This window comes from Peromyscus maniculatus, chromosome 11 (genome assembly GCF_049852395.1).
Source record: "Peromyscus maniculatus bairdii isolate BWxNUB_F1_BW_parent chromosome 11, HU_Pman_BW_mat_3.1, whole genome shotgun sequence".
Lineage (NCBI taxonomy): Eukaryota > Metazoa > Chordata > Mammalia > Rodentia > Cricetidae > Peromyscus > Peromyscus maniculatus.
The window spans coordinates 93,894,619-94,120,852 of record NC_134862.1 but is presented as its reverse complement, the minus strand read 5'-3'; the positions used below and the strand labels follow the sequence as shown (position 1 = coordinate 94,120,852).

Here is a 226,234-nt window from a genome sequence, read left to right as displayed (position 1 = left end):
AATACCTACAAAAAGACACTTGAAATAACCTGATGTTAAGTTGTTATGCCCAGATTCTGACCCCAAAGAGACCACCAAAGACCTTGGATGTCCAGAATGCAACAGCAAGGTTTATCCTGTAGATACAAGTCTAGACAGGGAACTCATCCCTACACCCAATACAGTGAGGCAGGGAGGAGCTGCTCTTTCTTTGTGAGGCTAGCTTTTTAAAGGCAAAACCCACAAGCCCTTCAGGGAGGTTGGGGGGGGGGGCGTTGGGGGTTTTGCACTGGTGCAACTCAGATTGGTTTATTTTTATCTCTGTTCTCTTTTAATTGGGTGAGGGTATGTAACCTTTGATTTTACTGGTTGGGGGTTACAATTATCATTTAGGGGGCTGTCCGGGACAAGTCCCAGGCTTTGTCCTTGAGCTGCCATGGGGGCTGGCTGGCCTAACACGTACTCACTGTGGGGGCTGGCTCAGTGGTCTAGGCTATGTCCTTGACTCATGCACATAACTCTAAGTTGGTGAGGGGTCCCAGACAGTAAACATCTGGCTGAACTTTGAACAGTCAGAGTACGTGCAGAAAGGGAGCTACTGCAAGGACTATGTCTTTTGTTCACAGCCCTCCCAGAGACTGCTCAGTCTCAGGAACCTGAAATTGAGGCCTGATCTCCGAGAGAAGACTGAGCAGCCTGTTATGGCATCTGCCTGGTCCTTTCAAAGTCACCACTTACTTTTCTACTATTCATGTTCTCACAGTCCAAAGTGCTGAGATCACAGGCGTGTGTAACATACACAGCTCTCATTTGGAGGCTTTCTTCATGTGGTCCAGACTCACCTGGAACCTGTGATGCTGCTGACTCAGCCTCTGAGTGCTGTGACTACAGATCACGCTCAGTATCATTTTATCATTTTTTAGAACCACAAAGAAGTACTTGGCTCACCCCAACCATATGTTATAATATTTTCTCGTCTTCATTTTACTATAGCCATAGTGGCTTGCTTTCTGTTTTCTTCCTCTTAGAGAAGGGCCTGCTATTCCCACATGAAACCTTAGCTTGAAGCATGGCTGAATTCCATCTTGCTCTTAACCGAGGAAGATATACTTCCTCCATCTAGATTCTAGATTCTAAAGGAAACTCCCTTCTAGCCTTCCCACCTCACTTGCTTTCTAGCACCTTCCAAATCAATTTCCACAGAACTTAACATAATATGAAGTAACTTACAACGAAGCAGACTCCTGGTCAGTTCCATGCCCACTGGTGAACGGACAGGATCTGCATGAAGTGATTAACCTACAGTGAATGCTGCACTAATATTTGTTTGAGTACACATAGTCTTCTGGGGCAGCATCCAGTGGTTGAGCATGGATGTGGTATGTAGTCAGAGTTGATGCTGGACAAGGAAGATGCTTCCCGTACCATCATACGGAACCTCAAGTTTATCCCGAAGGCAAGAGTAATGCCAAGCAGACTTTGCATATGGGAGGCTTGGTTTTTTAAAATTTATGTGTATGAGTGTGTGCACCAGTCTGTGCACCACATATGTGCCCGGTGCATGCAGAGGCCAGAAAAGGGTCCTGGGGTTAGACAGTTGTGAACTGCCATGCTGAACTGGGAAGCAAACCTTGGTCCTCCGGAAGAGAAGCCAGTGCTCTTCACCAGTGAGCCATCACTCCAGCCCCTAGATTTGATTTTTAAAAAGCGTCTGGAGGTGATATGATAGGTGGGTTATAGGAAGCAATCAGCCGCCACAGGCTCGCGGAGACTCGCGCTTGAGGCCACAGCACTGAGTGCATTGAGCTGCGGGTTCAGCTGAGCTCCCAAGGGATCCCGCCCGAGTCCAAGAGGCTCTGCCGGGCCCCGGCCCCAGTCACTACCACTGCCATTTTGTGCACAGCCAGCCCTGCTTGTGCCAACACTTCCCCAGTGGTCAAGCGCAATTCCACTCTGCTCCAAGCGTCCAGCCCCTTGCGTGCCTGTGCTCCGCAGCCAGCCCACGCATTCCTGCGGGGCGCTTCTAGCGGGAGTTTTCTACTAGTGTGCCCGAAACCCAGGGTTTTAAAAGCCATGTCTGGCCGCCTGCTGAGCAGTTCACTCCCCGACAACTGTTTTGGTGTATTTCCCGATGCCTGCAACCTCTTCCAGAAATGTGCTCAGTCGGCGCTTCGAGCACTGAGTTCTGAGAAAGACAGCTCCGAGCCTCCAGCCTCGGATCCGCCTGGCTGGAGCCCCCAGCTCCTGCGTGTGGCAACGCTCTTCCCGGCGACCTGCCCGTCCAGCTTTTAGCTCTCTCTCCCCTCTCAGTTTCTCTCTCTCCCTAACCAACTCTGTTCGGTATATCATTTAAGTTTTGCTCAGAACTCATAGGTCAGCCAACCTCACCAAGTTAGAGCCGTGTTCCAGGACCTGTTTTGGTGCTACACTGCGACACCTGCTGGCCAAACATCGTCAATACCTCCTAAAATCACCAGGCACACCAGCCAGCCAGCCATACCTGCCTGGTTAATTAAGAGCCTAGGACAACTAGGGCACCTCCTGAGGATTTTATCTGAGGTAAATTACTTGATAACTTCATACTTTAAACTGAATGATTACAATTTTTTAAAATTTGTAAACTTCTTCCACGCCAATGGCGGATAATATCACCATTCAGGAATTTAGAAACCTTTTTGTTTCTGCTATGGATGGAATCTTAGGGAAGATAGACGACCTAGCTGGGACATATACATTCTTAGCTATTGGCCTGGCAATTCATATCATATCCTTAAACAAAAAATGGAGCCGGGCGGTGGTGGCGCACGCCTTTAATCCCAGCACTCGGGAGGCAGAGAGGCAGGTGGATCTCTGTGAGTTCGAGGCCAGCCTGGTCTACAGAGCGAGATCCAGGAAAGGCACAAAGCTACACAGAGAAACCCTGTCTCGGGAAAAAAAAAATGGTTTGATAACAGTGCCAAGAATAAGAAACTTATTGAAATTATACAGACTTTGCAAAGTGGTAATGAGAAACTGGCTGGAAAAATCCATTCCTTGGAATGTGATAATGATAAGTTGTCAGGAAAACTTCATTCCATGGAAAATGGTTATGAAAAATTGGCAGATAGAACATTACTTTTGGAAGGCAATCTGCATGCCATACAGATAATCTCCAAGGATGAAAAGATACCACTAATGGATAAAATGAAATCCTTAGAATCATAAGTGAATGAGGGAAACAAGAAATGGATTGATCTAATGAAGTCACTGGATATCATTCACTGTTCAAGAGGTTCAGACCCTTCAAAAGGCGGTGTCAAATCGATTTCAGGCCTTAGAAGAAGTTGTTAAAACTGATTTAAAAAAAAAAAGAGCCTTAAGGTACAGACAAAAGAGGTTAGAGGGGAATTAGCCTCTCCAGTACCTCACAGAGTGAGAGATGACTTGCCTAAGGTTGTGGACTTCACCTGCTCTGATTTATCCTGTTACTACTGTTGTGTCCAAAGTCCAGATCCCCCCGGGGTGGGGGAAGTCACCAAGAGACTGAATCTGATGAAAAATAATGAGACTTTAATACAAATTAACTCTGGCCTCTCCGTCCAACTGACTCAGCAACAGAGCAGGAGAGACACGGGGTGAGGGTTTTTATAGTGGCTGGACAAGGCGGGGGTTAGGGGATTGAAAAACTGCCTAGTTATGGACCTGGGATTGGCTCAAGGCCTTGTTAGGAGTACCTGGACTGAGCTGATTGGCTCTCTTCGGTCTAGGGAATTGCAACTTTTAGAGGGACACCTGGAATTGTTTGTCCAGTTCTGATTGGTTCATCCCTGTGGGGTGAGGCATTCATGGATCTCTCTGTAGCTAGGCAAAAGGTCAGGGGCAGTCTAGAGTGTGGGCTTGTGGGCATCTTGTTCAGGCCTTTTTACGGTGGCTGCAATTCTGCTGAGGCTTGGATCTCTCATTAGTGTTTGTAAAAAGCCAGCAAATGTTAATTATCCCAAAAGATAAGCCAATTGTAAATGGGAGCCTATACATATGAGAGATTTAAAAGACATTAAGGAAGTAATAGCTACCTGTGGTATGCATTCACCATATGTAAGACAGATGTTAAATACGTGTTCCTCAAGGAATAGAATAATTCCAAATGACTGGAATCAATTAATATCAGCAGTATTAGAATACAGTCATCAGTTACAATGGAAAAACTGGTGGAGAGAAGAAGCTGAGGCCCTTGAACAGCAAGGTAAGACTAGAGGTTTTGAGATTTCAAAAGATCAGATTCTTAGTGAGGGCTATTTTGCTGATGTAAACAAACAAGCTACCTTTGATGAGCACACCTTGTCCATATGGCATATGGCAGCCCTAAATGTTTGGAATAAGATTCTAGAACCAGGAAAAACAACTTAGCCATATACCAAGGTCATACAAGGCTTTAAAGAAATCTTTACTGACTTTTTGCAAAGACTGAATAGAGCTTTAAACAGAGTGATAACAGATCAAGAAGTTAGATGAGTTCTAATTCAATCTTTGGCTTTTGAATATACTAATTTAGAATGCAAAAAGATAATTGCACCTTTAAAGGTTAGAACACCACCCATGCAAGAATTGACCCAACACACAATCAATATTGAGTCTCTTAACTATAGTGATGAGGCTTGGATAAGAGAGGCAATTTCTAAAGGCATAAAGAGACATCCAAGTGTCAAATGTTTTAATTGTGGTAAACCAGGCCATATAAGATGAAATTGTACACAGGGCACTCCTAGAAACAATGTTTCTTCTAGGAATGACCCGAACAGAAGGCCCCAACCTTCTGGATTATTCAGAAGATGCAGCAAAGGCTGACATTAGACCAATGAATGCAGATCAGTAAGAGACAAACAAGACGATCCTTTACCACTGGAAAATGCATTGGGGGGCCTCTCGCAGGACCCCAAATCCAACATGGTGCAGTCATTCCCAGTCATTGTGGAGGAAACTCCTCCCCAGAACAATTAGAAGATTCAGTGCCCAATGTAAAAAAAAAAAAATACTGCTCTGGTTCATGGAACAGCTTTGAAAGATGAATAAAAAAATTCCAGGGGAAACTGTAAAACAAATATTTTGGCAGACTTCCATAAATGAACAAAGACCAAAGCTAAGGGTATGAATAAATAACATTATAATTGAAGGCTTGCTGGACAAAGGAGTAGATGTAACTATAATTACACGAGAAACATGGTGTCCAAATTGGCCTCTTCAAGAGGTTGATGTTCAGTTCTTAGGGATTGGAACTCTATCTCAGGTAAAACAAGGCACAAGATGGGTTGAATGCATAGGGCCAAAAGGACAAGAGGAAAATTGAGGCCATATGTGGATAATGTAGCAGTGACTCTATGGGATCATGTTCTGTACAGCAATGGAATACCCAGATTAACATTCCTCCAATCTCAGAAATGAACCATAAACCAACTCATGTTTTGGGAAGAATATTGTAAGACACTATAAAAAAGAGTTAGTGACCATTCAGGCTGTACAAAACAGAGCACAGCTGCTGTTGAACTCTCAGAGGTACCAACGCCCTACCCTTAAAATGGTTAACTGACAAACCTGTCTGGGTTGGGCAGTGGCCTATGATATCAGAGGAACTACAGGCCTTAGAACAGCTGGTTCAGGAGCAGCTATATGCTCAACATATTGAAGAATCAACCAGCCCTTGGAATTTTCCTCTATTTGTTATTTAAAAAAAATCTGGAAAATGGAGAATGCTGACAGATCTGAGAGGCATAAATGAAGTCATTCAGCTGATGGGCTCTTTACAGCCTGGAATGCCTTTGCCTTCTCTGTTACCTAAAGAATGGCCTATTGTAGTTATTGACTTAAAAGACTGTTTCTTCACTATACCTCTACAAGAAAAGGATAGGGAAAAATTTGTCTTCGCAGTATTTAGTTATAATAATTCTCAGCCAGTTAGGAGATTTCAATGGAAGGTTCTCCCACAGGGAATGTTAAATAGCTCCACTCTGTGCCAATACTTTGTGCAAAACCCCCTGGAAATAATTCATGTACAGTTTCCACAATTTATAATTTAACATTATATGGATGATAACTTATTAGCTGATTCAAATGGATACTTTGGAAAAAAATGTTTGAAGAAGAAAGTTTTGCCTCACTGGGGATTACAAATTGCTCCAGAAAAAATACAAAGAGGAGATCCTATTAATTATTTAGGATATAAAATAGATCTACAAAAAATTAGACCCCAAAAGGTACAAATCAGGAGAGATTGGTTGCAGACTCTTAATGACTTTGAAAAATTGCTAGGAGACATTTCCAATTTACAGCCCACTACTGGGATAAAAAATCATGAACTGAGTAATTTTTTCAAAACCTTGGATTGTGACAAGGACTTAATAGTCCAAAAGAATTATCAGCTGAAGCTGAGAGAGAATTGGCTTTGGTGGAAAAGAAATTACAAGAGGTACATGTGGATAGTGTGGATCCAGAGCTTAACTGGTCATATTATCCTCTACACATTCCCCTACAAGGGATTTTAATGCAGAGGGAAGATATTATATTAGAATGGATATTTCTACCACATAAACAGAGTAAGAAATTAAAAACATATGTAGAAAAGATTTCTGATTTGATTTTCAAAGGAAAATTAAGACTTTGTCAATTGACAGGAAAGGACCCAGCAGAAATTGTAGTACCTTTAATTAAAGAGGAAATTTCCTCTTTTTGGGCAGAAAATGAATATTGGGAAAGAGCTTGAAGTAATTTCTTGGGAGAGATTAACAACAGTTATCCCCAAAGCGAGAGCATCAAATTCATAAAAAAAAAAAAAAATCTAGTTGGGTCCTTCCTCACATTGTACAGAGAATATCAATCTCTGGAGTCCCTATATTTTATACTGATGCAAATAAATTAGGAAAGGCAGGATATAAATCAGAAACTTAAGTAAAGTAGTTCAAAGCCCTTACGATTTTGTATAAAAGTCAGAATTGTATGCCATTCTTATGGTACTAATGGACTTTACAGAATCTCTCATTATAGTTACTGACTCAATATACAGAAAGATTTGTTTTACATACTGAAACTGCTGAATTTATTCCTGAAACAAAATTAACTTTGGTATTTATATAATTATAGGAAATAATCAGAAATAGGGATCATCCTCTCTCTCTCTCTCTCTCTCTCTCTCTCTCTCTCTCTCTCTCTCTCTCTCTGTGTGTGTGTGTGTGTGTGTGTATCACACATCAGATCTCATATGGGCCTTCCATGTCCTCTAGCATGAGGTAATGATGAAATTGATCGATTATTAATATGAAATGTGTTGGAGGCCTCAGAATTTCATTAAAAACACCATGTCAATAGCAAAGGTTTAAAAAAGGATTTCTCCATTACTTGGCAACAAGCCAAGGAAATTGTTAAAAAAAAAATGTCCTACTTGTTCCTTCTATAACCAAACTCCATTACTGGCAGGAAGTAATCCTAAAGGTATACATAGAAATGAAATTTGGCAAATGAATGTGTTTTATTTTTTCAGAATCTGGAATATTAAAATATGTACACTATACAATAGATACGTTTTCAGGATTTTTTTTTTCAAGACAGGATTTCCCTTTGTAGTTTTGGTGCCTGTCCTAGATCTCACTCTGTAAACCAGGCTGGCCTCGAACTCACAGAGATCTGCCTGGCTCTGCCTCCCAAGTGCTGGGATTAAAGGCGTGGGCCATCACTGCTCAGCCATATTTTTAGGATTTCAATGAGTAACTGCTTTGAGTTCTGAAAAGGCTGATTCTGTAATTACACACCTATCAGAAGTCATGGCCATAATGGGTATACCTGTACAAATTAAGACTGACAATGCTCCAGCATATGTCTGCAGTAAAATGAAACAGTTTTTTTTTTGCATATTATGATATAAAGCATATTACAAGTATACCATACAATCCCACAGAGCAAGCGGTTGTAGAAAGTTCCAATCACACTTTAAGGAAATGCTTAATAAACAGGAAGGGGGAATGAAACCCCCAAAGAGAGACTGCATAATGCCTTATTAACCTTGAATTTTCTTAATGCTGATGAGAAAGGAACAACAGCTGTGGAGAGACATTGAATAATAGAAAACACTGAGTTAAACCAGCTTGTATACTTTAAAGATGTGTTGCCAGGCGGTGGTGGCGCATGCCTTTAATCCCAGCACTCAGGAGGCAGAGCCAGGTACCAATATTGGTACCAATATTCTCTGCAGGGTAAAACCTTGCTACCTACATCTATATCTCTTTACTTCTCAGAAAAGTTGTAGTCAATTACAAATCAAAGCTGGCTTTGGAGTTGGAGTGTGGTTCTCTCCTTCTCTGAATCCAAGCATGTTGTTAAAAGAAAATATTAAAGAGTTTCTGTCTCATATCAGAAGAGCCACCTGGTGTGAAACAGAAGAAAACCAAAAACCTAAGGACTATTGTTGTCCAAATTCTATTTCTTCCCATTCTTATTCTTGACTCTTTAGAACCTTTCTTTAGATATAGTGCTACCCTAAAATTTAAACTTTCTGTTTTGATATTAATAATGTTTACGTTTTCCACAGTGAACAATAAATTTTCCTAACAGTGATTATGGTATTTTATTTGTACTGAAATGTGATTTTCATTGTATGTTAATAAATAAAGTTGCCCGGGGGTCAGAGCTATTAGAGCCATAGCAAGAGCGCCTTTAATCCCGGCACTTGGTAGAAGAGCTAGGTAGATTTCTGTGTGTTCAGGGATATAGCCAGCATTGGAGACATATGCCTTTAAGACCTGGAGGGCGGTACTTACAGGCAATGACGAGGCAGTCATGTGTTTGGGTTTACAACCAATGAGAAGGCAGAACAGGAAGACTATTTAAAGACAGACACACAGGAAGTAGCTCTCTTTCGGGGAAGCTAGGAGCACTGCAGGAGGTAAGATTTTAGCTCTGAGCTCTGACCTCTCGGCTTTCTCTTTTACATTGGTTCTGTGTTTCTTATTTTAATAGGACGGTTGGTTACATCTACAAGTGATCTCTGAAGTGTCCAGAAGTAAGATGGGTCCCCACAACAACAATTCTACCTGGTTCATAATGATGCCATTGAACCTATAAACATCACTCAAAGATCAGCTCTGACTACAAACTGTTCAGGACAGTTCCAAGGTGGCTAACTAAGATAATCCATCAGCTTACATCTCTAGCCAGAACTTCAGATAAGCTTTACCTATTACTCTGATACTGGCTACAAACATTACAGCTAGTCCGTATGAGACTTAACCATTGTTTTAGTTTTCTTAGAGAGAAACTGTCACCCCCTAGACAGCAGGAATCACTTTTAAGAAAATGCTGTCCCCACCCAAAAAAGGTTTTGTTTTCTCAGGGTTATGGATAATTGTCATCTGTTAAGTGTTGGTTGTAAGTTGTAATAGGGTTAGGGGTGGAACAGTAACATTTAGATTCAGGATTCTCTTTTGGAAAAGAAAAAAAGGGAATAGATAGGACAGGATAATAAGGTAGATTACTGTATCTACTTATAAACTTAATCAGTAACTATCAGCTTAAGATAATTTGCATTGATATGGATTCTTGTATATTGATACAAATGTAAAATTATTTTTCTATTTCTGTTTAAGATAATTTGTATATTGATACAAATATAAAACTATATTTGTCATATGGTACATGTGTCCCTACTCCAGTCTGAGATATTCTGTATGATACAAATGTAAAATTATATTTGTCACCGGGCGGTGGTGGAGCACGCCTTTAATCCCAGCACTCGGGAGGCAGAGCCAGGCGGATCTCTGTGAATTCGAGGCCAGCCTGGTCTACCAAGTGAGTTCCAGGAAAGGTGCAAAGCTACACAGAGAAACCCTGTCTCGAAAAACCAAATATATATATATTTGTCATACTGTATAAGTATTCTACCTCTGTTTAGGATATTTTGTATATTGATACATATTAAGGATATTGTTGTCATATTGCACTATACATTTCTACCTCTGTATAAAATATACAAAGATATATTTGTATATTGTCACAACTTCAAGGTCATTGTCCCTATACTATACACGTTTGCAGATGGTTTATTTTTATAATGTGAAGACTTAGTCTTTAAGTTATTTAGGTTGATAAGAATTACAGGTTAATAGTCACTCATGCTTGTCATATTTATAGTCATGTTAGTTAGATTTTCTAGATATACAGAAATACATGTCGGTGTTTGGGTGGGAGCTCCACCTCAACCCCTGGTACCCTGGTATCCCTATACCCAAAGAGTCTGGAATGTTCTGGTGGAAGATCCACCTCAACTCCCTTCCCCCATCTCTTTCCCCAAACCCGCTCCTTCAAAGCCCGCCAAACACAGCTCCTCCCCCAGAGAGGCTCAAGACCACTCCCACAGGGTATATAAGCTGCATCCCAGAAAACAGACACGTGGTTCTTCCTGTCTCTCATCCCGGTCTCCTCTGTGAGGGGCTGGGGAATCACCAGGGAACGCTTTACCCATTAAACCTGGGCTTTTCCTGATTCGGTCTGATTTGGATTGCTGTTTGGGAGGAGAGGCCTATCAGGGTGCAAAAAAACTTATCAGTCGGATGGATAGGTAATCTTCAAACACTTCACAGACCTAGAGAATATGGCATTTAAATGAATAACTTAGAATTCTGTTGACATGAGACGTGATTGCTCCTGGCAGCACCGATCTACTCCTGAGAGGATGTTGGGCATTGAAGACACTCCATATGGAGTTTGTCTTCTTTTTGGCAAAAAAAAAAAAAAAAAAAAAAAAAAAAAAAAAAAAAATGGCCTGTTGGGCAAAGAACTGCCCTTGCCTCAGCTGCTGATAGTAAGCATGCTGTCCATTCTGGATGAGCAGGACACAAGGAAAAGCGACTCCTGAACCTTGTTAAGACAGGGTAAGACAGTCTTTCAAAATATCCTGCTTCTGAAAATGGTCTGCCTACATATTCTAAGCCTATAGCCAAAAGTGGATATCCCAGCGTTGAAGAGAAATATTGAGTGACTGTCCAGGCAGCCAGCTGTCTCTGTCTTTTCTTACATTTTTTTTCAGAAGTTGCTGGCTTGCAATTCCTGTTTACTCAAGTAATATTTTTCTTCTCAGGTCTTTGATGGGGTTGAAGACTAGATGGTTTGTGGGAGTCCACAGAGGTTTCCTAGTGAGATCTGAGCTTGTTTTACCCAGCAGGACTGCGTAAGAGGATGACTGGACCACAGGCCTGGGTACCAGGTGTTTGGAAGGGTCTACACTTGGCTGTATCTAGCAGGGGGAGGTCTTTTGCCTTGCCCCTTGGCATCATTATAAAAAGCCCTTCTGAATAAAGTTCTGTGCCGTTGGGTATTGACCCAGGTCCTCCTGAAGCTATCCTGTGTTTCTTTCTTCTTCCTCTTGGCTAGGCCTATCATTCTATCTGTAAGTTCCTTATTCTTCTCTTCTCCTCATAGGAATCCTGGAAAAGGTGGGGGCTGGTCTCCCACAATAGAATCCTCTCACATCTTAGCTAAGATCATATCAGGTACTAGATTTAGAATCTTCAGGATGGGACATTTACTGGAGTAATCTCTGTAATTTGCCATTTACCTATAGTCTGTACATTTATTATGTGTTTCTTGCTTGATGTTCTTGTTGGTTGTAGTTCCATTTTTGTTTATGTTATTACTCTTTCTTTCTCCTGGACAATACTTGATAATCGTTCTTATTGTACATAGTTTTGTATTAGGTTGAGAACCTTCTTTAGACAAAAGGGGGAAGTGTAGTGGGAACTTGATCCGCCCATGACCTTGGGCTATCTGGCCTGATAGAGGCAGTGCTTCTTATCTGCCTCGTGACCTCTTTTAAGACCTCCCTTTTAAGGGAGGAGAAAGGGTAACCTGCTCTTGGGTGGAGAAGACAGGATCAGCATGAAGCAGCGTGTGATGGGTCCCCAGCTTTCCAAGGACTCTGCAACTGGATTTACTTTATCCTGTATCAGTGAGTCTGTTTTCCCCATAGAACCCCTTAATAAACTGACCATAATAAATAAATATATAGACCACTGAGTTTCTCAATACAGAAGCCCCTGCAGTGACGGAAAGAAACAATAACAGAGTAAAAGTCTCTATGGAATGGAGAGGCAGGAAAAATGGACACCCGTAAGTATCACTTTTGGATGAATCTGGTTTTCATATCAGAGCCTGCACAAAACAGGTTGTGTCACAGCAGCGAGGTGCCCCCTTTCCCCGGATCCCAGGCCCTGACATACTAGGGAAACTACCATTGAGCTACAGCCCCAGACCTTTCAAGTTTTACTTAGCGGGTGGGGCTGGAGAAATGGTTCAGCAGTTAAAAACAGTGGCTGCTCTCACAGAGGATTCCAGTTTGACTCCCAGAAACTGCATGGTGACTCACAACCAGCTGGAACTCCAGTTCCACGGTATATTAGTGAGCGGTTTTATCACTGTGATAAAACACCATGACCAAAAGCAACGTGGGTGGTGGTCACGGGGAGGTTTATTGTATATTACACTTCCGCAGAAACACAGGCAGGGGCCATGGAGGGATGCTGCTTACTGGCTTACTGTCGGGGCTTGCTCAGCCTGCTTCCTTATAGCACCCAGGACCACAGCTCAGGGGTGGCACCACCCACAGTGAGCTGTGCCCTCCCACATCAATCAAGAAAATGCATCACGTGCTTGCACACAGTGCCACCTGGTGGGGGCATTTTCTCAATTGAGGGTCCCTCTCCCAAAATGATTTTAGCTTCTGTAAAGTTGACATAAAACTAGCCAGCATATGGGGGATCCCACTCCCTCTTCTGGTCTCCACAGGCACTAGGTGCATATGCCCTACCATGCACAGTTGGGAATCACATCCTGGTCCTTTGGAAGAGCAGCCAGAGCTCCTCACCAGGTGCACGGACATACATGCAGGCAAAACACCAACACACACACAAATATTTAAAAAAAAAAAAAGAAAAAGAAAAAGAAAAAAGAGAACTTGCTCTTAGAGGTTACTTCAGGAAGCTCACAACTGCCTGAAGCTCCAGGACCAGGGGTTCCAACACACTCTTCAGGTCTCCAAGGGCATTGTACATGCAAACACACAATTTAAAAAAAAAGTTCTAAATTTATTTTTATTTCTGTGCCTGTGTATGCACACACATCACATACAGATAATGGTGGATGGCATAAGAGGGCGTCTGATCTCCTGGAGCTGGAGTTGTAGGTGGCTGAGAATCAATCACTTGATGCATGCAGGAAACTAAACTCCAGTTGTCTGCAAGAGCAGTGAGCGCCCTTCATCACTGAGCTATCTCTGCAGCCCCCAGATTTTTAGAAGTTAAGTTTATTCCACTGTTCAGAGAATTCCAGTCCAGCAAGGAAGAAGATGAATTAAAGCAAGAAAGTGCAACAGTGATTTCCAAACGAGTGTGCGCTCTACTTGCTTCATTCAAACCCAGAAATTTAATCGAAGGGCTGGGCAGAGACCCAAACAGTAAAAAGCCAGGAGTGGGCAAACAGCTTAGTTTGTAGAGCATTGGCCTGTGAGGTCCAAGGCCCTGGGTTCAATCTCCAGACCTGGGGAAAAAAGTGAAAACCTATGTATAACGTCAGAGCAGGACGGTGTGCTCAGACTTTCCTGTTCAAGACTAAGAGCCAGAGGTCAAGGAGAATCAGGACCAGACAGGACCGGCTTACCTACTCTTGAACTCACAGCAGCTGTGGTTGCCTCGCTGAGACCTGCACAAGATCAGGCCAGGTATCATTCCAGCCTGGCGGGGGAGGGGCTCAAGAGCACCCATCACTATCTGAGGAGCTGCTGCCGCTGGCGGCTTCTGAGGGAGTAAGAGTTAGTTTTCTTTACGGGTGGCAGGCTGACCACGCTCCGGTGGATGGCCGCAGACCAGAGACTACAGGGGCTGCAAAGCTGGACTTGGTAGATTAAAAGTGGTAAGAGGTGGGGGCGGGTCTGGGAGGAGTTACGGAAAGAATGTTTGTGGGAGGGAGCGGTAGGCGGCCAGGACCAGGACCGGACAGACAGAGCAGCTCAACTCAGGGTGGCCAGGCGGCGGAAACAGAACCTGTGCGATTGGCTTTATCCTTCCCCTCACATCCCATCCAGGCCCCGCCCACACTTACAGCTGCTCTTCCAGCTTAGTTCACACTTTCTGGAAACTCTATTTCGCGATCTAGGTAGGGCTTCTCAGTCCAGTTAAGGTGACAATCAAGCTAACGCACGTTACACTCTCAGTGGCAGGAACGCTATTACCCAACTTTGCAATTATGCTTTTTAATGATAACAAGAGAATAAATTAATCCCCATAGTGTAGAGACCCACAGAGGTTTCTTAGTGAGAATTTACTCAGGGTCTGAGACTCTGAGCTTGCTTTCCCCAGCAGGGCTGCATAAGATGACTTGACCACGGCCGTGGTTACCAGGTGTTTGGAAGGGTCTGCATTTGGCTGTGCAGAGGGGGAGGTCTTTTGCCCTTGGCATTGTTATAAAAAGCCCTTTAGAAGAGGCAGAAGGGGCCAGTGGGTTTTGATCCAGGTCCTCCTGAAGCCATCCTGTGTTTCTGTCTTTCTCTTCACTATCTTTCTATCTAAGTTTCTTATCCCTCTCTTCTTCTCATAGGAACCATTTTAAAAGGTGGGAGCTGGCCTCCCACACCATAGTATTTATAAGTTTCAAATACTTTTGAAAAGAAAAATGATACATAATATAAAGATCTAGAAGTAAATAATTTATTTTAAAGAAACTTTCCCCATATCAACATAAATAATATCATTATATGCATTCTCAGGTAGAGTCAGAAATTTAAAAAAATTTGAAAAACAAAACTGAAATTCTGGCACAATTTAAGATTCTGGACCCTGGGTGGAAAGTGGTAGCGCACACCCTTAATCCCAGCACTCGGGAGGCAGAGGCAGAGAATCTCTGAGTTTGAGGCAAGCCTGGTCTACAGAGGGAGTTCCAGGACAGCCAAGGCTACACAGAAAAACCCTGCCTCAAGAACCAGACAAAAGAAAAAAAAAGGGTTCTATGCCCTGAAGAAATCCAGTTTATAAGCAGGAATGCTGATTGTACAAATGACCTGGACAGTCATTTGGAACTAGGTCTTTTTCATTTCTCCACTTAAAAACAGTAACACTTGAGCCAGGAGTGGTGGGCACATGCCTTTAATCCCAGCACTCGGGAAGCAGAGGTGGAGTGATCTCTGATTTCAAGGCCAGCTTAGTCTACAGAACACGTTCCAGGACAGCAAGGACTACATAGAGAAACCCTGTCTCAAAAACAAAAACAAGCAAACAATAACTAAAAAACAAACAACAGAAACAAAATAAGCAAACAATAACAAAAACAAACAAAAAACTAAGACCACTTAAGACACCGAAACTAAAAGTTATTCAGACTTCAAAACAAGTGGTTGGTCTGGTTAGCTAATTAATAAAACTAAATTCCTTTTTTGTTTTTCTTCTCTGTTTTTAGGTAGTGTCTTGCTATGTAATGGAGGTTGGTCTTGAGGCCATGGGCTCTAGCAATCTTCCTAGCTCAAACCACTGGAATAGCTATGACTACCACATGTGCCACCACACCTGGGGACCTGGCCAACTATTTTTTAGGGAGGAGAAATGAAAATTAAAATGTATTATATGCCTAAGTTATGAGAGAATTAGACTACTGAAAGTGAAATTCTTCAGTCCCATGTTCCAGCCCTAACTACTGATCTAAATCACCAACCAACGATGAATGCAGCTGAGCTCTAATGTTCATCAGCTCTAAGGTGTGTTGCTCTGAGAACCAAGTCCTCGGGGTAAGAGAGTGAAGCACCCCTTCAGGGAGTGAGTGCGCTTTTGACAGACTCTGGAACTCGGCTTGCGTAGTACTCATAATTCCTCAGTGCGGCCAGGACTCCTGCCGAGTTCATGTGCTTCACCTCCTTGTTGTACTGGAGGGCGTTCCCGTGGATGTCCGTCAACTTCCCTGCAGGAGAGCGGCACACAGTTACCGGTTAGCTGGGTCAGGATGCTCCAAGGGTTCTCTGGAGGACAGGATGGGGGGCAGTACTGAACCCCAGGGCTCACACTAAGCACACGGTTTACCACTGAGCTGTATCCTAACCCACTCTAGTTATTCTTTAATGACTTTGTAGAATGTTTGTCCTGGGGATTGAACCTATGGTTTCATGCACACTAGACAAGCACTGTACCACAGAGCTACACCCCCAGCCCTTCTTGTTTTTATTTTTGAGAACAAGTCTGAGATGTCCAGGCTTGACTGTTTTTTTTTTTTAATTTATTCTTCTTTCATATATTACATCCAGATCAGTTTCCTCTCCCTTCTCCCCACCTGGTCCCCCCTCCCTTTTTTAAACAAGATCTCACCATAAAGCCCTGGCTGGCTGGGAACTTAGTAGGTAGTCCAGGCTAGCCCTGAACTTACAGTGATCTTGGCTGTACCTCAGGAGTTCTAGGATTACAGGTCTGTTGCATCCCGATATCCTCCTGACTCCCTCAGAACTAGAGATTGGACCAAGTGCCTCCTGTATGCCAAATGTGAGCTTTACCACTGAACTGCAGCCACATGCTCGTAGGTTGTATTTCTTTCTCCTTCTTTATTTATTTTTAAATATTTATTTATTAGAGTTAGGGTTAGGAAAAATAATAAATATTTTATATGCATAGTGTTTTGCCTGCATGTGTGTATTGTACCCTGTAGCGTGAATCCTAATTGGTCTTAATAATAAAAACCCGGAGTCAGATACTGGGGTGAAAGCTGAAAGATCAGAGAAGCAGAGCAGCCAGCCACTAGAGAGACTTCTTACCTCTGCTGAGTCCTCAGACTGAAAGGGCCCAGCTCCTGTTTCCACCCTGCCTTATCACTTCCTCTCTGTGCTCAGTCATATCACTTCCTGTTTCCTCCTCCCAAGTGCTGGGATTAAATGTGAGTGCTATCACTGCCTGGCTCCTAGTGGCTAGCTCTGCACTCTGATGTCCAGGCAAGCTTTATTTGTTAGAGCACAAACAAAATATCACCACAGTACACCATACGAGCCTAGTGCCCTTGAAGGTCAGATGAGGGCACCATATCCACTGGAATCGGAATTACAGATAGTTGTGAGCCGTTGTGTGGACGCTGGGATCTGAACCTGAGTCCTCTGCAAGAACAACCAGTGCTCTTGACCACTGAACCATCTCTTTAGCCAGGCAACTGAATTTCTTGGGATCAATCTCTTTTACTATACAGTGTACTTCCCAAAATGTTTTCTGTTTGTCCGTCTGTCTGTCTTAGTCAGGGTTACTTCTGCTATGATGAAACACCATGACCAAAAGCAACATGGGGAGGAAAAGGTTTATTTGGCTTACTTACCTGAATCACAGTTCACTGAGGGAAGTTGAGGTAGGAACTCAAACCAGGTAAGAACCTCTGGAGGCAGGAATTGATGCAGAGGCCATGGAAGGGTATTGCTTACTGGTTTTCTTCCCATGGTTTGCTCAGCCTGTTTTCTTACAGCACCCAGAACCACCAGCTCTAGGATGACACCATCCACCATGGGCCCTCCCCATTAATCACCAATTAAGAAGATGCCTTACAGGCTTGCCTATAGCCTGATCTTATGGAGACATTTTCTCAATCAAGGCTTCCTCCTTCAGATGACTTTAGCTTGTATCTAGATGACATAAAACTAGGGCCTCATACATATCAGCCTGGTGCTCTACCATGGGGGGGCCTCATACATGCCAGCCTGGTGCTCTACCATGGGGGGGCCTCATACATGCCAGCCTGGTGCTCTACCATGGGGGGCCTCATACATGCCAGCCTGGTGCTCTACCATGGAGTTATAATCGACCTCCATCATCTATTTTCTAATTTTTTTTTTTTATTATTATTATTATTTTACAACACCATTCAGTTCAACATAATAGCCACAGAATCCCCTGTTCTCCCCCTCTCGCCCACCCCTCCCCCCAGCCCACCCCCCATTCCCACCTCCTCCAGATCAAGGTCTCCCCCGAGGACCGGGGTTGAATATTTTCTAATTTTTAAAGATAGGGTCTTGTATTAAAAAAAAAAATTCATTCTGTGTGTGTGTGTGTGTGTGTGTGTGTGTGTGTGTGTGTGTGTGTGCGCGCAAAAGTCAGAGGGGGCGTTACAGGTGGTTGTGAACCACCAGATGTGGGTGCTGGGAACTGAATTCATGTCCTCTGGCCAAGCAAGAAGTGCTGAGTTTCTAAGCCAGGGTGACATAATGAGTCCCAGGCCAGCAAGGGACACAGTGAGATCTTCTCTTAATGAAACCAACAAATAGCAACAACAACAAAATAAGAGTTTGATTAACTCTATGAAGATGAAATTCCATTCTTACTAAAGACTATAAACTAAAGAAAATTAAGTTTGTTGAAATATCCTTGCTGACACAAAGATGATGGGTTTGGGCGGATCATCTCTAGGCTTCCGTCCAGCATCTACATCCTAGGAATCTCGGTGAAGAATGTTAGCTGAGGGCTGGAGAGATGGCTCAGCAGCTAAAAGGGTTCATGGCTGCTCTGCCAGAGGATGTGGGTTGATTCCCAGCATCCACAAGGAAAGCTTATGGCCATCTGTAACTCTAGTTCTAGGTGACCCAACACTCTCTTCTAGCCTCCAAGGGTACCAGGCATGCATGTGGTACATAGACATATTTCTAAAAAAGTGGCCATTGCTATATAACAGACATATATGCAGAACAAAAGACCCATACACATAAAGTTACAAAAAATTACTGAAATATAATATCTGAGTACAATATAAAAACCAGAATTCTCCAAGATAGCTGGACTCACCTCCCACAGCATGTAAGATAACTTCTGGGGCACAGGTATCCCACTTCTTACAGCCAGGACTTGCAAATACATAAGCAGAGGCTTTGCCTTCAATCAGCTGGATGATCTGTGAGGTGGAAAGTAATAATTACCTCCAAGCTGCCAATAGGAAAAACCGAGGATGCCCATTGAAGACATCTCATCAATTCCTGTCAGACTTAGATTAAAGCCCTAAGCGGATTAAAAGATACCAGCATTATAAAAAATTAAACAGGTGAATAATAATACATGGTAATCTAAAGAAAAAAATATGGAAAAAATATGGCCAAATAAGCCACAATCTATAGTCCAAGTTAGATTAAGTTTTCTTATTTCCATGGTTTTTCTTTTTTACTCTAATGGAAATACATATTCACTATTGGACAAGTAATGTTTTTAAATTTCTAAAACACTGTCCATTGCTAAGTAACAGAGAACTATTCCCAAGCCCACAGCGGACAAGCCCAGCAGGTGCACTGCTCTGGCTAGCTTAACTAGTACTTTCAGAGACTGCAGAACCCTCACCCCTGGCTTCTCCCACGACTCCATTAGGAACCATCATTATTGACTGTATTACTTGGTTTCTCTGAGACAGAGGCTCCTGCAGCCCAGGCTGGCCTCAAACTTGATTTATAGCCACAGATAACCTAGAACTTCTGTTCCTCCTGCTCCATCTCCCCAGTGCCGGGACTGCAGGTCCGCAGCGCCACACCTGGCTGTGGTTTGCATTTAACGGCCTCAATCTGTGAGTACTAGACTGAGTAGAGAGCGCATTCTGCAGGAGGCACTTCGTTCAGTGACAGAAGACGGCAGGGCCAACAGGACATGTCCTTGGTACCTTGTTTCCTGCTCCCCCCACGCGTAGCACATTGTCAGGATTCATGGCCGCAACGCAGTCTGTGACCAGCTTGTTGCTGTGGGACCTGGTGGTCGTGATGATGTGCTTCCCAGCGGGCACTTCTTTCAGCTGAAACCCAAAAGCACCCAAACCCAGAACTCCCCAGATGGTCCTGCCCAGCACAGCATCCGGGCCTGCCTGTGGGAATGACAACAAAGCTCACCGTCACCAGACAAAGATGTCACCCACAAAGGAAACAGTCAGCCTCACTTGGCTGAAGTTACCAAGTCTGTAATATATGTTTTTGAATTACAAAAGTAAAAACACACAATGTTTAATTTAAAATATAAGGGCAGTGAATAGACAAAAGAATTTATCCTGATGATAATTTGATTATGGTCATGGCTGCTTTGGTCAACCGTTTCAAAGAAAGGGGACACTTTTGTCCTCAGGAGAGTGACCTTCCTACTCTAATTGCTGTTTCTTTTGGAATCATCCACTGATCTGCCTGTTAAACCGAAAATAGCAATTTTCAAACATATTGAAGTTCCAGGAAGTGCAACTGTGTACTGATCAATATCAGAGTACTAATGTAACGATCATATATACTTTCATTATTCAAGGAACAATAGGAACTGCGTTTCCTAAGTGAGGATGCATTATGCTGCCACAGACACAGCAACCAGGTTGATGCTAAGAAAGCTGTGGCCAGTGGAGACGGGACTAAGATTTTAATGATAAATGCCCCAATAGAACTAAATGACAGCACAATCTTAGAATCTGTGTTTTCCTTTGTGGAGCCCAGAAACTTTTCCAACCATGCTGCTAAATACTCATATTTCAGAAAAAGTGAAATTGATGCTAACACACAAAGTCCAAACTCAACACAGTTTCCTATCAGTCTGGGAGGTGTACCGTGAGAAAAGGCATATGATTCACCCAACAAGGATGGGTCAGCATCACACGAAGTTCCTTATGCATGCATTAGCCCATCCGATACTCAAAGCAACCCCAGAAAGTAGATGTTGTTATCCTTAACAATGAGATTTAGAATCAGTTAATAAACTGACCCAGGAGCTTAGGAAGTTCCTCTCAAAGTCCAGCTCATCTAGGTTCAGAGCTCTTTTTGTTTCATTTTATTTTTGGAGACATGGTCTCGATATGCAGCCATGGCTAACAGGAACTGTAATAGGCCAGGCTCACCTCGAAAAGACTTTTTTTTTTTTTTTCGAGATAGGGTTTCTCTGTGTAGCTTTGCGCCTTTCCTGGAAAGACTTACTTATTTTTATTTTTATTTTTTATTTTTTATTTTTTGAGATAGTGTTTCTCTGTAGAGCCTTGGCTGTCCTGGAACTCACTCTATAAATCAAGCTGGCCTGGAACTCATGGAATCCACCAGCCTCTGCCTCCTGAGTGCTGGGATTAAAGGCGAATGCCATCACTGCCTGGCAAAAAGACTTGTTTTCAATTTATGTGTTTGAGTGTTTGCCGACATGTATGTATGTGCACTATGTGTGCCTCAAACTAGAGTTCCAGATGACCATGAGCAGCCACGTGGGTGCTGCTGATAACCCAACCTGGGTCCTCTGCAAGAGCAGTAAGTGCTCCCAAATGCCAAGTCTGAGAAGCTTCTGATTTTGCTTTGCATTGTTGTTTTTGAGATGGGGTCTCACTGCATTGCCCTAGATGGCCTTGAAACGATGTTGCTGCCCCAGCCTTCCAAGTAGGTGGAACTACAGGTCACTGCCACTGTGTCCATCAAAGCAGGCACTGGGCAACCTGAGCTGACGTGTTCAGATGTTTTCAACGTCATCACTTCTTTGTCCTAGAGAAGTACACTGGGCTTTTGGGGTGAAACAGGCTTATGCTGCAGGCTGTGTGCCCTGGGAAGAGTCAAGGGCAGGGGGTGGGTATCAAGGAGTGTGTGTGGGATCAGCAGCTGTAGGAAACACTGTGGACAGAGGGGAAATGGGCTGCAATGTGGCCAGGTGGCAGCTCTGCCTGGGACTATGGGGGAACACTAGAGCTCAGGCAGTTCTTCAGAGCGGCCCCAAATCCACACCTGCACTTTCTGGTCATGAGAAACAGACTGCTTTGGGAAGGGTTGTGACCTGGGGTGGGGTGGGAAGGCTCTTCATAGGGGAAGCATTCCCTGAGGAAGCTGACTGTTGGCTGTGTCTCCTGCCATGGAGTACCAGAGGAACCCAAACTAAGAACCAGCTGCTTGGAATGTCAGTGTGTATCCTCTCTTTCCTCCTGACTATACCGATAACTCTCGATGGCAGCTCCAGGCGCTTTTGCCCGTAATTCAACACTTAGAAAGTAGAAGCAAAAAAAAAAAAAAAAAAAAAAAAAAAAGAAAGTAGAAGCAGAAAAATTGTTTGTTCAAGACAAACCTGGGCTACATAGTGAGTTCCACACCAGCATGGGAAACACAACGAGAGTCTATTTCAAAGAGAAAGAGTCAGCTGGGTGGTGCACGCCTTTAGTCCCAGCACTTGAAGCAGGCAGATCTCTGTGAATTCGAGGTCAGCCTGGTCTACAGAGTGAGTTCCAGGACAGCCAGAGCTCTACACAGAGAAACCCTGTCTCGAAAAACAAACACACAAAATGCAAGGAGTTCATACTGCCTTTGTGAATCAAGAAGACAGGAGGGCCGCCCTGAGGCCCTGCTGTCCTGCTCTCCCCTGGGCTCCTGATCTGAGGTGTCCTATTCTTTCCTGCAAAGGATCCACGGGGAGGCCAGCACTTCTCCTTCAGATGAGGGGTTACTGTTAACTCTGGGTAAGAAGCTAGCTCCAACATAAAGACAGATGGAGTTTCATGGTGTTTCCACATGTCAGTATTTACTAGAATCAAAAATAAACTTTTAGTTGTTCAGTTTTTTACCTTGCTCAAGAGAGCAATAGAGAATAAAAACAGGGCTTTGAATCCCAGCTCTGCTGCTTACGCAATGGGTGACAGTGGCAAGTTCAAGGCTTCAGTTTCCGTGTCTGTGTGTGTGTGTGTGTGTGTGTGTGTGTGTGTGTGTGTGTGTGTTTTCCTAGGGACTGAACCCAGGGCCTTGCTCTTGCCAGGCGGGAGCTCTACCACTGACCCACACTCCCAGCCCCCCTTTACTTTGTATTTTGTGACAGTCTCACTTTGTTGCTGGCGGGTCTTCCGTTCACTCTGTAGCCTGGGCCTCTCCAGAACTTGCAACACTCTGGCCCCAGCTTCTTGAGTATCTGGGATTAGAGGCCTGCACCACCAGGCCAGCTAGCATCCTTTTCTTTAATATGGACCTAAGCATTTCCTTAAGCTGTATGGTGAGTGTTACTAGAGACAATGCATGTGAACCCCTGGAGCATGGCGGCACAGTGAGTGCCTGATGAACCTCAGCTTTGATGGTGACCATGCATCTTCAGCCCTGAACACCAGCAGCAGCCAACCTTCCGGCTTCTACCTGTTGCAACACATTTCAAGGCATGCTCAGAGGGCAAGGAGGGCGAAGAGGACACAGCACAGGGAGACGAAGGAGAGGCGCAGAACAGGAGGAAAGGAACCGGTTCACGGGAGGGACCGGGTGCCACATCCTGCCTCTTTCCTCTCTAGCAGGGAACCGGAACCCTAGCTGTTTCTCACCTTCGCTTTAATCCTCTGTTCCCTCAACTTCTCCTTTTCATTGCTCTGTGGAAGACGAATACAAGTTTTCTAGTCTCAGAAATAAGGGATGAAATCATTAACAATTCCTAAGTACTTACATCTCTATTTTTGATAAAAGGGGCCATGCATACCTTTTTTCTATGAATTAAATACCCTTCTTTTAAGGAATAGGGCTAAACTCACAAACCTGTGCCCAGTATACTCCGGTACAGACAGCAAAGCCACACTGTCAGGATCAACACCCGGGCGCTTCATTCTGACTCAGCTAACAATGTGGAGCCACTCCGGGAAACCCCAAGAAATAATCAAATTTCGAATCCCATATGCAGTAGGAATAAACAAACTTACACTACACCTAAATATGAAGTCTGTTCTCACTTCAGACATGCAGAAGAGATAGCCCCACTCTTGTTAGTCTGCTTTCCAAAGTTCATCAAGTTCACATTAATGTGAAACTTTAAATATTGTACTTCAATAAAATTTAATGATAGATCCTTGCCCTGGAATTACACTGGTCTCGCATTTCTAAAGGAGACAGTTTCTCTGAAGTGCAGCAGGAAGTCAAAGCAGGTTGGAAGAAACCAAGTCAGAGGAAGGGGCTACAAGCATCACTGCTGGCGACCTGGACTGACAGTGATTCAGGTACTGCGCAGCATTACCTGGGAAGCAACATGGCTAGCACCTGTTCTTTGTTGACAAGGTTCATTTCTTCAGTGTGCTTCAAGAACTACCTGTAAACCAGGTGTCTTGATGACCACGCTAATCAAGAACCAAACGGATAATTTCCAAACTATTGCAACTGAATCACAAATATGTAAAAAGCATAATGCACACAGTCTATTTGCCCACATCCACATTCCTGGCCCCAATAGCCCCCCCCCACCCCGAAAGTTCTAGTTCACTAGGTAAACAGCAGCCTGGGAAGCTGTACCTTGAGAAGCCCCACCCCCAAGTGGTTGCTGTGCAAATGAGTGAATGAGTGAGATAACAAGTGGACTGGATGACGTCTGGACTCATTAGACGACACTGTAATTATGTACCTAATATTTGTGACATTGGTAGCAGTACCTGGTAGTTGTAATATGGCTGGTTGATGATGCCTGCGATGGCCTTTCCTTCATAAGCAATCCCAATAAGAACCGTTACATTGTCAAGAAGACCTATGAAGGAAGGAATTAAGCACGTCACTCTCTCACGTTATGGTTACCACCAGTACATCCAACAAACAGCTGATAGTCTCATTATTATTATTATTTTATTTTTTGTGTTTTCCAGACAGGGTTTCTCTGTGTAGCCCTGGCTATCCTGGAACTCATTCTCTAGACCAGGCTGGCCTCGAACTCCTGCCTCTTAAGTGTTAGGATCAAAGGTATACGCCACTACCCCTGACTGCTAGTTATTTTTGCAGTAAAGGTAGGGGATCTGCAATGATTCTCCCACGGACAACCCTACTTGGAGCAAATGCAAAGCTCTAAGAGCTGGACAGAGACAGAAATGGGAATTACAGCTGCTAAACTGAATGGACAGCCATGACCACACTCTCCTTAGTACAGTCTGTAAACCTGTTAATGCCACAGTGGCAAAGCCATTTACTTTTATGCCTTTGGTTTTAATTCAATGCTTTCTGTTTTTTCTCACTTCTGGTAACCTCAGATGAGGGAGAGGGAGGGGGATGCTGTGGGACTGAGATGGGGGAGAGGGAGGAGGATGCTGTGGGACTGAGATGGGGAGAGGGAGGGGGATGCTGTGGGACTGAGATGGGGGAGAGGAAGGGGGATGCTGCGGGACTGAGATGGGGAGAGGGAGGGGGGTGCTGTGGGACTGAGATGGGGAGAGGGAGGGGGATGCTGTGGGACTGAGATGGGGAGAGGGAGGGGGATGCTGTGGGACTGAGATGGGGAGAGGGAGGGGGATGCTGTGGGACTGAGTGAGGGAGAGGGAGGGGGATGCTGTGGGACTGAGATGGGGAGAGGGAGGGGGATGCTGTGGGACTGAGATGGGGAGAGGGAGGGGGATGCTGTGGGACTGAGATGGGGAGAGGGAGGGGGATGCTGTGGGACTGAGATGGGGAGAGGGAGGGGGGTGCTGTGGGACTGAGTGAGGGAGAGGGAGGGGGATGCTGTGGGACTGAGATGGGGAGAGGGAGGGGGATGCTGTGGGACTGAGATGGGGGAGGGGGAAGGGGATGCTGTGGGACTGAGTGAGGGAGAGGGAGGGGGAGGGGGATGCTGTGGGACTGAGATGGGGGAGGGGGAAGGGGATGCTGTGGGACTGAGTGAGGGAGAGGGAGGGGGAGGGGGATGCTGTGGGACTGAGTGAGGGAGGGGGAGGGGGATGCTGTGGACCAGGTGTGGTGGAGCCGGGGCAGCACAGCTCCCCTCAGCCCAAGAAAACATGGTTTCAGCACAGTCCCTGGGGTAAGAAGGTTTACAAAGATGGAGTCTCCCACGTGGGGACCCCAGAACTGGAACTGGAGGAGTAAGTAGGGTGGTATCTGAAGATGAACTCTTCCGGTTGGCACTCAGGTATGACAGCAGACAGAACACAGCAGCTCTTCATCTGACACATTCATGTGTCACTGCCTGGCCTCAGCGATGTACAGTGGCGGAGAGATACTGACCTTCAGTATATTCCTTGGTGCCATCTAAGGGGTCAACCCACACCACAAGCTGCCAAATAAAAACGGAAAAGAGAGGATATATCCATATCAAGTGTGTACAATTCAGAGAATGAATAGGTTAAAAACACCCCCTTTTAATATGTTTGAACACATTATTATGGATGATTTAAGTCAACATCCTCAGCTTTGTGATCATAAAAAAAAACCAAACAAACCCCAAAGCTGCATAATCATGGAGTAAGCACATTTAAAGTAAACAAAAGGCTGTTTTCACATGTTTTACAGCACAGTTGATAAATGCTGGCTGTCACTTGAACACTCAGCACAATGTCATGGACTCACACAGCTCTAGATGGTGCTACAGGGAAAAAAACTGCCACAAAGCCCTGAGAATATTTTGTGCAGTCTAAATTTGTTACTCATTTTATGTGTATGTGCAGACTTTTTTTTTTTTTTTTTTTTTTTTAGTGTTTTGAGACAGGGTCTCTCCACGTAGCCCTAGCTATCCTGGACTTCATTATGTAGACCAGGATGGCCTCAAACTCACAAATCCACCTGCCTTTGCCTCTCAAATGCTGGGATTCAAGGCATGTGTCACTATGCCAGGCCTGTACATGCTCATTTAAAACATAATAACCCGGGGCTGGAGAGATGGCTCAGAGGTGAAGAGCACTGGCTCTTCTTCCAGAGGTCCTGAGTTCAATTCCCAGCACCCACATGGTGGCTCACAACCATCTATAATGAGATCTGATGCCTTCTTCTGGCCTGCAGACATACATGCAGGCAGATCACTGTATACATAATGAATAAATAAATATTTAAAAAAAAAAAACAAAAAAACAAAAAACCAAAAAAAAAACATAATAACCCTGTCTCAAAAAACCAAAAAAAAAAAAAAAAAAAAAAAGAGAGAGAGAGAGAAAGGTTTGGTTATCTTAAGGACATGTCATAACAACCTAAGATAATGGAATGGCTCATATAATGGGCACTAGACAAAAAAGAAATCTCTCTTGCTTAGGACTTTCAACACGATTGAGAATATCCTCCCATACCCAGTAAAGGGGGTATGAATTTCTGAGAACTCCTGATATCATGTCTCATTATTTTTTTTTATCCTTTTTCTCACAGAATAGAATTTCTTCCTCATAGTAATTATTCCGTAACTGCAATGTTAAATAATTCAAAACTAGGATTCCCCTGGAGCTGGAGTTACAATGTGGTTGCTGGGAACTGAACTTGGATCCTCACCAAGAGCAGCCAGGGCTCTTAACTGCCAACTCATCTCTCCAGGCCAAGTGAGAAGACTTTTATGGTTTTCTAGAATGACCAGCCCCACTGCCCACACAATGCTTTGTTACCAAATCCACTGACCAGCAAAGGAGACTTTCTTACTAAAAATGCTTTTACTAACGGTTTCAGAGAGCAGAGGAGACCCACAGGAGAGGATGGGGAGCTGGGTCCTCCACGTGTCTATTGGCCCTGCTCTTTCTGCTGGCTCTGAAGGACTCCGTGCCCGACTGCCACCTTCGAAACCACACATTTTCCCTCTTACAAACAAACTGCACTTCCTTCACAAGGGCCGCAGACCCAGACTAACAGGGAGTACAAGCCATAAAGATGGGCCTTACGGGGGGCTGGAGAGATGGCTCAGAGGTTAAGAGCATGTACTGCTCTTCCTGGGGCTCTGAGTTCGATTCCCAGCACCCACATCAGGTGGCTCACAGCTGCCTGTAACCCTGGCTCCAGGGTATCTGACACCTCAGACATCTGTGAGTATTTGCACACTTGTGTCATGTGCATATACCCCCCAACACATACACATAATTAAAATAATAAAAATAAAAATAAAAAAAAACCCAAAAGATGGGCCTCACGTCTTCCTCCTTAATAGCGCTGTACTGTGACGGGCACGGCTGCTTCAGGATTTCCTCCCACTGCCCGTCTTCAATCAGCTCCTGATCCACTTCCCCGGGAGGCAGGTCCTGCAGCAGACGGGATGACACTGCTGAAGCCGTTTGTTCCCACAATGCATCGCGTCCCCGACACAAATGCAGCAGCTGGGTCCTAGCCAGTGCTGTTCCCCTTGTTTACAGCAAGCAAGCCCAGATGTTGACAGCAAGCCCAGATGTTGACGGCAAGCCCAGATGTTGACGGCAAACCTAATGTGACACTAGCAGGAGCTGGAGACAGCGAGGAACTGGGATTTCCCCGGAAGCTTCTACCCTGAGCTTGAAATGTGGGTACCAGGAAGAGGCCTCCCCCACAGACAGTCTCACAGTTCTGATGACTTAACCTCACAGCGGCCTCCTAGCCTCATTTAAACCATGATTCAGGAGCATCTAGAAGGAACCCAAAACCCTTTTCTCTCATAAATAAATCCATTTTCCTTTACACATGTGTTTCCCGATTTCTTTGGGAACGATGGGATACTAAGGTAGTGGGTTATGAACCTGGGTGTCTAGTCACACTAGGACGTGGGACACAGCTCAGTGGTTCAGCAGTTGCCCAGCATGCACGAGGCTGGGTATAAACCTGAGCACCCCAAAATGGGCAATGTGAGTGAGGACGAAAAAGAACAACAAAATCTCCTTATGGAGCCTGGTACACCTGTAACCCCAGCACTTGATTGGCCAAAGCAGGAAGAACTCAAGGCCAGCCTGGGCTCCATAACGAGACCCTGTCCAACAAACGCCAACACTAAAATTAGAAACAAGGCAGGGTCATCAATATGGCATTTGAGTCTCAGAGCAACAGGACAAGAAATAAGAGAGGAACAACCAGGGAGTGAGAAGTTGGCACTTCTTGTTTGCAGAGAATATGATGCTTTACACAGCAGACCCTAACGACCAGAAAACTAGAATCGACCAATGCTTTCTGCAACTGGCAGGATACAAACAACATGCTTTTTTTTTTTTTTTTTTTTTTTTATACCAACAGCAAATAAACAAAGGTAGAAATCAGGGAAACAATCCCAGTCACAGGAGTCTTGATAAATAAGCAAAATACCCCAGAGGAAACCTGAGGAAGGAGGTAAAGGAACTCTACAACGAAAACTTTAAAACCAAAGAAAATCCCAGGCCTGGTTGGAATGAGACTTTAACTCTAGCACCCGGGAGACAGAAGTAGGTGGACCTCTATGAGTTCAAGGTCAGGCTGGTCTACATATTGAGTTCCTGGCCAACCAAGGATATATAGTGAGATTCTGTCTCAAAAGACTAAATCTCTGTAGAAAGAAATCAAGGAAGGCAGAGATTAGCAGATGAAAGGCCTCACATGCTCATGGATTGGTAGAATTAATGACATAAAAATGATCATCCTAGCAAAACCAATATACAGATTCAATGCAATCGTAATCAAAATCACCATGGTTTTCTTCACAGAAATAGAAAAACAAAATCTTAATATCAGGGACTATGGGGGTCCAGCCCCTCGATAGTCCCCTCCCAGGGTTCGGGAAGAATCTACAACCAGCTGATAATTAATCTTTGATGAAAAGAAATGAATCTATGTACACAAGACTCCTTAGTTTATACACTTTATTATTCTGTGATAGTTCTCTCTCTACACAGCTTCTATTCTGCTCTCATGTTTAGCTCCTTTCTTGCCTGATTTCTCTATATTTATCTACTGTCCCCTCTAGGTTCTATCTTAATTCCTTCATCTAGTTCTATCCCTTCTAGGTTCTCATCTATCTAGTTCTTTCCCCTATCAGTTCCTCTCCCATCTCCTTCTTCCTCATCTTGTTCTTCCCCATCTGGCTCTTCCTCATCTTCCATCTCGTTCCTCTAGTCCTCTCTTCTAGTCCTTCAATCTAGTTCTTTGCCATCTCAGTTTGTTCTCATGTTCTTACCCATCTAGTTCTTCCATTCTCTTTTCTCCTTCCTGTGCCCTGGAAGTCCTGGTATATAAAGGGAGGGTCCGAGCTAAATTGTGTAAAGCTATTACTTAACGTCTACCTCTCCTAGGTGGAGTCTCCTTGTGGAATTTACCTTAAATCAGGAGACTTGCTTGTGGGCTGCTATCATTGTTAGTCCTCGGAAGTTGGGCACCCACCTGGGTGGTGTTTCCTGTAGTCCTTGAAAGTGGCTAAGGGAGATAATCTGATTCCAGAGAAAGCCTTTCCTGAGGCTGTTCTCCAAATACCTGGAATGTGTATGTCCAGAGAGTGCTCAGTCTACACTGTTAGTCCTTCTTAGGGGAAAGTCAATTGGGAAAACTATGAAGGCACACATGATTTTCATAACAGAATACAGCTGATATATAACAAGCCAAGTAACACCAAAAACTCCTTGGGATTTGGCTTCCTCTGGAGGAATTCCCTGATCCCTCCAGGTAGTGACTTTGCCATAACCAGCTGAGTTCTTATGATATATTCCTGTGGCCTGCAGCATCTTAAAACTCAAATGGAAACACATAGGAACCCAGAGGGCCAAAGCAATCTAGAACAAAAGTAACAATGTCAGAGGCATCACCATACCTGATCTCAAATGACACCACAGAACCACGGTTACAAAAAGGGCATGGTACTGGCACAGAAAGAGACGTGTAGATCAGGGGAATGCAACAGAAACCCCAGAATAACCCGATACAATCACAGCCACCTAATTTTTGACAAAAACACTAAAAACACACACCGGAAGAAAGTGCATTTTTGAAAAATTGTGTTGAGCAAACTGGATGTCTACATGTAGAAGAATGAAACTCGACCCTTCCCTCCTGCCTTGAACAAAAATCAACTCCAGGGGCTGGAGAGCTGGCTATCTTCTCTTCCAGAGGAGCCAGGCTTCATCTCCAGCACCCACATGGCAGCTCACAGATCTATAATTCCAGTTCCAGGGGATCTGATGCCTTCTTCTAGCCTCCACAGGTAAAAGGCTCACATGTGGAGCAGCAACATCCAGGCAAACAAGACACACTCCCCAAACAAACAAAAACACTTAAAAAAATTCTGCATGCCAGCTGGGCAATGGTGGTACATGCCTTTAATTCCAGCACTCAGAAGCAAAGACAGGCAGATCTCTGAATTCGAGGCCAGCCTTGTTTGTACAGAGCGAGTTCTAGGACAGCCAGGGCTACACAGAGAAATCCTATGTCAACAAACAAACAAACAACAACAAAAATGGGCTGTAGAACTGAACAGAGAATTCTCAAAAGTATTACAAATGAATAATAAACATTTTTAAAAGTGTTCAAACCACAGCATAAAAAGAACTACAAATTAGAGCTACTTTGAGATTCCATCTCGTCCCAGGCAGAAGGGCTATCATCAAGAAATTAAAAGACGGTGAGCTGGAGAGATGGCTCAGAGGTTAAGAGCACTGGCTGCTCTTCCAAAGGTCCTGAGTTCAATTCCCAGCAACCACATGGTGGCTCACAACCACCTGTAATGAGATCTGGCGCCCTCTTCTGGCCTGCATGCACACATGCAGGGAGAACACTGTATACATAAATAAATAAATCTTTAAAAAAAAAAAGAAATTAAAAGAATAGATGCTGGTGAGGATGTGGAAAAAGAGGCACTTGTTCACTACTGGTGGGTGTGTAAACTAGTGCAGGAAAGAGAGACACTTCTTCACTGTTGGTGGGTGTGTAAACTAGTGCAGGAGAAAGAGGCAATTATTCACTGTTGGTGGGTGTGTAAACTAGTGCAGGAAAGAGAGACACTTCTTCACTGTTGGTGGGTATGTAAACTAGTGCAGGAAAGAGAGGCACTTCTTCACTGTTGGTGGGTGTGTAAACTAGTGCAGGAGAAAGAGATACTTCTTCACTGTTGGTGGGTGTATAAACTAGTGCAGGAGAAAGAGACACTTCTTCACTGTTGGTGGGTGTGTAAACTAGTGTAGGAGAAAGAGGCACTTCTTCACTGTTGGTGGGTGTGTAAACTAGTGCAGCCAGTAAGGAAATCAGTGTGGAGACTCCTCAAAAAACTAGGACTAGACCTACCATACGACCCAGCTATTCCATCTAGGACGTGCCCAAAGGCTGGACACCCCACTACTGAGAACTGACTCGTCTGTTTACTGATGCTCTATTCACAACAGCTAGGATGCATTTTTTAAAGTTGGAAGGGAAGTGAACGACCTGGCTAGGAACTGCTGCCCTGTGAACCTATAGTTTATTAAAAACTCCAGTGCTATGTGTGGGGTAACTCCTTGTAAGTTGGTCAGGGAGGTCCTGGTGGCCCCTAAAACAATACAGGCACTTGTCATTTGTCTTGGCTGTTCACTAGAGTCAGATGACAAGACATTCCTGCTGAGGACACCACACACTTTGGTTGCATGGTACAGAGAAATCAAGCTAGACATGATCTGGAACCGTTTTCCCTGCGGACCAGCTTTCATGGTGCTAGAAGGTGCTATGAGCTGGTGGAGAAGAAAAGACTCCCCAGCTGTGAACTACAAACGACAGTGCTAACCTGTCGGGCAAGCTGTGCCTACGTGTCCAACAGTGGCATGACTGTTCCGGGAGGTAACTCCTGCTCTTGACTGAATCTGAGGTCTGCTCCACTCAGGGGAGTCCATGCTTAGTTCTCTAAACCTGCTCAGTGTTGGGAAACCCACTCAAGGTATAAAGAGGGAGGTCCTAAGCCCTATTGGGGAATTAAACTCTATGGCTTTACTAAATTCACAGTGTCAAACCACCTTATAAACATGCATGTTTATTCCCATAGCTAATTCCCATTCTTAGCCTTAATCAGAGTCTCCTCTTTCTAGTGAACTCTGATGAAGGGCGAGATATATGGCTACATAATAAGACTGAGTGACAGCTGACTGCTCAGCTCTAAGAAAGACATTCCCACCATCCCCCCTGAAGTTCACAAGCTTCGCAGAAGACGGGGCAGAAAGACCGTGAGGGCCGGAAATATGGAAAAGGGCTGCAGAACACCATCACTGGGGAAATACACAGCCAGCGCAACCACGAAACTCTGAACAACTACAGATGACGGCACTGGCCGTGAAAACGGATGGGCCCATCATCAGCTGAGCAGATGGAAGAGGGATGCAGGCCGCTCCTTCACAGCTAAACTACGTCCTACAGACAGATTCAGGGGCAGGGGAAGCCACTGCCTTCCGTGATAGACCACTGGTGACCAGGTTCCGATGGACGGTCCCAATTAAACAGTCACACGGTGCTGGTTAAACTAAATGGGAGACCGAACCAAACCAACGTCATGAATGGGAAAGGGACAAGTCGGGAGTGAGGGGGTTGGAAGGGGTGGGGGTGGGGTAACCAAAACGTATTATATACATGTACTAACTTGTCAAAGAACTTAATTAAAAAACAAAACCAAAACATATTCTGTTCTCTCAGTTCTTTTTTTTTTTTTTTTTTTTTTTTTTTTTGGTTTTTCGAGACAGGGTTTCTCTGTGTAGCTTTGCGCCTTTCCTGGGACTCACTTGGTAGCCCAGGCTGGCCTCGAACTCACAGAGATCCACCTGGCTCTGCCTCCCGAGTGCTGGGATTAAAGGCGTGCGCCACCACCGCCCGGCTTTGTTCTCTCAGTTCTAAGTATGCAAGTCTGATTTCTGAAGTGAAAGACCAGAAAACCAACAAAAACAAAGCCCATTCTATCTCAAAGTTTCAGAACTTTGCCAACTTTTAAAATTCAACTTTTCATGCTGGGCCTCAAACCCAGGGCCTCACACATGTGAGCCACACGGTCTCATTCCTGGGATGTCCACTCACCTCCAGCAGGGAGTGGTCTACCTGAGCCTAACTTACGGTTTTAAGGCTGCACAGTCACTACAATGGCAACCGTGTCCCCCATCACTAAGCACAGAGACTTAGCCTAGAAGTGGACCGAAATATAAAGTCAGACTACGTCCTCTAAGGAAAATGATCACTTCTGTGTTCAGACACTAACTCAGATACCAAGACCGTAACCGTGACATGTGATCCAGCAGCACGCCAGTTACGGATCGACGTGCTATGGCGACTCTTACCTCCTCCCCTATAATTGTCAGCCTAGGGAACTTCCGTGCCAGGGAAGAGCATATGCTCATCTGTACCAAGCGGTCTGCTTTGGTCTGCAGGTCTGTGGCTGAGGTCTGTAACGAAGAATGCAAATCTCAATAGAAATACCAAATGGGATAAATGGTCTCCCCACTCGCAAGTGCACAGTACCCATATAATTGACACTACATTTTCAGATTTCAGATTCATGGCTCTTAGCCCCAATGAATCAACTGGTCGTACGCCCTGCTACTTCTCAGAGAATTAACAGCAATTAAGAATGGGAAGTGAAGCTAGGTGGTATTGCATGACTGTAACCTCAGCACTTGGAAAGCTGAGGCAGGAGGATTGCCATAAATCTGAGATCAACTTGTGCTACAAGTATACCGCTAAATAAAGGTAATTTAGAAATACAGGGTGTTCGTTCATGTGTTGATGGAGATCAAACCCATACCTTGTGCATGCTTAGCAAGCACTCTACCACTGAGCTATATTACCAGCTCCAGAATGCTTCAAGTTTGCAAAGGTGCTATTAAATTATTTGGAATGTTTTCTTCTCTACTGATAAATTCTTTTATAAGATTCTAGTTACTAACCTTCTTCATAGGCTAAGAGGCAGGAAACTACCATGTGGTGCTACATACTTTTTAGAATCTCATACTTGAAAAGCAGAAGCAGCAGGTTCACCAGAGGTCCTAGTCTAGCCTGGTCTACACAGTGAGTTCCAAGCCAATCCTCATAAGACCTATGTAAGCCTGGTCTATACAGGGAGTTCCAGGCCAGTCAGGACAGCACAACAAGACCTTATTATCTCAAAACCAAAACAAACAAACAAAAGAAATAAATTTACACTGTTCCAAAGTGAAGCTATCATCAGTGTATGAAGAGTGTCCTCTATAACTTTCCCCACTTATTCTTGTAATCCAAGAGTTCCTGAAGATGATTCATTAATGCATCAGAAAGAATTTCTAGGTTTTTTTTGGGGGGTGGTGGTGGTGAAGACGGAGATGGGGTTGAGGCAGGGTCTCATATAGCTCAGGTTGGCCTTGAACTCACTATTATAGCCGAGGCTGGCCTTGAACTTCTGAACCTCTTGCCTTCATCTCCCAAGTGCTAGGACAATGGCTGTCTGGCACCACATGTGGCTTTTATAGCTTTGAATAAGAAATACTTATTTAAACATCAGATTTTCTCAAACACATTGTATGTTCTAAGGTTGCATGGTTTTGTAGGGAATAGATTAGGATCTCTTCTGGAGGTGGACTTTATCATATATACAAAGACCTTGAATGAAGTACAGAGTTACTTCCTTTTTTCTTTCTTTCTTTCTTTTTTCTTTTTTTTTTTTTTTTTTTGGTTTTTCGAGACAGGGTTTCTCTGTGTAACAGCCCTGGCTGTCCTGGAACTCGCTTTGTAGACCAGGCTGGCCTCGAACTCACAGAGATCCTTTGTCTCCCAAGTGCTGGGATTAAAGGTGTGTGCCACCATGCCCAGTTTGGAGTTCTTTTCAAAGCAGATGTTGAAAGGAAGGCTCTGGTGAAGTCCATCATTTTACCGTTCCTTGGTCTAGACTAGGACATTCTTTACTACTGTGAAGAGCAGACACTGAGCGCAGACACAGACAAGCTGGCGTACCTTCTGCACGATGCCCAGGTCTCCTTCAGCAATGACACATCTGACTATGGTTCCCGCCTTCTGAGCGATAGAGTATGCTGAGGCCACTAGTCGCATCAACACGGTGTGGCTGGAAGCCATGATGAGCCTTGAGGGAAAGAGAAAGATATTTTGTTACTCGAGACCAGCTACGAGTTTCAGTTAATTGAATTCAGGACAACACATACTTACTAAATCCTGGGGCTGCCTCACTTAACTACATAGGGTTTTTTTTTTTTTAAACAGGGTTTCTCTGTGTAGCCCTGGCTGTCCTGGAGCTCACTCTGTAGACCAGGCTGGCCTCGAACTCAGAGATTCGCCTGCCTCTGCCTCCCAGGTACTGGGATTAAAGGCGTGCGCCACCACTGCCCTGCTACTACATAGGTTCTTTAATAAATACACACTAAGAGACTTGGAAGAGACACAGTTTTGGTATTAACTCTTTCAATACACCCTGTAACACTCTCTCTCAGCAAACAAAACATTTCAAAGTCTGGAGAAATGAACTCAGCAGGTGAAAACTTTTGAGTGTGAGGTGTGTAACATGCAAAGTAGAAGTCTTAGGAGCTAAAACTATATTATGTAACATCTGCCCTTAATCAGCTGATATTTTGAACACTAGAGCTGATAAGTGCAAGAGAGGGGTGAGCAGCGTAAGGGACTTGGGTGTCTACATAGGGTAAACTGCAAAAAAGAGGAACTGGGCTGTAGTTCAGTGGTAGAACACCTGCTTTGTAGTTCAGTTCAGCCTATCGGGCCCTGCATACAAACTCTAGCGCTGTTTAAAAACAAACAAACAGCCGGGCGTGGTGGCGCACGCCTTTAATCCCAGCACTCGGGAGGCAGAGGCAGGTGGATCTTTGTGAGTTCGAGGCCAGCCTGGGCTACCAAGTGAGCTCCAGGAAAGGCGCAAAGCTACACAGAGAAACCCTGTCTCGAAAAAACAAAAAAAACAAAAACAAAAAAAAAAAACAAAAAAAAACAAAAACTGCATGCAATTGCAACTAGGTAGCCCTGACAGGTCTAGAACTCCCTGTGGAGAGCAGGTGGCTTTAAACTCACAAGAGAGCCACCTGCCTCTGTCTCCTGAGTGCTGGGCCTCCCTACTCATTCTGTTTATATAACAGTCTCACTCTGTGGCCCAGGCTGGCTGCAAAGTACTAATCCTCCTCCCTCAGCCTTCTGAGCACTGGGATGACAAGTATATGCCATCATGCCTCGCTTCAACAGAAAGATGTAAAAAGGACACTCTGAAGGGCCATCCTTGTGGGGCCAACTGAGGTGTTAGCTATACTATATTCTAGTCTGGTATCTTCCCTCCCATTTCCTTCCCTTTCCTTCTACAAGTGATTTCAACAACACTCCCGAGAAAGCCTGCTGTACTATATTTCTGTCTCCAAGGGCTTGAGGCAAAAACCTCTCAGGCTACCCAGTGTTCGAACATATACAAAATGCAAAGCCTTGGGTTCAATTCTCACTACAACAAAACACAAAAACAAGGCAGAGTTGGTGGCCTGAACCAGAATGAAATCCTAGCACTCAGAAAGCTGAGGCAGGAGGATCCTCAGGTGCAGACCAGCGTAGGCTATATAGTAAGTTCTAGGTCAACCTGGCTAAATAAAGATACATTATTTCCAACAACAACAAATACAACAACAGCAAAAACCTTTAAAACTTAAAACAAACAAAAGCTTTTCCAACTCCAAATCAAATCAGGTTGACATGCCTTTAGTTAGGTCAAGCAGTGCGTGATTATTCCTTATCCACAGGGACAAACCCATTTCCATTGCCAATTTCTGATGGAATAGCTGACTCCACATACCTTTATATCCACCTGCATCCTTTTCTGTTGCCTCTGATCTAATCACAAGAGTTAAGAACATAAATGGGCAATAAACTAATATGGGAAAGCTCTTAAAAGATGCAGTTGAGGGGCTGGAGAGATGGCTAAGTGAATAAGAGCACTGGCTGGTCTAGCAGAGGACCCGAGTTCAGCTCCCAGCTCCAAGAGACTTGGAAGAGACACAGTTTTGGTATTAACTCTTTCAATACACCCTGTAACACTCTCTCTTAGCAAACAAAACATTTCAAAGCCTGGAGAAATGAACTCAGCAGGTGAAAACTTTTGAGTGTGAGGTGTGTAACATGCAAAGTAACAAGGCAGTTCACAAGTATCTGTAACTCCAATTCCTCTTTTGTCACCAGGCATGCATGTGATTCACAGGCTTACATGCAGGGAAAACACTCATACACATGAGATAATAAAATAAATCTTAAAAAGAAAAGAGGGAGACGCCAGATGGTTGTAGTGCACGCTTTTAAGCCCAGCACTCGGGAGGCAGAGGCAGGTGGATCTCTAAAAGTTTGAGGCCAACCTGGTCTACAGAGTGAGTTCCAGAGCAGCCAAGGTTACACACAGAAACCCTGTCTTGAAAAAAGTGGGGTGGGAGTGGGGAGAGAAAAGATGTAATTGAAACTGATGTGCAGCACTGAAAACCATTTTTGTGGCCAACAGCTATTTGGAGTTAAAATGAAAATAAAATGGCAAAAAAAAAAAAAAAAAGGCTATCCGTGTGGCGTACCTTCTACTGTAATCAAGCTATGTTGGATTCTTGACATACTAGGTTTGCGGGTGGAATAAAGTAAATTACGATCATTACCAATTCAGGAACACCACAAATAAAACCCAGAAGCAATAGTCTAGGGAAACATTTCACTGAACAGCCATCTATCTAATGTACTTTGAACTGGAAGGGCAGATCCAGGTTACTAACCTTCCCCAGCACCTTTTCTGGGGAAGGGGGTGATGGGAAATCACATCTGGGGCCTCACCAGGCAAGTTCTTTCTCACCGAGCTCCCCTCGACTCGCCACATGCCTAAATACTGATGAGAGTTTAACTTGTGGGAGTGGCGACAGAAGTTCTTTTCGCTCACTGGAACTTTTCCTAGATATCATTTACCCTTAATCCAGTTCAGTAATCATTTGAGCCTTGTTAGGCTGCGGGCACAACTAATCCACGTCCTCTCAAGCTCGACACATACACGCAGACTTTTCTTTTTCCAGCGGAAAATTTCCGGGCTGTCTGCTCGCTACCTTACCCAATAAATGCACCCTATGTTTATGAACCACAATTTGAAGAGAGCATCAGTTTGTAAGACATAAGAATAGCAATACGACTACCCCTCTAGGCCCTAATATTTTTCTTACCATAGTTTTTAAAGAAATATATAGTTTTGATTCTTGGTATAAAGAAAAAGAAAAAAATTATCAAAACACACCATGTGTAAAGGAGATCTTCACTAGCCTTCTTGCGTCTCCCCCAGCAACCCAGTGGGAAGTACCTTTGGAAGTGACAGGCGACTGAAGAACAAGGCTAAGGCTAACCATAAGTTAACGTCCTTGGAGCAGCTCAGAAAACTCGTCCACCTTTCTCCGAGTCTTCCCTGAGCACTTCTGGGAACATGACCTTTCAAAAGCTTAGCTAAAAAAACAGGGCGATGGCTAACGACAGACTTTGGAGTCAACTGCCTGTGTCCACATCCTGGGTATATTAGCTTCCGGAAAGCCACCGACTCTCCATCCTGGAACTTCTAAATGGGAAAACAGCACCGATTGGTAGAGGGTTGCTGTGATTACTAAATAAGTACGACATGGAAGGCACTGAGCATACAGACAAGCACCAAACAACACTGGCTAGAGACGTTTACGTCATTTCCTTTGTTCTGGCTACAACAGGGATACAGGGAGTGCTAAAGACAAAAGGCGAGGGGCTGGAGAGATGGCTAACGGTCAAGGGCACACAGAGGTCAGACCCCAGAACCCAGGTGGAGCAGCTTACAGACACTTGTAACTCCTCTGCTGGCCTCCATGGGCCCCTGCACTCATTAGTACATACCCACATTAGGACACACAGGCACAAACGTATAACCTAAAGTAAAATGGAAACATCTCCATGGGCTCACACCTCGGAATGGATACTTGCTCACCAAGTGCCGGTGCTGTTTTCAGACACTGTAGGAGAACTTTGAGGAGGCCGGGCCTAGTGAGAGGAAGTGGCCCCCTGCACGGTGGGCCGGCACTGACACCTGCTCCACTTGTCTGCTCTCTGTTCCGGCTCTCTGCTCCCAGATCCCCCAACATGTGAGAAGCCACATGCAAACTTCCACCGCCGAGAATGGGGGCCAGGCACACGTCTTTCCCACGGTGATGAACTGTGTGCCCCTGAAACCATCAGGCAGAATAAGCGGCTTCTCCCTTAGCTGCTTCGGACTCAGTGGTGAGGAAAACAACTGTGACAAGCGACATTCTGGCCTAGGGAGCAGCGTGGTACCTGATGGGACAGAGATTCTCCTGCACCACGCTTTAGGCTTGGGCCGTAGAGTAAATACGAAAAGCAGTGAGCCAAGAGGCAAGCAATCAACGCCTGCCAGCTACTCCAGAAGGATGGAACACACAAGCCAGGCACGGTGGTGCTTTCATCTCACCACTCAGAAGCCTGGGGTGCCTGTCACTAAGAGAACTGCTCCAAGTTCACAACAGCCTGGACCAGAGACCAAGAGCCAGACCAGCCAGTTCTACACAGTAAGACCATCTCAAAAACAGGACAAACGAAAACGAGAAACAGCAACAGAAAGAAAAACAGCAAGGCTCAAGTGACCAGTTCCTTCTCATAGCCTAAGGTTTAAGGGCAAAACAACAACAAACACTGTATCCTTTTTGTCCTTTACCTTTATTCTTACAAGGATGGTGAACATGCAGATTAGGATTTTAAAATGTCTGATATGTTCCCAGTAAAAGCACTAAAATCATTTATCTTTGGGACCTGGTTAAACAGTGCTGAAGTTCAAGGTATCTAGAAAGATAAAAATGAGCATGATGGAGCAAATTCTGAACAATTAATAGAGATCCCCTTGTTACCAGTTATCAAACTATGGTAATCAGCTGGGTGTGCTGAGCCTGCTCCTAGTCTTTGCACTTAGGAAGCTGAGTCAGGACTGGGAACACCACCACCATTAGTTACATAGTAGGTTCCAGGCCAGCACTGGCTACCTAGTGGAGTACTTTCTCCAAACATCCATGCATGCACATACAAACCTAAACAAAACAAAATGAATGTTTGGAGAAAGGATATGTGTGTGCGCATGCATATATATATATGCACACACACATATAAGTGCATATATTACACACACACACACACACACACACACACACACACTGCATTTTTTTAAAGGTTCCAAGAAACATACTCCTATAATCCCAAAACTCAGGAGGCTGAGGTAAGAGAACCTTGGGTTTGAAAACAGCGGAAGTTCAGTCTTTCTCAGTCTGTTTCTCTAATAGGTTTTAATTAAAAGAGTGAAACCATAAAAAGTCTAGGAATGGTTTTATAACTTGTAAAGGCAGAGTATTAACAAAGTTACACAGAAATTAAAACTTCTACATGGCCAAAATGCCATAAGCAAAGCAAAGTCATAACTGATAAAAGGAGAGGTTAAGTCCTGTACCATACAGTAATAACTGAAGTTTTATTTGGGGCTCTTATGCCTCAGTATGTAAAAGGCAATAATACTCCAGTGAAAAACGAGGCAAGAATAGTTGGCAAGAAGTTCCCAGAAAAAGAAAAGCGCTGGTCACCAAATGCACGAATGTAATACTACCGAATATAAAAGAAATGCAGAGTTAGAGAATGAGAAGTGATTAAGATTCACACATGCAAGCGTTTGCCCAGTCTTCAAGGACTGAGAGAACATGTTCCTACTGGAGCCCTTAAAAAAAAAAACAACAAAATGTATACATTGTTCCACGCAGCTATTAGATTCCTGGGCAAACAAATCACAACGGCCTACCAGCGTGCATAAACGACAACCGACAACGGAAAGAATGTTGGCTATTATGAAGTTTGCAAATTTGGATGCAATAAGAAGCGAAAGTCAAGTTTAACCTTGCTGTTTCCTCATTATTAACCAGTGTCCTCCAGAAAGCCAGGCCCAGATAAACAACCCCATGTAACCACTGGAGCTTCTAGATGCGGCTGAACTACAGGCAGTGTACCCCCAGGGCGCTGGGCATCACAACCCCTGGCTCTCCTCTACTCGGTGCTAGGGGTGGGTAGTTACCGGACCAAGAAACTAGGGCCTCCCGGAGGCCCTGCCCCACCGCGGGAGACACTTACACTCAGCCGCCCCGCGTCCCCAAACTGCTGTCCTGCCGGGTCGCTCTCCGCCCGGGTCCCCACTTCCTCTAAGTCCACGGGTCCAACGTGCAGAGAGGCGGCTTCCGCAGCTGCGGAACTCGGCGCAGGCGCACAACAGCCTCCCGTGGGCTCCGGGCGGTTGGGGAAAAGCCTGTTCTGCGCGTTTGGCGCAGGTTCACGCCACCTGTTGTCAAAGTCCGAGTCCCCGGGACGTTCCCGAGTGCTGGTTCCTGGCGTCTTGGCCTCACCTCAACAACAGTTTTGACTGGTTTTGTTTCTTGACGCAGGGTTTAGGTAGCCCAGGCTAGCCTAGAGCCACACATCTTCCTAACTTAGCTACGACTGCACAGGTGCCACTATGCCCGGCTTGGCTTTATTTTTTGATGAGTTGCCTTTATGGGATTGTTTTCATAAGAGCAGCACTTTTTTTCCCCTTAAACATCTCATGCCGTTATTTTGTGAGGATATAACGAACACATTTTGTTTCTATGTGTTTTCCGCAACTCTCAAACTTCACTTGTAAGAAGCAAACCATAACGTGTGTGTGTGTGTGTGTGTGTGTGTGTGTGTGTGTGTGTGTGTAATCAAGGTCTCACTTAGGCTGGCCTCCAACTTATGGCAATCCTCCTACCTTAAATACCTCAAGTTTTCATATATTTAGCAGTTAAGAGCACTTGTTCTCCCCGAGGACCCAGGTTTGGTTCCTAGCACCCACAGAGGCTCCCAACCATTTAAACTCTAGTTCCAGGGTACCCAGGGTACCCCACTGTGAGCACCAGGCACACACGGTGCACATAAATACATGCAAAGAGTCATACACATAAAATAAGTAAATCTAAAAAAAAAAATTACAAACTCACGTATTGGCTTTTGTAAATACATTGTAATTGTATAACAACTGCCATAAATAAGCACAAATAAAACCTATCTCATGCATATAGTGGAATGCAGAGTCCACAGGCGCTCTGCCTTGTATCTTCCCATAGGGTTTCCCAGGAAACAGCCGAGTTGAATGAATGCGGCAAGTTGTTCTGTAGAGGGGTGTGTGTGTGTGTGTGTGTGTGTGTGTGTGTGTGTGTGTGTATCAGGGTGGGGGCTGAGCGTATGAATCTTCGCGCTGCTGTCAGGCTCCCAGATGGGAAAATGCACTTCAGAGATGACGTGTATTCATTTGATGATGGTGCAAACACGAGGACTCACGAAACACTTAAATGCTGGTGTAATTTCAGCTGGAGAAGCCTGGCATCCCTAGAGCCGGCTGGTGAGTGAGACTCACCACATGGGTGAGTGAGCTCTGGGTTTGATGGAAAGACCCCGACTCCATGAATAAGGTGCAAGAACTATGGAAGATGAGTCCCAACATCAGTCTAGGACCTCCACATGCACACACGCATACATACGTGCATACCACACATACACATGGAAATAGAAGAAAAGGCATTACACACCGGAACAGCACATCCAGCAGTCTACTTTCAAATTCTCCCAATACTTGTTACCAGACTTCTTCATGTTTGTACTTGGAGATGACTCTGTCCTCCTGGCTCCCAACTTGAGCATCTTTTTATAGTCATTGGCTGCTTGTTTGTTTACCTTTTTTCTACTTTATCTTGATTTGCAGCAACTTTTTATACATTTTTTTTAAAGTGTAGAACAGGAATGGCAAAATAACAGCTGTGAACGTGTGTAGCCCTGGCTGTCCTGGAACTCATGCTATAGATCGCGCTGTCCTGGAACTCGTAGATCTGCCGACCTCTGCTTCCCAAATGCTGGGATTAAATGCCTGCGCCACCACCGCACGGCTTTAGTCCCGCTGCTTCGTACGTTTACGACCCTGCACAAGTTGCTGAACTAAAGTGTCTGACGAGGGAGAACCGAACAACCTCGGTCCCCTGTCTCTCTACCCTTGCGCGACCTCGGGGAAGACCCGCTGTGGCACATACCTCCAACCCGGAAGGCCCGCCCTATCCCCGCCCCCTCTGGCCGTGCCCCGCCCCTTCCGCCCCCGAGCGCGTGCGCACTTCCACGCAACTGAGTTCTTGGAGGGTCCCTGTATTTAGATCCCGGGCCGCTGCCGCGGGTTGCGTGCGGAGGCGGCCGCTTGTGGCGCCCACCATGCGTTGGGGGCTGCGCCCTCACGGGCCTGGGGCGGCGGCGCTGGCCGCTGCCGGGAGCTTATGGAGGCCAGCCCGCTTTCCCGGCCGCCTCGGGTGCCCGGGAATGCCGAGGAGGCTGGTGGTGCGGTCAGTGGCGGGGGCCGATAGCCCCCAGAGCAGCCCGAACAGCGGCAGATACCGGGACACGGTGCTGCTGCCGCAGACCAGCTTCCCGATGAAGCTGCTGGGCCGCCAGCAGCCCGACATGGAGCTGGAGATCCAGCAGGTACCGGGCGCGGCCACCCGGGCAGGGCGGGGTGGGCCAGCTCTGCGGAACGCTCCGGGCCGCTGGGGTTCCCAGACGGGCCCCTAGTGGGGGCGGATTCCAAAGCGAAGCCCAGTGCCAAGCAGTGCACCTTCCGATTTTAGCACCAAGCGAGTCGGCTTTGCACACTCTTCCTGTCTTAGTTGTCAGAAAGTAACCAGCATGTAAATAAAAGTTCAAGTGTGGGCTGGAGAGATGGCGGCGCTTGCTGCTCTTGTTGAGGCTCTGAGTTCGTTTCCAAGCACACTAGTCTGGCAGTTTCACAGCCACTTGTAACTCCAGCAGCTCCAGGAGAGCCAATGCCTCTGACCTCCACCTGCACTCAGATGCACCGCGCACAAATAAGTAAAAATAAAAACTAAGCTTTAAAAAAATAATTCAAGTGTTCGCAAAGAAGGGACGTTGAAGCCCACCTTAGTTACATGTCTAGGCCTTTGGCTGGAATTATGACTCCTTTGTAGGACGAAGTAGCAGTCCTTCTTGAGTTCCCCCTGTAGACTGTGTATCTGTCTTCTGTAGCATACTCAGTTTGGCCGACACTCACGTGTTAGTGCCTATAACATCAGAGTCTTTAAAATATTCCTGAACACTAGGAATACTGCTTAAGTGAATAAAGTTAGCCTGAATAGTCTTTGGATTTAGGGAAGTATTGAGGCCAAAGAATAGCAAGAATAAGTTACCAGTGTGTTTTGGGTGGTAGAGAGGGCTGGGGGATGGACAGGTCTTTCAGCAGGGCAGGATTGAGGCAGTGGATATTGATAGACTTGCCAAGAATTTAGAGCCCCCTGCCACGTAAAAGTTTAGACTTTAATCTGAAGTATTGTTGGGGGCAGGGAAGACCGCTGACTGTTTAATACTGGTTCCTTTCAGGAATGTTTCCAGTTATATTTCTGAGTTGAAAGAGTTGGAATGGGATAAGTAATAACTGAGGATTGATAAGATTCCGCAGCATGTATTTATGTGATATGTAAACATTGGCTTTTTTTTTTTTAACAGAAATGTGGGTTTTCAGAGCTTTATTCCTGGCAAAGAGAAAGAAAAGTAAAGACAGAATTTTGTCTTCATGATGGACCTCCTTATGCAAATGGTGACCCTCATGTTGGGCATGCCTTAAACAAGGTAATTATAGTTTAGGTTATAAAACTTGGAAGTAAATACTCTGCAAAAGACCATATTCTACGCTGTGATAATTATGTAAAGTTACATTGGCATATGCAAATCAATGAATTGTTAATGAGTTTATTTATTTATTGTGGTGCTGGACATGAAACTCAGGGCCTTGTTCATGCTAGGTAAGTAGTCTACCAGGGAGCTGCATCCCAGTGTATTTTGTGTATGTTGTGGGGTCTGTGGATGGAACCGAGGATGTAACACATGGGAGACATGCTCCTGTTACTGCCTCTCATCTCTAGTCTGCAGCCCACACTGGATACATTAGTAGCAATACACAGTTTTAAAACAGCTTGAACATTAACACTGCAGGTGTTTCCTTTCAACTTTTTGTTACTTTACACTTAAATTCCACCTCATTCATTACTTCTTGTTTATGTGTAGGGCATTATTCTGTACTCCAGATAGTGAAAAAAATAAAGTCATATCCATTCCTTATACCCTATTTGGGAAGATAAATTATTAAGATCTGTAACATGCTGGACTGTGATTATTATAGCTGTGGAGGAAGCAAAAGTGGAAAGGAGAGATATGGGGAGAGTCATTGCTGAGACTAATTTTTTTAAAATTCTACTTTATTTTATGTGTATGGGTGCTTTGCCCGTGTGTGTGTGTCTGTGCACCGCTTGCACGCCTAATGCCTGCAGAGGATGGAAGAAAGCTCGCAGATGCCCTGGACTGGAGTTAAAGATGGTTGTGAGCTACCATGTGGGTGCCTGGCTTCTCTGGAAGAGCAGCCAGTGCTCGTAACTGCTGAGCCACCTCTCCAGCCCTGGAGCTGTAACTTTAATAAACGGATCTGGACTGGCTCTTCACCGGGAAAGGTGACATTATGGGAATACTTAGGAGAGCACGTGGGAGCCCAGTGTGCTGGTGTCCTCCTGCGTTCCCACATTTGGTAGCTGAGGTGGGAGGGCGTTGAGTGTTTGAGGCCCGACTAGGTCCCCTGGTGGGTGTGAACAGTATGGACTAGAGTTAAAACCTCTCTCAAAAACAAACGAAACAAAACAAAAACCCCCAAACAGGTAAGACTAGCCAGTGCAAGGCTTGAGGTGGGTGTTTTGGCTCCGCTGAGGAATAGTAAGGAAGGCAGCATGAGCAGTACATGAGGGGAGAGTGTGAGGTATGGCTGCAGATGCAGCAGGGTCCACATTGAACAGTCCATTTACAGGACTTTGGGCTTCCTTCTGGGAACACTAGCGAGCCTTTGGCCTTCAGGGTCAGGTGGTCGAGTGTGGGAGCCCGTTCTGGGGTTCCTCGTGGCTTTACCCAGCAGGTCCAAATAGAGGATGATCAGGACCACGGGCCTGAGTGCAGGTGTCTGAGATGGTCTGCACTTGGCTGTGCTGGGGGAGGAGGTCTTTTGCTCCACCCCTTGGCGTCTCTATAAAAACCCTGGACCAGAGACAGTCCGGGCCCGTTGGAATAGGTTCCAGGCCCTCTCGAGGCTATCCTTTATTTTCTATCTGTTTATCTCCGCAAGATTCTCCGCTATAAATACTTCTATCTAATATTTCCTGCTGCTCGCACTCAAGAAAACTCTGGGAAGCTGTGGGGGTGGTGGGTAAACGCCCCACAGAATGGCGCCCGAACAGGGACTAAAGAAAAAAAGGGGCTAAAGAAAAAAAGGGACTAAAGAAAAAGGGAAAAAAGGGACTAAAGAAAAAAGGGACAAAAAAAAAAGGGGGGACTAAAGACAAATGAACAGGGACTTAAGACAAAGTAATAGGGACTAAAGATAAAGGAAAATAATAGTTTTATTACAGAGTTTTTGGTGAAAGTGCTGAGTTAGCCCTGCCAGTGGAAAGGCATGCCGGTGTTATGGAATATATATATTTTTATATATATATATTTTTGGTGAGGCGGGGGTTTTATCCTCGAGAGAAAAGGAAAGCGGACTGGAAGGATGTCCGATGCTGCAGCGAAATTCTCTTCTGTCAAAATTTTCTATCTTCTATCCCTTTCTCAATTTCTATCTGTGATAAGTATAAGATATAGGGTAGTAATATAGTTTAGGAAAAACTTAGAAGTATAAGATTATGTAGGAAAAAATAAGTAAGGCAACTAGACAGAAAAACTCAATTTTCTAACTTTGGGGGCTTTGAAAGCAAACTGGGAAAAAAATCTTTCTTTGGGCTTTTCGGGTAGTAAAAAAGCTCTTCTTGGAGCTTATGGGGAAGGAAAAGTTTCCTATGGAAGCTTTTGACCTGGGGACAGCTGAAAAGCCAAATCCAAGCAGCAGGAGAAAGTAATTTCTCCCTGAAGCAAAAATGGGGGTGTAAGAAGTCAAAGTTTAAAGTTGGGAAGTTTTGGGAAAAGTTGGTCTTTCTCCTGGGGGAAAAATCTTTCTCTTAAACTCTAAAGCTTTTCTTGAAAAATTTGGGGGAAAAAACTCTCTTAAAAAGCCTTAATCTATCTCTCTTAAGAAACTTAGAAACTAAAGCCTTTCAAAACTCGCTCTCTCAGAAGGACAAAAATTAGAATCACCTGAAGATATTAGTATGGGGACCACCTGTGATTAGCTCTAAGGGAAAACAACAAACTTAAGACAGCAAAACCTAAGTTCTCTTTCAAGCTTTAACAATCCTCCCTGCAATGCAGGAGGCAGGGACAAGTTTCTAAAAACCTCTTCTAAGCTCTGTCTCTTCAAGCTAGTAAAAGACAGTGGGTCAGAGTACCCTAAGGGAAACGCTTGGGGAGAGTGTGGGTGAAGAGCTACAGAGAGCCCAAAAGGGCTGGAAACTTTACCAGAGAAAAGCAAAAAAGCCAAGCTTTTCAGTTACAGCCGAGCTGAGGCAGCAAAGGTTCTGAGTGAGCGTTTCAGAATGAAAAGGTGCTCCTCATCGTCTTATGCAAAGATTCCCTGAAACTGTTAGCATTGTATCCTCGCTTCTGAGCAAAAACCCAGAGGCGACTGGCCAGCGTCTCTGAGTTGGAGTGCATTTCGGGGATACTAGGGTTCCTGCAGTTGTAAACTTCCTGGAGCACAGAGCTGAGGCAGGAAGGTGCAGGACCCAGGGGAAGATTGCTAATGAACAAACAAAGCTAAAGCCGGTGTAACGGCACAGTTGTCCACTTTCCTACAAGTCCCGGTTGATAGGTCCACAGCTGCAAAAAGAAATCTGAGAAAAAGCTTTCCTATCAGAGTAAGGACCTTTCTGGGAAAACAGTAAAGCTGAACTATCTGAAGCAGTTGTGCTGCTGAGTCAGAACGCTGTCTGGGGAAAGAGCCCAGCCAGGGCAGAACAGAATTATCCAGGGGTAAAGCTTTCTTTTCTGTCAGAGAAAGCATCTCTTTGAGAAAAGCTTTGTTTCAACTGACTCCCGATGAAATGAGGGAGTGTAGCCCTGAGGGGTGATTGCCTCTGGCATAAGCTCTGTCCTTGAGCACCCAGACAAGCAAACACAACCCACTGGGGGACTGGGCCAGGTGAAGGCCTGATGAGGCAAAGCACCTGTTCTAATGGGAGTTTAGAAACGGCAAAAACCTCCCTTGTTAGATTTTCAGTCTGTACGCAAACCACACAGACCCTGAAAACAAACGGACAAAAAGCCCCTACCTTCAGTAGCAGGGAAAGCCGCCGCTCTAGTGTCGGAAACTGTTTCTGGGGTAGAGGGGATAAACTGAGACCAAACTGGGAACTGTCTGGGAGAAAGACTCTGAAGAAACAGAGAAGGGACATAATCCTCCCCAGAAAATATGACCTGACAAAGCTGCTAGAATTTGAGGCAGATTCGGGGGGAGAAAAAAAAGCCCCTACCTCCAAAGGCAGCTAGCAGAAGTACAGAGCTGCAGATACCTGAAGCTCTGCATCTGGGGAAGGAAGGAACAAGCAAAATGAGATAAATCAGTGGGAGAAAATCTCTGAAGGAGCTATGGAAAAGCTGTTACAAATGATCTTGTTTTTCACTGACTGGCTAAAACAAACACAAGCCCCGAGGAAAGTTGCTATCAGAAATGCCAGCCTCAATGCCGGCTAACGAGGCAGGTGCGGTTCTGATCCAGGGCCAGTGTCAAGTGAAGTTGAGACACCTGTTAAAGCCAGCTGAGGAGACACCAGAAACATCCCAATGTCCCATAGCTGAAAATGTAAAATGCTTGTTCAAATCTCCCATTGCAAAAGCAAAAAACTTTGTTCAAACCTCCCGGGCAAGAATTTGTAAGCAAGTCTAGTAAAAGAGAACCAGTTGACTCTCAGACCCGAAAAGAAATATGGGAAATGATATAAGGGACTGATATTATTATGGACTGATATAAGGGAAATGCATTCTGGGAAAGGTAGTTTTTCTGCTAAAGATGGCAACATTGCCCTGAAACACGTTTGTCAGCTCGAAAATACATTCATTGTAAAATTAGAATACAGCTTTTAAAAGAAAAAGTGGAAAAGTCGTCTAAGGGTTTAAGTGTCAGTTCCAATGAAAAATTGAAAGGATATGGAACTAGGTGCTTCGTGGTTTGGGGCACCGTTGGTAAAATGCCTTATTTACCCTAATAGCTGTGCAAAGTTTTTACGGCAATTGGATGACAAAAAAGCTACCTATAAGAGCAAACGAGTCACTTTAAAATCCTTAAAATACCACCTAATAGCTGTGCAGTTTTTGGTGAAGAGCTTTACCAGCAGCTAAATATGGTAATTTCACCCTCAGTGTGAAGTAAAGTTTTTCAGTAGAGCAAACCAAAAGTACTGCTGTAATAGAAACATTTGTTTGAATTGAAGTTCTTAGGGGAGCCATTATGAATTTGGGTGAAGGGACAGCCTCTAGTTAAAAACTATCTACCGCTGACAGTGCATCTCTGCCGGTCTGGAATGGCTGCAAGAACTGGCAACTTTAGAGTGTGGTTTCGTCCGGAGAATGTTACAATCCCCTAGCAACAAGTATCACAACTCTATAATGACAACACTCACTAAATCCCAGTGCTTTATAACAAAGCTAACTATAAACTGTAAACTTTAGAAATGATGTACGTACTTCCTGTCTAGTTAAGAGAATCTTTCTAATAGAGATGGTGATAATAATTAAGAGTAAGAAATAGAAAAATGAAAATAAGATACGTGAGTTTATAGAAATTATTCTGTCTTGTTAGATCTGTGTTAAGAAATCTTTAGGTGTTTGCTAAGTTAGATATATGCTAATGGTAGCCTATATAAGTGTGTAAAATAGATCAATAGAGTTCCTTTAAGAATATAAGCTTGTAAGAAGTATCTAAGGTAGTCTTAAGACATGTAGTAATAAGCTTGTAAGATGCTAGTTGTAAATGTAAGTTTAAATAAGAAATAAGATAAGTAAGAAGTATCTAAGGTAGTCTTAAGACATGTAGTAATAAGCTTGTAAGATGCTAGTTGTAAATGTAAGTTTAAATAAGAAATAAGATAAGTATATAAGAATTAATAGGAAATATATTTGCTAAAGTAGTTCTATAAAGTATAAATAAGTAGATGTTAATATGTTGTATGTGAGTTTGTAAAAACGTGTAAATGTTGAATATGAGTCTAAATGCTTTGCAAGGCAAAAAAATGTTATATGTGAGTTTGTGAAAAAGTGTAAATGTTAAGTGTGAGTCTATTAATGTATATGGTGAAAACACCTGAGACACAGGAGATAGTGTCCCAGTAGACTGCAAAGTAGGCAGTCTAAATGATTTCAAAAGCTCCAGAAGCCGCTAAGAAGCTAAGAATGGCGGATGCCAGAACCAGCACAAGGCATCCGCGGCTGAGATCCATGGAATATCAACGCAGCACAGAAAAACCTGAGCTAACAGCAAAAACGGTGCGGTTTAAAATATTACTATACTAAAAAGGTCTGTCTGTGAGAACAAAAGTTGCAGAGACGCTTGTTTGAATAAAAATTAACTGCAAAAAGTTTTGGTTGAAAAACGTCTCTTCATATTTGGAAGTGAAAGCCTGATACCAGAATTTATTTCTTGTTTGAACTTTTTGAACTTAAAATGAGATAAAATTACAAAAACATTTGGGTTATGGATTTCTTCAAATTTGGAAGGCTAGTACCAATATTTATCATTTGAATTTTGGTACTTAAATGAAATGAACAATAGAGATTTCATTGCAATGGGACAATTTTGAGCTTACTTATAGTAATGACCTAGGAACAGTTTTCTGGAACTGTTTAAATGAAGAAATGTATTTCTACTTAGAATCAAGATGCAATTTTGTATATGCGTATATGCTTTATTAACTGGTAGTTCATGAATTGTTTTGTGGAACTGTTTATGTAAAAATGGAATTACTTATGGAACTGGTTTTGTGTTACAAATGGAACTGGTTAAACAGAAAAGTTTGGGTTTTCTAACTAGGCTTGAGATTTTGCTTAAAAATTATAAAGAAAAGGAGGAGCTATGAGATTGAATTATGTTCGCAGAAACCTATTGATGTTAATGCACCCTGGCTTTGTGGAATTGAGGAAATGTTTAAGTTTGTGTATACATCGAAGTTTTTCCTATGTTCTGTTAACAAGAAAATTCAAATGAGTGAGTTAAAGTTGTAAGACGGAGAAAATTGTTAACTATATATAGCACCATATATGCTAATTCTAATGGTTCTGTTAAGAGTTTGCTTTGAGTTGTAAGATTGAGAGAATTGTGACTATGTATAGCAATATTTATGTTAACCTGTTAATGGTAATGATGAAGCTAAGGGATTCTTTAAGTTTGTAGTCGCCTTAAGAGTTTTGGTTTAGAAAGGGCTTGAGGCAGCTAAGACTGCTGTGGTCACCTTGGACCTAATTCAAAAGAGAAATGCCATCTATATCATCCTCTACTCCCATACTGGGAGGTGTAACAGCTATGGAGATTGCTGTAAGCCATTAATAGTTATTTTTTTATATATTAAGAAGGGGGGACCTGTGGGAGCCCGTTCTGGGGTTCCTCGTGGCTTTACCCAGCAGGTCCAAATAGAGGATGATCAGGACCACGGGCCTGAGTGCAGGTGTCTGAGATGGTCTGCACTTGGCTGTGCTGGGGGAGGAGGTCTTTTGCTCCACCCCTTGGCGTCTCTATAAAAACCCTGGACCAGAGACAGTCCGGGCCCGTTGGAATAGGTTCCAGGCCCTCTCGAGGCTATCCTTTATTTTCTATCTGTTTATCTCCGCAAGATTCTCCGCTATAAATACTTCTATCTAATATTTCCTGCTGCTCGCACTCAAGAAAACTCTGGGAAGCTGTGGGGGTGGTGGGTAAACGCCCCACAGTCGAGTAGATGCATTCAAGATCTGATTTATTAGATAATTTACTATGATTTCAAACATTTATTTGGTCTGACTAATAGGATCATTTTAGGCTGTTTTCGTTGGTGATAGAGTGTTGAGGTTAAGGCATCTGCAAGCAGAGAGACCAGTCAGGAGTCAGAGGACAGCGACAGTGTCCTTGACAGTTGAAGCCACAAAAGCCAAAAGAGACCAGCTTTGGAGTGCAGTCTGATGTGGAGCTGATGAACAGAACATCCTGTGTTAAGACTCAAGGCCGCTTCAGAGAGCTTTGATGTGGAGCATGTAGGCCAGTGTTTCTCTGACTTGATGGGCAAAGTGGTAGCGGGGGGAGTGTTTGGAGGGGAGGAGTTCAGACTTGGGCAGGGGAGGAAGATGCTGGTTAATCAGAGCAAAGCCACCAGCACGGGGTCTGGAGCTGGTGTCTGGTCTGTTTCTGAGGCAGGTGGATGGCTGTTGAGAGGCTCTGAGAGATCTCATCTGGCCACCTCTGCTTCCCCCTGTGAGGGAGAAACTGCAGCTGTCACCGTGAGTACATGATGTGACTGCTTCCCAGGGAAACTGTCTTCCTACAGCCTGATAATCAATTCACCTTCCTTTAGTTTTTAAAAAATTACATTTATTTGTATGTGTGTGTCTTAATTTCTAACGTACGATTAAAAACGAAAGAGACTTCCATATTGCTTTATTTTATGTTTGTTATTGGTACTGGAGGTCAGGCCGGGTGCTGCTTCTATGAATCATTAGACCTCTAAGCTACACTCCAAAGATTTTCTATTATTGATCAGATTCTCCTTTCTGACAGATGTACTATATTAATGCTGTATTTTTTCCACATGACACTGTTTTAACTATGTTCCACCTTTTTGTTTTGAGACAGACTCTCTTGAGTAGCTTGAGCTGCCTCAGACTCATGATCCTTCTCCCCCTCAGAATACTGTCATTGCACACATGCACCACCATGCCCAGTATGTCCACGGATTTCATAAGCTCATTGTATTTAAAATTGTACCTACTTGCATTTTAAAAGACACTGACTTATTTGCATGTGGGAGGGCACATGTACCACAGTGTGTACATGGAAGTCAGAGAACAAACAGCTTGAGGGGTTAGTTCTTCCCTTCCACCGTGGAGCTAGAAAGACAGGAGTCAGTGCCATGTGGATCAAGAGTACAGGACTGATTCTAAAAATGGAAAACTAACCCCTCCATGCCTGCCTGGAACCCTGTCAAAGGCCTGGGAGTCAGTGGGGATTTGGTCTTGTTCCTCCTCAGCCAGTGTGGTCTCGCCTCCTTTCTCCTGCCTGGTGAGCATTTCCCAGGTGACAGAAATGACTCACGTTGTCCATTGTGAAATCTCAACCAGGTTTCCTGACTTCGCTCTCAAGTAATACCACCCCAGCCCCCAAAATTATGTTCTAGCCCTTTAACATGATTTTTGCTTCCTAGAGAATGTACATAATGTTATAATTTAGTTTCCACTGGAAAAGGAGGCTTGTTTCCCGTTTACTGCTGTCTCCTCGGGACCTGGAACACTTTTTGGCTCAGAGTAAGAATACTGAAATAGGAAAATGAAAGGCGCCGTCTCAGTTACTTTTCTGTTGCTGTGACACAACACCATGACCAAAGCAATTATAAAAGAAAGTTCATTTGAGGCTTACAGTTTCAGAGAGTGAGTCCATGACCATGAGTGTAGTCATGGGGAGTGTAGGTAACACACACACACACACACACACACACACACACACACACACACACACACACACACACACACACAGAGAATATATCTATATTCTCACTCATACTGGGATTAAACCCTGGGGCTGTGTGCATGCTGGAAAAGTACTCTACTGCTGAGCTACATGCCGAGTCCTCTTTATTTTTCGGTTTTGAAACAAGGTCTCACAAGTTGTGTGGGCTGGCCTTGCTGTCACTGTAGCTCAGGCCTTGAACTTGGGATCCTCCTACCTTAGCCAGTGGCCTCCATAGAAGCTGTGATTACAGACCTGTGCCCCTGGCCTGATCTGGGAAGGGTAACTTAGCTGCCGGTGCGCCTGCTGATGAGGCCTGCTGTTGAGGGAGGGCCCTGTTAGTACCAAACATTTGAGCAGCGAGACATTCTATCTACTGGGTGCAGTTCCAGTTCTGCAGGGGCCTGTGCTTCTCGGCAAGTGTGAGCGACATGTGCTGCATTGTCTGTGTTAATGTTTCCATAAGTATAATCAAAGTTTCCAACTGACTTATTTACATTCTGGGGTTTAGAAGGTCAAAAGAATTTCTTTAAAAGGTACAATGGGCTGACAGTCTTCCCCCAACTTGACAAATAGTGAAATTTGGGCATAATGGTTTTCATGTTTCTTGTTTGATTTTTTTTTCCCCCTCGATAACATTTATATTGTGAAATTCAAATATTGGTTATTTCTGTGTAAATATAGCACATTAATTAGTAGAGTTAATTGGTTATTTTCTAGAAATACTATAAAATTGGACTTGATGCTTTAAAAAGAGTCAGATTATGAGCCGTGTGTTTTCTGGATGGTGATTGTGCTTTCATCCCTGCAGATTTTGAAAGACATTGCCAATCGATACCATATGATGAGAGGCTCCAAAGTGCATTTCGTGCCTGGCTGGGATTGTCATGGGTTGCCCATCGAGACAAAAGTGTTATCAGAGCTTGGTGTAAATGCTCAGACTCTTTCAGCCATGGAGATCAGAGAGAAAGGTGAGCTCCATTTTCATTTAAGTGAATCTGTGACTGCTCGACCTCCTTCTAAAACCAGGGCTCTGCCTGTAGGAGGTCTATGTTGTCGGACTTTCTCTGGACTGTCAGTCCCCATATAATGACACAGACTTCTTATTAATTATGAAAGCTTTAGCTTAGGCTTGTTCCCAACTAGCTCTTACAACTTAAATTAACCTGTTTCTATTAATCTACGTTCTTCCGCATGGTCTTTACCTCTCCTCCATTCTGTATGTCCAACTTCCTCTGTGTCTCGCTGGCATCTCCTGTGCACCTAGATTCTAACCCCGAGTACCTCTCTTTCCCCGGAAATCCCACCTATTCTCTTCCTGCCTAGCTATTGGCCATTCAGCTCTTTATTAACCAATCAGAAGGCTCCTTGGCAAAGACACATCTTCACAGTGTACAAAAAGATTATCCCACAGCATCTGCCAAAGGGACTTTGCTTTGTTTTGGTTACAGTGAGACCTGTTGGATATTTACTACTTTACATCAGAGACAATTCCTTTTTTTTTGTTTTTTTGAGACAAGGACCTCTATGTTTACCTCAGGTTGACCCCACATTCTTAATTGCATCCTCCTGCCTTGGCTTTCTGAATTCCAACATCATTGGCATGAGCCTCCATGGATACCCAGATTTTCTTTTTTAAATTGACTTTTGTAAGAACCCAACCAGAAAGTTGTTCTTTGACCTATTAGTGTGTGTGCACACATGCAGACACACACACACACATACACACACACACACACACACATTCACACACACACACACACACACACACACACACACACACACGCAGACACACACACACACAGTACAATAATACTACTATTAATATTATAAGGAGTAATGTGGAATATTTTCCAGTTTTATTTATTTATTTTTTGAGATAGAGTTTCTCTGTGTGGCAGCCCTGGCTGTCCTGGATCTCACTCTGTAGACCTGGCTGGCCTCGAACTCACAGAGATCCACCTGCCTCTGCCTCCAGAGTGCTGGGATTAAAGGTGTGTGCCACCACCACTTGGCAAAATTCCAGTTAGTTAAAAAAAAATTGTTCTGTATTTTGGGTACTTTCAAATAGTCTGTCTGCCAAGAACTTTTCATACGACTGGGCATATAGCTCAGTAGGAAGAGGGCTTACCTGGCATGGTGAGGCCCTGTGTTCAGTGCCCAGCACTGCAGGTCCTGGGAGTGACAATACATTCCTGGGCTCTTGGCTTTAGGGGGTCAGAAACAGCTACAGAGTGAGTCAGAGGCCAGCCGGGGTAAACAGGAGTTCTTCCGTCTAACTGTGCATAGCACCTTCACTTAGAGAAGCATGTAACAAGTCATGTTTGAGAATATAAAGTCAGGGTTGGGGATTTAGCTCAGTGGTAGAGCGCTTGCCTAGCAATCGCAAGGCCCTGGGTTCGGTCCTCAGCTCTTGAAAAAAAAGAAAAAAGGGAAAAAGAAAAAGAATATAAAGTCAGCCCAGTGGCTTAGAATCCTGTCACTTGGTAACCAGCAGCAGGAGGACTGCTGTGAGTTTGAGGTCACTCTTGGCCATATAGTGAGTTTAGGCCAGGCTGGGTTTTTCAAAGGCTTTTTCTTTTTCCTCCCTTGTCTTTTCTAGCTAGATCATTTGCTAAAGCAGCCATTGAAAAGCAGAAATCGGCATTTGCTCGCTGGGGAGTGATGGCGGATTGGAATAACTGCTACTATACGTTCGATGGGAAGTACGAAGCCAGGCAGCTGAGAGTGTTTTACCAGATGTATGAGAAGGTAATGAAGTGGTTTTTTCCTTCCCGGTGTAGTAAAGCAGGTGTCACAGAAGTTCGCCTTGAGGTTGTCGTGGTTAGTTCTACTGCTGTGATGAAACACCCGGACCAGAGGCAGCTGGGGAGGAAAGGGTCCAGCGAGGGAAGCCAAGGCAGGGATTCAAGCAAGGCGGCAGCCTGGTGGCAGGAACTGAAGCGAAGGCCTTGAGGGTGCTGCTTACCGCTGGATCAGGGCTTGCTCAGCCTTTTTCTTACACACCCAGGACTACCTGGCCTTGAGTGGTGCCACCCACAGTGGACTGGGCCCTTCTACATCAACCATTAATCAAGAAAATGCTTTATAGACTTGCCTACAGGCCAATCTGGACGAGGCATTTTCTCAGTCAATATTCCCTCTTTGCAGATTTATGTCAAGTTGACAAAGTATAACCAGCACAGGTATCCTATCTTTGTCTTTTCTAGGGCTTGGTTTATCGATCTTACAAACCGGTATATTGGTCTCCCTCATCAAGGTATGTATTCTTTGGTAATTAAAAGGTGGGGAACATTTGTGAAGCTTCCGCATGTTATGTATTGATACTTTAAATCTCAGGACCGCGCTGGCCGAAGCAGAACTTGAGTATGATCCTGAGCATGTTAGCCGGTCGGTCTATGTGAAATTCCCTCTCTTGAAACCTCCTCCCAAGTTGGCATCTCTTACAGGTGGGTTTAGCCAGAGCTTGAGTTTGTTAATGGTCTGGAATTGTTCTGGTTGCTAACATATTTACAACTTTCCTCCCTCAGATGGCTCATCCCCTGTTAGCTTTTTAATCTGGACCACCCAGCCTTGGACAATTCCTGCCAATCAGGCTGTGTGCTATATGCCAGAAGCAAAGTACGTGGTTGGTTATATCTCTTTATTTTACCCACAAATAAGACTTGGGTTAAATTTATTTGACTCTCATGACCCTTTTAACATCTAGTGAATTATCCCTTAGTTAAGTTTATGTGGCTGTTCCTGCACTCTAGAATAGATGATGATCTATTTGAAGACCTTTCAGCTGTGTTGGGAAAGTGAAACAGATGTGAAGTCTGGAGTGCTTCGTAAACTACTCTCTGACCTGGAAGTTGATTTTTCCAAAGTGATGTCATTTAACTGTGGATGTCCTTCTGCGTGGTGGGTGGTGCTTGACTCTGAATTTCATCTTCAGGTATGCTGTTGTGAAATGTTCCTCTTCTGGGGATGTCTACATACTGGCTGAAGATAAAGTATCACCTGTTGCTTCTACCTTGGAAACAACATTTGAAGTTATTTCAACATTTTCAGGTGAGGATTTATAGACATTGTCCAACTATCAGTCATTAAAATATTGGGTTGATTGGCATTTAGTAGTTTCTTGGATATTCCCCATTGTAAATTATAGCACATATGACATCTGTGTTTCTAGAGGAAAAAAATAAAGAAATATATGTAGTTTTCTTGTTTATTTCAGACTCTTGCTATGTAGACCAGGTTGACCTCAAACTAGCTCACAGAGATCTGCCCGCCTCTGCCTCTCAAGTGCTGGGATTAAAGGCATGTGCCACCGCCACCTGGCCTCTTAATGGTTTTCTCAACCTCCAGGTGTGGATCTGGAAGGTGGTACTTGCAGTCATCCTTTAATTCCCGATAGAGGGTCTCCTCTTTTACCTGCCACTCACGTGACTCTGGCCAAAGGAACAGGATTGGTTCACACAGCCCCAGCTCACGGTATGGAAGATTACAGCGTAGCATCTCAGCACGAGCTCCCTATGGTACTGTTCCTCTTTTTTCCTTTAATTAGTCACCTTGCAGATTGAAAATGATTACTCCTAACTAACATCTTTGTTTCTTGGTAATAACAATTTTTGTCATCATAGTTAAATTGTGAAATGATTACATTTATACAACATCCTAAAACACTATTAATCCATACTAATTAAGAAAGTTCCTAGAATTAGCACAAAATCAGAACAGAATTAGACCTGAAGAATACACATTATTACGTGAGGGCACTTTTAAAATATCCACAGGCCATGTTTAATTGTGTGCCACTTGACTGCGCTTGGAGATGTGCAGTTTTTACTCATTGAAAGTTTGGGGCAACCCTGTGTTGACCAAGTCCAGCACAAATTTTTAATTATTCTTATTTATTTCACATGTGTGGATTTTTTTTGCCTGCATGTATGTCTGTGTGCCATGTGTGTACCTAGTACCGTTGGATGCCAGAAGAGGGCATCGGATTCCCTGGAACTGGAGTTATAGATGGTTGTGAGCCACCAGATGGGCCAGCACCATTTTTCCAACAGCTCAGATCATCCTTAATAGTTTTTAGCAAAAAAGTATCTTGTAATTGAGGTAGGTACATTTTTTTCAAAACACACTGCTTGTGCACACTTAGTAGCCGATAGTGTAGCATAGGCCTGTTTCTTATTTCCACTAGGAAGCTGAGTAGTTGGTGCAGTTGGCTCTGCTTGCTGTTGCTTTCCTGCCGTTCACATTTTTTTCCACAGTGGTCTCAGCAAACCAGGATACCCGTGCTGAGTGTTGAGTCACATAGACACAGTGCTCTCACTCCCCGAACAGTGGCAGGTAGATGGCAGTCAGCAGTTGGAGGCAGTGGTTAAGCTTTGCCTTTCTAAATTCCTAAGCTTGTTTTACACACTTTACTTAGCAACTTTTACCATTTGGTTAAGAAGGGCGCAGGTGAAGAATGGTATACTTGGCCAGTGACCTGAGAGAGACCAGTTTAAAATGTTTTAGAATACTTGTGCTTTTCACTATTAAACTTTAGGAATGTACTTTAGTGACACATTTTGTCTTTGGTAGTTTAAATATATAAAATTCCGGAATCGCTATTGACTGAGGAAGAGATACCTAGATTTTTAAAGTTGAGATAAGGCAGACTTTGTAATGAGATGCTTTAAATACGTTGTTTTATCATAGATGCCATAAGGTAAAGTGTCTCAATGCTTGAACTGTTCAAAATGGTCCATTGTAGGACTGTTTAGTGAATGAAGATGGAGTGTTCACTGATGCTGCAGGCCCTGAGCTTGAGAACAAGGCTGTACTTGAAGAGGGAACAGATGTGGGTAGGTATCATCTGTTGATAGCCCACTATGTTTCTGGAAGGACCAATAGCAGCACCCCTCACCTCTTCAATCAGACCCCACACTTCCAGTCACAGTGAACCTCATTTGGTTAGCCATATGGTTCCAAATGAAGCTTAGGACCTAGTGTCTTTTGTTTCAGATCTGATCCAGTTGTTTATGCAAATATAGACAGTCAGCGGAAGTGATGGTCGTTTGATGGGGAGGTGCTCCAGAGATCGTCAGCATGCTGCCTTTGTGAAGGGATAGAAATCAAGCTTGGGGTAGATGGTGCCTGGGAATCAGACAGACCCCGCTCTTTCAGCAAGCTTTGCAGAGAGCTGATGGGGGTGGGGGTGGGGAATTCAGTCTTGAATTGTCCTTCTGTCTTCATGGCTTTAGGAGTGGAGCAGTTTGGAATCTGATTCAGGTTTAAGGTGCTGGTGTCTGTCCCTTCCACACCTGGGACAGGCCACTTTCATTGGCACCTCTGCCCAGGTCCAGTCCCTCCTCAGGCTGTTAACTTTTTCAGAGTGCTTTTAAGTTACGTCTAATGGGAAGTTGTTTTAAGTTATAAAGATGCTTCAGACGGCAAAGAATTTGGTGAAAGAAGAGGAAGTGGTCCACAGCTATCCCTGTGACTGGAGAACGAAGAAACCTGTGGTGATTCGGGCCAGCAAGCAGTGGTTTGTAAACATCACGGATATCAAGGCTACGGCTAAGGTAGGAAAGGTCATTCCCACAGTAGTAAAAAGGGCTGTGTGTGTGTGTGTGTGTGTAGAGGGGTTGGGATGGGGGTTTCACAAGAGAAGATTTATGATATTTTTTATGATTTATGGTTTATTTTCCTAAAATTGCATACTTTTAGGCAGGAAAAGATCCCATACTTGATTCTGTCATTATACATGTGTAAAAATAAGGTTTAAAGGGGTTGAGTGACTGATTCATCTGGTCACTTTTGTGTCCTGTGTCTTAAAAGCGGCATAGGCTGAGGACAGAACTCAGCAGCTGTGTGACCTCCTGGCACCCGAGTTCTTTAACTCTTCATCCAGTTTAAGGCGCCCTGTCTGCCACACTCCCACCAATATATATTTAGTGAAGTGTTTGTGCCCTCTATTGCCTTGAAATTAAGCCTGCCAAAAAGAAGGAAGCAAAACAAAAATTTGGTCCATTTAAAAATTTGTCGTGGGTCCAGAGAGATGGCCCAGCGATTAGAGCACTTGGTGTTCTTACAGAGCACCTGAGTGGGGTTCCCACCCCCACTTCAGGCTTCTCACAACTGCCTGTAACCCTAGCTCCAGGGCTTCTGATGCCCTCTTCTGGCCTCTGCAGGCAGTGTATGCACATGCACAAATGCACACACACTTACAATTGTTTTAAAATGTTGTTATAAATTAACTAATTTTATAATTAGTGTTGCAAATATTTAGCAGATTTTCAAGCTCTTCCATTTAATACACTTGGCTGTGTATATGCTTTTATGTGCACTGATGCATATTCCAAAAACAGCTTGATTCTACTGAATGACAGGCTCAAATGTATATATATTAACCAGGCTGAATACACAGATGTTCTTTTTGGCAGCTTGCAGCCAGTTTGTGTATTGGCTTGATAATTAGGGTCTTTGTTAGAGCTGTGTGCAGAAGTTTGTATTTTTTACACTTGTGTAAAGTGGGCAAGTGACATGTAGTACTTTTTGTTTTATTTTTCATTTCTATAAAGGGTAAGTCTATTTTGTTGTTGTTTGCTTATCTATATGATTTTTTTGAGACTTCATTATGTACCTCTTGCTGTCAGAAACTCACTATGTAGCCAGGCTAGCCTCAAAATTGTGGCAGGCCTCCTGTCTTAGCTTCCTGCGTGCTGGGACTGTAGCCACATATTAGTCCACATGTCCATGTGTCTGCTCTTGACCGTGGTGAACTTGTTTCTGTTGCCTCACTTTGAAGTCTGCTGTTCTGTTATTTGCCCGTGGTGGGAGTGGAGGGATCTGAATGGCTACACACACTCAGAGGGAAGAGCAGTTCTAATAGTCAGGGCAGTTTTTAAAATTGGTTCTGTTTCTCCCACTTAACCGGATGATGAATGAATTTCAGGAGTTGTTAAAAAAAGTGAAGTTTATTCCCGGAGCAGCGCTGAATAGCATGGTTGACATGCTGGACAGGCGGCCGTACTGGTGTATATCACGGCAGAGAGCATGGGGTGTTCCAATCCCTGTCTTTCATCACAAGACAAAAGACGAATATTTGATCAACAGGTAATTCTTTTCTGTTGTTGATTATTTAAAGCGAGTTACGTTTTCTTAGACAAATAGTATGTACCATTAAGAACTGCTTGTTACTGAATCATTTAATCACTGGTTCTGAGATGGCCTTTGACTAGGAAGTCCAGGCTGCTCTCAGATGCCCAGGACTGAGTAATTGTGCTTGCTCAGCCTTCTGAGCAGCTGGGGTGACAGGTGTGTGCCACCATCCTCTCTCCCTCCTCTGTCTCACCATGGAGCTCTGGTCAGTCTGGTGTGCTTGTCCTGCCTCACCCTCCCCAGAGCTGGGTTGTAGGCATGTTCCAGCTCTCCGGGAAGGTCATATGGTCGCTGGGCTGAGTGATCCAGTAGTCAGGAAGACTGGGGACTGGGACAGGATTATAAATTAAAGCCAAGAGTAGAAAGTCTAGAGAGTGAGAAGAGCGAGAACGAGGCGGTCGGCAGGTGCTGTGCTCCCTGTTTAATGACCTGATGATGCACTTGCTGTGCTGTTCCAGCTCTCAGCAGTTGTAGATGGTTGCTGTTTCGTGGTTGTTCTCTCCCACCCCCGGTGTGTGTGTGCGCGTGCGCGCGCGCCTGCCTTCACACCCATCTGCTTATTGCTGTTTTAACAGAGGTAGAAAGGGAAATGCTGATCATTTCTATTAGGAATTTATTCTAGGTTTTCATTTTCTTAGAATGCTTTGACTTAATTTTAGTTTCGTTAGTGAGATTTTACTAAATTATGCTATAGCATCAGTGACATTGGCTAAGTGTTTGTTAGTTGAGGACCTACTGAGGAGTTTGAGGGACAGAAGCAACACGTGATGGGGTGTTTGGGAGACTGTAGGCACACGCTGGGCAGCCCTTCTTGGGATTCCTTGGTGGTGGTGTAGATGGTCTGCTTTTCATGGTTACTATGATTGTATATTCTTAATAGTACCTTACTGAAAGCACGTATTTGTTGTGGAATATTTAAGTAGGCAAAGATGTGTTACATTTGTTTATGCTGCAGAATATTACTTTAACTGTAAAGGTGTGTTACTTTTGTTTATGCTGCATTTGTTTTAATGATGTAAGGACTCATGTTTAATGATGTAAGGATGTGTTGCATCTGTTTCACCTTGCCTGCCTAAGGCACCTGATTGGTCTAATAAAGAGCTAAACATCCAATAGCTAGGCAGGAAAAGGATAGGCGGGGCTGGCAGGAAGAGAGGAGAAATCTAGGCTCCAGGGGAAGGAGGAACAAGAGGAGGAGGAGGGGGAGGAGGGGGAATAGGAGCAGGGAATGGGGGGGGCCAGGCAGACGTCAGCCAGCAGACATGAGAAGCAGTGAAAGTAAGATATACAGAAAGAACGTAAAAAGCCCTGATAAAAAAAGATAAAGAGAAACAGGTTAATTTAAAAGAGCTAGCCAGAAAAGAGCTAAGCTAAGGCCGAGCATTCAAAACTAATAATGTCTCCATGATTTGGGAGCTGGTTGGTGGCCCAAAAGAAAAAAAGCCTGGTACACATATTTTAGGAGTTTTAAAAAATGTTGATTTAAGTTGCTTTTTAAAAAGTCACCTATGATCATATAAGGCATAGGCTTGTTGCTGTTTTTAATAATTTTGTGCTGGGAAATGTGTCAAGGCCCTGCATGTGCCCCACAGCTAGCTGCACTCTACGCCCTAACAGTTTGCTTTTCACTTTTTATGATAGTGTAGCCTTTGATATCGTTTGTGTGCGTGTTCTTGTTTGTTTTGCTCTCATGCCCTGTGGAACTTGTTGGAAGAGAACAAGAGCGTCTGCCTTGGACAGATGGAGGACTGTTTGCTCACGCGCTTCATTCACAGAGGCCGTAGCATTTCAGCTGAGCACGGGGAAGAGTGCTCTGCAGGAGTCGGGGTGAGCAGTGCAAGGACGCGCACAGGAGCCACACTGGCTCCAGGGGCTGTGAGAGGGACAGACAGACAGGCAGCCGCTCACTAGGACTGCCTGGGACAGGCCATAAGGAATCTCGAATAACAGATGAGGGGTTTTAAACTCCTGAGTGGGCAGGAGAAGTATTTTGTCCGACTGTTTGATTCTTGTTTAGGTTAGCGTTAACTTGACTTTGCTCGCGTATTGTTGCTGCGTGGTTCTGACAGAGTTGGTCAATTACGTTTCACTGCTATCTTAATACTTCTGTGGAGAATGAAAGTGATTGTAGTTGAGATAAATTCGCACAAGGAACTTCAAAGTCACTGTTGTTTCTCGATCCTGTTATTAGAATGCAAGACTTTTAAGGCATTAACTTAAGGTGATTGAGGTGGGATGAATATATATTATTAAAAGTAAAAAGCAGAACAGATTTGTTTTTTTGTTTTGAGTGAAGGAGACTGATTGAATCAAGGCTCTCTCAGATGTTAAACATACGCTCTACCACTGAGCTGTACCCCAGATTCAACAGCATACACTCTACCAGTGAGCTGTACCCCAGACTTCAACAGCATACACTCCACCACTGAGCTGCACCCCCAGACTTCAACAGCATACACTCTACCACTGAGCTGCACCCCTAGACTCCAACAACATACACTCTACCACTGATTTGTACCCCAGACTTCAGCAGCATACACTCCACCACTGAGCTGCACCCTAGACTTCAACAGCATACACTCTACCACTGAGCTGTACCCCAGATTCAACAGCATACACTCTACCACTGAGCTGTACCCCTAGACTTCAACAGCATACACTCTACCACTGAGCTGCACCCCCAGACTTCAACAGCATACACTCTACCACTGAGCTGCACCCCAGACTTCAGCAAACTGGTGGAACTGACTGTTCAGTTTAGCTACATTTTTACTTTTAAAATAATAGATCAGTTAAAAGAAATAGATAGGAGCTTTTTCAGACATATGGAGACGGTCCACACTGGCATCGTCTCCAGTTTATTTCGTGAGCAGTGTTTTCCTACTGTGTACAGACTCTCCCGTGATCTGCCGCAGAACTGCTTGAAGGTGTCAGTCGATTGCTGGTTTTTAAGTAGCAGAGACATACAGAATATTGGCCTACAGAATGACAGACATGCTCAGCCATACTGTCTGTCAATTCATAGGTCATTTTCCTGTACACCAGTTCACGATGAGAACTTGCATTGTCTTCCGTGCTTGGGTCCTTCTGGTGGTGACACAGCACTTGAATTTTTTTTCATTTTTCTTTATTAAGAAATTTTCTACTCACTCCACATACTATCCATAGATCCCCCCTCCCCCCTCCTCCCACCCTCCAGCCCTCTTTCCCAAGCCACCTCGCATCCCCACATCCCCCAAATCGAGGTCTCCAATGGGGAGTCAGCAAAGCCCAGCACACTGAGCCTAGGCAGGTCCAAGCCCCTTCTCACTGCACCAAGGCTGACAGCACTTGAATTTTAAAACGTTTATATTCTTAATTATTTTTAGTTAGAAAATAGAGTGAAGGTTATCATTTTTTCTTTTTTAATCAAATGAGATCAAGTACCCAGAAATTTCTGTTCTTCCTTTCCCACGTTTGTAGCCAGTTGGTGGCCATCAAAAGTAACAGCATCTCCACTGGAAGTCAGTCCACAGTCCACATGGAGTTGCTGTTACATGTGATGACTCCATTCCGTTTGTCGGAGGACTCCTTTTGTTTTAAAACCGTAGTTAGTGTGTATGATTCTGAGGACTGAACCCGGAGTTTGGTGCATGCTGGGCAAGCACTCTACAGGAGACTATGGAGCTATGCCAGCCCTCTGCCTCCTCCTGACGTGTGTGTAGGTGGTGGGAGTGGTGGCAGTTTGGGGACAAAGGTCTAGCCTGTACCTTGCTGTCCTGCCTCAGCTTCCTGAGAGCTGGGACCCAGGGCGAGCTGCAGCACCATGCCTTCCTCTCCTGCTTCTTTGACGAAAGTCTTCACATTACTTCTAAACATACTTGTTTTGCAAAAGAAAACCTTGGTTTATTCATGTTCTAAGGAAGTTTAAAGATTGGCAGACTTCAAACTCTGGACTTGAACTCTGACGTGTTAATTTCATTTATAGTTTCGGCTTGCTTCTTTTTCTCAAGAATAGTTCTACTTTTGATGTTAATAACATTGGTCATTTTCTGAATCTGTAATTCCTGTATAATTTAGGTGGAAATCTATTCTTTGGTTAGTAAAAACAAATATTTTTTAACCTAGAATGGATAAAATTTAGAAACATTGGCCCCCTAGAGAAGACAGGAACTGTTGATAGAGTTTCTTTCCTTATGTCAGGTGTGTGTTGTTGCCAACACTGTTGACTTAGGCAGCGTGGAGCCGACTTTAGAGACCTGCAGACTTTATGTTCATTAAGTAAAGAAAGCATCCGAAATAATTTCCTGCTGCCTTTTCAGCCGAGTGCAGGACCGAGTGGAGAACAGGCTCTTCTTTCTGACGCTCCACCGTGTTCTTAGTCACATGCAGTACACAGATAGGAACTCTTAACCTCTTACCTCACTCTTCCGGTAGCTTCCAGTGCAGCTCTTGTCCCGTTCCTTCTGCTTACAGAGAAAACAGAAAAGAGTGAGATGCCAGCGGGCTCCTCTTACCTGGGAGCCCTCGGTGCGGCCGCTCCAGCTAAATATGCCCTGTGCTGTGGAGAGCAGAGCTCAGTGATTGGCTGCTGTCTGTCGGGACTGCTCTCACTGCCTGAATTTTCCCTGATGGAAACCAAAGCACGGACACGTAATGTGTCAGATAAGGCCTTTGAGTCAAGTACAAAGTTTTATTACGGTCTGACTATTGCTCTGTGAAATACAGCATTAAAATGGAAACAGATTATAGAGTGATAAGTGGTTTCACCCACTTTTATCAACGGCAATTTATACTGATCTTTAGGTCATAAGTCAACTGTGTGTTCAAGTATAGGATGCTGTTAATAAAATAACGAGAATGCTTGAATTTGCAAGGACAAATTTAGATCCCACCCCAAAGAACATAATAATATCACAGGGGAATTCTTAAGAAATTCTTTTAGGGGCTGGAGAGATGGCTCAGAGGTTAAGAGCACTGACTGTTCTTCCAGAGGTCCTGAGTTCAATTCCCAGCACCCACATGGTGGCTCACAACCGTCTGTAATGAGATCTGGTGCCCTCTTCTGTGTACATAATAAATAAATAAATATTTTAAAAAAATTCTTTTAAAATATTTGAAAGCATGAGCTCATTATAAATCATCTTGGTCTCATGTTCTTATTATTCATTATAAAAAATTCTACTTCTAAGTATTTGTTGTAAAGAAATAAGACTAATGAATTCTGTACAAAGGTACCCATGTAAGATGTCCAGCTTAGTTGTTTGTCAAGGAGTGTAATGATTTAGAAAAAAGATAGGGCTGGGGGATAGCTCAGTGCTAAAGCCTTTGCCAAGCCCTCAAATCCCAGCATCACACACATGCACACAGATGAAGTTCAATCACCCCGTGGAGGGGTGATCACGAAGACGTTTGAGGTGGTAGCTTTGCCTAAGTCCCACTTAATGAAAACCCAGGGACCAGATCTGTCCAGTATGTGGCTGTTTCTGGGTGGGTTTTGTTTGTTTGTTTGTTTGTTTGGTAGGAAGTAAATCCCCCACTACTGAGCCACATTCCCACCCAGGTTTTCCTGAGACATGGACTGTGTAGCTCAGCTGTGCACATGTGTGGGGACCTCCGTGCAAGGTGTGGACAGCAAGAGGAACTTCTCCTGGGATAGCAGTGCTGTGCACTTGAACTCCTGTGTGCTTGGACGGAAGGCTTCTGTTAGTGTACTTTTAAAAATTACATCTCAGTTAAAAGTTCAATTAATTAACTTTTTTTAACTGACAAAATTGTATACATTTGGTATATACAACATGGCCTCTCAAAAATCATAGGTATGTTATATTAATATGTACTTGTTTGGTTTCCTTTATTCTCTGATTCTAGAGTTGATTGTGTTTTGTTTTAAAAATATAAGTCATTTGTTCGTCCAGAATCTCAGAACAGACCTGAATACGAGCAGGAGGCTTAGCGAGGCGCTCTCGGTGAGTGCTCCTCAGCACGGGAGTGAGGTGGGAGGCACACCAGCTGGGGTCGGGGGCAGGGGGGCACTGGAAACAGTTTTCTTTGCTTTCAGGTTCCTAAGAACCTGGGATAAAGAGCAAACCTAGGCTGTTTTCTTGGTATTATAGAGTTTAACTTGGCAATTTTTGGGGAAAGAAGTGTCTGTGTGTATGTATGTATATATGTATATATGTATATATGTATGTACTGTGTATGTGTGTATTTGTGGTCCTAGGCCATGCTCATGCTAGGCCAGTGCTCTCCCACTGATCTACACACCTACCTTGACTGTAATTTGTTTGCCTGCTGCCTGGCCTTGGAGCTCATGCTGACCTTGAACTCAGTCCCCCTGCCACATCCTGAGGCACTGAGGTGACAGACGCACACACCATGTCCTGCTTGAAGCAGGGTTTTTTAAATTATTGCACATTGTTTTTCACTGATGGAGATTACATTTGTAGTTGTGCCGTTTGTAAAACTATGACTGCAGTAAAAGGAAAATGAAATCAAGCAGGCGTGGGACCCCAGACCTTGGAAATCTAAAATAAGGCTTCCATGACCTTCAGATGAACCGTGTAAAATGCAAGAGCACTTAGCGTTTGGGTGACTGAGGCAGGAGGATTGAGACCAGCCTGATCTGTATGGTGACACCTCAAAAAAGAAAGGAGATGGCAGCGCACTGGAGAGAATTAAATAAGGCAGTTGTATTTCTTTGTCTGTTAAAACACGGGTGCTGTCTTATTATTATTATTAATGTAATAATTAATTACATTAATAATAAATAATTAATGAATTATTAATATTTTATAAGAGAATGTTGCAGTTAAAGGGAACTTTATTCAGGTGTCTAAGGTATTTAAACTTAGGGTTTTATAGTTGACTTAATAAGATACAGATAGCAAATTTGACATCTTCCTTTGATTTATAGACTCAGCAAAGTACTTTAATGTAGTTAAATAAACACTTAAACTATAATTTTAAAGTATTATTGAGTTATCTGATATTTAAAGATAAGAAAACCAGTTCATTTAAGTTGAATTTGTTGTTATGAAATAGGTGTGAAATACATCATGTAAGGCTACTCATTTTTCTTCAGTAAGAGATTTTTTTAAAAGTAAAAAAGTTCAATATCTTTTTACAGCTTTTCATAGAAACTGAAGCTCAGAAAAACACCATATTTTACTCTTGGTGTTCGCCAACAAGCCAGATGGAGCATGGGCTTTGGACTCTGCTTGCTCTGTCGACACATTAATCTCCTGAGACGCCCTCCTTCCCTGCCTTCAGCCTCGGTTCCCGGCCCCTCTGCCTGGGCAGCCAGAGCCCTTTGCCATTGCTTAGCAGCTCCAGAGGACAGGGTGTGAGTTCAACCAGGAGCTTGTGTGACAGAGGTGGGACAAAGGAGTGGTGACAGCCCTGAGCGGCCTAGTTCCAACTGTGTCACTTATTAGGCTCAAGGTTTATGAACTGTCAAGACAGGGCAGTCGGCTACCAAGAGTCCTTATTTACAGAACTTGTTGCATGTGCTCTGGAAAACAAAATACATGGTGTTCATTTGATGAGATTAGTCTTGCCTGATTTGTTAAGTTAGTATGAAATGTGAACAGTTCACTTTCACTTTTATATTACTTTTTATCTGTTTACTCCAAACATTTAAAAATTTTCATTGCTTGCCTAAACTTGGCAATCTAATGGTAACATAAAAAGGCAGATGACACTCATCTCTTGACTCTTTTTTTTTTTTTTGGTTTGTCAAGACAGGGTTTCTCTGTGTAGGTTTTGGTGCCTGTCCTGGATCGCCCTCTGTGGACCAGGCTGCCCTTGAACTCACAGAGATCTGCCTGGCTCTGCCTCCGGAGTGCTGAGATTAAAGGCCTGTGCCACCGCTGTCCAGAGTCTTGACTCTTTTAAGGGAAAAATATATAATTGGTATGAACAGCTTGCCCACTATAATTATGTGTATATTTGAATATACTTTGCTTGTGTCTCTGTTTTGTTCTTTGGGACATTGGGTTTATTCAGATTTTTCTATTACCACGTGTTCATATTTTCTTAACTGATAAAGTGTTCTGTGCAAACTATATAAAAGACTAATATGTAACTAAGTATTACTGTCTTCTAACTAGTTATTTATTGCATAAAGTTTTATGGTGTCATCCAGAAAGCTTATCTTCACTGTTAAAGTCCATCTAAAGTGAACGACCTGGCAATCCGGATCTGTGCCAATTTTAAGTTTTTATATTCATGTTGTATGGCAATTCTTAGACTTTGGCAGCATTATACTTTCAGTCTTTCACAAAATATCACCTTAGTTATCTTTTGTTTTTTGAGATAGTCTCACTCTGTAGACCAGGCTGGCCTTGAACTCACAGAGGTCTGCCTCTCTTGGCCTCCTCAGTGTTGGAATTATAGCTGTGTGCCACATGCCTGGCTTCTCTTTGCCTTTTTAATATTTATTTTGTTTCATGTGTCTGGGTGTTTTGCCTGCATGTGTATATGTGTACCTAGTGCCCACAGAGGCTAGAGGAGGGCGTTGAATCCCCTTAAAATGAAGTACAGTTGGTTCTGAAGTGCCTTGTGGTTGGGACCTGACCCTGGGCCCTCGGCAAGAGCAGTAAGTGCTCTTAACCACTGACTCACCTCTTCAGTCCTGCCTTAATCTTTTGTGAGGTATCTCAAATTTCAGGTTAAAGAGCATGTTAACTTATATTACCTCCTTGGTTTTGCTTCCTGAACATTTTGACAAGCAGCTTCATGAATCTGTAACTTGGTAGAGATGGAGACTCTGGGCATTTTGCTCTGCACAGTTAATAATATGCCGGTGTAGATTCGGAACTCAGTGATTTTTGCTGTTTGCTATTCTGTCCATTCCCGGTAACCGTGGCGGACCTGCAGTCAGTTAACTAATGGAGTGCGGTAGAGAGGGCTGTTCCAAGGGCAGGGCTGACTCTGTGTATTTTAACCTCTAATGGTAGGGAAGCTGGAGAGCCAGCTCGGTGGCTAAGAGCCCTTGCTGCTCTTCCAGTACCTGCTGGCATCCAAGAGCATCTACGTAAGTGTAGTAGACGAACATACACAAACATACGAATACATAAATAAAAATAAATCTTAGATCCTAAAATAGGTATGTGATTTGATAATTAACGTAACATTAACTATTCGAACTTACCTCAAAGAGTCAATCTGAACTCTTTTTTTTTTTTTTAATTTTTATAGTTTTTGTTTTTGTTTATGTTTTTGTGTTTTCCAGACAGGGTTTCTCTGTGTAGCCCTGGCTGTCCTGGATCTCACTCTATAGACTAGGCTGGCCTCAAACTCACAGAGATCCTCCTGCCTCTGCCTCTCAAGTGCTGGGATTAAAGGTGTGTGCCACCACTGGTCTAAATTCTTACAGATACACTAAATATATGTTAAAATGAAAAGTGTTGCTGTAGGCATTTCATTTATTGGGTCACTGTTAAGTCTCTTAGTGATGTACTGTTATTTGTGTTTTACAAATGAGAACCCTGAAGTCAGTGTCTTCCCAGTGTCACTTGGTGAGGTAGTGATGAAGCCCCCACTCAGTGCACCCAGAGCTGTGGGGCCCATGCTGCTGCCCGTTGTGTGTCTAAACAGCCTCTTCAAGGGGCCCTGGTGTCCACAGGAGGGGAGGATTACAGTGAAGGACGGCACTGGAGGCCAGGCCAGGAGGCCTGTGAGCTCCAGGCTTGCCTCAGCTCCGGAGCTGGACAGTCTCGAATGAGGCCCTGATAGCACTGCAGAATAATGAAATATCTCGTCCCACTGGGGAGAGGCCTGTCTGGCTTCTCCCCCGCTGCAGTGTCTCTCGTGCCTGGGATGTTACGGCACTGGAGCTGCTCCGTTGTGGCAGAGCAAACGGATTGGCGTGTCTCTCAAGCCTTGGCCACCTGAGCGAGGGAGTCGGACTGTGCGCCTCCCTGTGTGCTGTTGGTGTCCGAGTGGAGTATGGGCTTCCTCCTGTGCCTGGGGGATGGACCAAGTCATGGCAAAGCGGCCCTTGGAAGTTCCTGAGCAGGGATTTGTGTGAGAGCAGTTAGAGACATGCTTCTCTCTGAGCCTGGGCGGTCTGGCATCGCATAACCAGTGCTGAGGCGGAAAGGCGACCCTAAGAACCACGTGCAAACCGACCTGACGTGCCAGCTCGACTTGGCGGAGATGAGGACAGTAGTTCCTGGGTGGGAAGTAGATGGACTGAAATAGGGAGGTGAGGAGACGTTTGTCTTCCTGTTTAGGGGTGATTTCATTTGTACTGAGCATCGGTTTAAGATTCTACTGAAAGAAGGGCTGTAAGTGACAAACGTCTGTCACTCACGTGATAACGCATTGCTGATCCCGCCTCCCTCCTCCACAGCCAAACCATCAAGCACATTACTAAGCTAGTAGAGGAGCATGGCAGCGACGTCTGGTGGACCCTCCCCCCTGCGCAGCTTCTTCCGGAGGACGTCGTAGCTCAGGTAAATGGCCCTTGGTGAAAATGTGAGCGACTCTTGGAGGTAAAGGGAATTTTAAAGGCTTGTATTGGAAAACTTAGGAGTTTGCTTTCCAGAGTTAGAGGCAGAGGCAGCAGATGCAGTTTAGAAGTAAACGGTTCTGCTTGTAGTCGAAGCAGAGCTTGTAGCAATAGCAGTGGAAGATGTGGGGTATTTGACCTCACGGCCCCGGTTGTCTGGGCTGGGTGACCAAGCAGATGGTACCACGAGAGACGCCTCTCCTGTTGGTGCAGCAGGGCTGTGTGAGCTCTGACATAGTGCCCCTGAAGGTGTCCCCCGTCAGAGAGCATCCTGGGAGTTAAGTGGAGCTGAAGCCAAAGTGATTGGCGCTGCACTGCAGCTGTGTCCTCGTGTGGCCAGCCGCTCACTTCCCATGCTGCAGCGGGGCGTTGTATTCAACTGCGAAGTCATTGTAATGTTTAGTTTTAAAACGTGGATGCGATGGTTGTATTTCACTTTCTTAAAACTTCCGGAGCATTTCCTGTCCTGATGTGGCCTGTGTAGGTCAAGTCTCTTCTGCTGTCTCCGTAGGCGGGTGGTCCCGATGCTCTGGAGTACGTGCCAGGGCAGGATATTTTGGACATCTGGTTTGACAGTGGAACTTCGTGGGCTTGTGTTCTTCCAGGTAATTTCTTTTTTTATTAGGTTTCTTTATGTGTGTTTGTGTGTGACTCTATGTTGTTAGGGATGTGAGTGCAAGTGCCCATGGGGGTGAAAGGGCCCCCAATCCCCTGGAGCTGGAGTTACAGGCAGTTCTTAGCCACCCAATGTGGGTGCTGGGAACCAAATTCTGATCCTCTGGAATAGCGCGAGAGCTCTACCCACTGAGTCGTCCAGCTAGCTCCTCTCAGGTAATTTCTAAAGTTGGAGTAAAAGCCAATTGAGGTTTTTCTTTTTCTTTTCCTTTTCTTGTTTTTTGGTTTCGAGAAGAGGGTGCCAAATCTCATTACAGATGGTTGTGAGCCACCATGTGGGTGCTGGGAATTGAACTCAGGACTTCTGGAAGAGCAGTTGGTGCTTTTAACCTCTGAGCCATCTCTCCAGCCCTGACAGGGTTTCTCTGTGTAGTTTTGGTGCCTGTCCTGGATCTCGCTCTGTAGACCACACTGGCCTTGAACTCACAGAGATCCAACTGCCTCTGCCTCCTGAGTGCTGGGATTAAAAGCGTGCGCCACCACCGTCCAGCTGCCAGTTAAGATTTGAAGGCTGGCCAGATGGCTCATCAGGTAGAGGTACCTGCCACACAAGCCCGGTTACCCTAACGTGACTCCTGGAGCACATGCGAAGGTAGAAGGATCTGAGAGAGCGCTGTCTCTGTAGAGCTGTCCTCTGAGGTCACACGACACTGAGCATGCACCGTGAGACACCTGCACCACTGCAGTAATAAAGTTTTGAAAACACAGAAATATTACCCAGATCTCCGACCACAAGTGTTGTATGGATTACTATTTGTTTTGTCTTTCTTTAGGAGAGTCTGGGTCTTAATCACTGTTCTGTTGCTGTGAAGAAACATTATGACCGAGGCAACTCTTAGGAAAGAAAACATTTAATTAGGGCTGCCTTACAGTTTCGGGGTTAGTCTGTTATCATGACAGGAAGTGTGGTGGCATGCAGGCAGATGCTAGAGCAGCAGCTGAGAGCTACATCCTGATCTGTAGGCTGTGAGAGAACCTGAGCCGGGCAAACCCACCCCCAGTGACACTCCCTCCAACAAGGCCACACTGCCTAATCCTTCCAGTCCTTTCAAAGAGTTCCACTCCCTGGTGACTAAGCTTTCAAATAGATGGGCCTCTGGGGGCTGTTCTCATCCAAACACCACAGTCTGCCACAGTTCAGCTTTGGACTAAAGTAACATCTTTAGTCCAATGATTTCCCAACATGCTCTTCTTTTTTTTCAAGGTGAAATTTTGTTTAGAACTATACTACTTAAGATTAGAATGGGAACTTTTAGACAGCTTAGTGGTCAGTGCCTATAATCCCAGCACTTGGGAGGCTGAGTCAGGGGGATCATGAATTTGAGGACAGCCTGAGCTACCTAGGATACCCTATCTCTAAAAATCCACACAAAAAAGATGTTTTTTTTTTTTGTTTTTTTTTTTTTTTTTTTGTTGTTGTTGTTGTTGTTGTTGTTGTTGGCTTTTGTTTTTTTTTTAGCCTCTTCTCCAGCAGTTCTTTCTCTGGCCTACTTGGCAACCTCAAGGCACCCAGTTTGGAAACCACTGACATAACATGACTCCATTATTTCTCACAAAGGGATCAAATTAGAGCCAGGACACAGAGGTCACATAGCCAATAGTGTCAGAGTGCACATGTGGCCCTCTGCAGTTCTGTTCTTCTGCCCTGTGTGTCCCTTCCTAACTATCCCAGCTCTGCAGACATTTCATACTTCCGGTTAGGTAAGTTTTTGACTCACTGGCTGAAGAGAAAGGGGAGAGCATGGTCAAGAATCGGAAGCGAGCAAAAGAAGGCCGCTGTGTGCAGATGTGTTAGAAGAAAAGTCCTGGAGGATCCCAAGGAGTTAGACATAGAATGATACAGAAAAATTATCAGCATAGGGAGCCTAGAGTCAGGGAGGACTCAGTCCTTCCCACCCCACCAAGTGCCAGCTGTGACCACAGGGGCTTTCTGTTTTCTAGTGCAAGGGACAGGGGCAGTCAGTAGCTCCTCCATGCAGCTGGCCATTAATGAACTGGAAAGAGTCAGGTTTCACGTGGACTAAGTGTGTGGTCCAAAGCCTCACTGTGGGGAGCGTGGTGTAGGGTCCTGGCAGATAAATGTGAATTTTTCATTTGGACCTTTCAGCTTATGTAGTTTGATTGTCAAATGTCTATGAAGTCATGCTTACCCACTAAGATGTATGCTGGCTAACTAGATGTTAATTTAAATACATTTTTGTACGTTAATTTTTGGTAATTTCCCTAATTGTGTTTCCCTGGACATACTCAAGGCAGGATTGCAGGGTTCCGTGTTCTCGTACGTTTGTAGACCTTGTAGACAAGCAGCACTATGTGTGGTAGTCAGAGCAGGAAAGGCTGCTGGCATGTCTGGGTCGGCCTCCTCGTCCTCAGGACCGAGGTGCCGTGCCGAGAGAGGTGCCTGGGGTGCAGGGCGGCACTCGTTCACTGCTGACCCTGGCAGCGGAGCTGCTGACTCACGTCGTTGCTCTTAACGCTGGATGTGCTCTGGGTGACCAGGCACAGTGAAGGCGAGAGTCATCTGGGCCTTGGCTGGATTAAACTGCACGAACTGTTGTTCACACCTGCCCGTTCCGTGACTTCCATGCCTGCTAGGCAAGCTCTCTACCACAGCTACCACAGCCTCCACTGTGCGGATGTCTGTGATCACGTGGGCTTGACTTCGGCAGAGCATGGTTGCAGTAGATCGTGGTCGCTGTGCTTCCCTTAACCCTCTCACACACGCTTGCTTTTATTTCTTGTTCTAATTGTAACTTCATTTTGCTGTGTTAATTCATTGCAGGCACCGAGCAGAGGGCAGACTTGTACCTGGAGGGGAAGGACCAACTCGGGGGCTGGTTCCAGTCCTCCTTACTGACAAGCGTGGCCACAAGGACAAAAGCACCTTTCAAGTAAGTCTCCCCTCTCTGCAAAGGGAGCCTGCTTTGACGATCCTCCGAGTGCCTGCCTGCTGTGCCACACAGGCTGGAGCCACGGATGCACAGGCCAGCCACTGGCTAGCTGGAGCGCTGCTCTTCCTGGCTCTGGGGTAGGGTGGTCACTGAGTCAGCGTTGTCCAGAAGAGATGCAGTAAGGCTGAACGATGCTGGGTTCCTCTGCTGTGTTAGGTGCAGTTTGTAAGAAAGTTCCACAGGTTCCTCTTGTGTAGTCACAGTGGCACATGCTGTAATCCAAGCACCCTGGAGGCAGAGATGGGAGGATCTCAAGGGTAGCCTGGGCTATGTGCAGACCCTGTCCCAAAAAGAACAACAAAAAGCAAACAGAGTCAACACAAGAAGAAAAGAAAAAGGGAGAGATGCCGCAGTGTGAGGCGTCTGTCCCTGTGGAGCGGGTTGCACCTCCTGGAAGTTAAGATGGCGTGGGGTGGAGTAGCTGGGTAAACTGTAGAGCAGCGTCTTCAGTGATGCGGAGATCATCCAGAGTGCAGAGAAGGACAGGTAAACTGTAGAGCAGCGTCTTCAGTGATGTGGAGATCATCCAGAGTGCAGAGGAGGACAGGTAAACTGTAGAGCAGCGTCTTCAGTGATGTGGAGATCATCCAGAGTGCAGAGGAGGACAGGTAAACTGTGGAGCAGCGTCTTCAGTGATGTGGAGATCATCCAGAGTGCAGAGAAGGACAGGTAAACTGTGGAGCAGCGTCTTCAGTGATGCGGAGATCATCCAGAGTGCAGAGAAGGACAGGTAAACTGTAGAGCAGCGTCTTCAGTGATGTGGAGATCATCCAGAGTGCAGAGGAGGACAGGTAAACTGTAGAGCAGCGTCTTCAGTGATGTGGAGATCATCCAGAGTGCAGAGAAGGACAGGTAAGCTGTAGAGCAGCGTCTTCAGTGATGTGGAGATCATCCAGAGTGCAGAGAAGGACAGGTAAGCTGTAGAGCAGCGTCTTCAGTGATGTGGAGATCATCCAGAGTGCAGAGAAGGACAGGTAAGCTGTAGAGCAGCGTCTTCAGTGATGTGGAGATCATCCAGAGTGCAGAGAAGGACAGGTAAACTGTGGAGCAGCGTCTTCAGTGATGTGGAGATCATCCAGAGTGCAGAGAAGGACAGGTAAACTGTAGAGCAGCGTCTTCAGTGATGTGGAGATCATCCAGAGTGCAGAGAAGGACAGGTAAACTGTAGAGCAGCGTCTTCAGTGATGTGGAGATCATCCAGAGTGCAGAGAAGGACAGTGTGGCCTGGGGAGGATAGCCTGAGCTCGGCTCCTGCTGTGGGACCCACAGTGACTAGGGACCGAAGCCCCGCTGGGGTGGAGTGCAGACACTTGCTCATCCCTGCCCCACCCGGAGCAGAGTGCACTTGGAAAGACGGTTAGACAGTAGCCTGCACTCCTAACCCACCCCGACAGTTGGCTCACCCGTCATTTCCGTCACTCTTACAAACCAGACTGCAAGCACTGTTTCCCTTCCTTCCTTCCTTCCTCCCTCCCTCCCTCCCTCCCTCCCTCCCTCCCTCCCTCCCTCCCTCCCTCCCTTCCTCCCTTCCTTTCTTTCCTTCTTTCTTTCTTTCTTTTTCTTTTTCTTTTTTTTTTTTTTGAGACAGTTTCTTTGTATAGTTTTGGTGCCTGTCCTGGGTCTTGCTCTGTAGACCAGGCTGGCCTCGAACTCACAGAGATCCGCCTGGCTCTGCCTCCCGAGTGCTGGGAGTAAAGGCGTGTGCCCAGCAGAACTGGTTTTCTAAAGTTGTCTTTTTAAAGTCAGTTTTAAGGAGGTGGTCTGCCCTGCTTTTTGTACATTAGAGGCCTGGAAATGCTCTGATGTACAGAAAATAGAACACCTATTTTGCTGTGTTTAAGTAGAAGATTCCTTGCTTAACAGCTTGATACATGAATGCTGAGAAATGGCCTTCACCCACAGTCTGTCAAGACATATCTAATGATTAAAATGATCCTTCATGCTGAAGTCACTTATCTTTCTTAGGACAGTGATGGTTCATGGATTTACACTCGGAGAAAAAGGAGAAAAGATGTCCAAGTCCCTCGGGAATGTCATTAATCCTGACATTTTCATCAATGGAGGAGAAGTAGGTGTCCAACTGAAACTCATTTTGTTGGGTGGCCAGGCTCTTACATTAGCAATCCAAGACCAGAACTGTCTCTGACAGGCCCAGGATATGCCAGGGCAGGTGGCCTAGCTACTCAGGAGGCAGAGACAGGAGGGTTCGTTCCTTGAGTTCAGGAATTCAGGGCAAATCTGGGCCAAGAACAGCACATGGTGTTGTGCATGTTTAGAGGCCTCAAAGTGTCGGGCTTTATTACGTGAAACTACAGTTTTATAATTAAATGGAAGTTTGGGAAAAAATGAGATTGCAAATTCTGAGTGTACATTATTATATTACTTTAAAGATGTATACACTTTAAAGTAAGAATGGCCGTCAGATCTGGGGTGGCCGATAATTTAGGGGGCAGGTTAGAGTTGCTGTCAGGAGAGAAAGCCATGGTGTGTTGCCCCTTTCACATCTTGTAGTCACTGGGTTGCTGGAAGGTAAGGAAAGGGAAACCAGCGCTGCACTCGCCACCTCCGGGCCATCCTGAAGCCGCTGTGTGTCTAATCCAGATGTCCTGGGCACTGGGACAAACCTGGGCCTCCTGTCTGTCTTGGACCGGACTGTCTCACTCGCCTTTTCAGATACGGCCTGCTTTGTGGTGGCTTTGCTTGCATTGGAGGGGAACTTTAGCTAAAGCCTTTGTTTTTCTAATTAAATATTTATGTTAATTCACAAACTCCTCTTGAAGATCAAAATTACAAAGGGAAAATCTCACAAGTGCTCATCAGATAGCCTAGTCACTGTACACCATGGAAAGGCAGAGTATTCAGTTTGCTGCCCGCACTGAAAGCAGGTCTTATTTACAGTATCTTAACCCTCTGCTAATGGAGGAAGCGTGATGGAGGAGGAAGCTCTTACATGTTGTTTTTCAATGAAAAGGATCAGAGCAAAGAGCCTCCCTTTGGAGCTGATGCCCTGCGCTGGTGGATAGCTGAATCCAACGTCTTCACTGAAGTAACCATTGGCCCCTCCGCACTCAGGGCTGCTAGAGATGACATCAGCAAGGTCAGACCTTCTCCTTGAAAGTTTATGAGACGTGTGTGAAAACAAACTACGCGTGACCACTTTTAAATACTCTGTGTTAATTTGTTTAAAATAGTAATACTAAGAAATGTCCGTGTCTTTAAGTCTGATTAATGTATAGACTATATCATAAGCTGATGTAAAGTTATACTTTATATACTTACCATGTACTTTGCAAGTTAAATCCACTTACCTTTCTTTTTACTTGTGAATCATGTGAAATAACATAACCATCTGTGAATAAACACATGAGCAAAACAGACTAGGGAAGAGTGGTTTATCCTGAAGGTTAATGAAAAACTCATCCAGTGGTTGTTTCTCTATCAAGTTGGGTGTTCGCATGAGAGGTCATTTGTGCCTCTGCAGTCTTGTTTAGGAATAACAGGGTTTAAAAATCTCACTAAGAAAATAATAGAACTTGAGCCAGGCGGTGGTGACACACGCCTTTAATCTCAGCACTTAGGAGGTAGAGGCAGGGGATCTCTGTGAGTTCGAGGTCAGCCTGGACTACAGAATGAGTTCCAGGACAGCCAGTGTCTTGGAACACAGAGAAACATGGTCTTAAAAGAAGGGGGGAAAAAAATAAAATAACAGAACTTGGGGGGAAATGAACAGTTGTAAAGTAACTTTGGTGACTTGGAAGTCTCATGACTTGGCTTTAACTGTGTACTTTCTTTTATTGTGAATAGCTTAGAAACACACTCCGCTTTCTCTTGGGAAATGTGGCTGGTTTTAACCCGGAGACCGATTCTGTTCCTGCCAAAAACATGTATGTCATAGACCAGTATATGCTGCACTTAATTCAGGATTTTTCGACAAAGGTCAGTATACAGCAGCCGGCTTTGGCAAACAGCAACATCAGCACCTTTTCCGTAACTTTTAGTGGACGGACCTTGTAAACCTAGTGCACCCTAGAAAGCACACTGAAAACTAGGCTCCACACAGTTCAGAGTGACTGGGATGAAGCGTTTTCACATCTTTGCTGAATTATCACATTTTTACATTTAATTAGTGTGTGTGTGTGTGTGTGTGTGCGCGCGCGCGCGCGCGCGCGCGCGCGTGCGTGTGCGCACACCAGAATACCTGTGTGGAGGTCAGAGGACGGCTTATGGGAGTTGGGTCTCTCCTTCCACCCTGTGAGTCCCAGGGATCCAGCTTCGGCTGTCAGCCGTGAGAGCGGTGAGAGCAGCCAGCTTTCTGCTATCACATTACCTGCTATCTGCTCAGCTCACCTGCTGAGCTCTCATCGTCCCTTCCCTGGCCTCCTAAGACGGCAGGAGTCCCTGGTGAAGACCACAGGCCCAGGCTCCCTCCCGGTCACAGCAGACTCTCCAATAAGGAGCAGAACCGCACTGTTTGGGCAGGTGTGTCCCTCAGGGCAGAGTGACTCTCCTCTGTCTCCAGAGTCCTCGCTCCTCTGTACTGTGTGTGTGTGTGTGTGTGTGTGTGTGTGTGTGTGTGTGTGTGTGTGTGTGTGTGTGTGTGTGTTGGCGAGGCCTCAAACCCTCGTGCCTCTCAGTGCTTCCTTGCGGGGACTCTGCCCCTGTCATGCATCTCCTGGCTTCAGTGGCTGTCTGGAGCCTTAGCGCAAGCCTCCATTTCCCTGAAAAGCCAGCACCATGAACAAGAGCCACACTGTCAAGTTCTGCTGTCAACTCGAGATGTCTCCCACCACAGCTGTAGCTGCCTGTGTGTGTTCTGTTGGTAGAGCTCAGGAAAACACTTCCCTGCATGGTTGATTTGTGCAGGGAACCCTTTTGGTGGAATTCTCAGTTCAGGCTCTCTCAAATGAAATTGTGCATCTATAAATTGGAGCTTTCAGCGGCTGGGGTTGTGGTCTCAGGGCACCTTTCTTACTGTCCCAGTGAAGAACAGGAGTGTTCCCTTTAATGGTGCTAATCTTTAACAGTTACAGCTGCTGCTTTCTCTGCATGGAATCTCGCTCAGGTGCCTTTCCTCACCAACTGCACATCTCTCATAGCTTTGTGCTGTCTGTCGTAGAGGTGACTAACAGCAGCAGACTGAAGCACACAGCGTGGACGCTATGCTGTCTTGATGTTTCCGCTCCCAGACAACTTATTTCTTCTCAGTTTAGCCTCACCTGAGTTACCAGGACGGGGGCTGGAGAGATGGCTCCGCAGTTAAGAGCGCTGGCTGCTTTTTCAGAAAACCTGGATTTGATTCCCAGGATCCATGCGGTAGCTCACAACCATTTGAAACTCCAGGTCAGGGGACCCCACTGCCTCTTCTGGGTCTGCAGGCACCAGGCACACAGGGCATACACACATATGCAGGCACAACACCAGAATATACAATAAAACAAATTCTAGGAACTCACCACGGGCAGAGTACGGCAGATTCTTCGCCCGAATGTCACACGAATGACCTCTAGGCAGTTTCCAGCAGAGTCCTCTCTGAAGCCTCATGAGTTGGGTCTCCGTTGTCCTCTCTTTTCTTGCCATTCTGCCTTCCAGAGTCCCACCACAGTGACCCATTAAACGTTCCAGCTTCCCAAGCTCACAACTCTTCCACATCTCTCTACAAACCCTTCCAAAAGCTTCTGAACCGGAACAGATTTATCACAACTGCCCCCCGCCCCCATTTTCTATATTAGTTACTTTTCTGACATCTACCAGACAAAAGCACCTTAAGGAGAGTTTATTGTGTATTTGTTTATTTGGCATGGTGGCGTGTGTGTATGTGTGCACCCGTGCATGTGTGTCCTTCATAGTGCACACATGGCTGTCCAGGAATGGTTGTGGGTCCGTGTTAATAAATAAAGTTGCCTGGGGGTCAGAGCTAATAGCAGGCCATAGCAGAAACTGGGTAGTGGTGGTGCATGCCTTTAATCCCAGCACTTGGGAGGCAGAGCTAGGCGGATCTCTGTGTGTTCAAGGATACAGCCAGCATGGAGACACACGCTGTTAATTTCAGTACCAACCATAGAAGACCTGGAGGTCTGTACAGACAGGCAGTGACGAGGAGGTCATGTGGTTGGGCTTACAACCAATGAGAAGGCAGAACAGAAAGTCTATAGAAAGACAAACAGACAGGAAGTAGGTCTCTTGCTGAGGAAGATAGCAGCGGCAGTGAAGGGTAAGGTTTTTAGCTCTTAGCTATCTCTTTGACCTCTTGGGCTTTCATCTTTGCATTGGCTCTGTGTTTCTTCTTTAAGAAGACGGTTACATCTACAGGTCCGTTCTCTGTCCATCATGTGAGCTTCAGGGACCAGATTCAGGTTCTCCAGCCTGGTGGCCGGTGCCTTCGCCTGTCGAGCCACCTCACCAGTGGGGAGGGAAGAGAGAGTCTGTCACGGCTGGGAAGACACGGTGACATTGTGTCTGCAGTCAGGAAGAAGAGATTATGCTGGCACTCCACTTCTTCTTTTCTCCTTTTTATTCAGCCCGGGGCCCCTGCCTGAGATCTTGCCACTCATGTTCAGGGCGGGTTAAATGTCTCTGGAAACACTATCATGGACACGTTCAGACATTTATCTGCTTGGTGGCTCTAAATCCTGCCCAGTTGACAGTCACATGAACCATCACACGTATGAAACAGTTTTCGTTCCCAGAATCGGACATGTCTTGCTTCTGTGTATCCTATGGCAGAAGCATACATGCAGATTTTCACTAAAAAATGGATGAGAGCATAAGTACTTAAGAAGTCCCTGGCTGGCACCTTCTGTTCTTTGCTGTTTTAAAAATGATTTGATTTGAGCCAGTGAGATGACTTGTCTGATAAAGGCATTTACCCCAGAGCCTGATGGCTTAAATTTGATCCTCAGAACTCATGGTGGAGAGAACCAACTCCCAAAAGTTGCCCTCTGATCTCCATAGTCATGTGTGCGCGCGCGTGCACGCACGCGCACACACACACACACACACACACACACACACCATACACACAAATACAGTCATGCTGTATAGCCCTGGCTGTCCAGTAACTTGCTATGTAGACAAGACTGGCTTTGAACTCAGATCCACCTGCCTCTGCCTCCCTGAGTGCTTTAAAGCGTGGACCACCACATCTGACCTAAAAAAAATAAAAACCTTAAAAGTGGTGTGATCCCATTCCTTCAAACTCACAGGCGGAGGAGTAGCTTGGTGGTGGAGAGCTTTCCCAGCATGCACAAAGGACCCTGCGACCCCTCGTCAGCCTGGTAGATTTAAACACCAAACTGGGCTGGGACGACAGTCTGGTTGGTAAAGAGGTTGCTGTACAGGCCCGAGGGCCTGAGTTTGATTTCTGGAGCCCAGATGACTTTTAAAAAGTCAGGCGTGGCACGAGCTTGTATTTCAAGTGTTGGGACCTTGAAGACAGGTGGATCTTGTGGCTTACCAGCCAGCCAGAGGAGCATGTTGAGGTCCAGACCAGGGAAGAGACCTGTTTAAAAAGCAAGGTGCATGGCTCCTGGCTCGAGCTTGACCATCCACACACACATGCACCTACACATACATGAACATGCATGCTTACACAAAACAGGCATTTAAACATAAACTCTCCTTTCCTTGGTATATATTCTGCTGCCATTTCCAGAGTAGAGCAGTGATTATTTTGAGTGGTTGTGTCTCTAGAATGACATTCTCTGGTATTCTTGTATTCTTGCTTCTGTTTTGGAAACATTTTTTTTTCTTTTTTCATGTGTATGTATGCGTGGTATGCATGCATGTGTATATGCTTGTGCAAGTGTGTATGTGCACACACTAGCGTGTGTGTGTGTGTGTGTGTGTGTGTGTGTGTGTGTGTGAGAGAGAGAGAGAGAGAGAGAGTGTGTGTGTGTGTGTGTGTGTGTGTGTGTGTGTGTGTGAGAGAGAGAGAGAGAGAGAGAGAGAAAGCAAGCACAAGGCAATACTGGTCTTGTGCCTCATTCTTTGAGGCAGGTTCTTACAGTTAAACCAAATCAAGTCAAATGGGCAGGTAAGATGGCTCAGCAGGAAAGGGTGCTCGCTGCCAACCAGGTGACCCGAGCTTAATCCCTGGGACTCACACAGTGGGAGAGAACCAACTGCAGATTGTCCTCTGACCTCCACATGTGATCTGTGGTTCATACACAAATAAATGTAATAGCAAATGTGTGAAAATAACAAGAAAAGTGAACCAATAAACAGTTTATTTAAAATTCCAAGGGCAAGTTTTATAAAAGGGAAAGAAAGCCCAGAGCTCACCCCGTGCTGGTTTTGCAGCCAGTGTGCTTCAGGGATCCTGGCTCCACGTTGAGGCTGGAATCACAGGCATTGCCGGAGGGAGGCCATGGCCACCAGCACTTACAGAGTTCTGGGCATCCATACTGTACTTGCCTGTGCAGCAAGCGCGGTGGCCGAGCCGTCCATCTCCTGAGATGCTCCTGCAGGGAGCTTGCTTCCCCATGACGATGCCTGTTTTCATTACTCATCCCAGACCCTACATTTCTCCTGCCTTTGTTCTCTAGGTTACTGATTCCTACAAACAGTACGATTTTGGGAAAGTTATCAGGCTGTTAAAAGCATTCTACACCAGAGAACTGTCCAGCTTCTACTTCAGCATAGTCAAGGACAGGTGAGTGTGACTAAGCACGCAGTCCTCAGCAGCGTCAAGGATGCAGTGGCTACATCCGGGATCTGGGTCAAGTCTCACATGTGCCCTGCCACTTACCAGCTTCGTGTTTGGGGCGACTTAGAGTGCGATCTCAGTGTGTCTGAAAAATGAGGAGGGTAATACCCATCCTTCTAGTCCCAGTACTCGGAGGCAGAGGCAGGAGGCTCTCTGAGTTCAAGACCAGCCTAGTCTACAAAGAGAGTTCCACGCCAGACCGAGTGGACTTGGTGACTAGTCTGGCATGAGCTGTCAGCCCCAGCCTGTCACACACCTCAGTGGCTTTAGCATAGGCTTTATAACTCATGCTCTTTTCCTGAAAACCCTATGGCATCATTGGAGATGGGAGTCATTTAAATGTTGTCAGTTACTCTATTGGCTGTATACAAAGACAGTGATCTAGACTGTCGTCTGCCTTAAAGTCAGAGGAAACGGGTACATCTTGAGAGTAGAATGGGATAGGAGAGAAGTTGTCCAGAACCGATGTGAAGTAGATGCGGTGCTAGCGGTGGGTGTGCCCAGGCTGGGGCAGTGTGCCAGCTGCTTGAGCAAGCTGTTCTTCCAGGCTCTACTGTGAAAGCGAGAACGACCCCAAACGGCGCTCCTGTCAGACCGCATTGGCAGAGATTCTGGATGTGTTGGTCCGTTCTTTTGCCCCCATTCTTCCTCACTTGGCAGAAGAGGTGTTCCAGCACATCCCCTATGTCAAAGGTAAGGACAGCGTGTTCTGCACAAGAGGGGCCGTGGCCAGGGTTGGCCTGGGCTTTAAAAGGTGTCACACAGTGCACTTAGAGTGTCACTGGGACAGATGCCTTTTGGTCATTCAGTCTGCTCTGTACCTTCTCACAGGAGTCAGGGCTGTGCCTTCCGAGATAGATTAAGTACTTGACAATATTGAGAAAAAACTTGTGCTTAAATGTGTTTATAATGTTCCAAAATGTATTTAAAGCTGTTTTGTTTTTTGTTTGTTTTTCAAGATAGGGTTTCTCTGTGTAGCTCTGGTTGTCCTGGAACTCACTTTGTAGACCAGGCTGGCCTTGAACTCAGAGATCCACCTGCCTCTTACTCCCAGGTGCAGGGATTAAAGATGTGAGCAACCCCTGCTGGGCTGTATTTTAAGCTGTATTCAAGCAAAATACAATGCTTTTTAGTGAATATTTTCATGTTATTTTTTTTCCTCTCCTGATTTTATTTCCATAGAAAACTAGAACTTATGGGGGTATTGGGTGGGTCACTCCTAACCTCATAGCAGGAGGAACAACTGTTCATACTTCTTCGTTTTTGAGACTTTTATGTTGATGGTTTATAATGTGATCCACCTTTCACTCGTGGACCCTGTGAACAGCACACTTGTTCACTGAACTTCACGTCCTATGTAACAACCCTTGTCTCTAGTGAATGGAGTCTCCATTGGTTAAAGCTTATATGCTGTCTAGACCATGTATAACTTGGTTCACTTTCTTTTTTTAAAGAACCCAAGAGTGTTTTTCGAACTGGGTGGATTGATACGAGCTCTATCTGGAAGAAACCAGGACTGGAGGAGGCAGTGGAGAGTGCGTGTGCCATGCGAGATTCCTTTCTTGGCAGCATCCCTGGCAAAAATGCTGCCGAGTACGAGGTTACCATTGTGATTGAGCCGGGACTCCTCTTCGAGATCATGGAGGTATGCGTAATGGTGGGAGCGTTGAATCTGGAATCGCTTTCTGTTCTCAAATGTTTAAGACCTTCTATCAGTGTAGAAACTAGGATTTTAGTCTTGCAACACTGAACCCGTCACTGTCCCCTGCTCTGAACTCATGACACATGCAGGGGGCTGTTTAGGTCAGTGCCAGATGTCCTCGGCAGTAAAAACCAGGAGTTTTACACTGAAGGCCTGGGTTTTGAAAAATTTTGTCCATCTGAATCATATCCCAAAAGTGAGTTCTCAATGGGCAGAGGTGGTGCTCGCCTTTAATCCCAGCACTCGGGAGGCAGAGGTAGGTAGATCTCTGTAAGTTTGAGGCCAGCCTGGGCTACAGAGCTAGTTCCAGGACAGCCAGGGCTACACAGAGAAATCCTGTCTCAAAAAACAAACAAACAAAAAAACAAAAAAACAACCAAAAATAAGTTCTCTTTAATTTCATAAGAACCACAGACAGCAAATCAACATATTTCTCCAAACTTTCCTCATGTTTTAAATTCCACAAGTCCCATCAGAGTTTTCTTCGTGGGCCTCTTAGGGACTGATTGGCCAAGTAGCAGGATGTTAAGTGTTGAGCCTTGTGTTAGTTTAAATGCTTTTTTAAGAAGTTCTATTACTGTCAGTTTGGGGCTGAAAAGGTGGCTCAGCAGTTAAGAGCACTTGCTAATTCCGTGGGGGACCTGGGTTCAGTTCCCAGCACCCATCTAGTGGCCCACAACTACCTGTCACTACAGTTTCAGGGGATCCAACCCCCTCTTCTGCATGTAGTCCACATCCATTCCCACAGCAGACACTCCTGCACATAACTGCCTTACGTCTTTGCCATCTTACTTTGCCATCTTACTTTGGTTGGTAAACTCAGTGTGAACACTGAAGATTGGAGACGGAGTCACTAGAGTATTGACATTGCTGGCAACGGTGAGAATAGCCGCTGGCCGCTGTACGCTGCACAGCCTCGGTCTGGCTGGCCGTCAGCCTGACAGCCCCTCCACCTCCCCACCCCTGCACGCATGTATGCTCATGGACAGCACGTTAATCCGAGTCTCATGGTCTTTCATTTTTTAAAGGAATGTTTATATTAATTCACAAACTCCTCTTGAAGATCAAAATTACAAAGGAAAAATCTCAAAAGTGCTTATCAGATAGCCTAGTCACTACACCATGGAAAGGCAGAGTATCAGGTTGCTGCTAGTGCTCTGTATGAAAGCAGGTCTTATTCACAGTATCCTAACCCTCTGCTAATAGAGGGAGGCTCTTAAAAAGTTGGCAGAGTTTTGGCTTGACAGATAAGGGTAACTTAACCTCTTACTCATTGCAAAATAAGTGTAATAAATACCATATAGGTCGGGGTTTGAGGGGAACCATAGTTTTCAAAGTAAAAAATGAAAATTGATGGTCCAATTTTAATTGAAGAGTAACTTTCCCATGCCTTCCAGATGCTCCAGGCTGAGGAGACCTCTAGCACGTCTCAGCTGAATGAGCTAATGATGGCCTCCCGGACAACACTGCTGTCTCAGGAGCCACGGGAGAGGACTGCAGAGAGCATTGAGCTCACGGGGACGTTCCTCATCAATCTAGAGGGTGAGTAGTGAGTGTGGACTGAAGGGCTGAGGGCAACCCCAGCTTGCCATGGGACTGGGTTACTGTAAGGACAGCCTGTGACCTGTACACAGCCAGCTGTCAGGGCTCTAGGAACTGAAGCTGAGGCAGGGAGAGCTCCTTCTCACCCACTGAGTAACTGTCACCGTGAGTCTTTTTCCTTCCTGTCTTCTGTCCTCATATGTAGTGCCTAATACTACCCAGACCCACCCACCTTTCCTAGGCAGATTCTAAAATTTCCTTTGATGATTATCGAAAATTAAAGTACTATCTAGCCATTCTTACAGGGGTTCGGTAAGATTTCCTGGGGTTTCTATCCCAGGACTTTGTGCACTGTCTGCAGAGCTTTGCCGCCTTGGTTCATCCTCATTAGCTGCAGAGGTGGAGAGTGTGGCTCCCTTTGTGTCACTCAAGTTGTTAGTGGCATTGCTGCTGTCTCTTTAACTTGGCATTTTAAAATCCCGGGTTAAGAGCTGGGTGTGGTAGCACACACCTTTAGTCTCAGCACTGAGGAGGCCTCACTCTGTGAGGGCAAGGCTACACAGAGACTGTCCTAATAGAAAAAGAAGAAATTCCAAGTCAGCTGTGTGCCTGGATAGGAATGGCAGGGCCAGCTCTACCTGAGCATTGCAGAGCTCCGACCTGCATGAGAAGCAGCTGGTCTGAGTCATCTGCTCTTCAGTCATCGAGCGGTTTGATCCGTTTCACTGACAGTTTGTTACGGGCAAACCTGGGCCATGTTGGAAAGGGCGGGGGGAAGCCTGGGGAAGGCGTGCCCGCTGGGCCGAGGGCCGGCAGTGCAAGCTTAGTGACTGGAGGTGCTCGGTGTGTTCTTTTCAAGGTGGCGACATCCATGAGGAGTCTTCCTATAAAGTCATTGTCGTACCAACTGCCAAAGAAAAGTGCCCTCGATGTTGGAAGCACACTACCGAGACTGCCGACACTCTCTGTCCTCGGTGTGCAGAGGTTGTTGGTGCAAAATAGCATTCTGATGTAAACAGCTCTCTGAGCAAGAAACCCTCATCGATGCTGTCTGGGGGTGAATTATTAGAACCCTAGAAAGAAGTCCAAGATTTAGGTAAGGGTGGAAGAGTAATGGTAAAAGAGAAAGATAGGAGTAAAAATCAGAATTTTAAAAGTATTTCCTGTAACTACAGAAAGATTTATATATATATACATACATATACACATGTATATGTATATATCACACACACACACACACACACACACACACACACACACAGAAATACATATATGCAGACATACGTATGTCTGCACATACACTCATGATGGACTTCTTCAGAGTCAGGCACTGAATATGGTTACTTTCAATGTGGCCAAACAGAATGTTTCATATTTTATTGAAACTTTTTGACTCAGTATTTAAGTTCTGTGATGTCTGAAAATAAAGGCATTCTGGGAAACTTCCAACTGATGATGGTGTATAAGCTGTGGATAATGAAGAACATGTAACTTTGCAGGGGAGTGGTGGTAGAGTCGTGTGCCCACACGAGGTGAAGGGAGCCAGTGCATTCTGCCCACTAGCAAACATCAAGTTTCTAAGGCAGCAGGATTTTGGAAAGTACTGCAAAGAACATCACCAAACTATTATTCAAGAGGAAGAAATCTCTTTGTCTTACATGTATGAATGTCAAGGAAATAACATGAAAGCTGAAAATTTATTTCACTAATATACATAAGTTCACAATAATGAACAGACACGGAAAATAACGGTATATACAGAATTCACTACTTACAATACATTGACAGTAGATAAATAATAGAGCATCTTGTAAGGAATCCAAAACTGGATTGATCTTCCAAGGATGGCTAATCTACTAAGCAGAATCTAGCTGCCTAGCAAACCCATCCCTGCGAGGTGAGAGAGCCTTCACTGTTGCTATAGTGTACTGTAAGAATACTTGTTTCTTCAGGAAATGGACCACAGCAACTTCTAAATGAATGCTGTAATCGATGTAAGCTTATTGTTACTAAGTTTTAGTTTTCCATGATTTTAAATCACAAGTAATCATATTTTAAAAAGCTATGTAAATGCAGCAGGCTTCACACTGACCTTAGATGGACTTTTCTAACAAGGTACAGCTCTTTTCTGTCTCTCTGCCAAAGTGGGAAGCATGGGAAGCCTGGTGCTGTGTACTGCTGTGTCTACGTTTATCCCGGCCTCCTCTTCTACATCTACCACAACCTGGATAGAGAAGTTAGGGTTATCTGACACTTTCATTAACAAGATAAAAACATGGAATTGTAAGAAGAGATGGGGGCGTCTAGGGAAACACTACTGGCTAAGGGCATGTGTCATGCCCTTGGTGCAGGGACACCAGCCCCATAGTAGAACCGAATTCCTTTATTTGTGGCACTTTGTTGTTAGAGAATGGATACATAAATGTTAAATTTTTCTTTATCAGATTTATTTTAAAAGCCCTTAGTAAAGTTGTAGAACATTTTACTGCTTTTGTTAAACAAACTCAGGATTTCGTTTTTAAATTCTCTATATATTACTATTTGGATGACAAATCTAACTTAGAGCCTTAACAATTTGCGTTCTGGTTCTCTTAAGTGACTTATGAGAGTAAATTTAGCCAGTTTTATTCTCAAAAATACAAGCCACCCCCCTCCCAAAACAAGTAATGGAATTAGAGTAAAAAGGCCGTCATGATTAGTGGTGCCCGCTCCTCTTCCAGAGCACTGCAGGGCACGGGAGAACGGACCTCCTAGGACCTCGTAAAGGGTGGGGTTTCTGTCACTCAAGCTGTGCTTAAAGAGACTGCAGCCCGTGGCCAGCTGCTCCTCAGCCACCCGAGTGACACCTGAAGCATTTCTCTTTGAAGGTGTGAAATCTGACAGTTAACAGCATTAGTTTTAGCCAGGCACAATCTTACTTAGATCTAACTTTTTAAGGGAAAAGAATTCACATTTGTGTGTGCTCAGGTTCAGACTTCTACTGGGTGTCCCTGAAGAACGTTCTCAACCTTCACAATGGTGGAGTTGGCTTCTTCCCACTATTAGAATGATCACTGTGAACCGTGGTCATGGCAGACACCAATAATTGCACTGTATGGCTACATTCCAGAGATAGTTAAACCGCAGTTAGTACTCGCCCATTTGCAGAGCCAAAGCGCTGTTGCCAGGTGGGGTGGGTGGGTTTGCCTCCCACTTTGGTTAGCACTTGGTCTGCTCTAGGCACTACAGGCTACAGAACTGGTCGCAGTTTATCCTCTCCACCCAGCTGTGAGGTAGGTTTGCTAAGGCTGTCACAGCACAAAGTGTGTTCTCTGTCCTGCTCCTAGGACAGGCAACATGACCAAGTCCCAGAAACAGACATTTTGGAACACTTGGAAGAAAAATAAAGTTGGACTTTAAATATTTTAGAATTTTTGCTTTGTTCTTTTTTTACATAAGTCTTACAAGATAAATACATTTTTTACAATTACCTGATGTGGACACAATTTTGGAACTTGACAAAATAAAGAATAAATCTTAGTTTACATTATCATTGATTCTGCTGCATTGTTCACATCTCTGATTCCCAATTCTGGCAAGTAGAGCAGGCTCGGGGTCCTTCTCCAGGTCCCTTCTGGTGATCTCAAAGCCATGTCTCCTCTGATGGCAGCAGCAGCAGCAGCAGCACCCAGAGCTCCCTGCCAGGTGGCATCCTGGTGCAGGGCCAAGCTAAGGACATCTCTGCATGGTCTAAAGGGATGTGGGCTGTATCTCTAGCGTGCTGATGGAAGCTATATGAACACACTTAATCCCCACTGGAGACATTTGGATAGGAACTAGAATACTACAGTAAGAATGAAATCTGCAAATTATAACCAGTTACAATACCAAAGTTTAACAATAAAGCTGCTTATTTGAATGAAAAAATAACAGTAAAGCATCTGTATTAATTATAGCACAGTTAATGTATTTTATCTTCAGTCTCAACTGAAGAAGTGGAATTTAGCCAGGATTGCACTTTTTAAAAGTAATATATTTATTTATTATACAAAAAAAAAAAAAAAACCTCCCCAAAGTTCCAGGTCTTGCTGTGTAGAATGCCATGCAGTGATTCGTGTGGTCACAGGGTCTTAGACACTGTCATAGCGTGGCCATGGCTTCCACAGCTTCGATGAGGTGCAGAGCCAGGCTGTACTGGCCGTGCTTCTCTGGCAGGAGCTCTATCACTTTATGCACCAGCTTAGCTGTTGTTGCAATTGGCACATCAGTGTTTTGAAGATCCTGGGGGTTCTGCGAATGGGACACAAAAGCCCTTTAGTTTCACGCACTCAAACAGTGGTTGTTCCTGCCTTCAGCGTTATTATGGAAGTTCTCCCAATCAAAACATTTCTTTGGAATGAAACAAATTTCTTGCTGTGAACTCACGAGGAAAGGTCACCCATGGACCTGCTCATGCCGCCCTGCACTCACCATCGCCTTCAGCCAGGTGCAGAGTGTGGGTGGGAGGCTGGCCAGCAGCTCCATGCCTTCTTTTGTCTGGGTGTGGAAAAGGGCATGAGCCAGCCTTTGCCCTGTCAACACGAGCAGCTGAGATGCCAGCACTTCTTTGTCATGAACTTGCAGAATGGCCTGAGGATGAACATGGAGAAACAACACAGCCAGAGTTACTCAAACTGTTCCCTGAAGGCTGCCAGTGAGGAGAGTCTACTTCTGCTCTCTACATGACCACAGTGTGCACAAAGGAAGAGTGAAATCCAACTTAGAATTTAAGCCCAAATCTTTGCTCATCAGCTAGTTTGGTTACCTAAGTACTATAGTAACCTCAGGCTTGGAGAGCAGCCAACTTCCTCTCAATCACTCCCTGCTGGTGAGTGGATGCCTACCCACCCCTTACTCATGGCTGGCGAGCCTTGCACCTTGCCAAGCTGGTCCCATCTAAGGACTTCTGTACTCTTGGTTCTTCCTTCTGAGGTACTTACTGTTCCCTCTCCCTCAGAGGTCAGTTCAGCTATCACTTTCTTCCACCCACTGAGGCTCCCATTTATCCTGTGGCTCTACTCACTTTCGTCTCTTGGTACAGAACTATCCATGTTTTCCTGCTCCTCCAGTTCCACAAGGAGCCCTCTTATGTTCTACATCTGTATGAACCTGGCACCAGGCACAACTCTGGCTCCGGCTTTCTACTCTTTTCTTGTTTTTTTTCTGAGACTGGGTCTTATGCAGCCCAAGGTGGCCTATGTAGATGAGGATGACCTTAAAATTCTTATCCTCCTGCATCCACATCCCAAATGTATGCACCACTATAACCGACCGTTTACTGCTTCCTCCAGCTGTCTGTTTTATAGCGAGAGCCCCAAGAATGACATCACCGGTCATTCTTACCTCCTCTCCTAAGAGGTCAGCTCCATAGTTGTACAGCTCTCCTACATAATGCCTTCGAATGACATCTTCGCTCACTTGAAGGTGTTGAGCTAAATCCACAGCCAGAACTGGCCAGTTGTCTTTCCAATGAGTGGTCACTGCCTCTTCGGCGGGATCTTTGTCCTTGGTGACAGAATGCTGAGCCTGGACAGCTGCACTGACAACTTTCAGTAAGAACTTGAAGACAGGAAGGCACAGCACTGCCTTGTCAGTACTTTTCATTGAAGAGTAACCCAGTGCTTGCTGTAGAAGCTGGTAGCCCGAGTTCAGTCCCAAGAGTTCATGGGAAAGTGGAAGAACGGACTACACAAAGGTGTTCTCCCCATAGTGCTATGGAATACACAAGGCCACCCCCATACACACAATAACATTAAAGTGCCTCAAGTCAACTTTGTATCAACCAGAGAGACACCATTACAATTATTGTTAATTTTTATTTATTTATTTGGTTTTTTGAGACTGGGTTTGTCTGTCTTGGAACTCACTCTGTAGACCAGATTGACCTTGAATTCAGCCTGCCTCCCTCCCAAGTGCTGGGATTAAAGGCATGTGCTGCCACCGCTGCCACCACCACCACCTGGCCTTTTAATTTTTAAAGTTAAATCAATGTGGAGGAGTCAGTTCTCTCTGCCATGAGGGTCCTGGAGGTCCAGCTAAGGTCACTAAGGGCTTTTACCTGCTGGACCATCCCGCTGCTTTAAAGTTGTTTTGATACCAATAAAGGAATATATACTTGAATAACTTGAAGTAGTCAGCTTTTAAAAAGACAGCTATATTTCTACTTTGTTATTTCCTCCTAAGAAACAAGAACAAAATCCAGTTGCTAGCTTACCTGTTGTCTTATAGAAATAAAATTTGGATCCATTTCCCCACTCGGTAATAATTGAATTGAAGTTAAGTCTTTGAAAAATGCATTCTTTCCCTAAAGAGAAAGATTGAAAAACGAGAACAAAAACCCCTGATGAGTATGGATTATTAAGGGAGCATAAGGAAAGATTTTTAAAACCAATCACTTTACTATGAGTAATTCATGGTTGGTTTTTATTTTCCCCTTAAACAGAAAGATCTTAGCATTCTGTTCATTATCTAACTTGGTAACCATTGCTAGTATCAAGCCCAAGCAATTCCTCCTCCCCGGAATGTGGGCTGCTGACAGGCAGAAAATATGATGCATCAGACAGGTGACAGCAAGTCATGCTCCAGACTGGGCTCCAAAGAACTGTGGCTTCTGCCTTGGGTGCTCTTGTTCACTCCCCCTGAGAGGGCCCAGTGGCCAAGTGAGCCACCCTCTAGACACAGCTCCATGGAGTAGATCATACTCCCCAGTGTAGCTGAGGCCTCCATGAAGCAACCCCACCACAGTCCCACAAGACCCGCTATGCCAAAGGCAGCTAGGTAAGGAAGTCAGATTCCTGGCCCATAAGGTCTGAGGAAATAAACCAGGTGTGGTGACCCATGCCTGTAATCCCCGGGGAGCTAGGGGGTTGAGTTCAAGGGTACGTAACTGACACTACGAACTACCAAGGCCCGTGGTTCTAGTTCAGTGACAGAGCAACTGCTAGCATGTGCCAGGCTAAGCTCTAGAGTGTCAAGTGGTGGCTGCTGGCAACCACCCAGTCTCTGGGGTAACTTTGGTTAAGCAGCCACAGGTAACTGAACAATCAGCATGTATCTGACTCATCACGTGTTTAAGACCAGACGTGGTTAAGGAGTCACACAGGGCGGGCGGGGTAGATGGCTCAGTGGATAAGAACACTCACTGACCAAGCATGAATACTTGAATTTAAGCCCTCAGCACTTACATGAAAAGCCGGAATGGCTGAGTGTGCCGCAACCCCACACTGGAGAGTGGAGGTGGTGTACACTGATCAGTGAGCTTACTGGCCAGCCAGCCCTAGAGTAAACATGGAGCTTTTGGCCGTGAGACTCCTTGTCTCAGTCAGTAAGGTGAAAAGCTGCACATCCTCCTCTGGCCTCCAAACCCCAACACAAAAACCAATCAGACAATAGGGTCAGATTTCCCTCCGCAGGGAATGGAGTGCAGAGCTGAGAGCCCCAGGTCAGCCACTCAACAACCTCTCGTGAACAAGCCATCCCAGAAAGTCTCTAAGAAGTGTCTGCATAGTGAATGTCTATGAGTCTAAGTTACACAGAGGGCCAAGAGTTAAAACTATTTACCCACTCGCTTCAGACATAAGTCAGTTTTTGCCCAGGATGCAGGTAGTCCTGGCTAGCAAAGATCCTCAGGCAGTGTCTGCCTTCAGAGTGCTGGGAGTAAAGGCATGCACCACCATGCCAAACCTAGTATTTCTTAAGTATCTTTTACAATTTCAAGTAAAAGATACACTAATTCAAAACCAATATTTATTACATATAATGTTGTTTCATTGAGAAAAATTTGCCGTCAGACTCCCCCTAACATTTTTTTTTTCTGTCAGAAGTTAACTGCTGGGGTAGCAGCAGTCTTTATTTTTCCTTTGTGTCCTCTGCAGGCTAGATCCAGTCTCTAGCACTGTGCTGGACCCTGCCCTAAACAACTGTAATCTAAATATTCAATGTTGTTGATTAAAATTTTCTCTCTTTCACTCTGCTTAGGTGGGATAGAACCCAGGGCACCAGGCATACCAGGCAAGTGCTCTACCACCAAGCTGAAGCCCAGCCCCAAATCTCTCTTAAAATATGTACTACTCCTGCTTACACAGAGTGTCAAACTTCACATGGCTAAGACATTCCGAACAGCTTTCCGTGAGAGCCCCAAGCTTGAGAACAGATTTGCTGTCAGTCCTATGGGGGGAATCTTGTGAGCCCTCAGAACTGACTACCTCCTAGTTCACACCCGCCCCGGTCCCTGACCGGACCCTTCTCACACAATGGATCTTCTGCACACTGTGGACATGCGCCTTTCCTTGAACATCTTGACTACAAATGCATCCAGCTAAGCTCTTGCTTTGTGCTAGGCAAGGTACACAGACATGGGAACAGCAAAGAGATGTGACAAGTTAGGGGACACAGACAAGCACTCTGAAGAGGGTGCTTAAGTGGTTATCTTAAAACCTAAAAAAATAACTAGACACCGGCCACACAAACTAGTTGCCTGTGAAGAGAGTGATGGACATGTGACCGAGGGATGGCTGACACAGGAATGGCTGTGGGAAGTCCCTCCTGGCTCCAGAGTTCTATGTGGCACAACTTCCCTAGAATAATAAGAACCAGCCAGGCGGTGGTGGCACACGCCTTTAGTCCCAGCACTCGGGAGGCAGAGGCAGGCGGATCTCTGTGAGTTCGAGGCCAGCCTGGTCTCCAAAGCGAGTTCCAGGAACGGCGCAAAACTGCACAGAGAAACCCTGTCTCAAAAAACCAAAAAAAAGAACCAATCATGACCCTGAGGGCTGGGAGTGTAAGCGAAGGCTGAATCCTCCATCAATCCTCCATGCCCTGTATGTCCTCTTGAGAGAGGTGGTGTTTCTCCAGGGAGATACCTCTTCGGCTCCTACAGGGACAGGTACCTGAGGGGAAGCCTGTCTTGAGAAAAAGCTGATGTTATACTTTAGCCAAAAGGCTGAGAAGTGACTCTCTGTACTTTCCTCATGCACTGAAGCCACATTCTCCAATGCAGTCAAATCTGAGCGGTAAAGCTGAAGTTTTTATTTCCTGTTGGAATCTTCTATCTCGGGACTTACTAATCAGCCTGATGATGCAGTCTTTCCGGAAGACCACCACGTTGGTTTTGTGAGGAGCTACAAAATGTGAGGCAGGAACCAATCTGCTCAGGAAGCCAGCTCTCCCAGTGTTGGGCCTCGAGAGCGACGGAGGCAGGACAGTTAGGAAGGGGTCTGCTTACTAGTCAGGAGGGTGGGGACGAGGCACAAGCTAGGAAAGCAGCACGGGACAGCAGTGTCCAGTAGGTTGTCTTGGTTCTTGAGATGGTCTCATTTAGCTCAGGATGGCCTAGAATCGACCATGTCGCCCATGCTGGTCATGAACACACAAACTTCCAACTTCCGCTTCCTGAGTGCTGGATTACAGGCACAGGCCACCATGCCTAACTTCAGCTTTCAGTAAGAACAAGTAAGTAGACTGGGCTGAGGCAGGGGGTTTCTAGTGTGTGCTGGTACACAAAGGTTTCACTTCCAGGTTCTAGTGTGTGCTGGCACACAAAGGGTAGCATTACTGTTAATAACTCAAGCCAGGGAACTCAAGGGAAAGCAAACTGAAGTCAGGGCAGGATGGGGTGAGGGTCTCCAGATTCAAAGGATCTCAAACTCCTTAGGACATTCAACTGAAGCACACTCATCAGACTGTATGAGTAGGTCTGGATGTATCTAGAGAGAATATGCAGGATGAGAAGGACCAAGAGCAGAGGGCAAAACCCCATTGGACATCAAAGGACATCGTGAATAAACTAGAAGAATGGAGCTAGGTAGGATCGTCCCCCGTAAACCACTGAAGAACCTGCACACACACCATTCAGGAAGAACCTCACGTACCCTCGGGGACTCACCTTGCTATCAAAGAGGGCGAGTGGCTTCACACTCTTCAGAGAGAAGCGCATGGCCGCATACAGGATGGAGCACAGGATGGAGTGATGCTCCACCAGCGGGTAGTGGATAGGCTTCTGCTCGAGCGCCAGTTCCACTATAGATATGGGTCCTTCCACGGACAGCCAGGCATCCTCCGTGTCCAGGACCGGCACCTGCATTTCATCCCTGCTGATGTCAGCCTGTGCAAGTTGAGAATGGAAGGAAGGCTGTGTCAAGAGCTGGAGAATAAAGACTGAAAACTTCAACATCCCAAACTGCAAACCGAGAAATCACAAAAATATAAGGGGGGAGGGGGGGAGATGATATATCACTTTTTAGGCTAAAGCCAAAACCTACAAATGAATATGTTAGCTAAGCCCATCATAATAATGTCGTTTCTTAAGCTCAATGATTTTCAGAATATTTACTATCCACAGAGACACTCAAATGAGGGTGTGGGGGGAGAAGGTGCTATGTGTGTGTATGTAGTCTCACTTCATGGCCCTGGCTGGCCTTCAGTCTCAGTCCTTCTATCCCAGCCTCCCAAGAGGGGATTCCAGGCATGCCCCACTGCGCCCGGATAGCATACGCCTTTTACCTCCAGTGAAGTCTGAAGAAGCTCCAGGCAGGACCCCAGGAAGGATGTCATTGCTGTGTCACTCATCCCCACGTCCTGTTCTCAAAAAGGAACATGATGAGGTTGCATCAACACTTCTGTACTACCAGAGAAACACGAGACCTCAGCATGTCCACTTGCCTGACTTTCTACACTGACTACAATCTGATTATTGTATACATAGTTAAGTTTCTGCCAGTGGGTTTGGTAGCATCCATCAATTTGATATTGGCCGTTAGTGTGTGAGCCTAGTGATCAATCTGAATGTTCTGGGGTGAGGATCCAGAGAGACTCTGGATTCTATCTCCAGCACCAAAGGGCAGAGGAGAGACATAAAATGTAGTATTCTCTGTGCACAGTGAAGGCAGATCCTTCAACTTGCTAAGGCATTTGCTAGCCAACTAACCATGGAATATGGTAAGAACACACATGAGGTTCAACGAGGAAAGTTCTAATGAAACAACATGGGTGCTGGTTCATGGCATCTTGAAGGCACTGAACTGAATTATCTGAACAAAACTAGAATTCCCCATTTGATGACCAAATACCAGATTCATACTTTTGGCAATAAATAGTTCCCAATGACCCCTTCTACAGGCCTGTACAAGGAGCTACTGCATTTCTGTATAATCTTTTTAAAGCCAACAATCAATTCTTCACACCTTCAAAGTACAAAATTCAGAGTGTGTGCGTGTATACTTGCACACATACGTACTTAACTATAGGCACACAATCACTCTGTAGAACACAACAGAAATCTTCAGTTATGGTGATTTGGGGGGAAAAGGCCTAAAAGATTTATGTGTCTCAACACTTCTTGGGATATTTAAGAACATGTCAAAGTCTGGAGGGAAATCGATCAGCAGCCTCGGTGTCGGTGGATCAGAATGTCAACTGAGGTCAGCGGTTACTCAGTCAGGGTAGTCTGCCTGTAGGTGAGGTCAGCTATCTCTACTGTGAGAGACCAGTGCAGAGCAGACCCAGGCAGAGACAGCAATCCTACTCCAGTCCAGAGTCCAAAGCCCAACGACCTTAAGACTTACACACGCTAACTGCCATCTAGACGGGGAAACCGAGTGACCACAGATCACAACCATTTCCTTAATGCAGTACTCTCTGTTTTTACTGTCATCTCAACAGTGAAAATCAAAGTTCACTCATACAGAAAGATATTATGTAGAGTGTAGGTTTAACAATGAGACTCACTCACCCTTCGGCATAACCTATCCTTTGGAGCTTTTCCAACCTGAAACAGGCAGAAAATGTTAAAATTTACACTAGAAGGCATTCGAATGGCACAGAAAATAAAAGCAACCAGAATTACAGCTATAAATCCATGCCCGTCATTAACTACTGGCAGGCTACCAACAATAAGAGCAACTTTTTTGTGGTAGAACTAAAAAAAATATATCACAAAAATATCACACAGAGCTCATGAATAATTCTTTTCAAAAACATATTCTTGGGCAGGAGAGATGGCTCAGCAGTTAAGAGCACTAGTTGCTCTTACAGAGCACCTGGGTTCAATTCCCTGCACAAACAGACATCTAAGGTGGAAGAGGGAAAGGCCAGGAGGCCTCAACCACAGACGAAGAAGAACTACAGGCAACTAAGGAATGCTGAGCGTGGGAGAAATAGCTTCCCCAGGAAAGAGCAGGCAGACAGACAGACAGACAGACACAGACACACACACACACACACACACACACACACACACACACACACACACACACACACACAAAAAAAAAAAAAAGCTAGACCTGGGAAGTACATTTAAGCCAGAAGGAATAAACGACACTATCAATACCACACACCCCAGTGTAAACAATCTTTCTAATATCAAGAAACTAAGGGAATGGCTGGGTGGTGACGCAGGCCTTTAATCTCAGCACTCGGGAGGCAGAGGCAGGAGGATCTCTGTGAGTTCGAGACCAGCCTGGTCTACAGAGGGAGATCCAGGACAGGCACCAAAACTATACACAGAGAAACCCTGTAGATGTAACCAACCGTCTTATTAAATAAGAAACACAGAACCAATGTAAAAGAGAAAGCAGAGAGGTCAGAGCTCAGAGCTAAAATCTCATCCTTCCTCCTGCGGTGGTCTTAGCTTCCCGAAAGAGAGCTATTTCCCTGTGTGTAAGTCGTTTCATAGTCATTCTGCCTTCTCATTGGTTATAAACCCAAACACGTGACTGCCTCGTCACTGTCTGCATGTACAGCCCCCCAGGTCTTAAAGGCATATGTCTCCAATGCTGGCTGTATCCCTGAATACACAGAGATCTATGGGATTAAAGGCGTGCGCCACCACTGCCACACTCTGTCTATGGCTCTAATAGCTCTGACCCCCAAGCAACTTTATTTATTAACATACAATCAAAATCACATTTCAATACAATTAGAATACCACCACAAAACCCTGTCTCAAAAAAAAAAAAAAAAAAAGAGAAAGGAAGGAAGGAAGGAAGGAAGGAAGGAAGGAAGGAAGGAAGGAAGGAAGGAAGGAAGGAAGGAAGGAAGGAAGAAGTTAATTACGGGAACTAAATAAAGTCAGTATGTGACCATTTAAATCACCTCACCTTATCCATCAAGTAGGTAGCAGCAGAAAACCTTTTAACCAAGAACGTATTCCACATCATCAACGCAATACCTACACAGCAAATGAAAGATGAACAGAGGGTTACAGATGCAACTTCAGCAGACTTGTAACTCTCTTCCCCAAGCTTGTGGACTCTCTATTTACATATTGTTTCTTGCATCTTACACAGAATTTTCATTTTTAATGAAAGAATAAGTGAACAGAAGAGTACAGCCATAAACAGTAATTATAAAATTCCTATCACATGCAGCAAGAAAAATATCATCACCACCATCATCATAACATCACAGAGACTCCAGAAAGGCTTAGAATGTTTGTTTGCTTGCTTGGCTGTGCTGGGGCTGTGCTGGGGGTGGGACACAGGGCCCTGCACATGCTCAGCAAGGCTCTTTTACTGATTAGCAGTCCTGGCTCTCAAGCTTTGGTGAAAGTATGAAACAGGCTGAGACAGTGATTTGGGAAAACCTCTTGGGAAATGTCTGTTAACATGGTACCTACTGGTCTCCCAGCACATCTCTGAAATTCATCATAAAAGACATGCACAAATTGTTGAGAACAACTTAATTCTTATGTAAAAGTATTAAAATATTAAAAGTATGTCAAGGTAGCCAGATGTGGTGGCTCGTGCCTGTAATGCCAACCTTTGGGAGGAAAAGGCAAGAAGATCAGGAGTTCAAGGGTGGCCTGGGCAACACGAGACCTTACTGCAAGAGGAAACAAACAAGCACCCACCCCCAAAGAGAAAAAGCACTTTAAAACATTAAAAATACTTAAAGAAGAAACTCAGCTAAGCAAACAAGAACAAAACCTGTGCTTTTATTTACATAGCAAAGCAGCTGGCAACCCATAGTAGTCCCCAGGAGGAAGCAGTTACAAGGGGAACTTTGCAAAGAGTAAGATGTTGTTGGAGGATGTAAGCTTAACAATTCATGTCCTGTTACGGCAGGGGCTCCCATGAGTCCACGAGGCCTTAACATCTGCTACTCACCGTTTTGAACATGTGCATTAAGAATGCGCTTCAAGTGTTCTATGGACCTAACCAAAAAGCGTGCTTCCTTAGACAGGAGAGAGAGAGAAGATAAAGGTTACTTCACATCAATGAAAACCTTTTCTTCCCCCCCCCCCCCTTTTATTTTATTTTACAATACTATTCAGTTCTACATATCAGCCACGGGTTCCCCTGTTCTCCCCCTTCCCACCCCTTACCCTTACCCCCAGCTCATCTCCCATTCCCACCTCCTCCAGGGTAAAGCCTCCCCCGAGGACTGAGATCAACCTGGTAGACTCGGTCCAGGAGGGTCCAGTCCCTTCCTCCCAGACTGAGCCAAGCGTCTCTGCATAAGTCCCAGGTTTCAAACAGCTAACTCATGCAATGAGCACAGGACTTGGTCCCACTGCCTAGTTGCCTCCCAAGCAGATCAAGCCAATCAACTGTCTCACCTATTCAGAGGGCCTGATCCAGCTGGGAGCCCCTCAGCCTTTGGTTCATAGTTCATGTGGAAAACCTTTTCTTTAAGATTTACTTTTATTTCTGTGTATGTGTCTGTGGTGAGTGAACACTGTGTGTGAGAGGATGCCTCCGGAGGCTAGGGGAGGGCATCAGAGACCCTGAAGCCAGAGTTACAGGCACGTGTGAACATCCAGACTAGGGTGCTGAGAACTGAACTCAGGTCCTCTAATGAAGCAACCTTAACCACAGAGCCCCATCTCTAGCTCCCACTGGAGACTTCTTACTAAATTCCAGCATAAATCTATTTAAGAATTTGGCAAAGGGGCTGGAAAGATGGTTCAGTGGTAAAGAGCACTTGTTGCTCTTGCAGAGGACCCATATGATGGCTTACAATTATCCACAACCCAAGTCACAGGGGATCCAGCACCTTCTTCTAATGTCCAAGGGCACTGGGCATACAGGTAGTGCACATACATACACGCAAGCGAAACAGTCACATACACATGGAGGAGGAGGAGGAGGAGGAGGAGGAGGAGGAGGAAGCATCAGCACTACCACCACTGAAGCAGCAGCCCCTGGGGATGGCAGCACACACCTTTAAACCTAGCACTCTGGAGGCAGAGACAGGTGGATCTCTGTGAGTTTGACGCCAGCCTGGTCTACATAGTGAGTTCCAGGACAGCCAGGGCTACACAGTAAGATCCTGTCTCAAAAACAAACAAGCAAGCAAACAAGAAGAAATTGATAGAAGCAGATGGACCATGAATTCCTGACCACGTGGACTACAAAGGGAATTCCAGGCTAAGCGATAGCTAAACCCTGACTCAAACAAACAAACAAGAAGGAGGGGGAGGGGGGGAGAAGAAAAGTAAAACCAAAGAAACTCTGAGAATTAGGTAAATAACTTTTGATAAGATAACTTCAATCATCCCATTATCTAATTAATGATTAAGTCTAGACACACCCCAGATCATGCTGACAGGGAGGTTCAAACTCTGCAGTCTATATACCACACAATTGTTCTCTACAGGCAATACTTGAATTTCACAGGCATGAAAACTTAGTTTCCTTCTGCAAACAATCATTATACAACGAATTTGGAACAGCTACTATGCACAAAACCTATTTAGCCCCCAGGAACACTACACTGAAGAAAATGGACCCAGATCTTCGTCTTCACTGAGGGAAAAGTCTAGTGAAGGAGCTAGACAATAAATATGAAAGCGGGCATATCAGTCTGTCAGAAGTAAATGGAAAGGAGAAAAGAATGAGAGTAAGGGAACAGGAAACACCAGAGGGAAGGCTTAAAAGCTATCTGTGTGATCACAAAGGTCGATATACTCAAATTTATATAATAGCATGTAACATAAAATCATCCAGACGTTTGCTAAAACGTTTTAAAGCCCCCTATCACTACTGTCCCACACATGTTGATACAGGAAATTCTCCAAAGAGAATTCAATTTAAAATTAAAGGTAGATGTGTGTATAGTGGTGAAGTTAGGGTGGGGTTAATGTGTTAAGTGGATGAATAGTTAGCAAGAAAACCACATAAACAAGCCAGCCAGCCATTCTTCAAATCATCCTAAAGGAGGCCAACGATGGCACTAACAGGAAACACTAGGTACCATGCATGCCATCTTCTCTACGCTTCAAGATGACTACAACTGTAGAATATTCTCGTTTAGGAAGAAATGAAGACAGTGGACTCAGCAGTGATTCCAAAGGTCAGGCCATTGTGTGCTACAACCAGGATTAGCTGGAAGGAATGGCCACCGGGCACGAAGACAGGCTCTTCTGTGAGCCAGAACCAAAAGCTGTGCTGCTCATTCCTCCTTCCTTTAACACAGGACTGTACTGGTACAGCCCAGTCTGGAACACAGTTCTCTCCTTACTTGAAGATGTGTGCTTTGCCCTGTCCTCAGTGAACTGGAACAAGGATAGTTTTTATTTCCTCCTGCATTTCTGCATGAAATGGCACCAACCTAACAGTATGTGTAAATCTTGGTAAAGTCAAAGTAAGGTCCTAATGGCAGCCTAGTGTCTCATGGCTAGAATGTGTCTATGTTTACCACTTTTCTTATATTTGGACAAGAACAATAACCCAGAAACAGCCCTACTGTATACATGGCCAACTCTTGTCCAAGGTTAGCCTTTGCTTGTTTAACTCTCTGATAAAGGCCATACTTTCAGGGTTACAAATTTTCTGTGGGCACTTTGGTCTGGAAGTACCCTAGAGAGTGGCCCCAAGTTTGGCTTTGGATCCCAATTAAATGGCTGACCCTCAACGGGTCACCAATCTATTACCCCACCACTCCACCCATTTAAGGAAGGCATCAATTCTTCAGGCTTGACATCAAGATGAAGCACCATCTCCTTCACTCAAGCCTCCCTCATAAGTACTCTTGTAAATGATTCCTCTTGTATCCAAACTCTTTCTCTGGGGTCTTTATCTCGGGCTGCATTCTTGTATAAAAACCTCAAAGGTGAATTAACTCACACTGATACAATAAGACATCCTTTCTCCCCCCGATAGTCTTTTTAACATGCAATGGTGTTACATATTAAAAGACTACACTAACAGAGTGGTTTAAACAATACACTGTCTTTGCCAAACCTTAACCAAACCCTGGTGCCAGGATGGGGATCCTGTTTATGTTCCTCCATCCCATCTCGCTGAGTCCCCACAGCGGAATATGAACTATAGTCAGTCTTGACTTAACCCCATGCTTCTATTCAATGGAAAAAGGAATGCTAGAACTAGAAAGAGGCTATAACTCCTAAAATCTTAAAGAATTACTGATTGAGGTCTAAAAAAGAGACACTTAAGAACACAGTTGACCACTTCAGTACACACTGCTTACTACCCAGGATAGCCACAAGTTCAAGGCCAGTAAGGGCAACTTAACAAGACCCTGTCTCCAGGAAATAAGTTTAAAAGGGCTAGGATATAGTTTAGTGTTGGAGTGCTTCCCTGGCAGATATGAGGCTATAGGTTCAATACTCAGTATTGCCACACAGGCATACAAGGCAATGTAGGAAAAGCACCTAGCACAGTTACTAGTACAGCACTAGGTCAAAGCAAATGTTTCAAGAGCTCCAGGACAAGCCTGGCCTGGGTACATGTGTGCAGACACAATCATCAGATGGAGACAGACGTACCTCTGGGTCTTTATTCCACTGAACAACATACTCCCAGCAGCAGTGTGCATGCAGCACGTCCAGCTCAAGGCTACAAGGGAACTGTTCATAGGCTAAACACAGCAAGTCTGAAAGACACGAGAGGGTAACAGCACCCTTTCAGTACAAGAACGCAGCTACCTCACTCCGCCTCAGATCACGCAACGCTCATTATTCGGGTGTCACCTGGTATGGCTCCTAGGTCTATCTGCACCTCTGGCATCTCAAGGAAACTTCGGGCAATACCTTCTTTGGGTTCATCTGGGTTTTCTGCATCTCTTTCTTGGTTGGCACATTTCAACAATTCAGGGCTGAGGTCTTGTTTAAATATCCACTTGGCTACACTGTCTGCAACACCACCTACAGGGTTGAGACAAGAAAGAAAATAAAATCTGGTAAAATTTGAGTAGCAATGTACTAACCAAATACAGGATATGCTGGATATTCCCTCAGGATGTTCCCTCAGGATGTTCCCTCAGGAACAGATATGCACACCACATTCACTTCTGAATCTGAATGGAAGGTGATGCCAAAAAGTCATGAGATTTACAGCAGTGTTAACACCTGCCATTCACCTTGAGAGGGCAAGCAAGACAGCTGCTATGTGGGGGCACACTTCTACATTGAGAAAAATCTCAAATAAATGTAAATGGACATGTGTCAATACGGTATGCCATATACTTGCCATAAATTCAAAATATACTACACAGATACAGATGGAGATAAATTACTTTTTTAAAGGATTTTTTTTTTCTTTTTGGTTTGAGAGGCTGGCTTCAAACCAATTACATAGCTGAGGATGGATGACCTTGACCTTCTGATGCTACTCCCTCCACCTCTAAAGTGATGGAACAAGTATGTGCCACCACCCCTAGTTTATGATGTGCTGGGGATTAAGCCCAGGACTATGCATGCCAGACAATCACTCTATCAATGAAGCTAATGCCTACTCCTCACGTTACTTTTTTAAATTTAAAATAAATGCGTATGTGTTTGTATAGGTGTGTACACACACAAACGTACATGTGACATCAGAAGGGGAGGGCGGCGTCCTGCTCTGTTACTCTGCCTTGTTCACTTGAGACAGAGTCTCTCACTGAACCTGGATCCAGGCTGGCAGCAAACTCCAGTTTGTCTCCCTCTCCCACAGCACTGTGGTTAGAGTGTACACAGCCACACCTGGCTTTTACAAGAGCTCTGGAGACTTGAACTCAGACTCATGGTTGGCAGAGACACTCTTCCGCATGGAGTCACTGCCCCAGGGACACGACCCCCCACCCCATATTACATCTAATCTACAACTCACTTGGCTATGTGAAATATCTATGGGCAAAATTCAGTCATAATTTACATGTTTTACTCATCAAGGGGGTACTGCAGGAGAATATTATTTTAAGGTTTGTTACTTTTGTTTATGTTGCATTTGTTTAACTCTGTGAAGCTGTGTTACTGTGCCTGTCTAAAACAACTGATGGCAAGGCAGAAAAGAGAGAGAGGTGGGGCTGCAGGAGAGAAGATACAGAGGGAGAAATCTGGAAAGGGAGATGGAGAAGAAGCCAGAGAAGGGGAAAATATCAGGGGCCAGCCATCCAGTTACACAGCAAGCCACGGAATAAGAGTAAGACTTATGGAAATAAGAGAACAGGAAAAGCCCAGAGGCAAAAGGTAGACGGGATAATTTAAGATAAAGAAAGCTGGCTAGAAACTAAGCCAAGCTAAGGCCGGGCATTCATAAGTAATAATAAGCCTCCGTGTGTGATTTATTTGGGAGCTGGTGGCAGGCCCTCCAAAAAGAGCAAGAAACAAACAACAAATTGGCGTACCAACTTGGGGCTGATATATCCTCTAGAGCCTGAGAAAGTTGAATAACAAAAAAAAAAGGGATATGGCTCCTTTAAGAGTTTGGGCCGGACCGTTTCTACCGGTCAGTGAGCCATTGAGCAGCTAGTATGTTAAGTAGGAACAAAAAACTAAGTAAAAACACCTGCCTCAGTGCAAGCATCAGCATTCTAGAGCTGTAGGAAGGGTGAATGCATTTCATGGTCAGACAAACCTCCAAACAGGCCAAGGGTTTCATGCTTAGATTTCCCGGACCGAGAGCTGCTCATGCGGAGAATACAGGTGTACCTTATGAGCTTGAAAGTTTGCTCATACAGTCAAAAAAGGCTAAAAGATACACAGTAAAAGAGATCTAGACAGAAAAACGTCTAAACAGGTTCCAGTGTGTTTTACAATGTACGTAGGCTTAAGAAAGAAAGAAAAAGCTGGGCGGTGGTGGCACACGCCTTTAATCCCAGCACTCTGGAGGCAGAGCCAGGTGGTTTGAGGCCAGCCTGGGCTACAGAGTGAGCTCCAGGACAGGCACCAAAACTACACAGAAACTGTCTCGAAAAACCAACCAACCAAACAAACAAACAAACAAAGAAAAAAGAAAAAAAAAAGAAAGGAAAAGGGTACGGACAGTAAAAGAAACAGTTTAAAAATAATAAAGTCTTTGAAGAGAGAAGTACAATAATAAAAAGTAAGCCATGTAGAAATGGGAAATACACAGAGAGTTTGGATCCTGTATGCTGTGTTGATTTTGAATTTTTTAAATGGTCATAAGCAAACAAGAGCCGCTAAGAGACATAGGATTGAAAGAAGGACTGTTGAAATAAATCAGCCTTTATACCTTAGGAATGCCTTAACTTTTGAAAACTCAAAAAATGTACTTATCAAATAGAAATCAGAAATGCTTTGGAGTTCCCACAGGAGATGAGAGGCTGTGGATTCCTTCAGGGTTAATATGGATCAGGTTTGATCAGGTGAGACCTCCTGAAACTTGACAGGTGATATCTATCAGCAAAGGTCACTGCTGGTCTTCCCAGGACTTGGCCATTATCTCAAAATTTTCTCTCTAGGACCCTAAAGATACTTCATCCACAAACAGCAGGAAGAAGTATGGAGAAAACTATACCCATATTCCCAAGAATTGGGAGCTGGGGATGGTTTCTGGTTAATTGGTGGGTTATAAATGTTTGTTATCATTTATGGGAATATAGTATATTGATACAAATTTAAAATTATTTTTGTTACACTGTATATAAGTTTCTACTCTTGTTTAAAGGAGTTTGTTATCATTTAGGGGCATATAGAATATTAACACAAATTTAAAGTTATTTGTGTTATACTGTATACATGTTTCTACTCTTGCTTAAAGGATTTTTGTATATTGATAAAAATTTAAGGTTATTTTGTTATAACATATTGTATATATGTTCCTATTCTTGTTAAAGGCATTGTACTTATGCAGTTTATTTAAAAATATAAGGTAAAATTATAGTTTTTGAAAGATGTTATTATAAACTATATAGGATAATCAGGAACATAGGTTAGTGGTTAGTCATTTATAACAATCAAAATTATAGAGAGGTATGGTTTCTAGGTTAAATAGATATATTTTAGATAGATGGTCTTCAAATACTTCAAAGACCTATAGCATATGGCATTTAAAATGTTTTGTTAATTTAAAGTTTTTCATGACAATGAGACACATCTGCTCCTGGTAGCACCAATTTATTTCAGAGAGATGATGGGCACTGAAGAAACTCCTTATGGAGTTTGCTTTCATTGTGGCAAGGTTAGCCACTGGGCAAAGGAACTATTCTTGCCTTTGACTGCTGACAATGTGCTGAGCAGACTGGACATGCAGGACACACAGGAAAAAGACTGTTGAATTTTGCCGAAACAAGGCAGGACAGTCCTTCAAAATTTCTGCCAGACATTCTGCAGGACACAGAGGAAAATGACTGATGAACTTTGCCAAAACAAGGCAGGACAGTTCAAAATTTCCGCTTCATAGAAAAGTCTGCCAGATACTCGAGGCATGTAGGCTGAAGATGGATGCATCGCAGAGGAACTTTGGGTGACTGTCCAGGCAGCCAAATGTCTTTATTGTTAGATAATATTATATCCTTCTGGGTCTTCGATGGAGTTGAAGACTAAATAGTGTTAGTTACAGTTTCCTTAGTTATGATAGAAAGTTAGGTGTAAAACTTTGGATTCACTAAGACAGGATAGATAATGCATTATTTTCTCTGAATATACTAACTACAAACAGACAGAATATTGTAAATGTAATTCCTACTTGATAATTGTTTTTGTTGTATGTAGTTATACTATGTTAAAGTTAAAACCTTTATTTTTATTTAGACAAAAGGGAGAAATGTAGAATATTTTAAGGTGTGTTACTTTTGTTTATGTTGCATTTGTTTAACTCTGTGAGTCTGTGTTACTGTCCCTGTCTAAAACAACTGATGGTCTAATAAAGAGCTGAATGGCCAATAGTGAGGCAGGAGAAAGGATAAGAGGGGCTTAGCAGGCAGAGAGACTAAACAGAGGGAGAAATCTGGAGAGGGATTGGAGAAGGAGCCAGAGAAGGGGAGGACATCAGGGGCCAGCCACCCAGCTACACAGCAAGCCACGGAGTAAGAGTAAGACTTAGGGAAGCAAGGGAACAGGAAAAGGTCCCCCCACACACACCAAAAGAGTAAGAAACAACAACAGGACACAAAAAGTTGTAAGTGCGAGCTGGAAATGTTCAAAGCATCTCAAAAATTCTGTTTGTTACCTAAAATAAATCACACATTTAAAAATGGTACACACTAACTTTAACCCTGACCTTCCCGTCTTTTGGAGTGGGGGCGGGGTGAGGAATGAAGTGTCACTATGCTGCCCACTATGGCTGGTTTGAAATTTATTAGCTCAGATGTTCATTCCCCCATCTGTTTCCAGAATAGGTGGGACTAACACAGATGCCACCATGCCTGGATTACCTCTTATTTTGATTCAAATAAAGAGTTACTTATAGCCGGGCGGTGGTGGCGCACGCCTTTAATCCCAGCACTCGGGAGGCAGAGCCAGGTGGATCTCTGTGAGTTCGAGGCCAGCTTGGGCTACAGAGTGAGTCCCAGGCAAGGCACAAAGCTACACAGAGAAACCCTGTCTCCAAAAACCAAAAAAAAAAAAAAAAAAAAGAGTTACTTATAAAAAAAAAGCTTCATAGTAAACCCACCCTCAGCTGTAAAAACACTATGAACAGGGTGCTAGGAGACTGAATTTATTACATCTGGCTTCTAGACTACCTCACAGATGTTATGCCCCTGACTATATTTATTGGGTTAATATTAAAATGATGTACCTCAATCTTCTTTAGGTGACAACATGGTATACAGGAAATTTACAATTAAAAAATCATCACAAATCTTATAAAGAGTGAGAAAACAAGTTAATTAAATAAAAATCTATAAACACGGGGCTGGGAAGATGGCTTAGGGTTTGAGTAAGTACTACCCAATCATGAGGAACAGAATACAGAGCTCACTGCCCATGTAAACAAGCTAGGCAGATGGCACACCCACGTAAGGCCATCTCTGAGGTTGGCAGAGAATGAAGGATCCCTGGTTCTTCCTGGCTTCCAACCTAGCCTAGAAAATTTGAACCCTAGGCTTGGAAAGAGACCCTGCCTCAAAAGAATAGAAGGACACTGACAGAGGACACTTGACACCCTCTTCTGGCCTCCGTGCATGCACACATAGTCCAAGTACACGCACACACATACATGCATAAATAAATGAATCTTGAAGACCTAAAAGCACTTGAAATAACAGCCCCTGAACTGTAGGCCAGTGGAAAGTCATGCACCAGAAGAGGACACTGCTGAAGGCTCTCACTTACATGTGGAAACTCCACAGTTGCTCTCACAGGAGTAAGGGTGGAAGAGCAATGAGCAGAGGCTGGGGAGTGCAGGGCAGTGAGGAGGAGGAAGAGAGGGCAGTAGGAGGTACTAGGGTGCATCTGCTGGGGGAGGGGAAGTACACTGCTGGTCTACAGCATAGCAGAGACTCTAAAGTTGACAACTAATTCAATATTCAAAACAGACATCAGAGAGGACTTGGAGTGCTCTGACACAAAACAATGACAGCCACATAAAGGATCTGAGCTAATGACGCATAAATGTATTAAAATGCCACACTATGTCTCATAAATACATATGACTACTGTGCGGCAATGAAACATAAAACATATACTTATGGAAAATGGAGAAACACAAAAAGGGGACGAAAGAGAGGAAGGGATGAAGTTATTAGTTCTAAGGGGATCAGGAGGAGAGAAAGTCGGCTGGGAATGGCCTCTTGGATGGATACGTGGATGGACTTTTGAACATGAGCGAGACTTGAGTGTCCGTGAGTGGGTGAGGTGGGACCAGGGAGAAGGATGAACTCAGACCCAGGAAGGGAGTCTCGTAAACATCTCATTCAATGAAAACTAGTCTAAAATTAATTTGAAAACACTCACACCTATATTCATGGCACTTGGCTAGGGAAGGAGGACTGTGAGTTCAAAGCAAGCCCTGGCTGCATTGTCATAGCCTGTCTGAAGAAAACAGAACAAGTAAATACATACTCAAAATGACGCGTGTGCGTCAGCTCACCTTTTCCTCCTTCTAACAGCTTTTTAACAGAAAGTCTTGGAAGTGGCTCTGTCTGTGGAGACGACACTTTGGCAGGTGGAGGGCTGGCCTTGCTGTGAAGCAGAGTCTGGAGTATGAGGCAGTCCTCCAGCTGCTTGAGCAGGAGCTTCCAGTACTCGGTGTCAAGAGAAAGGGCTTCCCAGGAGTCTGTGAGGGCTTCTGCATCAGCACCCAAAACCGTCTGGGAAAACTAAGAGAAAATATCTTGTTCATACTCTGGGCAATATGTTTGTTTTTGATGTGCTGAGGATTGACTCCACGGCCTTACACACTCTGGGCAACTGCTCTCACACTGAGCCACACCCCAGTTGTCTGGCAAAGACTCTGAATAACATTAACTTACATGAAAGCAACAGAGACGTCATTTTACAGATTTACTACTTGACTGGATGAGACTGGAGACTCGGGACATTTAGAAGAGGTCCTGTGGTAATAAGTCGGGCTCAGCCAGTGTGCATCTTAAAGAGTCTTCTGGCCTTGGGCAAGGGCTGCTCTGCTCAGGACACTGACAGAATGTACCAGCCAACTCTATCACTGTAAACACCTCAATCTGGTAATGTCACCGTTAGCCCTTAACTTCCAGGGCTGACAACATTTGGAGTAAACCGCTATAGACCCACTCAAGTTTTAATCTAACATCCCACTAGGAAAAACCACTTGACCTGCCATGAAATGTAAGAGAAGCAAATCTTCTCTTCCTAATGTAAACGAACCCTCAGAAGAGGGGAAACCCTCACAGCAAATGTTTGGTAAAGTGCTGGCCCGTCTGACTCAGTGCCGGGTGTGTAAGAGGAGGAGGATGGAGACAATCGTGGGCCTGCAGAACCCTAATAAACCCAAGAAGTGGTCCAGTGTGGCCCTGACCCTTAGTGAGGAAAGCATCACCATCCACTACCAGCTACTTAAGTTCTTCACACATCCCACAGTCCAGACGCTCCAGAGCACTGCAAGCTATCTACCCAAGAATGGAAATCAGCCACCAGCCAACTAGCTCGGCACAGAGGGCAGCCGCACAGCTGCCCACTCACTTTCTTATCTGTAGCACTGCTGGACATCTGTGCAGCCACAGAATGCCCAACATGTGCAGACAGCAGGGCAGCGCCATTGTTCTCCGACTGAATACAGGCCATACGCATCTGCTGCCACCAAGGGGACACAGACTGAGAATCCCACGTCTCGTCAATGGCCACTGCAGAGACAAGAAGAAAAGCAAAAGGTAAAATCTTACCCTGTCAATTTGGGTGTGTTGTATATGGGTCTCACTCTTTATGTTTAAACTAAACCCCTCAAAGATGTACCCGCATATTTCTAAATGTACTAGAAAATTAATATTGTGTGCCAGCTAGGTTTGTATCAACTTGACACAAACTAGAGTCAACTGAGAAAAAGGAACCTCAAATAAGAAAATGCCTCCATAAGCTCAGCCTGCAGGCAAGTCTGTGTAGCATTTTCTTGATTGGTGGCTGATGTGGGAGGGCCCAGCCCACTGTGGGTGGTGCCACCCCTAGGTAGGCGGTCCTGGGTGTGTAAGAAAGCAGGCTGAGCACAGAGAGCAAGCCGGTAAGCTCCACTCCTCCAGGAACTGAGATTCACTGACCTCCTCAGTGACAGACCGTTACCTGGAAGTAGAAGAAGAAATAAACCCTTTCCTCCTCAGTTGCTTTTGGTCATGGTCTTTATCACAGCAATAAAAACCCTAAGCCATTGCAATTGATTTCTTTCACATTTATCTTCCATTTCTTTATATTGTTAGTCAAGCTGTTTCTTGAATCAATACCAAACTCTTCATTTTTTTCCCCTTGCGGGGGAGGAGGTTGCTGTTGCTGTTGTTTTGAGATGGGGTTTCTTTATGTAACAGCTTTGGCTGTCCTGGAACTCACTATAGACCAGGCTGGCCAGATCCGCCTGCCTCTGCCTCCTGGGTGCTGGGATTAAAGGCGTGCGCCACCGCTGCCAGGCCCCAAACTCTTATCTGAAATATTTTCATCATTACTAGAAAGGAATAACGGGGAGATATATACTTTTAGAAAATTTTTATTATTTACTTTATATGTATGGGTTTTTTCATCTGCATATATATCTATGTATCACATGTATGTCTGGTACCCACCGAGGCCACAAGAAGGTAATGTATCCCCTAGAACTGGAGTTATAGACAGTTGTGAGTCACTGTGTGGGTGCTGGGACTGGAACCTAGCTCCTCTAGAAGAGCAACAAGTGCTCTTAAACACTGAGACACTTCTACCAAAAAAGGCAAAGTAGTATTTCTGCCAAAGACCATTCTCCAATAACGTTACATTTCTGACAGCAGAATTTCACGGTCCTATATTAAAGTGTATCACTAATGCACAGGAAGCTTTCGGCCAGCGCATGAAGACTTCTCTAGCAACAGGGTCACAGAGCCAAGGATGCAAACCAGGGCCTGGTGTGCACAAAGGTTCCTTCTGGCTTCATGCCCCACTGAAACGTTTTCTACATTGCGGTCTCCTTTTGCTGGAAGAAACTCCCCCTGCCTTTGTGTGGTGTTTCAAACACTACATTCTGTTTCCGAGCATCGAAGTGGAAACCCTGGGCACTGGCCCACATCTCCTACCTTTCATCTTGCTCAACAGGGACAGCATGGTATGAAGACAGCAGACAGACTGTGGTTTGTCCAAAATATCTTTTTCCTTCGAAAGCCAAACACTTAGGAGCAGAGACTAAAATAAAATTAAAATATTTTTCAGCCTAAATAATATTTAACAAAGAGATTTATAGTTTCCTACAGTGTGCATGTGTACACAATGATGCAGCTGTCTAGCTGCATGCTTGCTCTATCATGTAATGTGGGGATCACTGTCTCCCTAAGAGATTCTCAACACCTGCTGGGTACCTAACCCCCACCTCTCTACCCCCTCTTAGGTCACACGCACTGTCTTCCAATCTAAGCCACAGGTAAGGAAACCCTGCCAGGAAGGACACCCCTCTGACCTTCGCCTGCGGAGTCAAGTGCCCGCTGCTGTGCTGAAAGGAGACAGGGAGGGGGGGCTGTGCGGCTCTGGCTTTGGCCAAAGGTACAGGGACATGGTGGGGAAGTACCAACACCACGTTCCCATTCTAGAATCCCTAACAGGTTAGGAAACACACGCTGTAAACAAAACAATTTTGGCAAACATGAATGAAAGTCTTTTAAGAGTTAAGTCTACAACAGCTTTCAGATTTGTGAAGCTTGTTAAAAGACGATTCCGAGGCGATGAGATTTGAAGAGCACAGTGTCACATCTGTAAGTGCTGGTTTCTGTGCAGCACCTCGGCTGCTTACAGAACTGCAGTAGCGTTATGTGGGAAGAGCTCTAAAAGCTGGTGGTTGAAATGTGTTAGTTCACATTACTTTCCAACAGTGAGGGGAAGGAGCGGAAGGTGGTGTACGAGGGGAGGAGTTTACACAGGTGACTGAGGACTAGGAACCACATAAAGTGGCTGGCGTTATATTTCCTCATTGATTTTAACAGTAACCCCCGTGGCAGGGACAGCCACGCACCTTTCAGAAACAGTGAAGAGTCCCTAACTTCCAGCACCATGCACATAAGGAGTTCCCATTCTAGTTTAGCCTATACAAGAACTTAAAAAAATAAACAACTCTGCCCTTAATTTCCTCATGTTCATAAAATAGTGAAAATACTAATAGTTACATAAACCATATGTTCTTCTGACACTTGCTTATATGATGGGAGGACAGACAGCCACTGACTGACAGAAGTAAGATCATATTCTAGCATGTAATTTCTAATAATGGTGACCCAGCACGCTGCTGAGTCCAGAAAACTGTCTTACCCTGATCATCAAGGGTCTCCCCTCTGCTTTAGACGACCCCCAGCTTCACACAACCTGTTGTTCATAACCAACAGTTGGTTCTCAGTGGTAACAAAACACCCACCCACCTTCAGCAGAAACAACTGTCTCCTTGCCTCTGCCTGTGTGCACGTGCTGTGACGCACTGAAGGGAGTACGTTCTACCTTTTGGCTCGTGCTCCGCTGCTATAGACTCACCGACTCGTTACGTTATAAGGTGTGTGAGCGGTTTACTAGAAGTACATCCTGTCTACAACTGAACAGCGGTGCCTGGCTGTCACCTGCACTTGTGAGGCAGAAGCAGGCAGTCCTGAGTTCCAGACCTGTCTATACTACACTGCAAGACTCTCTCACTCCATCCTGCCCCCACAAAGAAATAAATAAACTGCCACCAGGTTTTTTAAATGTATTTAAGAGGCTTAAAGTCTCTCAAATCTTGGTTTATGCCTCCATTAACAAAAAAGTTCCAAACGCCAATCAAAGTGGCATCCCACGGTTACGTTAGAGGGAGACAGCTCGACTAAACACACTAATAACTTGTCTTCAGACTGACCTGGACTGTCCTCGCCCACTGGCCCCACGTATGCCTGCAGCCAATTCTGACCAACGCAAACCTGCTGCCTAACTGTCTCCTTCCCAACTCTCCCTGTGTCAGCCCCTCCATCTCCTGCCCTAAGCTGGCCTCTGTTCACACTGTAAAATGGCTTTTTCTTTTTAAAAATAACTTAAAATTTCCTAACAGCTAAGCTTTTGTTCAAAAGTAGATCAGTACAAAATGCAGATGAGTTCCCCTCCAAACACAACAACGCATTTTAGAAACACTTAGCAGAGAAAGGTACTTTGCAGGTCAGGGACAATGAAGGTAAACACAGAGACAAATGATCAGCACATGCAGAACAGCAGCTTCCAAGTGACTACAAGGAGGACAGTGTTCCAAGCCAGCACAGCAAAGGAAGGCGCCATGCATGATGGGAACATGATAGCATGGATCCATACATGTGAATTATCCTATTCCACATATCACTATGCCACACTTAGACAGACAGTCATGAAATAATGCTGGGGTAACTGATTAGGAACAGTGCAGACAAAAAAAAAAAAAAGGCCTGGAGAAATGGCTCAGAGGTTAAGAGCACTGACTGCACTGACTGCTCTTCCAGAGGTCCTGAGTTCAATTCCCAGCAACCACATGGTGGCTCACAGCTATCTGTAATGAGATATGGTGCCCTCTTCTGGCCTGCAGTCATACATGCTGTATACATAATAAATAAATAAATCTTTAAAAAAAAAAAAAAAGGAACAGCACAGACTATAAAATTTAGTGAACTCTACAGTTCTATTAGTTAATATCTAAGACTTGCAGAGCATCTCCTTCTATATGCTTCCTTAATGCTTTACTCCTGCACTCAAAGGATGCAGATAAGCTGCCAGGACACCACCTGCTGGCCTTGTCTTTCTACACACAAGGCACTACCAGTCAATCTTTCACCTGCGCTGCATTTTCTAGTCTTTCCTGAATACAACCAGAACTTGATAAAGCCAGAACTGTTCTGAAAACATGCATATGCTAACACAGCAATACAGGAACTAAATTGAATGTAAATGCCTAGAAACTTAAATACATCTAGAATGCCTCTCCTCTCCTCCCTTCTTCCCTCCATAGTACTAGGGATGACTGAACCCAGGGCCTTTGCACATGCCAGGCATTCACTCTACTGTTGAGAGGCATTCACTTTACTGTTGAGAGGCATTCCCTTTACTGTTGAGCTATATCCCTAGTCTTCCTTTTGCTTTTTAAATTTTGGGACAGGGCTTTACTGGGTTAAGCAGGCTGGCCTGAATATCCACAGCCCAGGCAGGCCTTAAATTTGTGGTCCTGTCTCCTCTGCCCGAGAAGATGGTATTATAGACATAGTTATGCTTTCATACCTGGCTGGAAGCCTTTCTAAATTAACTACTTTCTTTCCCTCCTCCATCCCCCTGCCCTGACTCCTTTCTCCACCTTAAATTCCTCTTTTTATGTTCTGTCATGAGACACATTGTCTCATTGTATAATTCGGGCTGGTCTCAAACTCATGGCCCTCTTGCCTCAGCTTCCTGAGTTGCTAAGATTAAAAGCATGCACTTTCATGAATATAATTCTAATAAGGGTGTTCCTTATTTTTAAATGGAGATGCAGACAATTTTGATGCAACTGAATTCACAATGTAAACTAAGAAGCCTTCATTCCAACAGCTCCATCTGAACCTCCTTCACAGATTTTTATTTGGAAAGCACTGCAGATTTGATGGTGATAATAAATAAAGTGGAGCGCTATTAAGGAAGACTTCTGACATCACTTTTGGTGCTCCATAGAACCCATGTGTGTGCATGTACACACACACACACACACACACACACACGAACAGGAACAGACATGCATACATGTAAAACAGGGAAGGAAAGCAGACAGGAAGGCACAGTGAAGTCTCAGGAACCCTTTCCACCATGTCCCTTAATATTACTATCTTACCCAAGATCAAAACCAAGAAACTAACATTGGTAAAATCTGTCATATTTCATGAGCTACAATGTACTTATTTGTATATATGTATGTGTATATGCAATTTTGTTCTGTTTTGTTTTGCTTTTTTAAATAGACAGTGTAGCCTTGGCTGTCCTTGAACTCAGAAATTCACCTGCCAATGCCTCCCAAATGCTGGGATTAAAGGCATGCACCGCTACTTCCTGGCTGCATATGCAATTTTTTTTTTTTTTTTTTTTTTTTGGTTTTCCGAGACAGGGTTTCTCTGTGTAGCTTTGCACCTTTCCTGGAACTCGCTTTGGAGACCAGGCTGGCCTCAAACTCACAGAGATCCGCCTGCCTTTGCCTCCCGAGTGCTGGGATTAAAGGCGTGCGCCACCACCGCCCGGCTTGCATATGCAATTTTTAAAATTAATTTTGAGACAAGGCTGGCCTGGAACTCACTATGCAGACCAAGCTGGCCTTGAACTCAGAGATCTGCCTGTTTCTGCCTTGATGGTGGGGAGACAAAGCCTTATGCAGTTTTAGAGCATGAATAGTTCTGATCAGTCATCACTACAGTAAGAGAACAAATTTTCAAAACAAGAACATTGTGCTTTTTCACAAAGGTTACACAGATACCCCAATTTGGATCTTTTTAAAATTGGCTTTTTCCCACTTTGTATATTTTCCTTAAGGGAAAGTTACAATGTGTTTCTCAATGGTTCCTCGGTCTATTTTATTTTATTTTTTTGGTTGCAAATATACAATAAAAACATGTGAAGTTTGCTTAATACTTCACTAACTAAAACCCATCTGCTTACTGATATTCATGCATAATTTTAACCGTCTTACCTCCTGAGGTACACACTTTCACAGACTAGTAGAAAGAACCCATCTTTAAAGGACTTCTGAATGTTCAATGGAAGCACACACGAACATAGTCAGTAAGCTGACGGGGGAGGCTGTCCAAATGCTGGCCAAAACCTGAGATGTGTGCTGTGTGCACCTGTGCATGAGCAGGAGGCAGTAAGGAGGAGCTGAGGGGGATGGGTAACTTCCTTGCTCTTTGTATTTCAGTTTTCTCATTGGATGATTCTTCTGTTTCACAGGTGTGTAAAGACTGCACCCTCGAATATTTGAAACTTGAAAATATTGACATCAACTTTATTCACATTTTAGAGAAGTTTGTTTTTAGGAATTCTTTCTTTCTAAGGTAACAACTGATGATCAAAATCTACTGTAAAAGCATTTACCTGTTAGAGTCTATATTTATTTGAGGCCAAAAATTTATAAGATAAAATAACACAATCTTAATATGGTAATTACAATTTTCTTTGATCATTTCAGGTTTTTTTTTTTTTTTTTTTTTTTTTTTTTTTGGTTTTTCGAGACAGGGTTTCTCTGTGTAGCTTTGCGCCTTTCCTGGAGCTCACTTGGTAGCCCAGGCTGGCCTCGAACTCACAGAGATCCGCCTGGCTCTGCCTCCCGAGTGCTGGGATTAAAGGCGTGCGCCACCACCGCCCGGCCCATTTCAGGTTTTTTATGTGTGTTCTTGATATGTTAAGGAGAATGATTTGAAAGTTAACACTTCTATGTAACTTTTGCAAAGGATTCAGTAAAAACCTTACCAGTAACTGCTGAGGGCTAAATCCCGCAGACTCCAGAGTATGACACATATCTTCAGTGGAGCTTTCTCCATGCAAACACTTCCAAAAAAAGAAACTGCCTAGCAAAACAAACAAACAAACATGTTACTGAGGAGGAATGCTCAGATTAACAATCTTGCTTAACTGCAAACTGGAATCCCAGAGGAGCAGGGCAGCATGAAAGAAAATAATTTGTTGTTGTTGCTGATTTGTTTGTGAGGGTTTCTCTATGTAGCTCTAGCTGTCCTGGAACTCACTATGTAGACCAGGCCAGCCTCAAACTCACAGAGACCCATCTGCCTCTGCCTTTCGAGGGCTGGGATTAAAGGTCTCCACACCCGAAAGAAAAGAACTTAATGTCTGAATTTGATTTAGGAGAACAGAAGGGAAATCATCATGTCTTAAAACTGATCCTTGTGTGTGTATTGTATGTGTATGTGCATGGGTGAAGGCTAGAGGTCAGTGTAGGAGTTCTTCCCCAAATGCTCCCCACTTTATGTTTTGAAATAGATCACTCACTGAACCTGGAGTTCATCAGTTAGGCAAGACTAGGTGACCAGAGAGCCCTGGGGATCCTCTTATCTCTGTCTCCTCAGAGCTGGATTACGGGCAGATGCACCATGCCTGGCTTTTGCACAGGTGCTGTGACTTCAAACCATGGTCCCTATGTCTGCGTGGCAATCACTTCACTGAATGAGCCATCTCTTCAGCCCCAACCCTTCCACAGGAGGCTTATTAAACGTGTGTGACATGGTGTGGACACCCAGAATACATCACTGACCAAAAAACATGTACACTGAATTTGTTGGTTGTTGAACTTCAAACAAAAGCAGATACTGAGCTGCTGTATACTTGTACCAGGACTTCTGTAGAAGAGGGAGGGCATATGGAGCAGATTCCAGGATGTTACCTACCGAGAGCCACATACTCCTCTTCACTTATCTTCTTTATGCTGAGCGCATCCTTCTCATACTCTAGATATTCAAGGAAGATCTTGACAGGCAGCACTCCATCTGTATCCTCAGAAAACCGGACAGTGATCTTGGTGTTTTCTTGCTTGTACTTCTCTAACAAGGCCCGGAGCTTCACGAGTTCCTTATCGTCCAGCCTTAGCAACACAGCCAAGTCCTTCAAGAGTAAGAGTAGGCCTTGTCTCTATGAATTGCCATAAACTCTAGCCCCTTATTGGAGCTGAGATTCAAGGCTGTTGAGCAATGGTAGCTTTAAAAATTAGTATGAAATATAACAGAGTTATTGTACTGTTTAAAATATTAGTTTTAAATGATATTTCATGAATATGTTATATAAGTAAACTAACCTTGAAAAACTATTTACTACTAACAGTGCCATTTTAGGAAGTTTCTTTAGAGTACTATATACTCTTCTAAAAGTTAGGACCCTAATAAACATGTGTTACATAATAGAAAGTAATCATACAGTATGTAAGTGTAACTTTGCTTTCCAAGAAAAGTAAACGACATGTGGCTGCATGCCTCTGTGCGACATGAACAGTACACCATAACCACAACCCTCACTGCATCTGCTCATAGGGCCTCTGTGCAACCAGGGATACAAAGATGTCAAGCCTCAGCTAAACCTGCCAGCCTTTCAAGCCATTTCACATAGAACATATGAAGACACACTGCCTGAATTACCATTTTTTTTTTTTTTGAAAACCCTGTAAATCTGTCATAGCAAGGAAAACCTTTTGCTCAGTGCTACACAATTAAAACCACAATCATACACATTCAATTTTGTTTTGTTTTTGTCTTTTTGAGGTGGTATATAATTATGCTGCCTTTATTTCTGGATTTGCAATCCTCTCTCAGCCTTCCAAGTAGCTGAGGCTCCAGGAGAGTAACACATGCCGGCTATTCGTTTTCACCAAACACATGCTCTTGACGAGAAGAACCTAAAACTACACAGGCAGCCCTTCCTGTAAACCTCCATCAACTTGCATGTTCCTGATGTTTACAATTACTGAAGTAGATAGCCTGATCCTAAAGAACTCATTTCATAATGCTTATTAGTAATGAGAAAATACCACCATGAATGTACTACTCAAATGTTAAAGTCTAAAATCCCAAAGACCAGAAGATATGAGAATGTATTCTTTCATTTTTCAGTTTAAAATTATTTATATGGTTGTATATGTAACCTTAACTTTGAATAAGACAGGCTAATTTTTAAACAAGTATTACTGGTAACTTGACAAATCACTAAAATCACTTTAATAAACCTGCCTTGGATAAGCAGAAGACATGGGGCTTCCGGGCTGGGCAACCCACTCTAGGGAGCAGTTATCTGAACGGAAGGAAGACATTCTACCTCTAGTTTCCACTCCAGGAAACTCTGAATGCATTTCTTGGAGCAGCTACTGCACTACACTACAGACTGGAAGGGACTGTTGTAACTACTTGATATTTTACACAAGTGAGACAACATTTAGTACAGTTGTCTGTAACACTTGGGTCTGAGAGAGATGATTTTAGAATTGCATTTCAGTGTATAATTCACAAAGGAGCAAGCAGCATTAATTTACTAACAATGCAGAAAAACCGACCTCTTGCTTGGTAGAATCTTTCTATTTTTTTTTGGTTTTGAGACAGGGTTTCTCTGTGTAGCCTTGGTTGTCCTGGAACTCAAAGATCTACCTATCTCTGCCTCCCAAGTGCTGGGATTAAAGGTGTGCACCGTCCAGCTTGGCAGATCCTTTTTATAGTTTCTTTAGAACTGGGCCAGTGAGACAGCCCAGCAAGTGAAAGTGCTTGCTATGTAAGTCTGATGGTCTGCGCTCAGTCTCTGGAACGTGGTGGATGGAGAAACTACTCCAGACGGCTGTCCTCTGACCACCGCATACTCACAGACATACAAACAGTAATAATAACATGAAAGGTAAAGAAGAGAAATGACAGTTTTGTCACATCAGAAAACAAAGTATTTTTATTGTAAAGTTTTTCAAAATATATTTTAAAAAGTCACCTGTGGTGATTTGAATGAGAATGGCCAACATAGGCTCATATATTTGAATTCTTAGTTTTCAATTGGTGGACTGTTGGGGAGGATTAGGAGGTGTAGCCTTGTTGAAGTAGGTGTGTCACTGGAGGTGGGCTCTGAGGTTCCCAAAGCTCAGCCTGGCCTAGTCTCCCTCTCTGTCTGTGGATCAGGATGTAAGCTCTCAGCCCCACGCCTGCCTGCCTGTATGCTGTCCGTCATGATAAAGATGGACTAACCCTCTGAAACCGTAAACAAGCCCCTAATTAAATACTTGGTTTTGTAAGAGCTGTTTTGGTCATGGTGTCTCTTCACAGCAATAGGACAGTGACGAAGAAAATTTTAGTGACCTTAAAAAATGTGTCAAGAAAAATCTAAGGAGTCTAGAACAGTAAAGATGAATTAACAATGAGAATTAATATCTTTGTATTTTTACAAAATATAGGCTTAGTAATATAAAGCAACAAGGGATAGAAAGGAGGCCTGACAGAGAAAATATACTGTTAAGTTCTTAAAAACAATAAAAAAAAAAACCCACCCCAAACCTTTACTTTTCTACTGTTTACTCAAAAACTTTAAGAACTAAAAACACTCAAAGAGATTATTGTGCATAATACTAATATTTGTGGTTACTCACATTATCAGAGAACGGTGTATCTGAGTGAAAATCAAGAGAATTTAATTGGCTGACAGATTCATAAAGCTGTAGTAACTTCAATTTACTGGCACAAAACTGTAGCAGTCCTTCATCAACAGACTCAAGCTCTAAAAGGCGGAGGGAAAACATTAGACATATTTAGCAGACTCATAAAAAGATGTTCATAATCTCTTAAATATGTAATTCCTTAATGGGGTAAATACTGACATGCTTAACCCGGTATAGATTTGGAAAGCAAAAATATTTTTCCCATTATAGTAAAATGTCTTTTAAGTGAAATAACATTTCCTAATAAGAGGTATAGAGTAAGAGTTTTTTGAGTGGTACTTTGTGTGTGTGTGTGTGTGTGTGTGTGTGTGTGTGTGTATGTGTGTGTGTGTGTGGTTTTTTGAGACAGGGTTTCTCTGTGCAGTCCTGGCTGTCCTATAACTCCCTGTAGACCAGACTGGCCTCAAACTCAGAGATTCGCCTGCCTCTGCTTCCCAAGTGCTGGGATTAAAGTGCACCACTGCCGCCATCACCCAGCCTGTGGCACTTCTATTTAAAGAAGTCTCTGGAAATACTTGGCTTCATCCCAGTGTGATGCACTTGCTGTGCTTACCCGAAGATGTACGGATGTAAGGCTGCCTGGCTCTGCTTATTATCAAGAGGGTCAAAGACAATGACAACATCTTCAACAGAGCCTGGCAAAAAGACCTAAAGTAGAATTCTACTAATATCCTCCAATAATTAGGTTTATTTTGTTCAAGATTAATGCTGAGGCACACATCTGCATAATAATTTAAATATTCTTCGCTAATGTAAAACAAATACACAGTCTCTAAAAATGCACAAGTGGAAAACTTGAAAAACTCTTATTTAAGACAGAGTAAAAAGAAACACTATTATATTCTCACAGATATAATAAAAAAGCATACAAAACTCTTAAGAATATTTAGGATTCCCACTTATCAATACAACTTGAAACTGATTTGATTTTTAGTTTTGGTTTTGTTATCTGGCTGATTCTCTATATAATGTCAAATCTTTTATTAACACTTTCAAGGGATGTGGGATTTTATGAGCATGGTATACCTTTAAATGAGCTGTTTCCCCTAAGGTGTGAGTTCTAAGAAGGCTACTGTTTACCAAGAGCCGGCTGGCTCTCTGTATCTACTGAAAATGTCAAGAATGAAAGCAAACTCAAATTCAGATGCTTTATGTCCTAAAGGAACTTAATATGAAGTTGTTTTTTTTTAAAGCCATTGTAGCATAAATGTAATTAAATATAAATCTAAGTTTATACATTACTGTTAGGAAAAAGTCACAAGTAGATGGGTTCCATCTACTGCACACCGTAACTTAACTGAAACTGGGAGTTTGAAGCCATTTGTTTTGCAAGCTCAGGTGAGTAGAATATGGAGTTACAAAACCAGTTTCCAATATGATTCTTTTCAGACAAGTTTAAACAAACAAAAGTCAGCCCCAAAGTTCAGTCTCACTAATCCAGTCACAGGCTCTGAATTCGGGAACTCCCTCCTCTGTCCATAAGAGAAAAGGGTGAGCCTGTGCAGATGCTCACTAACAAAACACCACTTCAAAGGATAAATTGATCACTACCCCAATCAGAAATTATTGCTTCAGTAGAAATCTCTTTTTTCCTAGAAGGCAAAGCAAAAGCCAAAGACAGCAAGAGAACCTGTTTGGGCTTTGTTGTTGTTTGTTTATAAGACTGGGTCTCCTATGTAACCAGGCTGGCCTTTGAACTCAGAGACCCATCTACCTGTGCTTCCCAAGAGCTGAGATTACAGACATGCACCATGATCCCCAGCTCTACTTAGGTTTTGCAGATCATCAGCTCATCACCCTCATCCCAATGGCTTTCATAATGTTCTGCAACTCTGTCAAAATAATAACTTCTCATCATTCTTTAAAAATTTTTATATTGTTAATTAATTTCTTAGTTCACAGTTTTATTTTTTAATATTTAAAACAATACTTTTGTTAATTATTTAAGAATTTGATATATCATAGAATACATTTTAAGCATATTTACCTCCATCCCTTCCCAACTTTATGTCCACTTTTTTAATTTTAGAAATTTTATTATCAAAAGATTTGCAAATAAATAAAAGTATCACACATCAAAATTAATAGACACAAAGTCTACAGGAGGCACCTGGAATGGAAGCTGTGGCGCTTCACATTAACTTTGATATTTTATGAACACTTTTGAGGGATGGGAGCTTTATAAGTATGGTATGCCTTTTTCCCCCCTAAATAACTCATTGAGTCCAATTTCTGCTTCCCATATACTCAAGGATGCGCACACTGGACATCCTTTGACCTAAAAGGAGCCCCAACCCCTAATGACAATTGACTCCCACCTCCAGAAGCCATCCACCGTCAATAGCTCTCAGGTAGGGGTGCGGGTTTGTGATCCCCACTGCCCTCAATGCAGGGGTGTGTACTGGCTGGATGCTGACAGGCTGTGTGCAGGCAACAGCTGCTGTGACTTCAGGAGTGCAGTGGTTCTGTCATGTCCATGACTTTCCTCCAGTCCCCCTTTCACTCCCCCACCAATCTTTGGTTCTTACGATCTTTTTGTCCCTTTTCCAAAATGTTCCCTAAGCCTTGGAGGGAGGGGATACAACATAGGCATCCTCTTTGTGGCTGTTTCTCATCATTCTCCACTGACATATTTCCTCACAATAGTGAAATGTGGACAAAAAAACTTCCTAATAACAGTTAATATATTGAACAGTTCAGATGACAATTAAATGTGAATGTTAGATATGAAATCTGTTAAAGCTCCCAAGTAGTAAGTGTATGGAGTAAGTACCCTATTTTATGTCTACCAGCCCATCCCCCACCTGTCTATCATCTACCAGTCATCTCTACATTAACATGTGGTGGCATCATAGGTCCCACGAAGAAATACATAATCTGAAGTGAAACCATAACAGTATCTATTACCTTGATTTTTTAAAGTGTCCATTAAAGTCTGAGTAACATTTCTAAGGCAGGAGAATGATAAACGTTCACTGGCCAAAATGCTTTCCAGAGCCTAGAAGAAATAGAGTAATTCTAGTGATTATATGGCAACAAATTTGCTTTTATTTTATACATATACCTATATCTTTGCAATCCACAATTTCAATACACACACCTGAGAATTCAAGTTATATCAAAAGCAGTATGTAACCAATCCTATGTCCAGACAGAGAATGAAACAATTAGAGGGCAAGTGCTGGGTCACAGAAAGCCACGCAGCATGGAGAGCACAGCTGTTCTCCAACACAAAGTCTGAATTGGCCTCTACCAGGAGTGAATGAGAAGCAGAGGTTACTGGCATGCCAGTTATAACTTCTTTCCCACTTGCTGCATATGCACATGCTGCCATTTCCGCATGGCTAGCTAGACACAGTATCCACTCTACCCTCCCCACTCTCACTCCATCCAGATGTTTAAACATCTTCAATTTACAGGTTTTAAAATACCTCATCATACCTGAGGTAGCGGCCAGGGGAGACATCAATGAGTCAGGACAGTTAAAGTTCATGTTTACCTTTGTGTACTAGCATATTAAATTGGACTTTAGCTGCTGAGACACATAGTTTAAAACCCCTAACCCTATGCTGGCTGTGGTGGGGCACAGGACTCCCAGCATCGGGAAGGCAGAGACAGGCTGGTCTCTGTCAGTTCTATGTAAGCCAGAGCTGCAAAGTGAGACTGGTCCAAAAATAAATATGAGTCTCATAACACAATGATTTCTATGTTTGGGGGTGAAACGGGCACAGAAGGTGACTCCCAAAACTACCAGTCCTATTGTGAGGCGACTATCCACAGTATAGAAAGAAAGTGACCAAGGAGACCAGAACCCAGGATAAATGTAATCCTCTTCCGGCCCGCCAACAGGGTGGGCTGGTGGGCGAACACACTTTCTTCCCATCACTGGACTCAGTCTCCTACAGTCTTTACTGAACTCTGCCTTTCCTCTAGTGTTGAAAGACAACAGACATGCTGACTTTTCTAGCATTTTAAATAAAATCCATGCTTTTGTGTATGATTTGGTGAGAGAGAAAGAGAATCCTTCGTAAGACAACTTGTGCCCAGCCATCCCAGCTCTGCTGCTCTGATGGGATACAGCACCTCTAATTTCTAACAATAATCTCCTGAGTGACAGGTGTTAGGAGAATCTGTTCTAATGACTGGTCTTGGCCTCCACTCCTAGAACAGGTGTGCTAAAACCCTGCAGAGAGAGAAGCTGGGAGAATGTTCTGCTGGAACATTTAGTGTTTGCCCCCAGATTCCTGACACAGAACCCCTTAGACCTGTGTAGCTCCATGGGAGAGAACACAAACACCTTCTGTTCAGTGAGGTAGTCTCCAGCAGAGTCTCAAGATGGGGCTAGTTGCCATGGCAACCATCCAGGCGATTAGAGAATTATAATTTTTAGACCACTCCTAACCTCTGGGGAGGAGAAGCACTTAAGGAGAAGTTGACCAATAATAGTCAATGATGCAATCAATCATCCCTAAGTAATGAAACCTCCATAAACTCTTGCAAGGATAGAGGTTTTGGAACTTCAAATCGTGCTAAGGCTTTATAACATGCAGAGGCTCCTGCAGGGGGCCGGGAGGCCACACCCCCTTCTCCACAAGCACTGCCCTGTACACCTAGCCAGTTGTCAGTATTCTTTATAATATCTGCTTCAACATACAAACACAAGAATTTCCCTGAGTTCTGGGAGCCACCGTAGCAAACAAGAGCAAAGGACAGGTCATAGAGAATTCGTAGCTGGGCGGAAGCACAACCACCTGCTAGTTGTTACTGGCATTAAAAGTGGGGAAAGTTTTATGGGCCTGAGCCCTCCAGGTCGGTAAAGTTAAAACTGATCTTCAACAATGAGCTGGAAGACGTGACATGCTGAGACTGTAGTGCACAGGACTTAGCAGTAAAGTGCAGTTAGGAGAAGCAATCTGCCGTCTGCTGACAGAGCTGAGGAAACAGCCTAGTAGTTCCACTCTGTGTAAGTTCAGGACAAACCTGCAGCATGTGTACAGGAAACACACAGTCATGGTTTCACTGAGAAACCAGAAGCAGCCTGAACGGTTCAACGGCAGGAGAGTGAACGTGACCTGCAGCATGCACGTTAGCAGGTTGCAACTGCAGTGCCACTAAGCATGCGTCACCCACAGCAACACACTATAAACAAGTCACAGAACACAACAGACAACGTGTCTCCAACAATAAAAGGCTGAAAACACATCAAGACCTGTCAGAGGAGCCGCACAGAAATGAGGCATCAGTAAGAAAAATACAAAGCTCCTCAGGGATGGAGATGGGTTGGGACTGAGGAGGGACAGCTGGGCTGTCAGAGACTATTTCCTCAGGTGATAGTCACACACCTGTATTTATGCTATTATGTTTCCATTATTCCAGATTTATGTATGGATGTGCATGTATAAAGCACATGCAATCACATATATAGTAATATAATAAGTTTTTTTTTTAAAAAAAAAAAAGAAACAATAGACACTCCTACATGGGGATATGAAAATAAATTTTTCTCAGGATTAAGTGATATATCAGTTTCTCAGCAGGAAAGCTCACTTAATATACACACTTACTTGTCTCTTGGTTGCGGGGTACTTAATATCAAGGATCAACTCCTTTATTTCCGTTTCAAATGAATCTACAATGAGAAAATCCGATTGGAATTTTCAATTTACTGAAGGAAGAAGTTTCTCTGAAAGAAAATGAGCTCTCTGCACTCTGCCACTCTAAAGGATGCACAGGGGCCCTCGCGTTATCATTTTACCGAGAATTTTAATAACTCCAAGATCAGCAGCTCTCAACCTGCAGGTCAGGACCCCTCTGAAGGGTGGAATGACCCTTTCACAGGGGTTGTATTATCAGATATTTACATTACGATTCATAACAGGAGCGAATTTACAGTTATGAAGTAGAAATGAAAATAATTTTATGGTTGGGGTCATTACATGAGGAACTGTATTAAGGGTCGCAGCATCAGGAAGGCTGAGGACCACATCATCCTCTCAGAGCACTGATAGAAGATGCCACGTCCCTCATCTCATCCTGGAAGAGGTCGAGACAGCTCAGAACGCTCAGGTACTTTGCTGCACTCACAACGCCATGGCGTTATCACTTGATCTGACAGAGGCACCTACCGAGCCCCCCGGGGGACTTGGTTTTCAGCAGGGCCGCCAGCTTCTTCACCAGGTGCAGGTCCTTGGCTCGTTCACTCTTCTTGTCACTAAAACAACAAACACAACTTACTGTACAGTATGCATTTGTGTTCTTTCTACTCCTTTTTTGTTTATACGCTTCCTATTGAACTTTAAGGATCATCTAGTGATAAAACAAACCACAAAGTACTAACTATAAAACAAACAAAACAAAACAAAAAAACCCAAGGTAAAGAACAAAGCAAAATGTGCGCAGGAAACTTGTAGCAGACACAAAGCAACTCTTACCTCAGTGCTAAATGGAAAGGCACGTTCACTGTTTTCACACTTGCAGACACCGGGTCAACAAGACAGATCTGGTAAGTCTGAGGCTGCCAACTCTGACTTGTCACATTGTTTAAGCCCATGATTTTGTAGCCAGGATACAGCAGCCTAGGGCAATCACATACCAGTGGGTGGTTATCAGCAGCAGCAGTCAAAATTCCACGAGGTGCTCTGACCGCAGCTACATCTTCATCAACTCAGGGCTATCTATCCACTGGGCAAATACACACTGATGCCAGAAAGCTAACTGAGGCAGAACTAACTCAGAAGGAGGAGTCTACTCTCCTCAAAGGTTCTAGGAAACTGTATGAAGACAATCAAATCTGAAGCCCAACAGCAAATAAAACATGTGCCTTGCTTAGCATCATCACTGGGAAACTGGTGGGTTCTTCCTTTGGGGTCTTCACAACATAAGCAAAAGACAAACGGCTAGAGCAAGCTCACTAGACCAGTAGCAGACCACAGCATTCTCAGTAACATCTCTCTGCCATGTAACACATAACCTCAATCATACACCAGGCACTCCCAGGGAAGACACGACAGCGCACTCTGCAATTCTCCAGCGCCCTGCAATCTGCTGCACGGCTTTCATGAAGGCTTTACGGAGAGCTCCCCTGCATGTCTGTGACCAGTGACTGGCAGGGCCAGCAGCTTACCTGCAGTGCTTACCCACGTTGAAAGCTCCCACCCTCGGTCCTTGCTGCGTGTTCCACACCTCCAGAATTCCCCTCCGTGGCGCATAGATCACGAGGAACTGAGCTACTCGACTAGGACCTTGATTATTTCCAAAGGGGGAGAAATCCCCCTTTTCTGGTACTCTTTCATGAAGGTCCTCTACAATTTGAATCCATCCGATCTGTGCATCTCGGTACCCTTGCAGACAGAAAGAGGCAGCTAGTCAGTTTATTCTTCTAGGCTCAACAGTAGCTCCTCATGCACTTCTGACTACTTAGGGGGAAGGAGGGCATCAGGACAAGCCAGAGAAGTACATTATCTTTTTTTTTTTTTTTTTTTTTGGTTTTTCGAGACAAGGTTTCTCTGTGTAGCTTTGCGCCTTTCCTGGAGCTCACTTGGTAGCCCAGGCTGGCCTCGAACTCACAGAGATCCGCCTGGCTCTGCCTCCCGAGTGCTGGGATTAAAGGCGTGCGCCACCAACGCCCGGCGTACATTATCTTTTTATTATTAGAGATCTTAAACAGAAAAGATAAAAAAGTAATGACCTGTCACCCTAACATCAAATTTTAATATTTCACCATGTATATCTGCTTCAGATCACTCTTTTCTTTAAAAAGAAAATACTGCAGACATCACCAAAGCTTCCTGAGTCCATCCCTGCTGGCTCCCATTCCCTTCCTTTCCTCTCTTTCAAAGATTCCTTCCCTTACAAACAAACAAACAAACAAAAAAGGACATGGCAGAGTATTGGTTTGGCTAGCTAAAAATAAGCAAAGACAAAGTCATCCTCCCGCTACCCAAGCTCCCTGGTGGACAGAAGATGGAGGCAGGAGGCAGAGTAGACTCGGGATGCTAAGAGCTGACGCTGCCTTGTCTGGGGTGGCCCTCTGAGAACTAACACACACGGGAAGGGCTGTGACTGAAGCAGCTGCAAACCTCAGGCAGCATTGTCAGCGACACAGCGGCCTTACAAGGGAAGGAGCGTTGCAGGGACACGATGCGATGATGACAGACCTGAGTCGGTGCAGGAGAAAGGTCCGGGGCATTAAGTTAAGATGTGTTACCTTTGTTCACGCTGTGGGACATTTGTTTAATGATGCAAAGATGTGTTGCATTCTTTTATGCTGCATTTGTTTAACTCTGTGAAGCTGTGTTACTTTGCCTGTCTAAAACACCTGGTTGGTCTAATAAAGAGCTGAATGGCCAAGGCGGGAGAGAGAAATAGGTGGGGCTGCTCGGCAGAGAAAATAAATAGGAGGAGAAATCTGGGGAAGAGCGAGGAGTGAGAAAAGGAGGAGAGGAGGACATCAGGGGCCAGCCACCCAGCCAGCCACAGAGTAAGAAAGAAAGAAAGATATACAGAATAAAGAAAGGTAAAAAGCCCAGAGGCAAAGCATAGTCAAAGAGAAATGGTATAATTTAAGATAAAGAAAGCTGGCTAGAAACAAGCCAAGCTAAGGCCAGACATTCATTAGTAAGAATAAGTCTCTGTGTATTTATTTGGGAGCTGGGTGGCGAGCCCCCAAAGAGTGGGAAAAAAAAGAATCAACTACAGTTAAAAGTGTCTGTGATGAGTTGGAGGTAGAGTGCAGTGGGGGCATGCACAAGGCCCAGGGTGCAAAGCCTAGCACCACATAAACAACATAAAACCCAAACTAACCAACAAAAAGCCACTGCTTTAACTGATGATGTATCAATTAACGACCAGCCAAGTGTTGTTGACCTGAGTTGATATTAAAAAGAAAAGTCATAGAATTCTGAATACTGTTATTAACCAAGAGTGGAGGATGATAAAGTTGCTCAACTACTGGGGTAAAAAGAAGTGAGGCAACTTTTCCCTCCATTTTTGTAGGGAAGTACCTTTCCACATCCGTATTGCAATCCCTCGAGCGACGTCCAACAAAATAACTCTGCCAAAATCATCTGTGACTGCTGCCAGGGTGTTACAAGGAGACAGGCATATGCTTTCTCCATGGCGTCTAGAATCCGGAAGTCCAAATCTATCATTAAAAACAAAAAACAAAACAAATAAAAACTAAAATCACACCCAAAGCTAGAAATGTAAAACAATATAATTCACAAATAAAATAGACATATCTATTTCTAAATGAAGAAATACACCTTGCCTGGATTGATAACTCACCATAGTCGGCATTTGCAACACAAAATACCTAAAAGAACCATGCTCCCACAGTACTATTTTGTCCTTCCCGTCTTTCTTTGAGGAAGAGTCTTGTTGTAGAAGACAGTACAACCAACTCCGCTGCAGGATGCTCTGCCCCAACACAGGCATCTTCTGTTTCAGTCACCCAATGTGTTCTCTTTGTCTAGACACCAATACATCTATCTGTGATGGTTAATCTTGACGTCTGAAATGGTAAGAACTTGGGACACTTCTGGGGTGTCTGCAGTGTGTTTCCACAGATGACTAGGGAACATGGGCTCTGACCTTGGACAGAGTAATCCCTTGACAGATTTAGGATACGATGGCATCATTGAGAGGTGGTGAAAATCAGAAGGGGACACCTAATTGAAAGCTGTAGGTCACTGGGGTGGGGATGGGGGGCGTGTGTCCTTGGAAGCTGTATCTTGCTCAGGCCTCTTCCTGGATCCCATCCTTTTGCACTCAATTAAGAAGTTAATGGCTCTCCTTGGCCACATTTCCACTGTAGTGATGTCCTCCTCAAGAACAGTGGATCAACTGACAGTGGACTGAACCCTTTTGGAAATGTGGACCAAAACAAATTTTTCCTGCTTTAAGCTGTTTTTGTCAAATATTTTGACCTTAATAACACAAAAGTAACTAACCCTCTGTCTGAAGCAAGAACTTTCTACAGAGTTTCTGCTAAAGTGCTATTGGACTGTAACCAACTTATGAGAATTCTCAGTGCGCCAGAAGCAAACAGGGAATGAAAAGGAAGGGAGCTCACACAGAAAAAGACCTTGCCAAACTTGGTCACATCAGCGATCAGGTGTGTTGTAACATATGGTAAGGGAGGCTGGGAAACGGGTCAGTGTGGTGCTTGCCTCACATGAAGGAAGTCCCAGGACTTCCAGAAGAAAAGCAACTTCCTTTGCTTAGAAAGTAATGAATGAAAATCTACAAACCTCAAAAAACTGATTTTACTAAGAGTTAATTAGTTGGCTTTCTCCAGGTGAAGAACATCTTTAAAAAAGGGAGCTGCAGTGTTACTTCTATGGTGGTATTTTGTATTAGGTAATAAGCGACAATTAAAAAGAAAGCTAAGCAGAAATCAAGCTCTCTCTTCCCCAAAATTAAAGTAACAGCAAAACTGATACACTTCTATGTTCTAGAGCAAAACAAGAAGGAAATCTAGTTCTGAAGGGCTACCCTCACCACAGAACTCATGATCTGGTTGGAAAAGAATTCCACATGAGGAGTAATTCTAAGGAGCCCGCAGAGTCACGGAATAAGAAAATCAACTATGGCCCAAGTTAGTGTAAATATAACAGCACTGCTCAAAGCACCCAGAGAGAAACAGAGACGCGCTCACAGACTTGCCTCACAGCTAGGGGAGTGGCTGGCTCCATCTTGGGCTTCTGCTTCTGGCCAGTTTCTTCTTCATGCTTGCTTTTCCAACCAAGCCAACCGCTGAAGGGAGAGGACACACGTTAAGTAAAATAAACTAGGGGCACGATTTCAAGGGTCTTAGAGTGCAGACTACCAAAGTCTAGGCACAATCCAGCCAGCCCAAATCAGACCATTTAAAACCGCAGCTTCATTACCTGGCAGCGCTAAAGAGAGCGGAAGTCAGTTTACTTGCAACTGCGAGTGCAACATGAGACAGCAGCGGCTGAGTGCTCCCCTGCAAAACAGGCACGCGCACAAAACTGAGACGGAGCTTGTCTTTTACAGGAGACTTACATAAATGCAAGTTGCAAAGTCTGCACCAGCGGCTCTTTATGGAGGCATCGGCCTCAGTTGCAGCAACAAGACTGAGTAAGGCTAGGATTTAGAGGTAAAATCCGCTAGCAGCCCAAGGTGCTCCCCAAGTATTTTGGCCTCAGCAATGCAAACTAACACACTGCCTGAAGCAAGGACTTCCTGTTGTGCCGAGCTGATGCTGGCCTAGAACCAACCTTTGGGGTTTCTCTCTTTAACTGTAGCTTAATGAAAACCAAGGAGGCTGTGCTGTGGATTTCCCAGAGGTACACGACTAGCTCTCCCCTGCCCCTTTCTTTTTTAGTAAATATACATTTGTATAACAGTAAAAAGACAGTTCAGCCCATCCAGAGAAGGCTACTTCTTAAGTGAGAGGTGTTGCCAAATGTAATGGTTAACTTTTCTCTATTTTAGGAAACAATTTTCAAAGCTTATATCAACAATAATGGGAGCTTGCTCTGTCTCACAGTTCATTTATTCTAATCCCTGGTGGGTGGACATAATCAACCCGCAGCTGCACCAATATTTAAAAAAATGTAGCTGTCAAAAAACTTAGGGCTTCAGAGACCAAAAATTATTGGTTTTACCTCGGGTTTCTGACACACACACACACACACACACACACACACACACACACACACACACACACACACACACACCACATTGTGGTGAGCTGGGAACAAGATCTCATGTAGACCAGACTAGCTTCAAACTTGCTACGTAGTACAGATGACCTTGAATTTCTGACCTTTCTGCCTCCATCTCTCTCAATGCTAGAATTATAGGTCTTATACATTGCTGGAGATCCAACTCGGGCTTCAGGCATGCTAAGCAAGTGGTGTACCAACTCAAATGCACCCCCAATGCTTTGCTGTGATTTTAAGAGCTTTTCAGGTAATCTAAATAATTTAGAAGAAACATGGACTGCTCACATGGCACAGTGGGTAACAGTACATGCAGCATAAGCCTGATGGCCTGAGTTCAATCACCAGAACTCACACAGAAATGCCAGATGCGGTAGTGCGCATCTGTAAGCCCGGCTCTCCCGGGGAGATGGGTGGGGGGACTGGAAGTTCATCTCAGCCAGCTACAAGGTAGAAGGAAAAGCAAATGTCCAAGAGTTGTCCTCTTACTCTCACACACACATCACACAGACACAATTATCTATACACAATAATTTCTTTAATTATAAAAAAAATTTAGAAGAAACTTGTGATTAATTTTAGCTTCAGGTAAAACTTAGAATTTTAAACTTAATCTTTCTATGTTACTATATCTAACTTTTAGGCAAGTTAAAAATCAAGAGTGGCTCTCCTCGTGGTGAAACTCATACCTCTAGAGCATAGAAGAAGCCAGTGAACGGACTGGACCCCACAGTGATATACTGAGACATAGCAGGCGGACTGTTTTTAATGGCTGCATTAAATCCACCAATATTAGAAGCAGTCTTCATTTGATCAAAAGGTGACAGAGTCATAATACCTTATAATTTAAAGAAAAAAGAGACAAGAACCAGTTTGAATACATTAAAATGACTTCATTTAAGTGATTATTTTGACTTCTGTTCTAAGATGCTACTGATTAGTTTTATTTCAAAACTATAAAATGCTTTGCTTTTTAAAATGCTGCTAAATATTAAAAACATTAACCTGAATTTCAAGCATAGCCCTTTTTATCTCCATTACTTTAATGACCCCTTGCAATGATATTATCATTTTACCAACTGTTTCGACCTACTAATCCTGCTATTTTTCCCCTCTATTTATTTATCATGCAACTCTTGGGTTCCCTTTCCCTTATCATCCAGCTTAGATCTATCTTCCATTACAGCCTTCCCACAAGCCCTTGCACTAATCTTCCTTCACACGCTCTCCAGAGTAAATCTTAAGAAGTTTCTGCTCTTGGGAGAAACTGTTATTGACACAGCCCCAACCCCAGCCTCGCTGTCCTAGCACTTCCCCACCTCCCAATCCTTTGCGATCCATATGCTGAACAAAGCAGACTGTCTGGCACTAATGGCAGTGCGGACCTGACTAGCCTGCTCTCTGCAGCAATACTAACTTGGTCTTCTACCCTATACACTGCTACACGTTGGCAGCTGGATCTAGACGAACAATGTTTTTGTCACAAGTGCTGGAACTGTGCTTCATGCATATAGGGTGAAATAGTTCCATGAGGACCCTCTTTTTCTCCCACCCCTTCAAAAGCTGTAGAGCCACTTTAAAAAATTAATTCACATTCACTGTTTTCATTAAGAATGATATAAATCTTACTCGCGGCTGAGAAAGCTTTCAACTATAATTCTATTTCCTTAGCTGAGATTTTCCCACTGGGGTTATAATCTTGTCACTGGAGGTTTTCCCTGAACACAAGCCCTTTCCATACTGTGAAACACACTGAATTTCCTCTGCACATAAATCTCCATAAAGTCAAGTCCACTGGACCACTTCCACTTCTGCCTCATACCTATGAGGGCTTCCTTGACAGTGACATGTGAACGGGGACTTGCACTGAGTGAGGGAAAAACCACATGGCTAGGTGGGCAATGTTCCAGGCAGGGGATCAGCAATTATAATGTTTTGCAGGAGGTCCCTGGGTGTTCTGTGGAGACAGATCAGCACATCCAATGCAGCGAGAGACAGGCTGGGAGACAAGGCCAACCAGCACCTGAGCAAGCAATAGGCCCTCAGAGCAACTGGGAGGGACCAAGGGAGGGGGAGGTGGGCGGAAGAAGAGTGAGAAAGAGCAGCAAGTGTGAGGGGAAGAAATCAAGAATTTAGTATTGGAGGTCACGTTTGGACATCTGTAAAAGTGTTCAAAGAACTGGCCAGCACTGGAGATGAGGAGTGGAGATGCTGTAATTTTATTTCTTGTACTTATTTGTTACTTTGAAAATAGGAAGTGGACACATTTATTATAAAACAAACCCACTCCAGCCTGGCTTCTGGGCTCACCTCTCCCCTCCAACTGCTCATCAAGTTAATACAGAGCTCCAAGCTGCCAAATCCAGTGACCCACCCTTTCTTTTGAATGCTGCTGTCTCACAGGACCCACCCAGACCATTTCTACCTGCAGCCCCAACTGCCTCTGAACCTCAGATCACACGTCTGCCTGCCTGCTCCATGCTCTACCAGAATGTGCTTTTGCCAGAAGTCTACATGCAAAAACCTAACTCTTGTCTTGCCCTCTGTAAATACCCTCCTCATTCTTTCAGTGAACAACCTGCTTATCCACTCAGCTGCTCACACTTAACAACAAAGACATAACCTGTGATCCCATCACTTAGGAGGATGGAGGTGGGTCCTTGAGTCCTTTTCTCTAATTCCTCAAACTCATACCCTAGCAACTGTACAATGTACTCCACATTACTGCTTCTGCTCTAAGTCCATCATTCTCACACGCCTGAATTACCAAAATACTCCTATTGCTTTGCTTTCTCTTCCACACCTGTCTCTAAAGAGCACCCAAGGGGTACTTTTGTTTTTGTTTATTTGAGACAGGGCTTTTCTACATAGTCCTGGTTGTCTTAGAAACCACGAATTCAGATAAAATTCAACTTCCTTATTTTCAGCTCTGACCCTCTGTACATCTCCAACCTGACTCCCCTTTTTACACTCACTCTGACTATCAAGCCCTGCTGACCTCCCTTGTTTCTCCAATCCTCTGAGGTCTTTGGGATCCTCAGGCCTATAATCATTTTGTGTCCTCTGCTGAGAATGCTCTGGCTACAAATCTTCCTGCAGCTGGCTCCTTCTCACCCTTTCCATCTCAATCCAGGTGTGTCCTCTCAAGAGGTCTCTTCTTAGCACTTCCTTTACTCTAGAGCAGTGGTTCTCCACCTTCCTAATGCTGTGACCCTTTAATACAGTTCCTCATGGTGTGCTGACCTCAACCATAAAATTATTTCATTGCTACTTCATAGCTGTAATTTCCATACTGCTATGAATCACAATGTAAACATCTGATATGCAGGCTATCTGCCATGCGGCCCCGTGAATGGGTTGTGACCCAGGGGTTGAGAACCCTCCTCTACAACATAACTCTCTGCTGAGTTCCTCCACGATGTCGACTAGTGGTTGATAGCACCACAGTTACTCATTTAGGTATGTTTATCTCTACCACAGAACACAAGCTTTCCCAGGGCAGGGTCTGGATTGTCATGTTTCCAGCACCAGCACTACCTAAGGAATAATAGGTATTTATTTATTGAATGAGTTAAGACTTTACATAAAGATGTACATAAAATAAAGTTTATTGTACCTTTTGTTTTCTCATTTGTAGGCTGGGGAGTAAATGAATAGAACAATGTTTCTATCCAATCATTTTCCCCAGCCAGCTTCAATGTTCCAAAGTTTAATTAACAGAGCAGGGAGGAGACCCTGGGCTGAACTCAACACTTTGGAAATTTTATGTTAGCATTTCTCTTAGCAAAAAACTGAAGACACACCAAACTGTTTACCAAGAAGGCATTCATTAGAGCAGTCTACACAAGAACGACATACAGGGCTGTGAGGACGGAGCCTTCTGTCAGCCCTCCACACAACTCCTGCCTTTCCTAGACCACACTTTCGATAGTTCCTGCTGACTTCTGGCTGAATTCAGACAATGGGAATCCCGTCAGGAGACCAGAGAGAGAACGGGGAATGAAGATGGGACATCTTTTTCCCCCGGCTCCTTCCTGAAAACTGGCCATGAGCCCCGAGGAAAGTCATCTTGCTCCCCAGGCACCGATCCCAGTCACTATCTCTAAGTTTGAGGAGGACTCCGGTCCGCCCTTAACTCTTCAGGCTTAGCAGTGATTGACAGCCTGGCTGCTAAGAAGTCCTGGTGTACAGACATCCCTGATGCTTCTACAACAGCAAAACCCACAGCTTCTCTGTAAATAAACCTCTAAAGCCTCCTTGTCAAGTGAGCCATCTGTCTTCCATCCAGACTGAGGCTGACAAAATGTATCCTCAGTACCCCAATATGAGGGACTTGGTATTATACAATACTGTGTATAAAAGCATACCTTCCGTCAGCCGGGCGGTGGTGGCGCACGCCTTTAATCCCAGCACTCAGGAGGCAGAGCCAGGCGGATCTCTGTGAGTTTGAGGCCAGCCTGGGCTACCAAGTGAGCTCCAGGAAAGGCACAAAGCTACACAGAGAAACCCTGTCTCGAAAAACTAAAAAAAAAAAAAAAAAAAAAGCATGCCTTCCACACAACAGTATGCATATTACATATGCACTTATTCACAGACTAGAGAGCTAAACACCAATGATGAGGATCTCTGAAGAGTAAGAAATTTTTAATTGTTCTTTTTCTCTATATATTTACACACTGTTCAAGTTTTTAACATATATTACATAGATGGAAAATATTTTAAAATAATATTTCTCTTTCTACTTTCACTTTTATCACCTTAATTCAAAAGCCCATTACTTCTCACGAAAGTACAGTCTCCTTATTACTTTTTTTTTCTTTTTTTTAAATTTAGAATGGAGTCCACTGCCTATGCTGGCCTTGAATTTGCTCTCCTCCTGCATCAGACTGCAGAATAGCTGGAATTATATAAGCATGTACAAACATACCCAGCTTCTCCTAGTGGTGACCCACCTATTCCCAGTCTCTTGAACTGTCTTCACAGTGGCTTTTCTTTCTTTCTCTCTCTTTTTCTTTCTTTCTTTCTTTCTTTTTTTTTTTTTTTTATTTAAAGGTTTACTTATTATGTATACAATGTTCTGCCTGCATGCCAGAAGAGGGCACCAGATCTCATCACAGATGGTTGTGAGCCACCATGTGGTTGCTGGGAAATGAACTCAGGACTTCTGGAAGAACAGCCAGTGCTCTTAACCTCTGAGCCATCTCTCCAGGCTCCACGGTGGTTTTCCTCACAGGTGATATGAGGGAGTTATTTCTTTGCTGAGAATGGCCTGAGGAAATATTCAGCTACTCTTCTGTGTGGGTACGGGAGGTCTTTCAAGACGAGGTCCTGTCTGTGGCCCTGGCCTCACTCTCACCAGCTCACTGGGCACTCACTGTTCCTTCAGCACATTCTGCAGCTCACCCCAGGCCAGTATGTGTGTTGGCCAGAGGCTCGTTCTCTTACTGTCCGATTACGTCACGCTGCTCCACGCTGGAGCTTTCTCTTCCTCCTTGATTCCTACTACAGCTGTCTAGTCTTACGTGTATCTTTCAGTTAGCCTCGTGCTTCTAGACAGAGTCATGACTTTTTAGCTCTTTATTTCTGCTTTGCCCCCCCCCCCTTCCTTTGGTATATGAGTCTTATGTAATGTAGTCTGGCCTCAAACTCCCAACCCTCTGCCTTGTCTCCCAAGTCCTGAGATGACAGGTATGTACCACCGTACCAGTCTTTGATTCTCTACTCTTGAAAACACGACAGGCCTTCAGATACTGCCATGGGAAGAAATCTGCTTCATATATGTTCCATAGGTCCAAAGTAAGGTCATTACAAGAATCAGAATGTCAGCAGACAAATGACATCAAAAGAGTGAGTGACTATTGAGAACCTCAGTATTGATGCTGAGGGTAAAATTAAATCTTTACTAAAACTGCTATTCTATCTTAAAGATATAAACCTAGTGAAAAAATTCAGAACTAACTTCCCAATGTCTCACTAAAGGCGGTAGATTTTTTTTCATGTAAGAATAAAATGTCAATTTCTAATAAGTTAGATGCGTCAATAAAAAAGTGTAAGAATAAAAATAGACTAGCAATACTTACCAATACTAGCATGATCAATAATAGTGTCAATATCTTGTAGACCCCACTTCTTGTAAGCTAATGGTGGTGGTTGTATGTTTTCATTGCCTGATGCCGCAGCTGTCAAAAATAAAAATCAGACAGATGGATAGAATGGCGTTTATCAAAAAGACATCTAATATAAAGTTTACTATTTTAAAGTGTCAACTAATAAGGAAGCACAGTAATTAAAAAAACTCATAGAATGAGATTTATTCATGCATGGCAACACACGCAAACGCAACTGCTAAGTGCCCTGCTGACCCTGGTCCTGAGTGAGCAGCAGCCTTCGCCTGTGGCAGACAACCCTGCCGGAGCCTGGGAGCCTGCCGGAGCCTGGGAGCCTGCCGGAGCCTGGGAGCCTGCCGGAGCCTGGGAGCCTGCCGGAGCCTGGGAGCCTGCAAGCCTGCCGCTGCCCAACAGGAGAACGAGTTCAATACCAGAGAACGAGCAACCCCTGCCAACAGCGAGTTTGGCACTGCCTGAGAGCCCTGGCTTTCAGCTCGTTCTGTAAGCCTGTGTGCTTTGAGAAGTTTGAGGCACCTGCTGACCATTTGACTATACTACCTGGCTAAAAGGGCAGACTTTATTTTGGTCTTATACACAACAAATAAATAGGGATTGTGGTTTTTTTTTTTGTTGTTTGTTTGTTTTTTGTAAAAAAAAGCCAGGCCGGGTAGTGGTGGCACACACTTTTAATCCCAGCATTCGGGAGGCAGAGCCAAGGCGGATCTCTGTGAGTTCGAGGCAAGGCTGGGCTACCAAGTGAGCTCCAGGAAAGGCGCAAAGCTACGCAGAGAAACCCTGTCTCGAATAACCGGAAAAAAAAAAAAAAAAAAAAAAAAGCCAACAATACCATTAACACAATTGTCTCTTGCTAGTTTTTTAATAGAATTCTTACCTACAAACAACTGTCGTTCTCTTTTGGTAAATACATTAATGGTGACTATTTCCTAAGCACAGACTCACATACCACAGTCTCTCCTGAACTTGAGATCCTCTCACTTTGGCCTCCCAGTAATGGTGACTGTTTTACCAATCTCAAAATGATGAAGTTACAATGGGCTAAATTTAAACAATTTAAAGATAATGAAAATAGGTATAAAAATTCAAAGTATTCTGACGCGAGGGAAAAACATGTACTTACTGAAAGAACCACAGAAACAAGACTTGAGAATTTTACCACTCACAGCCTGCTGAGACAATCTGTCCACTGAAGGTACAGTAAAGGTAAAGGTGTACACAGGCTTATATTCCCACCAGAAAAACTGCTCGTTTTGTACCTTATGTAAAGTTAGCTTAGAAACACACACACATACACACACATATATATGTTAAGCATATATATATTGTTAAGCAGCAAACATATCCTAAGAAACTGTTCTCAGTGGGCTGGCAAGATGGCTGTCAGTATTCCCCACAAGCATGAGGACCTGTCACCCAGCAGCCAGGTAAAAACCACAGTGTGGCACCTGTGACGACACTGCTGGAGGGGTGAAGACGGGCAGGTCCCTGGACTCACTGGCCAGCTAATCTTGCTGAACCAGTGAGCTCCGGGCTCAGTGACAGACCTCATCTGGGAGGGAGGGAGGGAGGGAGGGAGAGAGGGAGGGAGGGAGGGAGGGAGGGAGGGAGGGAGGGAGGGAGGGAGGGAGGGAGGGAGGGGGAACAAATACAGTGGAGAGTGCTGAGGGGACACCCTTGCTGTTGACCCTCGCTTCCACACACACTCCATCAACACAGCAACAACGAGGCTCCTTGATGTTCTGGGCAGCTTTCAACCTCTAACAATGAAGCCCTCACACACAGGGTCAGACCTCCAGTATCTTCCCACTGACAAGTGTTTCAAATGAAGAGGCTGCGCTGACCCGCCGGGCCCTCTCCCCTGTGAGGAAATGTGCCAGCACACGGGACACCTCTGTCCTCAGTGCGTCAGAGGACTTTAGTACGTGTGTCCTACAGCTTCTCATCCAGGGAAAGGTCTGCTAGCTGCACCAAAATCCTCACCAGTGACCAAATTTCTCCCACCCCAGCTATATCTTTGAGTTCAGTGAAGCACGCTGCTCACAAGCTGCCACATCCCACTGCCAACATCTGAACAGCACGGAGGCGCCAGCCCCTGCTGCTAAACAACATCCCCCTGCAGGAGACACCTCACGTGTGTGAGGAGCCCACACTGAATGAAATGATCACCACCAGAAGTTAGACCCTTCTTGCCAAAACCTTACCTTTGGCCACCTGGTTTCGACAAGCGCGGAGGGACTGAAAGAGACTGAAGCCATCAATGGTCACAATGGCTGCGGGGTACAAGATGCTCAGCTCTTCATTCTGTGTGGGAACAAAGGAAACACGCCCTTTCTTAAACAGACAGAGCAAATACACACCTCCCCTTTTAAAAACACTTAAGAATCACACTCAGTTAACTACCAAAACAGCCAACTGCAAACACCAGCAACCAGAGGGAGCAGCAGAAGGCAGCAGGAACTAATTTCAGGACGCCTTCTGGCCGAAGACTTTAACTTCCTCTCAAATATGAGCTTTGCCTGTAGTAGGAAATGGTTTCTGGATAATAGTGAGAGTAAAAATCTTGTTCCAGCTCACGAGAAATAGTCATTATAGAGATGTAAGTCACGTATTTAAAAAAGAAGCTCACAGGGTGTGGTGGCACATGCCTTTGATTCCAGGTGAGGCAGAGATAGGCGGATCTCTGAGCTCAAGACCAGCCTGGTCTACAGAGTGAGTTTTAGGATAGCCAAGACTACACAGAGAAATCCGGTGTAACAAACAAACAAACAAAATATAAACAAACAAAGCACCTCAATACCTCACAGACGCTCACTTGAAATCAGAAGCCTGTCCCAATACACATTCTCAAATAAATTCATACATATTTGCATAAGTTTATCATACACATTTTATATACACATTTGTCCTACAGCACAGTACTGAGTGTGATGCCTCTAATCATCAATACTACAGTTATTTATTTACCTATGGTGCTGAGGACTTAACTCAAGCCTTATACACTAGGTAGGTATTTTGTCAATTATGCTTCATCCCAATCCTAATTTTCCCATTTTATTAAGCACACAGATAAGATTTAATTTTGTTTTTTGTCACAATCTTCTGCCTCAGTAATTTTTAAAAATCCAATTTCAAGTAGGGCATGATGAGATACACCTATAATCCCAGCACTAGGGAGGCAGAGGTAGGGGGATTACGGGTCTCAGGACAACATGAGCTATACAAAGAACACCAAACCACCACAGATACCCCCTGACTCCAGTCTCTCACACTGTGGCCTAAGAACAAGTGCTCCAGTGGCCTGTGACTGCACCTCTGCCTTCTCTGGGAGCTTTTCCTCTGCATCAATTCTGAGTTCAAACAAACTTGGATTACTCTGCTTACCAACCAGATTCTGCTTTCTAATGGGTTGGTTAGTTAGTTACCATGCACAAAATTCTACATTTGAGCCTTCCCTCACTTTTCTCCTGACTCCTGGAAATATAACCCTTTCTTCTCCCACTAACCAATCAAATTGCATGCTCCTTATCCAAGGCCCACAGCAAATCTCTCACCCCATGGAATTTCCTCCTCCCGGGACAGCCATAGCTCAGTCTTCCCCTGCAGTTTATTTTGACCGTGTGACTGATTAATTCATTATTAGATCCTGACAGACAAAAATCTAGTTTCTCGTACTGGACTGCTTTTTCTATAACTCCTGTAATGTATTGTGCAATTTAAGTCCATGTATGTACTCAGTATATGTCTGTTTGACATGGGGTTTTCTGGAACTAAATAGTGCAAAAAGAAGGATTAATTATAACGTTTTAACCCTACACTGTACATGGAAGGAAAGCACGCTGGTTCAGCAGTGCTACAGTAACTGTTTTACTGTGAGACAAACACTTCTTTTCACTATAGGTAATTTTGACACTTGAATTAAAATTGAAAAGGTACAAAGCTTCATTAATATGTTTTCACCTTAAGTCACTGTGGTGGTCTGGCCCCCACAGGTTCATAGACTTGAATGCTTGGTCACTAGGGACTGGTACTATTAAGAGGCGTGGCCTTGTTGAAGAAGTGTCACTCGGTTGTGGGCTTTGGGGTTTCAAACGCTCAAGGTAGGCCTAGTGCCTCCCACTCTTCCTGCTGCCTGCAGGTGTAGGACCTCAGCTCCTCCAGCACCACGTCTGCCTGCAGGTGTAGGACCTCAGCTCCTCCAGCACCATGTCTGCCTGCAGGTGTAGGACGCTCAGCTCCTCCAGCACCACGTCTGCCTGCAGGTGTAGGACCTCAGCTCCTCCAGCACCACGTCTGCCTGCACGGCACCTTGCTTTCCACCATGACAGTGACAGACTAAATCTCTGAAACTGTAAGCCAGCCCCAATTAAGTGTTTTCCTTTATAAGAGTTGCAGTGAACGGACTACTGCTCAGAACCCTGGAGGGCCACAGCAAGACCGTCCTTTGCATGAAGGTGGTGAACGACCTTGTGTTCAGTGGTTCCAGTGACCAGTCGGTCCATGCTCACAATATCCATACTGGTGAGCTTGTGCGCATCTATAAAGGTCACAATCATGCAGTGACTGTGGTAAACATCCTGGGGAAAGTGATGGTGACTGCTTGCCTGGACAAGTTTGTTCGAGTCTACGAATTGCAGTCCCATGATCGACTGCAAGTTTATGGAGGACACAAAGACATGATTATGTGTATGACCATCCATAAAAGTGTGATTTACACTGGTTGTTATGATGGAAGCATCCAGGCTGTGCGGCTGAATCTGATGCAGAATTACCGCTGTTGGTGGCATGGCTGCACTCTGATATTTGGTGTTGTGGATCACTTGAAACAACATTTGCTGACTTTCAGACGCTGAAATGTCGCTGGAAGAACTGTGATGCTTTTTTCACAGCTAGGAAAGGATCCAAGCAGGACGTTGCAGGACATATTGAGCGGCATGCTGAAGATGACAGCAAAATGGATTCGTGAAGTGTTTTGCCTCTCATGTTGGGAAGTCATTTGTAAACTATTTTCACATTGGCCCCTCACACAGGCCACTCTGTCCCTCTCCAGTGAAGCTGGGAAGGAGAAAGTGGTTCACAGCCAGACCTACCACTAGCAAAGTCTGGGCAGTCTGTGGGGTGATAGGTTACATACAAGTCAAGTCTGTGCTGGAGCGTGTAAGGGTGACGTTAGGCGGATTCTAAAGAACCATACCATACTCTTCTGGGAGAGATGACATACAGAGATTTATGCTACTAGACTATAGGTGTTTATTAAAGATTCAGATATTAATTGAAAAAAAAAAAGAAAAAAAAAAGAGTTGCAGTGGTCAATGGTGTCTTTTCATAGTAATAAACACTAAGATAGTCATCTCAACACAGTATTTCGCTTATAAAATACAAAGACTGGTATTCTACTTAGCTACAAATTACATTTCCAGAATATGCCAGCTCAGCTAACTGTGCCACAAGACAAATCTCTCAATTTCCAGGCAGAAAAAGCAAAACAAAACTGCTTCAAAACAACGTCACTGTTACTTTTTTTCTAATTGATTTTACAGGTATAGATGTTTTGTCTGCATTTATGTCTGTGTATCACCTGTGCCTAGTGCCCGTGGAGGACAGCAGAGGGTATCAGATCCCCTGGAAGCTACAGAGGGTTTGAGCCACCATGTGCATTCTGGGAATTGAATCTGGGTCCTGTGCAAGAGCATCCAGTGCTCTTAACTGCTGGGCCCGCTCTCCAGTCCTGCCACTGTTACTCCGAACGTAATCTTTACATTACCTGCTCAGTCACGCCAGGGTGTCGGGGGATTTCATAGGTCCTGCACTTAAGCTGAAGCACTCTGTCCTCATTCAAAAGTTGTGCAAGCAGAAGCACACCACTCTAGAAGCAAGCACAGAAAGGCCCTGCTGGTTTCTCCAGTGTGACTGAACAGGGACAAGGCAAACAGACCATTTCCCAATAGTCTCCCAAGGACACCGAGTCCTCCTTTTTCACAAGCGTATGGCGTCTCTTCTGTTTCTTCTACAGATGATTGCTCATCTGGTCTTCTCCCACCCCCATAAACCAGCAGTTCTCAACCTGTGGGTCGCAACCCACAAAGACCATCGGAAAACATATTTACAGCACATTTCCTAACAGTAGAAAAATTACAGTTAGGAAGTAGCAACAAGATCATCTTATGGCTGGAGGTCACCACACCATGAGGAACTGTATTAAAGGGTCACAGCATTAGGAAGGTTGAGAACCACTGCTAAATCATCAGCTACACATTTCCCAGCATTCTTAGTAAGACTATCCTCTTGACTCCCACCTGTGTTCTTGATGAAGTAGTCATGAGGTGGCACAAAATGATATACAACACAGTCAGCTGGCTCTCTCTGCTGCTGGAGACCCAACTCACCTCAGTGTAGAACCGCACGTAACCAGACGTGAACCCCACCACAATGCAGGTCCAGTCAGGACGCCCAGTGGAACTCCTGTCACGAATAAAATTGACGATTGTAATGGCTCAGCCATGAAAGAGGAAGAGACACAGAGCCCACCCTCATCCTTACCTCTTTTGGCTTGCCAGTGGGATGCAGAGAGCACTGGTCACATACTCCCTACAGGCAGAAACCAAAGCAAAACCATGAGCTCAGTCACTGTGCAAATGAATTTTATGAGACGCTTTCTGAAACTTCCTCACATTCCTCCCAGGGAGGAGATATGGTCCAGCAGCTAAGAGTTCTTGTTGCTCTTGCAGAGCCTGGGTTCAGCTCTGACATCCTCATTTGACCTCAGAGGACACCAGGCACATTGGTGCACACACACACACATGCAGGCAAAACATTCATACACATAAAATTAAATAATAAGTCTGTGAAAAACTGTTTTATTCCGATTAGGGTTTATAAAAAATCCTAAGAGCAACAAAAGGAAATCTGCTAACCAAATAGTTCTATACAACCAATAAAGTTGGGAAGGACACACACACACACACACACACACACACACACACACACACACACACTCATAAAACCTGTACACAGGAAACAGATGCACTTACAAACAGACCCATTCCCACATCTCACACGCAGACAAACGAGAGAACTCGCACCTACCCTTCGTCCACGCTCAAGGACCCACTCCAACCAACAGCAAACTGCATTTCTTCCTTCCCTTTATCACCATGCTTCCACTTTGCTGGGGGAAAAAAAAGATAAAATAAAACCAGTAACTTATTTATAACTCTTGATCTTTCCCCTTTAAACACTGACTTGGATATTTGTTATAGGTCAATACATAATGTTTTTAGTTTATAAAAGCATTTTTAAAGACCAGCTGGTCCCCTAGCCTTTGGTCTCTCCTTCCCCCACTTTAAACCACAACTTATTACTGTACTCAGAGTTTTTGCAAAATAAAGTTATGAATGCTCATATGCCACCGTACTAACTTTATTCAGAAGACTACTTTTATTTTCAAATGGCAAGGGCAAATTTTATATGAGATTTATGCCATGGGAATGGATTTTCTCTGTAAGACCACCCACAGACATCTTATACATAATCTTATTTTGTTCTATGAGGTTTTTTTTATAGTCTATCTAGCTCCAAATCTTAATATTTACATCTCCAACAAAAACTGACGAGCTGAAAACTTATGCACCAAGTGAAGATTACAGCACTGAGTTTTCAAGCTGCAGCTAAGTCCCTTTTACATTGCTGTAAGGAGCCAGTTACAGCTCTTTCCGCCAGTACTGCCTCAGAAGTGTCACAGAAGGACAACCGAAAAACAACAACAAAAAAAACCAAAACCACAAAAAAGCAGAGGCAACCCAGACTGAAAAGGAAGCACTCTGGGTCTAAGGAGATGGCTCAGTCCATAAAGTGCTTACCATGCAAGTGTGAGGACGCGCATACACACACACACACACACACACACACACACACACACACACACACACACACACACACACACACACAGAGCGAGCCAGGGGCAGTTTAGGTCTGTGAGCTCAGTGCCCAAGAGGCAGAGATAAGAAGATGCCAGTTTGAGCTCTAGGTTCAGAGATCCTGACTCAAAAACTAGGGTGAAGAGCCACAGAGAAGGACACCTGACATCAGCCTGTGGTCTCCACACATGTGCAGAGGTGCCTGCACATACATGTGCACACACATACACATACCCCAAAAGGGAAATATTCTATCTATATATATAATGCAGTGCATAAATAATGTAGTGTGATAAATTATAGAACCACCATATAATATAGAAGAGAAATAACACATTTCCAAGTTCACATTCTGTTCTAATCTCTGCACTAAAATGGAGGAGGCAGCAGAGAACAACGGTACTTACGCACTAAAAACGCGGCCTTTTGCTCCCGGGCTATCACCATAAGATCACTGGTTGGAGATAAGGATAAAACACACTCTTGAAGCCAGGAAGTTTTTTGTGTTTTAGAAGTATTTTCTTCTTCTTCCTATGCATAAAAATGTAATTATTATAAATGCAAACCATTTAAAGAATACTGCAACTGTGCCTGCCTGTCCTGAGTGAAAGGGGGAGAAAAGAAATACTCTTAATTCTTCCACACCAAAATAGGTCAATGACAGCCACCCAACAAAATACTACAATAAACACATCTGTTGTGAAACTGACACAAAACCTTCATACATAAACAGCAACGGCATTAGCAGAATGCAACGCAAGAAACACTAAGAATTAACTCAGTATTAGGAATTTCATCAGGCAGTAAAGCAGTCTTGAGAAAATCTCTCTCAAGGTCAGCAAGTTGGCTGGGCAAACAAAGGTGCCTGCCACCAAGCCTTAAGACCCGAGTTCAATTTCCAGAACTCACATGTTGGAATGAGAAAAGTGATGCCCCCAGGTTGTCCTATGACCCCCCAACACATGTGCTGTGGCATGCCCATGACGTGGAACATGCGTATGTGTGTGTGCGCACACCCATACACATAACACACAAACACACACAAATAAATAATATCTTTCAGCAGGCTCTGGCCAACTAGAGAAACCAGTGAAATGTATTACTGTATGCTCCTTTGCACATACAAATACACTCACTGTGCTTCTCTCCCTTTTCCCTTGTGGGAATTGCACATATAATACATGCATACTTTAACATGCTGCTTTCTTCATTCCACAAGAAGTTTCTTCTTCTTGTTGAGGGCTTCATAACATTCTGTCAGAAGAACACTTAAAATTTGGGATACAGAACCTGCAGCCTCTGGTATAGTTACATGTGCTTCCCTTCACATTAGGAATAAGAATGGATTTGGAGCCAGCGCTAAGAAGGCTGCACACTCTTGAAAACAGAAAGGCATTATTACTGGCAAAATTCATATTTTAGTCAAGCTCTTTTTAAAGGGAATTCTGTATCTACCTTACTGTCTTAAAGACATATTTTCTACAGAAAAACTAGAGAGAAAATTATCTTTATGGATAAAAGTCAGCTGTAATTATATTTCTCCCTAGATCTATGATTTCTACTAGAACATAGTCTGTTTACTCCACATAGTATCCCAAGCTCCTCAGAGTGGGGCGCTATCACACCCGATGGCCTCCGCACTAGTGACTTGAGACCCAAGATACTAAGTCTGAGTCTTGGGTCCTTTCATGTAAGTGAGATCCCACTTTCAGGCAACAGCCTGGAAAGAGAGCAAACCACAGAGGAATAGTAAATATCTGATTTAAAAAAATAGTGATAGTCCAGGGATTATGGGCATACACCACCACACTCAGCAAAGACAGTGTATTCTTAAGGTATTTCTTTAAACATACCTTTAAAAACATCTTTCCTTTTCCCCTCTGTGGTGGTCTCAATGAAAATGGCCCCCATAGAATCATAGAGAGTGGCATTATTGGAGGTGTGGCCTTGTTGAGTAGGTATGACCTTGTTGAAGGAAGTGTGTCATTTTGGGGTGGGCTTTGGGGTTTCGGAAGTTCAAGCCAGGTCTCTTGTGAGGCTCTCTTCATGCTGTGTGGGGATCCACATGTAGAACTCTCAGCTACCTTTCCAAAACCTTGTCTGCTGGCATGCCACCATGATGAAATGGACTAAACCTCTGTACAGTAAGCCAGCCCAAATGAAATGTTTTCCTTTATAAGACTTGCTGCTGGGTATGGTGGCGCAAGCCTTTAATTCTAGCATTCAGGGGGCAGAGGCAGGTGGATCTCTAGTTCAAGGCTAGCCTGGTCTACCAAGTGAGTTCCAGAACAGCCAGGGCCACACAGAGAAACCTTGCCTTGGGGGTCGGGTGTGTGTGTTGCTGTGGTCATGGTGTCTCTTCATAGCAATAAAACCCAAACTAAGACACCCTCTATGTAGCGTTCCAGTTCCTTTGGTAACTGTACCCTACTCTGACTTTCCCGTTCTTGAAAATGTGGCCAATTGATAGAGAAGAACAAGAGTTCTTAGGAATCCAGCTCAAGGCATGGGGCAGTGGCAGCAGAAATAGAAGCTGTGCATGAAGGACAGAGATGTGTCTGAGGGAGCTCCTGTGTCAGATCTTTCAAAGACACTTCAAGTCAAAGCAGAAATAATCTGACAAAAATACCAGGATAGGGAAAATAAAGAAGCCCCCACCTCAGGCTGGATCACAGTGAACTAGCTTCTCCACAAAGCTGCATTTCCAGCTTAGCAGCAGGCTAAGGCATCGGTGCACAAGGCATTGGTGCACATTTGGTAGCTGCTAAGATGCAGGCTCACTGTTCGCTTTATAACACGAGGATCTCTGCATACCAATTAGGTGTGTGGAAAAACCTACCCACAGTAATGGTCTACAGTCATAACACTGTTCCCTTGAAGCCAGTGATCCTAAAGTTAACACCACCAACTGAAAAGATGCTTAATTTCCCAAGTGAGGAAGAAATTAAAAAGAAAGAAAACAAAGTATCTCACACTTAAACCAGCAAGTTTCCGAGTTTCCCACAAAAACCAGACCCTGAAGCTAACACTACATCCACTGTTATAAATGTGACCCTCTCGGGAGAGGGACGAAACCTCTGTCTTCATCTGATCGGTGGTGCAGGAAGCGGCCACAGAGGCCCTGGAGAAGGCACGTGCTCTCACTCGGCTTCGTCACAGCCTTAGCATTCCTTTCAGACCACAAATTTGTCAGATGATTCATTCTTTCAGGATGTGTCAGATGATAATCCTACAGCACCAGAACCAGCCTTTGCTTGCAGACAGCTGCTACCACGCCAATGAATCATCATTTGCCTGCTGTCTATTGGTGTCTATGGCTCCACTGCTGAATGGGAGCAGCCACCAAAGCAGCCAGGGGCAGTTTCTCAGTTTGCAATTCTGACCTTGGATGTTCTTTTCACGGGCTAACTTTCAAAGTAGTCTATGCATCATAGGGTGCCAGTAAAATCCAGTGTTCTCAGGGTCTGCTCTCACACTCACAGCAGTTCTAGTGGGTGCCACCAAACTCAAACACTCACTCACACTTTCTGAAAGCAAGAGAGGTACCACAAAAGCAAGGTCTTCATGCTGCCTTTCCTGGTAGTAGTCTGCTTCTAATCTATGTTATGTCCAATGCTTTTCAAACTTTCTTTTCCTTCTTTTCTTGGGGTAAGGTATAATGGGACTTCTTGTCCCCAAACAAAATCCTACAGAACAGTTCAAAAGACCAAAGAGAGCAGAGATGGCAAAGCTTTGCAGCCCCTCCGCCAAACCTCACACAGCATACAAAGATCAGAGCCTGAACCTCTCAAATTAAACAGCTTATGGTCTTCTCAAAATCAAAATGGGGCAAAGCATGAACTCTCTCTAATTTGGTTATATAAAAAAAAAGCTCTCTTTCAAGTAAAATTAGTGACAAAAATGTACACTCTGAATGTGAACTTTTAAAATTAGAGGAAGTCAGTAATTTTACAGTGTATCTCACAGTTAGCTCAGGATTATTTGTTGTTACTTTCCTGGTTTCAGTGCTAAGGACTGAGCCCAGAGCCTTGGTCTCAACAGGCGAGCACACCCCGATTCCATTGTTATTTATGTCTAAACTGTAGAGTGTGATACTGTCTTAGGAGATTTTGCAAGTGTACACTCACTTGCCTATTCAACCTTTGATCTACATGGAAAAAGCCATCATGGAAAAGCCCTGGCATTGGTAATGATAAATATTATTAGTGTTAGAGAGTGAAATGCTTACATTTTTATGTAATACTTGAACTTTCTGCAATAAGCACGGCAAAAACAACTTCCTTTTTTATTATAAGCTTCATTTCATAATTAACTACAATGGAATTCCAAACTTAACAACCATGTGTCTCTATTTCTTGAATAAATATTTGATACTAGACAGTAGTTCTCTTTACTCCACCAGGTGCTGTGTGGTACTAGAAAGTACCAAATAATATCTACCCAGAGACTCTAACATTTAGTTCTTAGACCAACACAACCAATAAATTATTAGCAATTAGTATCCAGTTGAAGTCAGAATAGACCATATTGCTAAATCAAATGCTAAGGGCTTTAAGCTGCTATTAGATTTTAGAAAAAATAAATAGTAGTAAGTATTCAACAAAAAGATTTATATATGGAAAACATTAGATGACCAATGTCACCCACAAGTGAAATCAAAGATTAAAACATTAATGAGCATTTCACACTATCCTAAGATTGAAGTTTGCTAATATACTAGGGGCCCAACCATTTAGAATATACTTACAAAGGGCACAACCCACTTTAAAAAGTCAACAACACGCATGCATTCACTTCTTAGTCCTTTGTTTAAAAGACTACAAAACAGACAATAGCACACCACTGGGCAGCAGCAGTGGGAGCTGGTGCAATGGATGAAGCGCTGGCTAAGCAAGTATGAGGACCAGAGTGTGGGTCTCAGAATCTGTCAGTGGGTGTGAAGCCTGCCTGGAATCTCATTTTGAAGGTGGAGACAGGACCCCCGAGGTAAGCTGACCAGCAGGCTAGCCAGATGAGCCCTAACAGTGAGCTCTGGTTGTATCTTAGACACTGCCTCAATGAACAGGAGGGAGTGCAACCGAGAAAGACATCTGATGCCAACCCCAGGCCTCCAGGAGCACTCGTGTGCACACACACACACATGCCCAAACACGAAATATACATTTACACACTCAGGCATGCCACATGTACACATACACATTCAAGTAAAAAGCATGAATTAACCGTGTGAATTTTACTTTTATTCTCTCGGGTAAAAAACCCCATTAAAAACAGCATATCTGGGGGCTAGGGAAGGCACTAGAGATGAAACCTAAGGCCCTGTGCATGCTACACCTGTGTTCTTCCCATTCTACCCTGATCTTCATTCACCCCAGCTCAAAGGCTTTTTCTTCATCTCTGCTGTAGTGCTGAGGATGGAGCCTGGAAAATTAAGTGCTGACTGATGGGACAGGGAGGCTCAGGAGCATTTTCCCTGGATGATGGGAAACTGCCAACAGGCTCCTCTGGAAGTGAAGGAGGTTGGAGGAGGAGGCTTGCTTGGAATCATGTTTGACCACTCAGGCCCTAGATCCCTCTCCCACCCCATCCACCTGGACAGGAGGCAGAACAGAGACCTCCCCGTCAAGCCCAAATGCACAAGACAGAAGATTCCCTGGGGGACTTCCCGAGGAGTGCAGAGGTGAACTAAAACCAACAATCACAGATGAGGAAGGAAAAGTCGCAGCTGATAAGGCAGAGAGTAAAGTCAGGCTCTTCAGCATGTCAGCGACCACAGTGCCATCCACACTGGACCTGCCCAGCTTGTTCCTCTGAGGACAGGAACCTAGAAACAACCCAAAGCTACCTTTGCTGGCTAGCGATCATTTTAACGGTGCCCTTCACACTAGCAAACCACTCCACCAGAATTTACTGAAACTAAGCCAATGTCTGACAGAGCAATGCTTTGAAGCTCACCACTCCAAAAGGCCAAGAAATAACAGAGGAAAAAAATAAAAACAAAAACAAACAAACACACACAGAAAGGCAGAGACTGGAGAATCACAGGAAACACTCTGCGGCAAGCCAGGGTTCTGAACCTCAGCACTCCTGACAGTTTGAGCGGGATCATGCTTTGCTCTGAGTGACTATCCTCTGTGGTACAAACTGCCTGGTAGGACCTTCAGCCCCTGCCCGTTGGACATATCTCTGCCCCAAACTGAAAACCAAGACTGCCCACATGATGCCAAATAGCTGTCTTTGTTTAGAGGGGACAAAACAAACCACTCCCCATTGAGAATGACTAGGTTACACTTGGCTCTCATTAGGACCATTGACAAAATAAGCATTTCTTACAGTCAAAGGTCCAAGCTCCTAGTGAGAACTAGCCTTGGGAATGAGACCCTCTGTGGTCACCTTCTAGGATGGCTATGTGTCCTGTGTGGCAGATGGCACCAACATCTAATGGAGGTGATGCAATAAGCATGGAGATTCTCCAGAATTGTCTTAAATGATTGATACTCTAAGAACATGTAATCAGCTTGAGTTATATTCCAATTGTTGGCCTATAAATAAACATTTCTCCAGGGCCTCTTTCCAATCAGCATACTTTCATTCCCTTTTAATCTGATGAATCATGATTGCCCTTGAAAAATCATACTATGTACCCTTCTGTAAAACAGATGAGACATACTTCAAAGTAATCTGAGTAGACATTCTCCCTGCTGCCCACTGGAGCTGAGGACCTCGGGTAGAACTTCCCTAGGTCCACTCCTCTCCTGTCTACTATCTGGTTATGATGGAGCCAGCCAATTCTATCCTTCCTTCCACTTGCTCTATGCACCAATGAAAGAATACCTTACCAATTTAGGTTAATGTAAGCCTCCGTAAGCTTCTTCCAAAACTGTCTCAGTTCCCTTATAGCCTGACACTGGTTGAACAAACATTCCACGTTCATCACTTAGTTCCCACAGCAAAGCAATCACAGTCCCAACTAAAAGCTCTTGTAACACTAGAAAATAAAACACAAATCCTTGCAAAGTGATTTACTGTTAATCACAGGACTGTCCTCTATCTACTGGACAGTGCGTTTGTTTATCTTCTTTTCCAGGTTCCCCAAGTCATCCACTGCTTTATCACAGTGCTATCAACCTGTCATTCTTGAGGAAGACTGTTATCCTTTTCCTTACATCCCAGTTCATCCCAAATACTTGTTTCTGCTTGTCTCCTCATTCTCTTATTGCACTTCCTTGTAGGGAAAAAGGATTTCATCAGTTGTGTTCTTTTCATTTGCCCAATGAAGAGCTGTGACCAATTAGACATAGACACATTATTTTGGACACTGTATATATTGAATTGTAGTCCCCCGCCACCTAACTTAGATATTGAAGCAGTAGCTCCATGTGACTGTATTGAGCATAGGGATTGTAAGAAAAAAGTTTATGTTAACTGAGGTCCTGAGGGCTGTGCCGTATCCTATAAGACTCATATCCTAAGAAGAGATGAGACACCAGAACAACTCCACAGTCCCACTTGTTCAGAGAAGCCAACAAGGACACAGGAGCACAGCTGTCTGCAGTAGTCAGAGGAGGGGCAATACCTGGCACCTTGATCTTCAGGTGTGACAAGATAAATATTGTTCTTTAAGTGACCCAGCCTGTGGTAGTGTGTTACGGCAGTCTGAGCAAACAATTATAGGGTAAGATATCTACAGGAGAATGTGGTGGTATTGTGCTCCCCAAAATAATGTGCACCCTAATAAACTTATTTGGGGCCAGAGAACAAAACAGCCACTAGATAGACACAGAGGCCAGAAAATGGTGGCACACACGCCTTTAATCCTATCACTTGGGATTAAAGCCACATTGGAAACATCCAGGCATGGTGACTCACGCCTTTAATCCCAGAAAATGAGCCTTTAATCCCAGGAAGCGATGGCAGAAAGCAAAAAGGTATATAAGGCATGAGGACCAGGAACTAGACAGGTTAAACTTGTAAGCTTTTAGCAACAGTTCAGCTGAAATTCATTCTGGATGAGGACTCAGAGGCTTCCAGTCTAAGGAAACAGGATCAGCTGAGGAATCGACAAGGTGAGGTAGCTGTGGCTTGTTCTGCTTCTCTGATCTTCCAGAATTCACCCCAATACCTGGCTCTAGGTTTGATTTTTATTAATAAGACCTTTTAAGATTCCTGCTACAGGAGAAAGATATACCAAAACCTCAAAGGCCACTAATGTCATAGTCACAGGCACAGACCTTCTTAGATATGGCTCTTGCTGATGCAGATATTGAAATATAATTTTATTGTTTTGTTTGCAGAAGGAGGACTTTATTGTTCAGTGACATTATCATTAAAAACATCCAGAAAATGTGTCTGGAGAGATGGCTCAGTGATTAAGAGTGCTTATCACTTTTCTAGGGGATGTAAGTTCAATTCCTAGGACCCATGTCGGGCAGCTCACAACCACCGATAACTCCACCTACACACACACACACACACACACAATTTTTTTTAAACCCAAGAAAAAGTACTTTGCTTTCATTTTTAGCTATTGGTTAGTGTGAGAAAGACAAGACAGCCTGCAGAAAGAAGCCCAGGAAGTACAAGTAAGTTCCTGCTCTGTGTTTCTAAGCAGTTCCCAGCATGGGCAGGAAGAAGCCTCACTGACAACAACCCAGAGTGGACAGAAGCCAAGAGGAGCGCCTAGTTTATCTTCCCTACAAGCCAGCGGCCTACAGTGGAGCCGCTGAGGCAGGCTCGGGGGACATGTCCTCGAGCCTTCACGATGCACTTGGTGCTGCCGATGAGTCCGCACTCCACAGCGGAGTGAAGAGGAAGGTCAAGCACATGTGAAGATCCAGGCTACTGTTGCTTGGTCCCTGGAGGTTTTAGTTCACACTGACCAATGGACTCTTGAAAGCACACAAAGACCACAGACCCAGAGCTCCCCGACCATGAACTGGTTTCTCAGCATGACTAAGATGAGGTTCTCCCAGGAGGAGGCCAAACCCTTCTGGAGTGAAAGCTCCTCTTGCCACCACTGTATTTGAATCATCCTTCAAAGTGGCTCTAATGTCTTCTTTGAAGAGAGAGAAGTCACTGTGACCAAAGGCTCCTGGGACACAACATCCTCTCCAGAGCTGCAGCACAAAGGTGACAGTAGCAACCTCTTTGAGATTCCATTCACAGCTTTATGAGCTGGTGGGACAGCTGCGGTCATCATGGAGCAGCAGGAAGTACACGGAATCCTCTCCTAGACCCCGGACACAAACATCTTCTTGGTGGTACTCCACTCTCCCTCACTGCACTTTTCCTCCTCACATCTTCTCCACAGCTGCATTCTCCACGTGGACCACGCCCTCCTCACATCTTCTCCACATGCCACATACATTCTCCACTTTGACCACGCCCCTCCTCACATCTTCTCCACAGCTGCATTCTCCACGTGGACCACGCCCTCCTCACCATCTTCTCCACATGCCACATACATTCTCCACTTTGACCACGCCCCTCCTCACATCTTCTCCACAGCTGCATTCTCCACGTGGACCACACCTTCCTCACCATCTTCTCCACAGCTGCATTCTCCACATGGACCACGCCCTCCTCACATCTTCTCCACAGCTGCATTCTCCACTTCGACCACGTCCCTCCTGTCACCATCGTTCAGGGCATTTAACTTACGGTCTGTTTTTCTTGCAGCTGTCACTTCCTCACAGGGTGACTTCCACTCTGCTGGGTCCAGCCCTTGCTACAGCTGACAGCTCAGAATCGTATGAGCAAAACAGGCTTCTCCTTTCTTAAAAAAGGCTTTTCCAGACTCCCAGGATTAAGTCTCTCAAATACAAAAGCCTTTTACTCTTTCAAGTCATCAAAATGAAACAACTTGCAAAGCGATGAGAGGCATCCCAAAATAAAAGGCAGCCTGGAGTCCATGTTGCTACCTGCTGAGCTCAAGAGATGCAGCTGGCCTCCAGGGCAGCAGCACTCAGCTCTGGTAGCAGCTTCACTCACTCTTGGAAAGTTTGCTCTCTCAATGCTCTTCATGCCGCTGCCGCACCAGGGACCAGCTCTCCAATGATGGGTCAGTGACAGCCAAAACTCACTCTCCTCCACCACTCCCCACAGCCTCCGCCCAGTGGCAGCTGACTGAGAATACCTTCAGTGTTTACAGTACAGTGCCTCCACACAACTTAACAGTAAGTGGACAGCAAGACACCCTACTCCCACTGTTGGCGCCATCTTTAATGTGGGCAAAACCCAGTTACATTCTCGGGGAAGTTGGAGGTCGGTTCCTAGCAGGAGCATTCCTGTCCACTCACTTCCTGTGCGTGATGGTGTCTGTTACCTTGATCAGGCCTTGGACTCCTGTATCTCACATATCTGCCGAGCCTCTTGCTCTGCTGTTTCTTGTGCCTCTGGATATAAACCTTAGAGTTGTTTATAATCACTGAAAGTAGTACAAATAACAGTCTTATCTCCACCGAGTGACATTTCTGGCAGTCCTGGTATAGCTGTGAGTGTGAAACAATAAAAAGGAAAAAGACTTCCAGACCACAAACAAATGTAGGTAAAAACCATGAAGTGGTTTGAACTATAAGTGAGTAGAAGCCAGTCAGTCTTGTTCTAATTGCACATGAAATGCTTAGAACGGGTAAATCCATACACAGAAAGTAAATCAGTTATTACTGTAAGATAGGTAATGCACTGTGGGGTTTCTGCTAGGGTAATTAAAATATTATGAACTTAGATCATGATAACAGTTACAGAACTTGAGAATATTAAGAAAACTGAGTTATATACTGCAAGGGTGAATTACATGGTATATGAATCATATCAACATCATATACAATTAACATCACAATACCGATAAAAATCTGAGTGATTAAAATGGTGCACTAAACATTTGTTTAACACAAAAGAATGAAGCAAAGAGTTAGAAGACACTGTGATGGCCAATCCTGGTTATCCCTGACTAGAACTGGGAAGCACCTCACAGCTGGCCACCCAGCACTGAGTGGAAGATTTGTTTCCATTTCGTCACCGGAAGTAGGAAGGGCCATCTTAAATGTGGGCAGCACCTTTCAATGGTAACCCACACAAAGGGGTCTTAGAAAATGTTGTGATTTTGCTCCTTGCCTCTGCTCCTGCTGGCAAGCTTATGTGCCCTGCTACTGAAAGCCTTACTGACACCAGAACCTTCTTCAGGCTTCCAACATGGACCGGAGGCAGTGGCTCTCCAGGCTCTCTCCAGGCCTTCAGCACCACAGAGGCAGCCAACTGCATGAACTAAGCAGCTATGGACTCTTGGCCTTACTAGACCATGCCATGTGCCAACCTAAGACAGTGACTGTCGGAGTACTAGACCATGCCATGTGCCAACCTAAGACAGTGACTATCGGAGTACTAGACCATGCCATGTGCCAACCTAAGACAGTGACTGTCGGAGTACTAGACCATGTTATGTGCCAGCCTAAGACAGTGACTGTCCGAGTACTCAGACCAGTCTAATATGTCCCCTTCTAATAACAGTTATTCTTTTGATTCTGTCCCTTAGGGTACACTGACTAATAAAGGAACTAAAAAGTGACTAGGTATACACAAAACACATAGTCAAATGGCAGATGAGAATCACTTAAAATGTGAAGAAATTATTTAATGAATGCCGAAAGTATCAGGTTGATTAAAAAAGCAATATCCAACTACCTATTAAAAACACAATTTAGCTTCAAAACCAGAAGTCGGTTAAAATGGAAAAGAGGGGAAGGAGATAGGCCATGGGAAAGCAATGCCTGTGTAAGTAGAGAGGGCAGACATCAGTACACATCACCGGGGACACTGACGCACTTCAGAGCAGGAGAGCCCAGGAGGCAGACAAGTATAAATGGAGACACAGTCCACAGGAAGACCGACCTCTCAGTTCCTGAAGCAACACTGACAGCGCTCACGGGAAGAGGCAAGTCCGGTAGAACACACGGACATTTCCACTCCCTTCTCTCACTAGCAGAAAGAAGAGAAATCCGGAAGAACACAGAGACAGGAACAGACCAACCTGTCTGAATGCAGAGAACCCTTCCCTGTCAACAGAGATGAACATCTAATAGAACACACCGTGTATGAAGCCATAAAGTAGGCCCCATAGAGTTACACTGTTTGGAAGCACGTAACAGAAGCTCTCTGATAACATCAAGGTGAAATCAGAAATAATCAACAAAGAAATCTGGTAAATTCCCAGTAACAGTTTTCCTTATCTGCAGTTCTACTTCTGTGACTTGAGTTATCCAAAGCCAGTCATGGTCCAAGGGATAAGTGGAAAACTCCAGGAATGAACCATCACAGGTTATAAATTGTGTGTCATTCTGAGTTCTGACTTACGTAATGAAACCACACAATGTCCCACTCCACCAGGCCCTCGAGTCCTGAAGCTGTGAACTCTGCCTTTGTCCAGCACATTGCTACTCACCCATTAGTCTCTTGTAGTCATTTTGGTTGTTAAAGCAACAGTCTGAACATCATAGAGCATATGTTCATGTAACTCTTATTTTAATTAATTAATACTGGCCCCCAAATGTAAAGGTAATGATGCTTGCAATTTTATTACAGCATATTGTTAAAATGTTCCCACTTCATTATTGGTTATTATTCTTAATATCGTACTGCATCTAACTTATGAATTAAACTTTTTTAAAAGTATGGACATATTGGATAAATAGTACATGTAGGGTTCACAGCTGTCCTCAATGTTTCAGGCCCCTAGGAGGTCTTAGGCAAAGTCTCCCTCCTCAAGGGGAGACTATTACATTTACAAATTAAGTAACACACTTCTAACAAATCAAAAAGGAAACCAAAAGAAATTAGAAAACATCTTAAACTAAATGAAATTGAAAATATACATAAAACCTGAGTGCACAGGTAAATATGTAGGTTTATATTACAAGAGAAAATAGATTTAAAATAAGTAATCTATAATGACATTTTAAGAAGCTAGAAAACAAACTCAAAGTAAAGAGAATTAAAGATATAACTAAAGACAATAAAACAGAAAAAAAACACTGGTTACTGAAACTCAAGTTTGGAAACTAACTACTAGAACAAAAGCTAAAAAAAAAAAATTTAAGTAGAATAACCAAGGGAAAAGGAGAGAAAAATAAAAATACCAAAATCATGGTATAAAATGAGAAATTACCCAAATCACAGACTGGAAGAGAAGTCTCTCCACACACATAAAAGTCAGGGATTACAGAAACAAGATATTTCTAGGTGTCATACGGCCCAGTTCTAGCTAAGAAATGATGTGGCAAAGCTGTTAGTCGCTTTTAAGAAAAGCTGTTTCCCCAGAACAGCAGGTGACAGTCCAAGTCTTTTCCTCCCTCTGGTCACAAATAACACCTCCCCATTGCCTGTGACAGAAACAAGCCAGCCAGCCAGACGTGAAGAGACTGATGACATAGAGAGCTCAGTGACTGGGTCAAATGACCTAGGAGCTACCCTAACTCTAGATGGCCCTCCATGTGAAGTGATGAAGGCTCACAGGTGAAACATGGTAAGATGCACAGGGACTTGTCTACTTTGGTCATTGATATAGTCTCAGCACCTAGAATATGACAGGCACAACAAATATTCTAGAATATTTAGAAAGCATCTAGAATAACTTAGGAAGAGGAAAGACTCCCAAAGCAATGAACTGTAGCTAGAGTTTTCCTGCCTTGCCCACAGTCAGGACAAATCTTTGTCACCCGCCAGTCCCACAGCCGCTCAGACCCAACCAAGTAAACACAGAGACTTATATTGCTTACAAACTGTATGGCCGTGACAGGCTTCTTGCTAACTGTTCTTATAGCTTAAATTAATCCATTTCCATAAATCTATACCTTGCCATGTGGCTCGTGGTTTACCGGCATCTTCACATGCTGCTTGTCCTGGCGGCGGCTGGCAGTGTCTCTGACCCAGCCTTCCACTTCCCAGAATTCTCCTCTCTCCTTGTCCCGCCTATACTTCCTCCTGCCTGACTACTGGCCAATCAGTGTTTTATTTACTAACCAATCAGAGCAACACATTTGCCATACAGAACATCCCACAGCAATGAACTGTTCCCTATCTAGCCCACCACTATGGTTCTACCGTCAGACACTTAACCCCATGTAAAAGGAGGAGTTGAGAACCAATAAGAAGTGAAGTCATAAAGGCAGAGTGAGCTAATTAATGCTGCCATCATGGGACTGGTTTGTTATAGCAGGAGTGGGTCTGTTCTGAGGGGTGGGGAAGTTTGGATTCTACACACACACACACACACACACACACACACACACACACACACACACACTCCCTTTTCTTTTGTCTCTCCTTCATCTTTTGCCATGCTATGAGGCAGCAAAAAGGGCACTGCTAGATGCTAAGACCTTCATCTTAGATTTGAACTGCCTCCCCCAGGACCCCAGCCAATGATACTTTCATCGTGAATTACAAAGTCTCAGGTCCTTTGTTGTAGCATAGACTACAGTGCCCAATTAGTGTAGTCATTAAGTTCCTTAAAAGCAGGTATCAGCCTGGGCTACCAAGTGAGTTCCAGGAAAGGCGCAAAGCTACACAGAGAAACCCTGTCTCAAAAAATAAAACAAAACAAAACAACAACAACAACAAAAAAAGCAGGTATCTAGTTAGTTACTACAAACTAAACATACAACTGTTTGTGACAAAGATTTCTTCAAAATGTCAACCTACTACTGAAATATGCCATTATTATTACAAAAGATGTCACTATCAAAAACCATGGTGGGCACCAGCTCAGTGGGTAAAGGCACTTATCCTGTAAGCCTGGGGACCTGAGTTCAATTCCTGGAACCCATTAGAGGGGAAAGGAGGGAAGTGGCCCCACAGTTGACCTCTGACCACCACACAGACCCCTTCCACACACACAATCAAAACAAGACCATGCAACTATAAAGACTTACAGGTTCTTGGGGTTCTGTCTCTTCCCATGCTCCCCAACTATCATCTTCCCAGTTTGATGATTTGCCTAGAGGGAGGGAGAGAGGGAGGAAGAGAGAGAGAACACATAAAATTAAAAGGCTTATTAACATATTTTAAAACATTTTTCTCTAAACGTAACAGAAACAAGTTTTTTTTCGTTTGGTTGGTTTTTGTTGTTGATTTTGAGACAGGGTCTCACTATGTAGCTCTGGCTAGCCTTGAACTTGTTATGTAGACCAGGCTGGCCGTGAACTCACAGAGATAACCCCTGCCTCTGCCTCCTGAGCACTGATCATAGATGTGTGCCATCACACCCAAGCAGAAGCAATCGCTATATGATGTTAATGTTAAAGAAAAATGTGGTTGTAAGCTGTGCTACCTTAGGATTTGGCCAAAGATGATAAGAACCAAGAAACATATAACCTACTTAATTTCCAAATCTATGTCTAGTAAAACTGTACAAGTTATTCAAATCTTGAAATATTGGACATTGAGTAGATCCACATTTGAATTAAATGTAAAGGTGAGTTTAAAGATTAATCTGAGTGGGGCTAGAGAGATGGCTCAGCGGTTAAGAATACTGTCTGTTCTTCCAGAGGACCAGGGTTCAATTCCCAGCACCCACATGGCAGCTCACAACTGTCTATAATTCCAGTTCTAGGGGATCCAACACCTTCACACCAGTGCACATAAAATAAAGTTAAAAAAAAAAAAACCTGGACATGGTTGACACATGCCTATAATTACAGCTCTTGGGAAGTAGAGGCAGAAGGATCAAGTTCAAAAATTCAAGACCAGCCTTGACTACACAGCCAAGTTTGAGGATAGTCTAGGCCACCCCAGATCCTGTCTCAAAAAACTACACACATACAAATTTTAACAAATATTTGTTACTTAAAGAAGATAAATATACAGCAACAAACACACCTAAAATTTCACACAGATGTTTTCAAAGTGAATTGTTGTTTCTTGATTAGATAAGGTATCCATGGAAACAACATGAATTCTGAAACAAGAGAAGCCTCCTATTGCTCCCTTTTTTTTACTCGTTTCTTACATTGAGACAATCTTCTTAAGATTAAAATATATTCACTAAAATAAACAGCAAGGAATTAAAAACCTCAGGTAAGTTTAGAAAGCACTATCCTTTGCATCACTCATACTGATTTTATGTAATTTGCTCAGAATTTACTTAAAGCAATAAAATTATGATCTCTCAGCAACCAGAGACAAGAATGAGATGCTCCATCACCCCAAATGAAGTTAGACCACCAATGAAGTTTCAATAAGACTCAGGTTGCAGATGTTTCACTTTAATTCTATCAGTTTTTTACTTATGAAATGCATTATGAAATACCTAATGCTTGTTCAAATCCTGGATGCAGCATTTCCTACCTCTGAGGAAGCAAATGACCTCCCCTGTAAGCTTTAGTTTTCTTGAAGCGTTCTCTGAATTGTGGGGCTGCGTAAGAACTGAACCAGAGAGCATACTCAGGGGCTCTGCGTGTGATATGTAAGTTCTCACTGCCAGCCATCATGATTTAGCCATCAGATATAACCATGAGGTAGAAGTTAAATATATTTAAGCAATCAGCTTTCAAACCCTGAGCGGAAGTCAGCATGAAAGATGAGCAGGACCTTGATGACTAATGAGGGAGGGAAGCAATGAGAACATTCACTTACACACTCGGCTTTAAAGGTTGCTGAAATAAAGACACAGATTATTTAAGGGGTTACAGTCTGGCACTTGGAATCACCTCTCAATTAGCTTGTAGTAACAACAGTCTAATCTTCAGCACTTAAATGCCAAATAATTACTTCCTAAAATTCCAAATACACTGCTAGGCATACATTAAGTCCTAAAATAGCACCATGCTTTGATTAAAATCACATGATCTACAGATTTCCAGATACAAGTCAATTAACAATTGTTCTGTTAAACACCATGTACCAAACCTTGTAGTAGGAGCTAAGGAAAGTGTAACACCTCCCTTGCTCTAAAAGAATCTAGGATCTTATGCAGGATGTGGACGGACACTTAACTACAGCACACATGAGTGCTGTAATTACTACAGTACCTTGGACAAGAGAAAGAAATATTTCATAGGTATACAAATGCTTATATACACATGCTCTGCAAATAGTCACCATCATTATTTATTAAGATTTTGGTTTTATTTTTATTTATTTTTATTGGTGTGAGTACATGTGCATGTAAGTATCTGTGTGAATAAATATGCAAATGTGTGTGAGTGACCATGGGGACCAGAAGAAGGTTGGAGCTGGTGTTACAGGTGTTTTTTTTAAGCCACCAAACATGGGTGCTAGAAACTGAATATGGATCCTCTGAAGACCAGCAAGTGCTCTCAACAGCTGAGCCATCTCTTTAGCCCCTATTTAGTTTTGAGACAAGGTCTTGCTACAGAGTCCTGGCTTACCTTAAACTGATGGTCCTCCTGCCTCAGCCTCCCAAGGACTGGGATTACAGATACATGACACCACACATGGCCAAAATAGTGTCTTTACAAGGTAGCTAGAAACTTTTCAATTTAACTGGAGAAACATGAACATAAGGCAAAAGCCTCAAGGCACAGAACACTGGTGATGACGCTACATGCCCAAATGCTGCACGCACAGCAATTCACTGAAACATCATAAGGTTCCTTTACAATGTAATGTTACACGAGAAAACAGATTCATCAACAGTTTAAATAGCTCGGCCTAGGTCACAGAAGTGAGTGGCAACCTAGTTCAATTCTGCCATCATTGCACAACTCAAGTCCTTGAGACTCGGGCTAACTTCCTTCCATGTGGCTCAGGGACAAAGACAAGAGAAACATTGTTAAAGGAGCCACCCAGCAAGCCAACAAGTAAGAAGGAAAGAAAAGTACGAAGAATAGAGAAAGATTAAAAGCCCAGAGGCGCAGGGTGGTGGTGGCACTCGCCTTTAATCCCAGCACACAGGAGACAGAGGTAGGTGGATCTCTGAGTTCAAGGTCAGCCTGGGCTACAGAGTGAGTTCCAGGAAAGGTACCAAAGCTACACAGAGAAACCCTGTCTCGAAAAACCAACCAACCAACCAACCAACCAACCAAACAAACAAACAAACAAAAAAGCCCAGAGGCAAAAGGTAGATGGGATGGATAATTTAAGTTAAGAAAAGCTGGCTAGAAACAAGCCAAGCTAAGGCTGGGCACTCATAAGAAAGAGTAAGTCTCTGTATTTATTTGGGAGCTGGGTGGCAGGCCCCCCAAAGAGCAAAAAGAATAAAAAAAAAAAACTACAAGGAGTGGTGATACAAACTTTTAAATACCAACACTCTGAAGGTAAGATGAGTCTGAAGACAGCTTGATCTACATAGCGAGTTCCAGGCCAGCCAGGGCTACACAATGAGACAATGTCTTAAAACTCCTTTGGACAATTAAACTTTGCTTTTTTGGCAATAATTAAACCTTCTCTTCATTTTACTATATCACTAAAACAAACTATCTCACTATGGGTTGATTGAGGCAACTTAGCCAACCTATTAATCCTTTTAGAAGCCAGGCGGTGATGGCGCACACCTTTAATCCTAGCACTGGGGAGGAAGAGGCAGGCAGATCTCTGAGTTCAAGGCCAGCCTGGTCTGGAGCACGAGTTCCAGGACAGCCAGGGTTACACAGAGAAATTCTGTCTCAAAAAAACTGAAAAATATAAAACAAGAAGAAGCAAAGTCTCCCAGGAAGAATAGATGCCAGGAAATTATCAAAGTGAGAGGTGAAATTAATAAATTAAAAACTAAGAGAATAATACAAAAAATTAATGAAACAAAGAGTTGGTTCTTTGAGAAAATCAACAAGATAGACAAGCCCTTATCCAAACTAACCAAAAGACAGAGAGAGAGAGAATCCAAATCAACAAAATCAGAAATGAAAAGGGGACATAACAACAGACATTGAGGAAATCCAGAGAATAAGGTCATATTTCAAAAACAAACAGTCTTAGAATATGCTTTGTCTCTTAAGAAATTTAAGTTCACGGTTCACATTTAAATTTGCTATAAAATTATGTAAATATCAAATTACCAGAACATCAAAAAAACCTTGCAGAATAAAAGCCCTCTAGGAAGCCATTCATTCATTCATTCAGTAAGTAAGAAAGTAGCATCTTTTCTGTGCTTGACATTAGATACAACAGAAAGTTTCCAAAGACCTTAGTTCAAGCACATAATTTCTGTTGAACCCACAACACTATAAAAAGGATTTTATTTTTCCTTTATATTAGTATAAAAAGAGTCTGACTCAATTCACAAATGACTCATATAATCAGGCGGAAGACGGTAGTTATTTGGATTTCCTGCTCCTACAAAGGCCCAGTATCTCTTCATGCTTCAATTCAAAACATGCCCCAAGAGAAAGGCTCTGAGAAATACATTATTTGTTTCAAAAAAGGTTTACCCACTTTTCAATGTCTGGCTACAAAACTGTTTTCAACTGAAGGAAAAGAAGAATTAGTTGGGTAGCTCCTGCTATCATGGGAATATTTTCTCAGTCATTAGACTATAGATAGATTAAAGGGGACTGAGGAGACAGCTTGGTGGGTAGTGTCCATTGACAAGTATGAGGACCCGAGCAATCCCCAAGACCCATATTTTAAAAAAACTGCCATCTATACCGTTAGTGGTGTTTCTTTACAGATTGATCATTGATCAGGGTTATAGGTAAGCAAAGCAATGTGTTTAACATTAAATTATGAACTATATAATTTTATGTTAAGATGGAACATTTCTGTAAAACCTGAGATCTTATAAAGTTCATGTAATCATGAGGAAATAGGATTAATCTGTTTACTATACTATCAACTACTATAAAGAAAAGCCACATTCCAATGCTCACTAGTACATGTGGCCAATGACTACGGTGTAAGACAGGGCAAGTCTGGAGTAAGGAATGATGTATTATCAGGCTGCCTGTGGTGGATTTGAAATTTTGCCTTGGAGAGTTACAGGAGCTTGGGCAGTTTAATTAATCCCTTGCTGCCTCACCTTCCTCTTTAGCAAGGTGGAGCTAATAATTGCATCTGCCTCAGAGAACTGTGATAGTTGTGTGAGGCACTGAGGACTGCGACTAGTCACTCACTGTACAATAACCAACCTGCAAACACAGCATTCTCATCCACACTCCACCTTTGCCTACCCTATCGTATTAACCACATGCTAACTATATTGTTATCTTGCCAGAGGTGAGTTCTTTAGGGCTCATATTAATCCTTTGGGAAGTTTGCTTGCAGATTTTATATCTAAGATCAAAACGACCTTTTAAAAACAAATTTTCCACGAAACACTGTAACATTAATAAATTCTGTTTCACTTAGTGAGGTAAAGCAACTTAAAAGTACTGATTCCTAGCTTTAGTTTTTATTAAGGAATAACAGGAAAATGTAGTATTTCTGGTTGAATTTAAGTGTAAGTGGCAGATTTCTTTAGGAGCAGAAACATCCTTAGCAATCAAGTTGAAAAGCACATGCTGGCTATGGACTGAAGAACCTTTACATTTCACATCTACCTGCACAGACAACATCTACTTCAACAATTAAAAACAGGGCATGGCTCACTACTAACAAAAGACCCTGAGCCAATACAAAGTCAGTTTGCTCACTCACTCACTTTAACAGTCTTCTTGAGAGTGCTAGGGAAAAATAATCATAAAGGCCACTGAGTTCCCAACTCTGGAGAAGAAAAGAACCTGTTAGTGCTCAAATATTTTTATCAACAGTGAATAAATATATAAAGGCAGATTAATAGTAGCAAGCACTACTGGAAACATCTAAATATTACCATGAGAACGCTTCTCAAACCTTGTTACTTCCATATCATGATTCATACCCAGACACTGCACCTAAAGAAGTCATTATATCAGGACATTTCTATAAGGAAATATCCCAAAGGTGCATGCATGCATCAGTAGGTTTTCCCACCTGCCTTGCTTAACCTAATGAAAACATAGCATTCTAGGATATACAAGATATGTGTACTTTGTTTGGACTCTCTAATCTTGGTTCCTATTCCTCAACCCCTACCCTTGTTTTTGACTGTCTGTCTGTCCCCCTCCACTTCCCCATGTGTGGAGAGGAGAGGAGAGGAGAGGAGAGGAGAGGAGAGGAGAGGGGAGGGGAGGGGAGGGGAGGGGAGGGGAGGGGAGGGGAGGGGAGGGGAGGGGAGAGGGAGAGGGAGAGGAGAGGGAGGGGAGAGGGAGGGGAGAGGGAGGGGAGAGGGAGGGGAGAGGGAGGGGAGAGGGAGGGGAGAGGGAGGGGAGAGGGAGAGGGAGAGGGAGAGGGAGAGGGAGAGGGAGAGGGAGAGGGAGAGGAGAGGGAGAGGAGAGGGAGAGGGAGAGGGAGAGGGAGAGGGAGAGGGAGAGGGAGAGGGAGAGGGAGAGGGAGAGGGAGAGGGAGAGGGAGAGGGAGAGAGAGAGAGAGAGAGAGAGAGAGAGAGAGAGAGAGAGAGAGAGAGAAAGTGTGAGCTGAGACGGGGTCTCATGTAGTCTAGGAAGCCTTGAATTCATTATGTAGACAATGCTGGCCTCGAACTCACAACCTTCCTGCTTCTGTCTCCCAAGTGCTATGATAAAAGGCATGGGCCTCCACACCCAGCCTCCCACATCTGTTCTGAGGCATGAATTTCCTTTAAATTTTATTCTCTCATATTCTAAATAAAAATTTCCTTAAAATTCACAGGTTATCGAGGTTTTTCATTAAGGGGTAAGTTTGAGCTTAAAATATTTTATGTATTTAAGTTATTAAAATTATCCTTCATTTGTTTCAAACTGCATCTTGAATCATAACTTTTCTTTAAATAAAAGAAGCTTATTTCCTACCAACTTACATGGCATAGAGAGAAATAAAGAAGAGCAAGAGGTTCTAAGAGAGATGAAAGTGACATCTGCACTGACTGCTAACCTGACCGACTGCTAACCTGACTGCTAACCTGACCGACTGCTAACCTGACTGCTAACCTGACCAACTGTTAACCTGACTGACTACTAACCTGATTGACTACTAACCTGACTGACTGATGCTAACCTGACTGACTGATTGCTAACCTAACTGACTAACTGCTAACCTGACTGACTGATGCTAACCTGACTGACTGATTACTAACCTGACTGGCTGACTGCTAACCTGATTGACTACTAACCTGACTGATTGCTAACCTAACTGACTAACTGCTAACCTGACTGACTGATGCTAACCTGACTGACTGATTGCTAACCTAACTGACTAACTGCTAACCTGATTGACTGATTGCTAACCTGACTGACTGATTGCTAACCTAACTGACTAACTGCTAACCTGATTGACTGATTGCTAACCTGACTGGCTGACTGCTAACCTGATTGACTACTAACCTGACTGACTGATGCTAACCTGATGGACAGTTAACCTGACCTTTGAGCCTATATTTTTACAGCAATCACTATTCACTACTCTGAATGGTCTAGAATCAGACAAAGTACCAGGAAGGCAGGCAAGCACCACCACACCAGGCTCCAGGACCATTATTCCTGTTCTCACCCTTACCTGGTTAAACATTTTGCCTCAAAGAATAAAACCAGTGACTCAGATGCAACAATTCTCCCCTAGAAAGAATGTTTTCCCCTGAGCATGTTACACCACTCTAAAATACTGTTCTCTGACTTGATAAAGGAAACTTCAAACCACAGAGACAACATCCTCCCCAACACAAATGCCTTATTTACGGTTATTGCCAATGAATGAATCAGCTTAACAAAGGCCTTCTGCTTTCTACAGCTTTATTTCATTCCCCAAATACATTATCCTAACTTACTTTTCAATAGTCTGTACCTCTAAATGGAGAGCACATTTTTTTCCATTTAACAAGGACCTGAAGCTAAAAAGGAAATTGAATTCCATAAGTGGACAATTAATTTGACAGTTATTTGTATGAGTGTGCCAAGAACAAAAATTGAATGAGAAACTAAAAAAAAAAAAAAAAATGTTAGAAGAGGGGAAATTTAATTTTTATAGTCTAAGATCTTAATACAAAAGCAAATTCATTTACATCTTTATGTATTACTTTCATAAGAAGAAACTTCTAGAACCTATGATTTATAACTTATTCACAGGGTTCAAAAGCCTTCAGTGGGTCCTTTCAAGCTCAGAGAAGGCAGGCACCATCAGGCAGGACAAAGTCAATTACAAAGAATAAAGAAGCTTTTAATGTTCTGTGCCTCAGAACTCTTGGACTTTTTCCATTTCTAAGGACATGCAAAATGGGAGATAAACATCATTTCAGCAATCTAAAATAAGGATGGCATCCCGTGTTCAACAGCTGAATTAATTTCTTTCAAACCAACATTATTAAAACAGAGTATATCTCCAAGGTCCTTATTTATTATAGAATTCTAACGCTGCCTCCCATTCTCAAACAAATGACCTCCCCCATATCATAAAGAACACACATTCAGATAACGAATTAGAAATGACAGAATTAAAACTATCATACAGCAGAAATAAAGCATAGCACATTTCCTGGGCTCAGATAAGAATCATCTAAAGTTCACAAAAATAAGCATGCTCCTTTTTCCCAAAACCCTATGAAATCTTTAGGCTTACTTCTATTAAGATGAACAGATGATCTACAGGCATAAGGAAACTTCATATGCTCCAGTCTCCTTTTGTTTCTATGAATTAATATATGTATGACACTCTAGAGCAGTATTTTATACATTAATTTTATTATTAAAAACATTTTATAGTCCAGGAGGCAGTGGTGCACGCCTTTAATCCCAGCACTCGGGAGGCAGAGCCAGGTGGATCTCTGTGAGTTCGAGGCAAGCATGGTCTACAGAGTGAGATCCAGGACAGGCACCAAAACTACACGGAGAAACCCTGTCTCGAAAAACAAAACAAAACAAACAAACAAAAAATTATATACTCTTGCACAGAAATCACTTAAAAAGGGGGGAGGGTTGTAACTTAAAAGCCCATTGAGTTTGATATGTAAGCCTGAACATACTTTTTTTTTTTTTTATAGAAAATTATGCTTCCCAAACTAGCAAAATAGAAATCAAATAGTAGCTGAAATGTGAATTTATAAGCAAGGTTTAGAGTCTGGGACCCAGAAGAAACATTAACTTCATTTACTGAGCTATATTTTCCTTAAAATTAAATCATCTAAATGAAATTAGTATTAATCTTCCTTCTTACTCGATTTATCAGTTTTCATTGGGTTAATCCTTAATCCTCATCTAGGTTTTAGCAGTTCCCCATTAATGGTAGTGACTACATCTTTCAATTTGCTCAATGAGGTGCCTGTTCCCACATTAATCATGAAATATTTTGGTTTTTACTGAAGCACACCCATTTGGGCAAACCATAATCTAAATTAAATCTACAAGGTGCATGTGGGCTATCATCCAACATCAATCTCCTGTGGCTTTATGAGAAGCCAGGAGGAACAGGAATGGTGAACACCAACACATAGATCAAGGAATAGGAGCAGGTTCAAATAGGTTCTCCAGCGGTCAGGCAGTTGGCTATGGGAGCCCCTTACCAAAAGGTTACCATGAAAGAGGTAGTCATACATGAGAACCATTGGGCTTTCTATTCACTTTAGTTTTCAAATGGGTCAGCACTAAAGGCAAATAATATATCGCATATATTAGAAGAACTTACCGTTAATTCTATCTAAACCTTTCATCCCTAGTCTCCTCCCTTCACTTTCATATGTGTTTTATTATCTCCCTCCAAAGGGGCCCTGCACCTCTCCATTTCTTTCTTGCTTCCTGGCCTCTACAGTTATCACTCCATCTTAAATACAGAAAGTTAAAACCTCAAAGCTAGGGTCCACATATGAGAGGGAGGCATTTGTCTTTCTGGGCATGTCTTATTTTACTCAGTGTATCTTCCATTCTTAATTGCATTTTTCTTTGTCCTGAACGAAAATTCCATTATACATATGTACCACATTTCCATTACCCACTTACCAGGTGGTGGGCATCAAGGCTGATTCTATGTTCTACCTATTGTGAACAGAGCATCCAGGAAAACAGATGTGCCCACATGCCATGGTTATACAGTCCTTTCAAATAAATGCCCAGGAGTTGAATAGCTGGGTCATATGATAGTTCTAGTGTTAGTTTTTTGAGAACCCTTCACACTGATTTCCATAGAGGCTGCACCAATTACACCTCCTGTCACCCACAGTGAACAGGGCCCCTCTTTCTCCACACCCTCACAAACATTTGGTGCCTTGATAATAGCCATTCTGACTATAACGAGAGGATCTCTCAACGTAGTTTGCATTTTAATTTCCCTGAGGGCTAATGATAATGAACACTTTTTAGCTGTTTATTAGCCATTACTTCTTTTGAGCACTCTGCTCAGATCCTTTCTGTGCTTCATGGTATTTATTTTCCTGAGTTCTCTGTATAGTCTAGATATTAATATTCTGTGAGATGTATAGCTAGTGAAGATTTTTTCCTGTTCTATAGGCTGCTTCTTTATTGACAGTTTCAGTTACTTTTGTTGAATAGAACATTTTAATTTCGTGAGGTCCAATTTGCCAATTATTGGCCTTATTTCCTGAGCAAATAGAATCCTATTTAGAAAGTGCTTGTCTCTGCACATACTTTGTAGGGCATTCTACCTCTTCTCCTAAAAGTTTCAGAGTTTGGGGTCTTACGTTGAGGCTGCTGATCCATTTTGAGTTGATTTTGTCTCGGGTGGTAATTAAGGATTGAATTTCATTCTTCTACACTTAGGCATCCAGTTTCCCCAATATCACATGATGAAAATGTGTTTTCTCCAGTGTACACTTTTTGGCATCTTTGTCAAAAATCAGGTAACTGAAAGTTACTCATACCTATCCCATTCTATTAATCTGTATGTTTATTTCTGTGACAGTACATGCTGCTTTTACTACTATGATACTGTAATAATTTTAAATCCCATTCTATACTGATCTATGTGTTTATTTATGTGTCCGTACAATGCTTTTTTATTACTATGATCTTGTAATAATTTTAAATCAAGAATGGTAACAGTTCCATCATTCTTTTATTCAGGGATGCTTCAGCTAGCCAGAATGTTGTGTGCTTCCACATGAATTACAACTTTTGTTTCTTATTTCTGCAAAGAATGGTGCTGGAATTGTGATCAGGGCTGCAATGAATCTGCAGGTTCTTTTGTTAAGATGGCCATTTTCACAATCCATGAGCATGGAGGTCTTCCCACTTACCAGGGTCTTCCTCAATTTCCTTTTTTCGTGTTTTCAGGTTTCCCCACAGAGGTCACTCTCTTCACTCGTTAGGTTTGTTGTTGTTTGTTTTGAGGCTAGTGTGGAATAGAGTTGTTTCCTTCTCAGTATGTTATAAAGGAAAAGCTATTTTTTAAAAAAATATTAATTTTGTATCTTGAGACCTCTGCTCAGTGTCTATCAGCTCTAAGAGTTTTCTGGTAGAGTCTTCAAAGATTCTTATCTGCAGCTCCACACACAAGGCACAGAAGAGGGAACCCAAACTAACAAGGCTGAGGAGCATGTGCCAGTATGAAATGTGACGAAGGCATAAAAATTAATGAAACTATTCTCCACATATTCTGCAGACTCAGTTCTTCATCTCCTCTCCTTAACTTTTCTAATGTCCAACTACTTTCTTTGTGCAACTCATTCTTTATATTTAAAATAAATCCTCTGAACACTAGCCAAATCTTGCATCATAGTTGTGGGGTTATTGTTTCAAGTGCACATAAAGAAAGGCTGAACATTTTAACAACACCACTGAGAACCTGTAACAGTTTAGATGCATAGTAAAGAAAAATATATACATGCCTGTTTATCATTGTTCTTTGCTTCATAGTTAGCATTTCTGAAATAAGGACAACATCCAGCTTAGGTATATATTGCACTGTTCTCTTGAAAGTTGCTAAAAATACATAGAAAGCACTCTGCCCTCCACACTCTCCAAAACTAGTACGTGAGGTAGCAGGTGTGCTGAGTTGATTGTAATAATCATTTCTACATGTAAATCATATATCAAATTCCACACTGCGTGTCTTTAATATACAGAATTTCTGCCAATTGTACTCATTTAATTTAGCCTGAAAGAAGAATTCCTAGTTGGGGAAATGCCAACCCTCCCCCAAGTGAACATAAGCAATATACGCTCATCAAAAATCCCAAAGTGAATTTGGCCTTTAAAACTTAATAAATTCTAAAGCTCAACTGGGAGAGAAATGTGTAAGATTATCCCTATGACATTCTTCAGAGATGAGTAACTTGGCAGAGACAATCTACGATGCATTAAAATGGACAACAATCAATAAATACATCAATGGAACTGGAACAGAAAGGAGTCCAAAACAAAAGCAAGTAGCAAGTGTGGCTGCCTCCACAAGACCTGTATAATATCAAGCCTGTAACACTGCAGCCTGGGTGAGAAGGAGGCTCACAGGATTTCACCCCCAGCGAGAACGACCGGCATTGGCTGCTGGTGGAGGAAACATCAGTTTCCTTTGGGGTGCACTTCCTGAGGTACCCATGATCCAGCGGACGGCCCTATACTTATGTGCATATGGGAAGTTCTAATTGGACTCAATGGGTTATAAAGAAAAAAAAAGGACTTGAAGTTGGGAGAGGGACATGGGGAGATCTGGGAGAAGTTGGTTGGGAGGTGGATGAGATAAAAATATATTATATGTATATGATGTTCTCAAAGAACAGATAAATAAAATAAAAAAAAATCTTAAAGCCTAAATCCTTCCCCATTAATAAAGTTAAAGACAAATGACAAATGAATATAATTATGTACAAAATATAAGGATAATATATGATGAGCTTTTATAAAACAGCCCTATATAACAGCCATGTACAAAAATCCAATAGAAAATGGATCAGACATGAGTATAAGAGTTAAAACTATGAAGCTACTAGAAGAAAACATAGAAACACTTCAGAACACTGTTGTGAGTAAAGATATCTGAGGGAAGGACCAAAAGTGCTGGCAACGAAAGCAAAAACCAATCCAAGGGGTAACAGCCAAGAAATAACAGAACGATGGCAACCCACAGACTGTACAAAACACAAGCAACTCAGCAACGACAATCATCCAATTAAAAAATGACATGAATAGACAAAATGTTCAGGAAATGTAAGAAAAACTGCTCAACAGCATTAACTGTCAGAAAGTCACAACCACAGCTAGAAGAGTTATTATGAAACAGTAACAGCAAGATGTGGGGGAACATTTTTGGTGTGAATATAAATTAAATTAGTACAAATTAGTCTAGCTATCAGAGAAGACAGCACAGAATTCTTTACAATCCTAGAAACAGAGTTGATATAAACCTGCATTCCCATTACAGGATATAGTACAGAGGAAATCAGAATGTTGAAGAAATGCACTCCTGTGTTGATTGTAGCACTGGTCAAAATAGCCAAGATATGGAATTAAGCCTGGAGATCTACTAACAGATTAGTGAAGAAAATGTAATATACATAATGGAATGTTATTTGGCCATTAAAAATGAACTTCCCTCATTCACAACAAAACAGAAGAAACAGCAAGGAAATCATGTTAAATGAATTAAGTCCGATACACAAATACAAATACCATATATTTTTTTTGCTCATAATGTGGAAGTTAAAAAGTTTAGTCATAGCGGTTCGTGTCTATAATCTCAGCACTTGGGGGGGCGGAGGCAGATCTTGAGTTTAAAGCCAGCCTGGGAGAGCTCCAAGCCAGCTAGACCCTGTGCTAAAACAAACAACAACATCATTTATTTCATAAAGACAGAGGCTAGAAGAGTGGACGGCAGAGGCTGGTAAAGAGGTGAGAATGGTGTCAGAGGGCTCGGGGAGAGGCTGGTGAGGATGTGACAATGGTGACGGGTCATGGAGAAGGGACAGTTATGATGATACAGAGGAGGTGTGAACAGACAGGAGTGATTAATGTTCTAACGCACAGCACAGTAACTACAGGCGTCATTACTAGTTGTATGTTCCAGTGTTGCTAGTAGAGAGGATTTTTACTGTTCCCAACAGGAAGAAATGATAAACGTCCGAGGTGATGGGTATGCCAGTCACCCCAGTCTGATGGTGACACACTCATACGTGTACTGAAATGCTGTCATTTATGAATATGTATCCCTAGACACCAGTAAAATATTACGACTGTGATGACGGCACCTTTACCTGCTGAGCCTTCTCACTGGCCCAGAAGGACTGATTTTAAGTTAAAGTACAATTGTAAAAAAACATTGTGGATTATAAGGAAAATGCTATTTAAATTAGATCTTTGAAGCTTACTAGGACTATTGTTGAAACTAATTAGAAGAAGCCAAGAGTGGAAGCAGGAAGTCTGTTAGTAGACCGGTGCCATGGCCCAGGCTGAGACAGTGGTCTGGACCAGGACAGTGGCAGTGGCACAGAGATGTGCTTCTCTACTCTACATTCCCCGTTTCTCTCTCCAAATCTGTTGTCCTTCACAGCTAAGCTCGCTAAGACGACTAACTTCACTGTCCATTTTCCAGTTCCTCTAACACCCTACAGACACACTTCTGGCCACTAGGCCACTGAAACAAGGCAAAGGTCCCAGCCCCATCCATCTTCCCCAAGCCACTGGGCACTTTCTTAGTCCTACCTGGCCTCTGCTGGCTACCCTTTACCTTCATCAAATCCTCTTCTCCACTTCTGAAAGATCTCCATCACCTTGTGTTCCTCTCTCTGCTTCTCAATCAATTCCCTGCTTCCTGACTCTCCTCCCCAGTACACTACTGGTCTTCAACAAGTTCTGTAAACGGGATCAAGTGCAAATCTGACATCTTCACTCCTCTGATGGAGCCCCTTTGCTGGTATTATAGCCTCATCTCTCACACCCTCCTCTCCAGTCATTCAGCTTTTTGGGGTTCTTTAAACACCAGAGCTGTTCAGATAGACCTGCTTCCTCTTCCCATGCTTTCTCTCACTCTTCTATCTTCTACTTCACAGGGAGGCCTGCACATCATTACTTTAAAGAAGTGCCTCATAGGGGCTGGAGAGATGGCTCAGGGGTTAAAGGCACTTGCTACTCTCCCAGAGAATGAGTTTGGTTCCCAGCACCCACTTCAGGTGGCTTACACGCACATGTAACCCCAGCTCCAGGGGGCCTGACACCCTCACTCACGTGCAGACATACAGGCAGATGTTACCAGTGAATCATAGGTCTTACAGGACAGACACTGCCAACCTTAAGTGGCATGTAGCACCAATGATTGGTACAGACTATTCATTCGTAATTTGATATATTTCAAACATTATTCTTCAAACAGACCCAAGCTGGCCTTGAACATGAGGCTGAATCTTCCTAGTGTCCTGTGATAGCTTCTAATTTCTGAAAGGGAGAGTTTTGGTTTTGTTTTGTTTTGGTTTTTACTGTTGTTATTACTGGGTTTTATATTACCATTCTGCAACAGCAGAGAGTAACAACACTATGCTACAAAGCAAAATGTGTTTCATATCAAAAACAAGAAAGGAGCACAAGACATACTCTTTCAAAAGGAGAAACGAAGGAACATATAACAAATCCTAAAGAAATACACAGCATCTAATAACCCAGGCCTGGGGTTTATTGCGCTGAAGTGTTTGATGGTAATAATAGGCAGAAGGCTTCTGTCCTCAATAAACGCCAATTAACTTTTCTTGGCCATGTCGCTGTAATTTTAGTTCCTACCGTGGACCCTTCTTCACTCCCTAAGTGGCTACTTTCCTTATTTGGGAGTTTACCCTCCACCTTAAAAGCCCCTCACTTGCCAATCAGCCATTTATTCCGTAAATATGAAGGACAGGCGATGGGAGAACAGAGAGGGTGGGGAGGCTAAACACTTTGGGAAGGGGTGGAGCAAAGGCCACAGTCCCAGGGATGGAGAAGGGTGGAAGTTGGGGACAAGCACAGGGTGGAGGTCTGGAATCCGGCAAGGACTGGGGCGGAGGATGCGCTCCCGGAGCAGGTGGTGTGCAGAGAGGAAGGAGGCACGAAGCTGGAACTGGGGAGGAGGGGGTGGGGAGGGGTGACGGGCAGGCGACAGGGCGCTAGACGCAGAAGGCTGGGGAGACGCCGCGGGGAGGCTCTCCGCCGCGTCCCGGTCGCCCGCCGGACACTCACTCGGGTCCCTCCTCAGGGCGCCGGGGGTCTCCTCCCGCAGCTGAGGGAACAGGAAGTCGCGCGCGGACTGCAGGTCCTGGAAGGAGCAGAACTGGACGATGGAGCAGGCCATGGCTGGAGGGACCCCGCTCCGAGCGGGGACCTCGTTCCCTAGCCACGCCCCGGCCCACTCTACCCTGCGGCGGCTGACAGCACGGAGCCCCGAAAGCTTCAGCCACCCGGGGGGCGGGGACGCCAAGGCCGGAAGCTGTCAGCGCGCGCCGGGGGGCGGGCCTGGGTGCTGCGCAGGCGCAAGCCGCGCCGGGGCCCGCGCAGGCGCGGGACGTTCCCCGGCCCCGAGGGAAGGTACGGCTTGGGACGTGTGACTCGGAGTCGGTCGTGCGGCTGCGAGTCCGACGTGGCGACTGCTTAGGTCCCCGCCTTGCGCCAGCCTGTCAGTCTGGCCTTGCTCCAGAGGTGATCTAATTGGACTTTGCGTGGGCCTTTGAGTCACCCAAGCAATCTTGTTGTGCTTCTGCGGACACGACCTAGATAGTTCACAGATGAGGCGGTTTACGTTTTGGCAGGTTACCCGGGAAAGTATAGATGTCTTTGAGAATTTCGTGATTGTCTTTTATTATGGAAGGCTATCCTCAGCATGCAATATACACTTGTACAAAAAAAAAAAGTACTCCTCGCTCATGCTTCTAATTAATCCTCCTTCGTGTGCTCAGAAGGCTGAGGCAGGTGGATTTCCGGGGGTTCAAGACTGTGTCTCAATAACAAGGCTCTGGAAAGCAGCTCCATAAGGGCTCGTATTAAAAACTGCTATAGATTGCCACGGTACTGCGAAAGCCTAATGTATTAATACGAGGTGCGCTGTATTAGATGATTTTTTATTAGTTCATTCAACTGCTCAATAAATATTTGTTAGTGTTTTCTGTGTCAGCTACACACTCTAGGCGCTGAGCTTCGGGGGGGTGGGGGGGAGGACATGTTCCCACGGAACTAAGAAGCTAGTGACTGACCCAGACCAAGTCAAACAGTTGCTCAGCTAACTAAAATTGGGACAGTGCTAGGTGGGAAAGATGTAGAAAACACCACGACAGAACGTAACAGGGTGAGGCTGGCCTGGTTACTTTCCCTTTGAGTTTTGGACTAGGAAAGCGCCATCCTTATAGATTCCTGGAGGACTGGGATCCGTTTAACCCCTTATGTACCAGGTCTCGAGCATGGGATCCACCAGAGTTGACTCCTTAGTGCACATTTGCTGACATGTGTACACATAAATGAAATAGACCAACCCGATTCTTTCACGTGGGTTTAAAAGTACTTTTCCAGGTGTTACCTAACTGGATGGCCACAAATGCATCTTCAAAGAGGTGTTTTTTGTTTGTTTGTTTGTTTTTTGGTTTGTTTTTTGGGTTTTTTTTTGTTTTGTTTTGTTTTATTTTTTTGTTTGTTTTTTTTTTTGTCTGAGATATGTTCAAGCTATGTAGTCCAGGTTAGCCTCAAACCTTCAGTTTCCCTCAATGTCCAATCTCTTCGATTACATGTGTGTACTACACCATGCCTGTTTTAGAAAGTATGTCTTATCCTAATTTTTTAAGTAAAGAAATTGCTCTAAATGGCTCTGAGAAGGCTCTGGAAACCCATTTAAGTTATTTTCTAAGGTATATAAAAGAAGAAAGGTTATTATGTAGGTGTTAGCACTAAGGCCTGTAGCCACTCATTTCCCAAAGGACACCTAGGTGCAATCTGCTTTTTATGAGGCAGACAGTATTTCAGGAATCATTTTAAGACACAGAGAGGGCATGGAGCATTGGTGCCTGTCAGTCCTACCATACACACTCAGTCCCAACAATGATGCAGTTGTAACTGAGTGTCCTGATTCTTACTCTTAATTCCTGGTCCTGAACTGGAACAGCTTTTACAAAATAAGACAATTTCTGTATTACCAGGACACAGACATTAGTTTTTCCCCTCTAAGATACATGTTAAGTAGGTGTACTATAAGGTCATTTCCAGTGTCAGGGACCTACAATTCTATAATCACAAACAGTAGGAAAGGCAGTTATCTGCCAGAGTAGTCCTGTCAGGGATCATCTTTTAAAAGAATGTTGTGCCAAAGAGGTGGCTGAGCAGTTAAGAGTACTTGATGCTCTTGCAGAGGACTTGGGTTGGATTGCCAGCACTCCTGTGGTGGCTTACAACCCTCTGTAACTCCAGTTCTAGGGGGACCCCCACACCCTCTGCTGAGCTCTTTGGGGATCAGACATGTATGTGGTATACATGCATACATTTGGATAAAACACTCATACACACAGAATAAAAATAAACAAATCGTTCTTTTCGAAAGCTTGCCTTGCTTCCTCAGAACCCCACTCAGTCGACGTTCTGATAATAATCCGGTTCTGATACGGTACCTCCCCCCAAAAAAAAACAAAAACAAAAAAAGCTATGCCAAACTAAAATATAATTTAAATTTGGATCTGTAGCTTTACTGAGAATGCAGAACATATGACACTTCATGGAAAAGTACAATGCCATGGTTTGAAAAGCATTCAGGTTCTTTGGGCAAATGCGTTTCATGGAAGTAGCTGCGCCTGGCTGCTCCAGCTGCGCCTGGCTGCTCCAGCTGGCTGGCTTCCGTCCTGTCCGGAGGCTTTCATACAGCTCCTCTGTGGCACTCACTGAATTTCATTACCTCGTTGGCTCCGTCTCAGAGTGAAGTTCTCTGACTCCTTTCCAAGTGCTGTTGAAAAGCTCCATTCATGACCGTTTTGAGGAACTTCAGAAACCCTTCACAGGAATTACAACAGGCTCCGGCGCGGAGCGCTTTCCTGCCTGCCGTCCTGCCGCCTTGGTTTCTGTGGAGTGCCGGGGGACTGGGACCGTGTCAGAGAATGCCACTGACCACACAGTGTCGAGAAAGTGTGCTGTGGGAAATGGCAGGTCTTAGACAGACCCGTATAGACGGGTCTGAGACTGAGAGGCAGAAAAACAAAACAACAACAAGCAGTCCTGTGACTCACTTCACGACAGGCTGATGGCAGGGACTCCCGTGACCATTCTCCAATGTCCGTCACCAGAAGTCGCAGCACCAATGGCTGTAGTTAGGACAGAGAGGGCTAATGAAGCTGGTTAACAGCAGCTCTTTACCAGTCCTTGGTGGCAGCCTGAGGACAAAGGGCTCAAGCTGCAGGATTTGAAGCAAAGCGAGTTAGAAGAGCAATGGACTTGGCACAAGGAGACCTGGGGTCTGTCTGTCTTCTGTGCTTAGTTAGTTGTATGAACAAGGCAATACTCAATGCCTTTCTGGGCCCTCTTTTCTTCCTTTCTCTTTTTAGTTCTATGTGTATGAGGTTTTTGCCTGCATGTATGTAAGTGCTCTGTATGCATATGGTGCTCAGGGAGGCCAGAAGAAGGCATCAGATCTCCTGGAACAGAAGTTACAGGTGGTTGTTAGCTACCTTATGGGAGCTGGAACTGAACCCTGTCCATAAGAGCAGGAAGTACTCCTAATCACTGTGCCATCTCTCCAGCCTCAGGGGACTTATTTTCTTGATCTGTAAAATCAAGGGGCTGAGATCTTGGGCCCATCCCAGAAATGTGTAGGTTTAGAGAAGAGACCAGGGAGTCAAAGCTGCCCCGCAGCTACCCCAGCAAGAGGACAGTTGGTTGTATTCCTGACTCTTCTGTTGCCGTGGTAAAATGCCATGACCAGGAGCAATTTAAGGGAGGGTCCACAATGATGGGGGGGAGGCATGGCAACAGGCAGACAGAGTAGAAAGCCGAGAGACTGCATCTTCAACCATAAATGATAAATGTGAAGCAGAAAGTGAAGAAGTGAGGCTGTAAATCCTCAAAGCTCACTCTCAGTGACAAACTTCTTCCAGCTAGGCTTTGCCTCCTAAATGTTCCATCACCTCCCCAAACAGCACCACCAGCTGGAGAGTAAGTGTTCGAATACCACAGACTATCGGGGACTTTTTTTTTTTTTTTTTTTTTTTTTTCAGTTTTTCGAGACAAGGTTTCTCCGTGTAGTTTTGGTACCTGTCCTGGATCTCGCTCTGTAGACCAGGCTGGCCTCGAACTCACAGAGATCCGCCTGGCTCTGCCTCCCGAGTGCTGGGATTAAAGGCGTGTGCCACCACCGCCCAGCTATCGGGACATTTTAATTCCAACCACCAAAGGTGGCTCACAAGAAGCATGATGGACACGGGGACTCTGGGCATCCCAAGGTAAAAGAAAGTGACAGGAGCCTTACCTCCTGACTTTGCTGAGGGACATTTTTGAAGACTGTGAACAGAAGCAAGGATTTTCAAAAACATCTTTTGATTCTGCTAACATCCGTGGATGGCATGTTACCCTGTAAGTGCAGCAGTGATCGCAGGGAAAGAAAACAAGCTCTGCCGGGACTCCATTTCTGAAAACAGATGGACACCAATAGCTCTGATGAGAAGCAGAGTGCGGTGGGTGCCTTCCCGCGGTGGCCAAGCTTGGTTGTCAACTTGTCATCTCTAGAAAGAGGGAGTCTCAACTGAGGAATGGCCCCTGACAGATTGCCCTGTGGGCATGTCTGTGGAGCATTTTCTTGGTTGCTAATTGATGTACAAGGGCCCAGACCACTGTGGGTGGTACCACATCCCTTGGCAGGTGGGGCTGGGCTGCGAAGGTAACTTAGCTGGCCAAGCCAGAGGAAGCGGACCAGGAAGCATCATTTTCCCCTGGTTTCTCCTTCAGTTTTTGCCTCAATTTCAAGTTCTTAACTTGGCTTCCTCTCAATGATGGATTATTGTTTCCGGGTATTTGACTATACTGTGAACCCCAAGATTGCATTATTTAAATAAAACCAACCATAGGTCAAGAGGTGGAGGAAGCAACCAGTTTCCTGGAAGTAACCAAAGAGAGTGAGGGGAAGCTGGGAGGTCAGAGAAAGAGAGGCACAGGAAGCAGAAGGGAGGGACATCCGGTTGGAGGGTTTTGTTTGTTTGTTTGTTTGTTTCAGACTGGACCAGAAAAGTCTTTTTCTAAGATGATGGCAGTAGAGGAAGTTCATCTGGCTGCTTTCTCTACCTCTCTGAACTAGTAGGTTTTCACCCCAGCATCTGGGTGATGGCTCCCGAGTCTTTATTGGTAAAATAAAAAGATGCTTAGTTAAAACAACATTTGCCTCCCAACATGGAGGTGGCTGAGGTGGCAGACTTGAAGGCTCCCCCCAGGCTGCAGTCTCGGCAGCAAGGAGGAGGCAGCAGCAGCATGTGAGGCAGCGACAGGATCGGGCGAGGCTGCTGTGCCGCAGATATAAAACACCAGACTATAATCTGTAAAATGAAATAAGCCCTTTCCTCCCCAAGTTGTCGTTTGTCATGGTGTTTGTCACAGTGGCAGAAAGCAAACTAGAATACTCTTGGATGAAGAGCTTGCTAGGCTTGTTTCATAGAATGGTAGAGAAGAGGTGGGGGGTGGGGTCAGTGATATAAATTTGATTCCCATCTATCCAGAACCTTAAAATACAAATTATATATAATCTGTTTCTCTTCTGTGTGCTGGGGCAGCTCACCTCTCCATATAATGCCAGCTCCAGGGGATCTGAGGTCCTCTTCTGGTCTCCTCAAGCACTGTCGTATGCACACACACAATTCACTCACACACACACACACACACACACACACACACGCGTAAAAATAAAACAAAAAATTAAAAAAGAAAAAAAAAACAAGTGTCTGGAAAGATGGTTCATCAGGTAAGAGCACTAGTTGCTCTTGCAAAGGACCTGGGTTCTATTCCCAGCACCCACTTGGTGGCTCACAACAATCTGTACCCCCAGTTCTAGAAGTTCTGATGCCCTCTTCTGGTCTTTGTGGATACTGCACTTTAGGTGGTACACATGTAAGCAAAACATCCATACACATAAAATAAAAATTTTAAAAAAAATGTTTTTTTTAAAAGACAGCAATACATTAGTATGGCTAGCTAGCTAAAAGACAGCCCTGTGGTGTGTTAGGTCCTATCCTTTTTTTTTTTTTAAATTTTTTATACCAGTGCATTTGGGACTTCCCAAGCAACAAGAGCTGATATTTGTGGAATGGATGATTAGTACCCACCCATCCACCCCTGCTCCTTATTTTTAACTTTTCTTTTTAGCAAGATGAACTTTATATTACCGAGGTAAGTATGTTCCTACATTTGAAAACAAACCCATTTCCCAACTTCCGTTGATTGTGTGCAGCCATGTGACTAAGTTCTGGCCAATGAGATGGAGCACAGAGCTGTTAGGCTTCTGGTAGAGGTCTCCAGGAAGCTGGCAGGGGTCTCCAGAAGAAGAACGAACAGCTCAGGAAAACTGGTCTCTCCTTTACCTTTCCTGTTTCCTACCTAGAATTTGACACCAGGTACAACTCCAGCCTCCTTTCATGTGTTTGTTAGAATATATTAAGTATGTATAATAATGTATTACACTAAGGAAGAATTTCAACACATGTGTATAATGTATTTTGATCATACGAGTCCCCCATTGCCCTCTCTTATTTCCTTCCCACCCCAGCTGATCACCTTCCTTTTCACAAGTAGTCCCTCTTCCAGTGTGTGTGTGTGTGTGTGTGTGTGTGTGTGTGTGTGTGTGTCCCGGTGAGCTGCTTACAGGAGCATGGATGAAAGATAATTTAAACAACATGAAGCAGCTTGAACCCGGGTGAATCATTAATATAAGAAATTGAATCTCTCCTGTATGGCAGAGCTGTCGTTCCATGCTTGGATGACCACATCTGGATTTCTTACAGGTGACAAAATAGATCTCCACATAGTTTCAGCCTCTATTATTTGGAATTTCCTGTTGCTGTGACTGAATCTAATCTTGACATGATAGGACCTAAATAAAGAGATTTTTTTCCCCATAAATCTCAGCTAAACAAAATAATTTTATTACATGAATATTCTTTGATTCTCTAGCATAATTCAGAAAAGGTGGGGTGAATTACTTAGACGTTTTCGATGTTTTAAGTAATTTGGTTTCAATGGAACATGAAAACAAGTCCCAGGTAGCCAAGTATTTCTTGTTTCCTTATTTTTGGCTGGACCAAAATAGATCTATAAAAGATTCTGTGAATTAAAAGAATTCTCCCAGTGTTTGGTAGCTGGATGAATTGTTCTAACAATTTTCACAATGAGAAGTAAAGAGCAGGATAGAAGAAGGAGAAAATTCAGGAAGGGGTTGTATTGAACATGGGGACTACTTCAAGTCCAAACAAAACAAAACAAAACAAAACGAAAAAACCATTGCATTGTGGTTTGTGGGTGAAGACTCAGCTGAGCATGACACATGTATTTGTGCCACGTTCTCATTATCTGTGGAAGGACATTTAGGTTGTGGCCATTCCCTGGCTATTGTGAATAGGGCAGCAATGGACGTTGCTGAGCGGGTATCTGTGGACTAGGATGCCCAGTCATTTGGGCATACGCTAAGGAATGGTATAGCTGGGTCATGTGATAGATTCAGCGTTTAGTTTTGTGAGGATGCTCCATACTGATTTCCACAGAGGCTGCACCAACTTGCATTCCCGAAACATCAAATGAAAGTTCTTCTTTCTTCACAGACTCACTGGCATTCATAGCCTGTTATTGATCTTAGCCATTCTGACTGGGGTGAGACGAAATATCACAGTTGTTTTAATTTACACCTCCCTACCTGCTAGGGATGACGAACACTTTCTGAGGTATTTCTTCGTTTTTTTATTTCTTCTATGGAGAACTCTGTTTAGATCTTCCTAAGCCATTTTTCAATTAGGTTATTTGCTTCCTGGACACTTTTTTTTTTTAATTCTGTGTATATTCTAGATATCGATCCGCTGTCAGATGTGTATCTGGCAAATACTCTCTCCCATTCTGTGGGGTTCTTCCTCACTTGGTTGTTTCCTTGGCTGTAAAGAAACTTTTTAGTTTTATGAGATCCCAGTTATCAATTGTTGGCCTTAATTTCTTGGCAAGTGGAATCCGGTTCAGGAAGTCCTTCCTACACATATGTCCTGTAGGTACTGCCCATGTTTTCTCCTAGTAGTTTTAGGGTTTCAGGTTTCAAATTGAGGCCTTTGATCCACTTGGATCTAATTTTTGTTCAGGGTGATAGATACGGGTCTAATTTCATTCTTCCGAGTGTGGGCATCCATTTCCCAAACACCATTTGTTGAAGATGCTGTCTTTTGTTGAGCATGTTTTTTGACTCTGCAGAATATCGGACGGCTATAATTATGGATACTCATGCTTCAGTCTTCTATTTAACTCTATTGGTCTACACATCTGTGCCAGTTCCACGTTAATTTGATTACTTTAGCTCTCTAATAATCTTGAAGTCAGGTGTAGTGATATTTTGAACAAATAGTTTCCCTGAAGATGAGAGGACAGAACAAGCCACTAGATTAGATTAGAGGTCAGGCAGTGGTGGCACACACCTTTAATCCTAGCACTCAGGAGGCAGAGGCAGAGATCCGTTTGGATTTCTGTGAGTTCAAGGCCACACTGGGTTACATGAGATTAATCCAGTCTAAAAGAGAAACAGAGCCAGGCTGTGGAGGCACACACTTTTTATTCCAGCACTTGGGATCACACACCTTTGATCCCACCACAAGGAAGGTTAAGACAAGAAGTGATGTGGCTAGGCAGTGAAAGGAATATAATGCAGGAAGAGATATGAACTCATGTTCTTTTAGGCTGAGGAGTTGGTGAGGTAAGAGGTGGTGGCTGTGGCTTGCTCTGCTTTTCTGACCTTTCCACTTTCACCCTGATATCTGGCTCCGGGTTTTTATAAGACCAATTAAGATTCATGCAACAGTCAGGAATAGCAAGATCTTCAGTATTATTCTTTTTGCTCAAAATTGCTTTGGCTATTTGGGGTATTTTCTGGGCATCCAAACTCACATGGACATACCCCCCCCCCAAACACACATAATTAAAATAAAATAAATATTTAAAAACATTGTTTTAAAAAAGCTGGGCATGGTGGTGCACACCCTCAATCCCTGCATTCATTGGGCAGAGTCAAGTGGATCTCTGTGAGTTCTGGGCCAGCCTGGTCTACATAGCAAGTTCCAAGCTATCCAGGGCTAAAGTACAGCAAAATCCTGTCAAAACAAAACAAAATAAACTAACAAAAATAAAATAAAATAAAAAACAAGGTCACCTAGCAGGGCAGGAAATTTTTGACAGATTAAAAAAAAATGAGCTTAGTCTTTTAAGCTGATCTTAGGTGGCTTATGAGACAGAAGGGGACAGAGGACACATCATGACCTAAAGCTAGAGGGACAGCAGCAACTTGTGTTGGTGCAAGGAGAAGCAGCTATTTCTAGAATGTGAAGTGTGATGCTGTGGGCGGGGCGAGCCCAGAGTGGTGGCCTCATTTCCTCCAGAAATTCGGGACTAATTAAGATTGTTCAGCTTGTGAGAAGTGTCTCCTTTTATATTTTTTTTCCCACTTTCTTCACTAAAGCCACTTTTCACATCTTGACTGCAGGAGGGGACCAAGTTTTGCAGGTCAGGGGTGGGTGGTACAGTACTCTGCCCTGGGCTCTCCGATCTGCACGTGATCAACACTGGTGTGGAATTTTACTTCTGTCCCTCCTTGCTAAGACTTTCACAGTGCAGTTGATCCCAAAGCTGAGGAGGTTGCCCTCAAGGTGTTCTTCCAGGGGTCCCCACTGCGGCCTTCTAATTTCTCCTTACCCTGGCTGACACCCAGAAAGCAGGTGCTTTTGTCTTTCTTGACTCCGTCTCTTTCCGGTGGACGGAGTCAATGACAACTGTCCTGCCGGGAGCCACCAGTGCAATGCGACTTTGCATTAAAACCTTTGACTACCGACTACTGAACTGCTACATTCCCAGCCTCATCCTCCTCTTTCTCGTGCCCAAACCCAACAGGCCCCTGGCAGATTTAAACCATCAAATTTCCAGACCAGCACAGGAGTGGGGACTTTCTAAAGTAATTTCTGACCATCTGTTAGGTCTTTTTTTTTCCACTCAAAATATATAGAAATCTTTCAAAAGCGGGCTCAAATATTATCACCTTTTGAAAAGTCTGATTTCCTAGGCAAAAATGAGTCAGTTTGGCTCTTTATAGCTTTAAAAATCTATGAGTCTTTCAAAATGTAACTTCTCTTTTCAGTTTGCCTGTATCTCTGTCTCTCCACTAGATGGTGATGTTCTCAAGGGCAGGGGTGATGACCTGTTTGCTTCTGTGAAGTTCATTCATTTTACACATTAAAAGCAAACCAAAGCACTAGGCATCAGAACCTTATGACTAACCACACGACTCATTGCCAGCAAACAGACACACACACACACACACACACACACACACACACACACACACACTGGGCATGGGGAACAGTGAGACAGAGAATACTCTTTTTTGGGGGGGTGTTGTATTTCAAGACATGGTTTCTCTGCAGAGAATATTCTTAATCTTAGCTGTTTTTCAGGCCTGGGGCTGTAGCCTAGTTGGTTCAGTGCTTTCGTAGAATGTATGAAACCCTGAGTTCAACCCTTGGAATCGCATAAAGCCGGCATATTTAGAACATGCCTGTCACCAGGAGGTGGTGGCACACGCCTTAATCCCAGCACTCTGGGAGGCAGAGGCAGGTGGATCTCTGAGTTCCAGGCCAGCCTGGGCTACAAATCAAGTTTTATGACAGCCAGAGCTACACAGAGAAACCCTGTCTCGAAAAACCAAAACAGAACAGAACACGCCTGTCATCTCAGCACTCTGGAGTTGGAGCCAAGAGGATCAGAAGTTCAAGGCCATCCTCAGCTATATATTGAGTTTGAGGTCAATGTAGAATAGTTTTCTTCATAAAAGCAACCAACACCTTAAACATTTCAGGCAAGAGTTAATTGAAAAAAAAAAAATCCAGGTGCTGGTGAGATGACTTGGTGAATAGAGAAGGTGCCACCAACTGACGACCTGAACTGAATCCCCAGGACCCACACAGTGGGAGGAGCGAAGGGGGGGGGGAAGGTTGGGGGACAATGCCAAGGGACAAATTACAGCCCTCCAAGTCCCACCCCCTGTCATGTCCTACTCCCTATATTCAGGTCCCATTTCTTACACTTTCCACTGCCTTCAGGTACTACTTTGAGCTCGGGGCCAGGCTTTCAACCTGGGAGCCGTAGGGCATCCCAGATGTAATCCATTACTGGCTCAGGAGTTCAAGCTTAAATCACAACACTGTGTTTTCAGTAGTTGCCATGATTTCTATCTTAAATGTCGCCAACACAGCAGTGTCCAGAGGTTGGCCTTTGGGAGGTGATTGGGTCCTGAGGGCTCTGTGACACCATAAACAGTTCAATCCACTGATGGATTAATAACTTAATGGTCTGTTGGGGGTGGGGTGGAAATAATGGGAGGTGTGGCCTAGTTGGAGGAAGTGGGTCTTTGAAGCATGACCTCAAAGATGTTCTGTCTTCAGCCCCTTCCCAGGAGCCATGAGGTGTATAGCAGCACTCCTGGCTTTATGTGTTTTCTTAATACATAGCTTCCATCCGTGTCTTCAATAGTTTGTACCTGCCCCTGACATTCATTTTAATGTGAAACTGATCCTGTTCTGAACAGAATTTAATTCCTGGTCCTCTCACTGAGCCTTAGCACACAATAGCTGTGAATGAACTATCTACCTGCTATATTGAAAGGGAAAAATTGAACTGTGGCACTCAAAGAATCAGTGCCCAGGTATTCTATGTATAATAACGGTTAATGTTTAAAGTTACTGTCATTGATGATAACACAAAATGAATACGGCTTTTATGTGCAGAGAGGAACCATCCACACTTCCCTTTTTGAAATCAGAACAATCTTAATGTTTCCTACTAGTAACTAACTGAACCACACCATAGCAGTTGCTGCCACCCTTTAGCATACTGTTTATTTGCTAATAATGTAATAGCATACATTTATTTGTCTGTTCTGTGCCTTCTGTCCCACTTTATCTTCGCACTAATTATACACTTTCTGTTTACCTGGCATTATGCAATATGTAGACTTAGTAGAACTTAGGTGGCCCAGCTAAGCTGAATTCTCTGAAATGAACTTTCCCTTTGGAGAGCAATATTTTTTGTAGATTAACAATATTTTTTGTAGGTTATGATAGCAAGCTCCATAAACTGGCAAAATCTATTTGGAGATTTTTTTTCAAAGAAATTAAAATTCAAAAGTGCTGAGATGTTAAGTAATGAATAAAATAAAGGAATTAATAATTCATTAATGTATTAATAAATATTTCAGTACTAAATGGAGTCCTGGTAAATGCACATTAATATCTTAGTAAGTGAAATTCTTTGAATGTTTTCTATATTTCAGTTTAATGTATTTAGTATTGACCATGGATCTATAGATAAGAGGTTTAACAAAAGTCACTAATAAATAGGAAAAGGGAACTTTGAGAAGTTTTAATAAATGAACGTATTCACAGTGTAAGACATTTAAAGGCAAAGATAGCTATCAATCACACCCTAAATGTGAGTTCATTTTACTAATTAGGACTCTTCTCCCCTGAAATTGATTAAGATGTATTCAGACACTCATTAAGAGAATCATGGCTATTTCAATGAAGTTGTAGTCTCTCATTATACATCCTGAAATGTCTTCAAATGAATGCTTTTTAACTTCATTGTAATTTTGTTTCAGTATTAGCCATGACTTTTGGGATTCTGTGCGCGCGCGCGCGTGTGTGTGTGTGTGTGTGTGTGTGTGTGTGTGTGTGTGTACCAATAATGCTGTTCTTTCCGGTATGTTCCTCTGTAGATGTTAATGGCACTCAGGCCAGTTGTGAATACCAAATACATCTCTAAACATTACTAAATGTCCCTCCAGAGCAGAAGGTTACCTCCTAAGGGCCACCAGCTCTATACTAATGTTTTCTAGAAGGCTCTTGATCTTAAAAGACTTAAAGTAGGAAAAGTCCCAAGAATCGACAATTCATTCATTCATTCATTTATTCACTGATTGATTGTCTTACCTATTCATTCATTTATTTCAACTTTGTTGAAGCATCAGTCATAGCTCATTCATTCATTAGCCATGCCTTCAAAATGCTCTTTGGGCAAGGTATCATGATGCATGCCTTTAATCCCAGCACTTGGGAGGCAGAGGCAGGCAGATCTTCAAGTTCAAGGCCAGCCTGGTCTACAGAGAAAGTTCCAGGACAGCCAGAGCTAAGCAGAGAAACCCTATCTCTAAAAACCAGTAATAATAATAATAATAATAATAATACATATTACCATACCAAACTTTTAAGCAGAGATAGGCAGGTTCCTAGGCCCCTTGGCCAGGCAGCCTAGCCTGCCTGGTGGGTTGTAGGCTAGTGAGAAATCCTATGTGGTGGTTTAATGAGAAGGCATTTGAAACTTGGCAGTTGGTGGTGCTGTTTGGGAAGGTTACGGGGGAAATGCAGTCTTGCTGGAGGAGCCCGCCTGGGCGAAGGCTTCAAGAGTCCATAGCCTTGTTCTACTTGCAGTGAAAATAAACAAACCTACATTCATCTCATTAGTATGCAAACTTGCTTTAATCTTTAATAAATGGTAAAATTGCATGTCTATCAAAGAGTTGTTTTGAAGTTTATTTTTATTGTTTTTTGAGAATTTATTACCTAAGTACTCTATGTATGTTATTTCTGCCCTGCCTCTCTACCTCCTCCTGTCTCCACCCCAACTCTCTTTCATGTTTATGACTTGTTTTTTATAATTATTCATGTTACACACACATGCACATGCATATAACCTACTGAGTGTTGCTATTATGCATACATGTTCAGGGCTGACCACTGGGGATTGGAAAACCTCAGGAGGTTCAGACAGAGAGAAAACTGATTTCCCCTCTTTCCACACCTTTTGACTTGACTACCAGTAGCTGTTCATCTAGGGATAGGGCCTTGTGGGATTTTCTCAATCTTCGTGGCGTGTTGACTGGTGGTGTTTAAGTGCAGGTCTTGTTTAAGTGATTGTACTATCAAGATCCATGAGGACGGTGTCCCTGCTGTGTCTAGAAGACACCATTTCACAGCAGACGTTTTGGCCCTCTGTCTTTATAGTCTTTTTATCTCCTCTTCCACGATCTTCCTTGAGCCTTAGGTGTTGGGGGTGCTGAGCACCCCACACTTATTCTCTGCATTTTGACCAGTTGAATAACTTTTTAGTAGCTCCAAATGAACTTCTTTATGAGCTATTATCAGTAGATGTTTGATTAGCATGCCCATTTTATGCATCTGCAGACCAGGATCATGCATAATTTTTTTTTTTTTAGACAAAGGGGGTTGCGAGAACTAAAAGTTTAATAAGCTCTGGCCTAGACACAGGCTGCCTTATCCACAAGAGCACACGCTATCAATCGTTTATCCAGAAAGGGTTAACTCCCTAAGGTGTGATGGCTATCAAGGCATACTTTGTCTCTTATATCCTGCACACATCTGTCAACATCATAACTATGCTTGATTTGCAACCTCAGCCTTCTCGGACTACAGCTGTGATAGGCTCCAAGCCCTCTCCTCTGTCCTCCACAGATCACTGTGAGGCAATGTCGTCTTATGCCTCTGTACATCTCCAGGTCATGGCCTATGCTAACAGTTTATATAACGTCTTTTAAAAACTTAAAATAGTTATCATAACTTGCATATCCTTTGCTCTGTTTCTGACCTAGTCCAGGACTGAACTGGTTCCTCCCAGTATTCAGGTAATTCGGCTGTCAAGTTCCTCCATGTTGAAACATTCCCTGCTGGAGGGAGGAGGGAGCCACGAGACTCAGGAAGCAAGCTCACCTCACAAATCCTGGAGAGTGAAGATTGCGAGGTTTCCAGGGCCCCTCCCGGAGATGACAGCCATCAACAATCGCTGAGGAGGAGGCAGAGTTGCCTGGAGGAGGTGCACCAAGCTGTCCAGCCATTGGCAGGTTGGCAGAGAGCTCCAGAATACAGCTGCCATGCATTGTCAGCAGCTGGGTGGTCTTTTGAGGAATGCGGCCATTGAGTAACCATTCACCAAAACTCCCAGGAGTAATCCCAGGTAAAGTCATGACGTGTCAAGTCTGCTTTTGCTAGAATCACTCTTTTGACCTGTCAGTGTTTCCCTAACTAGGGTGAAGAGACGTTTGTGTCGTGTCTCCCCAGGAAAGTCCCACACAACATCAGTGTAAGGATCACTTCCTCAAGGATCGTTTCCTTGACATTGTCAAGGTGTGCTTTCACTGTTTCTATGGTAGTTCAGAGAACACCTCAGATCTCTCTCTACTTTATGGCAATGTCCGTCCCCTAATTTACACGATCTGCAGTAGCCAACGAGGCCCAAGAGATCTAGAACTTTGGTGCTGCTCTCCAGTCTGCCATGGTACATGCTCAATAAACATTTCAGGAACGAAAGAATTTTGATTAATAGCATTTGTGAGACTGATCTTTCCTTTCCTCTCACCCTCTGCTGGCTACAGTTGTTCACGTGGTGGCAAGCGGCTGGTACATTTTTGCTCCTGAATACAACTCTTTGGAAAGGTTGCTATCACTGTGTATTTCTGTCGCCTACTGTATGGACACAGTGTCTTGGTGACAGAGGTCAGGGTGCTGGCTGCTTGTGTATGCAGCAGGATTCCCCCCTCCCCCTTCTCCGGGACTCTGGCCGATAAAGCAGTGGTGTGTTCCACTCGCCTTCCACTGCCCAGAACGGCGGGCGTCTTTTACAGTTTCAGTAGGAATATGTCAGGAAGGCTCTCTAGAGAGTTTTCTCTCCAGGCAGAATGCAGACTCTCTGGGTTCTTTTCCTAATTTAGTTGAACCACTAGAGGGGGCAGTGACACTCTCTGGTGCACCTCGATGTAGGATAGCGGGGTCAGATGGGCTTCAGGAACCTAGGGCAGACTTCTCCCATCTGATAAACCAAGGAACAGAGTGGAAACGGGCAAAGCTTTCCCTAAGGCTCTGGAGTCAGTCAGGGCTTCCCCGCTCCTCGGGATTCTACATGCAGCACACTTATCCTGCTTCCAGGCCTTGGAGGGGTCCTACAGGTTATCTGGATATGGCTCATGTGTGACAAGGCCGATTAGCTCATCCGGAATTCCCTGGGCTGCTAACGTTTTTTTGTTTTTAATCTAAGTTTATTTATCAATGGTCCATATGTAAGCATGTGAGCTGGAGGGAGGAGAAGCATGTGGCGATGGAGGCTGTGCTGGACCTCAGCGCTTTTGGAAAACGAGATGCCGCAGACAGTGATGGCTATTGCCTTTTTCTCCCGTGCTGGCTTCCTGTGACCCCTCCGCCAGTAACCACCCCCCTCCCCGCCACCCTAACCCTGAGGAGGCAGGGGCCAGGGGCAGTGTAGGCTAGCCATAGCTCCCCCATTCCTCCCTGACAGAAGGATGATTCAGGGGAGGGTATGAACTTCAGGTGGGTCTATGAGTCTTGGGACTCCTAATCCTCCTGCCTCCATCTCCCGAGGACTGGGATTACAGGTGTGTGCCAGCACGTCCAGCAGAGGAGTCTTGCTGAAAGGGTAGTTAAGAGAGCCCCGCAGAGACCCGGAGAGATGATCCCGGCGGGGACAGAGCCCCAGTTCCGGTCCTTCCGCCCTGGTGCCTGCAGCATCTCTCACACTCTTTGAGCTGCCCTGTTATGCCACCTAAAAACAAGCTTGTCCGTTCCCTTTCTTTTTTTTTCTCTTCAAAGATAATTTGACTCGGATGTTTGTCATTCACGATGAAGAATTTTGCTGTAATTCTACAGATTGTTAGAACTTTCCAGAAGTAGCTCTGAAACGGAGTGGATGGGCTGTGGTCACGGTGAATGGGACATCATCTCTGTAGTGGTTTGGATGAAATCGGCCCCCATAATCTCACAGGGGGCCAATCACTGTCTCTTGTTCCCAACCAGCTGGTCCCCTTTCTCTCCTCAGCCCCTCTTCCACCTTCATGTTGTGGTCGTTTGGGTGTCATTGGCCCCCACAATATCTTAGGGAGTGGCACTATTAGGAGATGTGGCCTTGTTGGAGGAGGCGTGCCACTGTGGGGCCGGGCTTTGAGGTTTCCTATGCTCAGGACACCGCCCAGTGTCTCAAGTCAGCTTCCTGTTGCCTGCGAGATGTAGAATTCTCAGCTACTCCTCCAGCACCATGTCTGCCTGCCCACCGCTGTGCTCCCTGCCGTGACGATAAGGGACTGAACCTCTGAAACTGGCAGTGAGCCTTCACTCAGCCAGGAAAGACGTGGCGCCGGCGAGGCCCAGGGCACGGACACGTGATTCAGTTGCATCTGCACTTGTCTGTAACACAGATTTCACTCTAAAACACCAAGCTGTTTGCAGATCATCCCTTGAGTGGTGTGCCAGTATGGCTCATCTATATGGGCAGTACTGGGTAGTTTGAAATGTCTCCCTGAATTTAGGGAACAGCATTCAAGTCCCCGCTCTGAGTTTCTCTTATTAGAAAGCAACCAAGTAAGCCATCTCACATCTCCATCTACTGACCAGCTTAAAACCATAGTACTTGAACAACCTGATCCTAAGCTATGTTCTGGCCTTAAAATTATATTATCAACAAAGGACAATTCAATATGTATTTTGAGAACCGCGTGTTGATTTAACTGATCTTGTGAAGTCCACCCCCAAATCACGTTTAACTTCACCGTTCTTTTCATGAGCGCCCAAGGCAAGCCAGATGCAGCATCCTTCAGTATCTTCCAAATAGAAATCTCTGCTTCTGCCAGGGAAGTACAGCCCTGCCCTCCTTAGCAAGTCATTTGTTACCCTGAGGGTTGAGCACACGATACGGCAGGGAGAGCCAAAGCTCTCTTCTGTAATATTAATTACTGTGAAGTAGCAATCCTGTACTTCGGGGCCTGGGAGGAAAGAGCTTTCCTCACATTCTCACCTCTGCCTCCCAGACTCCCTCGACACATCCACCTCCCAGACTGCGAATAGCCAGGGTTGCTAGGAGACCTGTCGACTGTGGAATAAAAAGGGAAGCAGATACTTCCTGGATGCCCCATCTAGTTTGAAAAGATGGAGTTAAAGTACAAGTGGAGGTGGGAAGGGAGGAGAGGGGAGGGGGGAGGGAAGATACACGTGAGAGTCTTGTCATGCTTGCCAGGCCTAAGCTTGTCTCCAGGAAGCAGTGAGCTAAACTGGTTTGCTCTGGGAGGCAAGGCAATACAGTGAGGCTCAGCCTAACTGGGTGGGGGGTGGGAGTGGACCAGTTAGACACTGACGAGACCCACTTAGGACACAAAGTTGAGGGTAATTTAAGGAATGCTTGGGAATGTAGCTCAGTTGGTAGCACGGATGAAGCCCAGGGTTCGAAGCCTAGCACCACGTAAAAACTGAGCATAGTGGTACACAGCTGTAAGGCCAGCACTCAGTAGGTGGAGGCAGGAGGATGGGGAGTTCAAGGTCATCCTCAGGTACATACTGAGTTCAAGGCTAGCAGGGCTACATAAAACCTGTTCTCAACCCAAGCTCTTCCCCAACAGGAAGAGTATTCTCAGGTGAGGTCTACCCAGTGGTTTCAGTTACATTCCTGTTGCTCTGATAAGACATCCTTACAGAAGCAATCTAGGAAGGAAGACTTTATTTCAGCTCTTAGTTCCTGGGCACCATCCATCATGACAGGGAAGTTAAGGCCACAGGAGCATGGAGCAGCTGGTCACATGACAGTCTTAGCCAGGAAGAATGAGACGAATGCTTGTGATCAGTTCACTTTCCCCTTCTGGTGGGTTGAAAGAAGATGGCCCCCAATAAGGAAGTGTGGCTTTGTTGGAGTAGGTGTGGCCTTGTTGGAGGAAATGTGTCACTATGGAGGCGGGCTTTGAGGTCTTCTATGCTCAAGTCACACCCAGTGTCTCAGACCACTTCCTATTGCCTGTGCAAGATGCAAGAACTCTCAGCTCCTTCTCCAGCACCATGTCAGTTTACATACTGCCTTGCTTCCTGCCATGATGGTAATGGACTGAACCTCTGAAGTGTAAGCCACCTCCATTAAATGTTTTCCTTTATAAGGGTTGCCATGGTCATGGTGTCTTTTCACAGCAATAGAAACCCTGACTAAGACACCTCTGTAGCTGGAGGGCTTCTCTCCAGGTTCCCCAAGCCCCGCAGTCCCACAATCCACTTATAAAATAATCACTCAGATGCTTATATCACTTATAAACTGTATGGCCGTGGCAGGCTTCTTGCTAACTGTTTTTATAGCTTAAATTAATCCATTTCCATAAATCTATACCTTGCCACGTGGCTGGTGGCTTACCGGCGTCTTCACATGCTGCTGGTCATGGCGGCAGCAGCTGGCAGTGTCTCTCTGCCTCTGCCTTCCGCTTCCCAGAATTCTCCTCTCTCCTTGTCCCACCTACTTCCTGCCTGGCCACTGGCCAATCAGTATTTTATTTGACATACAGACCATCCCACAGCACACCTCTCTTCATATGATCTGGGATCCCAGCCCAGGGATGGTTCCACCCACAGTGGGTGGGGCTTCCCATCTCAATCTAATCAAGATAATTCTTCACAGGCATGCCTAGATAGGCTCATATCCCAGGTGATTCTACATCTTATCAAGTTGACAGTTGAGAAACCATCACACCTATTCCACCATACTATTGGGTTTCTGGACATATCTGTCATATGTGCCAAGCCCAATAAATGGTTATTATTATTTTGGTTGTCCTTATAGGTATAGATTTTGTCTTTGTAATTATTTTTAAGTTATTATGGATTAAAAACATTTTTTAAAAGACATGGTCAAGTTATGTAGCCTCAAACTCCTGATTCTCCTACCTCAGCTTCCTGACAGCTGAGATTATAGGCATGTGCCACCAAACCCTACTTTACATTACAAATGTCTTTACCATAGACCTGTCAGCACTTAATATCTGTCTAAAAGCCTATTATCCTATTCTGAAGCACATACTGAGAGTCAGTTTCCTTCATCTAACCCACAGGCATCATGGTCCCCAAGAGCTGTCCCACAATCCAAACCTATGGTAGTATTGTGTTCTCCAAAATATTGTGTACCCTAATAAACTTACCTGGGGTCAAAGACAGAATAGCCACAATATTAAACATAGAAGTTAGGCAGTGGTAGCACACGCCTTTAATCCTAGCATTCCAGAGGCATGGTGACTCACGGCTTTAATCCCAGAAAGCGAGCCTTTAATCCCAGGGAGTGGTGGTAGAAAGCAGAAAGGTATATAAGGTGTGAGGACCAGAAACTAGCAGCATTTGGCTGGTTAAGCATTTGGCTGGTTAAGCATTTGGCTGGTTAAGCATTTGGCTGGTTAAGCATTTAGGTTTTGAGCAGCACAGTTCATCTGAGAGCCATTCGGATATGAGGACACAGAGGCTTCCAGTCTGAGGAAACAAGACCAGTTGAGAAGTTGGCCAGGTGAGGTTAGCTGTGACTTGTTCTGTCTCTCTGATCTTCCAGTGTTTACCCCAACACTAGGCCCTGAGTTTGTTTTATTAATAAGACTGTTTAAGATTCATGCTACACAAACCAGATAAGCTGAACTAGCTAATGTAACAAAATGCACCACCTGCAACCCATTTCTTATCAGGAAAGAGTCACTGTCCTTCCATTCCTGTTCTCAGTTTCAGCTAAGCTGAGTGTGACATGTGCTTGAAGTTCCTGTGTTTGGTGGGGCTCACACCTCCCTTGGGGACACCTGCTGTCCACCACATTTTGGCCTGAGAGCTGGACAAAGCTGCCTCGCCCGATTTTACTCAGGCTGGTTGCTCACAACAGCAGTTTCTGAGGCAGGGGGCTGGCAGTGAGTTTTCTGTTAGGAGGGATCACATCCTGTAAAGACATAACATTTCCAGACATGTGGTGGTCGGGTCATGTGAGGTCTGGGATCATCTGGAGCAGTGAGCTTCCGGGAATGCTGCCTTTAGCAACTTTGCCTGGCAGACACCGGAACACAGCTCTTTCTGGATTCAGAAAAGAAAACAAAGAGAGCAAAAACACAAAGTGATGTGCTAGCTTCAAAAATGTGGGAGAATGAGCATCTGAAAATCAACCCATGGTCCTTCTACACCTCATGCCGCAGCACTCAGACTAATCGACAATTCAGAGGACTGGGGTGGGAATGGGGCTTTACCTGGTCCAAACTTCCGCCACTTGTGTAGATCATTTCTGAAACTGGTGCAGATGAAGGTCTTCAGAACGACGCTCAAAATCCTGCTTTGGTTAAGCAGCTCCAGAGCCATGACCTTTATTCATGCCAGTCTCTGCTCTGCCCTCTGACTCCCTCGGTGTGCGTGTGTGTGTGTGTGTGTGTGTGTGTGTGTGTGTGTGTACTACCTCTGAAGCCTCAGCTGAACCACATGTGGAAGGTAGCCAAGGAGAAGGGGGTCCATCCTTCCAGCATGAATTCCTATGAACTGTAGCAGGGAAAGGAAGTGATAGACAAGTAAAGAATCTTAGAAGTGCAAATTTCGCCTTTGTTTTTCATGATGATGATTCTGACCCAAAATTTCAAGACTACTTAAAGATGTACTCATACATATTCTTCATGGAGGCTCATAAATTAGTAACATGTTTATGTATCTGCTTTAATGTTCTCTACTGCACACACACATACTTATATCTCTCTGGATAATGCATATCACACACATATACATTACATATATTTTATATGTGCGCACATTATATAAAGTTTTATATTTATATAAAATGTGTCCTCAGGTAATAATACACATAAGATGAAGAGAAAAGATTTGTCTGCCTTTCTCTCTCTCCTTCCTTTCTGTTGCCCCTCCCCTGCCCCCTCCAGTTTTCTGAATAATTGTAACAAACTATCAAACCTAACGTATGACTTCCTCCCAGCCTCCTTCCTCTTACCTGTGCTGAAAATACCTTCTCTCGAAGCAGCAAGCTTATTCCTGTGTCTAGTTCTCACACTTGAAGAAAAACCATCTACTTTTGCCCTCTCTACGTAAACAAAGGAGAGCTCCGCTGTCTCTTGATTCTCACTAAGAGGAACAGGAAGTAGTAAGCATAGAAGATGAGCCCTCTGGGGGCCAGGCCAAGCTGGACAACAGCCAGGATTCCAAGACTTTCGGTTTTCAGCTCTGTGCCAGCTGCAGATGAGCACAGGTTGCTCTGCGCTGCTGTCCTCTCTGTCCTGTGTCCTCTTCATCAGTTACATAAGGAGCTTCGTGTGTGTGTGTGTGTGTGTGTGTGTGTGTGTGTGTGTGTGTGTGTGTGTGTGTGTGTGTGTGTGTAGGGGGGTCAATATAAAACGTTACATTGTAAAAATCCCTTTCTGAAGACCCCATGCTCACAGTCTTCCCACTTTTCCTTACTTTGAACATGCAGCACAGTCCACATAGACCTGTCCATGTATGTCACCTCTATGGTTAACAGCTCAACTCTGGATCATTGTGCATCATCTGTGTTTCAAGGTTATGTCCTTTAGCTCTCTGGCATGGCTTCTGCAACCATAGAGTTTATAACTCAGAATATTATACATACAAAGCATGTGGGTTTTGCTTCGGATGCTTATTGTATTCAGGAAGCTCAGGTTCCTTTTAAGTGTAAAAAATGTTATGTATATTTGCTTCCATGCATGTATGCACACCATGTGTGTGTTTGGTGCCCATGAAGGCCAGAAGAGGGTGTCGCATGTCCTGGAGCTGGAGTTACAGGCGGTTGTGAGCCATCCCATGGGTGCTCAGAACCAAACCTGTGCCCTCTGCAAGAGCAGCAAGTGCTCTCACTGCTGGTCGTGGAGGCTGAGCCTCACATTGGTGGAAGGAAGTCTCTTCAGAAAGATGCTTAGGGTGAAGTCCGAAGGAAGAGCAGGGGTCAGTCAGGAGGACCGAGCTAGGCGTAGGAAGAGATTCCTGTCACAGAAAAGTGTAGCTAGAGTTTTCCTGCCTTGCCCACAGTCAGGACAAATCTTTGTCACCTGCCAGTCCCACAGCCGCTCAGACCCAACCAAGTAAACACAGAGACTTATATTACTTACAAACTGTATGGCCGTGGCAGGCTTCTTGCTAACTGTTCTTATATCTTAAATTAATCCATTTCCATAAATCTATACCTTGCCACGTGGCTGGTGGCTTACCCGCGTCTTCACATGCTGCTGGTCATGGCGGCGGCTGCAGTGTCTCTCTGCCTCAGCCTTCCACTTCCCAGAATTCTCCTCTCTCTTTGTCCCACCTACTTCCTGCCTGGCCACTGGCCAACCAGTGTTTTATTTATTGACCAATCAGAGCAATTTGACATACAGACTGTCCCACAGCACTTCCCCTTTCTTTTTTTTTAAAAGGAAGGTTTTAACTTTTACACATCTCCAAAGTCAGCTTGGTATATTTGGGAATTTGGGCGTAGCTTCTCTTACTACTTCCTGCTGGAGGGGGGCGCTGTATCTTATGGGGACACAAAGAACATTTTAGGATCATGGAGTAGTCCGTGAGACCGTATCGTCTGAGCCAGTTGCCTTGAATCAATTCTGGATGTTGGATCATCTGGGCCATGGTGTCATTGGAGACCTTTCAGGGGGTCTTGGCTGGTCAAACCTGATGTATCTTAATCTGGAACAAATCCATAGCCTCTGGCTTTCTGTGGAAACAAAAACAGAGCCTCCTTTCCAAAGCAACATATCCTTACATCCAAATTTTGAAGTTAAGGTACCTTTAAAACACACATTTTGGCATAACTCAACAGCTTTTGCAATCAAATGTTTCTCTTCAGTTACGAATATCAAAGAGAACATAATCCAGATTCTCTGTGTGGTAGCCATCTTTATGTGGCTTATATTTTATATTACCTTGAGCCTATTGCTTTAAACTGCAGCCTTCTAAACCTGAAAAGGCACTGTGGCTGCTGTCTCCTCCTACTTCAGCTTCCCAACATGGCAGTGGTACATTTTCCGCCAGCTCTGGGAGCCATCGTGGGTCTGTGCTTTTATCCAAGCAGCGTGTAGCCCAGAAACCTCTTTTTGTTTTGTACTAGCAAAGGCTAAATCCACCATGCAGCTTAATGTGCCACTTGCAGAGGCCTCATTCCCGCCATACTGCAGGTCAAGCACACACGCCAGGAACCCGCCAGTAGCTCAAACCGGCAGGCTGCCGCTCATTTGAGAGAGACAATTAGGAAGCTGTTTTTAGCTCCATTTTAGAATCTTTTTACTCAGGTTTTAAGTGGAAACTCTTGCCAACACGTTGGGCGCCATTTGTAGCTAGAGTTTTCCTGCCTTGCCCACAGTCAGGACAAATCTTTGTCACCTGCCAGTCCCACAGCCGCTCAGACCCAACCAAGTAAACACAGAGACTTATATTACTTACAAACTGTATGGCCGTGGCAGGCTTCTTGCTAACTGTTCTTATATCTTAAATTAATCCATTTCCATAAATCTATACCTTGCCACGTGGCTGGTGGCTTACCCGCGTCTTCACATGCTGCTGGTCATGGCGGCGGCTGCAGTGTCTCTCTGCCTCAGCCTTCCACTTCCCAGAATTCTCCTCTCTCTTTGTCCCACCTACTTCCTGCCTGGCCACTGGCCAACCAGTGTTTTATTTATTGACCAATCAGAGCAATTTGACATACAGACTGTCCCACAGCAGAAAAGAGCTTCTGCCTGAGGCCTAGAGGAGTCGATGCTCATTGAGGACACTCTCTAGGATGTCAGGCAGCAGGCATGTGTGAGGACGAACTCCCTCTTCTGAGGAGCCCACCTTCCACACATCCTCTGTGTTAATCCGCTTCCATCACTGTGACAAAACATGGGAGACAAACAGTGGAAGGAAGAAGGAGGGATTTCCTTGGCTCAGGGTTTCCGAGATCTCAATCTGTGGAGCTTTTGGAGCCATCGTTTCTGGACCTGTGGTCAGGCCGAACATCATCACAGGGTGTGTGTGTGGTGGGCAGTTTGCTCCTTCATGGCTTCCAGGGAGCAGGGGGGACTCAGTCCCTTCAAGGGCACACCTCCAGTGACCCAGCTTCCTCTCACTAGTCTGTGTCTCCTGCAGGTTCCATGCCCCCCAACAGCAGCCAAGCCTTCAGCATAGAGCTTTTGGGGGACAGTCCACATCTAAACTTCACCTCCCTTCTTCCCAGACACCCCGTCTGTTACTTTGTGCCAGTAGCTTGGCAGGGCAGAAGCAGTTGGCTGGTAGGGCTCGCTTCCAGTCCCCTTATATTCGAGGAACTGGGATTCAGAGGGAGGTCTGCCAAAGATCACGTGCAACTTAGCTTGACTCAGCTTTCCTATGCTGAGAGATGATCAATACCTGAGAAAACAAAAGCAAAATCTGTATGAGACAAGGAGTGGATTGATAACATTCCAGGTCAGAGAGGAGCCGCATCGGACTCTGCAGCTGCAGAAATGGGGCCCAGCTGCTGTTTCTGTTTCTTTTCTTTGTGTGTGTGCATGTTCACGTGCAAGCAGGTGTATGCCCATGTGTGTGCATGCTCCCATGCAAGCAGATATATGCACGTGTGTGCATGTTCACATGCAAGCAGGTGTATGACCATGTGTGTGCATGCTCCCATGCAAGTAGGTGTATGTATATGTTCACATGCAAGCACAGGTGTATGTGCATGTGTGTGCATGGTCACGTGCAAGCAGGAGTGTGTCCCAGTGTCCAGGTGCATGTGAAGGCTGCAGGATGACACTGGGTGCCTTCCTCAACTGTTCTTCACCTTATTTTTGAGACGGTCTCTCCCTGAAACCGGAGCTCACCGGGTCAGCTGGAATGGGGGCCAGCACATCCCCAGCCCTGGAGTTGCAGGTGTGTACTACAGTGCCTGCTTTTAACATGGGTGCTTCAGACGGAACTCGGATCCTTGCACCTGTGCATCAGGCACCCTCCTGGCAGCCGTTTTCCCAGAGTACCCAGTTGCGGTTTCCATCCATTGCACTTATTAGAGTCTGCATAAATTTATTTTTTCTCTTCAACATTGTTTTTAATTATCTATCGAAGCTTTTGGGGCTTAATGAATTGTTTCACTCAGCTAAGTGTTGGGATTGCTGTAGAAAACACTTACCATAATGTGTGTCTATTCTGGCGGTCTTCTCTCTCTTCCTCAGTTGGAAACCATTTTTTTTTTTTTGAGCTAATGTTTGATGTCTCTGGGCACCCATTCAAGGTGGGAATGGCAATCTTTTCTGGATTAATCTAGGGATAAAACACTTTTAGCTTCATTTTAGAGTGAAAATTCAACCTTACTAGCAGTTATGCCGTGCTTACATATCTACTCTGTTTTAAAACCCCTCACTTCTCCCTAGTATCATCACAAACTATGGGCAGGCATAGGTGTAGAATCAATAAAAATTGTCCTCTTTGGAGTATTGAAATAAATTCTGTTATATATTGTGGTGGTTTGAAAAAAAAATAACCTCCATAGGGAGTGGTACTATTAGAAGGTGTGGCCTTGTTGGTGTGGGTGTGGCCTTGTTGGAGTGGGTGTGGCCTTATTGGAGTAGGTGTGGCTTTGTTGGAGGAAGTGTGTTACTGTGAGGGTGGTCTTTGAGGTCTCCTATATTCAAGCTACACCCAGTGACACAGACTACTTCCTGTTACTTGCAAGTCAAGATGTGGGACCCTCAACTCCAACTCCAGCACCATGTCTGCCTGATGATAATGGACTTAACATCTCAAAATGTAAGCCACTCCAATTAAATATTTTTATAGGAGTTGCCATGGTCATGGTGTCTCTTCACAGCAACAGAAACCCTAAGACATATATGAACTAAAAATGTATTTCAGATGTGCAAAATTCAGTCAATCAGATGTTTAGTTCTAGCTATAATGAAGCAGAGGACAGTTTTATCATCTGTGATAATTAATCTTAATTGTCAGTTTGAGTAGATTTGGCATCACCTAGGAGACACATCTCTTTGTTCTGTATACTTAGTGTTTTAATTATGATATGCTATGGGCCGTTTCTTTCTTGGCCTAGTCAAGCTGGGGTTCTGTGTGTTTCTTTTATCAGCATGTGAATGTCTTTCCTTGGTTTGGGGAAGTTTTCTTCTATGATTTTGTTGACTATCTATGTCATTGATTAGGAATCCTTCCTCATTTATGCCTATACTTTAAAAGTTTGATCCTTTTCATGGTGTCCCACATTTCCTGTGTTAAATCTTTTTCATATTCTTTGCTTATTTCATCTGAATCCTCTACTTTATCTCTAAGTCCTCATGTTCTACCTTCTGCTTGTTCACTCTACCCGTAAGGCTTTCCTTAGGGTGTTCTAGCTAGGTAGCTGGGTTTATCAATTCCACCTTTATTGAAGCTTGAGCCTTCTTCAATATTTCTATGTCTTTATTGAACTCCATTTTCAAATCCTGGGTTGTTTCCACCACCTGTAGGTTTGTGTTTTCCTGGGCATCATCGGGTATTTATTCTCTTTAAGTCCATCGAGTTGTTTCTTTTTGTCTTCTTTAAACTCCTTGAATTTTTTGATTAAGTTTATGATTACTCTTTTAAATTCTGTGTCTTGGGGTTCATCTAGGTAATTCTTATTGCCAGACATTTCTATAAGACTAGTGGATTTTTTAGGGGGGAGATATTGCCTTAATTCTTCTTGTTGTCTGTGTTTTTGCAAGGAGATCTGGGCATGTGAACTTCTTTTGTTCTGTGTCGGAGATGGACAGAGCAGGTTGGGGCAGGAGAGAGGATGTGTGGGTTGGGTTGGGCCTAGAGGTTGGACATGGCCTAGATGTAATGAAATCAGGTGGACATAGAGAACTAGGTGATATGCAGGTGTTGCATCCTGATCCAAGCTTGGAGTGTGGGGGTAGATGGAAGGTGGGGGTGCACATCCTTAGTGTGTGGCCTTTTCTCTGATGGGCTCAGTATGTCTTCTCCATGTCCTTCAGGTCCCACATTCTCATTCCAGGCAGGAGGAAGGAGGCAGAACCATAATGTGACTGTCAGCAGTCTTTGACATTGTTTTTCACTGGTAAACAATCATCGTTCTACCATTTCTACTGAGTAGAATGCAGCTTACATCTCATTGGCCAGCACTGTGTTACTGGCTCATTCTTAATTGCAAAGGGAGCTGGGAGATCCTCCTCACCCAATGTTTTTCCTATGTAAATGTATCCGATTTTCTCCCCTGGAGACATCCCGGTTTGCTCTGTCACCTCCTACATTGAATATGCTGTAGGCTTGATGCGCTGCCAGAGCCTCAGGACGTGTCTATTTCCACCAGCCTAAGACTTTCCTTCCCCTCGGCCGAGTCACAGCCCCTGCTTCTCTAACTCTAACTCTGCTTTCCTCTCTTGCCAGGTGATGCACATCCATCAGTAGCTTTTGGAACAGGAAAGTGAATTTTTCAAGGTGTTGCATAGCTAGATATCGTCTAGACTGTGTCACACTCGGATGGTAGCTGAACTGAGCAAACTACTAGATAAATCATCATTTTTTTCTTTGGCTTTGGAAAAAATGTTGCTTTCTAAAGATTTGGTTGGAAAGCCTGATGTCATGCATACCATAGAATTTGTGCCTATATATTTTTAATCTCTCAGCATTTTTGGTATGCTCTATCACTGGTATTCTGAAGGGGATTTTATTAGGCACGGATGGGCTTTTTAAATCTGGTGGTATATGTCCTTTAAATCTAGGAAAATTTTCATAGCATTTCTTTAACTCTTTCTTTAGTTCTACTTTCTATCGTGATGAATATTGTTGTACCTCTTGGGTTATCTTTTGTATTGTCTTACTTTTGTCTTCTGGTGCCTTGTGTTTGCTAGACCAATGTTCCATTACTGATCTAAATCTCCAAGTGCACCTCTGACATTTTATTCCACTTCCTAATAATTTGTATGTGCACAATATATCTTTCTATCATTTCACTTCTAGCTTACCTGCATTGTTTATGTAATGTACATCTCTTGTAGATACACACAGTAGAATCTTTCTTTCATTCAATTTGACAACCATTGCCTTTTAATAGATCTAGTTAGTCCGTTCATATTTAATGTAATTATTGATGTAGTTTGGGTTCAAGCCACACTCTTTTCTTGTATTTGCTGTTTGTGATCTTTTTCCTTTGGTTCCTCTTTCTCTGAAATCTACTAATTTAATTGAATGCTTATTCTAGTGGCCTTTCTATTGCTATGATAAGGCACTATAACCAAAAATAACTTAGGGGAGGAAATGGTTTATTTAGCTTATATTTTCAGACATCCTTCTCCAGGTTCTAGTCTGCCTTATGCTCCCATCTACTCACTCCTCCCAAGCCCCCTAGATCTAGTCTGAGTCCCATGACCCACTGGGACTAGTTTAACCTAGTCTGGCTAACCCTGTCTGTGCCACCACCAATCCCTAGGCTTTCAACAGTTCCTGCTCTTCCTATCCCCAGCCTACGGGTCCCTCCCACACCACAGCCAACCTATTTATCTTATGGTACCCTGCCTCTAGAGTCTAGCCAGGTGACTCCTGACCCCCACACCCAAGATTTTACTTCATAATGTACTTATATCTTGACATCTCTCAAAAAGGGTATGAGTATCCTGCCCGGATAACCAGGAACATCAATATGGTGAGGTTGGTCCCTACCATGGCTTTCCCTCCTTTGGCCATGTCCTACTGACAATCTGCACATTGATGACATCTCCTAACATTTGCTTGCACGCTCCCCAGCAAAAGTGGTTTCCTAGGGGACTGCTCTCTTGGTTGCTCACCCATTTGGTTGAGCCTACTTCCTGTATACTTCTTCCCTAGGACTTCGTGTATGCTTGGCAAACCTTCCTCTCTAAGACCTGTGATTATAACAAATCCCTTAGTTTCATATAGTGGTCTGAGTATGATTTCCATCACAGCGTCACAGCGGTCCTTAAAGTGGTCCTTAAAGCCATAAGGGGACCTTGCTCCTCCATTTGCAAGACAGGGAATGTAAAGATTCAGTTTTTCAAGATCAAAACAAACTAATGTAAACTGAGGAGACAGCCCAGTCTACAAAGTGTTTGTTGTGCATGCATGAGGACCTAAGTTCAGTCTCCAGAACCCATGTGAAAATGTCAACTGAGGCAGTGTGCACCTGCTAATCCAGTGCTGGGAGGCAGAGACAGGAGGATGACTGGGACTGGCTGGTGAGCCTCATCAGTGAGAGAGCTTGTCTCACATTCATGCACACATACTTGCACATGCACCCAACTTCCACAAGTGCACACACACAAAAGCAATACTGTAGAATTGTTTTGACAACATGGAGAGATACATAGCTGTTGCCCAAGCAAAAGAGAGTCACCTCTTGACGAAGTTGTCAGAACACAAGGGGGAGACAGAAGCATGGTATTGTGGGAAGGGAAACAACTTTCCAGGAACGTTGTTAGTTCTCCATCACTGTAACACATATTCGAGATCATCAGCTTGTAAAGAAGCAAGGTTTATTTCAGTTCTCACGTTTGAAGCTTCGGCCCATGGCCAATCAGTCCTGTCGTTTGGGGCGTGGGGCTAGGGTCCACGGTAGAGCAAGATCAGTCTCTTCTTGGAGGGGAACTGAAAGGGAGGAGGGAGAGCCCAGCATGCTCCAGTCACCTTCAAGTGCACACCCTCCACGATGGAAATACTCCCTACTAGGTCACCCCTTGTAAATGTCCCACCACCTTGCGATTGCACAAGGGACTGAACCTTTAATATATGGGCCTTTGAACATCCTAGACAAAACTATATGACATCTTTCCCACCCACTGCCATGCCCCTGTGATACAAAGGGGAAGTAGAAAAGCCATAACTGGACTTCCAGCACTAAGGTAAGTCTATCAAAGGCAACCTCACTTCCCAGGATAAAATGGTATTATTTTGCCTCACAAAATGAATCACTCTTTAGAAGTTCTTCTTCTCTTCCCTCCTGACTCAGAGTGCTTTTGAAAATAAATGATCTGAGACACATCACGCATCCCTCCTGGTCACCATATGACTCTCACATCTAATGTTTAAACTCTGAGGACTCAGGTGTCCCATCCAAACAGGTTGGATGCAACAGTGTTAGTGTTTTTAGAAAAAAAAATAATTTCAAAATTTAATTGCTGGCAGCAAGAACAAAGATTCAACCTTCAGCGTTCTCAGATGTAGGTGGATTCTGTCCACGCAGATGCCTTTAAAATTTTCATTTTCAATCCCTTGCATTCTTCAGAAGAAGACATTAGGTGAACTGTGAGGCTTGATGGCAATTTTTGTTATTTGGAACATTCTATTCTTAGTAAAATTAGCTCTGCTTCAAAACAGGAAGGGGAAAATGCCAGCAAATTGCCAGGTATGCTCTCTCTTTTAGTTCTTGTAACCGTGATGAGGAGTGGTGTTGCTGGTACCCACATGGAGCTTGTAGGGACAGTCACTTGGTCCTTGGTCCTCTTGTTGTCAAGTTGGGGTTGGACCTCAGATTGTTTGACTCTCTTTTCTCTCTCTCTACTCTGGCATCTTCATAGCTGTGTAATCTCATCCAGTGAATCATGGGTCATTTGGATGACAAATTGAACTCAAGTCTTCGCCTGTGTCTCTGTTTTGTGGCTTAGGATAATATCATTCAGGGAAAATTGAGAATGAATTTCTGGAGACCCCTATTACACGCCGAGAAGACATGAAGTGGAGATTCCCAAGCAGAACTGGAGTACTGCTCTAGGTACCTGTGAGCTGATTAATATACCAAGATATGTTTCCGATTCACTCTCCAATTGGTTTGTGTTCTCTGAGCAGCTTAGAGAGACCCTGCCTCAACAGTCAGAACAAACCAAAGCAAGCCAAGAACAATGATGCAGGCCCCCTAAAATCTTCTATAAAATTACTTTCCAGCTATGTGCATAATTGTGTATGAAACAAATTTAATTTTGTGTTATTTAAAAAGTGTGTGTGTGTGTGTGTGTGTGTGTGTGTGTGTGTGTGTGTGTGTGTGTGTGCCACAGCAAATGCCTGGAGGTCAGAGGACATCTTTATGTAGGTTCTGGGGATTAAACTAAGGCCATTTGGTTTGTCTGTAAAGTGTTTTTACCTGCTGAGGCATCTCTCTGTGACCTCAAGTTTGTGTTTAGATATGGTGTGATATCCAACATTTTTTTTCATTATTTATATACATGACAAAATTCTAAAATCTGTAAAGAATCCGAAACACTTTTGATGCCAAGCTTTTTGCATAAGGAATGCTCTACGTGTATTGTTCCTAGTAGGGTCTTCAGGGGATGCCAATATTTGGCAGTGTATTACAAAGATTACCACAAATTCCAAATATACAAATAACTGTCTTCTTTCATTTTCAATTTATCTTGCCACTGATTTTTGTGAATCACCATCTAGGTTGTCTGGTGACCTCCATTGATCATTGTCTTCAAACTGAAGTAAACCCCCAAACTGTCTTCAAGTTGAAGTAAATCCTCATGAGAATTAGGGATAGGCAGGTAATGAATGTGGTGTGGTGAGGTGCAACCATGATCTGTGAGAAGGGAGAGAGAGAGATGTGACCTTACTTTGTGTTAAAGCTACTATAGAAGCTCTGAGCCAACCAAGAGGACTTATCTAGATTAGGTTGGCCTGTGGGTTGGTCTGTCTATCTATCTATCTATCTATCTATCTATCTATCTATCTATCTATCTATCTATCTATCTATCTATCCATCCATCCATCCATCCATCCATCCATCCATCCATCCATCCACCCACCCACCCACCCACCTACCTACCTACCTACCTACCTACCTATTATCTGTCTGTCTGTCTGTCTATTTGCAGTTGGAAGGCTGCAGTGGGGAGGTCACTAATGGAATCACTTGGTTGGCTCCAGTTCCTGGGTTCCCTCTACTGTGCTTAGGTATCTGCTGTGATTTCATCTCACAGCGCAGAAGCCTAAGCTCAGCATGATTCGATGCCCAGCACAGTCCTTTCTAATACTCTTGCTGGTGTGTGTGTGTGTGTGTGTGTGTGTGTGTGTGTGTGTGTGTGTGGTCCAGCTCTAGGTGAATGCTGCTTTATATTTTATGACACCCACAAATGCTGCCAGCAGATGTTAAACCAGCATCTGCAGCAGCCTGGGTAAAAGGAGCTTGTTCTGAATTGTGACTGCAGCACAGTTAAGTAGACAGTCTGTCCACAGAGCACACTGTCCTCCTGCTGGCCTCTTCCTCTGCCATTATTCAGAACCACGGAGCTAGAGAACCTGGCAGGTAGCCAAGGAGATAGCAGTGATCCGTGCAATCCTCTATTTGGCAGCTTAGGGACAAGATTCCCAGCAAGGCTTCCAGAAGCCCTTGCCACACATTTGCTTATAAACCCCTGAAAATGTGAAATAGCAAAGGCTGCCAGTAATCGCGATTTCATCATGTTTTTTTCTGTTTCTACTTTATTATTGTTTGAGGCAGGATCTTGCTAGGTAGCTCAGGCTGGTCTCAGTCTCACTATGTAGTCTCGGCTAGCCTTGAACATGTGATAATCCTTTTGCCCCAGCCTGCAGGCACAGCCTCCTCCAAGGCCAGTGTGCCCTAGAGGGTGGCTCTTCTATTTCAACTGAAGATCCTGTTTCCAATGAAGTTCACTCCGATAACGGGCTGGCTGGATGTGATAGAGCCTACACCACCTTTACACTTCCCTTTTCAAAGCTTTTATACTTCCCAATTGTTCGTTGAGCACATGTGCCCTAAGGCAGAGAGAGGGTCATCCCATGCTGGACCTATATTGCCAAGGCACATCTCGTAGATGTTTTGTGGTGGCCCAGCAACTCTCCACATTGGGACTTTTGATTATGTCTCTTCTTGGCAAGTCTGGTGCTTTTCAAGGTCCTATCTAGTTATTTACATATGACTGTGGAGTGAGCCGCAAATGGGGGCAGCAGAAAGCGGAGGGCGACAGGCCCACACACAAAGGGAGCATGCTCACAGTCTGAATTTCAAGGAGGAGGTTTGGGCCAGCTAAAGGGGTAGTTACTGCTGAGCTGGCTGACTTTAAGGTACCTCTGAGGCCACAGCAGGAGGCCTCCTGCTCTACCTGCATAAGACTAGGGCCCATGCAGAAGGTGTATCATGGATCCCCCGGGTTTCTCAATCTGTTTGATTTGACAATCAACATTAACCAGCCCTCTCTCCCTCTCTCCTTCCTTAGGAGCTTCTTGTCTTCCTTCTTTCCCTGAGATGAACAAACTCCTCAAGTCAGGTCTTCCAGGGCTGGACGCTTTAGGCAATGGTGGGTTAATGAAGTCAAAAAATCGGCTTTCTGGGGAGAAAAAGTTTGTGACTTTTTTGACATAAACAATGGGTGACATACTGTTTATGACTAGTAATAAAAATAAATACAGTAGTTAATTGAAAATTCCATGCTTTCAATAGACTCCCAAAATGCTGCTGTTGGTTTTTGCTGAGGTCATGTATCCGACCTTTGCTGCAATTCAGCCACATCAGGAGAAACAGAGTTGATCCCCGTCTGTCAAATCCTTTCATAATCAGTTTATCATAACACCTGCTCTGTGGCCTGCTGCTAATCTATCACTGCATGTGGGTTATGACTTTGAGAGATCCTTTGACTCCAGTGATGTTCGTAATGCAATTCTTCCAATGTTTTTTTTGTTTTTTTCTTTTTCTTTTTCTTTTTTTTTTTTTTTAGACCCACCTTGCAAATTCCTAAACATTTCACTCTTGGCTTCTTATAGCTGACCTAGCCTGCTGGGATTCTTCTTCCATTTTCTCCAACCACCCAATTATGTTCTCTTTCTGCCATGCTTTGTGTGGGGAGTCTGCTGCCACTGGGTAACATCCCATCCTCGATACCTGGAAACCAGCTACCAGAACAGACTGGGGCTTCTGGGTGGAACTCTGGTCTCTTTGTGTGGTGACAGTACCCCTAAGAACCACCCTATGCTGTTCATCTCCCAGCTCAGCCTGACAGTACCCCTAAGAACCGCCATATACCGTTCATCTCTCAGCTCAGGGTGAGGTGCTCAGACCTTGAGGTGCAAGCAGAGTCACAGAGGGGAGGAGGGCAGGAGCTTAGAGCAAGGTTGTTCAGTCTGTTTTCTCCGGACTTGTGTCTTTCCACCTGCTTGACACAGTGTCTGTGACGTGACTGTCCAGCATGACAGTCACAATCCATCTCAGCCCTTCTGTGCCTTGACCAATTTCCTTCCTCACCTCATGAATCTGGTGTTTCACAAAAGCCAATTCTGGGAGGAAGGATAAGAAGATTTTTTTTTAAAAAAACGAACCTATAAATAGCATCAGTAATAACATCGGTATCTATGTGGAGAAGAAAAGGGAAAAGGAGCCCAATATGCTTCTTTATTCTTTGTGTGTTAACCTCCCACCCAGGAGCCTGCAATTCCATACTGCTGCTATGTAGCAGCCCAGACTCCCCCAGGACTCACTTGACTATAGAGCACGTGATTTCCCCTTTCGGATTGTCTATGGATTGGGCAGCCAATTGCCCTAAAATTGAGTGCTGTATTTTTGCCAGTCGGCTGCAGAGAGTTGTGTTTAATTTCCAGGGTGATTAATGCAACCATGACTAATTCTGTAGCTTCAAGAAGAATAAGTAAAAAACTGTATTAATTACTTTTCTCATGAATGTGACCATGACAAGAAGCAACTTAAAGGCAGGAGGCTTTATTTGGACTCCCAGTTTGAGGGTCAAGGGAAGGAGTGGCCTCAACAGTGGCAGCAGCAGGTGTGGCCCCAACAGTGGTAACAGGTGTGGTCCAACAGTGACAGCAGGTGTGGCCCCAACAGTGACAGCAGGTGTGGCCCCAACAGTGACAGCAGGTGTGGTCCAACAGTGGCAGCAGGTGTGGTCCCAACAGTGGCAGCAGGTGTGGTCCCAACAGTGGTAACAGGTGTGGTCCAACAGTGGCAGCAGGTGTGGTCCAACAGTGACAGCAGGTGTGGCCCCAACAGTGGCAGCAGGTGTGGTCCCAACAGTGACAGCAGGTGTGGTCCAACAGTGGCAGCAGCAGGTGTGGTCCAACAGTGGCAGCAGGTGTGGCCCCAACAGTGGCAGCAGGTGTGGTCCCAACAGTGGCAGCAGGTGTGGTCCCAACAGTGGCAGCAGCAGGTGTGGCCCCAACAGTGGCAGCAGCAGGTGTGGCCCCAACAGTGGCAGCAGCAGGTGTGGCCCCAACAGTGGCAGCAGGTGTGGTCCCAACAGTGGCAGCAGCAGGTGTGGCCCCAACAGTGACAGCAGCAGGTGTGGTTCCAACAGTGACAGCAGCAGGTGTGGCCCCAACAGTGACAGCAGCAGGTGTGGTTCCAACAGTGGCAGCAGCAGGTGTGGCCCCAACAGTGGCAGCAGCAGGTGTGGTCCCAACAGTGACAGCAGGTGTGGTCCCAACAGTGGCAGCAGGTGTGGTCCCAACAGTGGCAGCAGGTGTGGTCCCAACAGTGGCAGCAGGTGTGGTCCCAACAGTGGCAGCAGGTGTGGTCCCAACAGTGGCAGCAGGTGTGGTCCCAACAGTGGCAGCAGCAGGTGTGGCCCCAACAGTGACAGCAGCAGGTGTGGTCCAACAGTGGCAGCAGCAGGTGTGGTCCCAACAGTGGCAGCAGGTGTGGTCCCAACAGTGGCAGCAGGTGTGGTCCCAACAGTGACAGCAGGTGTGGTCCCAACAGTGACAGCAGGTGTGGTCCAACAGTGGCAGCAGCAGGTGTGGTCCCAACAGTGGCAGCAGCAGGTGTGGTCCCAACAGTGGCAGCAGGTGTGGCCCCAACAGTGGCAGCAGGTGTGGTCCAACAGTGGCAGCAGCAGGTGTGGTCCCAACAGTGGCAGCAGGTGTGGTCCCAACAGTGGCAGCAGGTGTGGTCCCAACAGTGGCAGCAGGTGTGGTCCCAACAGTGGCAGCAGCAGGTGTGGCCCCAACAGTGACAGCAGCAGGTGTGGTCCAACAGTGGCAGCAGCAGGTGTGGCCTCAACAGTGGCAGCAGCAGGTGTGGTCCCAACAGTGGCAGCAGGTGTGGTCCCAACAGTGGCAGCAGCAGGTGTGGCCCTAATAGTGGCAGCAGGTGTGGTCCCAACAGTGGCAGCAGCAGGTGTGGTCCCAACAGTGGCAGCAGCAGGTGTGGCCTCAACAGTGGCAGCAGCAGGTGTGGTCCCAACAGTGGCAGCAGCAGGTGTGGGCCAACAGTGGCAGCAGCAGGTGTGGCCTCAACAGTGGCAGCAGCAGGTGTGGCCCCAACAGTGACAGCAGCAGGTGTGGCCCCAACAGTGGCAGCAGGTGTGGGCCAACAGTGGCAGCAGCAGGTGTGGTCCCAACAGTGACAGCAGGTGTGGCCCCAACAGTGGCAGCAGGTGTGGGCCAACAGTGGCAGCAGCAGGTGTGGTCCCAACAGTGGCAGCAGGTGTGGTCCCAACAGTGGCAGCAGGTGTGGGCCAACAGTGGCAGCAGGTGTGGTCCCAACAGTGGCAGCAGGTGTGGTCCCAACAGTGGCAGCAGGTGTGGTCCCAACAGTGGCAGCAGCAGGTGTGGTCCCAACAGTGGCAGCAGCAGGTGTGGGCCAACAGTGGCAGCAGCAGGTGTGGCCCCAACAGTGGCAGCAGGTGTGGTCCCAACAGTGGCAGCAGCATGTGTGGCCCCACCAGTGACAGCAGCAGGTGTGGTCCCAACAGTGGCAGCAGCAGGTGTGGCCCCAACAGTGACAGCAGCAGGTGTAGCCCCAACAGTGACAGCAGGTGTGGCCCCAACAGTGGCAGCAGGGTCAAGGGAAGGTGTGCTTTCACACTCAAACCATAACAGAGACAGGGTAAGAATGTGGGAGCAAGGAAGAGGAAAGCAAAAATCAATATGCACCTACTTCAAAAAATAGAATATATTCTATTTATTCTTAAACAATCCTACATATGTAATCAATGTACCTTGACCGTATCCACTCCCAATTCTCTCCTCTCACTTCTCCCCAGGACTCCTAAAATATTGCCCTTCCCATTTTGTGTCCTTCCCTCTCTTTTTTAATAACCCAGTGATTCCAACTGATACTGTCTAGTGAAATAGTAACCGTGGTGCTGGCTTGGTCTGCACAGGTCTTGTGTAGGTAAGTGTAGCTGCAGGGAGTTGGTGGGTGCGATGGCCAGGTCACCCCAGAGGACAGTGCTTCCCAGCACCTTGTCCTCATTCTCCCCCTTCTCCTCTTCTCTGTTCCCTAAGATGAGGGAGTGTTGACACAGATGTCCCATTTAGGACTGAACATGTAAGAACAGTCACTTACAAATTTCTGTATTACCTGATATCATGAGAGAGAGAAGCGTATCTTGCCAAGGTTGAGGGAAGCCCTAATCTATGGGTCTCAGCATAACTATGAAGAAGGCAGTTTAACAGTAAGTCTACTTAGCAACAAAACTGTAGTAGGTCATCCCTCCTGACCCTGGGCCTATCACATCCCAAGCCATGGGCTTTTGACCAGGTTCACAGTACCAGGTGTGAATTCCCTCTTGTGGTGAAAAACCTCTAATCCAGTCCAAAGGCAGTTGGCTAACTACATGACCTCTGTACTCCTAGAGTATCAGTGAGAGCATCTTACCTGGCAGGCTGGTATCATATACATCTCTCTCTCTCTCTCTCTCTCTCTCTCTCTCTCTCTCTCTCTCTCTCTCTCTCTCTCTCTGTATGTGTGTGTGTATGGAGTACATGCACATGGAGGGCATGGACACAAGTGTGCATCCTCAGAAGACAAATGATTATGCCAGTTGTCCTGTTCTGCCTTATTCCCTTGAGAAAGGGTCTCTCACTGAACTTGGAGCGAGGCTGGTGGCCAGCTAAACTCTAGGGATGTCCTGTCTCCACCCCTCATAGCTCTAGAGTTGTGGATGTACATGAGGCCAGGCCTGGCTTCTAGACCTCAATTCTAGGGATTTGATTTCAGCTCCTTGTGCTCACTCAGCAAACACTCCTACGTGATGAAACACCTCCCCAGCCGCCCTAAACTATTTTTTATTAGAAATTTTTAAAAGTTGAGGTGAAATTCATGTGACATAAAATCATTTTAATTATTTAATTAATTATTTAATTTGAGTTTATCATCCAGTAATCTTCATTAATCACAATATTACTCAATGTTGTCTAATTGCTAAATGGTCTTATTAAATAAAAAACACAGGGTCACATATAGGGGTGAAAACCCGAGAGATCAGGGAAATGGGAAAAGCCACAAGCTAACCTCATCTCACTGACCCCACAGCTTCCAAAGAGAGCTTCTTTCCTGTATACCTACGCCTATATTCCTTTCTGTTCTGTTGTCTCATTGTCTCTCTCAGCCCAGCTACATCACTTCCTCTTCCTGCCCATCTCTGTTACTTCTGTCTTTCTGTACAGACCTCTAGACCTCTATGGTTAGTGCTGGGATTAAAGATGTGTGTCACCACGCTTGGCTCTGTTCCTCAGTGTGGCCTTGAACTCACAGAGATCCAGACAGATCCCTGCTGCCCAAGTGATAGGGTTAAAGGCATGTGCTACCATTGCCTGACTCCTATATAGTGGCTGGCTTTTTCCTCAGATCTTCAGGCAAGTTTTATTGGGGGACCCAGTATATTGGGGGACACAATACATCACCACATTTCCCCATTTTTGTCCAAAATAAAAAATTATAACAAATACAAGAAAAACTATATATAATAAGTACAATAACTATATACAATATATACAAGCAATAAATACATCAACAGTGTCTAGTCCATTTGCATTTGACAAATTCAGTGAAAATATTCCATTATCTATTCTCTTTTGGTGAATCTGAAATGCACCTAATTGATTTCTATCCTAACTTATTACCAACTTATATTACCAACAGAAAACTATGTTATGATGTCTTTCAAATTTATACACTTCACACTTTTTAGTTTCTTTTCTGAAATTTCTTAACAAGAAAAACTGTAACTATCTAATCTTCAACTCCCTCAGAGACCTGAGAAGGAAATAATATTACCTAGTAAAACAGGAAGTGCAAACAAGCAACTTCCAAAAAAATGTGAGTTATGACAGAAATACCTGGCTGCCTGGACAGTCACTTGAGGTTTCTGCAACGTTGGGGCGTCATCTTCAGCCATATAGGCGTAGGTATACAGGAAGAAGCTCTCATTGGAAGCTGCGGGGTCAGTGAGATGAGGTTAGCTTGTGGCTTTTCCTACACTCCTGATCTCTCAGGTTTTCGCCCCTATATCTGGCTCTGTGTTTTTTATTTAATAAGACCATTTAGCATTTCGACCACAGCTCAGCTGTTATCACTGTCTGGTTCCAGAACAGTTTCTCATCCCCAAAGGAAACCCTAGGCCATTAAGCACCACTCCCTCTCTGCCCCTCCCTCCAGCCACCCATGGTAACCACTCATCTGCCTGGCTATTTCATAGATGCATTACTCCACCACTCATGACTTCACGTTCATTTAGCATGTTTCCGAGGTCTATCCTATACCATGAATTACTTTTGAACTTCAGAGAAAGACAAGCCACAGACCTGCTTCTCCTGTTAGATTTCTCCATCGGCCACATTTTACTTGGTGGTCTAGAAAATAATGGGCATTGCAAACTCAAATATGATGCCTTACTCAGATTCCTAGAAAATGGGCAAAGGAGACTAAAAGAAATAAGGAATATTACCAGTCTCAGATAAACAACTATTTTCCAGACAGGGTTGACTGTTTCGTAAGTCTTGGCTCTATTTTAGTTTAGAGCTGCTTATGGATGGCACTCTGTTGGCAAGGTCGTGTGTGGTGGTAATCTAATTGTATTGAAATATTATTTTGATTTGTACTGAAATATTAATTTGATTGTATGTTAATAAATAAAGTTGTCTGGGGGTCAGAGCTATTAGAGCCATAGCAAGAGTGTGGCGGTGGTGGCACACGCCTTTAATCCCATAGATATCTGTGTGTTCAGGGTCAGAGCTATTAGAGCCATAGCAAGAGTGTGGCGGTGGTGGCACACGCCTTTAATCCCATAAGATCTCTGTGTGTTCAGGGATACAGCCAGCATTGGAGACATATGCCTTTAAGACCTAGGGGGCTGTACATTCAGACAGTGACGAGGCAGTCATGTGTTTGGGTTTACAACCAATGAGAAGGCAGAACAACATACTTTAAAAATACGAACCGAGAGGAAGTAGGTCTCTTTTCGCGAAGCTGGGACAGCAGGAGGAAGGGTGAGATTTTAGCTCTGAGCTCTGACTTCTCGGCTTTCTCTTTTACATTGTTTCTGTGTTTCTTATTTAATAAGACGGTTGGTTACATCTACATCTGGCGCCCAACGTGACAAGAATCCATTAAAAACTGCTTGGCTTGGCGGCAGGTCCGCTTTCCCGCAAGGGCGGCAGGCGGCCCGCGGCGGCGGCGGCGGCGGCGGCAGCGGCGGCACACGGCGGCCGGCGGCGATCGGCTTCTTAGTCCGAGCTGCTGGCGTCCTAGTCCGGGTAGCAACTTCTAGCCCGGGCCTAGGTCTGTGAGCAGCTTGCCTAAAGCCGGTGCTACAAACAACTCAGACCTGCCCTGCCGAACAGGGCCCTGCCTGTAAAGCCAACGCACGTGGTCGGAGCTTAAGGAAGCCAGACCCAAGCCTTGACTCGGCACAAGAGGGAACACGTGGCTGCATTTAAGCTTTAGCCGGCTACGCTTTCTTGTGCGTTCTCTCTTTCCTCTCTCTCTCTTTCTCTCTCTCTCTCTCTCTCTCTCTCTCTCTCTCTCTCTCTCTCTCTCTCTCTCTGGATTTACACCTGGGACACTAGGTGGCTGCTTTGAAAATCCCCTCGGATTTCTACTGTTCTACGCAGATTTGGTAAGTCATAATATATCAGATATTTTAAAGGAAACTATCTAAAAGAGAATTTTTTTCCACATTAAAAAACAAATGGGTTTTATGTGTACATTGGAAGAAAATTGGTTTTTGTTCGAAATTTTAGGCAGTCTGGCAATGGAACAACTATATAATATTAGTATTGGTGGAATTATGCACCTTATCACTATAATAATCCACATTTTAATATTTAAAAAGATAGTCAATTTAAGTGCCAGGATAACAGCTTTAGAAGAACTTGTTAAACCTGTAAAAATTCAGACAGAAGAAATTAACAGTGAAGTTGTTTCAAGTCGGGATCAAAAGGTTGCAGAAAGAAAGCCTGTTTTCACACAGTCACCCTTAATTTATCCTGTAACAGTACAGCAGATGCCTGATCAAATGGCTACACAAAATACTTGGGCTCCAATTGAAATGTTGGATTTAAAAAGGTTTAAGGAGGCAATAGTATCTTATGGCATGCATTCCCCATATGTAAAGCAAATGTTAAACACTTGGTCAACATATAATAGGATAGTACCACAGGACTGGCGGGACCTCGCACAAGGTGTTCTGGAACCCAGCCAGAGACTTCAATTTCTGACTTGGTTTAAGGAGGAGGCTAAAAACATAGAAAAACAATGGAGGGATAAAGGAGTACAAGTTTGCCAGGATCAGCTTATGGGCGAAGGCCAATATGCTTCAGCACAAGCACAATGTTTATATGATGTCCAAACCCTAATTTTATGTCGAACGGCAGCCTTGAATGCATGGGACAAAGTTGAGGAACCAGGAAAAAAATCTGAGTCATTTACAAAGGTGAAGCAAGGCCCAAAAGAGTCTTTTACAGATTTTTTACAAAGACTGGCTTCAGCAGTAAAGAGAACGGTCTCGGATTCAGAAGCTGGTAAGGCAATAATTGAATCTTTGGCCTTTGAGAATGCGAATGCAGCATGCAAAAGAATAATCAGGCCATTAAGGGCAAGATCTGCACCTATGGAAGATTGGATTAGAGAAACAATTAATGTTGAAGCTGATGAGCATGATGATACATGGGTAGGAGAAGTAATTTCAAAAGGTTTGAGGAGTGTTAGATGTTTTGGATGTGGAAAGCAAGGACATTTGAAAAGGGACTGTAGACAGGTCATTTCCAGAAACAATGTTTCTTCAAGGAACAATGGCAACAGAATGCCCCTTCCTTCTGGAGTATGCAGAAGGTGTGGTAAGGGAAAACACTGGACCAACGAATGTAGATCAACAAAGGACAGACAGGGTAATCCTTTGCCTCAGTCTTCGGGAAACTCCCAGAGGGGCCTCAGGCAGGCCCCCAGTGCAAATCCAGTTCAAACCTTTCCGGCAGCCATAGAGGAAATGCCTGCTCTGGAGAGCGATTAAATAACCAAATGCCTATTGGAATAAATCATGCTGGTCAGAATGATGAAACAGAGATAATAGAAAATTCAGGAGAAAACATAAAGAAAATTTTTTGGCAAACTTCTATTAATGAACAAAGACCAAAATTAACAATAAAAATAAATGGTGTTTTGTTGTCTGGTCTGGTAGACACAGGTGCGGACGTTACCATAATTGCACCAGAATTTTGGCATCCAACTTGGCCTCTTCAGGAGGTAAACGTTCAACTGTTAGGAATTGGGACATTATCTCAGGTGAAACAGAGTGCAAGATGGCTCGAATGTATAGGTCCAGAAGGACAGAGAGGAAAATTAAAACCATATGTGGCTAACATAACTATGAACCTGTGGGGTCGAGACTTGTTGCAACAATGGAATACTCAGATTAACATCCCTCCAATCTCAGAAACAAATCATAAACTAGCACATGTTACTGAGAGAAATATTAGAAGATATTGTTCTAATGAGTGGTCACCAGCCATCCATATTATACAAGAACAGGGCACAATAACTGATGATCTTCCAAAGACACCAACAGCTCTACCTTTAAAATGGTTAACAGACAAGCCTGTATGGGTCCAGCAATGGCCTTTAACAACAGAGAAACTCCAGGCTTTAGAAGAGCTGGTAGAAGAACAGTTAAATGCTCAGCATATTGAAGAATCAACCAGCCCTTGGAATTCTCCTGTATTTGTTATTAAAAAGAAATCTGGTAAATGGAGAATGGTAACAGACCTTAGGGCAATTAACAAAGTAATTCAGCCAATGGGTTCTCTACAATCTGGGATGCCTTTGCCTACTCTGTTACCAAAAGGATGGCCTCTCATAGTTATTGATTTAAAAGACTGTTTCTTTTCAATACCCTTACAAGAAAAAGACAGAGAAAGATTTGCTTTTACAGTGCCTACTTATAATAATTCTCAACCGGTTAAAAGATTTCAATGGAGGGTCCTCCCACAGGGAATGTTGAATAGCCCAACTCTGTGCCAATATTTTGTACAACAGCCATTGGAAGTGATACGTAAAAAATTTCCTAAATCTATAATTTATCATTATATGGACGATATTTTACTAGCTGACTCAAATGCAGATACTTTAGAAATAATGTTTGAAGAAGTAAAGAAAATTTTGCCTCGCTGGGGATTACAAATTGCTCCTGAAAAGATACAAAGAGGAGATTCTATTAATTATTTAGGATATAAAATAGAGCTACAAAAAATTAGACCCCAAAAGGTGCAAATTCGGAGAGATAGACTACAGACTCTTAATGACTTTCAAAGATTATTTGGAGATATTTCTCATCTACGAACTATTGTTGGGGTAAAAAATGATGAACTGACTAATTTGTTCAAAACCTTAGAAGGTGACAAGGACTTAAATAGTCCAAGAGAATTATCACCTGAAGCTGAGAAAGAATTAGCCTTGGTAGAAAAGAAAGTGCATGAAGGACACGTGAATCGTATTGATCCAAAGCTGGATTGCATTTTGGTTATCTTACCTTCTAGGCGTTCTCCTACTGGAATATTAATGCAGAGGGAAGATATTATATTGGAATGGATATTTTTACCAAATAAACCAAATAAAAAATTAAAAACTTATGTGGAAAAAATCTCTGACTTGATTTACAAAGGAAAAATGAGACTTCGTCAATTAGCAGGCATAGACCCAGCAGAAATTGTCGTACCATTAACTAAGGAGGACATTGAAAAATTATGGACAGAAAGTGAACCTTGGCAAAGAGCTTGCAGTAATTTTTTGGGAGAAATTAACAGCAAATATCCCAAAAGCAATAGAATTGATCTTATAAAGAGAGCTGATTGGATCTTGCCTCGAATTGTACGGCAAAAACCCATATCTGGAGTTCGTACATTTTATACAGATGCCAACAAAGAAGGAAAGGCAGGTTACAAATCAGAAAATTTAAGTAAAGTGGTTCAAAG

General features: G+C 44.1%; 3 protein-coding genes, 2 long non-coding RNA genes and 1 other non-coding gene across 11 annotated transcripts; 2 read left to right on the top strand and 4 right to left on the bottom strand.

Annotated features, from left to right (window-relative positions):
• Nucleotides 1-14,671: 14,671 nt before the first annotated feature.
• Nucleotides 14,672-43,670, bottom strand: Bpnt1 (3'(2'), 5'-bisphosphate nucleotidase 1). 4 transcript variants are annotated; one of them, XM_042258787.2, is made up of 10 exons: nt 43,147-43,670; nt 35,483-35,609; nt 33,838-33,942; nt 27,769-27,876; nt 25,895-25,943; nt 24,343-24,434; nt 23,254-23,298; nt 19,630-19,827; nt 18,774-18,879; nt 14,672-15,933 (listed from the first exon to the last, which is right to left on the bottom strand). In XM_042258787.2, the coding sequence occupies exons 2-10, from the start codon at nt 35,600-35,602 to the stop codon at nt 15,785-15,787; spliced, it is 972 nt and encodes a 323-aa protein (XP_042114721.1). In that variant the 5' UTR covers nt 35,603-35,609; nt 43,147-43,670; the 3' UTR covers nt 14,672-15,784. The 4 variants fall into 4 exon arrangements, with proteins under 4 accessions (XP_042114721.1, XP_042114722.1, XP_042114720.1 ...); XM_042258788.2 differs by having other exon boundaries at nt 43,411-43,543; XM_042258786.2 differs by lacking the exon at nt 43,147-43,670 and adding an exon at nt 41,678-41,857.
• Nucleotides 43,671-43,704: 34 nt separating this feature from the next.
• Nucleotides 43,705-89,918, top strand: Iars2 (isoleucyl-tRNA synthetase 2, mitochondrial). The gene is made up of 23 exons (XM_006972061.4): nt 43,705-44,080; nt 45,116-45,238; nt 55,072-55,231; nt 56,863-57,011; nt 57,470-57,519; nt 57,600-57,709; nt 57,791-57,881; nt 58,198-58,313; nt 58,611-58,780; nt 60,007-60,097; nt 60,666-60,817; nt 62,191-62,351; nt 72,733-72,835; nt 73,403-73,496; nt 76,349-76,457; nt 78,483-78,585; nt 79,489-79,614; nt 80,322-80,453; nt 85,061-85,167; nt 85,769-85,914; nt 86,676-86,866; nt 88,321-88,465; nt 89,325-89,918. Exons 1-23 carry the CDS (start codon nt 43,814-43,816, stop codon nt 89,465-89,467), a joined length of 3,039 nt encoding a protein of 1,012 aa, XP_006972123.2. The 5' UTR covers nt 43,705-43,813; the 3' UTR covers nt 89,468-89,918.
• On the top strand, nt 50,444-50,644 carry LOC143267857 (uncharacterized). Its single transcript, XR_013043486.1, has 2 exons — nt 50,444-50,499; nt 50,591-50,644. It is a non-coding gene; the product is annotated as an uncharacterized LOC143267857 (long non-coding RNA).
• A 1,047-nt stretch (nt 89,919-90,965) lies between the features above and the next one.
• Rab3gap2 (RAB3 GTPase activating non-catalytic protein subunit 2) lies at nt 90,966-181,488 on the bottom strand. Of its 3 annotated transcripts, none has more exons than XM_042258783.2 (35): nt 181,230-181,488; nt 165,075-165,139; nt 150,555-150,678; nt 149,318-149,399; nt 148,772-148,819; nt 148,618-148,693; nt 147,996-148,097; nt 144,436-144,535; nt 142,190-142,288; nt 136,799-136,947; nt 135,309-135,388; nt 135,085-135,174; nt 133,422-133,561; nt 131,543-131,759; nt 130,851-130,994; nt 130,545-130,630; nt 129,984-130,048; nt 127,327-127,417; nt 124,351-124,478; nt 121,634-121,847; nt 120,702-120,799; nt 115,331-115,436; nt 113,766-113,926; nt 112,699-112,927; nt 106,413-106,586; nt 106,209-106,315; nt 102,586-102,652; nt 101,578-101,648; nt 100,212-100,247; nt 98,984-99,058; nt 98,367-98,585; nt 94,698-94,787; nt 93,827-94,042; nt 92,915-93,073; nt 90,966-92,734 (listed from the first exon to the last, which is right to left on the bottom strand). In XM_042258783.2, the coding sequence occupies exons 1-35, from the start codon at nt 181,339-181,341 to the stop codon at nt 92,585-92,587; spliced, it is 4,170 nt and encodes a 1,389-aa protein (XP_042114717.2). In that variant the 5' UTR covers nt 181,342-181,488; the 3' UTR covers nt 90,966-92,584. The 3 variants fall into 3 exon arrangements, with proteins under 3 accessions (XP_042114717.2, XP_042114718.2, XP_076404265.1); XM_042258784.2 differs by having other exon boundaries at nt 106,473-106,586; nt 181,230-181,466; XM_076548150.1 differs by lacking the exons at nt 142,190-142,288; nt 144,436-144,535; nt 147,996-148,097; ... (4 more) ...; nt 165,075-165,139; nt 181,230-181,488 and adding an exon at nt 139,726-139,860.
• Nucleotides 139,739-139,869, bottom strand: LOC121821438 (small nucleolar RNA SNORA36 family). Its single transcript, XR_006062270.2, has one exon. It is a non-coding gene; the product is annotated as a small nucleolar RNA SNORA36 family (small nucleolar RNA).
• An 18,005-nt stretch (nt 181,489-199,493) lies between the features above and the next one.
• LOC143267733 (uncharacterized) lies at nt 199,494-203,172 on the bottom strand. Its single transcript, XR_013043161.1, has 4 exons — nt 203,058-203,172; nt 202,315-202,597; nt 200,631-201,565; nt 199,494-200,272 (listed from the first exon to the last, which is right to left on the bottom strand). It is a non-coding gene; the product is annotated as an uncharacterized LOC143267733 (long non-coding RNA).
• Between the last annotated feature and the right edge of the window lie 23,062 nt (nt 203,173-226,234).

Coding starts and splice junctions, on each gene's coding strand:
- Bpnt1 (XM_042258787.2), bottom strand. CDS start 35,602: ATGGCTTCCAGCCACACCGTGTTGATGCGACTAGTGGCCTCAGCATAC. Junction 24,435..25,894: donor CACCAAGGAATATACTGAAG/GTCAGTATCTCT, acceptor CTTCCTTCATAG/GTCTTCTTGACAATGTAACG. Junction 15,934..18,773: donor TATCTTACATGCTGTGGGAG/GTGAGTCCAGCT, acceptor GCTCTCCTGCAG/GGAAGTTGACGGACATCCAC.
- Iars2 (XM_006972061.4), top strand. CDS start 43,814: ATGCGTTGGGGGCTGCGCCCTCACGGGCCTGGGGCGGCGGCGCTGGCC. Junction 60,818..62,190: donor ATATCAAGGCTACGGCTAAG/GTAGGAAAGGTC, acceptor AATGAATTTCAG/GAGTTGTTAAAAAAAGTGAA. Junction 79,615..80,321: donor CTAGAGATGACATCAGCAAG/GTCAGACCTTCT, acceptor TATTGTGAATAG/CTTAGAAACACACTCCGCTT.
- Rab3gap2 (XM_042258783.2), bottom strand. CDS start 181,341: ATGGCCTGCTCCATCGTCCAGTTCTGCTCCTTCCAGGACCTGCAGTCC. Junction 121,848..124,350: donor ATACACCGTTCTCTGATAAT/GTGAGTAACCAC, acceptor TTACTCTTGAAG/GACTTGGCTGTGTTGCTAAG. Junction 115,437..120,701: donor TTAGCCCTCAGCAGTTACTG/GTAAGGTTTTTA, acceptor ATTTTATTTTAG/TCTCTGCTCCTAAGTGTTTG.